Here is a 288,358-nt window from a genome sequence, read left to right as displayed (position 1 = left end):
TTGCAGTTCATTTTGACATTCTGGTGTCTCACCTTTGACAGCTAAATGAATAACTTTTAGCCACTTCTGTTTCAGTTCCTCATTGTCTGCAGCAAAGCTGTGCACAGACTTGGACTGGGTCAGTTTGAAGCTGTGGGGGAGGTCAGCACTTTTTGGAGTGTCATCCACTGTATAGCCCAGAAGAGGAATTGTAGCCAGAGCTTTAACATCCTGAGAAGAAGAAGTTCTTTATTAAGAACAGACAACTAATTGCCCATTACCTCTCATTTGCTATACAGGGTGGTGAAAACACTTGGATCTTTCCTCCATTCCCAAGCTATTTGACATCTCTTCCTCAAATATCAGTGGCAATAATTACTAAAATAGTTTCCATTTCCCCTGTACATACCTGTGGAGCACCATACATGTAGAGCACAAGGGCCTCCTGTTTGGGTATGACACACCATGCTTTCTGCCAGGGCTTGGACTTCTCCATGTACTGAAGAAAGCTACATATGACACTATTTCCAGAGACTTCTGCAGATTCAATCTAGGAGATAGTATAAAGCATAAAAAGGAAAATAAACTTTCCCTCAATAAAGACTAAAAACAGAACAGAAAAGCAATAAATTTATCACTATTCCTATCAAATCTTGGATAGTATCTGCAAAAGAGCTTCAGGAAATACACAAGAAAGATCATGAAGGACTGGACTCGGGGAGAATATATATATTATACATATATGTTTTATATATATATATATTTATATAAAACACACACAATCACAAAACATATTCCCTTAGCATGTGTAATCTGTTCCTTTTTTCATCAGTAATTTTGGATTATAGACTTCTATATCACTCCAATTTTCATTTTACCTCCACAGCCAGCCTTTCTCTGTCTCTGAGCACCTACAACAACGTCTGATTTCCAAAATAACACCATATTAGGCACTGAAGTGCCACTAACTATCCAACATGAAAATTTATCTATTTTGGCAGTCAAAATATTATGATGGAATCAAATTCAAACACATCTCTAAGAATCACATAATCACACAAGCACTAATCCTAGAGAAAAGATTAGATTAATTACTTAAAATCTGTAGATGGAGTAACACACTACTCAAGTTAAATAGTGAACCTGAGATGATAAGAAAGAACACAAAATGATTATGTGTTAAAATTTCCATTGATCTTGACTTTTCAGATGCCAAAAGCTGAGGGCAACCTGACAACTTAAAGATCCATTTGATTCATGGATCAAAAACAGTATCTTACTACTCAGACTCTGAAGAGCAAATTTCCCCCCCATTCTCCTTGTTTCTATCCCCAGTTCTTTCAGTCTGGGTGTATATTTTCAAGAATCACTGTGGTAGCAGCGGGGTTTGTTGCTATGAAAGCTTAAGTGCAGAAGAAGAAAACTGAAATTTTATAAGGAAAGGTTAAATTTTGTCACAGGAGCTGATGTAATTGAAAGAAGCAAACAAGTTCTAAGGTTCATAATTCTCTTTAAAAAAATGAAATTTGCAAGAAACAAAGCAGTTTTGCAAAGGTGAGTGCTGAAACCCAAATCTATGGAATGGGATGAAACTGAGCCAAACACTTTCTATTTCTCAAAGAGGAAATAAACCCTGCAAGAATGCTACCATTTTTCACCTACTGATGAACCAAAATGATTGCAGCTGTACATATACAGCATTCTTGAATGGCATACCTCCAAGATGCCCTTCCTCTTCTTTTCTTCACTGTCTGTACAACCAATTATAACATGATAGCAGTCCTTACAGACTTTGTTCAATTTATTGCCATCATATTCCAGATGTGCTTTGTAATCAGAACATTTCCAGCAAACCACCTTAGAAAAAAAAATAAAATTTAAGTATTTATAGAAGTTTATTGAACTATAAATAAAAATTAGTAGTATTCTATTTTGTAGTATATTTTTAAATTATATACAAGATAATATCTTTATAACATGTCAACAATAGCTTACTTGAAAATAAGGATTTTCCAAATTTGTGCCACTACTTCTTAACTAGAAGTGCTTCTTCCCATTTACCTGGTGGAAATTTTGTACTTTGCACAAAATCACATTGGGCTTTTAATGATATCTGTAGTTTAAAGTTAGGTATAGAATCAGAATATAGCACAAGCCATGCTGGTAGTTTCTTCGCATGCCAATCTGAAAAGGTACATTTACCAACTGGCTTTCTATGTAACCTCAGAAAAGAGGTCAAGTGAATCAATGAAGCCTACAACTGAGATGACCTTTTAGTGATAAAAGTATGACAAAATCAGAAATGGCTACTTTTTTAACTTGCTAATAAATATTAGCATGTTTAAATGTATATATACCTATATATAAAATTCACAATTTTAAAATCCAATCATAAATACACAGAATAAATGAGTCAATATCACACTGATTTTCCCTGATTTCTCTTTTCAGTATATTTGTACCTGAAATGCAAGAGAACTGAGAGCTGTTTCATTAGAAATGTTTCTCCACAGAATTCTTATTTCACATGAAAAAAGATGCCCTGAATAAAAAATGTCAGTGTAGTTTCTTCAAGAAAGAAAGGTAAATAAGTGGACTTGAACCACTAAAACATCTGAACAAAGCTTTATTGTAGACCAAGGCTTTGCAGTACTAATCTAGATCACCACCTTCAGCTTGTAGCTCTAGACAATGCTAGTTAAGTATTCCCAATTAGTCACTGCTAGAAAGCCACCACTGCTGGCCCAAATTAACTCCCACGAAAAAGTGTTTTAAATTTAAAGTGCAAGAAGAAGGTGTGGTTTTAACATCAACAGAATTTTAAGACAGAAAGATCTGGGGGGAAAACCCTCATATGAAAACGGTAGAGTCAGTAATTCACAGCTTCTGAAAAAGTCTCTAGTGTCCTGCGAGGCACAAAAGCAGCGTTATGAATGCAGCAAGCCCTCCTACCACATCAAAACATTAGAAAGAAATCACGCAACACACCCTGTACCACAAATGCTAAACCTGAGCTTGTACCACCATCTGGTGGAGAAAGGCAGAGCTGCTGGGTGGCAAGAGAAAGCACAGTCGGTATGTTTGCTCTTCTTTCGGTAACTTCTCACCATTCCCAAGTCATACTACCGCTGTTTGGTGGTTGCTCCCAAGTTGGATATGTAACTGCAGCATCCCACACGGAAAGCAAGCAGCAATGCTCTCTCCCCACCCTCACATTCCCTCCTTCCCTGATGCTTTCACATGTTCACACAGTTACACCCTGAACCCAGCTGGGAACAGCTCCAAGTTAACCTAATGAAAAATTGCAGGGTTTCATGGCCTTCTGGTGAAGAGGAGACAGCCAACACTGCCCGAAATAATGCTGGATTATGCCATCTTAACGTGGTCTGGAAACTCTTCATATTAGTAGAGGTCTCTCAAAACCGACAGTATACTATGTGCAGGGCCCTGGGACATTTTACACAAATGTACACTGCTCCTAATGGCTTCCAAATTCACCAGGCCAACTGAAGCAGGCAGAGGGTTCTTGGTGGTATGCAGAGCTGCTTCTTTCAGCTACAAGTGCAGCAACAGACTTCACAGCACTGGAACAGGCTGCCCAGAGAAGCTGTGGATGTCCCATCCCTGAAGGTGTTCAAGGCCAGGGTGGATGTGACACTGAGCAACCTGGTCTAGGGGAAGGTGTCCCTGCCCACAGCAGCAGGGCTGGGACTAGGTGATGCTCAAGGTCCCTTCCACCCCAAGCCATTCTATGATTCTGTGACGACAAGGAGCCATGAGAAGTCAAGCAGGTGCTTGGAGACATTCCTGGGCTTGCTTAGCAGCTACAAGGCACTGAGGTTTGCACCTACATGTCCACATGCTCGGCAGTGGTGCCTCCTCCTCGTCAGTGCATTGAAGGGTTCCTTGCATTTCATGCACATGGTTACTTCGTTGTCCCGGATCCACCTCGGCGCTCTCTTCCCAAGCTCAGCGTTCTGAAGGGGGGGGGAAGGGGCAGGGGGAAGATCAAAGAATAAAAAAAGCTAGTAAAAAGTTGCACAGTACTTGAAATAGGGAAAATAATTATTCTCTTCCTCTGGAAAGGAAATTACAAAACATAGCTCAAAATGCATTTTGAAATCTATAAAAGAAATGACAAAGAACCCAGTCAAAAATCATGATGCGTCACTGAAAGAGTGCTCTGTTACGTGTCTCAAGAAAGAAAGAGACTGGTTTACAAGATTTGGCATTATGAAGAAAAACAATTACCAACAAGATGACTGCTTTGTAATTATTCTGCTATAAGAATGATGAGCTTGAAAGCAAAGTTCCTGCCAAACTTTTTCCACTCATTGAAGAACACAGTGGGTATTAAGAGGGTTACAAAGAAATAACAGCAGCTTACAGAGACTTCAACAGGCATGTCTTCATATTCTTTAGCAATAGCATTTCTGAAGGTTTCATTCCTCTGCTGAAAAGCTTCAATAGTACTCTGAAGTGCCTAAGGAAACAGTGGAGAAATTCCTCAGACATGGTAAAATTTAAAACAGATTCTGCATTCTGACCACTTACTGATCAGCAGAGAGAAGGTACAGACAGAAAACATGAATATTACTTTTCTGATTGCTTCAGTGAAAAAGTGTTTAGAAAATAAAGAATGTAGATGAATTTACCTTTATCCATTCTTCTTTATCCTGTTCAGAACTAAAAGAAATATTTGACACATTAGTTAGAGACTAGTTCAGGAAACATTATCCCACTATCAACAGCTTCTTGCAAAAGCCAAGTAATTCTGCACTAATTCTCAAAAATTTAAACAATACTAATTTTTAACTGTCCAACTTGAAAAAAAACCCAAAAAACTAAACAAACCAAACCAGAAGACAAAAGTTAGAAACATGAGAATTAACAGTTCGGTGTATCTGGCTCTCCAAAAGTGGCCTCCTCCTTGGATAACGTGTTGGGAAAAAACCCCTGCTGCACCATGTAATACCTGTCATACAAAATTTAATTTTTCTGTGTGTTGCTCTGAAGGATGCAAAAGAGAACCTTTACAACATGTCAATTAAAACAGCTCACCACGTGTCGTTTTGCAGTATCAGCAAAACTTTTAAGCAAGCAGAATCCTAAAGAACTGTTTGCCCTTCCCACACACCATCTGCATATGAGGAAGAAGAAACCTGTCCAAGCAGTCAAAATCACTCTTCCTACCTGCTTACAGTAAAACCCAAAAGCTGAGCTGTTAAGCATAGTACCTGACCAGCAACCTTCCAAAGAAATCATCTACCAGCTGTTTAAAAACTGTAATTGAAAATGTCCAATAGCAGTTAGAAAAATAAATATAAGCCTACTAGTAAAGAATACCCTGAGAGTAAGTGAAAAATTATTACAGTGTTATACAAGCTCATGAATTAAGGATGTTAAGGCATAGGGTACATACACTACTCAAACATTAATGCAGATTTTTCTAATATAATTGAATAAGAGCTTGTTGGTACTTATTCCTTCATCATTTTGTACAGACTTTAATGCATTCTAACAATGATCACAAAACAAAACAAAAGATGAAAATCTGTGCTTCTCACACCTAAAATAAGCTAATGCAATAAACTTTCCCCTACTGGTAATGTAGGAAAGTTAACAAAATAAACTTAGTTTGTTGTATCAATTTTCTTCCAATTAAAACGTGCCTCAGAAATGGTATAGCCAGATACCACCTTTCACCATTGAAATGGGTATATGGCATAACAATTTGCATAATACTTAGCAAGATATCATATAGTAATTTACACTAGATGTGACTGATAGCCAAAAATACATCCCAGAAGTCTTGCAGATCTTAGTGGAAAGCTTTTCTTGTGTCATTTTCGAAGTATACATTTAATTTCAAATTGAATGAAAGTGTAGGTAAACAGCTGTTATCTTTACCCATTCACTGCTGTAACTCTCATTCAATATTACAGGTTTTCCATAAAGGAAAGCAGCTTGCAAGTTCATTGGCTAGCAAGCTATGGTTTGTCCCCAAATATAATGTGCCAGCACTGAACTGGACCCACCATGGACATTTTCCTGCTTATTTAGTCCTCCCCTCTCTGCAATGAAATCCTGACTGCTAAGAATGGGACTTTTAAGCCGGCCTAAAATAAGAGGAGGAGCATCTCTCTTTATTTGAGTCTAAACAGGGAAGATTTAGTCTAGGCAATGCAAAAAAGGTAAGGGGAAGGTAACTCAGCAAAAGGAGGATACAAGAACTGATAAGGAAAGCAGAAGAAGTGCCAGTCAGAAGAGTGCAGCTGGAGGAAAAGGACCCAAGAACTAAAAGGAGAGCTCGCCTTCCAGGAGGAGGTTGATACTTGGGACTGGAAGAAAACAAGTAGATGGGAAATGGGCCTGAGGAACAGAGGAAAGCAGATGCCCACCTGCTGCTTCAGGAAACTCTGTTCTGTGGAGATAAACCCACCAGGGGGGAGAGCTTTGTTGAGCTCTGTGCCCTGAGGTGAACAGACTCACTAGCACCAAGGCAGCTCAGATCCCAGAGGCACTTCTGTGTCCTAAACACACTCAGTGTCCTAAAACACTTCAGTCAGACAGGCTGCCTTGGCACTGCTCTTGATTTCCCAGCCAGCCCATTCACAGCTATCTTGGGCATTTCTGCAAAGTTAGGCAATGTGCTAGGAATCCTAGATGCATCTTCTACTCAGAGAGATTCTTGGACTGACAATGCATGTTTTTTTGGCAGCCTAGGCTAATTTTCAAAACACCAACATTACGATGAAATCCACTGCATCTTTCTTCAAATCTGTTAATCCACTCTTCTGTGTGTATATGTTTGATCTCAAGAAACTGGCTAAAAAGTCTGCTTACCTGGCCTGCAACTCCAGTGTCCTCTCCTTTCCAGACACTTGGAAAGTGTGTGGATATTCTTCATTATGAGTTTCTATAATCTTCATGCCATCTATGCCAACTCTGGTTCGAACAGAGAACTTTGATCCTACCAGGCTGAATTTGGGGACGCAGTAGAGCAACATATTGTTAAACTGGGGAAAAAAATAAACACATGGTTTTGCACTAAGAAAAACGCAGATAAAGCCAGTTTGTCCACTGAGAGCTGGACAATGTCACAAAGCTAGACTTGGTGGGTGAGAAAGCAGGTCCTTTCCTGATCAGTTCATACATGACAAGACCAAAGCTCTAATGCAAGACAAGGTCTGTTTCTTATTTCTTTAGAAACAGGATTCAGGGACAGCTTCAGTGAATGTAAGAATAATTGTTCTGTATATGCAGCACTCTTCATAGCATTTATTATCAAACTGTACTCAAACTAGATATTCTCTACCAGTGTAAAGCTTTTTAACAAAACACCCATTCTTGTGCCCCAGTTCTGCAAAACCTACTGTAAACTGCAGAATAAGGACTCTTTCCTTCAGTGTATACATTTATATTTCTCCCGTACCAAAATAATTTGGTTTTGTACTTGTTGCAACCAATGTTATTTGAAGACATTTTTTGTCTTTTCTCCAAGACAAAACAACCTTTCTTAAAGTTTTTATTCCCTGAAACCCTCCATATCACAGGGGGAAAAAATAGTGCATGAGCAGGACAAAGATACATTCCTTTATTGAAGTCAGAACTTTAAATAATGTTTAAATGTCTAAAGGCCCAGTCTAGAAGCACAGTTACTAAATCAGATATAAAGTGTTTAATTTTTTCACATTTTTCCCCTCTCGTTTTTCTCAAAATTAATTATTAAAAAGAAAAACTCATTTTGGTTAAATCCTATTTCATAGAAACCCTGACTAGACTATTGCCTAGTCTGTATCACAGGCACATTTGAGCTTGTCACCTCTCATTATAAGGGAACATCATTTAAAGCAGCTGTCTAGCTCCAACTGAGGTCTTACTATTCAATGATTTCTCCTTTTGCTTGGACCACAGATAAGCAGGAGCTGTGCCTCAACATCCCTTCACTACCCTTTATTAATCAGAGGATGGGCCATGCCAGAGGCCCATGAGCAAAGATGTATCAGCAATTTTCAATGCATGGGAAGCAACAAACTACACCAAGCCTTTTCCAAGGGAGTTGTAAGGGACCATGGCTGTACTTTTTGAATTCCTGCTGAGAGGATGACCTGCCACGATAAAAAGCTCCCACAGAACCACGAGACTTACTGGGACCTCAACACACAGTCTATCAGGACAAAGACCCTAGGCTTTTACATTTCAGTTTAATGAGAATTTCAAAATTCTCGTGCTCTAGGGTGTGCATCTGTAATCAGCAGCCACCCTACTCACCAGGAAAAGATATCGCTCTTGAGCAGACGTGTTGCGAGCAGCGAGTTTAAGGATCTGTCCTTCTTTGATCAGCTCATTTGAAGGGTTCACGATGTCCTCCTCTTCTCCCAGCATCTCATATATCTCTAACAGCTTCTTTAGATTCTCCTTTACAGTGAAAAGATAGTTATAAAACTTAGTTATTGAAAGCACAGATCTTTATGCATGTTTAAATTAAATAATGGGAGCATGCATAAATCTGGGGACTCTTAGCTTTTAAAAACATATTTATACCCAGTATGTGTGGTCTGACTGATTAACTTTGTTGATAAAGAAAGAAGTACTTTTAGAAATGTTATATCCTCGGTAATTTTTAAAACACGGTTATATGTACAGTCTGCATAATTTCTTGCCCAAAATATCTCACATTTCAATTAAGTTCCTTCCATCCCAGCCCAATGTGGGAGAGAAACAGTCACTGCCCTCTACAAACTTTATCCTGCACTGACAGATACAGATGAACCAAGGTTAAGAGTTCAGTGCAGTATCAGTGATTTGAGCCAGGAGAAGAACTAAATCTGTCCCATTTCCCACTTGAGAGAATTAGCTGCAATGACAGATTTTGTCTATCATCTCCAGGAGCTGTGTAAATACACTAAGTAGGAACAATCTGACCCACGAAACCAATTCTTGCCATTTTAGGGAAGATTTGCAATTCACTCTCCTAGCTTCACCAAATATTGAAATATACTGAAAAGTGATCAGGAAAACAAGGATCATTTACCATCTTTCTTATTGCACTATTCGAGTGACTTGCTGCAGTGGATATAATTTCCAGGGATTCTAGACAGAAGAAAAAGAAAATAAGTAAAACCAGTAAGTTGCATCTTCACATATTTGTATACTACATAGGGGGAAAAAAAAAAGGGGGGGGGGAGTAATTCTATAAACATGTTTGGTTTTTTATGTAAATTACAAAGTACTATAAATTTCTTCAGTTACCAATAAAAAGAAATAAGGTAAAGTGGAAAGCATAAAAAAGTCAGCTACCAAATAGAAATTATAATATGGAAAGATCAGAAGAGAATTTTTGCAGATTACTGTAGCACTTCAGCACTTAGAATCACATTTTTCTGTGACAAGAACAGTCATGGTTCTCTCCCTCCTTTTCTCAAAGTAATTCAGAAAGTCAAACTATATTTTCCAGTTGAAACAGCTCATCTTACAAGTGTTTACTGTATTGGTACTAAAAAATGAAATATTTAAAAGAATTATCTGGCAAGTGATTTTGAAAACTCCAGGCAAATATCTTGAACTGTTCTTGTGTAAATGCAGAGAGGAAGAAATTTAAAAGTGGGCTGTGCTTTTTCCCTGCAGAAGCTTAAAAATACAAGGAGTCTAACTTCACTGTTTTACAAATAACAGTCACATGTTCCAAATGTGCACAAAGCAAACCAAAATGCCAACACACACAAAAAAAAAAAAAAAGCCACCACAAGCCCTGATCACCTGCAAAGCAAACAAATCAAAACCTGTGTGCTATTTCAAAACTAAAGCAAAACTTATGTGCTCCAAGAGAATACTAAAGGCTTTATGATTTTTAAATTAACTTCAATTCAAACAGATTTTTTTTCAAAGAATCTTATGATTCCACTGAAGACATCCTATCATTCTTTTCATGGGTAATTCTTCACTTGATCTTTCCTGAAAATGTCTCTAATTTACAGTATGCTCTTACTAATATCTTATTACAGCTCCTTTAATGGCCTGAAGATATTTACTTTCAGCATCTTTCCAGTCTAGGGAATCCTGAGGCAATTTCCTTAGGTAGTCCTTTAGAAGCATCTCGTAGCGTGGAATGCGTTGGACTGGTTCTAGCATGTGATGTTGCAATGTCAAATTTCCACACACTTTTTCCTTCTAAAAAATTGTAAACATATTTCAATGAAGCAGGCAAGAATGTCATTACTCTATCGTAAAATCAAAGTCATGACTGATGAAACATAAACAATGTATTTTGAAACGTGCATGATAGACCTTCTGAAAGAAAACAGAACTATTTTACCAAACCAGATGATTAGAAAATCTTCCCAAAAAATAACTGCAAAAAAAAGCTTTTCTAAGTATTTGACAGTCTTAGCAAAAAAGTCTTACGAAAAAAATCTTTTAAACTCCAGTGCATTTTAAATGAGGTTTGTGATAACAGACAAGAGAAATACTTCTGAATTAATAAGAACAGTTCATGACCACATATTATAAACAACCACTTAAATGGGCTACAAAGGTATATTTTACCTATCCGAGGAGGGAATGCTTTCCTTGAGTTTCATTTATAATGTCAACTCCCTCAGCAGCATCCCTCCCTCAAATTTTAAGATGTATATTCATTTCCATAATCTTAGATGCAATTAGATTAGAAAAACAAGAATTACATTAAATTGTTTTCTTCCCTGGCCTACAACCACAAGACCCCACAGAGCAGTAAAATTTAAGTAGAAATACTTTATCCTATTTGTAAGTGCTCAGATTGCAGTAGGACACACACCTGCCGATTCCCGGAGACACCCACAGGGAGCACCAGAGGGTGTGAAACGAGCCTTTGGAAAGGACTGGCATCCCCGGGCTCTGAAGCTTTCTGTGCTCAGCATTACTGTCAGCAGACACAGTGTTTAAGGAGGCAGTGCAGGGATCTAGAGTTGCACTGCTATGTCACTTTATCCTACAGTGGTGTTTACTTCTGGTATTTACAACAAAATGCACTATTTTTTGAGTCTTCAGATGTTTCAGCCTTTACAATTTGCCCCTCCATTTTGCAGGAGAAAAATCTGGATTTTTGTGGGTGGGTTGTGCACGTGTGCAGGAAGGAGAAGGGACAAACGCACTGTGAAGTGGATAAAACCAACAACCTTCATTCTGAGGGATTTATTTAATTTTCTCTTTAATCATTTATTTATCCACAAACCTTTGTATTTTTATATATTACTTGTATCACTTGAGGATCTACGTTATTCTCACCATTACCTGAATGTCTTGAATAATGAACTTGAACTGAGGTGACCGTTCAGTCCACGTTTTCACCAATTCCATTGCATTGTCAAAATTCTTCACATATTCTCCATACATCTTAAGGAAAGGAGCCAACTTTTGCAGAATATCTCCAATCCTAGGGGTGGTAGTCCTGCAAAGTAAGAGGGTGGAATCTCAGAGCAAACAGGGAAGAAAAAAAGTCACACAAGGTTATAAAAGGTTTCAAGTGTTTAATAGAAAATCCTTGGGATCACCTCATGTGGAGTTCCAACGTAACAAGTAAATCTGAATTCACATGGAAAGAGTGTTTGCATCCCCTTGGATGATGTATAAGCACTATAGGTCAAGTAGAGGACTAAAATAAGAAAAGCTAGAAATTGAAGACTTGAAAGGTTTTATTTACAAGATATAGCCTAATTTATTTTATCTGCAATTCCTTAAAACTGCATTATCTTCTTTTGATCATAATTTAACCTTTGAAATATCTAACCTGTGGTTTGGTTTGAGGGCTAAACCCATACTGTACATCTTCCCCTCTGTGCCTTGTATAAATATATGTATTAACTTCTTTTTTTAATTACTATTTATCTAAAGAAGCATATGAAGGAAAGATAATCCCTTCGATTCCAGTCTTTTGTGAGAGCTTTCTGCATTTTTCCCAATTCCTAAAGGTATCTTCAGATAAAACAGAATAGTAAAGTAACAGATGGAGAGGCTGAGAGAAGCTGCACTCCCAAAGCACACAGGCATCTCCAAGAACTGCCATAGGAAGCACATTTCATCTCTCATTTTCAAGGCCAGGCTCTCTGAATTTCTCAAAGTCTGAAATAAATGTTCTCATAGCGGTCTAAAGTGAAGAAATCTACTGCAATTACTTCTACACTCCACTCCAACACACCACTTCTATGAGAGAAAAGCTGTGCAGAAGGGAAAAGTTATACTTGGATACTGAATATTGCAGGACTGACAAAAACTGGTCCAGCTCCAGCTGCCTCTGCGAGGGCAGAGAGCTGCTGTGTAACACCTGGCAGAGGACTCTGCTACTGCTGGGGTTGGCAATGAGGGGACAAGACAGGGTGGGAAGCTGGTCTCTGCAATCATGCTGTGCTCTTATATTATTCCCAAGTATCTGCTACTGGTTGTCCTCGGGTACAGAAGACTCAGGGTATTGTATCTTGTTAATTTGATAGTCCAGTGGAAGGTATCCCTGCCCATGGAAGGGCAGTTGCAATGAGATGATCTTTAAGGTCTGTTCCAAGCCAAACTGTTCTATGATTCTATGGCCTGGGATCACTGTTATGCTCTGTTACGCTCTGTTACACATTTTCCATGGGAAATACATTGCAACAAGGCTGTTCCCAGTGTTTTCAAGCCATGTGTTGTAAGAGATATTCAGCTCCAGCTGTTGCTCAACTCATTCAAAATGCAGCTACCAGACAATTTCACTTGGTAAGTTTAGATTCACACCGCTTTTTCTTCCAAAAGAGAGGGATTTGATTTTGATCTGCTTTCCCAGATACAATTACGTATTTTTACTCTAAGTTTTCAATTCAAACCACAACTCAAGGAAAGAGTCAGCAATTTTTATCCAGCTTTTTTGTTGGAAGATAAAGAATAATAGAAGCACATAAACCTACCCCCAGAACATACTCAATTTCTTGTGTCTAATGAGAGGAGCTGCTGAGAAAAGACTGTATCTGGCAGAAGCTGTTGTGCCAGACAATTTCAGAGACCAGTGATGGGGAGAGAAAATTACCCCAGATTTTTCTTTCAGCAATGATCAAAAAGAGTTGTCTTCAACTGCACCCTTTCTTTTAACTCCTCCCAAAAGCACAGTGTTTCAAGGACATTTAAACAGGCTGTCTCAGGTACAGCACAAAGGTTGTTTTCAAGCAATGTGGAAAAGATAATATCCTTGTAATGCAATTTATTAGCTCTGCACCAAGAGTCAAAGCTTATCTACAAAAGCACTTTTCAACCTTTGAAAAAATATAGTTATACACACAATAGTAGTGAGCAGTTTAGCATTCTGCAAATATGTAAAGTAAGGCAACCCATCTTCTGTGCTCCGTAACGTGTCTAGAGCAGAATTTTAAGATTACATCGTGAATTTCATTTCAAATGATACAGCACTGACATAATGTAGTGTGAGCTGTTTTTTAAACATCTAAACTCCACTTCTCATGAACATGCACTCTATTGTAATCCAGGCATTCATATTTCCTATCAGATTTTTTCAACTTTTGTTAAAAGAAACAGGGAGCTTTACCTTACTCAAGTCACTCTGCTGGGAACTTAAGGTGTAAGCTTTCTTATATTTCACAGTGCTTACATTTTATTGACTTTCTTGCATTATAAACTACACAGAGGTACCATGTGATTGGGCATGGTAAGTATTCTATTTTAAAGAATCATCATTTAAAGGGGTATCGTCTTACAGAGTCAGAAGATACATAGCTGCTGGCTAAAGCATCCCTGTATGGTCTAAGATTTTCATATATGTCACCAAAAAAGCATTTTTCTTCTCATTTGTGGTGTGTTTTTTGATAATAAAGGGGTTGTATGATAGTGTAACTGGAAATTATGCATGGACAAACACTTGAATTCCTCATAATAAATTCCAGATATCACAGAATATAGGAGCCAAACAAGTGCTGAGGTGAAACAACTGGATGAAACTGTATTTGTAATTTCTTTTTAAATGAGGTTATCCTTTTTCCCAAAGAAGGTAGGGAAGCAGCAATGTTTTGAGACTTTTTTTTTTCAATTACATAGAAGAGACCAAAAATGCATGGCTATGTTTTAATATATCCAGAATCACACACACCAAGGCAGGATAAAGATACTATATGTCTACATTATTATTACAGAGTATATTTACACTTCTTCTATCCTTGCTGGCTCCAAATAGAGGTCAAGAAAAGCTGAGGGGAAAATGGCCCTTAAATATATCTGACATGGATTTTAATTTCAAACAGAAAAGCAAAACATAGAAGAAGAATGTGTCCCACCTTATTAGAGAAAGCAGAAACAACAAAGTTTACTCTACTTCAGCATTGTCATAAACCATGTACATGTTCTTTACCTCAACTTTGTATTCTATACAATGAATTCACCAGGCAGCACATAATTTGAGTCTGAACCCCTAATTTAGCAAGACATTTGATCATGAGTAATCTCCCTGGCTTCAGTGAGATCCATGTCCTTTATTTTGAGCAAATGATGCAAGTCCTGTGCTGAGTCAGCTCCTGAGGAAGAGTGGAAGAGCAGATGCTCTCTTACTCACAGGAGTTCCTGGGCCTGGAGAGCTTAACTGAGAAGATACTTTCCCTACCTCAAGCCTGCAAGAGAGTTTCTACAGACACAGTTTTAGGAGTATATTAACCAGTGAAGTGCCTCTTACCATTCTTGCATTCTTTTTTCAAGTTCCGGAAGTAAGAATTTACTGTGGAAGGCATTTATTGAAGAAATGTTAGAAAAGATCTTATTAATCACTTCAGGTGGAAATGAACCTCTGTTGGCTTCCTCAAGGAGTCTGGAGTAGAATACCTGCAATACAGGAAAAAGAGCCCCAAACCTGTCAGCCTGTTATATTTAACCAAGGCAAGATTAATATTTCAATACCATAGATAGGAAGTGATGAACTCATTCATTGTCTTTCCCTCACTAGAAGTGAAAAGCTTCTCCTCCCCTTACACCCCACTTTCTTTCTCATGAGCCAGGAGAGCACTGCAGGCAAAGCTGACAAGGAAAGCCTAACTGAAGCAGTGCCATTTTGGATCAGCTCCAGACATCCTGCCTGTTTTAACAGCTAGAGCATCTCAGCTTTCCCAGCCTTCCAGTTGTATTTTCCACTCTTCTGTTCTTTGCAGTTAGCATGATGTCTGATCACCATTAGCCCCACCACTTTCCTTGAATGCCTTATCCCCTTATCCTTTTGAAATCAAAGTAATGTTCAGGCTATGAGCAGTCCCCACATACTATTTTAAAGCACAGAGGGAGCCCAGTTCTGACTGGACTACAGTCTCTTTTAAAAATAAATATATTCTTTCTCCATCAGTGGGCTCTACCTGATTACATGCAGCCACAAAATGTGCATTTGTTAATATGCACATCACAAAATAAGTGCTTTTGGAGAGCTATTGTCCCTCTGCCACCCTCTCCCATGCTTGAACAGATTACATGTCCCTAAAAGGGCTTCAGAAGTCTGGGTAAGGACTTGCAAAAGAAGAAAAGAGTCTGAAGACAGGAACTTTGATCACCCCAACTGAGACAGCAGAAGTGTCTTAAAAGGAAAAAAGCCATATACTGCCACATAAAACATGCCCAGTTTGCTGCACTGCCAACAGGACAGTTAGTTACTTTGAAGTTACTTTTTTTACTAAAGAGACAGTTACACAACTTTTTAACCAAGTTTAGAAATATAACAGTCCCTTCCCAGTCTTCTGCTTTCCTCTCATTAGCAGCAGTTGAGCAGCTGTGTTTGAAAGTCATTTTTCAGAATTCTCTCCAGTTGATATTTGGAAAACAGACACAGCACTAATGCACTTATGAAGGCATCAAGGAAAATAATTGTACATTACCCATCAGAAAAATCTGTAAAGGAAGTAAACATTTTTTTTTAAAGTTTTAAACTTCTCTAAGTATTTTTTTTTCCTGCAATACTCTGGCTTTTAAAAGTCATCATATATCCATCACAATCTGGGTCTGCTGTGTAAATCCACTTTCAGGAGGACAGTTACTGATCTTCCCAAGCAGCATGAACAATTACTGTATCAGTTGAGACTTTTTACTTTTCATCAAAGCTTTGTACAAAACTTCTGCACTGGACCTGAGCAATTTAAACACTGGAGTCTGAGAAAAAATATCCTGTAGCAAGGCAATGCAAAGCTAGAGGTACATGTGTTATGTGGAAATTAAACAAGACTTAGGAAGGAAAATATTCGAGTACAAACTTCTTACATGTAAGAAATATCAGTTAGATTCTGCAAAGCATGAGTCCAACCCTTTCCTTGCAGAAACACTAATTTCTGTTTCTAAAGATATAATGGGAAAATAGAGGATATACTTTTTGGAATGGGCAATGTCTAGTTCTCTGGAGCTAAAGAAAAATTCTGATTGGGTGGTTCAAATTAGAATGGTTTAGTAATTTTCTAATGAGTGGGTGATTGCAGCATTCACTCCAACTCACTGGAAGCCAAGACATGGTTATCCATCCTCCTTGTCGGCTACCAGCATGCAATGCTATTGCTTATAGTGACATCTCCATACCCAGAACATATTGCATTAATAGCCACAAAATTCTAACACTTATTAAAAACATAGCGTTCTTAAAATAGAAGCATAGGCAAAGCCATGTGGCAACAGAAAATGACTGACTGGAAAATCAGTAAAATGTGAAAAACATACCACATCTCATGTAATTTATATCCACATTTACTCATAGCCATTTGAGTGAATTCAAGGCAACACAATAAAAGCAAATTCAAAAAAACTGTACCCCATCTAGGAGGTCAAGTCGGCTAACGTAGGCTTTTTCTGTTTGCAGAAGCTCGTTGGCAATTTTGTGACGTTTCTGCTCATCTGTCTCCTGGAGGAAAATAAGAGTAGCTCTTAGGACACTGAAGAAAACATAATTTAATAATAATGAAAAACTTCTGAAAATCCTTATGACTACCTTATAGTCCGAAGAGCAACTGAAATACAAAGTTAACATTAAGTAATAAACACCAACTTTGAAAAATACATGATTTCCCACAGCTTAATTAACACATAAAAAAGTCAGAGAATGTTAAAAATCAGTCAAATTGCAGAGCAAAATTCAGAGCCTAAAAGATTTAGTATTTCCCAGTTTGTATAGGGATCTTTGCCAAAGCACCAACTCCCTACTCAACAGATCAGCTCACATCCTGGTAATCGAGTACCACTGACCTTTCAGAGCTGGAAGAACTGATTTGCAGAGTAAGAGGGAACAGATGGGAGCAGTCAGCGTTCGCCCCCACCCCCTTTCAGAAGTTATTTGAACTGCATGTTCTTTGCACAACAAAATTATTGAAAAATACCATACAGAATGGTTTATGTTCGCCAATACACTCATTGCTGAATAATTGTTGACTGCAATTAGAGGGCTCCTTCATTAAGTCTTTATGGAAGTCATTTCTGCATTTTAAGGGAAGTTTTCATTTTAAAGTCTTTTCTTCCACAAAATATATTCTTCTGCTGAACAGAAACTTAAAACATTCACTCAATTTTCAATATTAAACTGAAGAGGTTGGAATATATAATTACAAGTTGCTGGGCAAAATTACTTCAAAACAAACAATGAAATCACAGCCTTCTACAATATCAAAACATTAGGGAAATGCCTCAGGCTTGCAAGTGTCAGGCTCAACAAACTGACACTTCCACTACAAGATTCTTTCTCCAGATCTAGTGATAGTCTGTTCACATCTAATGACATCAGAGTCTTCCCTAAAAAAATGGCAGTATTATCACAGTGCTTATGGGAAACTGGTAATTGCCAGACAAACCATAAAAATTCTTCATAAAAACAAAGAGGAGAGCTTGAGAGAGTAGTTTCTGATTTCAAACTGCACACTACTTTCCACAAGAGTATGATAAACATTTGCAAATACTTTTACAAAAATGGTTTGAAGGATACCGAATATTAAAGTACAGTCTTATATTTAAGGGACTTCCGTGCTTTTTTTTCCCCATTTTGATATTCAATAAGTATTCCAGATTTCAACATATTTCAGTTCTAATCTCCAGTGTTCACAGTTGCACTGCTACATGGCAAACCTCCTCCCTAAAAACAGGCTTTCAATAGTGACTTCAAAGCTGTTGATTAAATCTGTTTAAATCAGCATAGCAACCACAGTAAACCTACAGAGCCGTGTTTTAAGTGCTGTCAAGAGACATTGCAGGGAGCTGGAGGATTAGCTGCTACAGCTACAGCTTGCTGCTTAGTGCAGCCATTTACAAAGGATCTCCACATGTGGACTTGAGACACAAAACTATGGAGGTTACTGGTTCCTCAGCAATTTAATTTTATTTTTTTTTCTCACCCCAGAATCCCACTTACTCCCTGAAGCAGTGCTATAGAACCAATCCACAGTTTTTAGAAGATTACTTGAACTAATTAAGAGAGGGAAAATCACACATAACAAACACAAAAATATCACATAAAATGAGCTGAGCCCAGCTTTCCAACCCTCTCAGTATCAACCTTACACATCTTCTTAATTCTCAAACCTGCATCTCCTTTCTACATCAATTGCATGACCTGACAGAGGGATCTTCTATGTGGGGGAAAAATGCACACCATGGATGAGTTATCATTTAATCACTGTGGCATGTTCTTATTCCAGCATAAGAACACCCACCTACAGGGTTACATCAGTGCAAAAAGAACAGAAAACTGTACTGCTGCTTTTCCTTCAGCAGGGCCTCAGGGGGGAGCAGGGGGTGTTGCTGAGGGGATTGGAAGGTAACTTCAGGGAACATATATTTCAGGGAACATTTCAAACTTCTGTGACAATCCATAACACATGGCAACTCAACATATAAAACCAAGCAGAAATGGCTGGTGTGCTACATAGAGAACACTTACGTTACACAGGTGCATTATTTCACCTGCTGACCAAAATATCAGGAGTGTGAGAGACCAGGAGGTCCACCAGGATGGACTGCAAACCTGAATCTCTATTCCAATGCTTACAGTAAATGTTTCAGCTGGATCTAGTTCATTAGTACAAATCTGCTCATCCTTAGAATAATTACATTACTATGGATGCTTAGGAAATTAAAATAAGTAATTTTGAACTCTGAAATTAGGAAAAGGTATGAAAAATGCCGGTGAAAGTATGAATTTTCTTATTATCAAACCAAACAGGAGCCATCTCCTGTCAAGAAAACATACCTGCCAACATGACAGTGATGGTGTATATGATTCACTCTTACTCAGGCATAGCCATTGCCCCAAGGGCTTGAAGGAATACATTAAACAACACAGACAGGGTGAGAGAAGTAGAGTATGAACAAATATAATTTAAATTACACTGTGCTTGTTGCTTGCACAGCAACCAAGTAAGCAGTAAAGATCCTGGTATCCCTGAAGAAGTGACTATTCACAAGAAGATTTATGCATTTATATATTGGTTGCTGAAGACACACAGCTTTGTTCCTAAAGAAGACCAAAAAATTGTAGCATCAAGAAGCTGGCAGGACCTCTCAAGTGTTTCAACAGTAAAACATTTCTTGGCAGAAAATTAACTTCGCAAAACCAAAAATTTTACCGTGGTTAAATTGAAACATTGCCCTACATTTAGAAATCCAGTATCTCTACCAGGTTTGCATCTAAAACACCAGAGCCCCCAACACTGTCATTAAAAGAAGACATCATATAAGGACTTTATTAAAGATGTTCCATGGATTCGTTCCCATCTGTGGCATGCAGGCAGTCTATATCCCTATCTCCTACCAGTCTCACAACAAACACTGACACATTTGTCCTCTTGTCTCCAGTTAGCTGTAGCAGCAGATTCCCCACATGATGTTATTCAGGAAGTTAATTGATTGAGATGTTCTTGTACTACTCAGCCTCCGCAGTTTAGACAAACCAAGTTTTATGACAGGAGGTGTTTCTGCCGCAAGGCAGGAAAGTTTTCATTTTTAATTGTCTTTTTGCTTGTTATGGCTCTGTTTCATTACTTTCAAACTAATTCAGTAAATAAGAGAAATAAAGGATACTCTGCTCTGGTTGTTTGGGGAAATTGTTTCAGATCAGTGCCAAATTTAATAAGTTTTGCTCAATTTTTCCAGAACCTGCAATAATCTGTCTTTAGTCAGATCTACAGTGATGGGGGGGGGGGGGGGGGGAATAATGGTAAGAGCAACACTATTTCAAAACAAGCCTTCTTTTCCAAGCCCAAAAAGTAATTTTTGCACCAGTCCCCAGTTTAATTCACTCCTTCCAGCAGTGGACTTAGGATTACTTCTGCTGTACAGGTATACATCTACAAAGAAAGAGAGCATCACTTTCTGCTCTTTCCTGATCTAAGAAACATGGCATGCAAGAGACAAGATACTTTGCATCAACATCAAAATACACATATCAGATGCATAATATAAAGTTTGACTATGACTCACATGGATCTGCTCCTTTTGCTTTTATTCAATTGTACCTACATATTAAATTAAAAGGGCAGGAGAGCGCTGTTTATCCTGTGCTATGCAACTTAAACTGGAATGCATCCCAGTTTTAATATTCTATAATGACTAAGTAGGCATTTAGCAAAATCACAGATTGTCTAATGCTCTTACTTCTTACCAGTGCCTGCCTGAACACAGAAACAGCTTAAAGCTCCACCAGAACTTTCCTGTTGCTCATCATCCTTCCCCTAATCCAGACAGCATGGCAGCAGCTACTTAGACCACCACAGGGCTGATTTCCATCTCCAGGTTGCATTAATCCAAACTAAATCAGTGTTTCATTCCATAAAGGGTGGCAGATGCACTTCTTAACCTCACTAGACTAAAGGGGAAGTCCTTGTTGCACAAGATATCTCAGGAAGGGCTGCTGTGACCCAGTTCAGTTTTACAGATTCAGTTCTACACCAATGCAAGCTTAAAAGTCATCCTGCATGGGTTTGGTTTGGGTTTTTACCCTCCAAGCACCAGTGAATAATATACATCTAGTTACAGTCACATTACACCTTCCAAGCTGACTCATTGTGAATATAAGACAGATCACACGTGCTGGTTCCAGCAGCTCAGACAGATTTTAGTGAGATTGCTGCCACTACCATTTGCCCAGTTCCTTCCTGAACTTTAAAAGAGAACTGCTTCCCTTTTCAGCTTTTTCCTGAAAATGCTGCCAGCACCTTACTGCGTGACTGGGATTCAAGATTAACATCATTGCCCACTGAGAATTCAGCACTTTATAGGCACAGAGAGGGGAAACAGGCATTACCCAACAGGAGACAGAAATATAATGACAGGTGTGGCAGGCCAAAGTGCCTTAGACTGTACCCAGGCTTATGTTTAGATGGGGATCATAACATCCACTCATTCCTGGGGAAAAAAAAAAAAAAAACCAACCAAAAAAACCCCTAAAACAAACAAGAAAACCCATACAAGCCAACACTTTCTTGTCCTTACCTAGAATATTTCATCCTATAATACATGAGAATTTGAGAGCCACCTTTCCCACTCACAGAATTTACCTCCAAGTGTGTATGTATGTGACCCCCAGCTAACCAAACTCAAGGTCTGCAGTGAACTGGTGCAGGTGCACTCATGACCAGCAGTGAGGAGCTTTGTCAGCATCAATTGTTTGGCTCTGTGGTGAAGAGGAAGGCTGGGAGGGTTTGCCAAGCTCCCCCTGCCACACAGGGGACTGCTGGACCAGAACTGTTAATCAGATTTACTTCTTTGGTACAAGGAGGCAAACTGCATAAGTAAACTTTTACAAGTGAAAAATATGCACTATTTTTCAGCAATTAATTTCTCAAGACAGATTTTCTTCCACCCACTTGCTTTGCTTAAATATTTAAAACCTTCCTTACAAGGGAGCTCAAATTCATCATGATATAAGTTCTCCTTGCTAAAAAGGCACATTGAGTCTATCTGATCACTAGCAGACTGCCACTGCCTTTCCCACTTTGACTTGACAACTACATCCAAGTTAGGGATTCACACAACACTTCTCCCTGAAGCCCTGTCATTACAGTTTCCTACACATAGAATGTTATTTCACATACACCACTAACATGTGTCCCTTGTAGTCTGGCACAGCTGAGGCATGTGCTAAAGAGGCACACATATTTGAGCTTCACTTTTTTTTAAACCTCAGATAACTGATGGGGAAAGAGCCAAAGGGATGAGGAGAAGACCAAAGGAGGAGAGAGGGGAGGAAGAGGCAAGCAGAGTTTTTTTCTCATCTTTTTTCAGAAGAAAACCAACCAAAATATTTTCAATTTCTGACCTGCTCCTGGAAGCCTATTTTTGTAAATAAAAACCTAGAGAAAATACAAAAAGTAGCGACCTATCAGGAATGAAAAAATTTCTCTCTTTACCTTTGTTTCTACAGGTTGATCTTGCTTACTGCTTTCCTCAGCTTGTTCCTCCTTCACATCAGTATTAATGTCTAGAGTTTCATTTTCAGCTGGGAGCAGCGTGTCGCTGCTCAGAGTCCTGTGGCAGCTGTTGAGCATCTGCTCCTCACAGGCAGTCACACTCTGTAGTGACTCTCTGTGAGTGCTTTCTCCTTCCCCGTTTATCAAGCTGCTGTCGATGGCACCGTCTGGGACTGGGGTGGACACGGCTGAGCCGCGGTCCGGCAACCGCCGGTCCTCATCTTCTGGCTGGTCTTGTGCTACCACTCCATTGGTCGTGTGCAGCTGTGCAACCTGAGTTTTGTCAGTGTCACTGTTTCCCTGTTTCTGTAGTGAGTGCTGGGAGGGGAGTTTTGGCTGAGGTGATGGTGTGGACCCATATCTTCCTTGAGATTTAGTAATGTGGAGAACGGAGGAATCTTTCTTCAGATCACTAGGATTCAGTGAGCTAAAAACACCAAGCAAATAAAACATTGATGAGAGAAGAGTTAACATAGACTTACAGAAAATCCTGATATGGGAAATAAAAGAGTTACACCATATAACCAGCTCCTCCCAAACCATTTCTTTCCTGTGTTAATATTAGGAAGTTCAGGACATTGAGACCTGGAACGCATTAGAACACTTAGAAACGTGTTTCTCTTACTAGAAACTCAGAGCTCTGTCTATGTGGAGCCATTGCATCCCTATGTGTCTCAAATCTCATGTGTATGGGAGATTTGAATTGGACATTCGGAAAAATTTCTCCACTGAAAGTGTCATCAGGCATTGGAACAGGGTGCCCAGGAAAGACTTTGAGCCACCATCCCTGGAGGTATTTAAAAGATGTGAAGATGTGGCACTTGAGGACATGGTTTAGTGGTGGATTTGACAGTGCTGGGTTAACAGTTGGATTCAATGATCTTTTGCAACCTAAATTTTTCTATTCTTAGCTCCAGGTAACAGAGGCAAGAAACAGAAACCAGGAAACTGGTAGATGAAGCAACTTGCCCAAAGGGTCCCAGAAGATTCTTGGCAGAAATGGAGCAAGACTCATGGCTTCCCAAGTCCTAGTCCACTGCTTAAACTAACAAGTAGCCTATTCCCTAACAGCTCTTTAATTATAAAAAAATTAATCAAACACATCCAAGAACATTTAATATCCCTTTCCTTAGTTCAGAATATTACAGGAGGACCTTTAAATTTTTATCCCATTTCTTCTCCAGTTTCCTTATTTAGTAATGTCCCTTTGTCATGCTGCATCTTTTCTGAAGATCTTTTTCCTCCAAAATTTATCTCTGCTTTAAACACAGTATCTCTTGTTCCTGACTGTCCTCTAACTGTTCCTAGTATGGACCTCCATCTTCTGGAAGGATGAAAATTGCTTACAAACTGTATTTTTACTCCTTATTGATAGGATACTTTACACAAATATTGCAAACGTATTCTGCACTTTTGTGCACACAGATAAAAAATAACTTACACTAGCTTTATCTTCTTCCATCATAGAACAAAAAAAAAATTAATCACTTTTTCTTTAGTCAGGTAAAGAGTATACCTTTTTTTATTAAATAAGCTTAACTCCAGGATAAAATTAATATACATTTTTCAATTGCCTGCACAGAGTAAATAGGTTTAATTAACTTTCTGCCATGCCTACATGCTTGTGGGCTGTACAGACTAATGAAAATAAGTTATTTTAGTTGACAATCACAGTTTGCATTTCATGAACATGCTACCTAGCCATTTCAGGATCACTAATTAAAAGTGAAGTTCAGGTTCACAGAAGACACATTTTGTGAGTTGAGCTCATTCAAAAAACAGGAATTACCTCCACTGCCAAAGCAGGATAATCCAGAACTCACCATGCTAATCATGGAAGGTTCTCATAAGCAGAGATCATAGACTTGAGTAGAATTTAGTCATTGGACAGATATTACTGGGTGTACCTAATGAATGATGTTGCCCAAAAGCAACTCAGCTTCCCATAGTCCAGAAAATGTCCCTACTTTTAAAGGTCTATGAACAAGAAAGTTTTCTTTCATTCATTATAGTTTCCTTTGATTGCCTATATGGAAGAAGCTCCTGCACAATGCAGCAGGCAGGTCTAGGAGGAAGAAATGTAGGGCTCAGTGGTGTAAGTCACAATGAACCTGAGGAGTTTTCTTTCAGAAAGAAATTTTATTTCAGAAATATTTTTTGTTCTAAGGATACTGCACTGTTTAATAGATGGGTGATGCTTTGGAGGAAGACTAGGAAATAAAGTGATAACAGGATTAGAAACTTGTACTAAAAGAATTCACAGGACCTCCAATGCTGCAGTAATCTCTTTTCCAGACCTCTGAGCAGCTGTCATGACCAAGTGCAATTAAGTCTCTGCCTAATGACAGAAGTTTCTTGCAGATGAAGCTCTGAAATTATTTCTGTTCCACTGGACAAACACACTTTTGCAATGCTCAGCTGCTTCCATATAAAGGATTAAATTTCACTCATCTTGAGGGGAAATTCTTTCAACGAAAGCCCTAATACTCTGGCTCCATGGAAGGTCATGCTCTGTAGTACATCATGCATTCATTCCCACAGGGGGCATCCCTTCAGAACTCCAGTGTCCCAAGGAAATATGAAAAAACCATGTCCAAAACTTGCAATGCTCAACTGTTTCTTGAGCTGTTCCTCTCTCATGGGCTTTCAGGAAAGTCGCTCTTTTTGTACAGAGCAGATATATTTGAAACTTCTGTTTCAGAGCTTATAATGCATCTTCTTAGAGATGCAACTAAAGACACACAAGTAACACCATTTTGTGAAAGCAGTGTTCGCTGTGGTTCATTTTCCCCAAAGTTCCAAATGTTTCCCATAAACCACAGAATCAAAACTCAAGAACACTGAGCTTTTCTACTAAAATCACCAAGCACTATAAAGCAAACCATTTAGGGAGTGTATCCCATACCATTACAAATAACTTGTAGAGTTCACCCTCTTCACATGAATGATTCAAGAAGTTAAGATAGTATAAGATGAAAACCAGTATTTCAGGTTTTTCTATTTGCTTATAGAAGTATTTTTTTTCTTCTGCAAGAACAAAAGTATTTAATATTAGCTTCAGTACTAAACTTATTCCAAATTGCTGACATTTTTCAGGATATTTTAAAAATGCTACAAGTTTCTTTTTCTAAAAAAAGGAAAATTAGGACTGTCATACATAAAATCCCTATTAGTGCTTGGTCTTTGCATATTAAGTGCTTTAATTAATTTTGAGTTAAATATTTTTAAATTGAATGTTAAAATTAACCCATCAGCCCAGGTACACAAATCAAGTTTTATTATTATGGTTTTCACTTGTTCAAAGCAGTTTATTTGCACCCTTCCCAGTAAAAAATCCCCAGTTAAAAGTTCCCCAGTTAAAATCCCTTTTCAAACATTAATCACTTGTACACCATAAGAGTTATCTTTCCTGTGTTTACTGTATACTTTTACAAGTGTTTTAAGATGTGTTGGATGTATTTTTTTATGTTTTTACTTGTACTTTGGTTCCAGAGAAAATTTCAAAACCCCAGTTCCAACAAACAGCACAGCCCCCACAGCCATTACCCTGTAAGCCCCATAGCAACCTGAATTTTAATGATTGGTGGACAGAGGTAATCTGTCAAAGGGAAAACACCAATCACCTTAAACCAAAGGGGCGGGCTGTGGGCAGACTGTGGGCGGAGCAAAGGCTATAAAAGTGAGCAAAAGAAACACACTCCCTCTCATTTCCCCTTCCTCTCCAGCCTGCTAAGTTCAGTGCTGGAGGAACCTACTGCTTTTCAGGGGCCTTTAGAAATATATTTCTTTTTGACCAGCCTAGCACTGCAAGCCCTTTTTTTTCTCTATCTGAGGTCCAGTGCTGTCTAAGCCTGAAGATCTCGAATCCCTGTGCTCCTGGGGCATACCTCCTGAGCCACTAGGATCCCAAATTTTTATATTTTGCTAATTTTTGCAATTTTTCAATTTTTCTGTTTTAATAAATTGTTTTAATTTCTACTAAGAGTTGTCTCATTCCTCACAGGACTAACACCTTATGAAAAAGCACACCTTGTAAAGCCAAATATACAATTTGCTCCCACAATTTCAAAACACATGCAGTTTTGCCACCAAGCCCTCTGGCAGAGATAGGAGTGAGCCCTACCACAGTACCAACATTCTTCCTCACAGCTTCAAGTTCCAACAATTCCCATACAACAAACGGAGTTACAAACCAGTGCAACTTCTGTTACATACCTGCCTCCCTCAAACCGGTTGATGAGATCTGACACTTTGCTAGACTTTTCCTTTGTGACACTAGAAACAGCAGCAGGCGTCTCTTCCTCCATTCTTGGTTTCTGATTTTTTAAAGCTTTATGCCTAGGGGTTTGGTATGTTGCCTTCTGCAGATGAATTGGCTTTGGAGGCACTGCAAACGACAGCAACAACAACAACAAAAATCAATCACTCATATTTCCTTGAGCTGCCAGAATACAGAATCATAAAATGGTTTATGTTGGAAGGGACTTTACTGCAGGGGGTCTGATGCTGGTCAGCACTGGTGTGCCACGACCTTCCTAGAGAGAGCATCCTGCACAGATCAACTCTTCCAGGGGTGATGGCAGGCCTCCCTGGGCAGCAGGGGATTCCAGCAAGTGTAGCAACTTCTCTGCCACAAATGATTCCAGCTCTCCTGATTCAGCCCTTTGTGAAATCACCCAAGGCGAACTCCAGGACAGAGAGACAGGCACCTTGTATGGTAATTCCAGAGATAGCCTTTGCTGTCCCTGTGGGACAAAGGCTCTCTCCTCAGAGGCAGAAACAGGGGCTTTCTATGGGAAAGGCAGGGGATGGGGTAGAAACCAACTAGCCAGCTGGGTACGGGCTATTACCATATAGAAACAAGGCATGCTGGGGTGGTTCACTTCATCACCATGACCCAAGGAAGGTTGCTTATCTCTAGGGAGAGTCTTTTTTGGCCTCAGGCCTCTCGCCTCCAAGGGAGTGCTCTTGGCACAAGAGCCCACAGCCCTCCACAGGACCTCAAAGATCATCTAGCTCCAAACCCCCTGCCATGAGCAGGGACACCTTCTACTAGACCAGGTTACACTCACAAATGGGATTTTTGCATAAAGAACTTATTGTAGCAATGAAAAAGACATACTCTTGGCTTTAATTAACCTTAAAGCTGCTGTACAAATACAGGGACTTCATATAGTTCTTCATGCACTGTTTGGTATTAGGGATCTTGTTACATTACTTGACTAAAAGCTGAACCATATGCTACCTCAGCAAGCTAGAAAATTAGGGAGTTTTCTTGCCTGTTCATTTATTTTTATAGTGTTCTGTAAAAAATACATATGTGAGGTTTATACTTGCAGGTTTTGTAATAAAAAAGAATTAAGCACAAAGGAAAGAGCCATACTGTGGACCTCAAGAGAGAGAGATTTAAATTGCTGCCCAAAACTCTGGTGCTCTCATTCTTTACCTTATCCCTTGCGACCTCAATAATAATCATCAGCAGAAAAGGTATTTGCCTTCAGCTTTAAACTTCCCTTACTCACTGAAGCTTTTTTCTAATTATACTGCTGAAAACCTTCCCCCCTGAAAATATTTTTTATTATTCTTGCTTTTTCTCCATCCTTACCATAAGTCCTTCTAATTAGATTGTTAATGATCAGCCACTGCTTAATACAGCAATGACTAGAACACAAAAGACCAGGTGACACATAAAGCAACCAAAGTCACAGCACTAAAATCTTTAAGTAGCCATGCAGCATTTGTGGGCAGCAAAAGCAGGTCCCAGACTGGGCCCAAATGCATTCCACATTGGAGCAATGAAGGTTCAGCCCCGTCAAAAGGAGAGACTTAATGGAAAAGGACCTTAATTCTGGAAAACACAACTCTGTTCATTCCCACAACATCTTGTGGGAGAAGAGAAAGCATTTGATATGAAATTGGAAAAAGAGTTCTTGAAATGCAGGCATAAATTGGCAGGAGTAAGCAATGCCCTGCCAGTGGAACCAGTGGCCCAGGGGCTCAGGCACTGCTCCACAGGCACCACATTCCAGTGGGGTACAGGCACTGGCCCTCCAGCAACTAAAGAGACCAGCCAGTGAGCAACCATGAAGGGAAGGAGGACAAGAATGGGCTTTAGGGATTTAGGAATCACATGCCACTCTCGTAGCAGGGGAAAAAAGCTCTAGTGTAGGATACACAATAGATGGATGGAAAAGCCATGTTCTTCATAATGCTGACTCTAGAATATCGTCCTAACTTACCCTGGAAAACCTGTGCACAAATGAGCTTACATCTTATCGACTGCCATTTCAGAGGGGTGTTGAAAAAATTCCTGCAAGTATACTAATCATAGACGGTGATAAACTTGAAGAAACACTCAATTAAGGGCAATTTTCCATTTCTTCCCTACATTAAATTTATAGGTAATACAGGAGGTAATATTTGTCTGTGTTTCCAACAACCTAATTGCACTTAAGTGGGATTGCAGTGATCGCTGCAGTCTGAAAAGTACCATGAGAGACTGTGCAGAAATAAATTTACCACAAAAAGCTTTAGACTTCAATCGTATCAACTACAAAGGCTGGTAAATGAAATAATCAGAGGGAGAAAGAAGACAGTTACTGTAGAGCAGATGCTTTTACTGTATATATGTGCACCCTTGGTCCTTGGAAGCTTTACATTTATTAACACATGCAAAAAAAGCAAGTTTGGGGAAGGATGCAGTACAGGAATATGACTCAGAATGCTGCTCTATTGAAATAGTTACTTTGCAACCCTGAAACAAGCAGATTTTTAAAGTGTGCAACTGTTTCAGAGTCTGCAGTAGCTGCAGTCCCTCCTGAGAAGTACCATGCAGCTGCTCGGCTGCAGCTGCAGTGCAGTGGAACGGCTTTCCCTGTATTCCCTTTTTCTCAGGGAGTTCAGGGAAGGCCTGGCAGAATTAGGCCAGCGAGCATCAGATAATTGTCCAGGCTCTGAATAGCTCGCTGTGCTGACAAAGCCACGGGACAGCTGAAAAAAGGCGACACAAGCAGGCTGGGGAAAAGCAGGACACATAATTGATCATAAGCACCGCCATCCCCTCGGGGAGGAGATGGACAGCAAAGGGGACACGGAGCGGATTTGCTGACCAGCACCCCAGTAGTTTGTAGAAACATTTCTTGCTCTTGCAATGGACTTTTTATAACCCCCAGTCCTGTGAATTCTCATATGCAATGGACTTGTACATCTCTTCAAGTCTTCTGTACATCTCATGAAATGTTAATATGCTCACAAGGATATATTAAAACTACTAAACTTGAGGGAATTAATGTCTACTGATAAGGCAGAAGGAATTAGTTGGTAGCTATTTTTATACTGGATCCGCTGGGACAAAAATCAAATTCTAGGACATTCTGAGGAAGTGTCACACACTTGTGCAGCTGTTACTGAAAAACCACAGCTAAGCAGCATTTACGTACGAGAAGCAGTGAGGAACCTCTGGTCAAACAGGACAATCCCCATATACTGAAAAAGCCTGTAATATCTCCAGAAGAGAACCACAAACCAAACAGCCAATCCACTTAAGCAAAATATTTTATTCCTTACTCCCTATCAGCATCTAGCAGACAGCACTTCCCCTACCAGCTGCTGCTGTAGCTACTGTGTGGTTCAGAAACAGTGCAATGAAAAAAGAATAGTCACAAGATCAATGGAAAGAAAAGAATCAGTAGTGTAAAAAAAAAAAAAAAAAAAACCAAAAAAACACAACCCTCAAACCTTCCTGTAAGGTCAGCCTTGTTAACAGGGATTATGGAGAGCAAATTCCATTAATTCTCTTCTCAATGTACTTCTGTAGTGTTTTGTTTTAATCAGATTATTTTTCAGTGTGCACAGAGCAAGGATCTTAAGGGGGAGAAAAAGAGAAAAGACTGGCCTATTGTAGTAACCTGCATAATACAGAGCTCTGTTGGAGTCTATAAATACTCTTGTCTCTGTACTATAGAATTTTGAGCTCATTAGGACATATGAACTGCTTATTCTGCCCAAAGAAAACCCTTCCATATACTCAGGTACCTGATACTGTACACCACTGACCAAAATCAAGATTTATGCTGCAGTGCCTAGTTGCGCATTCAGCTTTGCATATATACATAAGGAAATGTCAGCTAACACTATATAAATGGCTCAAAAGGTGCAAGCACCTTGCAGACTCCAAAGCATATCAGCTAAGGTCATTTATCTCTTGTCTTAGAAAGTATTATGTGTTCAATGGTTAAAAATGCTGCTATGCCTTGACTCGATGAAAATGAAGTTAAAAGTTCCTGTGGTAAGCAACTACAGCTCTGCTGGCTGAGTCATCCATCATCACCTCCCTGCATGCTCCATCACCTTCAGGAATATCAAATGAGCACTGCTGAATAGATGCTAAAGACTGATACTCTTAAGAACAATATGAAATAACCAGTAACCTAAACTCAGCAGAAAGAGAAAAAAAGTCATCTTCTCTTTGAGATGCGCGTTTCCACATTTTTACTTCGCACCACAAGAAGAATCTTTCAATAATATATTAGGAGAGAAGACCAATAATAATAAGATGTGTTTTGTTGTCTCTTTTGTCTTCTTCACAGAGATAATTTGGGGATTTGTCAGTTTTGTTGATAAAAGAGACACTGTAACAGATTTTTTGAAGTACCACCAAGACTGGAGAAGCCTACCTAGCACAGCTGTCAGTTTTAGTTCCATTCACCTTTAACTGTACAAGTTTCACTTGCCAGAGAAGTACAGTCTACATCTCAGACCATTAAGAGGTCTCTCAGGTTTTTTAGGCTCAGGCCACTGAAAACTTTTAACCACAGACTATATAACTAACTGAGAAAGGAAGACAGGATTCATGCTAAACAGCGACAGACAGCTAAAATAGATTGCTGAAGTCTAAATGTTGAATCTGTCGCATCCTTATCATTTCACAGTAGCACAAACCAAGCCATCTTTTGGAGTTGAATTTCATCTCCAACCCAAACAAAAATGCCTCTTCAGCCTCAGCAGGAGATTCACAAGTACTCCTAGGCTCTCATTAGAAAAATTTAAATGAGCAACTGATGCACAGTCTTGAACTGACAAGGCACTTCACTGCTTTGAAGAAGTGTTGGCATTTCCACATATTTTGCATCCTACAATAAAACTGCCTGGTACAGACAGCAGTTTCAGTGCCCAGCATTTAGCAATTTGGCATTGTAAAAAACCTCATGCAAGAGGGTCAAAGAGCAAGGAATAGAAGAAACTAGGAAAAAAAAGTCAATTTTTACATGTCACTCTACATGAATTCTGCTATTTCCAGGTTCAGATCACTGCCCAAATATTTGTAGGTAAGGGCAAATTTCAAATCGTTTGACAATTTGCTTCCTCTCTTATGGATCTTATGGATTCGTATTGGGAACTTGGTAGCACGTTTTGCTATTTCCACTGACTACCTCCAGTCTGGATTAGTGCACTTTATCAGGGAATGCCCTGCATTGGTGCAAAGGCAAAGCACCACGTCTCACAGCAGGACAGACCTACAGACTGCGACTGCTTTGCTCCGCAGCCCCAATTCCTTTGCTTAACTCCTTCATCGGCTTTCAGACAGTTTCAGGCTTTGCTCCAAATCTGCAAAGATTTTCATGAATCAAAATCTGCTCCAGACAGAAATCTGACACATGAATTGCTAAATTGTTGATAGAAGGAATTATTGGGGAACAAAAATTGATGGAAGGAATTACTGGAGAACAGAAATTTTGCTTTTACTGACAGTGTGTCAGACAGATTTTTTCCTCCTTGAAAGGCCAGGGGGGAAAAGTGAAAATGAAAAGAAAGAATTTTATATTGGATTGCATGCAGAAATTTATTCACTTGACCTAGCTACCCTGAGTGTACTGTTTCCAAATACTTAAACTACTTCTCAGAGACCAAGTACAGACAAAAGCACAGGGTTCACTTGAAGTGCAAGATTTTGAACATTTTTCCTCTATATTAAAGCTCTATTTCCCTTAGTAAAGCAGAATTTACTGGAAATGGCTGTACCACACTTGCAGTGCAATCTCAAAGTCATGTTTATGTCTCTCATTTTAATTATTTTGGTAGGTTAGATGAAGGTCATTTTACAGTGGGTTCCTCCACAACCAAATACATCGGCATTACAATCTGACAAAGGTGTGTCATCTTGTTTCCTTCCACTATGAAAGGACACTTAGTGTTTGCATGACTAGAACAACTATTTGGAAAAATGTTTCCTGCTGCTATAAACCAAAAACTTTTCTGTACCTCTACATGAAAAGCTCTTTAAAAAAATAGTGGCCACTTTAAAATCAATAAATTAGGACAATCTAGTGTGCTTAGAACATTTAGACTCCCAAATGCTTCTCTCATTAATTCTGTTTGTTTTGCTTCAATTCAATAAAAAGCCAAACAAAAGATACACTATAAAACTTCAATCTGATGCACATATTTAATAGAAATAAATGGAGAGGGACCCATGAACAAAGGAGACACAAAATACTATTTACAACAGTATTACTGAATTCCATCTACACAGCTGCATTTCTTAGACTAACGCTATTCCGGGCTCTGGCACATTTTGGAGCACACAATATTGACAAACAAAAGGAAACATGGCTAGGAAAGAGCAACAACAGCTGTGTAACTACTTGAATGAATGAGGTCCAATAACATACAACTCCTAATTTATCTAATAGCTAAAATTTTATAATAAGTGTGTTGGCTATGGTTTTGAAAGGCTTAAAATCTTTTTATTGATAGCACATTTCTCTTTATCCATTAACGATTTCTAAAATTTTTGTTTTAGGAAGAACACATGTTCTCTTTTCAACTTTGCTGTAGAGAATTCATTCCAAAGACATAGGAAATGGTGCAGAAAGGCTAAGATAAGTAATATTTACATATGACTGGCAAAAACTTAGTTTAGTTAACAATACTGGCAAAACTTCTATAAAAAGTAACTATACAAAAAAACCAAACCAAACCAAATAAAACCAACTGCTTTATTTTGCTCTCATTCTCCAGAAGTAAATAAAACTTTCTTGACACCCCAAAAAATTTCTTCCTGCCCTTAACTCTGAGGTGAACTCCGGACTGATGCAAAATTCTTCAAGATGCATTTTCCCATTAAGTGATACAGAGATTGTTGACTCCACGGCATGATGACTCTGTGTGATTCTAGTTTCCACACTTGATTCAGATGTGCTCTAGTGTATTGGGATTGTCTGGCCAGGTTTTGGTAGCTGAGGGGACTACAGGAGTGGCTTCTGTGAGAAGCTGCCAGAAGCTTCCTCCATGTCCAACAGAGCCAATACCAGCCAGCTCCAGGATGGACCCACCACTGGCCTAGGCTGAGCTGGTCAGAGAAGGGAGTAACACCTCTGATAACATAATTGAGAAGGAAAAATAAGTTACTGCACAGACATGATTGTGCTCAGAGAGGAGAGGAGTGAGAATATGTGAGAGAAACAGCTCTGCAGACACCAAGGCAAGTGCAGAAGGAGGGGCAGGAGGTGCTCCAGGCACCAGCGCTGAGATTCCCCTGCAGCCCGTGGTGCAGCCCATGGTGAGGCAGCCGTGCCCCTGCAGCCCATGGAAGATCACAGGGACACAGAGATCCATCCACAGCCCGTGGAGGAGCCTCACACCAGAGCAGGTGGATGCCTGAGAGGAGGCTGGGAACCCACAGGAAGCCTGCACTGGGAGCAGGGTCCCAGCAGGGACTTGCAGAGCTGGAGAGAGAGAAGCCCACTCTGGAGCAGGTTTGCTGGCAGGATTTGTGACCCTGTGGGGGACCCACACTGGAGCAGGCTGTGCCTGAAGGACTGCACCCTGTGGAAAGGGACCCATGTTAGAGCAGTTCATGAAGAACTGCAGCACTTAGAAGGACACATCTTGGAGAATCTCATGGAGAACTATCTCCTGTGGGAGGGAATCCACACCAGAGCAAGGGAAGGACTCCTCTGCCTGAGCAGTGGAAGAAGCAACCTGTGCTGAACTGACCATAACACCCATTCCCATCTCCCTCCACCACTGGGGGAAGGACACAGGGCCTGGGAATGAGGATGGGGCAGGGGAAGGTGTTTTTAAGATTTTACTTATCATTATCCTGTTCTGATTTTGGTTAATAATAAATCCAACTTTTTTCCCATGACAGTAATCAGTTTGTGATCTCCCTCTGTCCTTAACTCAGGAGCCTTTTGTCATATTTTCTCTGCCCTGTCCATATGCAGAGGGGAGTGATAGAGCAGCTTTGGTACCTGGCATCCAGCCAGGGTCAGCCCTCCACATCTAGTTTTCTGTAAGTAATTCTCATTTCTGTCTTGTCAGCACTGTGTCTCAGAATCCAACTCATTGAGCAGCATCATGATGTACGTCTTCTAAACTCACTCAATTTTTTTTAACTTTTAAAATTATCTGCACATCAGATCATTTATCTGCATAAAAGTTCCTATTGAATGTCACGTCTAAAAGACCTCAGTCCAGACTTGATTTGAATTCAAGATTTCTGGAATGTAGCAACTCTTTGCTGTGATCAACTGCAGCAGAATCAAAAATATTACTGAGAATACCACAAAAAAAGATGGTTTGAGTCAATATATATATTGATTTTATGGATGTATAAATTATACATACGTATTTATACATATATACATACAAAGTGTGTACACACATTTGATCTATTTAGCTTTTAAAAGTGAAGATATTATTTATGGACAGAGACAGAAAGAAGGGAAATCTAAATTCTACTCTGTATGCATTACTGGTCAGCTTTTAGGGCACAAATATGAAATTCCCATCTTTCCACACACTCCTGCAGGAGGGCTCCCCTCAATCTCTGCTAGAACTCCAAAGGCCCTGCATATCTTCCCCACCACCCCTGCCTTGAAGCCAGACTGTCAAAAACTCCAGTTCAAAAATAGTGTCCAAACCTCTCAGCTCAAATACAGCAATACTGTTGAAAAGTAAGTCAGAAATTACAGAATCATAAGGCATTTACAGAACATTTATATTCCAGTAGCAAGCTTATGCCCCATGGGTTTCTCTCTTCCAAACACAGTTCTCTCAAGGTGCTCTATTTTTCTCAGAAGTCTGAGATGAAGAACAACTTCCCTAAGAACAATATTTGAGAGTATTTACCTTGTGGCTTTGGACTTGAAGCTGAACGTGGGGACTGTTTGAGTGGCACACTTCCATTTATTCCCTGAGCCGCTTCATTGCGTACATTCTGCTCCACAAGCCTGCCTGTGGCACTCGCTGTACAAGCTCTAGACAGTATTAAGGGCTTTGGACAGATGCTGCTGCCTGAAAAATAAATGCATACAAGAGTAAGAAACGGGATTAAATATAAGGTAGAATGACTACAAGCACATTTATTAGAGTGCTAACAATTCTCTGCAGAGAATACTAGAATATTTAAGAGTGTCTCATCCTAAAAACACTCTTTGCCTCTCACTGAAATTTATTGTGTTGTTTAAACCTTGAAGAGTTGGATATTAAAAATATGCTTCCACCATGACTAGGCTAAGCTCTTCTATAGGAGCATGACAATTTCCAACAGACTTTTTTCCTATTTGAATTGTTGCTTGTTCAACAGGACTGTAGAAAAAACAGCAATTTTGTACAGCTGTTCTATTTCTGTATTCAAAGTGTGTACAAAATGCTATATATACAGAACATTTATTTCATTGCTGCTGGTAGGGTCCCAGAGTCAGCTAAATTATTTGTGTGTTTTTTGGTAGGAATGGGCCCTATTAGAAGTATTAAAAAAAAATCAAAAAACACAGCACAAAGCCAGCTGACTCTTTCTTAGCAGAATGGAATTTATCCTCATTAATATGATCAATATGCTGCTATTGATAAGAAATCTGGAAGAAAATATAAAGTAAAACATATTTAAACAATGGAAACTGTAAAAAAAAAACACTTAGCAGATTGTGATTACAGAAGCCAAAAGCATGCACTCTTGTTTTGGGGTGTGAAAGCACTTGGTTCCCTAAACACAATAAAAAACTTGAAAGAATAATATGAAGGACTTTGAGATGTCACTAAGGTCAATATTCATTTACCTCTGAATCAAAAAAATACACAACATTTTTGCAGGAGGAGCAAGGAAAAGGAGGAAATCGCATTTATCACTTATTGCACTGTCGTCGTAATTATTTTCATTTTAAAAAAAAATTAGGGTAGAGTTTCTATACCTCTATTTATTGTTAATTTTTGCCACCCTTTTCCTTTTGCTTGCCTTTCCTGGGTCTTTCCTTTCATGTTTCCATAAAAAGCAAATCCAAATCCCACTCAATCATTTCATAAGGTGATCTTTTCATGTCTTCTGAACAACAGCTGGTCCACAGAGTTTGGACCCTCTGCTCTGATCCACCACCCTCTCCCACTGCAAAATCCACCACATCAAGCCACTCCTAGCAACAGCCAAGCCTGCTCTTAGAACAGCAACGGAAAGGGATGCTACAACTATTGCTCTATGCTGCTTAATGATTCTTCAGCATTTTCTGTATTCCAACACTTTCAAGTATTCATTCTTTATTTCCTAGAAGCCTGTTTTTCCTATTAAACACTGAGTTAGCCTTACACCCCAAGGCTGCCATTACAAACACGGATTCCTGCAGAGGTCCATGGTGAGATCAGCAATCCGTGCTCCCAAACTCCCAGTACTCAGGTGACAACGCATGCACAACACCCACAGCAGCAGCACAGCATCTTTCCCTCTTCCAGTTCATCCAAGTAGCAAGGCATCTCCCAGGAACATAAAGGTGGCTGTTCCAGAGTGATGAGGATAATCTAACAAGGCCCACAACCTGAGAAGCTTCTCAGGCACCTGCAATCCCAGGCAGAGATTCCTTGACTCTGTTTCCTTTGGTATCACTCCCATCCACAAAAAGTTGTGTTGTACTACAGCAGCGGGAACTCTGTCCCACATCATTCCATAGCCTAACACGGTACTTTTAAGTGCCATCTCTGTCTCTCCCATGGGGGTGTGAGTACTGAAAGCTCTTAGAAAGACCAAGCTGATGGTACAGGGAGCTGTAACAGCAAGTTTTCCTTCTCTCCACCAAAGAGTTGGCAGGCTGAATTTCCCTTTCCTACAGAATCCCATACAATACTGTAGTAGTTTACACACTAATTGGGCAATCCTAAATTCAGAAACAAATTTAAGAAGAGTAACTCCTGTGGGATCAGTAGGTTGCACAAATTGGGTAGGCAATTGCACATAATTTATAAATCTGTATTTAGATCACTTACAAGTTTGCAATGTGGCTCAAAGTGTGAAGCTTTAGACCTTTCTGAAAACTAATTAGCTTGCAGATCTGTCGGCCAATATGCTCCAAAATCCACAGCTCCCAGAGTGCAGCTCAGCAAGGGGCATTGCTGTGTCAACTGTTCAGGCCAAGGCTAAAAATCTCCATCGAAATGGTACCTTATTCATTAAAAGGATTTCCTGAGAAAACAAGGTTCTGCTGTGGTCAGACTAGGAACTTATTCTGCATGCACAGCTTTATCAAGGCACTCCCGCCTGTTGAAGGTTATCGCTCACAATCACATAAAGCTGAGCCAAATACAGACTGCTGCTGAGAATAGAGCTGCTCTGTGGTCGGCCATGGTCGTCCCTCCTCGTCACCTTCAGCTCCAGCTTCTGCTTCTGGCTGCTCCTTCCCCTGGGCCAGCACCAGCTCTTGTTGCACTGCACCATGAGATGAGCAGCAGAAACATGGCAGGTGGAAGCTGGGGTATATTTTGGATCTGTTTGACCTCATGGCCACCCCAGCATTGCTGCTTGCACAAAGGAACAGCTGTGAATAGTGCTGGAAGAGGACAGGACAACTCCTCTCAGCAGCAGCAGCCCTTCCTTAGACCTGCCTGATGAGATCATTCAAACACAACCCCAGTTCCTCAGGCAGCTGTTCAGACTTTCATTCTATTTCATTTACACATGCACACACACAGCCTTAATACAAAGTCTAGCAAAACCAGCAACAGCTGAAAACAAATCTTTAATGCAGGAACATTAGGTGGCCTTAAGAATCAATTTTGTTGCCAGCATCACATGCCCCTCACTACACCAGCAAATATTAGTTGCATTCAGTGGACAAAAGCCATTTTGTAAAGTTCATCCACTGTAATACACAGCAGTAACAAAAGCAACAGAAAAGAGTGCTTCTCTATAATGGGATTTTTGCAACTGTTTACATGAAACAAAAGCTCCAAGAGGTATTCTGGCTTCACACCAACAACTCAGCACATGGGGGTGTGGGGAAACAGAACAACTTCAAATTTGTTGTTGTTGTACAAGCCATTAAACAAATTCCCCATCCTCTCTGGAAGCTGTATTTGCCTGAGATGGACAGGCTGCAGACATTTAACCTATATTTCAAACTAGTGATTCTGTTAATCATGTCACATCCTCAAGCCGTGTAAAGGTGGAATGGTAAAAGGTAACAGAAACATAGCCACAGCATGCTTCTGTACAAAACTGAGTAGCCAAATTCTCTGGGAAAAAGCATCTAATATCTGTGGAAATCTGAGCCCTAGTGAACAATACCACCTTCCAGGTGACGCAGACAAGAAAATTGTGGCAGAAACACAAACTTGTGGTGAAAATTCCTGTATCTAGTGTATTGTATGCAAGTGTATTGTGATATAAGAATACATTCTGTTATAACAAAAGCCCAAAACACACAATATTCAGCCCAAATACTTGCTCCACAATCAGCAGCATGCATTTCAGTAGGACTGCTCAATTCCTAGGTTTAAGTAAGCAGTAACACAGTCTGCCTTTTCAAAATGCAGTTGTTGCCCTGTAAATACAACATAAAATCCCATTAGATATGCAAAAAGGCAGACATGCTGCAAAAACCTGCAGCTTTTACGGGACTGAAGTAGAACCCCATCATGATTATTTCTGACCTGATTAAAGAAACACTTGCACACTTCTGTTGCTCCTATGCTTTATAAAAACTGAGAAATTTTACCTGAAGTCAGAAATGCCATGCACAACAAAATACTACCAGCCAGTTACTGTGTTTACTGGCACATGATTAATACCCCCCTCTTATAATCAGGAATGATTAAATACACTGAAGAGGAGAGGAAGGTGGGGAAAGATTTAAGAAATATAAGGGAGAAAGAGGTAATAGTAACTAGTAGAAAAGAGAAATAAACAGTGAAAATTTGATAAGCATTTAATTATTTTGCTTATCATCTGCAAGGAAATGAGAAGCTAGAATGCTTGCAAACATACTTGCATCTGCAAGTATGTTTGAAGCTAGGTGATGCATTATCTATTTTTTCAGAGCGTTTTAATTAGAAATAACTTGGATCCATGAACATTTAGACAAACAATCAGCCAGCTTGAAATGCCAGTAAGATTTTTAAAATGGCTTATTTATATCCACAAAGATTACACTAATGTCTTAGTACTGGATAGGTCCTCCATCAGCAGTTCCATAAGCCAATCTCAACACCATTAAGTCTTCTGTTGTATTCATTTTCATTCCCGCTTGCAAGCCCATAGTCCTTCTCTACTGCTGCAGCGCTAATTTTTACTGCCACTGTGATCCCACTCTCGTTCATACTTAATGAATGAAAGAAATGAAGTGTTTCTGGATGTAAACAAAATCTATGGGAAGAGTATTAGTCTCTTGTGACAAGAGACAAAACTAAAGGATCAAAATTACTTCTCTTAAATTATATAGTCACGCGTGCCTCGTGTATTAAGTCCCAAGAACACCTACCCACAATGGCTGTGGTCTTGCTGCTCTACTGCTGGATCTTTTCACGTAACATCAATGCAAATCTTCACACTTCCTACCCAGCCCTGCACAGAAGTGGGTGCTCAGCAAGTAGACCCTGCCACGGCACTGGCTCAGGCACTGTAACCAAACCATACATTCTCCTGACCAGCTCAGTGCTAAGTAGCACTGACACTACCAGAGACTACTTCAACCCATCCACTTACTCACCCAACACTACAGGAGCTCTGGTAAGGACAGAACAAGAGCAAGCAGCAGCTTCCTGATCACAACCAAGAAGGCAGAAAGTGGCTTCTCAGTTACACCACCACATGTTGAGGCCTGAGCCACACATCCAGTACATGAGGTCATAGATTTTGCCCACACTTGTGTCCAAACCTCGCCTCAAAACTGAGTTTCAAGTAACTTTTTACCTCCCCTACACAGATTTATCCTTTTTTGCGAGGGGAGCTGACTTGCTCCTCAGAGGCTTATACTGCTGATGCATACCCAAACACATGTCAATAACAACTGGCCTAAAATCAAATTATCTGAGAATTAGGAGCGTGAAGGAGAAGAGTATGAAGTCTGGAAGTCAACATTTCTCTTACAAGAGAAAAAAAAAAAACAAACATTTCCTCCAATTTCTATTAAAAGCCACCCTTCCAAGTTGATTACACAGTTGTGCTTTGATACATCCTCACCCCTCCCACTGCAGTGGTGATAGAACTGTGAATGTCTTGCAGCTGCAGAATAGTGCAAAAACTCCGTATTGATATTCTGCTCTGTGCAGATGAGTTCTAAAGGTTAAACATCAGGCCAGCCTTTACTGTGGTGAGCCACTGCTGAATGCTGTAAATAGCTGATAACCAAACACTGCAAAAAGAGAAAAAAAATAGCTTTTGCTGAAGTCAGGAGGCCTGTCTCCTCAAATAAATTAGTTTTCTTTCTGCAAGAAGGTGCTGGCCAGAAAAATAAATAGCAAATAACAGACGGTTTAGAATTATCTTTGAAAAATGGAATCTTGGCAAAGTATAGGGGACAGATCAGGTTCTATTAAAGGATTAGTTCAGATGAGTATGCTGACAAAATGCAAACATGTAGGGGTTTTTTTTCTTGCAGAGCTATTCCCCAGACACAGGCAAAAATATTCTAAGTTCAACAGAAGAAGGTAGACCATTTTCTGGGAGTAATAAAGATGTAAAGTATACAAAACTATTATTTCTCAATGCACACAAACATTACTAGAACTACCAAACTAATATTACCCCCCTTTAATAGCATTTTCTGCATGGAGTAAATAAATCTTCAAGTGAAAATGGTAGGTATAAACTGCAGATTGCAAAAAGTATATAAATACTGCTCTTTCAGTTCAATGACCCATGTGAATGCACTCACAAGATGTGATGGTGAAGTTGAACAGGAAACATTACTGAATTTCAAACTGCCAGGCCAAACACTTGCTACACAATACTTGCCAAGAACCAGAAAATATTTAACTTCTTGGTAGATAATGGTACCTTACTTAGTGACAGAGAGCAGTGTTTTCCAGACTGTGGTATGCACAACAGTGTGTGAACCACTGGCAACAAATAGACAGAGCAGCAATACAGAGGGAAAACTGAAAGAAACTTCAGCAAGTTTAACTGTGCACTACACACAAAATACTCTAAAAGAAGAAATTACTTTTGAAATTGTTTCATTTTTAATAAATGAGGCAGGTTATGCAGAGCAGCAGTGACAGAATCCAATATTAAATGTTCCTATATCTGCTTGGTCTAAGATGAGACATTACTGCATTGGTTTGGTTTGTAGGTATTCATGAGACTTGAGCATTCCATGCTGCTTTTCCCGTGTTTTGCCAAGCGTTACAGTTGTTTTGGTTGGAAGAAATCATTCCTCTTTCTGATGGTAACTTTCATTTCTAGACTGAAATAGAGTTTTCAGTAATTTTTGTTAAAAAGATGGAGTTGATATGGAAGCCACCACATTTAAGTAGGATAAATATTTAAGGTAACAAATTCAAGATGATAAAGTCCAAGCTTTAACAGAAAGCACTAAAATATTAACTAAATAAGATTGACCAGTAATCCCCTGATCTCAGTCTCAGCATACAGTAAGTCACGCAAAGGAAGGAACTGAATGGTGAATTACACATCCACTACAAATGTCCTGCCAATGCTGGCTACAGCAGGCAGACTCAGTGTGCTTCATTCTGTTGTCCTGTCTGGCTGTGATCTTTGTTCTTTTGGCTCTGATAGTCGTTTCCTTGCAGGCAAACCTGCACATCTGCTGTGACTCTTATTAAAATGAGTCAAAAAATTAATGGGATTAGCTTTCAGCATTTGTTTCAATTTTGGATTAGCACAATACTTTAACATGCATTGCTGATGCTGCTCCAATAAAACAAAAAGCACTGTACAGGACTTCAAATGATTGTAGTTTGAAAGTAGTAGCTTATGACTGAGGTCCTCTGCCAAAACAGCAGCGTTTCTTCACTACGGTTTTTATCACTCACCTCCACTTGTACACACTGCGACGATGGCTTTGCTGATGGTGGAATAGCTCATAACTATTTAATGAATAAAGGAGGTTTCTTAAATACAGAGAAAGGAAATGTTCAAACCACATCTCCAGAAAGACATGACTGAAGGGAGAGCTGCAAGTATGAGTTCTGTTTACAGGAATAAAGTACTCCTCTTCCACATACTTAGTTCCTGTATTACAATATGCTCCCTCGAAGCTTTGTTTTTACTTTGGTCTTTGAACATGTATTACCAAGCCCAAAATCTAAAGAGAAAATATGCAAAAGTATTCTTTTACTTGTAGAAACTTTTCATGGCTTGTGTTTCATAAAATAATGTCAAAATCTTTCAGCAGATTTGGACAATATTTTTTCTGTGCTTTTATTAAAACTACAAGACTTACAAGTGACTGCAGTTCCTGACCCTACAGCCATGTACCATGAGCTTCATGTAGCTAAGAACCACAGGATTCAAAGCCACAAAACAAGAAACACTAAGAAAGAAAATGGGTACAATAAGAAGCAGCAGCTCCATCGCTCCAGGATTAGGCAGGGCAAGCTGACCCTGTAGCCCAAGTCATCTGCCCTGCTGTTACTGTCTCATTTCTGCACCAGGTAACTCCAGGTAACTCCTCCCTCCTTGTCAGCACTGCCTTTTACCAGTGCCATAACTCATGATGGCAACTTCAGCTCAAGAGCTGCCCCTCACATGACTGCATTTCACAAAGTTGAAGGAGCATCCTGACTACATTGTGGTAATGGGAGCACTGGTGAGTTCTGTATCTGGGGGGCATTTCCTCCCCTCCCAATCCCGTGGTCTCTTTACAGCTTCCTATTTGTTCGATGAAGGGAGGAGTTGAGAAAGTTTTGTGTGGCTTTCTTGAGTTCCTACTTCATTAGTAGTCATTTTGATTACAAACCCTACCAAAAGAAAAGATGGACAGGATACGCCTCCACCGTGTTTGCCCAAAATTATTTTTTCATTTTAGTTTTCTCCACAGGGCTGTGTGAGGTGAGCAATGTCCCCTCAACTGTTGTTCTATGCAACACTGAAATTTTTCACTAAGTTTTTAATTGTCACCAGCATATTCTGCACAGACGGCAATCATCACTTTCTAAGGGCCCCAAGCTCCTATTTACTAAACAAGATACCTCATTTGTAAAAACAGATTTACTGATCACAGAAGAATCACTTGTCTGGGCAAGGGTTGTTGCATTGAGCCTGGTGTTTCTTTCACTTTATTTGTCAAGTTTTAAGATTATTTATTTTCTTCTTCCTTTCATCATATGTCAGATAAACAATATGACACCATGTTGGGCAGTCCAATTTATTAAGGAAAGCACCTGCAATACTGGGGTCAACTGAAGGAAAAATGCAGCTGTCTCGTACAAATCACTGGAATAATTCAAAAGGATTCATTAGCATTTACTTACCAGGCAAATGCAGGGATTACTCAGACAATGACAGAAAGGCCTCCTCTTCTATAATTCATAAGCCATTATAAAATATGAGTGTGCTTAGAGAAATTTTATCTAACTACAAATTTCACAATTTTGCTCAGTATTCATTGCTTCTGAACTTCTCTAACAAGTCACTGGCACTTCAAACTTTTTTCTGCCCAGTTATCTGTGCAGTTATTTCATCTCAACTCAGAGCTATTTTGGAAACTAGCCATATGCTTTGAGACATGAAATCAGCTATTTCTGTAGATAAAAGGACTAAAAGAAAGCATTTTTAGAAACAGGATGCTAAACAACCCAAAGCAAAAAGCCCCTACAGACCCAAAGGGGAAAAAAAAAATAAAGTATCTAATTACAGAAGGTTGAAACTGTAACCGATTTAATATTTCAGAAGATCTGAGCAGAAGCTGTAAAATACATGCACATTCAAGTTATTTAAAGAAATAAATGCATAATATAATATATCCAAAATGCAGAACAGCCAAAGATCCAGAAAGAAGTCAATTACTCAATACAAGTCAATAAAATTATCACTGATAGATGGAAACTGTTTCCCTGATCCAGCTGCTGAGGCAGTCCATGTGTCCTGCCAGCATCTGACAACTCAGAGCTCATCCAGAAGCCAGCTGTTACAGACACAAGTTGTTCCACCCACTTCCCTCCCTCCTCCTGGCTGCCTGCTCCCACCACTTTGTGTGCACCAGTGTTGGCACCCATCTAGCCTCAGGATGCGGTCTGGGAAAGATAAGCCATCAGAAATGCAACCCCACCAAAAAACAAAGCAGCCATTTTCATGCATTCATTCACCTTAGACGCACTGGAGCTTGGGCAAAGATGCAAATTTATTGATAGGGAAAGAAAGACAAGATTCCCTTTCCAGATGTGAGTAGCCACTAGATAATATTGATTTTATTGAATCATATCTCAGTGGGGTTGGAGCAAACAGTAGGAACAAAAAGGGAAAAAATAATAAAAACAAACATTATCTAAAGAGGGATGGCTTGAAATATGTCCTAATTATAGAACAGGCAGCAGGGTATTAACTGCACAATAGCATTACAGCAGGCTACCAGGCACTGCTTCCTGTTACAAGAAAGGTTACAAGTAAATTGTAAACTCGTGAACTTTATGATAAAGAGGAAGGTGGGGATGGAGAGAAACCCTGTCAGCCCTTCAGAGTGGCTCCAGCAGCACAGTTGTGCGGCACCACGGCTGCTCCGTGGCCAGCGCCTTCCTCCCCCAAGCCCGGCGCTCTCAGGCTCCCCAGGCACGTCAGTCTCCCTGCCAAGTAATTAACAACCATCAGCTACGAAACGCTGCGAAACAAGCAGCTCCCTGGGAATGCTCACTGCACCAAACCAGAAATATAAAGAACCCAAAGCTGGACACTTCACAAGAATTCAAGTGCTTCCTGCTTTTGACCTGGTTGAGGAAAAAAAAAAGTGAAGAACAGACACAAAAAGCCTCGTTTAAGTGCATTTAGAGCCTTCCTGTGAAATCATTCCGGAAGGACCTTCCTTGTCCAGCTCCTTTAAAGCCCACCACAATTATGTCAGCTTTTACATTGCCTCTTTTCCGTAAAGAACAAGAAACCAATGACCATTTCACACTAACTCACTGGTCCATAATCATCCTTATGTAAGGAAGCCAAATGCCTGGAATCCAAACGGGGAAAAATCCCGTAGCCCTTAATTGCCAGAGATGACCACTCTGTGCTGTCCACAGAATTCACTCCAGGTTAACAGACCTGCACATGAAGGCAGTTGCCTCTTGAACATTATACAGATTCAAACAGCTTTACACTTCATGCTCTGAACAGGCTGAGAGATTCAAACTCAGAAGTATTCTGTTGTTTAGTTCTCTCTCCTCTCTTTTCTAGATCTCCTTTGAAAATCTACTGTTAAAAAAAAATGAGGAAAAGAAAACCTGTATGATGAATTTTGAATGTCATTCCTTAAAACCTATGAAGTTAGAGGATTCAAATATCTTTTTTCTATGCAAACTTGAAAATTTATCATACTGTTCCAAAAAGTTTAATCCTCCTATGAATATTTATCTTTGAGTGTGCAAATGGATAGGAAATGCTATTTCTAAAAAAAAAAGTAATGTAATGTAAAACTAATTAAACCCAACTACACTTCAAGAAGAGAAATAATTTTGAAGTGGCTGAAGTTTTGTCCAACACATACCAAGGGCGTGCAACCTTTCACTTTGCAAACGTTTCGAAAAGCAAATGCTTGAAGGCCCAAGGACAGACCAGAAAAAGGCTGTTCCCACCCAAACTGCAGCTACCCCAGAGTGAGACAGCCACCACCAAGATGAAAAGTTCCATCCTTTCCATCCCTCCACATCCCTGTAATTCCCACTGCTCACTTCTTACCAGCTCCAGGGCTCGCTCGGTTTCTCTCCAGGTCAGTGTAACCCTGCACAGCTCCCGGACAAGCGTTTTACCCCCAGAGTTTTGTGCTGTGGCAGCTGAGCTGGCTCGTGGATGAGCCCAAGAGGCCCAGGGAGGGACCTGGCAGCCTCCTGGCAGCAACTGCCCACTGGATCACTTGAGCTGCTCACAAAACTGCAGCCCAACAGAATGTTGCTGACTCCTATGTAATATTTAGAGTTTTCCTTAGAGCCTCAGCTCTTGGCATCAGAAGAAAGAGCATTGAAATATTCACTAAAAAAAGTAGATGGCTTGCATGATGGGGAAGAAAGTTTTCCAAAACAGAGAGCAAATAAACTCTACAAAATTACTCTTAAAAATAACATTTGTTTAAGGTTAAGCTTTTAATTTCTTTTCTAATACAAGGTTTTGGCCATACTCCAATCCCTCTCTACCTCACATGACATAAGCCAGCTGTTGCCTCCTCTTCTTTTTGTTTCCTTTTTTATAGTGTCAGGTCATGACTGCAGGGATATTTTCACAAGAAAGCAAGGATAATCATAATGTGCTAAATATTTTATGGCAATGTAAAAGAAAGATTACATTTCCTAACTACCTGTTCTTCTCCAGGTCAAGCACTGCCTGTCAAATTGTAAGAAATATGCAGGCACTGAAGTTCCAAACTCTTAACACTAAAGAAATTTAATCCTTTTTTTTTTAATAATAATTATAAACCCAGGGCAGAAGGGGAGAGATAGGGAAGAAGAGAATTACATAAATATTTTCAATTTTTAGTAAAGACTCAACAAATTCACTGGGTTTACAAGCACTGATGTAAACCAACAGACATTTTCTGTTTACATAGCACCTACCACATAAAAGACTAACATAAGACCAGTGCTGCAGTCACAAAGAAAGGCATAATGGTGGCACTAATGAAAACACTGGAGTCCCTGTTGACTTCTGGGCCATGGTAGCAAAGACCCTTTGAAAAGACATTGCTTGAAATCAGTTTTTTACTTTATAATGAATACTACTACTAAAAGAATATAAATCTATAAAGTTTGAATCTTCAAAATCATCAGTGGTCCAGGAAAGATACATTCTACATACTGTGTAGGTGCCTTCTACATGTTGTGGGCCTTTAGTACTTGGAAAAACTGCTTTGCTCAGGTACCTGGACACACTCAACTGCCCATAGTGACAGGGATGAATGAACTGCTATGGGAATTTATACTCCCTATAGGTACTGTCCCTCCTTTTGCCCTGTCACCCAGTCCCAGCAGTCAGCACTGGAAGGATTTCTTTGTGTTTCAGACTGGAGGCAACCAGAGCTTCAGCAAGAGACTCACTGCTTCTCTGACACTGTTTAGGGGGGTCTGGGGATATCTGTCCACTTGATTTAAAACCCACACAGACTGGAATTACTTGCTGTCACTCTTTCTCTGTGCACTGTCTATATCCATAGGTCTCCTACACCTGATAGTATAATCTATGTCACCTTAAGGCATGTACAAATTTATTTGTACATCACATAGTTAATGTCAAAAAAACAATCAAATATCACAGCTTCACCACTCTATTTGACATTCAGACTGCCACTGTTACATGTAAGAATTCTGTAGGCCTTGGCCTTTTCAAACTGAAAGTAAGCCAAGGGGTAAGAGGAAATAGTAGTTATAACACACGATCCTTCCTGAAAAATCCACAAGGGTTCACATCCCATTTACAGGAAAAGGACAGGCATTACATATCCTAGAAAACGGCTCTTAAGAGAGAAATCTGTGAAAAAAGTTTCCTACATCCACATGTCAATTCTTCTCAGGATACAACAAAATGGTTTGTAAGGAGTGGGAGGAAAGGTGTGATTCCCATCCCTCTGGTTGATTTTTAAAAGCTAGAGAAAAAAGGGCAATTTCAAACTTGCTCATAAAACAGATAAGGAACCAATATAATTTTTTTAAAACAAGTATTCTTTGTACCACCCCCCCCCCCCCCCCAAAAAAAGCAGATGCCCACAAGTACTGAAACCAGGAGAACTGGGTAGAACTATTTGCATACATCTACTCAAAGTTTCTCTAGCAAATCTCAAACTCACTCTGCCAGTGACTCCCTTCCCTCTCTTTAGTCTCAGAGGGCTTTCCAGAGAGGGAGACTGGCATAATAACCCAAACCTTCCACGGATCAGCTTCACCCATCTCTCTGTATAAAACCTAATTCAGAATATTTGCTGTCTTACATTAAGTGTTAGGGTTGGGTATGCCTTTTGATTGAACTTATCCCAAGATGAATTTTTCTCAGAACTGAGAAATGGACTCACTTAGAAGTAAAGCACTATTTTCAATAGTATTCTTTAAAACTCATTTACAAGCATACAATGGAAAAAATCCAAACCTTTCACTGGATGGTGCAATAAAAGATTTTTTTTTTAATTCTGGAAGGCAATTCTGTACATTAAGTGTAGCATAAGCATCAGTTAAATGGATTATTGCAACATTATACGTGAAAAGCTGGGTATAAGTCACAAGTGTACACCTACTTCCTAAACAAGGATATAAATCTTATGCAGGATATAAATCTTAGAGGCAATGCTTTCTCACAGATATGCTCTATAGAAACCTTACAGCTATGAAGAGAGCTCAGTGAACCTGGCAAATAAGCCAGGAACTGAAACCACTTACGAACATCACAAAACTAAATTTCCTTTTAAGAAAGTCCAGAGCTGGTGAAAGCAGCAGCAAAACAAGCCAAAAGTGGAGGGGTTATTGGTGTGGCAGACGTATCAGGCAATCAGTTCAGGAGCTCATTTACTTCAAGCTCATTTACTGAGAATAGGAGGAAAAAGCCACCAGAGCATTCCAGATGTATTGCATCACAAGGCAGCTGATGTTCACCGGTTTATTTGCCTCAGACTAAAAAGTTTTAACTCTTGGTGTCTCTGGACACAAACACACCCCGAGTCTTGAGGAGTTTAAAGTTTAACAGAAGCATCCCGGTCAGCCTTACCTGGTTCAGAAGACATTGTTTGCAAATGCAATCCAGTACCACTGCACGAGGAACTGATTTTGCACTGGAAAAAGCCCTATGAGAGGCTCACATTTATCCCATTTACAAGCCCTACAAGTTGCCAGAAAGGATTTCTCCCCAGGTACTCCGTATGTGCTGACAGTTTATATGCTGGGTCTCTCAGTCACACGATGCTCCTCCTCCTCCTCTTGGAGGGCCAGCCCGTGCTGAGGAGAAGCGTAAGCTTTGCAAACCAGTCTGCTTAGAGAAGAGAGTGAAGTCTGCTCACGAGGAAAGAGGAAAAACAAAGAAATCAGCTTATGTAATGTCCAAACTGCGGGAGAAAGAAGGAGGAGGAGGAGAAGGAGGGACTACTGTAAGTTGTTCTGTCGAATACCTCAGCCACTAAGAAACTTTTGTCACTATTAATTGCGTTGCTGTTCGAAATTAAAGCGGCATCAAGGTTAAAGGACAAGTTAGGACATTTTTTCTGTTTGGTGCTTTGTTCTCCCATATTGCATGGTGCTCATTTCAAATCATCTTCTGCATTTCCTAATCTCTCTTTAAAGATATGCCAAGAATGAAGCACATACGACACACAGGATACCAGAGCACTGACCAAAAGAGTCTACATTGAAGAATTGTTATGAAAACATTAGTTTATTCAGCATAGATTAAAATTGATTAGAACAATTTAAAATCAATTTTTAAATGACATAAACTACATATTGTGCTCCAGGGTATAATACAAAGATATTAGAGTGAATTATGAACTGAGGAAATACAGAGTTTCAAAAAGCAAAATGATTAACTGGAAAGGGAAGTAACTTTCTTTTATTGTTCAGAGCTCCCACACCATGTGATCCTTTCATCTCAGCAGGAGAAAAAACTGTGATTTAAATCCAACCCTGTCAATTCGGATAATATGAATCAGAATATTGCAGGCAGCTGAGGTCATTTTCAAGCACTGCACTGCTCCAAACCACAGCTCCCTGCAGCCCCTTCCATCTCCAGCCTCGCAGTCCCCACACTCACAGCTCTGCAGAGCTGCTCGGGGGGCTGAGCACCAAGGGTTACAGGGAGCACGCTCGCAAAACAATCCGTGAGTAGCTGTTTGTCACTGAGGGGACAGCCCTCTGGAAGGGGCAGCTAATTGTTTCCTTTCTATTACACATGTTGAACGGCAGGGGGATAGTGCCAAGACCAGCAAAAAAAAAAAAAAAAAAAAAAAAACAACAATTTTCCTCCAGTTATTTTAACACTTTGGTGCATTTTTCGTGTTGAGATGAGTAGATGCAAGCTCGGTGCGTATGGATTTGATACTTAAATGGAACACATTTTTAGCACTTTGGCCAAGATTTACAAGTTTTCTTTCTGTCTTGAGAATTTATTTTAAACTGCTGAGCTAGGAAGTTGCATTTCCTCATCCCTGATACTCTAGCAAGTAATCCCAGGCTCCTTAAAGAAACATACAAATTTTATTCACCCAGATCTTCAATGCATCATTAAAATAAAAAAAATAGCATTAACTGAGTTTCATAATCAAACCAAGAGAACTCCAATGCATAAGTTATATTTGCATTTTGGAATTTCATCTCCAGGAGTTCAAAGCTTGCCCCTGTTGCTTGGGCTTGCACATGAAGTACCTTTATAACAGAACACCTCATCTCTCCAGAAAAGCCTTTGTTGAGAAGATAAATTTTCTGCTCAGTTTCCCACATTTGGAACAAACCACTTTCCCCATGAGTCTGGTTTGTCCATCTGCCAGTGAGGGCTTTGCCAGCCTTTCTTCAGCCAGATCTACTCTTCCCAACCCAGGAAAACCACTGATAATGCAGATCATACAGGTACATGCCAGATTTTAAATTCAGATTGGATCGGCAATATAGCTTTCAACTTTCATACAAACCATATAGTAGGTTAGAAAACAATAAGACAAATAGCTACAAAATAATTATTTTTAGAAGCAATTATTTTAGATAAGCAGCTACATAAATGGTTACTGACCACTGCAAGCAAAGAGAAGAGAAGGGGTCACACAAGGAAAAGCAGGGGCCAGACAGGAGTCACTGCAGCTCTGCTACCACTCAGGAAGAAGGAATTTTACACACATGAAGGAAACCAGGGATCCTATTTCACTTCCAGAAGTAGAAACATTAAAACAGGTATAAAGAAGTCACCACTGCCCATCTTTGAAATACATATTTAACTCCTCCTTTTTTAAAAAAAAGGTAATATGTTCATTGTTCCATATCTATTTGATTAGTTAGCAGATAAGGGGATTTGGAAGAGATTAAACTGCTAGAAGGGTAATATCTCATTAACCTATTACCCTGGTTTCACAAGTGTTCTACGCCCAACTTTGCTTACTCGAAAAGCAGAAACATGCAAATTGCACAATGCAAGTATTAGCTGAAAATTCACCACCAAGAAGTGCAGCTGTGTCTTCCCTGTCACCTAAACATGCCTAGGAACTTTAAAGAAAAGTTAATTTAAAAACAAGGTTTGTTTCATTAATTTTCTCTAAAAGGCAGATGAAGAGGCATGGAGCACAACTAGTTAAGTAAAACATTCTCATAAGTGTGTCATTAAAGTCATACTACCAAGATAAGAAGTTGCTGTCATTTAGTATAACCAGAATAACTACACAGATAAACACAGTATGCATTTCTCAGGCTAAACAACAGCAGCTTTTTCTCAGTACTTTCCCCATTTTGCAGACAAGGGGGCTCAAACTGTGTACATAACTCATTTGAATATTCTGAATGTGATGAAGCTGAGAAGGAAGTCACATGAGTACTGTTAGGAAACCTGGAAAGCTGAACTAAATATTAAAGAGCTACATGAGCAGCACGTCCCTGTGACACACAGCCCCCAAAACCAAACTGGCTCTTGTGACAGTGAATCACAGTCCAGTACTCAACATGGCTGTCTTCTGCTTCTCTCCTCCTTACTGCAGACTCACTTCAGGCACAGTGTTTGAAAAGGTTTGCTGAGAATGATGCATCAGAACATGATGCACAGGTTGTGTCAGCCACTGATGGAGAGGGAGTTTTGTCCCAGCCAAAGGATCCATAACCCACCTGCACCCTGACGCAGAATTCAGGAGGAGAACTTCTGAATTTCAATATGGAAACACCTCCCAACTTTCTTTTTCCATGTCAGAGATCTATAGACATCTCAGTGAGTCCAAGAGGGAAAGGCCCCTTTCACAGGGCTCCCATAAATAGCTGTGGTTGACTCACACTGACCTCCCCTTTCTCTTCTCAATTACACCCCAATACTTCAAAATCACAGCATTTGGGGCATGGACAGAAAAAAAAGCATGCTTTGTCCTCATCCCCAAATAGTTCCTAAGGTGCTATAAAAAGCCCCTCTCACGAGCTGGGCAGTAGCCTGCAGAGGGGTTCAACTTGGCTCCCAGCTATTCTTAGGGAAATGGGATCAGCTACAGGACACCACACAGCCAGGTCCCAAAGTGACCCTCACTTCTGTCAGACCTTCCACATGCTGTCCTTTTCATGACTCTTGGGATAGTCTAAAATCAGTAACAAGTAATTTTGTGTGGAAGCCTGGATGGGTTAAAAAAATATATTGAAAAAAACCCAAAGCACACAACTTATTTAATAGGGCTGTCTTGTTAAACTGCATCCTTCAAGCTTTGCCCCACAGGCACGTGAGGAAGGAAGAAACAGCCATATCACAACTCAAGATTTGCAGGCATATAATGAATAAAAGGATGAGAGGAAATTCTGTATTAAGGAAGTGACCTACAGAAACCAGTGATCACCAGGAAAAGGAGGGAGGAGGGGAAAGTCCACACAGAAGTGGGCTGGGCAGGGAGGAAGTTTAGGAATGGGTATTCCAGACTCCTGCAACAAGGAAAAGCAACAATAGCTTTAAAAAGATGGGTAACTAACCCTCAACAAGGTAAGAAACACTAAGGGATACTGGATCTGCAGCCCAAACAGAAATAAATACATTTGTTGAAAGGACATTTTCCCTTCCCACTTGTGAAAATCAGGAATATCTATCACTCTCCTCCCTAGCTCTCCTGGTTCACATGCAAGGAGATGCAAGAAAAGTAATCTCAAGGTAGATGTGATGAACAATTACCATGCCATAATTGGAAAGTACATAGGAGTATTTTTCCATCCTTTTTTTCTTTTCTTCCAGCTCAGATGTATTACATGCCCCAAAGGGAAAGCCTGTGGTTTATGATTTAGGAAGCAGAAATTACTATTTATAGTGTTATCCATTCTATTACACTACACAGAGCTAGCAAATAGAAGAGTTAGCAAAGAGAAGACACCCTGAGACTCTGCTTTTTCTCATGGCATATTCATTGCTTTGTCCTTCCCATGCCTTCCTCAGGCCTCCTGTCTCCCACACAGCTGCTGCCTTGTCCCCAGTGACTGCATCACCTCTGATGGTGATGCCCCTGCCTGCCACTGCACCTTCCTGCAGCCAGGACACACAGCCAGAGCAGCAGAGTCAGAAGGGCATCCCTGGTACCTTGACAGCTTGAGGTCATGATGTAGGAAGGGGGGTTGGAAGGGAGAAGGAAAAAGCCTGTGGTCTACCCTAAAATTCTTGTGCCATCCATTTTTACTCACCTTCACAGATGAAACATCATTTAACATATTTGCAGAATAGTATAGACTCATTTTCCAGTTAATGCAGCTTTTGGTCACACACAAACACACAAAGCACACGTGCACCCCACCAAAAAAGGCCGTGACCCAGGCCAGGAAGACCACCATAGAGAATTCTCCTTAGATTCAGCAGTACAGTGAAAGGCTGAATTCATAACTTTAAAATTACCCCTTCCACATTAAAAATCCAAACAACAGACTCACAAATGAAGCAGATCAGATTGCAGTGACCATGATTTCACTTCCATATAAAAATCAAATTAAGGCAGTGCTAGATACTAAAAATAAAGTACAAATTATTCTTGGTTTGCATTAATAAAACCTGCATGGGGGATTCACAGCAAACAGCAGAGTGGAATGCATTAATACACTTCTGGGGTAGATAAGAGTACAAAAAATATGATCAGGGAAAAAAAAAGATTGAAAAAACAGTCAGATATTCTTTATCTGACAAGAAGCAGTAGCAAATGTTTGGGTAACCCACTGCAGAAGGCATCAAACACACAAGCCCCATGGCTTACAGCATCAGTTTATAGATCACCCATGTCAGCAGATGCATTTGTGCAGCTGTATTTTACCAGATGCTGAAAGCCATGTTCACCATGAATTTGCTTAGTCTTTCCCTGGTAATCCCATTTGCATTTCTTAAACAGAATATGCAGCAGTACAGGCATTTTTAACCTATTCCATCTTAGCTCTGACTCCATGCTTTCTGAGGAGGAGAAACTTGAAAGCACAAGACAATTCTCCTTCCACCTTTCTCTGTCCTTCCTGTCACCTTATAGAAAGTATCAGATGAGCTTTCTCCAGAACACATCAGCTCCTAAAAACCACAGAAGCGTGGAATGGTTTGCGTGGGAAGGGACCTTGGGAGGCCAGGCAGTCTAGCCCTCCTCCATGGGCAAGGACATCATTCACCAGATTGGTCTCAGGACAAAAAAATGTCACTATCTGTTCACAACTGTTTCCTTCAGCCCCAAATAGATGTACAGCTGTAGTCTCCTTACTTTGTCCTGCTAGGGCCAATTTAATCTGGTATTTACAGGACAGTCAGTAAATTGGGCCCTACTTTGCAGGGCTTTTTCTTCCCTGCCATTAATACACAGTGCTGATTTTTTTGTAGTCCATCCAGCCTTGTGTACCTCAAGTGTCCAGAGAAAAGTGATCACAAGGAATTCAACAAACCAATTTCATTCAAAAAAGGAAGGTAAAAATACAGACAGTGGTGACAAAGAAGAGAATGTAGAAGTGTATTTCAGCTTTTAGAGCAGTAAGGGTCAAAGATCAGAGAGAGCTGTGACTGTTTTTATATAGTGAAGTGATGCTGATAGTTAAACATACCCTTTGAGACCACATCCACACTAATGAAAGTGTAATTTCCTTTAAATTATTGCCATCCACACACAGACCTCATCAGCCAGCCAGTAATAACTTCTCACCATTTATTTCAACACAAAAGCAATCAATAAGCTTTTCCCCACAATTCCTTTACTGCTATCTCTGAACTCTAAAAACCTGGAATCAGAGAAGATGCCAGCTATAAAACAGACACAGTCAGGTTTCATTGTTGTGTTTCTTATGGAAGGAAATTCTAGAACACCACCTGATTTTGTGATAAACAGGATTAAAGCAGTGCAAAGAAAATCTTAATCCATTAAAACATGATGAACAGACTAGAGTATCAAAGAACAGTAAGTAGATCACATCCGATTGAGAGGCTTTTCCCTCTCATCATGACTGTGTCCTGGGCATTGTTTTGAACTGAAAATGTTTAGTATCAGATTGAGGAAATATCACATTTCTGCTCACACAAGCTGAGGACACTCCATGGAAAACACACATACACAAAAAACACCTCAGCTGCCAACTGGAGTTCTGCTCCTGTGTTAAGCAGCAACTAAAAAAGCATTCTACAGTTTTCAGAATATTTCAACAATGGGAAAATTTTGAAATATTTGAAATATTTTCAGGTAAACCAGGGGAACATTAGGAATAAGACCAGTAAAATCAATGAAAAGTCTGGAAAATTTAATTCAATTGTTTAGAAAGACTATATTTTACAATAAATCAGATCAGCTTTATGAACACACACACACAAATGTTCAGTCTCTTATGGCCTAACCAGGCCACAGCTTGCAGAACAAGCAGTAATATGGGCAAAATTGGTGGGCAAGGCTCTTCATTTACAGTGTTCCAGACTAAGATTTTAAAATGAGCATTTCCCCAAAATAACAAGATGCTAGCAGACAACAGAGGGGTGCAGCACTGCTGACTTCACTGAGGGCAAGCAGAGCTCACACTGCTAACTGTGAGTATTTCATCATTTTAGATTTTAACTGTTGTGTCTCAGTTCTTAGGCAAAGCTCTAATTCCACCACTGAGCCTTTGAATTTATTTTGGCTGATAGCAGCTATCTTTAAGAGTGTTTGTAGCAGCTTCCACAGCTGAAACTGACTTACACACAGAAATCTTGACAAGCCAAGGGACTAAAACACTTGCCAGTTACATTATAGTGGGTGGCCAAGTCATAACAGCAACATAAGGCTCCAAGCAATGGCGTGAACAAGAGCTACTGAAGAGAACAGACATCAGAATTCATCTTGGAAACTGCCTTGACACATAGAGCTGCCAGAGAACTATTTCAGCTGTAGAGAAAAGTGTCACAGGATCTTTAAAGAAAGGCAACAGGTAATCTTATATAACCTATGAAGCCTTTTGATATTTTAGAGAGCTGAACAATACTCAACCACGCTGAACAAGTAAAATGAGCATACATTATTTATTCTATGTCTCAATCTCAGTGTAGCTGCTAGAAGCATGGTATGGGAAGCCATAAAACTATTTTGAATCACAAGAAAGACACTTCATGCTTTCACTCATCTTCCTAAGCATCAGTGACCTCCTTAAGAAAGAAATATTAGCTTGTGTCCCATTAGAAAATAGGACAGTGGTGTAGGAGAACACAAAGGATGCTGATACTGAGGAGGAAATACAATGAAGGACAATTCCAGGTGAGAAGTTCAGGTCCTGCCCTGCAGGAATGACTCATTACAGAATCAAGTTGTTCTTTAAAGTACTATTACCATCTCTTGAGCTAATTTTCCTTCTACTACTCAAACAGCAGCTATGTTCAACACCTCTCCAGGGAATACACCACACAAACCATGGCACTACTTAATGCCTTCAAAACAAAACCCTTGGTTGTAGAAAAGTCTGTAATTCAGGTCTTCTGCAGCCTCAATCCCCAGTTCATAAGCCTTTGCTGAAAAGATTTGCATAAACCTTTGTTTCAATCTTAGCTAACAAAATTAAAACAGATACTCAGAACTATAACCACACCAACACCTAACTGGGCAGCTGAATGTGGATTTTGTTTTGTCTTTTGGTAAGTGTTACTACAAGTAGATGTGGAACAGACAAGTTACAACACTGTTTAATATCAGGGTTAGCTGCACCTACACCCTCTCCATGAAGGTAAAGTGCATCTGTGGTAGTGGAAAAACCGCAGCAAAAATGTGGAGTCTGAAGAAGGCACAAGCCAGAAAATGTCTACAGATAGTCAAGAAGAAGTACACAAAAACTGCCATGAAGGTTTCTCCAAAGATCAGCAGCTGGAAAAGCAGTTCTACTTGAAAAGCACTTCTGCTAGCCATCTGCCAGGACTAGAAGGCTATTCTTCCCTCTGATTCAAAATCTGGCTGCCCTGGGTTACCATTCTTCTAAAGCACTGGAGACTGGCTTGAGCCCAGAAAGCATCATCCTGATAGCAGAATTCACTTCTCAAAGTGCCTGCTCGAGTTTTCTACTGACAGGGATCTCATGACACTGGCAATGAGTTCAACCTTTCCTGTTCAGTTTCTGAAGCACAGGGTAACACTGGCTTCTCATCATTTAGCAGAATTGAAAGCTCTCTTTAATGTTTACTTCCTATAGCCAGTAAGAGTCTGTGACTCACAATATGCCAGAAGAAAAGCCTGCTGAACATCTAAATGACAGGTAAGTTATATGGCTACCTGTGACTGAGGCTGGCAGCAGGGAAATCCCATACAAAAACCCCTCAGGACCAAATGGCTCCTTCCAGTCCCGAGCTCCACATTCCCAAATGCACTCAAGGACTTACTTTGCTGAGATATTCATCAAAAAGTAAACAATTCCCATGGCTCTTACAAGTCCAAGTAGTATTTTTATACTTGAAATGAACAGCTAATTATATGGTAAGAGCAACTGGATGAACTGCGGGGGAAAAAAAAGGAGTAATTCCACTTCAAGATATTCTGTTGCTGGCATGCAGTCATTTCTTCCCATCCTGTTCTTCTTCCAACTTTGAATAACAATTACCTGGGAGGAATATTTTCTGAAACTATTTGCAGAACAGCTCTGAGTCTTCAGGTCCTTCAATTAGACACCTTAACAAGGTGGAACCTCAAGGAAGGAGAAAAGTACTTCTGTATAAATGCAAGCCCCTCAGGAAAAGACAAAAAAGCCCTACCACAATTCACAGACATGTAATTCATCTGCCAGTCTTTCCCATTTAGCTACTCGTCATCTCACTGCACAAGTTTAGGATGGTGATCTGCTTTAGAACAAATTCAACCAATTTGATGTTTTCTAAAATCTGGTACAGCGCTTTCCAGCATCGTGGGGCAAAAAAGTGTTAATGCCTGCATTTTGACCCCACCCATACAAAGCATAAAAGGCACCAGCAATTTTACATTACTAAGGCCCAGCAAACAGACCAACAGCACCAGTGCCTGTGTCAGCAGGTTTATCCTCCCACATCCAGCGTCTGGAGAACTCCATTATTCCATGGGACTTGCAAAGAGAACAGTTTGTAAACAGGCACCAGGACTTTCCAAAACAGCTGGCCCTTCAGAGGGAGCTGCAGGCTTTAACCTTGAAACAGCCATGCTGCTGTAAGGAGACAGTGAGGAGCCTGGGCTTTTTTGGTTTTTGGTTTTTTTTGTTTTAATGTTCACCATACCCCAGTAAACAGCAAAAACAAAGTGTATTGAAAACTAAGCGTGTTTAAAACCTCCACCAAGCAGCAGCCCGGACACAATGTATAAATAAATCCAAGTCATGTCAAACAGCATTCCACAGTCATGTGTCAAGAGAAAAGCAGAAAGACTTGTCTGTTTGAAGAAAACAATTGTGATCATTTATGTGCAAGCCACTTTCTTATATATTGACTCAGGATTTTACCATTTAACGACAAGTTTCCTGAGAGCTTAGTGAGTACAGACACTATAAACAAGATTATTATGACCCCATTATATACTAGGTTTTATTTCTAGACACTATTTAGTTGAGAGTTCATTCAAAATGCCCTTTTATTGGGAGATAATGTACCTAAGTTTAGCTTACCCTCTTAAAATAACCCAAATTAAATCACTACTCAGGATGACCCATCATCTCTGCTGGCCCCCAAAGCCCATATTTTAGAATAAATCTCCTGGAAGAGATCATGTAGCAGATTACACTGGCAATCATTTGTTTGCATTAAGCATAAACATCAGAGCCACTTGTAATAATCTACCAAAGATTAAAAAAAAAAAAAAAGCCTTTTTAAAAAGAAATCATTAGTTTCCAACAGACATTTAACAGTTCCTCTCTTATATGGAAATGGGATGTCTACTATGGAAGGCCAGATGCTCAAACGGATTAAACAGTGTCTAGCCTTTAAATCCTGTATCGACAAATCAACATTGACCTAGTGACCTAAAGTAAAATTTAATAATAAAAAAGTATCCAGCAGACACATATAGACCAATCAAGAGAGAAATTCAAAAAATTTCTTAGCTCGAGACTGTTTGGATGTTTACATGGTGCCCATCAGAGAATACAGGAGCTGGAGAGTGCAGAATGTAAAGTCCCCTATTTATCCTTGACACACGTTTAGCAAAGGCAGTGGGAAAGCAGGCTCCTCAGCACAGCCCCAGTTAGCAATCAGGAGAAATCACCTCCGGAAAGGGTACACAAGCCATTACCTTCCTGCCCACAGGATTGCTGCTCTCTGTGCAGACTTGCCAACGAGACAATAATTCACACGCGGTGACAGTGAATCCTGTGTGCCTTCCTCGAAGCAGAGCAGGGAGCAGAAACACATCCCACAGCAGTATAACCTTGGGAGGGCTGCCCTTCACTCCCGGCAGGTCCACGATAACACCTCAAGGGTGAAAGTCTAATCTCTTTCCAAGCACCAAAGCCAATCTGCCCCTTTCCTTCTGACAATGCAATTACAGACCTGTGAGACTTGCACGTGGGAACAAGTCCACTGCAGCCCATTAAGAGCACGTTTTGCATAAATCACCAACTTCAAAGGCAATGCAATATTTAAATTCTGGGGAAGGAAGGGAATTTTTAAAAGGGTTTTTTTTTTAATTACAAGTTGATGCAGCTTCCATTAAGAGTGCTTACCCAGTTCCACCAACATGAGAGTGTTACATGCTGTCTGAAAGGACTTCAGGCACAAATACCAGCCTCCCACGAGCACAAGAAAAGCTCATTCACCACAAACAGTTAAAGTACTCAAAGAAATAAAAACCCTCTCAACCTCCCACACACACTTTTGTTAGGCACCAAGACTTGAAAAGCATCTTGTAGGTTAAAAATTTATCTTAGTCAAATATGTTGCAATCATGGCTTATTAACTCTATCAGTAACTTTCCATCCAGACTCCAATGCACTGACATTTTCAGTGGATAAAAGCAGAGGCCACAGAGGTTGAATTAGCACTGACACAGTTTTAATTATAAGCCTCTAGTAGTGTTCTCCCCTGCACCAAATAAAAATGGCAGTTCTGGCAAGAGGGATGCAGCTTGAGACGTTTATTTGAAAAGGGAAAGCCCATATGCCACTAAGAACATCTGCTGAAGTAACATTTTGCATTTTTGGGGTGCAAATTTTTAATGTCCCTCGTTTAAGTCAGCAATCTGAATTGAACTAAAATGTTCACCATGCATATATTTTGAAAAAATTTAATACTCCTAGCTCCTACAACACAGCAAAAAAAGTATTTTGTAGGACAAGAAAACCTTACAAGGATATACCTCTAATTTTATTTTCCCCTTTAAATGAAAACAGAGAATCCTGAAAATCAAAACAGAGAATCCTGAAAACTCATGTTAAGTCTCTGTACAATTAAACTCTATAGAGAAATAGTCCGAAATGTTTGGTCAGTTGGGGAGTTAGAAAGAGGGACAGAGGGTGGGAACGAGGAGTGGAAAACCTGCTCCTGCATTCTGCCTCCCTTACGCTGCTTCCTCTGGGCAAACTGCATATAACACCCTAAACATCCATTGTATCAGCAGCTCTGCTCGAACATTTCCCTCTCGTCTCACCCTTCATGCCAGTACGAAAACCAAACACGTTTCACATCCAAAAAGAAATCACTCAGACAAAAAGCAATCAGCGTGAAAAGACATGTAAATCAAACAGATCTGGCAGCAAACAGCACTTCATAAGGACAAGAGATATGAATTGCTCCATTTGTGTCAGTTCTGCCAGTTATTGTTCTGACTTACTACTTTAACTACCCCAGATTAAACTGCTTGAACTGCAACAGACAAACAAAGATCCTTAAAATACAATCCCCCCACACCCTCCCAACAATAAGCATTATTTCCGTGGTGCTGCCATCCTCAAATCTTAAAGCCACTACATCAATTAAAAATTACCTACATACAAAATGCATTTAGCACCGACCTTGCAAAAAGCTTGCTCCTCTTGGCTAGAAATCATTAACAGTTTTGGTAAAATCCTTTTATGTGCTCCTCCAGCTAGCTAATTCCAGCCTTCCATTAACGCACTCCATTGCAGATAATTGCCGACAGCACACGCTCCCCTGCTTTTGCTGGTTCCCAACCCAGCGAGGATAATCACATTCCAGCAGGGAGTGAACAGATGGCAGCCTCCATGGTAACCAGTCCTCCCCAGCTAGTGGTAGCACTGGGAGACTCCCGGGGACCGGGGCAACAAGCGCTCTTTGTGCTCCAGCCTCCCAAAGCCTGAGCGCAGGCACAGCCGGCTCTAGGGCTGACTGGGCATGCCTGGCAGGTGACCTGCCTTCGCAGGCAGGCACGACACCTGAACAAAAGCTGTGACCAGGTTTAACCTTGGCTCTGCCTGTTCCCCGCGATTTGCGGGGCAAAAGGGGGTAAAACACCCACTGAGATGGAGGTGAAGCTAAGCGGGAGTGCTATTTGCTATTAAAACAGAGCGCTCAGAGAAATTAGCTGGGATCTGTTTTTCCCCTGACAAAATGATTTTCTTTAGGCAGGCTTATTTCCCCTGAATGGGTTTGATTTCAGCACGATGGAAACGTTTGCTGCCTGATCTCTATCTCCCGGACTTTGAAATTGCTCCCCTGAAGATACCGTAATCTATTGCTCAACAAGAACTGCACAGACCCTCTGTTTTGGTCTCAGGGCTTCTGTCAGGCTTATCTGCTCTGCATCTGCCGAGATCAATGCTGATTCAGCAGCAGGCAAAACTGCCCTGTCTCTCTGCTGCACTGCCAGGAGAGGCGTGTCTGGAAAAGCCTTTTTTTTAATGTATCAAAGGTGTGCCTGAAACCTCTGCTCTCACCGGGCCAGACCCTGCACAGCTCCACACCTACAGCAAAGGTGTGTGCACCAGCTCAGAGAATTCCCACTGATGCTGTCTGCAGGGAAAAGGGAAGTGGCTTTTCACATCCAACTGATAACGATCTTCTCTGCAAAATAAAAGGGCTTTAAAAGAACATATTAAGGCTTTAAATACTGATGAGTTGCACAGTCTCAAAGTATTTATGGTTTGAAATACTGAATATACAATAGCCTTGACTCACTCAAACTTTCTCTCCCTCACTCTCAAAACCACTCAGCACTTATGACTAATGGCGTGTCAAAAAACCTGTGGGTAATTTTGCTTAAAGCTGAGACAAATTTGGACCTCAGGTTCCTGCATGCTAACTTACGTCTAGCAAACTATTCTTTTGAGGAAGGGAAAATGGTTTCCTTTCTCCTTTAAATGGCACCTTTAATTTTCTAGCTGGTCCTGCAGAACAGCTTTTTGTTCCTTTAAAAGACTGAAAAACCCTGAGCTGGACCCCACCATCACAAAAACACGTCTTCTTCTGCAAGTGGTTTCAGGCACAGAGCTCTTTTCTCTCTCCTCCCACCCAAATTTTCAGTTTTCCTCGTCCTCACTGCACAAGGATGTTTATTTTGTTTCGCAGCAAGCCCAATGAAGTCCACATTGGTAAGAGACACCACTATTAAACTGCTGGTGCATTACCATTGGAAGCCTTTCCAATCCCTGCTGGCAGTACAAGAGTATCTGTAATCCACACCAAAGTCCCCACCACAGAAAGCTGAAAAGGACCCAGATTTCAGAAGGAACTCACAGAGCTCACAAGGGCACTGTGGATACTGGTGACAGGTGTAGGACCAAACCCAGGTCTGCCAACTTGCCCTCCAGGACTAGTAGATCATTCTGACTCATGCTGCTAATTTCAATCCATTTTCTTCCTCTAAATAAGTAATCTTTACATCATCAAAAAATTCTTAAGCTTATATGGACACCAAACCTAATTATCCATCAGCAACAACAGTAAAATAAAGTCAGGAAGAAAGCCAATATCTTATTTGACTTGCCAACTGTTAATAATAAAAAGTTTTCAGTATTAAAGAATCATGGAAGGCACCAGTAGCCAGTAGCATTTCCTTTTTCCTCTTAAAAATAAAGACCATGACTCAGAAGTTAGTTTTGATGTATTTATAGATTTTTATGTATTTATGCATTTCCAGGGTTAAAAATGGAGCAATTACAATTCTTAGCAAATTGACTTCTGAATTATAGGGATTCAACTTCAGTTTCAGTCTTTTTTTCATCATGAAAGGGACACCTCCTACAAAACAATTTTCTAGATTTATGTTAATTCTAACTTTGTATTTAAAAATTAAGTTGTTTACTGAAATATTATAAGCAATCTTGGTATTGGAAAACCTGTTCCATGCACCATAAAAACCCTTAGACCATCTGTTCTTGAACAAGAACTAGCTGTACTCATTATAGGAGGATTGCTAGCAGAATGAAGGGCAACAGCAGTCAGAATCCATTTCAGCTTCTTACTTGGAATTTCTTTCATTATTAGGTCCGATTTTACACAGATACAATGGAAAAAAAATAAACTACATGGAGCAGCCATCACACAAAGGAAGGGACAATGTGACACACAACAGTCTTTGGCAGAAGCAGTAGGTATCATATATGGAGCAACACTAAAAAAATTATCCTCCGTACATATATCAAAAGTTTTATTCAAACTACTTGAAAAGGACAGAGGAAAACAGCACATTCAAAATTATTTTAAGAAGGAGGGGACAAAGAAAAGAAAATTTAGTCATCTCCCCTTCTCGTTTGGCTAAGAGACAGCTGGAAGTTTAGGAATAAACTGGTTTTAGCTGGAAGATATGAATGAAAAATAAAGAACATATTAACATCCTGTGTCCTGAATTGATTTCATTGAAAGGCCTGTCTTTCACAACAATGACACCATGTGCTTCAGCTTCTCCAGTCCCAGTCTATCTGATAGACCAAGATTTAGGCATTTTGTTCAGGTTGCTGAAGTCTGAAACTGGGCTTTAGAAATGCTTGTTTTTCAAATTGGATAAGGGAGGGGTCTTTTTGGTAATGACCACTTAGAAATCTATTTGGCCAAAACAAGTTATGTGAGATCAGAATGAGGCATACAGACAGCAGTTAGTCACCATTGTCTGCATAAGATTTGAAAGCTGTAACTAAAACCATCTAAGTAAGTGACATGTCAGGCCTCAGACATGCATGTTTTCAAGTTGTTGTCCATTTGTTACACCATTTTTTAGAGTTCTACTAAAATAGGCTTGTAAGTCCTGACAGTTGCAACATTTACTGCCAGACAAAGTAAAACAACAGAACACTGATCTGCTCTCTATGATAGTGTCACCTTTGTTTCTACAGAGAAATCAACTTCAGTACAAATATAGACTCAGAGAATTGTTTAGGTTGGAAAAGACCTCCAAGAGCATGGAGTTCAGCCGTTAACCCAGCATCACTGTATTCAACACGAACCTATGTCCCCAAGTGTCACATCCATACATTTTTTGAACACTTCCAGTGATGCTGATTCCAGCACTTCCCTGAGCAGCCTGTTCCAATGCTTGATAACCCTTTCAGTGAAGAAATTTTTCCTAATATCCAATTTAAACCGCCCCTGGTGCAAACTGAAGCCATTTCCTCTTGTCCAGTCACTTGTTACCTGGGAGATCCCAGCTCCCACCTTGCTACAGCCTACTTTCAGGGAGTTGTAAAGAGCAATAAGGTCTCCCCTGAGCCTCCTTTTCTCCAGGCTAAACAGCCCCAGCTCCCTCAGCTGCTCCTCAGAGGACTTGTGCTCCAGACCCTTCACCAGCCCCATTGTCCTTCTCTGGACACACTCCAGCCCCTCCATGTCTTTCTTGTAGTTGAGAGGCCCCAAACTGAGCACAGGATTCGAGGTGCAGCCTCCCCAGTGCCAAGCACAGCAGGACAAAATGGTCATGTATTCCATTTAGCTCCAAACCATCTAGTACTGAAGAAGTTCACCTTAAGGGAAGCAGGATGTCTACATTTTAAGAATTACAATTTTTTTTTTCTTTTAATCGAGTATAAAGGCTGAAATTTGCAAAATTCCCTCTTACTTTCCCAAAACCCCAAGATTTAGCATTTTTTTGTGATAAGCACAGAAGGGCTTCCACACTTCCACTGCCTCTCCTGCCTTACCCTCAACTGGTTGTTTTCCTAAAAACCATGGTACTTTGCAGACAGAAAGCAATGAATTGAGCCCTGCAGACAGCAAATGATTCCTCAGCAGCAGCTCTGCAGATGCACAGCAAAGGAGACCTCAGGCCTGGCAAGCTGCATTCCCGTTACTTCCCCAGCGATTTCAGGCCTCACAGTTTCACACCGGCACGTGCTCCTCAGTGTCACAAGAAAAAAGACTATGGCATTTATTTTTCTTTCAGAGGGTGTCCTGAGAGGAGATGTGTGCTGGGCATGGAAGAAAGGGCAGCTGGTTTTGCTTTGTTCTTACAGGCAGTGTTTGATTCACATGATGTCAGCGTTTCAAGTGATGAACCTTTCCCTTCCAAACTGCTACTGTTTACAGAAGGGGGATTTGCAGCAGGGAGATGAGCTCTCTCCTTCTCACCAGCTCAATGACACTGCCTCCATCCACTGCAGCAATCCTTCTTCCAGTGTTACAACAGCTGTTCCTGTGGACATTTATTTTTGGCAACTATCATTAAAGGACAACAAAGAAACACGGACAGAAGTTGTACTAGGCCATCTTAGTGACCTGCTTGGTGCACAGGCCTGAAAGTTATCCTTCCTTCATAGGCAGTCCTCCAGAATAACTTTCAAGTTATGAAAATGAATGCCTTATAGAAATATAAGAAACAAGACTTTTACTGTTATTTCTCCAAAGATAGTTATTTTCAGATCAGGCACAGCACCAGCCCAATACACTGAAACACATCCCGTAAACCAGAATTGCTTTAGTTTCCGAGCAGTTTATGGCACCTCTCCCACTGAGCTGTATCAATAGTGCCTTCCAGTTAGTAATGCCTGTAGCAAAGACATCATTTCATCATAAAGCCAGTACTAAAGCATGTCTAGAGTTATCCAGGCACATTGATAAATATAATGTTCAAGTATTATGGAAAGAAAATGATGTAAAACCTAATTTCAAGAAAATCCACCCATCCCAAGGCTCTAGATTAGAGCCCCTTCCTCTAGAAAGAAAATCCTCTTGGAAATGGCTGATAATAAAGACACAGCTAATTAACAGAATTTTATATTGTAAACACAGAATTCTTTTTATGTCAGCAGCAAAATGTAGTGCACAGAAGACTTGCTTAGGAGAATCTGTGATTGCACAGGCTCCCTCAAGAGCACACTGCAGTTCAGGCCTTGCACATCCGAGGCATGAGAGAGCTCACGCTGGTGGTACCTACCCAGAAGCAAGAGGGATGGATTTGGTTTCGCAAGTTGTGCATGAACAGAGAGAAATGGAAAGCCAACATCAAGAGGCTTGCCTCACAACAACAGAATAAGCTGTCCCACTAATGCATTCAATCAAGAAAAAAAAGCAAGAGGGATGACAAAAGTAGAGCAGATTTCAGCTGAAAACTCAGTGTGTCAAGGTAGGACAATTCAGTTCACTGTCTGGAAGCACTCAACAATAGGGCACAGCAACCACCAGACATGCCTGATTATTTCTGCAATCTCACAGAGTGTTTCCATGGAAAAGCAGCAGCCTCCTAGGTTTGACATTCAGCGTCTGACAGCTGAGCCAGCCAAAGCTCAGACTCACAAGGCTCAAAGAGAGATCACAGACAGCTCTTTGGACGTGGTTCTGAGCAATGCAAGAGTAAATCCAGCTCTGGGGAAGAGCCCAACCCCAGGGGTTCTGCGCTGTGCTTTTTATTTACCAGTTAAGTTCCCAATGAAAGCAGAACAGACATCAGAGCAGCACATGGGTGGGAACTGTGGCCACGGGGCTTTCCTTTCTCCTTAGGCTTCACTAAAGAATTCTGAAAAGTCTGTATAGGAACTGGAGGACTGCTCTTGGGCAGAACTGGCAAAACAAAGATAGAAATGCTATCTCTGGGAGAAGAATGGCCTGTACATTCCCTCCTCTATAAATTAACCCACAGTAAAGACCAACAACAGTAGGAGAGTAAGGAAACACAGAGAAACTGATGCTACCACAATGAAGTCACTCAGGGCATTACGGTTATTCAGTGTGCTTGTCTCCTCTGTGCAGATACAGGAAGCTCTCATACTTCATCAAACTAACTTGCAAAGAAAAAAGGTTGTTATAACTCGAGAACTTGAAGTTAGGCTTTGCAGAGGTAATCTGAGGTACAGCAGGAGCAGTGGTATTTGAGCAGTACTAACTATTACATCAGCATTCTCATGCTTTAGCCCACTGCAGGTGAATAACTTATTAGTGGCAAAGAATGCAGAAAAAATTCTTAAAATGCATTTAGCAGACCCACTCATATAACACACATTGCTTTGATTTAAATTCCTCTCCAAACTCATCAGGCACCGCTTTGCCAGAGGTTTCAGAGTTCTGGAGACATCCGTTCCAGATCCAACACAAATAAGCACTTTTCTGGGCAGTCGGTACCAGTTTTCAGAACAACACATTCATTTTACAATACACCCTGCTTTTCTCTAGCCAGAAGGTCAGCAGAGCAGGAAGCCATCTAAAGAAACCTCATTTTGGAGAGTATTTGATAAGGCAAACCTGGAGCATGCTCCTTCCATGCCCACAGCTGACAGCTCCACTGACAAGAGGAAGGAAAAGTAGCATCACGGGATTTACTGGTAGCTGACAAGACTACACCAACAAAACTTAAAAATTCCACCTACCTCCCATGCTAGCTCACACAAGAGAGTTAGCTTTTTCAAAACCCAAGTTTACAGGGGCCACTTAAGCCAACAGTAGCCATGTGTTCCACTGGAGCCACCCAAAACACTCCTGGGTTTTATTTTTATTTATATCTCAATGGCTCAGAGAGTTCTTTGCAGTCTACCTCCTCCCACAAGAATAAGCAACCAGTTTCACATCTGGGGGATGGTGGGGAGGGTGGGGAGAAAGAAAAAAAGGAAAAAGAGGTTTTGCCAGAAACTGTTTAGAAAATTCTGATGAATACTGGGGGTCTTGGTCCCAGTTAGGGCTTCCAGGTGGACTCAGGACAGACATATGGCACTAGAGGCATACAGCAGGTCATTATCTCTATTTCAGATTATTTTCAGTAACAGTAATCAGCCCAGTACAGCCTGTTGCTGTACCATATTACTGGCAGCAAGCACCTCATGAAGGCTTGTATTATTACTGCCACTAACATATAATGCAAAAAAGGGGCATCTTGCAAGAATTTTATTATTTTGCTACAAGGAAAAAGAAAAGAATATTAGCACATGAGTCACTGCAGTACCTTGAAAGGCCTAGACTTTCCATAGCTTGCCTTTAATTGCACTTACTACACCTAAGGATAAGGGAAAAAAAAATAAAACAGCATAAATCAAGACATACCTACAAAGAAAGACTCCACACATTCTGAGAAATGAGCAAGACTGACACATGTGCACCAAACAGAACTAATAAACTGATCTTGCTCGCTAAAAAAAAATCTAGAGACACTTTGGAAGTTTTGATTGTCTTTGCACTGGTGAGAAAAATGAGTCAAAAGAATGCAGTACCAACAGGGATGGATACTTAACTGCATTTCAGTATTCCTCAAAGAATACAATATAGTGCAAATTTGTACATATAGTGTATATATGCACTGCAATGAAATATTTTCCATCCAGTCTGCCTGTACTTTCATTTTAAACAGCTAGGATATATTTTGTATTTTGATGTATATAAATATATCTATAAATACATGTTTATATATTTAAACATCACTCTAGTAAATGTAAGTATTACCTAAACTTTGCTTTCAAACAAAACTTATGGCAATGCACTGCAAGGTAATGATGTGGGGGGGCCATAGTGACACTCACCCCTTGTCTCCATCCATAATTTCAAAGATCATCACTATTCTCAGACTGCATGTGACAGAAAAATAGGAAGGAAAGGTCAGGAAAGCGTCAGAAACTAAGTTCAAATTCGAAGACAAGTCCATGGTGTGCAATGACGAAGGTCACAAGCCTCTATTTCTCTTTGTAGGGGTAACTGCCTTGAATCAACACATTATTGTTCTGCTGCTGCTGCTGCTTATCCAAGCCATGAGAATTCAGTTTAGTGCAACTGCCCTTGGACATTGGCAGATAATTTGGTCCTCAACAACAGCAAGAAACAACCTTTATTTTTGATATCAGCAGAAAAACGAGATCTAGACCACAGATTCACTCTTACACAGAAAAGTTTGGTCACAGGCTATCAGAGAATTACTGGCCTCCTGCTGATTTCTAATTCTTTAAGAGAGATCTATACACATATCAGCTACAGGCCAGGATGAGAAAAACTATGTATATCTTGATTTTCAAATATTTCTGAGACTCTCCCAGAGAATATATATTTACTTAAAAACCAGTAAACTATTAAAGGAAAATTTAACCTCCCCACAAAAAAAAAAAAAAAAAAAAAAAAAAAAAAAAAAAAAACCAAAAAAAACCACAAAAACAAAAGACACTTACTTACAGCTACCCATGCTTTATATAGGAATGCCAGTGCCACAAGCAGAAATCCTTACATTCCAGTGATTTTGTGCAAGCCTACTTATCTAGGAGGCAATCCTTAAACTGGACAAAGAATGAGCATTATCAACTCTTTCTATGTAAAAGGAAGTTCTGATGAATTTCATAACTTAGTGACATAGCTCAGGAAATAACCAACGAAAAGTATTTCAACACATACTAACAGCAGATTGTGTGAGTGGGCACCTATGTCAAAGGAAATGTATCTTTAAAATATTTCTTTAAAAGGAAAAAAAAATCCTTACACATCAGGATTTGCTTGTCTCAGCACTGTCAAGAATAGCTATTTTCTATTTCACATTATGGAAGCTATATTCTTGTCTCACCTTTAAGGCCTTTTAGGAACCCTCACTTCTTAAGAGATTAATGAGCAGCTCTAGCAATGCAGAATGTCTGTCACTCAGTGCAGAAGAGCAGTCCTGCATTTTAGTTTGTGAAGAACTAGAAACACATGAATAAATTCACAGAAAGGCTTTCTATAAGTTACTTCCACTTGTAGCCTCACTATTTTTTCACAGTAATAAACTGTCTAGTAGTGAGTTATTATTTTCCTGCAGCAGGAAACTTGTAAGCAAGACAGGTCATGTAATTTGTTCCTCCATTTTTGCTTCTCATCCTTTTGCTCTTTATACCCAACTTCAGCAGCAGGCCTCCAACCCTTCTACTGCTACATATTTGCAGCATGCAAAATTCAGCACAGAAACAAGCATGCCCTGACTGCCAAAAGCTCCTGACTCTTTTCTGCATTGACTGTAATGTTATTGAAATACTACTAGAGAATTTTCAGGCAGAATAAAAAGACTTGACAACTTTCACCACGCTTCAATAAAAGCAAACAAACTCTTAATATACAATCCTGTAGCACTAGGCATGGATGATGCCAGCAGCTTTCTAGACAGTCGGACACTCACCTGTCACACAACCCACTCCATGCAGCTTCTGTAGAAGTCCATTCCTCTAAATGATATGTTTTACAACAGGAGGAACCAAGAGTTCTAACAAAAAGGGGAGTATGTGTCTACTGTACTACTGCTTCATTAAATGTGAGAACTCATACATCAGAAAATTGATATTTAATGATCAATAAGAGTTCTATAAATACACAAACAGAAGACATAACAGGAGACTACACAGTCCAACACCCAGCCCTGAAGCATAATTGGCATATCTAATCCATCTGGGAAGATAAATATGAGAAAACTACATCATCAGAAGCATGCATTATACCTAACTCAGCTTAATAGAAGAGAAAGAAGAATACAGTTCTTTTTAATGGTTCTTCAGGAGAAAGCTATCTGATGCTATAATGTGTAAATCAACCACTCTCATTTTCTCCTAAATACCAGCAGGGCAAAGATCCTCAGCATTCCCATGAAAAAATGGAGTTTAAACATCATCATCTCTCAGTACTGTCTCTTATTTCACCCAGAAACCCTTCTGACCCTTTCCTTCAAGCTCTGAATCTATAATTTGAAAGCTTAGTATGAATTATAATGATCTTTTTGGTCATATTACTTCTAGCAACCTCCTGCAACCTTAACAGCAGAAACATTAAATTTCCACACTCTTTCTTCTTGAAATTTCAGGTTGTAGAAGGAAGTAATAGCTGAACAGAAATTAATGAAAGAAAAATTGTGGTTTTCACTTTGCAGAGTTACCTTTGACTTCAGCACTATAACCATTAGGAGTGACTGCTGTCATCAACAGGAAAACACCTGTATCCAATAGTCTGCAAAGAGCACTTACTCATCTGGACTACCAAATAGAATTTAGTAACATCATATCATATATTACATTGTCATTTATTTAAACTTATGTTATTTTATTTAAGCTTCCATTAAGCTTTTTATGACAAGTAATTAAGGCTACATTGTAAAACTGGGTGGTTTTTTTTTTTTTTGGCTCTTGAAATAGTCTGTTTCCATTGCTTCAGTAAATTGTAATCTAATATCTAATTTTAAGGCAATCCTACACTATCATGGGACACAATATAGTAAAATCTGTAGTCTAAAAGGTTTCAGATTCAGCTGTTAATCAGTCCCTCTATTCCATAACAAGTAGAAACTTTAATGAGTTGTGACATTCATACCTGGAAGCTACAGAATGAAGACAGAGCACCCCAGAAAAGATTTTCTGTTCAGTCCTACATGATCCAAAACAACCGATCTCCAAAATGCATCCATTCCCTAACTCAGAAGAAATCTATCACATTCAAATTTAAGACATGTGTTTGTCACAGCAAAGACATCTACATTTGTGATTTATCAGAAGTGATGCTAAAAACGGATATAAATACTCCAGCTGACTCAACACAGGCCAGCAGCAGTGGATGATTGCTAAACTGACCTCGAGTACATTCCTCTGAACACAACACACATCCTGTACTTCTGCCACCTCCCTCTAAAGCACCAGCTGGCAGATAGAAACACCTATGTCACCTATTCAATGGAGAGACTGCTCAACATTTTCTTTTAAAAAGGAAAATTCATCCCTTTTGTTTTCACAAAGAGCTCAAGAAACACTAAAGACGTAGCTGTAAGAAATTCTAATCACAATTATTTAGACTATGAGGACACTGTGAACCATAAGAAGCCTTACTGTCTTCCTCAGTAATCTCTCTGGAGATCTGAGGGATTATGATGCTTAGATTTGGAAGCAGAAAGATCAGAGAAGTTCTTTTGGGTTATACAGGAAGCCTATGTATTAAGCACTATACATGATAGTAAATATTTCTTGCTTTTTTTCTCTCCTCTTTGACAGCAAGGATCTCCACTGAATGCTGCTTTAGGAAGGCTACCAACCTCTAACTCAAAATAAGCAAAAGTGTTATGTGTGTTCAGAGGAATGTTTCCATGTCCCCACTATGGTCTCTCCCATTTCCAGGAATATAACAAAACAATAGTTATGTTTGATTATATTCAAAAAACTTTTTAGTAAACAACCAAAATCAATGAGTACTTTGGTGTTAGGTTGCTCATACGTTACATCACAGCAAAAGGGACAAAGCTTCAGACATTCTGGAAGCAGTAGCTTAGCAGAATTTTACACTCATCTACTCAATATCCAGCTTCAGTAGAGCAGCCAACTGGAAAAAAAAAAGAGCTAACTCCTTGAAACAGAAAAATTTGATAACAAAAACTGAAGCTCCTCCAGTCCAATCCATCATTTGGCTCAGATTTGAAAGCAAGAAAGCAAAAGAGGAGCTGCTAGAGAACACTGGCATGCACATAAGCACAGAAGTTTTTTAATATCAGAGAAGGTGAGAATATGGGGGGGCAGTGTGCTGGTGGTGAGGCTGTTTGGCTGGTTGGTTTGAAGGCTATAAACAAGCCAGGCCCTGCAGAGTTATTATTAATCATGATCAAATCACATCAGGTTGTCAACATCTGATTGCCCTTACACTTGTACATTCTGTACGTGTCCCTCTGAATTAAAATGGTAAAATATTAATCAGCAGTGGCAGCACACAAGATATTTTCATGCAGCAAGAGTCAAATAAAGTGGAAATTACTCACAGAGCTAAACAAGAACAAAAGCGCTTTACTCTAAGTTTGCTTTGTGCCAAAATCTTTATGTTATCTATATTATTATTCAGCCAATGCACACTGGAACTTTTTTTTCTAAATTTGCTTTTCAATAAAGAAGTGTTGGTCTCATCTAAGAGCAATGCCATAAAAGAAAAATAAAAAAAAGGAAAGCACCCCTACACACACGAAAAAGACACCCACTTTAATTTGGGTCCCTCTCCCTTTACTGAAGATTCTGCACAGCTGCCCAGCATTTTTCCAAGCCCATGGCCCCCTGCACCCATGACTCTGACTCACTATTTTAGACTGCAAACACTGCTACTTATTCTTTAGTTGCTTCCTAATCTTTTTTATGATTTAGGGAATCCTCATTATGACTCTGAAATGAGTTGCACACAGAAAGACCTACTGCAGCCAGACCAGCTCTGTGGTATACACTTACACCTTTAAAAACTAAAAATAACAAAAGTGTATACAAACCACAAAAAGAAAAAAAAAAAAAAGCTTCACCACCATCAACTGAAAAAACTGTTCAGTTTTTTCTTCTCCAAGAATTTCTTTGGTCTCTTCTGCACTGGGCTTGAACATCTTTGTTGTCTTGCAACGTGTCTGAGGCATTTGTCAGAGTATTTTGTTAAGCCTTTCTGTCAACCATGTCTGACTGACACGAGACTGTGGGGAGGGAGTGGGGGAGGGGTTGGCAGTGATGACTTTTTACCTCTTCCAGAACTGAAACTATTTATCTGAATGATGATCTTCTCGTAAGACTTTCAAAGCAGATGCATGAACCTGGGAAATCAATTCAAAATCAAGGAAATAAATACCCAGCTACAACAGGCTTGTATTTGCTGCTCCACCTTGAGGATTACATCTCTGCAAGATTTGGATCCTAGAGCTCATTATCACCTTATCAGTTATTTTATTATGTACTTGGACTTTTAGAAGAAAAAATGAAAAATTACTATTCAAGAATAAATTCTCTCTTAAACCTACAGTTCCTTCAGGACAGAAGCCCACAGTAACTAAAAAAACAAGGATGATGTCTCAAGATATGATATCACATATTATATGATATATTCAGTGAGAATATAACTTAAGTTCTTGCAGCTATGTTGCTGAACTAGAGGAAGCATCAATCATCACCACAACACTCTGCATGGTTTATTTTGCTATCCAAGACAAAGGAGTTTGTGCATATTTTTCTCCTTTAGGAGGCAAAACAACTACTTTAGTTGCCTTACAAAGAACTGCAACCAACAACAAAGATTATTCCAGCAGGCCTGTGCTTTGGGCCATTTATATTCCCAGTTAAACAGCCAGGCATCTACACTCTTACAGGAATATTTGCAGACCACAACAGGCAATTTAACAAGTGTTGTCAGACCCTCTCTGGTTCAAGCTGCACTACCTGCTGCCTCAACTCATACAGTAGTTTAGTTTTGAAGGAATCATAGAAAGGTTTGGGTTAGAAGAAACCTTAAAAATCACCTGGTTTCAGCCCCCCTGCCATGGGCAGGGACACCTTCCACTACACCAGCTGGGTCAGAGCCCCATCCAACCTGCCCTTGAATACTTCCAGAGATGGGGCATCCACAACTTCTCTGCGCAACCTTTTCCAGTGTCTCACCACATTCACAGTAAAGAATTTCCTCTTATTATCCACCTAAACTGGAAACAATACTCCAGATGTAGTCTGACCACTAACGGGCTCACTTTCCAACACCCAATACAGTTGGTGCACAGAGGCACATTATTTACCTCCTCATATCTGCATTGTTCTCCAAGCACCAGCTTCTGCTATTGCACAGAGATTTTTCCAACAGGGGCACTAAAACTTTGTTTTGCCCATAAGGAACAGCAGGCAATTTCAATTCATTTTTCCAGTCTGACAAAGCCCTTCTGAAAAGCATCCCTTCCCATCCCACATCAACTGCTCCCTCTCCATGTAATATCATCCCCAAACTTGCTGAAGATGTCCTGCTTTCTGTTGTCCAGGTAGTTAACAGCAGTGTGGAACACTATCAATGTCAGTGTTAACCCAGGAAAAAGGAATTCCTTCTCTTTCCCTGTCTGCCAGGAAATAGCTGCCATTTGTCTGGCCTATCAACTGACCAGTGTCCTCCAAAGGACTACTAAAAGTGCTTTGGGAGCCAAAGCCACCTTCAGAATCATTGCCTGACCACGTTGTCCATACCCAAAGGGCAACATTCCATAAATGTAAGTACAACAGCATAAAGTGGCTCCTCCTCTATGCTCAAACACCAGTTTACCTCCGGGCAAATTGCTTTACTTAGAGTATAATTTGAAGTACAAGAACCTCATCAGTAGCTGTTAGTCATCATCTGTATCCATCTGTATCCAACTTTCAAGTGTTTTAAGTTCTTCCCTGTCCTGAACTGTTTGTGTACATGACAGAAAGAAAACATAAACAAAGAAAGAGACAAGAAGAGCTTTGAAAGTTGTTCTGGTGGGTTTCTTTCCCAAGGGTCCTTTGAAGAGCTTTTGAGTTCAGTAACTTCATAGAATGGAAAGAATGTTTGCATTTTTGGTGTATGAAGGCATGGCACAACTATTTGTATAAAAATAAATGGACATAATAAATGTCAGAGTAACATGTTAGGTTTGGGTTCTTTGGCTTTTATTCAGAGAGAGACAGGGATTAGGAAAAGGCAGGAAAGCATAATAGCAATATAAATTTATCATTGTTCACAGAGAAAATTTTGCAGACAATTTCCACAGATGAAGTGCAGCACCACCTTGGACCTTAGCTAAACTCATCTGCCAACTGGTGACACATGTGGTGCCCCAGGGAATTTAGAAACTAATACTCACAGCTGCTAAAATATCCCTTCAAACAATGATGTTCATACCATGGGAAAAAACCTAATTTGGCTCTTTTTCACTCATCTAGAATTTTTACTTTTGGCTGACTACTAAATCTTGCACAGTTTATTTAGGGTAGAGAGGAATAGCTTGCAGGAGTACTCTGGGACAATAGAGAGATTAAGTTTAGATGAGAGATTAAGTTTAGATGAGAGATTAAATTTAGACGAGAGATCATAGATTATCAGGAACACATCATAGAAAACATGTAAAGTTAGTTTAATGAACCTTTCCATTCAGAAAGGTGGCTTCACCTTCTATGAGATAAATGAGCTCCATTAGAAACTAGGACATGTTACTCCTTTTCAAAGAAGAGAATTCACTCTCACCACTGTGTCCTTCTCACATTCAAGTGCAAAACCAGTTTACAGATATCTGCATTTGTCACAGAGATGCTTTGAAAGAAAAGAAAAAAAAAAAAAAAGAAAACCAAAAACAAACAAAGAGAAAACTATTAATATGGGAAATATTGTAATCTAAACAGGAAACAACGATTGAATATGATATCCTGTGTGGGGAACTTAAAACATAAAAATTCCTATGGTAAGCTACTGAATTGCTTCAAGAAATCAAAGTTCAGAATCTTTGTCTCTACCATGAATTTTTTTTCCTCAACACATCCCTCAATTCTCTGTGCAGACTTCTGTGTGCATAACCCCAGCATTAGTAATCCCACTGACTATGAACACAGGAGGAGGAAACAATCATTAATTACTTGAGGCTGTGCAGATATTTATAAGGCAGGAAAAATGAACATGCAGTTCTTGACGGCACCCGTGGTGTTTTTAGGCAGTCATACAGGAGAGGGGGAAAAAAATAGGGACTCAGGAATCGAAATAAAAATCAGACTTTGTTCTAATATGGGATAAAGGAAACTGCTTTCCCATTAGAGGACAAACAATTATCACCAACTGCCTGACACAAAAGGGAAGAGGAAAACAACAGGAAAACTTGCCAGCTGGGGAAAGCGGTAATCAACTGCCAAGGATCATTTTAGGGCCGCAGCTGCTTGTCTCTGCCAAGTTTAAAGAGTTAGCTGTTCTAAAAGTATATTTGAAAAATGCCACTAGGGAGTTTAAATACTGACCTTGTATGGAAAAATTCCACTGAGAAGACAGCGAATTTCCAGGATCCCGGGAATTTTGTTACAAGTCATCTCATGATTTCCCAGGTTCAGCATCAAAAGAGCTATTCCAAAAATGCAACCAGGGTTGCTTTTTTCCCCGCTCACATCCCTACCCACAGAGTTGCCAGTCTCCCATGTGCCTGTCTGGATTTAGTTCTGCACATCCCACTCCAACGGGAACAACTTCTAGACTGAGAATGTTGCTACTACTATATCATCTCTAATCTATTTTTACTGGGTGATGCACGGGGCTTCTGGGAAGACAGCAGATATAACATTTCTCTCAGTATTTTAAGATTATTCATGTACAGGGCTCTCAGCAATACTATTTGTTGATATTTTAGTGAAGCACTGCTGCTAAGCTTACAAGTATTTTAGGACTTAAAACAGCTAAATCTAGTAAAAAACCCAACCAAAGCAACAAAAAACCCAAGAAAAAAGTAGCAAGGTTTTCCTCATATAACAGTGTGCTTGGAACTAAACTACTTTTTTCAGATAAACTATTTTTAAGAGAAAAACCTGTCTGTATGGCATAGCATCGATATCAAGAGACATGAAGGATGATCACACCACCTTTGTGATATTTCTGAGAGTTTAACAGAAACCCCCTCAAAAAGGTGATGAAGGAAGAAATGATGCAAAAGTGCCCAAACCAACAAAAAAATGTGATTCATTATATAACATCTGCACTTAGGTTTCAAATCACATATGGTATCAGCTGGGAAAAGCATACCAAAGACAGGTGCAGGAGAAAACCAGATCCATAAGCACAGTGTCATGTCCTTTAACACCCCCAGAATCATCTGACATTTATTTTAACCACTCAAGACAACCAGGAAACATTTATTCCAGATTACAAACTTTTATCCAGAAATTCTGCTACCCTTTCTCTTTAATCAGAAGCAATCAAATTACCTAAATTTTACCATTTTTGAGGGAAGAGGCAGATGCAACTTTGCTCCTCTGTAGTAACAAGGGTGAGTATTACCCAATATGTGTGGGGAGCTACTTGGCACTGAAAGTGATAATCTGCCAGAAGACTGGATGACTATCATCAGATATTGTTATAAAAGCTTAAATACCTATGTAGCAAGCACGACAAGAAGTAGAAGCCACTGGAAACCACAAACATTATACTAAAGGAAGGGCAGAATTCCACTGCTACCTGACAGTTCATTATTTTACAGTATTCCCCTCCACCATTATCCCAACAGCAGCAATTCAATCACGGTTATTGTATTTCACTGCTGTTTCAGAGCAATCAGAATGGATGTATCTTCCAGTGACAGATAAATCTCTGAGGCAGTATAAACTTCCTGATGAAAAAGTAGCCAGCCAACCCTTTACCTTTCCATTTACAGAACAAACTGGTCCATGAAACAGGAACCTCAAAATCCTACTTCAGCCTCAAAAGTCTTATCAAGCGACAAAGAAGGAGAGAGAAAAACTAAAGACAGAATAGGGCACTGAAGAAGATTTCCACAGGTACAGGGTGGATTGACTACATTCAAGAGAAATTTTAAAAAATAAAATAAAATGAACATTCACACTGCAAAAGTGAGTTAAAAAGTGCCTTCTTAACAAAAGATGTGTTTCTTAGCCCATCCTTTCTGTTGTACTAATATGTATACAACAAAAATATTTAAAGGTTCAGGTGTCAAGATGTGTAAAAGTGCAAAGTTTATCAAGTTTACAATTATCTATCAGATACTCACTGTATCTTCTGGAGGTGTGAAGATAAGAATACATATCTGGAATACATTCAAGAGGAAGACAGAAGTTTTAAAAACAAACATAATTGCAGACACTGCTACTGGCTCACCAGTTTCATTTTGACTATTTTAGAGACATAAAGTACTAATGAGGAATGCTTACTTTTATTTTTTTATTTTTTGTTTTAAAGTGGACACAAGTTTCACAAAAAGACCCCAAGCTATTCTCTGAGATATCTGGGTGATCACTGGGAACTTTCACTACATAAGGACTGTATTTCATCAAACCTGATTCTCACTGCAGTTACAGTGCTGTGTATCCTTTATGTTCCACAGATCTTACAGTTATAGTGCAGTGTGATTAAAAAAAATAAAATAGAACTACCATGAGCTGTTTCTAGGCAATGTCAGGATCCTAAAGACAAAACTTCCCAGGAAGATCACTTATCAAGGCAGTAGGCAAAAGAGTACAGGGCTAGGTCTTCTTGAACTATGGCAGATATCTCAAATAAAAGGACTTCCAAGAGTCCCCAGAGACCAGGAGAGAATAGAAACTCTTGAGCCAGAAAGCGCCTTGTACAGGGCCATGTATGGCAAGCTCTGAACCAGATCATTAAAGAAACCAGAAGGGAAGAAGAAACAACAGTAAAAAAGCAAAAAAAGAGCTCATGACAGAACCACCTAGGCAGACTGAACTTTCCAGAAAAGGTGTCTCTGGGAGAACCTGAGAGACACTGGCTGCACAGAAGCAGCAGCTGGCTGCCTTCACACCTTCTACATCAGCCTCCCCTGCTGAGGAAGGGCTCAGCAACAGCTGAGGCTGAGCATGGAACTGAAAGACAGTGAGTCTAACACCACGACAAAGTTGTCATATACCCCCCCCATGTGTAAATTACAATTTTCTGACTGTGGTTGGCTTGGTTGGTCCTGGTTACTTTAGACATACAAGAAGCAGCTTAGGAAGATGGAAGGTTGTTTTTTTTCAAATGTGTGACAGACAACACTTCATCTAGAAACATTAAGTGCGTCAGTCACCTGTGCTTTGTTGTTTTAGATTTACAAAACCAAAATGGAACACTCCTACCCCAGCCTGGCTTCTGTAAAATTTACAGAACTGAAATGAGCAACATTACTTTAATATACGTTCTTGAAAGCAAACGTTTTCCATTGAAAATGGTATTTCATACACAGAACATCAGTTCTTTATGCTGCTTTCCCAGAACTCCTACAATGGCACAAAAGTCTTGTTTAAAGCATCATTTTCTACCCTCCTTGCTTCAAATCACACACGGCCCCATGGAAAGAGAAGGACTTCATGGTTCCAGCAAGACAGCAGAGAGGAAATATCTAAATGTAAATAAGGCTTTTCATCTGTCAAAAAGTAGATATAAAGCAATGTAGCTCGTTCTTTAGTAATACAAGATTTGTGCTTTGAGGTTATGCTTTCCCAAACAAGGCCCCATCTACGCTGTAAGTACAGTGAGCAGATTTACCAAAAAGAGAACAAGTGGAAAAATAAGTCTGAAAAGCAGTATTAAATTTTGGTGATGTTCAGTGTACTCAGAAACTTGACTTCCTACCCTTTTCACTCTCCCCACATGTACCAGAGTAAAAGACACTGCCTTTCCTATGGCTCTGGCCTGGCTGAAATCTTATTCCTCTACCCTTGAGCACAGAAGTGGTAATTGAAGCGCACTCCATGTTCAGATCTCACCACACTGAGTTTAGTGCCGAAAATGTAAAGGACTGTAAACACCAGAACATAAATCATCTACAAAGAAAACTATTGATAAATAGATCAACAAGTGGTTTCAATATACCACCAGGTCAACCCCACCCAGGTTTATGCAACCATCTTGCAAACACCACTGCAAGAAGTTTTTTAAATGTCCATTGGATTAGGATGGCAATCCAAAGCCCATCACCAGCACCAGTTGTCTGTCACTGATCATCCTGCAATTGTTAAGTTAGAGCACTCCTGACAGAAGTCACTTCCAAAAAGTCTTTTCCATTACAACACTAGTAGGATATTAAGTGTTCATTGTTCCCAGTATTAATTGAAAAATAACATATTTTCAATACCTGAAGCATTTTTAAAGAAGAAAAGAAGTCAATCCATATAGGCCAGCACAGGCTTCCAAGGGATCGATTCGGGAATCATGAACATTGTGAGCCCGGGAGGAAGGGAGGAAGGGAGGAAGGGAGGAAGGGAGGAAGGAAGGAAGGGAGGAAGGGAGGAAGGGAGGAAGGGAGGAAGGGAGGAAGGGAGGAAGGGAGGAAGGGAGGAAGGGAGGAAGGGAGGAAGGGAGGAAGGGAGGAAGGGAGGAAGGGAGGAAGGGAGGAAGGAAGGAAGGAAGGAAGGAAGGAAGGAAGGAAGGAAGGAAGGAAGGAAGGAAGGAAGGAAGGAAGGAAGGAAGGAAGGAAGGAAGGAAGGAAGGAAGGAAGGAAGGAAGGAAGGAAGGAAGGAAGGAAGGAAGGAAGGAAGGAAGGAAGGAAGGAAGGAAGGAAGGAAGGAAGGAAGGAATGTTTTACTTTATGCAATGCAGCTCTGAGTACTGTGAGATACCAGGATCTTACCCAGCATGTTTGTAGAGTGCTGTAAGAGCTGCTGAGAACAGCCTTGATCACTACCAAATCATGTTAATAAGCATAAAAAGCATGATAAATTGAAGAAGCAGAATTGGGGGGGGGGGGGGGGGGGGGGGTTGTACTTGTTTTTCCTGCTCATGGCAACATACCTACACTGAATAGAACTGGTTACAACAATTTACTAATATTTCATAGGAGAATTCCCAAAAGTTCTCTCTTTCATTTACCTTCCTCCAAAAGGAAATAAGTGGTAGTTTTCCCTTTTCATGGGAAAATGAGCAGCTCTCCATCTTTAGTACTTTCTTCTGTAATTGTGGAACTAAAAAGCATAGCAGAGATCTCAGTGGCACGTTCTTCATCTTAAGCCAGAGTCCGAATAGCCTTGAAAGAAATGCCATGCAAAGGCTCATTTTCTAACAGAACCCCCTTCCTCCATCTTTGATCCTTGCAAACTCGCTCTGACAGCTACAATAAAGAAGAGGTCACCACCACAAGCCAACTATTCTGATCACCTCTGAGAAGCTGGCACCCCAGGAAAGATGCAGAAAAACAGTTCATGGGAACAGCACAAATAAAGGAGTGGACAAAATGGAAATTCAAGGGCAGTGACATGCCTGGCTACTGCATAGCCATGTCATACAGTTAATGGAATTATGTGGCAGCAGTATTTCCCAGAGAAGTAAAATCACTGAAATATTTCTGAAGCCTGTTGCCAAACAGCTCATATTTCATTTATTATCCTTTCACAGCAGCAAGTAGTTCACAGACTAAATTTCCCTCATTCCAGTTATGCATAAATCCTTTAGACTGATCTATCTAACAAAAATTAAAGTTACATTAACAAAAATGAGGAAATTGGTCTGAAAATGCCGCTATCGGAGCTTGTAAATCCTACCAAAACCCCTTGTAACTGCACACACACATTATGTACCCATACACCTTGCAGTCCCAAGCATCAAGCACTTTTCTTGAACTGTTTCCAGCACTTTTGGAAAATAGGTTATTTATTCTTAAAGAAAGCATGTCCATTATTCCAGGATGAGCCATGCAAGCAGAGAGTGGCTGCTGTAGCAGGTCAATAAGGCACTGCAGGAAGGGCAGCACTGCTCTGCTCCCCCTTCAAAGACAGATCACAAGCACTGCCTTCATTAACAAGTATTGACTACCCTCTCTAATTACTGCATTCTAGACCTCACATTTTCACTGCAGCACAAACCTCAGCTGTCCACAGACGCCATTTACTCAGCTTACATTTAGCTTTTACTGACAATTTCTCGTGCTGAAAAGGGGCAGAAACCATTTTTTATACATAGGCACTTCTGCATTTCCAAAAACAGTTCAAATACCTAGAAATGTACTTACTGACATTAATCTACCAAATTATATACCTGAATCTGTTGATTTACATGCCTAAAGTTAGAAATAAAAATCCAATATTCAGACTAGTAAATTAATGAAGCAATTTTCAGAAGAGCTCAAACTCAGTACCTCAGAAAAACAGGATATTTAGCTGTTACATTTGTATGTAAAATCCTGGCTGCAGAATGGAAAACTGCAAACTTGCTCTCCCAACTCTCTGATTAACCCCACTGAGTAATAACTTTGCTTTCCCTATGCATAATTTAGAAACAGACAATCAATCCTAATTAACTGCAGGCAGGTATTTAATTCTGAATCACATTGCCAGCAGAATAGAATACTGCTTTTGGGGGTTTTTTTCCACCCTTCCTTTTTTGTCCTTCTTGTTTCTCAGTAAACAAATCCCTGATTACTTTTTCGCTTAAATATTTGCTGCATTAAATATTTGCCTTAAGGAAAGAATCTCTATGGAAAATTATGACATCCATACCCTACCCTATTTTTCTGAAGGATTCTTGTCTGTATACAGGAATTTATTTACTTACCAGTGAAGACATCTATGAGCATTTGGCAAGAAATTAGGCATTCACTTTTTCTCCTTAGGTCAAAAGAGATTCTTTCTACACCAGGCTGACTTCCTGCTATATCCTCTGAGCCACCACCCAAGTGCACAACCTACCCACTGAAGGACTTGCTGTCTCTTTCACTTCCTTTTGCGGTTTTCAAGGCCAAAATGAGAGGGAGGGCTCCTTTGTCCACCAGAATATTGCACTTTTCAGTTACTTTATGAATATGTGAAAATGGTTTTTAAAGCAAGAGCTTTATTCTTACGTTTTGCTCTTATCTGTGAATGCAGAGAAAGATGGCAAGACCCCACACAAGCTAGGAACACCTCCACTTCATGCTTCTGTTTCCCTGCATGCATAACCTACTCCAGAAAGCAGATACTTCAGAGAACAGTAAAACTCTATCCAGACAAATGGAAAGCACGGTACTGCAGCTACCAGAAGAATATATTGTTAGACTGCTCTTCATTATTCCCTGCAGAGCAGTATCATTGCCTGCTGAGCATTCCCTATCCTTCCCACAGGAAAGAGTGAGCTGACATCAATAGAAAGTGGGATTTTTGTCGCCCATACTCAAGAGCCATGTCTTTTTCAGATCCTTGCCACTTTATCTGTAAAACAAGGCATCCACACTGAAAATACTTACGAGTTCATCATAAATACATTTCATCTTATTCCAGCTATTTGGCAGAAGGAAGAAGCTTTTTTAATTTTTCTTTTGAGATCCAGGACACAAAGAAAGCTCAGCTTCCAGCAATTTCTTCTCAGTTTCACAAGTATAGTAATGAGCTCATATAAACAAGTTTGGGGATAGTCCTGCAGCTGAAACATCCTGCATTCATTTCACACTGGGTCAATGTTTTGAAGAATGTCTCCTCACAACACTGCTCTTGAAACAGTCTCAGTATCAGCAGAGCAGGCCAAAAGCAGTAATCAAATATGTAGTTCCTGTTTCTCTAATTTAATAGTCTATGAGGTAAAAACACCCTAAAAATATAGAAGCATCACCTGCAATCTTCTGCTCCATAGCTCTTTCCAGTGGTTCATACAGCAATATGAAGCTTTAATAATTATTTGTCAAATAAGATGGAGATATCAATCAAATTAAACATAGTGGCTGCCTCCTCTTTTTGAAGGGAAATGGAGTTCTGATCCTTTAAAATTTCTTTTGCAAAGAAGACAACTCTGAGGGTAAAACTATACTTATCACACAGACTAAGATAAATAGGTCAAAAATATTTTATCAAAGGAAATACTTGCACAACCTTTGAAGGCTGATGATTTGTTCCTGAGATGAAAAATACATATACAAATGAGAACATTACAAATGAATGTTACAAATAAAAAAAAAAAAACATAATGAATTTGAAGAAATAGGTTGTAAAGAGCCTCAATCCTTTCAAAACTGTATTACTTGCTACACAGGGCTGCTTGAAAATAAAATAAAAATGTAGATATTATATTAGCAACACAGACCTGGCATCTGATCAAAATCTTGGATATCTACAATATAGCACTTTGTTTTTTAAAGAAGTAAACAATGAAAAAAAAATCTGTTTGCAATAACAAGACTTCTATTTTAATGAGACAAAAAATACTGGTTTTCCATTTCACATGGAAAATATCTCATGGTTCTTACCTAAAAATGGAACATCAGTCAGACAACCTCCAACTGCAGGCAAATAGATTTGTCTTGTGAAATGATGGCTCATGGTGCCATTGATCTCAGATTGATCCATGTCATCTTGAGTGTCATTGTCACTGCACTGAGGGCTACTGCTGATCACCCAGTGTGGTTAATTTAATAAAACCAGGACTGACCTTCCCAGTCAGGTCAAAGATTTGAAGTGGGCAACAAGGTATACTTGGGATAAATGAGGTATGAATTTAAGTGGTTTTAATATAGCAGCACACTTAAGTCCAAACTATGGCTCAGATGGTTTTTACTAATTTGGGACACGATATAGTACAGGATCCAGTGTTTTGGCCTACAATTTGACAAAACAGTCCTAGAAATCATTTGTTCTTATTTAGATGGAAGCACACTTGACAAGTATCTCTGCTTCACATGTCAAAAAAACTACAGCAAATAACTTGTATGTCATTTCTTATCATGCTGCTCAGTCACAAGGAGGAGGGACAGGAAAAAAAGTTGCTGAGACAAATTTTGCCAACCATCAGCAGAGCCACTAAGGGATTCAGAGGGGGATTCAATAAGCTCTTTGAGCAGTCTCTGAAGGGGAAGTGTTAAGTTGTGCAGACACTGGGAAAACAAGAAGTGCATCAGCACTAACTTTTTTTCTTTAAAGGGCATCTATTGCCATGGAAGCAGAAAGCAAAACTGAGTTTTAGAAAGGTTTCACTATCCAGCATAAGTAACCACACTGAGGATCTGAAAAGCATAGTGCATGAGTCATGAGTTACAGCAAAACCACTAAAAGGTTAAGAGTATTTTACCTTTTATCCATTTCCATAGGCAATTTATCCTCAATTCCAAATTTTCATCATTGATCTCCAGCTCACACTTAGCCACTCTCAAAGAAAGAAATATGCAGGTAAATTGCTCTGCCTTCATACTAGACTTTGAAATAAAGATAGAAACCTATCATGCTGAGCTACTGCTAAATGTAACCATTTTACAATTAATCATAGATTAATCTGTGAACAAGAGACCTTTTGAATGATGTCTGTGGGAAACAAACCTATGTTCTACATGGTCATTATTTCTTTCACCTGATCATAAAAAAGACCAGGTCTGATTTTATATAAATGTGCAGCAGACAGGTCAGAAATCCCTTCACCTTTCATATCACATGGCAAATTTACTCAGCACAACCATTTCTATTGAATTACAGCGTAATCAGGCACAGCATATTTGCAAACAATTCACAGTTAAACTAAACCTTAGAGAAACTAAACCTGATTTAGTAGGTTGATTTAGTGGCTGTAGGTCAGTATTCAAGACTTTCAAAGAGTTCAAAGTTCAATGTATGAGCATCCATTAAGCCATAGAATTGTTTGGGTTGGAAGGATCCTTAAAGATCATCTAATTCCAACTCCCCCTGCCCCCCACCATGGGCAGGTTCAGATTCCACCAGACCAGGTTGCTCAGAGCCCAAACCAACCTGGCTTGAACAGGAGTGTTCCAGGCAACCTGTGCCTCACCACCCTATAAATAAAAAATGTGTTCCTAACATCTAATCTAAATCTCTCCCTCTTTTAGTTTAAAATTTCTCTCCCTTGTCCTATCACTGTCAGCTTGTGTATTAAGTTCTCTTCCATGTGAGTCAGTTTGCTGGTTTTTTACAAACTATGCCAAAGTGAGGAGCTCCATGTGAAGATACATATAAATGAAGATAGAGGAAAGCATATATAACTAATGCTGTTATCAGTTTGCCTTTTTTTCCCCCTGAACATGAAAAGCTCAGAACCTCTAAGGAGTTTCATATTATACCCTTAAACACTGTTAAATCAAAACACAGCCTGAGCCCATAACCGCCAGTCCAGGAAGGAAAACCAGACAAGCTTAGCCAAGCCACAGCCAGCTGGAAATTCAGCAGTAGCCCCTGCTGTCAGAGCACAGCACTGCCATGGCCCAAGGGACAGCAGCAGGAGCTGGACAACTTCGACAGTCTAACCTCTAAATCCTGCCATCCCCACTGCTCTGTGTCCACAGCTGCTGTGGTGAACATGCTGCAGCCTTCCCTTCCTGGTTCCAGCACAGGAGCGATTTATAATTCTACTTTTAAGAAAAGCTGGTGGAGAATTCAGAGAGATGGCATGAGAGAAACAAGGTTTTAAATTCAATTACAATGTAAAAAAAAAATTTATGCATTTACTTTGCCTGCTTGTTTTGAGCCTAGTAAGTGCAGGATCCCTACTTAACTCTGTGTGCAAACATGGAGTTAAATATTCATCTGTCAAGACTTGACTACATGTTGTTTTATTGATATTTGTCAATAAAGAGCAATATGCAGCTGCTCATACCTGAAGTTTACATAGGTATCATGTACTAGTACTGCATTTTCACATTTTCAACACAAGGCACAATTCTGTGCGTACACCAGCGTGAGCAATGTTTGAAAAGATGCTGATGTAGAATAAAGTTACATAAATATAAATTACCTTATTAACTTTATATTAAAATTACCTTAACTGAAGTTGAATAAAATTTTGCTTTAGAGTTCAAAACTCAGATTCTTCTCATACATATAATGTTGTAAAGGTTAACTTCCTTTTTATCTCTGAGGAGTTGTAAAATACAGGTGTGCCTTTTTTTTTAAATCCAAACACCTAAACTAGAATTAATAGAAAGAATTCACACCTGCTTCCTATTTAATATCAAATAAATGAATCAGAGAGGACATGCAGACATTCCCCACAATCCACTAATCAGGAAACATTTTGCATCTTTTCAGAAGGTTATTTTGCCTGTACATTCCTAAATGTATCTGCAAAGTTCTAATTAGGGAACAGAATAGTATTCAAAAACAACAAAGAAAAACCCCCACCCCACAAACCCAAAATCCCACACCTTCCAAGTTAATAAGTAGAAGAGAGTAGAAGAGTTGGTTTTCCACACTCACCAAAGAACTAATTACAGAATCGTAATTTAAATGCAGATTGTTCAATGTTATAACATCCACATAGCAAAAAAAAAAAAAAAAAAAAAAAAAAATAGAGGGAGAAGCATGCATTCCACACAAAATTTGTTTCTGTACTTGAATGGATGTCTTTCGAGAGCTTATGGTAAAAATGGAGGTTCTTCTTCATGATCACAGATTTATTGTCTAGTTTTATGTGGCTTCTTAGCAGCTGCTGTAATGCAGTTCAGAAGTTTTCATTTAGAGTTTAACATGCTTACCAATTATCAGAATTCTCCTTCCTTCTTTCAATGTAAGCCCATGCACCAAGAAAAAAAATAAAGAAAAATAAAAATTTAAAAAAAAAAAATCCTTAGGAATAGGGTCCTTTCAGCACCATGCTGTCCTTTCCTTACTTACTGAATAGCTTCTGCTTTTCTAATCCCTTGCGTACTATACCTGAAAAAAAAGCCTTATCAGGAAGCTGATCTGGCTTCTATACCCTGAGCCACAGCAAACAGTGTATTTTAACTTCAAACAACCTGCTCTTCCACACATAGCAAAAAAAAAAAAAATCCAACTGCACAACTTAAGATCCCCCAGCTCTGTGCATTTCAGTTTCCAGCTCTGCTAGCCTCACCCACATTAAGTGTTGCCTGTCAGCTCACTGACTATAATAAGCATGTAGTCCTTGTCAGTCTCAGGAAGGATAATATATTCTCACGTCTCATATTTAAAAACCATTTTTCCTTCCTGAAACTGAAGCTAACATTTGACAGCAAGCAGCTACTTTGTTTGATTTCCTGAAGGAGGAAAAGTACTTGGAGCCATTCCTCCATTTCCATCCCAAACTATAGATTCAGGGCGGTACAGGGGCAAAAAGAACCACCTGAGAATGAACATATGGGAAGCAGAGAGGGGAAGGAGTGGTTCTTTTCTTCCATAAGTACTTTTGTATGAGCAAACGGTGCTCAGAGGAGCACTGTGGAAAATAAATGATTACTAAATATATGCACTCTCATGGTCTCCACAGAGAACAATTCATCTACTTCTGCCCAGGTCTCTAATCTCCTTCCCTGCAGTGAGAGGAAAGAAAGAGCGAAAGATCTTGGTTTTTTCTATTAAGCCAGAAATGGTGTGAGCAATAGCACTGGACACCACAGAGCAGCAGAGGGAACAGAATTCTTTTTTCTGCCGAAAACTCTTTCCAAAAAACCACTCTGACAGAGAATTTCTGTAATTTTTTTTCCTGATCTATCAAATACCTCCACCTCTAGGCAAAAGGAAACAACTGGAAAGCCTGGTGCTGCAAAGTAACACTTGTGACACTTTGTGGGTCTGAGACCTGTACCTGGAGTTGTCACTTGCACTGCTCTAGAGTTACTTCTCTGCAAGTGAGGGTTTGGATTCTGTAACTTCACCATATTTGAGTATTCCTTATATCACACCTAAACAAATGAACCGGGAAAGAGTTATAAACTGTTGTGCCCTGGAGCTGTTCTCCATGCAGGTATGTCAGTGGCATTATCAACCCATGCTTCTAGACACCAGTCATTTTTATCTGTCACATTTAAAACCTCTTTGTTATTTGAAAGGACTACATTAATATTTTCTCAGAAATCCATAGTGAAAGTAATGAGTTTTCAGAGAATAAGAGTCTGAATTATGTGGATCAAAGACAGTTTAGAAGACTGTGAAGGCTTTCTGATGTCTCCTCTAAGAGAATTCTGGTCCTGCTCACCATTGTCAAAGACTGCATGCTATTTCAGATGAATGCTGGACACAGATGCCTTGACCCCAGCAGAACATAAGCAATCAATAAAGGCCTTGGCTGGTGCCTTTAATCCACTGTTTATCCCTGTGGGGGGAAAAAGTAATGTGACAATTTGAGATGCATGCAACGCCCCTAAAACACTCCTGTTTTCTATATGACATAAGTCTTTAAATCAACAAATCATAAGACATGCACAGTGAAACTACTTAATCTGTTTTTCATTTAGAACCTACCACTGTCCTATCTCAGCATTTCCTGTAAGCTACATGAGGCACAAAACTCAATTAAGAGTCATTTTAATCAGGATCCAGTCCCACACAACAGCTAAATGGCACTGGGGACCTAGCAAAGGGGTCACAAAATTCACAGAAATAAGGTACATTATACATAGCACATTACAACAGCCTGATATTACTCAGGTTTTTAAATGATAAGCCTACTTTTCTCCAGCAGCTCAACTGCATTTGGTGACAACAGCCCCAAAAAATTGCATATAAACGCAGTGAACTGTACAGTTGGCATTGGCCACCTTGGAAAAGCAACCATAACAGTGGTAAAAGGTAACAGTAGTAATTCTCCACAGTTACGATGAACAGACACTTGTTTGTTTAAGCTCCATGAAAATCCTTTGAAGAGGTAACTCACTTGGGTTTTGAAGTTCCTTTAAATTCCTTATTAACACACACAATGTTAATATTGTTCTCCTTTCTGTGAGCAAATAGCTTTTCATACATCCCATGCACAAGCAGCCCTTATACAGAAAATAAATAAACAGTTAAAGGGGTCATTCTCCACACTGAAGTTGAAGACCAAGGGCAGCCCACACCAGCACAAGCCAGGACTCCTGCTGGCTGTCCACAGCAGTTAGGTATTTCTCTCACCCTTTGACTGCATGTCTGGAATGCTGTTCTAAAGACACCCTCTTTGCTTGATCCAGGACAGGGAAAGGATGTAAGGGAGTTTAGAAGCACGTGCACAACCCACCTCTTGGGTTATTGTATTTTGACTTGCTTACACCCTTCCACAAACACAAAAGCCATAGCAATTACCCCCTGCTGCCTCACCTACCTTGGCAGGCTTAAAGAGCACCTTAAGAGCCAGCTCAGGCACCTGCATGCCCTTCACTTGTAGGTCTGGTGAGTCTGTTTGTCCCCTGGATCAGTTAAAGATTAATAAATTACAAAGAACACTGTTTACTGCATCATCATGCATAACTCAAGAGCACGTGAAGGTAATTACAGAGCAACAGTCAGGTCAGATTACCAGAATATGGTCAACTTAAGCTGCTGCACTACAGCCACTCTGCTTTCTAAAGTGGACAATGTTTTTTAGTAGTAAATTGGTGCAACTTGCTCTCAAATTTGAAGTACATCTTAATAAAATTCACATTGCTCTATATTTAGAATTAAAATAAGCCAAAACACAAATCCTGAATAATTTTATGCACTGATAGGAATTCTGATTTCATTGTACATTCCACAAAAATCAGGTGTTTTTCAAAGTCTTCCCAAGAGCCACATTTTACACAAGAATTTCCAAGCTTTTTTTAAAGACATAAAAGCCCTCTCTTAAAGTTTTAAGAATTAAGAATTTTCAGGCTTTTGAAAGCCATCCCCAGGTGTCACATCTCACATAACTTTCTTGAATGCTATAGTACTGCTAACCCATAGGAGAATAATTGAAGTATAAAAGAAGTCCGCCCTCACAGATGAAATGCAACCACTGAATAAGGAGAGTTAGTGTCAGACTGAATAAAGAGGAATGTACAGTATGTTTGTATTAAGACAGGAACATTTTGGCAAGAGTCAGTTGAAGAAAAGGCTGATAGCAGTATAATAGCATAAAACTGAGAAAAATTTCAATTCTGTCAAAAACAATTTACTTTTTCTGTATCAGTGACTTTGCTTTGATTCTTAACTCACCAGTTCTGAAAGGAGACCTAATTAGCCAGTAAGTTTAATTTCCTAACTCAGTTAGTGATGTTAATATAAATAATGCATATATACTAGTATTCAGTTAAGGAAGTGAAGTATCACAGACAAGATAGTGAATGGTGGTAAGTGATGGCAAAGAGGAAAAACGTTCTAATAATTCACTGCAACAAGTTGTCATCAAGCTCTTGTGATACAAGACAAAATACTTAAAAAGCAATCTGTCTTCAAATACTATTTGCTTTAACAATTTTACAGTTCAGGGAATTTATAGAATTTGGGGTTTTTTCAGTCTGCTGTAGACACTAACTCTGATTTTTGATTTAGAATACCTGTTTCATGGTAGAAGAGAAATTAGGAGCCTGGTCTCCTGTGGGCTGCCAACGCTACAGCATTCAAGAAAGTTATGTGGCGTACAACAGACTGCTGAGTTTAAGCAACCAAATGTCTCAGCCTGGGAGGAAGATAAACCCTTAAGTAAATAAATAAAAGGTTGCCCTACCCCAGCTTTCTATCTGGAGCTTAAAGACTGGACAGTCCCCACAAGGACCAGTGACTGGTGGGGACAAGGATGCTCAGCCAGAAGCAGAGGCAGTGCCAGGGAGCTCTGCACTCTCTCCCTACACCTTCTAAGCCACCAGGAATGGGTAGGGGGTCTGCACTCAAGTTTTCCAGGCTGAGGCCTTTCGTGCTTCACAGAAGCAGAAGACAAACTGAAGATGCAGTTAGAAACTTCTCTGTTGACCTCTTTGTGCACTTCCCAAGTGCCACAAAGTCCCCAGCGGTGACCAGCAGAGCCAAAAGCCTGGCACAGAAACATCACATGCTCAACTAATAAAAAGCCAAACCCTTAAAAAGGCCAGAAGAAATTCAGCCACTGAATCAGTCAGTGATTTTTAATCATTGTTCACCATTGTCTCTCTCCTAGCCTCATCTACTTCTGGCCACACCAGCATCTATGTGAGAGGGAGGGAAATGCCTGCAGTTACCCATGAGAGGAAGGCTGCAAGTCTAAGCTACATTATCGCCTGTGCTGCAAGACATTTGTTCAAAAGTCATTAACAGATCACAGAATTTCACATCACACTACAATTCCACCACATTTTCCTTCTTTCCAAGCTATTTAACTTGTTTTACATTAACATCTGACATACTTAACATTAATACTTATAATGAACGCTATTTCATTGCTCTGTTCTACCTTCCATTCAATGTCTTTTGCCTCCAATTTTAACACATTTTATGCTCCACTTTACTGAGTTTCAGTGCAATCAGCGGTGTCAAATTGCTCTGAAACTCATTAGAAATACATTTCTTTACATGTCTAGTTTTGCAGACTACTGTAGCAGTTAATTTTTCTTCTCTCCTGTTTGTACTCAACTCTCCATATGTTCTGATACCACCTTACTGCTGTGTATCTGCACACCAGGGCCACATCTGATTTCTACACGGCTTGCCAACATTTCAACAGAACCCCATCATCCCTTCCCTACATTTACTTAAAATTCTTTTCTTCTGCTGAAGGCTTATCTCTGTTAAAATGCTATTTCGAAGGCAGCTAGTTGAAGAAACCATTAAGAATTCTTCTTTCAGTTTCCTCCTTTATGCTCAGGTTATTTACACAACCTGGTGCTCTGGGGATACAGTCCCTAAGCAGCATTCTCTCTCTCCTTGTCAGAAGTACAGGAGTTTGTTGACAATGGCCTGAATATATCGAGCTGTCCTCTGCCATACATTTGATTAAAATGTTTTGACCATCAGTAGCTGGAGGCAAAGTTTATTCACAGATTTAACACGATGAAAAGGATCATTCTGATCATCTAAGTGTAAATATTCATCATGGATTGCCTTATATTCAGAGGAGCTAATATCCCATTCTGGAACAAAAAGCCATTTTTTCCCCCTCATAGAAAGAGTTCCAGCTACAAAATTCACAGTGAGTAATTTCATTAAAATACTGAATTGACAGAAATGTTCTGAAGAAAATCTACCCAATATTAAGAGAACTAAAGGAAAAAGCGCACAAGTGTCTAATTTTAAAATTTTCTTGCTTCATATTTTTCCTTTCCCTCTGACAAATCCTTCATCCCAGGAAGATATCTTATACATCAAATGCATAACACTACTTTAAGACACAACACTGCAAAACCCAGCAGTTGGAGTGCTTTATCACAGATCTCACTGTACCCAAGACATACCTACAAACAGTGCCAAATACCAAATGCCAGTTATGAACAGGATTTTGGCTGGAATGCTGGGAGATGAGACAGTCCCTCACTAGGAGTTATGAAGTGGCGGAAAAGTCTGATAACTGCAGCTTTAAGCAGCAGGGATGTTGACAGAAAAGGAGCAAAATAATAGCCAAGGGTAAATCACAACTTTTTTTTTAATTAACAGCTTCCTTTGTCAATGTTCAATTTTACTTGTTACCCAAAAGTAACACATTTCTTGAATAAGCTCTCCTTTTCCAATCCAGAAATCTCCCAACCACATCTGTTAATTTATCTACAAGAGAAACCTACTCCTATGATTCTGTACAACAAACTAATTTGTACTGGGTGTGCAAATTATTACTTTCCCAATTTCAGCAATGCCTAGAAGCATTTCAGCAATGGTACTTACCAGAACCTCAGTGATTCTGGCCTCTCAGGGTATATTTAAAAGCAATCTCTAGAGCAAGGAGCAGACTTAATTTTCAGCAAAACCATGTCAAATTGCAACTCTCCTTTGAAATCTTTTGTGTGTTGCCACTAGAAAGTCAATCAGTGAATAAAAATTCTAACTTATTTGAGGAAATCAACATCCAGATCAACAGGAAGTCAATATTATAAGGCCAACAACAATTATTGGGTAAAGTAGACATTGTCAGGCAAGAGCTAAATAGACACATCAAGCCAACCCAAAATACACATATAGTTCATAGACTGGATAGTCTATGAACTAAACAGTACACTCTTACTGGCTTTAAGGGGATTATTTTGACCTTAAATGTTTGGAGAAGAAGGGGAGGAAGAAAGGATAAAAGCAAAGTTCCATTTCTTGGCACTTCCCTCATTTGCTTCAATAGAAGACAAGGGTAATTAATTTGCTCCACAGAAAGAGGAAGCTCTCTAATGACAGGAAAATGTATTTTCCTGCAAGCTCTGCATAAAGCAATTTTTTATGCTTTACTTTCCCTCATTTTTGAAGGGAGAGGAATATTTAGAAGCAGTTTCCTCATATTCACCTTCCTCTCTCAACATTTTGAAGTATCAACACTCCTCGATAAAGCTCAACTTTAGAAAAATGTCAGAAAGCCTCCAACCCCCAGGAAGGCATGTAATGCAGCTATTTCCCTTTGTCAGTGGTCTCTAATGCACCTACAGATGCAAACCACCGCTAAGACTAGCCCTAATAATTGTATAGGTTTTCCCTGAATACACTATACAAAAAAATTTTCAATCACTATAAACCAGTCAAAATGCAAAAAATGCAGTTTTATACAAAGCCAGGAACAAGGAGAATAAAAGTCCAATGTTCATTACTTTATTTTCAAAGGTAAAACAACGACAATGAGAAACTGTCAGGCAGGGCACAATTGTCCTTCTAGCATTTAAAAAATAAACAACAAAGACATTTTTCAAAGACTAGAGCAGCATGCTATTAGAGTCTCAGTTATCTCCTACTGCAAGGTGGAAACCCAAAAGATTACTGGAGTTTCTTTAACATAATCCCATCAAATCATATCCATTTACAGGCAGAGATACAACAGCAGCAGCGGGGAACTATTTTTTTTCCTGTCAGTGTTAGAAGACACCTTGCTGCAATGAGTGCTGTCCTGAATGCAAATTGCCTCAGCTCCCCACGAGGCAATCTGCAATGCCTGAGACTGCCAACAGACAGCACAGTGCCAGCAGATGCACATTTAGGAAGTTGGTGGTCAGAAGAAAACATTCCAGAAAGGGCGAAAATTTGCACTTCAGTGCGCAAAGGCAGGGAACCAGTGCAAAATTTGAATGCCACAGAAGCTAATCTAGTTTATGTGCAGCAAGGCCAGAGGTGACTGTGCTGATGACAGGAGTAAGCTATTTCTTGCTATGAAAGTGAGTTACTGTGTCCCTGTATTCTGAGTGATGGCTTCACACCTTAATGAAGTCGACTAAGTGGAGATAGAACCTCCTAGGGCAGCTTGATCCTCTGCACAATCCAAGTGGTGCCACACTCACACCTTGCAGAGCTCTTGGCTTGTGAAAGTGCTGAACAAGCAAGCTGTGGGCTACACCTGTTTCTTGGCAGGAAGCTAATTTTGAGTTAACATGCATACACACACATTTGAAGTAAAGATTCACTCAAGTTCGCACAAACTCTGAATTATAATTCAGCAGGGAAAAAATAAAAAGACACCAAATCCACAGCAGGTACTCCCTTCAAAAACAGATTGTTAATCACATTACTCCACACAATGCCCTTCTCTAAACCATCTCCAGATACCAGGTTTGACATTTTCCATCCACTTCAAAGCATCTCTGAAAACTCAAGTACTCTTTTGTCTAAACTTTTAAATTAATGTCAACTTCTAATCAGAGATAAATTTTGCTTTGTCCTGTAGGTAGTTAAACACACCCAGCTTTTTCAAACTCACATGTTAATAAAATATAAATGCCACTTTGCACATGACAATGAAGGTGAATTACTTTGGGCTGTAGTGTGTGGAAGAGCAGAAAGATTTTTCTGTTACATATCAGACACTTCGATTGCAATGCACAACAAAAGGCTGATGCTGTAACAGAAATCTTAAGTAGCTCATCTCAGCATCAGCAATGTTTGCAAGCAACACCAAGAATGGAAACACTCCTTGATCTTCTGCCTCCCAGCACAGAAAAGCTGCAACATTCCCTCCTTCATCAATCCAGTGTCAAAGGCTGTAAGGCAACTATTGAGTGTACAGGAGTTACAATAGTCTTTATTAAGTCTTTGCACTAATTAACACACAATTTAGTAGTTTGAGAAGAGTTCTGATACGCTTGCCATATGCATCATCCAGAATTGTTTCAAATGCATTTACAGCTCATGAAACAGATCTACTTCCTCGAGTTCCTTTCCAGATAAGGATCTGAGACAATTTCCTGAGTCCTGTCTCCCAGGCAGTAATGTCAGTAACTCTCATACTGCACAAAACTTGGCAGAGACAAGGATTGGAGATAGGCTACACTAACTCCTTTCCTGTAAGATTTTCAAGCAGGTCAAAAGGCATATTGCTGCATTAGAAAATCCCTTTCAGATCCAGTTAGTGTTTTATAAGCCAGAAAAGCGTAAACACCTGTTTTTTTTGTTTTTTGGGGTTTTTTTAATAGAAGAAAGAATACATCCAGCTTCATATTGCAACTGCGAAATAAATTTATTTCAGGATCAAGGCAGTCTGGTCAGCTTTTGTCAGCCACAGAACCAAGTGCAGTCACATTCTGGCTACAGAAAGGGAAACTACAAATCTGTCCTGGGATTATTGGATGCTGAAGAACTTGCTCCAGTGGCCTCTGCAACAGGAAGAGCAGACAGGGAGCCAAAGTCCCACTATAACAACAGAAGTCATATTCAGGTTTCTTCGTCTCATTTTCTGGGATAAATTGATTATGAATGGAAAAAAAAGAGATGCTTTATGCACTTATATGGAGAAATCATGACCAAATCTCCCTTTTATTTCCCACATATTTGGGATTCATTTCCTTATCTTAATTTCTGACGTTTCCATGCTTAGAAGTTACCATACAAGAAACTACTGTGAGTTTGGTTATTTCAGTGCAGGGACATTTGATTATCAGGATGTTGTTCCTGTCACAGCCCTCGCAACCTTTCTGCAATCCAAAAGCCAGCAAGAATGGTCACACTGAAAAGCTACACCTTGCACAAATGTTTAGTAAATAAATCACCTGGTGGACTTGGTGTGTGCACAGATGAAAAGAGCAACAATAAATAGATTGCAGATGACTATAAATACACTACCCAGGAGTCTATGGTAAAGGTGAGCAACTGCAGAGGACTAAAGAAACTAAATTACAAACTAACAGAAAACACAGGGTCCTGGTTCTAAGTATGCCTCTATTAGAGGAGATTAATAATCCAAGTCTACATACTGCAGACACAATTACCAATTCTTCTTTCCCAATATAAACAAACACATAAAGCCTTCAGGAAAAAAATTCCACCACAATTAATAAAATTGTGGTTTCATGCACAAATCCAAAGTCACTACACATTAAAGCTAAAATAAAGGATTCTGTGAAGAGCATTGTGATTGTCTGTTCTTTTCTGTGCATATTCATTGTTAAATTAAGCAGGCCTCTTCCCCAGGAGGTCATGGAAAGTCTGTCCCCAAGCAAAATATCCCATCCTGGTATTTGACATGTCGTAATTCCCGACATTATAACAAGCATACGTCAGAGATTTCAAGCTTTATTTCACCCACTTTGCCCTCACACGCCCATAAAACCAAGATGCCGGGACACTGCAAGCACGAGAGCACCATGTCACACTTACTGTCACATCACAGAATTCCGACCTAGAAATGTGTGCATGTATGTGTGTTAACTTGCTGAAAAAGGACAACTTTCCAAAGTTCAGACTTTACAACAGTGTACTTCTTCAGGGTGGCCAAGGTAACAGAGGTAACCAGCCTGAGCTGACTGTCCCTTTCAACATTATGCATGAATGTTGTCGCGGCTGCCTTCTGAAGTGTAACATGTCAAACAAGTCTAGCACAGGTTGTTGCTGAAGGGGGAAAAGTGAGAGGCAGTAGGGAGGGGCAGATGCAAGACATGGTCTGTCAGAGGGGAAACATTCCTTTCCTGCCATCCTAAGAACTGTTAGTACAAAAGTCTTATATATAAGAATATAAATAAATACATATTATAATATTCTAATACACAACAATGTAACAAACATAGATATGAAAACAAAGTACACCTTAAGTACATTTCCCGCTGAAGGTATGTATGAGCCGAGCTGCCCGCGGCTCCAAAGGCCCGGGGGACGTTCTCCTCGTAAGCCCCCGAGTCCAGGCCCTGCGAGCAGCGGCCCCGCAGCCACCCCAGCCACAAGCCCCGCACGGCAGAAGCTGACACGCGAACGACCCCCGGCTTTGACGAGGGACCAGCACTTCCTATCAGTACCCGACGGGCGGAGGAAGCCCCTGGGAGCCAGCCCGCACCCAGCCCGCGGCCAGAGCGATGCTTCCCGGCTCCCGCCGGCAGCGATGCGCTGTTACCTGCGGGCGCGCTCCGGCCGGGGGCTCCCGCGGGGCCGCTGGGCGCTGCTCCGCCGGCATCGGGAGCGGCGCTGGATTTCCTGCGGATCGCCACCCTCCTGAAGTGCGTGCCTTCGGCTCCGCTCATCCTCGGGGCGGCGGAGAAACGGAGAAAGACAGATTGAGGGAGAGGCCGGGGGGTCCGCAGCACCCCCCGCACTGCCCCGAGGGCAGCGCTTCCCTCGCCGCCCGCCTGCATCGCTTGGCCCCTCACCTGCCGCCGCCGCCCGCCCCGCCCTTCCCTCGCCGGCACCTGGCCGGGCACCGCCTCCCGCAGCCCTGCCCTCGCTACCTGCCCAGCGGCCGCCGGCCCGGGGCGAGGCTCCCCACCTGCATGGCGAGTCACAGCCCTCCGCGCCCGTCCTGTCGATGCTCGACGACTTCCCCGAGCCGGGCGCCCGGAGCGCAAGTTCCCCCGGCGGGCACCGCAGCTGCTCTGCTTCCTCCCGGAGCCTCGCCGGGAGACCCCGGCCCCGTTCCCGTGGGCGGCTGCGGGAGAGCCGCCTGGGCCGGCCGCGCTCTCCCTCCGATCACCTCCGCAATGCCAGCCCTCCGAGGGGAGGCCCAACTCCTGCCAGACGTGTCAGGAACATCAAGCTGGCCCTAACGCAATCCGTCGCGTCCGACGAGAACATTCTGAAAGGCATCTCTGAGTCCCAGCACTTAAACGTGAGTTTTGATGCCAGGGATGGAGCTGCAGTACTTCCATCAATAGTAATTCCACCAAGGCCAAAGCTCTTCGCTCTTTGCCAAAGAGTCTAAATTTTCATCAATGAGAAAGGCAATCAGCAGGCTATGCTGCTTTGAGATTACCATCACTTCTACAGCATCAGTGTCTGAAAGCACCTGCTTAACCAAAACACCAGAACATCTCCACCTGTGCCATTGTGAGAGCAGTCTGTTAAGAGCTTTGAAGTCTGTCAGGGAGTTTGATGTGGTGCAGTTTGAGGCAAACCAGTTGAGAAGCAGTGCTCCCATTACAGAGGGATTTCCTGGGCTTTGGAAACCCAAGGTTTAAGGAGTTTCTTAAAGGTGGCCTCCTGTTTTGGAACATGCTGCCTCATTTGCCATCAGCTGTAGTTGAAAGGTTTCTTCACAAAAGAGGAGTGCAGTCAGCTACACTCCAGGGATAGTATCCCTTTGGCAGTGGTCCAGCACAGCCTTTAGCTGCCACAAAACACGTGAATTGCTGGGGCTCGGAAGAATACTCTGAGGAAGTACCCCTCTGTACTTACCCTGCTCTTACATCTCCTTTTGGCCACTGTCAAGAGATGGGAAGTGGGCAAGACCTTTCATTTGACACATACAGCCACTCTTAGGCTTTACACATACCATAAAAAGATTTTATGGACTGTTCTGGCAAGCTGCTGACTTCACAGCTTCCTTGACTCCCAAGGGACAAGGATACTTTTTGTCAGCGCCCACAGAGCCATGCATACAACACGGACACATCCACAGTGGGGAATTACGTGATGGGGCATCAGCTTCCTCCAAAGTCCTGTGCTACAGGGCGAGACTCCTGCTGAGTCTTTTCCAGCAGGCTTTCTTGGCATGCAGTTCAGTAACACACTGCCTGCTGATGTCAGGGGACCACTGTGTGAAGCACCAACAGTGTCTGACCCCTGGGAGGCACAACAGGAGAGAGGACATGGTGGTTCTTCCCATACCACTCATGTTGCAGTTAGAAGGACCACGAGGCGGAAGCCAAATGAGTGGGTCTTCTGCTTTCAGGGTCAGAGTGCAGGTCAGCAGTGAGCAGGGGGAAGAACTGGTGCAGCTGGGACATCTGCCACCATGTGCCAATGATCTCACTCTTTTGGTCTCTATAATCATTCTCTGCCAGAAGAGGGCTGATATCTTACAGCCACCCCCTTCAGTTCCCAATAAAAATGAAGCAGCCAGATCACCTTCCTGGGTCCTTTTTGTCCGCTTGCAATTGCACACACTAGGTTTTACTTTTGTAAATGTACAAAAAAAAGCAGTGACTCAGAGATAAAAGACTGGTTTATGTCCTGACTTCAGCCACGTGACTAGGGCTGGGCACATGGAGATGCATATATCACTTACTACTGAACTTTGTACTTACCTCTTTAAACACGGAGTTTTGCTCCTGGAAGAAAAGCAGCTAAGGAAGCAAGGGCAAACACACCCTACAAATGTTAACCAAATGGTAGGAACAATGCTAATTTCATTCTCTGAGATGTTATCAGTGAGTGGTAACTTATTACAGTGTCACTCTGGAAAATAAAGGTCACCTCAGAAAAGAGAATCATGCCAACTCTGTGGAATCAGAAAGCTGGTCAGAAAAGCTCCTTTTCTTGAGAAAATCCTCCTGAAGCACACTGACATATTTAAAGCGGTGAAGTGACAGCCTGTGATAGAAGGAATTCAGGCAGACAGTAAGTTCACGGTAATTGCAGAGCATTTGTACACTGCAGTGTGGTGCAGGGTTCCCAGAGTAGCTTACTGTCTCTCCTCTTTCCAATTAGTTACACACAGACCTGGAGCAGCTGGTTCAAGCTGGCTCCAAGCTGCTGTACACCAGCAACTGCTCTGTTCCGCCTGCTTGGACAGGGGAAAAAACTTCCGCCCCTTCTGGCACGACCTTCCTCCTTTTCTATAAACTCAATCCCTCTTGTTCTCCATCTCCGGGCACGGACACAGAGTCCTTTGGAAACGTCAGCAAGAGGAAAAACATTTCAAGTATAAAAGGTCAATCAAGAGATAGGTATTATCTTGGAAAACATCACCCTAAATGATTAAAAGATTAGTGTAATAACTGGAGAAGGGATCTGAGAACAGAAAAATAAGCTTACATGTAGACAGTACTGCCAGTACTGCTTAAAATATATCAAGGTCAGAAAATGGCACTGCTTGGCTAAGAGCCTTGCAGCACACCTCCCACCTCAGGCAAAGTGCAGGAGGAGTTACACACCCCTCTGCTGCCTGGTCACCAGTGAGCCACAGCCAACCCAGCATGGGCAATGGCTGGGCCATCTGGCTCCAAGGCTTTCTGTGGGAGAGGTGAGAAATGCAGTGGTGGAGGCTTGATTTAACTGTACCTTATTTGCATGCGGGAGGAAAAACAGGAAACCTGCGGAAGCACACAGAGGTGGAGAAAGAAAGCAAAAACAGCTGGCAAGCTATAGCCTCAAGAAAAAGTTGAAAGAGTACTTCAGGTGTATGGAAGTCTTGGAAGCAGTCATCTCGTGCTGCTGAAGACCCAAAGCATTCAGGGAAACAGGACTTTACAGGCAATCTTTGCTTAGTTTGTGAGAAAATAAATACTTCACTTTCCATTGTTCCTCCAGTGAACCTCTTTGGATTAACCTTTTACTAATGGAATCAACCTTCAGAAAACTTGGTTTTGGCTAACTCCTTGAGTGAGACTGTTTCTGTTGTTGCCATTGGTCAAGATTCTTTATTTCTGCTGGAATTTAACATTATTTTCTCTATAGTTGCACTATAAATCTGTTCCAGGATTCTGTTCAAGACCTCTAGCTTTGATTTCTCTGAGTACTATCTGTACCCCACAGCAAATCTGTATAGTAACATACTTGTAGAGCATTAGTCCACCCTGAGAAAGAAGATGCATGAACTCAGCACCTAACAGAAGAACATTTATAGAACTTTCTAAACATTAAAAACATCAACTTGTTTAGAGTAGTGTCTTTGGCACTGATTTGGACAGTACCTTCTCAGAGGTCGGAGAGAAAACTGCCTTTCTGTTAGGTATGAAACTCCAAATAAAAATTGAAATAAAATGTAGGCTATAATACAGAAAATCCATATTAAATACATAGGTAACCAAGCCAAGTCCTGCCTAAGTTATTGCATAACACATCAATCATTTTGAATCTTCTGTGAACTGCATTTAAGCCAAAACCAGTTCTGCCATCAGGGAAGTATAATGAAGAACAAGAACCGGTAGAGCAGAAGATTGAGTAGGATACTAATTAGAGAAGAATTTCACTCATCTCAGACCCTCATGCACATTCCAGATGAAAAGTCTCTTCCAGCAGCAGCAGCAGTTACAATGCACAAAGCCACTGCAGTGTGTGAAACTGATACACAGACTAAGCAAGCGAATTCGAGGCTGATACTCAACCTCCCTTAAATCCTGATGCAGGCAAACACAGGACCCAGCACTCAAAGGCAATGTGACTGCTGGAACAAAACTGGATGTGTAGATAGCCCTCAGAAGAAAATCCATGGCAGGTTTCTTTCATCCAAACAATGCTTCTAATATAATATAATACAAACCTCTGCTCTGCCTTGCTTGACTATGTAAGAGGGAACAATGTTGTGTTTAATCTGTTTCTCCCTGTTGTCATTTTTGGCCCCATTGAAGATAATGATGGGGACTAACCAGCAGCAGGTTTTGTCCACTTCCAGCCACTGTAATAAAGAATCCTATTTATATCTATCCCCCTAGAGCCAGGGTTTCTTCCTCTATCACACAGATGGCTGCTAACACATAGCTTTGCAAGAACAGCAATATGATAATTAAAGGAAGAAACATCCCTCCTGCATATTGCCTTGTTAATTTTGTCTCACCCCTCTTTTTGCAGCACAGAAGCATTTTGTCTGTTGCAAGCAAATTTTTGGAATTTATGGAAAACACGTTGAGATAAAGGTATCAAACATATCCCTTAGTTTTATTGAAGGATTGCTGCTTAGAGGGAGTAATTGCTCCTTCTAATCAGTTTTGTTAAGTAAGTCTTGCAGAACAGCACTCATTTAACAGACTGATTGCTTTCAGAAGTTAGAATATTCTTCATTATCATCACCACAGATTAATGAAATGTGTCTCGCTATCCAATTGATGTCAGACATTTAGATACCATTAGCAACAGTGCTTTAGCTTTGATTTGCATTAATGACAGGTGAAAACAAACTTCCATAAGGTCATGTAAGCAGAAAGGAGAGAGAAAGCAAGCTGTGGTGGAGAAAATGCTCTACTCTCCTATTTCTTCTTTCATTCTGCAGTGACAACCTTAAAAAAAAAAAATTTAAAAAGGAATGGTCATTTGAGACATTTTAGTGGGCATTATGCCCATTATGCCTTGATTCCCACGGCACAAGTGGCAACTCTTTTAGGCGTACCCCACATCCAAAATCTAGCTTTTTACCAGATCAGGTTAAATTCACCATTGAAAACTGTGAATTAACAAATTAGGGAAAGCTAATTATATGGCCCAGCAGTTCCCTGTGAAGGAAAATACATGCCAGCAAGATCCTGGGAGTGTTTTCCCCAAAGGTGGCTGTGGAGCTGGTGGTGGGCTGTGCTAATCTGTGGATGGCAGCAGCAGCCAGCTCCTACCCACCATCTCTTCTCCTGGGAAGCCCTGCAACTTCTCCCTTTTCCCAGAAGGGCCCATGCCTGGTTAGGTGATGGGACACTTGGTAGTGACTCCTGGGAAAAAGATGACATGTTGTGTGGAAGGAGCTGGTGGCTGCTATGAGTTGTTCCTCTGGCATGTTCCCTCTGCGGGGTTCACAAGCTCTGGGATGAGCTGCAGCTGGGAGCAGGGGCTCTGTCCTCCTGCAAATGAGTGACCATGAAATTAAGTGCTCTTTGCTGCTCCTTTGCTTTTATTCCCAAACTCTGCTGTCTTTCATTGAGGATATGATGTATGGGATTGTAGAATCACAGAATAATAGAATGGTTTGGGTTGGAAGGGACCATAAAGATCATCCAGTTCCAACACCCCTGCCATGGGCAGGGACACCTTCCACTAAATCACGTTGCTCAGAGCCCCATCCAGCCTGGCCTTGAACATTTCCAGGGATGGGGCGTCCACAATTTCCATGGGCAACCTGTTCCAGAGCCTCACCACCCCCACAGCGAAGAATTTCCTCCTAATATCTAATCTAAACCCACTCTCTTTCAGTTTATAGCCATTCCCCCTTGCCCTATCCCTGCATGCCCTTGTAAAAAGTCCCTCCCCAAATCTCCTGTAGGCCCCCTTTAGGCAATGGAAGGGGCTTTAAGGTCTCCCTGGAGCCTTCTCTCCTCCAGGCTGAACAACCCCAACTTCCTCTGCCCGTCTCCATAGGAGAGGTGCTTTGTTTGAAGAGTCATATACTGCTAAGGTGCTGTAAACATTAAACATTAACCATTGTCCCTCTGTGAATGCCTACCTAAACAGTAAAGCAAAATGTTTTGGTTCTCTGCTTAGCAAATCAACACAGGAAGAGCAAATGGCTGATAAAACATGATGTGAAAATAAAGGCCTAATTATAACTTCTAGCTCTGGAAGAAAATATACCAGTCTCAATATTGCAATACTGCCTTAACTTTTTTTTCCCCTTGTTGTAAAAACCCACCTGTCAGGTACTTCATATTACTTCTAACAAGGCATATGGTACATGCACTGGAGTTTCAACATGCTTCTTAATAATTTATGGTGACTTAAAACAGAGAGACTTCAAAGCTGTTGCTGTATTTGCAGACTCCTCTTAAGTTTTCCTCCCTTGTTTTCCTCCATTCTGTTCTGCATTCCACAGACTCCCTTGAATGTTTCTGGGATGAAATGTTATTATTATGACTGTGAAAAGGATATAAATGCTACTTGTATTCCACTTAAACTTGCTGTTTTATTGTGAATCTAAAAAAAACAACATTCTATTCATACTTGTAGTTTTTAAAACTGATTTTTACCCCTAGAGATCTAACATTGTCTAATTTTGGAACTTAGTACTTCAAGCAATCTTTATAGTGCTTTATGCACTGCAAATGGCTGTACCTTTCCATACTGAAATGTGCCATGTGTTTCTATTCCAGCAGAGATAAACTAAGCATAACTGCACAGATGAGGGGTCTGAAACTTCAGAACCTCCAGAATCTTAATTTGTGCTTTGTCACAGATTTATATTCATGGCTTTGAACACCCTTTCAATGGATTGTAGTCACTTAGAAGGAAATTCAAGTTCTTTACCAGAATAAGAACATCTATATTTTACTGAGCTAACATTGTTGGGGAAAGAAAAGTTTTCCCATGTTTAGGCATTATTTTTGTCTTGGGTCTGGTGAGTCAAATTGCCATTTTGGTTTACAAGCCTGGCAGACAGTCAGAAGGAGGGCATAGGTCTACAGAAATTAAAACCAGAAAGAGGATGTTCAACTCCAGCTATTTATAGTGAGGCTCTATTAATACCAAGCACTGTGGAAATAGGGAACAGGCTCTGAACCAACTCCAGCACTTGAGCAATGCAGGTTCTGGAGCAGTGTATGTACCACAGGGAGTAAATAACTCACCTTCCTGGCCATATCTAAAACCACTTTGGTATTTCAGTGTGTGCAGGGTGAGGTGTGTGGAGAGGTGAAAGATTACCCATAATCACTTTATTGAGTGTTGATGTTTTCCCATCACAACACTCAATTTGCCTATCTGTAGGTGAGCGATAACAGCACCCAATTTGCAAAGATGTTTTGGGAAAGAATTAATATGCATAGAGTGCTCTGAAGATAAAAAGAGTTAGTCTGCTTTTGTCTAAGATAACAAAAACCTTTGAAAGCCACGGTGGCTTCACAGAGGCATTTTCTTTTTAAGTAGTGTAGGACTTCGAGATTGTTGGTATTTGTATCGAGTGCATTTACATAAGTTCTAATTTTATGGTTTGCAAGGCTGAAGTTAAATCACAAACTGGTCACCAAATATTGGGCCCACATTCTCTACATTCACAATTTGCTCTTCAAGGAAGCTCTGCACTCATGTCGCTTTCCATAGCATGTTTCCAATCTGAGTAAATAGCTTCAGTTTTTTAATAACTTAACCAATATGACAGCATTGAATAGCAAAAATCAATTTCCTTGAGAGACATAATCAATGCTTAAAAAGATGAAAGCCCTCCCCAGATAGGGTATCTTGGGGTGACCTTATGATGTGTATCCCATATTGCTGCCTATGAATCTGCCTATTAATCCTATGAATTAATTTAAATGGATACAACTGCCTCATGATTTATTTCCAAAGTTTCCTGATAACTCACTTAAGGGATATGAAAGTCCTTCTTCCCCCCCCTCATATGGAGCTTTCTCACAAATAACATTTTATCAATCATAAATTGTTATTACAATAAATTAAACTTTTTTTTCCTCTAAAACCAGCCAAGAAATCATATTCCTGAAGTTGGACACTTCCACTATGATACAAGAGAATTTATAAATAATAATGAAGGAAATATGTGTTTTCTAATATACCACTCTAGTCAAGAAGGAATCATTCTTGCAAAGGTCAATATTTTTTACTGGGTTATTAAGCTTCTGCTGAGTTGTCAACTATAGCACTGAGCCTTACTTATGTGCAAACTTTAGATTTTCTTCTTCCATTTAGGCAATCACTCAAACTTTCTACCAAGAAGAAACCAGTTGTGCCTGTGCCTTTACCATAAACAAATAGATGAGAACTGGCTTTACTCCAAATAATTTTTCCCAGGATGCACATAATTATGACTATCTATTTTAGCTCCATCTTCCCCCTCTACCTCGTTCTATATATAAAGTCTTCTATGTTTGTCATTCACAGGCTGCTAGAAGACATGGCTGTCAGGCCCTCTTCATAACTAGTATCTCTGTTCTTACCATTGGTCAAATGAAACCTAAGTTTCAACATGTTCAAAATTATGCAGTAGTTTTTTCCTGCATACCTCACTTGCCAGTGCCCTGACAGTGTTTTATAGAGTTAGGAGAGTCAAACCATGGCTCCTGCTGCCTTTAGGTACAACTGGGAGGGCTCTGCATTTCTTTATGCACCACCGCAGGATTTACTAAGGGAAGAATCCAGAAACCAAGATTTGCTGTGACAGTCACTGTAAACTTTATCTTCAGGATCTTTTCCATTAAAATCTGGTGTATATATAGCAGAAAACCAACCGTTCAACGGTTAGAAGTTACCTGCTGCTCCAGAATATGGAGTAATGGTTCTTCCCAAGGCAGAAATACACAAATACTTTCTTTAACAAAAGCTGTATTTTTGAGGGGGGGTTTTGTTTGGATGGTTGGGGTTGTTTTTACCCCAGACTATTTCCATGACCTTACTCATACCATTACCTCTCAGAGTGCTGCACAGGACCAGTTGAAGGGATGACCCAGAGGAAGGGGAAGGAGCAATACCAGTTAGAAGCTTCTGTCATCAACTTTGAAATGAGAACATTCTCACGAGGGGTAGTCCTCTGTGAAACTGCTTTCAAACTAGCTGAAGATGAGAAGTCTGCTTTCCTCTTCTTTTTCAATTCACAGAAACTCTTAATTCAAAATTAAAGGAGAGGATCGTCCAGTGTAAAAACTTCTAGCAACCACACTTCCACTAAATGATTACGGGAAACTGTTGCCCCAAGGCATTTCTGCGATGAGCAGAGATAACCTGGGAGAACAACCCCTGCTAGGTGAGAAAAAGGAAGAAAAGAGACAAGTGGGAAGAACCTAGACAAATAACAGCTCTCGGACTCCATTTCTGTCACCATGCACAATTCGTGTTACTAGCCAAAGCACCTCCCCAGCCAGCCAAAAACCAACCCAGCTGTCCAACAGTTCCCATCCAGTCAAGTATCACAGCAGGCTTGGAGATGCAATCCTTCCTCCAGAATCCTCCTGGCCCATTTCTAAAAGCTGGACAATTTCTACCCCTCAGGGACCCTGTGAACAACAAGGTTCACTGGAGGAGCTGCAGCAGCCACCTTCCTGCCAGGGCTGAGCTCCTGGATCCGTGTGGGGGGATTTTCACCTCTTTGCTTTCAGAGCATGGTTCTTCCACAAAAGGATGTAAAAAAGCAGGTATGGTACAGCATTCCCAAACCAATTTTATATTGATTTCAGCTCTTCTTTTGCTTCCACATCCCCTGAGGATGGAGATTTGCATCTTACAGAGAATTTTTGTGCTGAAAGTTTATGCAGGTGTAGCAGCATTTCAGAGATCACTCAAATCTGCTGGAAACACTATATGGGGAATCAGTATTTTAGTATCTGCCTCAAACTCAGAAAACAGGGGAAGCACTTTGGCTTTAATTCTGATTCCCTTTTCCTTTAATGTTGATTTCCCTGCTTGATACCTTTGAAACTTACAATCATTGATCTCGAAGAATTAAATAATTGTGAAAGTCTAAGCCAAGTCAAAGCACTGCAAACTGCTGTGAATAGAAGTAGACCAGACAGAATGGTGTTAAATGAACAAAAATGGCCAGTTTATTCACTGGAACAGTTATGCATTACACTGTAATTTTAATTGGAACATAAAGATGTAAGAATCAGTATACCGGCTTCATTTAATTATTTTCTTCAGCACTAGAGTGTTTTTCCCAACCATTTGACTGCATGATCATATTACACATGTACAAGCACAGACTTTATGAATCCCTCACAAGGTATTAATCTAGGATTGTCTACAAGGACAAGGAAGAGTTAACATGGGAATTACTTCGATTTTAAAAATAAATGATGCATTTTTGGAAACAAGAATTATTTAACTTTTTTGCTTTTAGCATAAAGTAGCAACAAGAAGAGTTTCCAATACTCAGTCTTTAGCAAATGAACATATATACTTTTATATTCTTCACCACCTAGAAACACTTCATCATTTAACCCCAAGAAGGCAGGACAACATAATGTCAATTCAACATAGGAGTAGCTGAGTTATTACAGCAGTAAACATACAGTATACAAATTTGTGTTTGTCACAAACTCCACCAATGCTAAAACTCTTTTGAAAGGAACACAGCAATCTGTATGGTTCATTAAATACAGAACATCATGCAAATGGAAACATTCAATAGATTACAAAAGTCACAAAACATCAGTTTTCTTTTTTTTTTTTTAAATTGTTTACAAAGGATCAAGTTAATTAACCCTTTAACAGTCAAACCACAGGGCTGAAAATCAATAGGGCAATAAGTAATTAAATTGACTTAATTTAACCACTGGCATAGCACACATAGCTGTATCTGTGAACAGGAGAAATAATAATAAAATAAGCTAGATTACTCCTATTTCTTGTTCATAGCTGTTAAAATACCAACTAGCTAGCAAGCCAGTCTACTTGAAACTTTTATCAAATGCTTCTGTTTATTGATTTTCCAAAATATTTTTGAAATCAAGTAACCACATATTCAATAAAAACTCAGATTAATAACACTGAGAAAAAACATACACTCTTATCCACTCTTTTACAGCAGATCATGATAAACAAAACAAATAGAAAGCTTTGTACAAAGACATTTTTGAAATACAAGGCTCTATCACCCAGAGTCTGCCCGCACATTAACTCCAGTAATGAAATATTGGATTTTTCCTTTGTCAGTTTGTCACTTGGTTGGCATTACATTTTACAAAAGGGATTTTCAAGAACTCCACAGGAAACAGATTAAAAACCAATAAGGATTTAAGCTGTGCACCTCCAAATGAAAGATACAGACTCTCTGTGATAGTTCTCTTGCCCTTCTAGCAAGAGGAATATGCATATCACACAAGAAATAAGAATTTTCTAGCTTAGTTACAGATATGGAGAAGCTACACAATGTTAACAATGTCATGCACACATTTTCCATTGCATATTTTGATGCATTTGTGACTGAAGGCGAAAGGCAATTGCTTTTTTATTTCTTTTCCTCAGGATGCTTAATTACACTAAAAAAACCCCTTAATGGTTAAAAAACATCTGAATAGTATATATCCCTTTCAGACTCACTGCATACACAGCAAATGAAAACTGAAGAATAAGTGATGACTGGAATTTTTAAAGAGGTAACTATAGCAATTATCATACTTCAAAGGTAAAACATCAGTCCCTGCCATTCTCATACGAAGATTTCCGAGGAACAAAAGAAAGAAATTTACTGCAACCTCAGTGGATATGCATCTTCTGCCAAAGAAAGGAACAGACCTCAGAAAGGCTGATGTAATCTATACCTTATGATGATGATCAATCCAGCTTTAAGTGGAGTTGGCAGCACAGCTATTGACTTTGGCATCGCAGGATGAACGACAAGGTTGGTACCAAAATTAGGGCCCAGACTCTGGGTGTCGTTCCCAGTGGGATAAGGACTGGGTCAGATTTTACTAACAGCTTACTTAAGTATGTCCAGCATAAGTATGGTGAGCAGCCTTCATAGGTGAGGTCATATTTCATAACTGAGGTTATATTTCATAACATAATCTCCTTTATGTACACACATTAATATGGCAAACGGCTTAAACAACTTCGTAATCTCTTTAAAATAAAAAACAAACTGAAAATCAACTTGGCATCAAAACTTGCAGCGTTAATTAGTTTCATTCTACGAACTCTGCTGTATAGCTATGATTACACGAATTTACTGTGAAAAATGTGGATAGAGAAAGCACAGAGATGCCAACCTGTCAATCAGATCAATCAGAAAGAACATCACTGTTGCCTCCGTTTAGAAGGCAGAAAATTCTATACAATTAGCATGAAAAATGGTTGTATGTCCTCTTTCTGTAAAACCTCCATATATGTTCTGACTGATAGAAAATATATTTTTCCATACTATTACATTTTACAATTTATTTTTCATGTTTTTATCCCTTTATATTTGATTTTTTAACCTATTTCTTTCCTTTTCTTTTTTTCCTCACACATTTTCTATAAACTGCATTTCCAGAAGCAGGTCATTTCACTGAACAAGGAATAATTTTTCACTACATCAGAAAATAAAAGCCAAACCAAAATGCCCCTATTTTGACCTAAATGACCCTATTTTGAGTAGGCTATTTCAAATCCAAAGAAATTTCAAGGCCATGATACAGAAAAAAAGCTGTGTTTCAGACACAAAAGTCAGAGCAGGATTTGAATTGCTTCCTTAATGAGCAGAACACATCGTAGTGTTTCTAAGTATACTCAACCATTACAAATATATGTATAATTTTTTATTAATCCTTAAAAATCAGAGTAGATATCAACACAACATAAACTATTTTTAAATGGGAAAAATGTAATCTTTTGCAACCCTTAAAAAAACCCAGGCTTTTGCTTCTGGTTTTGTCTGCATGTAAATATTTCCTACAAAATCTCTCACAAAGTTTTATGTTATCAATCAATATATAACAAAGAAGAGGTTTTCATCTTAAGTTCAAGGTATGTATTTTATTTTATTTTATAGTGGTTAACTGACAAAAATTGTCCCAGGGACCTACATAGTTTTGTAACTTACAATGCAATAACTACAACCATTTGCACATTGAAGTTGGTTTGTTTCTAGTTCTCTTACATTTCCAACACTTACATTTTATTACATATAAAAAAATGTAAATTGAAAACTTAGAAATTAAAAATTTAAAACTTAAGAGAATAAAAAAATGTATTTCTATAAAACAGGGCCACAACTTCTATACCACTGAATGTTCTTTTATAACTCTTGATCCACATGGGCATGCATATGTTTCTAAACTGTCTTGATACCATTTTTTCCCCCCAATAAATTTGTATCTATACAGAAAGGAAACGTATTTCACTGAATGACTGTTTAACTAAATTTTAGGAAAATGCCTTTGATTTGGATATGAAAATAGGAAAAACTATTCCAAGTGCAGTCAGTGGTAACTGTATTCAAAGTGCTATGCAAATTCCTTCTCTTATTAACAATATACAGTAGCTGTCTTTGTTGGATGCAGATATCCATACACCAATCAGACAAGGTCAGGAATCTGGAGATGCTTTTTGAAAGCTGAGTTTTCCTCAGAGAAAATACTGTGGGGTTTGGTTTTTTTTTAAAATCAAAATAGCAGCTAAACTCAGTGTCAGACATCATGATAGAGCTGAACAGGGTTTCACTTGACCTTTCTGTGACAAGACAACAGGCAGGTTAAATATGATACTGAATAGTGATGGAAAGGTATATGAGAAAAATCACGTGAACCCCATGGAAACCAAAGTCAAAACACTGCTGAGTGTTATCTGTTTGATCTGATCAGGACTGGGTATCAGTTTGTTCCTATTTTCTCTATCTCAGAGTGGTTTGTTACAGTAGCTCAGCTGCTTTGCCAAGGTTACACGACAGACGCTGTTGATGACATAAAATATTTCTATTTACAGCACCTTTGTTCTTGGTACTATGGTAGTAATGTTTTGTTAGGCACACTGAGTGGTCACCGATTCTTTCCTCTGCTGATGTTTTGTGAATTGTAACATTTGGTAAGCACTGTTACTAACAAAACTGACTTCATTTTCTGAGATTCAGGCAGAATTTGAAAGAATTGTTCCAGCCACACCTGCAGCAATTTTTTTTTCCCCAGCTGCCCCATACCTTAGGCTGTACCATGTTTCCCACTCGTAGGTCATAGATGTGCTGCAGAGAAGGAATAAAGATGTGGAAATATCTAAGCCTCTCTTCTGTAAATAAATTAAGGCCACCTAACAAAACAAGGAGCCTGCTAGTTACCAACAAGTAGGCAGGTAGGCAGCACTGCAGACTTGTTTCTCTAGCTCATGACCAGATGGGAAACCCATAGATGCTGAACCACAACCCTCTACTTAGCCACTTGCCCTGTTGCCAGGTACTGTGCAAAATAAATTGCTCTATCCTTGACTCTGTTCTGAAACTCACTGCTTTTAAGAAAAAACAGGCTTACTCAGCTTTTACAGGAAAGAATCTTTAACTAGGAACACTGTGCACTGTTGCGGTAGAGTCTGCGTAGTGTTGATCACCTGAGTATTTGTCATAAACTGACATGAGCTAAGGTTCTGTGTCTGTTGATTTTTGGCAAGGAAAAAATGCACTACAGTAAAGTCCTGCTGACTTTGATCCACACCATCAACCCTACCTGCATGAGTCCTTTCACCACAGAATACTTCACACGAAATGCACACGACTTCCCCATTCATACTAGCCTTTCCTGGTAAGGCCTCGAGCTAGGATCCTGAATATGGGAGCGGGAGGAAAGAATGTTTTTAATTAGCACACAGCATTTTACTTATTTTAGATTTTCTTTCTCAGATACCAAATAGAAAGTAATCCCAAAAAACAGCACCAATTCATGATGCGAGAAGTGTAATTACAATGCAAGCAAACAACTGAAAACAAATCAGTACATTATCCTTTCATCTCCTTCTTAGGCTTAAAAATTATCTTTCAGTGAAGAGCTAGAACAAAACCAGAAGCTAGTGAAATAGGAATTGAAAAAACAAGTGCATAAACAATATCAGTGCAGCAGCAAAATATACAGTCATTGTTAACATTCCAATTCAACCCATTTCCAACATTTTTGTGCAATAAAAATTGGCCGTGTGCTGGCCAATGCAACAAGCCTCTTTTTAATATTAACACAGTCATTCTTCTCTGAAGCTATTTCTGCTTGTATTTAAAAAATAAAATTAGTTAAATACAACTCTCACAAAACAAAAAAAAAAAAAGAGACCGTATTTTATAAACACAAAATTCTGGTGCAAATAAAGTAAGAAATAAATATCACACCTTTGAAGACAAAAGGAAATTTGAACTGGTTCCTATGGCTGAACTTAGAGGATGTGAGGGTAGGATTTTTGTAACATATTTTTTTAATATTGGCTTAAGTCTCTCATCATTTCAGAGGTAAAGCCAAGCAGCTGGGAGGAACATTTTTGTCGAGATGCTAAATTTCACTACACTTCAGTTGTGATAGCACAGTTTGAGTACAATCAGAGGAACCATAAAAAGTCTTCTTGATAGGTTGGGCTCTGTGCTTTGTGTTCTTCTTCTCAACCTTCCCTCAGTTGCCAGAGCAGGGGATATGAATCCAGACTTGCCAATGCAGCAACAAGGCAGGATTGTCTACCCGCTTGCTGGGAACAATCCCAACCTTTGTTGCATGAACTCCACTCTGTTTGCATTTTCTCTTACGTTGCATATGAAGATTAGGGGTAAGGAGGAGGCTTAGAGAGACAGTTGAGAGGGGCACACTGAGAGCTGGAATGTGGCTGCTCTTCTGGAAGAGCATTAGGACTGAAAATTAAAAAGAAAAAGAGAAAAAGTGCTTAAAATACAAGGCAAACTTTTTACAAGCATGTAAATAGTACAGGGCTGGAAACAAACTTTTAAAGGGGATGAAGCCTCATCTCTAAATCCATATCCTCAGACACACAGTATACACAAAGAAAACTCTCAGTGCACAGCAAGTCAGGGACACTTGGATGCATTTGTGACGTGGCCCAGATATCCCACTTCACAGTTCCTGTACAAAACTGCTGTTTGCATGCTGGGATGACAAAGGCTGTGTGGAGAAAAAATGCATCTGTGAAATGGGGGAGCAAATTTGAAGGACAAGATGCAGGTGCCATCTTTACGTGAGTATTAAAGATTTTCTATATGCAGCTGATTCACTGTTTGAAATGAAGGACAATGCCAGGCTGGAAATCAGATTTCACAGCTTTGTGAAAATATGATGTCTTACTGATCTTGACCTATTTACTAGTCCATTTGTACAAATACAGTGTAGCCTTCTTCATCAGGCCCCTTAACCATTACATATTTTGTAATTTACACTCCCAACGTGTGGGGATTTCTAATGTTTTCTTTTGGGGTTTGTGCTGTTTGAATTCTCTTCATTCCCTCATATACTTCTGTCATTTGACCGTTTTTCATGTACAATTTGGCTGATAACAGCATTCACCTGTTAAGACTCTAAAGTGCATTTATTGCATTCACTGGCATATAGTGCAGAGAAGTCTGAACCAGCTTACAGAGGCTGGAGCAGAAGCAAAGAAATGGGGTAACTAACACAAACACACCCCACTTCTTGGTGCAGAGCTGTAGAAAAACAAGATACCAAAACAAAATGCAAGAAAATGTTGTTTATAAAGAGGAAAAAAAAAAAAAAAAGGAAAAAAATACCACAAATCCCAGTTCTTTAATGCGTCTGGGAAGAGGTTTTTTTTCCTAATGCTTCAAATGTTCTACAGCACTGAAGTTATTCCAAGCTCAAGTGTGATATATGATAAAGCACCATCATTTATGTCTCTGTCTTCAAGAGAATTTGCCTTTTCTGTTTTCCTTCTTTAGAAACCGTGCTTTTACATATTATCTCTGCAGCACAGACTATTGGAGTACTGGCTGAAGGAATGCAATTAGCCTGTTGCTGGAAATGAATCAATTTGAAATGCCAGAGGTATTTGGAAAACTGCTACTGGAAATGCCAGTGGTACTGAAAATGTCTTCAGTTTCCACATATAGCATTTACTTAAGGAAACAAAGGGATGACATTGTGTTTGACTGAAGAAAGAAAGGAGTGTGCACCACCACCATTAAGTAACTTGATGGCAATGTCCACATTTCCAAATCAGAGAAATCTGGGAGGCTTTGACCACAAATACACGAGTATTCAGCAGGAGCAACTCTGGGCTTATTTGAAGATCATAGAATTGCATGTCTTAAGTTAGATTCTGTTTCCCATTAATGCTCCTAAAGATGAGTTTCTTGACTGGTGAAGGGGGCTATAGAAGCTCAGGACCTCACAAGTTTTGTTTTGTGCTCAGCTGTCTAATAGCTCAGTCTCAAAGTATGTAGTGTTATGGACTATGACACCTCAGTTTATATATTGATTTCGTCTAAATCGAAGCACCTAGGCATAAATATTTTATCTAAAATATTTAATCTAAAATATTTTCTTGAAGCTTTAGTAGCTGGACTTGTTTAATCAAACACCCTGACAACACATCAAACCTTCCTTCTCTACGTAATTCTTTCCATGGCTATATCTATCCTTTCCCTCTGCCATATTCTGCCACATGCAGATACAGCACCCACAGAGAGATCTTATTGAGACCTTTGCCTGCTCCACACCAATGAACAGGAGGGACTGCAGATTGACCCAAAAGGTCTGTATTTACTCTCAAACTTATCCACTCATCAAGAGCCAGCTCCTGGCTTCAGCACCTCCTAAGTTTTCAAGACAGGCTTAGGAGAAGCCCTAGCCTTAATTCCTTCAGAGACAGAAAACTGAATTAGAATCTTAACATCACATTTGGGGAAGACAAACAAGGAGGTAATTACATGACCCTACAAAGACTGGCTTACTCTTCTCCCTTGCTGCCTTGTTTCTTTTTAAATGGGACTCCTATAATTGCCAGAGAGGAACAGAAACTCAACACACACATTCCTTGCTTGTTAGCAGAGAGATGTGTTTGTCTTTTGGGGCTTCCTTCCTAACTTTAAAAATAAGCAACAAAAGATGCTCATACTCTGAGGGAGAGGGCTGGTGAGGAAATGGCTGTAGTTACAATGAGTTACATACAGCAGTGGCCTGCAAGAACCTCTTTGAGACACATAAGATTCTCCTCTACACAAATAGAAACAACCATAATAACGTTATGGCATGACCTTCAGTACAAAGACAGCCATGACAGTAAAAACTAATACAAATTATCCCAGGCTATGCTCAGATTAGCAATTCTAAGTACTGTGCTTAGAATTATATTAATTTTCTCTTCCTGGTAGTTCTGCATTGCTTCTTACTTTGAAATACAAGCACACTTCTGTGCACAGAAGAAAAATTTGTTTTACTGTTTCCTTTTCAACAAATAATAACTATTAGGGGCATTAGGAAGAGGAAAATAAAATTGCAAGGCTATCAGGCACCTTTATAGCAACATATATAACCACATCACCTGCAGCTCCAATAGATTTAAATTTTTTTCTAAAACTGTGCTGTTATACCTTCCTCTCCTCAGAAACACAATTCATCCAGTTCATTAATGCAGATTACTGTAGCAAGACATAAACTAAAAATACACCAGAATCAGCAGTGACACATGGCATTCAATGTGCTTTTTATGGCAGTAGAGGTGCTGGTGGCAGCAGGTCCTGGAGCTGAGCTATCAGACACACTGACAGTCACAGACAGCAGAGGAAGGCAGGGGAGATTAATAACACAAAGCAAGAGAGAGACATGGAAGGACCTGAGTTTTTGACTATAAACAGAGAAAAAGGAAGAACATTGTTACATTCACCCATGGGATACATGTACTTTTTAACAGATTTGGTTTTCACAGACATTTTTGTAAACACCTCTTTAAGTGCCTGTATCATTTGGGGATGTATTCATTCAATTGATGAATAAAGCCTGTGCAATTTTTTGTGTTAGTATTATTGTCTGGCATTATGCAGCTCTTTTATTTTTTTCCCTAGCATTCAAAATGCTAATCATGCATTTCTAAAATTTAATGGAAAATAGTGTGCAAAGCCCTTCAGTGTTTGTAAGCACTCTGTCCTGTCTTAAAAATGTCATTCACATGCAACATTGTGTGGCATTAATTGTAACTGTAACAAATCAGCAAAGGAAAATATTAACAGACCGATGAGATCTTCAGATTTCAAAAGTTTTGCATGCATTAGGTTGCATATTTTACCTTATTTTAAATTTATTTCCTACTTTATATAAATAAAAGCATTATTTCATATTAGAAGGCAATATTAATTTATTTTGAAGTATTGGGGAGTTGTGGTTTGTTCTTTTATTAATAGATAATTTGGGTCTAGAGTTTTGGCCTCTGATAATGAAAGTAAGTTTTTCACTGTACTCAACAGAAACCTGAATACAATCCAAAGACAGACACACTCTTTTTAATATTGGATAATGGCAATATTTTAGTCATGTCCAGGTATTAGACAGGTGCTGGGAAGGGGGAACAGCACCCAGTAATTTTCAGGGCAGGCCTGGATTTGGTTGCTTGCCCCATATCCCTGGACCTAGAAACTGAGGTGATGAGTGGAAGGCAGAGTGAGATTTTCACACATCATTGCATCAGTTTACTTAAAAAGATCTCTTAAGGCAAGTTCTCCAACCAAGTTTCAGTTGAAATATGCAGATTCAAGCAAAAAAGACCAATGTACAGCTAAAACAAATTGACAAGATCTGCCCTGGAGTCTCATTTGGCTTGAAACTGCGTAGCTTATCTAGTGAGATTTACCAAAGCCTGTGCACTGGAACCACAATTACAAAAAGGTCAGAGTTATACAAGTCCCACTTAAAAACCATAGTATAGATAATGAATGAGGGAAATCTGTGAATCTACCTGTCTTATGGACAGGCATATTAACTGGTTTCAGCATGATTAGACATTGCAGGATGTGGAAAACATCTGTGTGAACCACAAGCCTTAACAACCTCTTGTTTAGTCCTGAGTGAAATGCCACTGAGAGGTCACATTACTGCAAGAATTGCATTGGAGACTTTAAAAAATAAGCCCAGCTCTCTCCGAAAATGGGTGACTTCAGGGCTGGGCAGAGCTTTCATTAGCCTCATTTGGCATCACCCTGTGGTGTAAATCATATGTGCCATCCCAATAGGGACAGTCAGAGGACAAGGAAGGGTGGGACAAGCTCCTGTTTTCCTTCTCTGCTGCATTTAGAAAATCCAAACCTCAGTAAGTCCAACTGGTTCCTTAAATGCCCTCAAATTTTAGTCCAGATTCCAATTATCTTATTTAAAGAACTCAACAACTCATGCCATTGTGCTGATTTGGTTTAAATCTATTGTTCCACTTCACTGCTTTACGAAGCTGGGCAGGTAATGTGGCTGAGGCAAGCAAGGCAGCAGTGTAAATATATCAAAAACAGTGTTGTTTTGACTTCACCAGACAAGTATCAATTTAGTGGTAAAAAACAATAGCTATCTGAAAGTCAATTTTTCACCTTAGTGTGTAAGGTGTGTGTTGTTTGTAGGATGACTGACCTGAAGTTTTTAAAATATTAACCATATTTTTAATTATTAGAAGAAGGCAATGCTTGCAGATAAATAAATGTACACCAGTAGCAAATCAGGTAGGTTTTCCATTCTGAGAAGAAGTTTTAAAATTACAGAAGCAATTGTTTGTTAGAATTTAGAAAGGGATGGTAGTAGAGTATATTCTCCACTAGGAGAGTAGCTCTGGAAGGAACAGAATAGACTTTAGTTTGGGAGGGGTAAATTAAAAAGGGTTAAAGTAAGACTCGTTGACATTAGGCTTCCATGTATCCAAAGCACTTAATGATAATCTCAAATTGCTGTAACATCTAAAATACAGCAGCATATTTTACTGGTATTTTAAGGATTTTAAATGTAACTTGTAATTTTTTTTCAGTGAGCTGTAAAAATCTAAACTGCAAATCAGTAAATGACACTTTTCAGTTATAATGAGTTTACACCAACTTCTCAGTAAAATTTTCATATTACTCTTACATAGTAAAGAAGATAATAATACTTCCATTTTGTAGGCAATAAAAGAGAGGAACTAAATTGGTCACTACAGTTTAGGCAAAGGCCTAAAAATAATGTAACCTATTTCAAATGAGAGCATAGACATAAATAAATAATTGCACACAATGTACCATGAACCGATAAAGAAAATTATTGTAATGTCATTTTGCTTTGCTTAGGTTTGAGGTTGTGCCTTGATTAACTCAGCCATCCCAGAAGCATGACTTGGCCTTTGTTTCACCTGTGAGCAAGGACACCAGGAGTTTACTTTTAAAAACAAGATTAAAAACTGATTGTGTTGGGTCTGAGTTTCCAATCAGGGAGAACTTGGAAGTGTCCGCTAAAATCTCAAAAATGTCTTTAAAATGCCACCTTACAAAAGGGAAGCCTCCACCTACCCCTGAAATTAAAAGTCCCCCATTTAAGTAAATCTTTCTAGCAACAAACTAAAATCATTACTATTTTGGCATCATTTAGAAACTGCATAAAAATATCTAATGAGGGCTGCAAGATCCAGCTTTGCATTTTTTCCATATTTTTACAGGGAAACAAGCGCACGAATGCTGTGACTCATGTTTGTACTGTCACTGCAAAAATTACCACTGTACCTCAAGCTGTTAAAAGTTTGCTGTTAGAGAAAAAGTGAAGAGCTTCTGTGTGAGGAAGAGGAGGGGGGTGGCAGGCGTGCATGCAACTATGTGCAAAGAGAAGAGAGTTAGCAGAGTTTACCTGACAGTCTGGCAATCTGGCCCCCTGGCTAGTTGTGAGCCGTGTGGCGGTATGGAGGCAGCAGGCTGCTGACAATCTACAAGAAACTGATAAATTAGACATATATACAGAGAGACTACAGAGCAAGGGGTTAGTAATGGCAGTACACAGGCTATGCATCTCAGGGAGAGATTTAGTGAGGAATGTGCTCTTGGTGCTTTATCTGACAGAAACACCTTTTTTCTGATTGCAGCGACATTGGCTGTTGCCTTTTTCTCCTTTTCAGAAGAAGCACTGGAAATGTTTTTGTTTGTTTTCCCTTAGCACTGGCAAACTTTTGTTTAAACAGACAACAATAATGGGCTATATTCAGGATCTGGGATTAAACCTTATACTTCTCATTCTTCTGCTCATCATGAAGTTGTTTTGCTCACATCTAATATGAAAAGTGCCAATAAAGCTACTCAAAGTTTATCCAAGGAACTTATATCCATATAAAAACAATTATGTCATCTCACTACAATATACAAGAAAAAGCTCGTAAGAAAGTCTTTATAGTTTCTGAACAGTGCTTGTGAGATTGGGGTTTTTGTAGGAAAAAGGGAAAACTTGATACAGTCAGTTTCACTGTTCTGTCTAGATTATTTTATCAATTCCCTGCCAAAGGAGTTTCCACATTAATCACTTGCAAAGCTATATTATGGTTCTTAATTTATTAAATAACAGTAAAGCCAAATAATCCTTCATTTTTATGTTTTCCTGTGACATTCAAAATACGAAGACAGCTTTAAACTGGATAATACTTGTGGGGCTTCATGAAAGTAGTGGAACAAGACAACCCTGCTTTCTAAGTCACTAGTGTCTACTGAGATTTCCAGATCTCAAGATTTGCATTTTCCCTGTGGCATTCTGGCCTTTTCACTCCACTGTCTGTGTGATTCAGACTGTCACACAACAGAGTCATCAGGATCTTTTCAAACATTCGAATCTATGGATGAAATTCTGATCATATGAAAAACTACTGGAGATTACCTTTTGTCTCCAGTAAGACCTGCAGACCTTCCTGACTGCTTCAACCTGATTCTCAGCCTCTTTGGTGGAATGGAGTTATTTTCCCCTAAACCTTAAAAATGAGACAAGGGAACTTCATGTACTTGGAAAGAATTTCTTTTTTGTTTTTTCTTCAATTGGTTGCTACTTAAAGCTCAACACCAGTAATACTTTTTCTTTACAATGTAGACGTTTCTCAAAAACCCCCTTCTACTATTTGTCTCAATCAATGGAAGAATATGCAAGTAATTTGCTGTCAAGAGTGTTGAGATTACATCAGGTACTGCAGAGCAACACACCTTCATAGCAACACTGAGCATCATATCCACTATCACAACATTTCCCTTGCATACTGGCCCACAGGGCCTCTCCCTAGTTCCTGTGAAGATCTGTGCTGACCTCCAGTGGGTAAGAAGCAAGTATACCCAAAACACTGGTTTCTTCCTGCTTCAGCAAAGAGGAGAAGGGTTTGGACCTATTTTCTAGTACACAGGTTAGAAAAATACATGCACAGTTTGTGCTGGCACCATTGTGTCCAGAGGCAGAAATGGAATAAGAAAGGATACTCTGCCACTCTCATTTACCAGGACTGTCAAAATAGCCCTCAGCGCATCTTCTAGCAGAGCAGTTCAAGAATTGGCAACGTATTTGAGTCATGAATAGAAGGGTCTGTCATTTCAGCACAAAGCTCAACTAAAATAAGAGGTGTCTGAGGAACAGACAGATCAGGATAACTTCAGGCAGAAAATGATAACAAAAAAAATTTTTTAATTAATGCTTTATTCTAAACAAAATAGCTTGCAGAAGTCCAAAGCAAAGTCATGCCCCACAGGTTATACAAAGGTAGTCAGTGAGGAAAGAAATACAGAACAGAATGCTGTGTGATGAAAAGGTGCAGACAGGTTTCATTAATACAGAAGAAATTGTTCTGACAGGCTTTTCCAGAACACCACCAATGCCTAATTTATGATCCTATTCTAATATCTCAAACATGGTGCAAACATTTTATGATGCATCTTGATCTGCTACATTTAGCAGAGTGCACGAACAGTGAGCCAGATTGTGGGAGGATGATGCAAGCTGGGTAATAACTATTTCAGTGTGAGCACACTCCCTTGACTTTGTGTGAAACACAATTCTAGCTGGCGTCAGCAAAGCTCATGCAATGCGGCTCACGTTCACATCAGGAGCAGATCTAGTGATCCACATGTCTTAAGATGACTGAATCGTCCTCCTACATCCTCCAGGAGTGAAGTTTCTGAGGATTATGCTAGGAAAGAGCTAAGCAGAATGCATATGGCTTACATAGACACATTTCAAATTCAAAGGAGCTTCTTATCTACTTATGTCCAAGTAGCTGTGCGAGAGCTAACTTTATTCCTTCTATATTTAATCCTTTTAAGTATTTTGGAAGATTTGTAACACCCTTCTCTAATGTCATGACAATCATGAAATGACTTCCTTCTACTGAGGCACTCCTGCCTGTATCAAGTAAATGTTTGTTTCTTTCTGAAATACTCTGCTGAAGGTTAAAAGCCTCAAAAAAAGTCTTTACTAATTCTGTGGTCAATGTCACATGCCATGAAGACAAGGTAAGAAAGACATGCTCTCTTTTCCTAAAAAAAAGTAAAAATAAATTTTAAAATCACATTGGAAGAAGCCTGTTACCTATATTTTCCAAATCTGAGGGCCTGTCAGTCAAGCTACAGAGTGAAAGGACATTCTGTCATTTATGAAGAAGGTACTTGGGGTACAGACACAGATTACACTTTTTGGTGTGTCTTCTAAGACTACCACCAAGAAAATCATGAATAAAGTTATTAAATGCAGACTATCTTATTTCTCCATCATCTTCACTTGCTGTGAGGAAATAAATCACTTTGGGGCACGGGATGAGCTGGCTGACCTCAAGTCCTTTTACAATTCTATGAACCTATAACAAAGGAATTTTAGTGATCATTTCAACCACAGATGGCAAAGAGGAGCTATTGGACACAGAAATTCACATGCCAGTTTTCACTGAATTCAGCAGGAGTTGTGCCTGCAGAGCCTTGGGACAATATCCAACAGCACTTACCACTGGCTCCATTGCAATTGAGGCTTGACTCTTGCTATATGTTAGTTTTATTTCAATTTTTCAGTTCCTGACATTTTAGCCACTTGCACAATGATGATGTAAAGGGCTCAGAGATTTTCTCTCTCACAGTTTAGCCACTGCTGATTTTCCTTTGGAAACTAAGGCCTAGTCCTAATCCAGCTAATCAGCTCCTGATGTAAGAGCATTAAAAAAACCCCAGGCTCAGAGAAACTACATCTGCTCACATGAGCACTGAATGTGCTGCTATAAATTATCTGCTGGGAGCAAATATCACAAAAAAAAAAAGAGAGTATTTTCCTGTGCTTCCCTTTGGCTCAGACACAAAAACAACACATTTCCCTTGTGTCACAAGATGTGCTCTGCCCTCCAGTCTGTGAACTGGGTGACTAACCAACACAGGTCTGCTTTACTGGGTTATTTGTGTCTGAGATGGGCTTGCCTTCTGTTGACATCAGCAATGTCCTCAGTGAAAAACCTACATGCAAGAATTTCCAGTCCCACCTGCTCAGGACCCAGCACACTGCAATGAACATTTCAGCACATTTTGACTCTCAGTAAATTCCTAATCTCCACACAGTGCTCTCAAACACCAAGACTACTCAGAATCCAAAGATAAGCATAACATACTTTTAACTGCATTTAGTTCAGTTAATCAATGAAAAAAAAATCTTCCCCCTTTATCTGAAAGGGTAAAATTGAGAGTCAAACAGCAAACTGATCCACAGGTACTGTTACAGATTTGGCATTTCTGATATGCAAACATTGGGAAAAATCTGTTCTTGATAGATGAAAAGCTGTCAGTAAATGTTTATGACCAAATAAATAATAAAATAATATGACTGAGGCTTTTTCAGCCTGTTAAAACAAAGCTTCCCTGGCATCCCATTGATCACTTCAGGCCAACAGAAACCCCTTTTTTTCTAGTTAAAACTTTTCAGGCTGACTTCGTGTTGCGCTACCCAGTGTCAATTGAACTTGCTCCACCAAGTCTGAGGAATCTGATAACGTGTCTATGAAGCTGTTATTGACAATTTACTCGAAAAGAGAAGCTGTCTCCATTAATATGGTAATAAATTGTTTTCATCCACATGTCAATTTAATGGGAAAGAACGAATGGTTAATAGCATGACTTGAAAGTATTGGGCAAAGAACAGATCAGTAGCCTCCTGGTTGTGCAGATGTAAAAACGTGTTATATCACAGAGCAAGACCTACAAAGATAATAAATCAATCGTCTCTGCTCAAAGGTGAAGAACAAGGAAAATTTCCAAACCAAAAGACAAATGTGAGATGTCAAGGAGAATGGGGCAGAGGGTGCTAAGATGCTTGCCCTCCTTGCTGAGATTTATAGAGATGCTTTCAAGCTGCAATCTGACAGGATTAGAAAAGGCCCCAAACTGTTTATATAAAGGGGTGATGAGGACATAAGTTTATACAGCTGACAGGTGGTTTACTTATAATTTATCTTCATTTTTCTAACGAATGCCAAGAAAACTTTGACCTTCCTCAAGGCCAAGAGGAACTTTAAGAGGTAACAGTTATCACAAAGAACAGCTGGTGAGAGGACAGCTGTGACTTACCTTCAGAAAGAGCCACAAACAATGGTACAGGTCAAAGATTAGAAGAGTCTCTCCCTTCTCCTGCTTCCAGGGTCAGTTTGAGTCTGTAAATAACACAGTTACCTCTCCCCTACACACACAGCCCAGCAGATCAGTCTCTCAACTGAAAACTGGACACAGCTCCATGTTTCTGCAAGCTGCCCTGGAATGAGAGGGCTATGGTGGAGCAGCCACTGGGGTTCCATGTAGAGCCTGGCTGGTCTAATTAACCCCAGCTTGCTCAGAGCAGGATTGATTCAGACTGTCCTGGCCTGTGAGCAAAAGGAGCAGTGTAGAAGGAGTGGCCCTTGTGCTGATACATTCGACCACTCCATGACTGCCAGCCCCATCCTGGCACAGCAGCACACGGTGCAACTTAGCTCCTGCACATTTTCCAGCAGCCACATTAGCTGGGATTTCCCACTGTCTGAATTTTACCTCTGTTCTATTAAACTGAACAGTGGATCACTGATAGGAGATAGAGAAATGTGTCAATCAACTATCATTTTCAGCTTTCTACACAGTCAAGGTAATCTACTATGAAATTCCTGTGTTGAGAGTGCAAGTACACAGGTAACTCACATTTTAAGATTGCTATTCAAGAACCTTAATAGCTTAGATAACTTTTGATTGGAGAAGTTACAACAACAATTAATTCTTCCCCTACTTATTTCTTAGTCTTCTTAAAAACTGTTTGAAGAATAAGACATGTGAGCATGCTGCTGACCTCCCAATAAGTACCAGTATCTATATATTGCCCTAAAATGCAGTAGGCCAGCTGTAGGATGCATCTAAAATCCTCATCAGCTGCTATCTCCCCATGCCCATGTTCTTTTTCTTGCAAAGCAGGCCCAGGAATGTCCCACTGTTACTACAACAATCACAAGCTCCTGACACAGGCCCTCCTTCTGCTCCTCCTCTGAGCACTTTAGGACAAGGTCAGACAGAGTTAACCTAACAAAGGGCTTGCTGCTAAATGCTTCTCAAGAGTAAGAGCAGGTAGGGAGTTTAACTGCTATTTTCTTATGGCATTTAGGGAAATGCTATCTGTCTTGGTGATTTCCACAAACGCACTCATGGAGCATCGCTAACAACTTCATGCACTGCCTGGCACACAGCACAGACAGCCAGGGTTTAGTAGGTCACTGATTCAGAGGCTTTCCAGAATATGTCAGGTTTCTTGGCTATGTCCTAGTGAGTTCTTTCATCTATACAACAGCTACACTATACAACAACTACACTATATGGAGTGCTTTTACCCTTAATTTCCTTCTTCTGCATGACTTCACTTGTATTTTCTTTTTAGACATGAGTTATCCCAAATCCAGAGAGCTGTTCCCCCATCAGTACACGTGTTTCAGTGGTGATGTGCTGCTAGCTCCAAGTAGAGTGATAAAGCTATATCCCAGCCTTGCCTTTTTCTGTAGTTCACATTAAGAATAGCTTTTAAAACAGAAATAATACCTTGTCATTAACAAAATTAGTGAAATGTATTTTTCTTCAGTTAGAGGCTCAGAACATTAAGAGGTTTCTTGTCAGCTCTGTAGCCTTTTTCGCACTTTCTATATCACAACATGTTTATATTATTTCTCAAATGGTTTCTGTGAATGCTTTAAATAATTCCTCATTAAATCTACTGAGAAGCTAAATAATGGGTTAGTAAAACAGAAATGGAAATGGCATAAGCTGAAAAATTTATCTTCAGTTCCTTTCTTTTATATACATTTCATAAAAAGCACATTTAGAAAGGTCTGATGATTCATGAAACACTCACTAAAAGACACACATTTTAAACATTTCAAAAGAGGAAAAGAAAGGTCTTAAAATTACAGAAATCATCACACTTTGATCTTGTTGTTTACCATGGAAACATAACAAGGATACATTTCAGGTCACAAAATCATCCAGAGCAAAAATACTTGCACTATTATATGGATAAAGAAGGGCCTGATCCAAAACTTGAAGTCAGTGGGAAGAGTAACTTTAGTAGGCTTTGGAAGAAACAACATGAGTTACAATTATAAAGTTCTAGGCCCCTAAAAAATGCAGACAGGGAGATACTTACAACCAAGGACACTAGTCTTGTTTAAAGAATTGCTGTGAGCTTACTCCACACACCACAACAACCCAAGGAACTGCTCTATTAGAGAGCTAAAATATCAGCATGTCTAATTTAAACAGAAACTCAGTTCCATTTTGCCTATTTTATGAGGCAAAAAGCACAATATTGAATACTCCTGTGTATTTGATGGCAAAAATCAGCAAGTCATGAAACCACATTAAACCTTGTCATAAAAGAAGATAGAGATGGATGGCTTTTGTTACCAACACTGTAAAGATACTTCAATCTCTGTTTTAGTTAATTGACAGGACTGGATTCCAAAGCCCAAAAATTTTCATATAAAGCAACAAATATCTGGTAATATGCCTTAAAGACTTGATGTGTCACCTGTTTAGCTAGAAAAATAAGTCTAAATAAGACTTTACTGGAGAACTTCAACAAATGATGCTAATGTAAACCATTCCATCCAGCAATGATGTCATAGCTTAGATACAGAGAAAAAAATGTCAATAACCTTTTAATGAAAATATACAGCAGTAAGGCATGGATTTCACTGCAATCTTTTTTTTTATGTTTTATCAATCAAATTAGGGCTTCTATTAAAAACAGATTTTATTTCAGGATTGTTTTCTTTATATAGTCAAAAAACATAAATAAAAAATAAATTAAACTTGTAGAACTGCAGTGAATTCATGCCACAATAGCTAAAGCATATTGAAGTAGCTAAATTACATTGATCAGCATGAAATGTATGGGTTTGGTCTCATCAGTGGCAACTGTAAAGCTAAGTGCAAGAGAGGAAAAGCACAGAGTGAAAAGGTCCTGTTCACAGTGGCACCAAGAGGTAAAAGTACATTTAGCCAGCTGACTTCTTCATCAGTTACAGCCAACCAATGTCCTTGGCAAGGACACTGTTCTTCAAATTCAAAACGGCCTCCACAAGGACAACACACCATGCTTGAAATGGCATAAATATGCAATGCTCATCAAGCTGAGCTATATGAGCATATCAGATGCAGGACATGGCCCTGAGAGCAGGAAGATATATACATGTATCTGTATATATGCACTGATACCACTCATCAAACAATGAACACATATAGACACAAACATGGCATGTTTACAGAACCCACAGAAAATAGGACAATGCAGAACAAAAAGAGAGAACACAGATAATAAGTAAATAATGACTGAATTATCCTTTTTGTGAAGAGCATCAAAAAACCCTTACACATGATTTTTTTTTAAAAAAGCCTACTAAAAACATATAAAATCCATTTTTCATGAAGAGCAGAGACAGATTAGACCAATATTGCATGAGTCTTACAACAGCCAGTAGCCTGTCTGATTGCACAAGCTCAGAGACACCTTGCAGGTACAGGATCATCATCAACACCAGCAAATTCCCAGCAGATAAAAATATACCATGCCTTCTCAGAAGAATCATCCATGGATCTCTAATGAAGCAAAGGGCAATTTGTACTCAGACTAAATTTGTGTTGCCAGAATAAAGTTGCAGGTTTTTTAAAAGAAATAATGGTTCTGAAGAACTTACATGCTTTGGATTGCTTGGATGAAGCAAATCAAACTTTCCTGAGGGAACAATTCAGAGTAGACTAGCCTGACTAATTAAATATTATATGGCTGCATATCTTGTATAATAGTGGTGGCTTGGTTAGCCACCTGTCCTGCTTTTCAAAATAAATTCTTTAACTTAACGTACAGAAAAATCCACATTGTTCAGAACTCAGTATAAAATTATTTAAGTTAAAATCAGTACAGATAGAGGTATCTAGATCCTAGTCATGTTGATTTTCCTCTTCATCAATCTATAAAATTTGTCCACAAAGGAGAAATAAGAAATACTTAAAACTCTTCACTGTGTGAGCTGAGCAATCACAAAGATATACAAAGCACCCTCCTGCAAGATTCATTTCTGAGCTGATGGCATTCCTCAAAGGACTTCTTCCACAACCATTTTTAAAAGAAGCTGTGGTTTCTTCTGTGTTCAGATTTCTAACAGTCCTGCTGTTTCAAAATTGAGACGTGCATAAAGAAGCAAAGTTGATATATTGAAGTAATGCCTATAGCACCAAGGTTTAAAAATTTGTGAGCAGCTTTCTGACATTGGAACTTCAGCTCAAAAGCAAAGCTGAAAATGTTTTTGGCAAAATATTCCTAAACAAACAAAAAATGTGCACAATTAAAGACCTTGAACAGAAACCCTTTTCATGACACAAAGAAAGCAGACACAAACCTGCTGTCAAAAGTATATTTCCCTGACCTTTACACAGGCACACCTCTCCCAGACAGCCTCCTCTGTGCAGAGTGGTGTCAGCCTGAAAACCTCTGCTCAGCTTCCCAACCCCTGCATTCAACAGGGGAGGGCAAGGCAGCTTCTACTCACAACACATCTTTTGAAGATGATTTCCCATGTCTTCACACTACCTAAACAAGATGAAGAAGCAAGAAGGAGAAGCCAAAACCAACAATCTTGCCCCACATGCCAAGTTCCACTTTAAGGTTATTTAAAGAAAAATACAGAAGGAACATGAGCTTCTGATTACACTGAGAATAACCTTTTATAGAGTATTTCTCAAGTCATATCTAAAACACTGCACTTATAAAAAGCTCAAAATCCAGAAAGAAAAAATTTTAAAATAGCATGAGAGTGTATTCTTCAACCCTTGAGCCAAAACGGGTTACTCAATACCTCTCACGGGCTACCAAAAGCCCTTGATTCCCTACAACACTAAGAGCCACCCTACTCAGAAGACCTTCTGCTCCTTGTTGTGCTAAACTGTGTTTGTGCTACATCAAACAGATCAAAGCATTCCCAGGTTTCTTACCTATTCTTCACATTTTAAACCACTCTCAGTGCAAAGGCAAGTAGCAAAGACAATTCTTAAGCAACTTCCCTTGAGTTCCAGCTTAAAGATTTAACTATGAGACTCCCTAGGACCTCAACTTTGGGTCATTGAGATTTTTTATTTTCATTTTCCTTGTTAGCTTTAAAAAATACTTTCCACCTACAGAAGCTGTAAGTTAGTTCTTTGTGACACTATAGGAATTTCCTTTGGGATAGAGTTTTTATAAATTAAGTTAAATTTTACGGTAAGAATGCAAACCAACAAACAAGAGCTAGTTATTTGTATCATATTGTGATTCATGTTTGATTTGCCTGTAAGCAAAGGGCTATGTCAGAAATTAATCTTGGATTATGTTTTTAGTAAGAGTAACTATTACATACTCTTAATTACGTATCGTAGGTGGTGAGCTTAGTGCCTGAGCAGTTGCTATACTATTATGTGGCATTCTTTGTGCTGTCTTTATCTTCCACATTAGTATCTTCTTGTGGGAACTAAATGCCAGGCTGTAAATCGCTCTTGAAAGACAGCTGAAAAGCAAGCGTGCTTTCAGGTTTAGTGTGCTTTCAGAAAGGAGCAACACTACAAAATTACCTAATTTTGCAAGTTTGGTTTTGGTTTTTTGTTTGGGTTTTTTTTACAGGTTTTTCAGAAGAGCTATTTTATAAAATGGCTTTAATTGTTCTTGGTAACAACGAAAAACAATTAAATCTAAATCCCACAAAAACACAAATTTGGGACTGAAGCAAACTAGTATAGTTCTGTTGAAATCCGGTCTATCCCAGCTTGGGTCAACCAAACATCTGACCTCAGCTGGGCTTGGAATTTGAGAGAAATGTGTCACATTTAAGGCTGCTACCTTCCTTTTACTATTGTAATAAAATAAAATAGACATGACTGTAAAAATTTCTCGAAAAGGAAAAGGATTGCTCATTATGATCTTATGATCTGTATTCCTTCAAAATATGAAATACTTTTTACAGTGTTTGCCTGTGTGGGATTTTAAATACCAAGCAAAAACAATAGGGGAAAGAAGCATCTACCACATTTTGTTTGGAGGGCACTCCTGCAAAGGAGACTCTCAGGTGGTTTGTTGTTGACTCTGTTTGAGTGAGAACACTGCAGCCATTGATTACTGTCCTTCTCATAAGCTGTTGGGAAACCTTTTACTTCAGGTACATCTTCTACACAAGGATCTTGATTTAATTTTAAGCTAAAATAGCAGAACTTGATATTCAACTTCTGGAATTTCCATGCTAAAGTATCTGACAGTGATGCCTTAGGTTTTAACTTTTATATTTTTCAAATCCTGTACTGCTTATTGGGTAACTCTGAAGTTTCATGTGGCCTGTTAGCTACTGTTCTCTCATGCTGGTTAGACATAACAAGCCTCTCTAGGTTTGCTCTTCAAGGACAGCAGGCCCCAAAATGTGTAAACTAAAGCCTAGAGGAAGGGGGGGGGGGGGGGAGGGGCAGGGGCAAATTTGGGGTAATCACATCATCAACTGAGGCTATAATTGGAGAGTTAACCCTGATATGCAAATGAACCAAACTTATAAAAGTGTGAAGAACTCATGACTCAGCATCCATCTTGGGTGTAGCCTTTTGACTGTCCAGGGTGTACCTTTGAAGGCCCTTCAAATAAATATCTACTTTTATTCTCTTATTTTTGTCTAGCCTCTGTTTTTAGGAGGCCACCTCAAGGCATCAACAGAGAAAAGAGTGCTGTCAAGGCAGATACTACAGGACACCTTTTTAGTCTTGTTTTTTTCCTTGAAGAGGTTGAGAGAACCATATTCCATATTTGGGACTGTGGTATATTAAGAGGCACCTAGTGACTTCATCTTCAAGGAGAATACAACTGCAAAGGAAAGGTCATTTTTCAGTGTTACACCCTGTCAAACCCAGCATTAGGCTTACTATATGCCCCGACCTTTTCATGTAGTTAGGAAAACAAACACAAACACATCCAAAGGTGGGCTGGAATTGCGCTGGGCACATACTGGATGTTTCTGTCTATCAGAAAAACAAAGACTTGAAAGTATAAAAATACATGTCAGCAGAACAGAAGCAAAGAAGAAACAACCAACAAAGCTAAATGCATACCAGTACCTAGGAGCAATGGAACGTGATACTTTGGAAAAGCACCAGTGGTATTTTTAGCCCCTGCAGGCAGTTAAGAGCTATTAGTTCAATTAGGAAGCCCAGATCAAGTCGTGCTGTCACAGCTTCCTGTCAGGGGTCTCTGCATGCTGATCTAGAGCTGAGGGCATTCAAATGGAAATCGAGCAGGAAATGACAATCTCTTGCTTCAGAGGTCTTCAGTTCAGCTGTCCTTCCTCTGAAGAAGGCTGCCAAAAGCAGTCCAGCTTTCCCTCTCCAGGTATCCAGCAGCAGTCAAAGCAAAGGCAGCCTCTTCTGCCAAGCACCAAGTGCAGAAGAAGGTGCAAGAGAAACACAGGCACAGCTTGCTACTGCATGGGGCTCATGGGGCAGAGGAACTTGTCCTGTTTCTCCTGACACCAAGTTCAGCTATTTTGGCTCTTGGTCTCCATCTCAAATCAAACACACTCCCAGTTACAGCCTCCCAGTCCCCACATCCCTGGGAGCTAATGAAAGGACAGGGAAGCTCTCACATCACATGGGTGAAAAATTCTTGTGAAGGAAATAGTTCACAAATTTAAAAGAGAGGGGGAAAAAAACCCCAAAAAACTAACACCAAAACGTGTTTCCAGTCAATATAGGTTTGATTCATTCTCACTCCACTCCTGAGGCCTTAGCCTCAAGCCAAGCTACACTTCGTTCCATACCCTTTGACTTTGGATACTGCTTTTTTGCACCCTCTCTGAAGCAGGTGTGGGTTGCTACACTTCTTGCTGCTTTGCTTGACTGCACAAATCTTCTGAGAACAGAAACTCTTTGTGAGACAAGGCTTTTAAACATTCTCAGTAAAAGCAGCAGAATAACATTCTTCGCTGTTCCTTACTTTTAGGAAACACATAATTAGACAGATGGCAAAAAAAATCCTACTTGGTGCATCATTCCTTTCATCTATTAACAACTGTAAGAAATCTTCCAGAAACTGGTAAAAACAATGATGAATAATTCCCTACTTAATCCTCAGCCTGGTTCTAACCTGGTCCTGCCAACACTGGAATCTGAATGCTCAGAAAAATCTCGGGTTTGGACCTGTCAGTTTCACCGGCTGAGACTAAAGTGATGTGATGCCATGTGATGGTATAAAATTCTGAAAAATGCATTTAGAAAGCTGAGATGGTTGTAGATTCATAAGGACAACTGTAACATACATCAGTGACCCTGTCTCAAGACCCTTATACTCTAAACATGTAGAGATGTACCTAAAGCGACAGGCAAGGCTCCAGACAAACATAATTTTCTGGACAATTCTACCTTTCAGGCTGCTTCATCCTTTGGTCTGTTACTGGACAAAGACTGTGTCAGTGTTTTGCAATCTGTGGTCCACACATCCATGATGTTCCATGAGATATCAGATGCTTCTTTCCCCCTGTTGCCACATTTTTCTCCTCAGGAGACAGCTCTTTGATTTATTTACTGCAACACACCCTAGCAAAATGTCTTTAGACTCTCTGCAGTTTTTACACTTGTCCTCTGAGTGGGTGTTACTTGCATGGCACTACTCAAAGGCAGCTCTGACACTGATGGCACTAGGTGAGAAATATAACCTATAACAGGGTACTGCTCAGCTTCCTAGAATAAACATTTACTTGAGCAAAAACTACTCTTATGGATATTAGCTTTCGTATTTTCTACTTATGCTTTTTGTGTATAACATATTTCAAAACAAAGAATGAACAAAATTACCACCAGACAAGACTGTGCACAGTTAAAGGCTAAAGGTTCTGCTCAGGTGCAGAAGATAAGAAATTATTAGCTGGTCTCTCAGGAGAAGAAAGCTATCACACCTTTGAAATGCCATTCCAGTTTGCATTTCCTTTCTACGCCTCGTTCAAAGCAGATACCACATTTTGGCAGGAAATTAAGAGCAAAAGCTTCCTGCACAGATAAACCTCATGACTCAATTTGTATAAACTCAGCCTTCTGTGAGTTGAGCATCACCCTTTGGAAAAACCTGACTGAATGCTCCAGAGTGAGAAGAAGGGTGCTGCGGAGGCTCCTGCACACTGCCAGCCACTCCCTCGCTGGTCCTCACACATCTGACTCCTCTATCCCATGGGATTTGTGTCTTCCAGGGGAACTACCAGTGCCACCACCAGGCTAAGCTCCACCCAGGCACAGGGATGCAGCCTCTGTGGATGCCAGTGGGACTACACCCACATATACCACAGCAGGACTTTCCACACTGCATCTGAAACCAGTTTGGGCCGCTGCCGGCAGAATGTCATCTCCTGCTACACGTGACACAGGAGGAGACATTTTGCTTTTCAAGAAGGTGCCCAAATTAAATTGCATCTGCAGTGCTGGGAGGGTCCCCTGCTCTGCTAACCACTCAGCACCACATGCACCCAAGGAAAAAATGTTTACCTGGTATGGCCACGGTTAACCTTTTTTCCTTGCTGAGACGGTGCCCATGGATGAATTCACTCATGGAAGGGGGGCCCCTCAGAAGATATGATTCTGTGGAGGCAGGATGAGGGGGGGCTCTTAATAATTTCTGGAGGTAGGTCCCTGAAGTCCTGGGATGGCTCTGATCACAAAGGGAAGGTGAGAATAGTCTTGCAGGAGATCCAAGAAAAATACATATGGAAACAAAAGAGTTTTACTTTAATTACCTTTCAAAGCCTCACGAATGACAATATCATTTTAACTTGCTTAACAGGTAAAAATCAACTATCGTTGACACCCCATGTCATTTCCAGAGCAGGACACCTTTCCTGCATTGGAAATCCTCATTAAATTCGGGGAAGGAGGAGATGAGGTTGGGTTATATCTCAGCATCCTCAAGTCAACATGTATGAGGCTCCCTGAAGGTTCTCTTGGTTTTGCATTGTGATTGGAGCATACAAGAAAAGGGGATGATTATCTAGGACTTCTCTAACAGAGTCCTCTTCATCTTCAAAACCATGGAGATGCGTACACCTAGAGATTTTTGGCAGGGGCAGGCACAAGACAAGAACTCACTGCTTGAACAGCAAAATATTTGCATTAGGTTACGAATGGCAGCCATCCCCCTTCAAAAGGTTTCTTGCTCCCATGTAGAAAAATTGATCTGAGTGAACACATCCATATTCTTTTCACACTGATAAAGAACAAGTGAGCACCAGAGCTTAACAAAGAAATGCAGTTTCCTTCATGTTAAGCACTTAAATGTTCATAGAGCACAATCCTTTTTTTATTCCAGATGCTCATTACGGAAAACTGTAAGGAAAACTTAAAGAAAACTTGTTAAAGAAAATACATTCACACTTAATATTAAAGACATACAAGATGCACTGAGACACTGACAGAATATAGTTCAAAACACTGCATTCAGAAGGAGGAAATAACAGTGAGTAGGGGGATCAGAACCACATGTTGCCAGGCTTTGAATTTCATACTTATATCCTCCCCACCTCCTTCTCCCCAGTCAAAGTACGGAAAGAAAAAATAAAGTAAAAAAAAGGAATCATTCTGTTTATAATTCGGTGAACAACTTTAATGCAAGTCTGGCTACTGCACTGTACTGTAAAGATCACTGCATGCATACCTTTTCCTCTGAGTGCCACTGCTGACCAGTAAGTTTGGTTGCTGTGGGCCCTGACTATGCAGGAGGAAAGTGTCTATGCTTGGCACGGTGGCTGATGCCTCCTCACTTACTTTAGGGCTGCCGATCTTGCTCTTTCCAAGCTTGCCTTTGCTGCGTCGGGATTGCTCATGGTCGAACTCTAAATCCTCCAGGCGCTGGGTCAGGGCAAGTTTTTGCTGGATAGCCATGCGCAGTAGAGAGTTCAGGGTCTTCTTCTCATCCTCTGCAGCCGCCAGCTGCCTCTGCATCTCATCCAGCTGTGTGACGTACTCATCACACCTGCAGAAAAACAGGGCAGAAATCTGGGGAAACGGCCCAAGGACCGACTCTACCAGCGAGCACATTCTCGGGCTTCAGTTACAGAGGCGGATTCAGATCCCAGCTTTTGCTGACCATAATCCTGGAAGCAGGCAGCCTGAACTCTTCTGTTCCCACTTTGAATAAATTTAGGCTTGGATCTGAATGTCAACACTTCCCATTCAGCAAGACAACCTGTGCCTATATTAACATAGTCTATGACAATGTAACATGTTTCTGATGCAGATAACAAGCAGCTGGAGGGCAGGTATGGAATTATTTGCAATTTAGAGCCCAAATAAGAATTTTGGGTGCTGCTTCTACTAGTAAGTCCCCGTGAATAATAATGTCTACCAACTAGAAAATACTATTTTCCACAGCCAGTAATATCCACTTCAAGAAAGTATTACAAAAGAAGACTTCAAGTAGTTTGGACACTTGACACATCAGATTTTGTGAAATGAGAAACCCTCAGTTATTTCCCATTGTTAACCATTTATTATCATGATTGCCATTATTTGCCATTGATTAAAAAGATACTACTCAGGAAACCCCACATGAGGAAGTTATTTCACATTTACTGTTGAATCTCTTGGAGGTGTGTTCATTGCTATGAACCTACTCCATTTTTAATTCTCAGCCTCTTTTACCCACATGAAAAATTATCTTTTCATTTGCTTTAGATCTCTGAGAACTAAAACCACCTTTCTTATGATTTTGTTATATTTAAGACCAAATTCAATTTATTTCTGCTTTTAGCAGTAATTCCTAAAGTTAACAGGAAAAGCAAGGCATTTCAAAATTGTCTTAAAACACTTTTTGAAGTGAAATAGCTTCAGTTTGATAGCAATAGACCATCTAATCAGTAAGAACCAAGAGTAATAAAAATAAATGTATCCCAGCAGTGAGATGATTCACAGACAGCAGTATTGCCTGACCATCAGACTTTTGTGGAAACATCCAAGGATTTTTCATGTTGAATGATGCAGCTTTCACCAGATCTCCTTCCCACAAGATCTGTATGACTCTAGCTTTGCTGTGTAATTGCAATTGTGTAATAGATGAGAATGTAACTTTATCACTTACAGAAAGCAAGCATAGAAAATTAATTTAGTCTTCCTTATCAAAATGTGTGATGCAACAAACCTTTGAAATATTGCAAACTGAAGGATGAAACTAATTTCTCTGAAAGTTTAATATTCACCTTGGGAAACAGGAACAAAGTATTATTGAAAATGTGTAGTTAATTATTCTTCACACACAAACACATATATTGAGCTCCCCTTTTGAACAATTCAGGCACGGCAAGCAAAATTACTACGCCAGATACAGCTTCATCTACAGTTTCAGTATTATCTTTCTTCTACAGGACCTTAATAAGCATGATTGTTACTATCCAAGCCTTGATTAAAAGAGATTTTAATGAAATGCTGGTTGGCTTAAAGCCAACTTGCACACCTGTTTCTGCTCCAAGCCATGAGATGTCTATTGATGCTTAAGTCAGTTTCCTTGACAGAGACGTGAAATCAGCATTCTGATTATTATAGTAATTCCTATTTCAAATTAATTTACTTTAATGTCTGTGTTATCAGAGTTTTAAAGACTCATTCCTGTAACCAGATGGATCTTGTATCCATGTCTCTTATTCTCTCCTGCTTTCCTTTTTGTCCAGGAGACCTCTTTTGTTTCCAAAACATGTTTTCTGTTGAAAATTTTTAGAGGTAACACCTGCAGCAACACTTGTGGCACACTTACACTAGAAGAATGAATTGCCTTGCTTTAATATGCCAATAAATCAATTTTAGTTTTTGAAAAAGACTGATTTAGCTCAGGCCTTAGAAGGTATTCTTGGTATTTGCACATTGATTTGTAAAACAGCCCAACTGATCAGTTAAGAAACAAATGCCATGAAGGTAGGCATTACTAAAGCAGTCTTAGACAAACTTGCTATGAGCTATATCAAGCTGGCTTGAGAAATCTGGATATACTAGATGCTGTTAGCTGGTCTCATACTTGAGATAAAACAAATCTCCTGAATACATTATCCAACTCCTCTGATTAACTACATGTCCTTCCTAGAAGAGTCCCATTAAGAGCAAGTCCACATTTCTGGTAGTTCACTGCAGTGTTTGGGTGGTTCCAGTCATCTGACCTCCACCATGACTCAAAGTTCCTAATTATTTTTCACAGATACATGGTCCATTGTCTCTGGGTTTTGCTGCTCAAGCTTTTTTTTTTTTTGAGAAACAATGTTCAGAAAGGTTAAACTTAAATCACCCAAGTAAAGCCTTAATTAACTTTAGAAACTGCTGAACTAACAGCCTCAGATCTCCTGGAATTTTGCAGCACTGAAGTTTATTCCATGTAGTGGGAGGTAACTAGTGCCTGCAGCCATAATATTTCCCTTCACTGAAATATTCCCAGCTATGTGTAAGTGTGGGATAAAAGGAGAAGTGTTTCCAATTTAAAAAGAAAAAAGCATTGCACACATCTATATTGCCTTTCACCCACACAGTTGATAAACATTCATCAGGTCTCACAGGAGTAAGAAAAAGGTTGAGGAGGTCCTAAAAGAAAAAGGTAAGGAGCTCCTAAGAAAGATGACTTCTGGAATGGCAGAGACCATTGTGGGGTTCCAGGATACTCCAGGGCTCTGAACAGGTCTTTCAGAAGGGCTCAAATAGTGAACCCAAAAGTTAGGTTATGTCCTCCTGAGTCAGAACCCTTTCCCAATTTCCCTCTTGCCCCAGGACAGGTTGTAAGCTGCAAGTGGCTATTAAACAAACAGCACTGTTTTCTTGCTGTCTGCTGGTCTACTTATAGTCAGAGCAAAAGTCAAGGTTTCACCTATTTTTCATTTGGAAGCAGACAGATGCATAAGGCCACTTATTTTGTATGAACTGATCCAAGAAGCTTATACAGGATTTTAAGGGATTTCTGGTTCCATCTATGCCTCTCGTCTGGGAATGTAAACCAAATACCAAGTCAGGCTTATGTGTAATTTAGGTAACATAAATCATAGCAGAGCTTGAGCTAAAACCCAGTGACAGTGACAGGTCCCTGCTCTAACCACATAATCATAATTCTCTTCCGTTCATAAATGTTTTCTCAGCTCCAGGACCTGTCCAATCTTCCTACTCCGCCTCTTCAGCACACATTTTTCTTTAAAAATAAATCATAAAATATTCTGATGGATGAAGAATAAAATCCATGGATGCAGTGTCAGGACTATGGCAATATCACAAGCAGTATTTCCTGCTCTCTCCTGTTAAGTATCTCTATTTAGGATGGGAAAGAAGGCAGTGTAGAGAGTCAGTGAAGTTAGCTTCTTGAAACCCTTTAGGATTCTGTTTAAAAGCAGTTCCTTCTCTCCTTCTTCAGCACAGGACTTCGTCTCACAGGGCAACACCTACTCTAGACTGTAAAATTAATGTTTTAAGTAATTTATTATTTATTGTTCCTCTGGATGAGTGCCGCTCGCTGCTTCACACTCCCACAGCGCTCACCCTGGGTCAGCAACAAAGAGGAAGCAACAGGAGGGTCACAAAAGGCTTCTCTGGGAATTCCCTGTTTTCTCTGGGAATACCAGAAGCAGCCCATGACAAAATAAGCAGGTTAAAGGTGGCACGTGGCCCTGGCATCAAACAGAAACTTCAACTCTGCTTTGCAAACCCCTTGAATCTCACAAAATAGATTTTATACACTCTTGCTTTCTCTTTCTAAGAGACGTGTTCTGGGAAATATTCTTGACAGGTCTGAAGCACATAAATCCCAGAAAGGGATCGATCACAAGGCTAATGAAAAGGGAAGGAGGAAGTTGTAGAGACCAGAATCTCAGAGATTTTTTGACTGGGGAAATCACCTGCTCCAGAAGGAAAAGGGGCAAAAGTAGAGGGTCAAGCAGTACAGAAAGACTTTTGAGATGAAGAACTGAGGAAAGAACTTAAGGAGTGAAGGATGAACAATTGTCAGGAAAAACACAGAAAAAGGAAGGCTCCTGCTTTCTGCATAGGCAAGCTTTGGAGAAAAGTGTCAACTTTGCTTCAGAACAGAAACAGATGTGCTGTGCTCTCCTTATGACGTGTGCTAGGACCTTTATCCTATTTGAGGAAGGAACCATACAGTTCAGCACCAGATGAACATCCATTTGGAGACCAAAATGGTGGTTTATGGAAAGAGAAAGGATATTGTTCTATCAAACAGTATAAGCAACCATTTTCAGATCTATAATACAATTCTGCTATCAGAAGGATGATCTCCCTATGGTGGAAATTCAGGAGTAAGTACCATGTGATGCACAATAACCATGGAAACCACGGTTTTATTCAACTAAAGACTAAACAATTGCATTTTTATGCTGAAGGTTGCTACTGCATCTAACGTTACTGCACAAAATCTTGTGTTTACATCCTTGTATTTTCAAACAGATTTCTCTTCTTCAATGGACTTGTAGAGTGTATCAACTCTCTGTCATTTAAACAAATGCTCTTCCAAATGGACTATTTGGAATGAGTCAATGATTTGACCATTTAGGAAGATTGATTTAATTATAAAGGCTATTAAACTCCATGCTAGGGAAGAAAAATGAATATTTTACAACAGAAAAATCTATAGGAGCATAATGATGTGGAAGACCTTGTAGTGAATAATTTTTATGACTGTGCTCAGAAAATACTGGGCAGAACTTAGGACCTCAAAGGCAGGGATACATTCCATAGGCCATCTATTGAGTGTTTAATCACCAATACATGGAGTTTACCAACAGCAGTAAATTCTTTGGGGGAAGTTTTTCTCTACTAACATTAGAAATTTATAAATTAAAAATGTGTAACTCAGAAAGTCACATGGACTCCCTTTATAGTTCATAGAAGAGAAATAGACACTTCTTTGCAAACTACACACATGGCATCTAGAAAAGGTACCTGGATGAGTGGAGTCAGTGCAGCCTAATTCTCACGGAGGGGATGCTGCTGCCTCCCATCAGTTTTAGTATATGCTTTGATGTCTGCACTCAGGATGCCCAAATTGAGTAAGGAGCATTCAGCACACCAACAATCTAACATTCCCTTTAATTAACTTCTAAATCTTTGCAAACTCCTTTTACCATCAAATGTTGATGATTTACAGCCCATGCAAGACCCTTGTCTGCTTTATGCTCGCGATGCCATTGCTCTGCTCAGGAGTTACCCACCTTCCACGAGGCCTTACAGAGTTAGTACGCTCCTGTGTCTCCTAGAGTAAGGAGCTTGCAAGGGAAGGTCAACATATGCATTTCCAACACACACACTCACACACACAGAGCTCTCCTTTGTGGAAGAAAATCTATAGATGCCAATGAAATCAATCAGGCTACCTTGGTTCACACCACCTGCTGAGCTGGGTCTTCGTTTCCATTATGTCTCTACACGCACTCTTCTGACGATGGACCTATGATGAATTTGTACACAGCACCAACGTCACAACATATAAATGTGCCTTTTCTCCTTCCTTCCCACTTCTCCCAGCTGCTGCTGCCACTGCCACTAAGCAAAAAAGCACCTTAGAAGGCTGGAAGTGGCGAGAAGGCACTGCAGGGAGCACTGAAGAGATGTTGGGATGAGGCACAAAGACGTCTCATCATTTATGGACTAAAGCACAAACAAGAAATCTGCGCCGTGTTTGATCATAAGGGGGAGGAAAAGTCTGGCTTGTGTATTTCCAAAATAAGAATTTATTGATGAAAATGCTGGATCTTTAAAAAAATATATTTTTAGGTAACCTTTTAAAAAGCAGCTCAGATGAGAAGATACACTCTTAAGCTGTGCCAGGGGAGATCTAGGCGGTCATTAGGAAGAACTTCTTCACAAAAAGGGCTATTAGACATTGGAATGGACTGCCCAGGGAGGTGGTGGAGTCACCATCCCTGGGGGTGTTTAAGGAAAGACTGGACATGGCACTCAGTGACATGATCTGGATGACAAGGTGACGTTGGGTCATGGGTTGGACTCGATCTCAGAGGTTTTTTTTCAACCTAGTTGATTCTGTGATTCTGTGTAAAACCAAAAGCTCTTCTGAAGAAGATGTGGGAGAAGGAAAGATTAAAGTTGATTAATTACTGTCCTGCCAGGAGGAACTGTGTTACAGAAGGTAAGTGAAGCTTTTATCCTGTGAAGGAGAAGATAATAAATTGAACATCACAGTGGGAGAAAATAAGAATTTATGCTGGAGTGGGAAATTACAGTTATTAACACTGGATTACCACATAGGCTGGTTGATGAAATAGATTTTACTACTGGTAAGTAATAAATCTCATTGTAATGAAAACATGGGATCCTGAAGATCATCCTTAACCGTACAATAGCTTTACAAGACAGAATCACTGCACACTTCTGAATGGGAAAATCAGCCACATAAATCCACTATTTGATTTTCACTTTTAAAAACCCTATAAATGCAAATATGCTAGAGGCATCTATTGTCATTTATAACACTTTACTCAAAGTTGTATTGACATTGCTATTCCTCAGCTTTATTTTCCAAGACACACATCTCAACAGCACTTGAAAGCTTGCAAGTTTTGCACAGTGTGCATTCTAGGACTCATTCACCTTCATCCAGCAAACCCCTGACCATGCAGAAAATAAGTCCTCTATCCTCCTAAGCACCCAACATATACAGCTAAGTGTATTCTCACTTAGCACACACACGTTTACAGTGCTGGCCAGATGGTGACACCATTTATCCCTTACCTGGTTGCAAACATTGCTCTCAAGGATGAGAAGGTTGCTGCATCTTCCTTCAAAGCCTTTAGTTCATTCCGTAGTTTGGTCATGGTCTCAGTCACCATTGCTTTTTCATTTTCGTATTTATTCTTCAAATTGGCCAGTGCCACTTCAGCTGTCTAAAACACAAACAAGGATATGTGCTTATGAGACAGAGATCTGAGAACAGCTAAAATCCCATATCTGATTTTGGTTTTGATGTCCTTCATTCACACAGTAAAAGAAATCAAACCTGATCGCCATTGTAGTGCACCCTTCACGTTCTTCTAAGTTGTACTCCATGAAACCAGGAAAAGGAGAACGCAGATGAGAGGACAAAGCCCATTTTAACAGCAACCAGCAATAACTGCACCTTCAGTGTCCCTGCAACACCGTGCAGGTGCATGTGGAGGACTCAGGTAAATGAGTATGTTACTACAGGAGCTGCTACCAGGTTGTTTGAGGTGCAAGAAACAACCAAGTGTGTCCCCTGGCTGCTTTGCAAACAGGACACAGAGCACACAAGGCTCAGCCTCTGCAGCCAAGTTGTGAATCAATGTGTTTGGCCTCAAGCCTCCTGCTGGCTGAGGCTTTCCTTGGGCACAGGGAGGGCCAGGACCTGGCAACTTGATTAATGTCTGAGAACTGGCAATGTCTAATGTGCAAACCAGCATTGTTTCAGCATTTTTAACCATAACAACAACAAAAAAATTGTAAATTACAGTTTTCATTTAACAGGAAACAAGGCTTTGTATTTGTCCTATGCCTAAATTTTTGCTGCTCCCTTCCTTCTTTTTTCAATTTCATCTGTTAAATTTCTTTAATTTACTACTTTACTGCTTTTAATAGCTACATTTGTCTTACCTTTGCAAGACTTGAACATTCTGCTTTACCTATGAATTTAGTATCATTTTGAAGTTATTCAAAATACAAAGTTTTATAGAGACTTTATACCTACTGCTGCTTGGGACATTTAAAATTATTGCCTTTGAATGAGAGGAAGAAAAATTTGCTTCCTTTTACATTTGTTCAGAGTGTGTTATGGTTGTTTTTTCACTTCATTTGGTACATAATAAGTTGCAGCAATTCATACAAGCAATCAATTTCCCCTGTTACCTTATGGGTTCTTGAGCCACCACCAGGGGAGAGAAGTTTAGAAGAACATTAGGTTAAAGCAACCAGCACGGGAACAGGACAAAAGATGGTAATTACCAAACAGTTGGAAACCTGTTTTAAACTCAGTTTTCCGAAACTCAATACATTTCCCACTAGCAATGTCTCTTAACAAAAGAATACATTAGAATCAACTACTAAATTACAACTTTATTCTTTTTGTCTCGTTAAATAGCACCATTAAAATACTTTTTGATTGTATACTCACCAATAATAGTTTCTTACTTTCACACCAATTTACATTAAGAGAATGGATTTTTAAAGGGCAGTACTAGCAACCACCTATCATTTTAAATAGATAAATTTTTCCAATCCAGATTCGAAATCATCAGCAATACACGTTAAAATTATCAATCACTTAGGGATCTATTCAAATCAATTCTGCTTTTTTCAACCTTGCTGATATATGTTTTGGTGCAGTGCAGGATGCTGGACACCAGTCTATGTCATGGCAGGATAAAGCAGAAATCATCAGCTTTTTGTCTGTTTTCAGCCATGACCAAAAATGTACACTCATAAATTAACAGTAATTTACACATCACTGAAACTATGCACAAGGATCAGACAGACCATGATCCCTATGTTTTAGTCTGGATGTCAGGGTAAGTTAAATGGATGTGCAACACTGCAGGATGAAAATATATTTTACTTGGTGAATAAAAGTAACAGAGGAAGGACTGCATCAAATCTTCAAACTTTTTTTTCTTCCTATTAAAGTTTCCTATAAAACATATAGAAAACAAAGCATAAGCTTCAAATCCTATGAGAAATGCTTCATGGCTCTCCATGCACCAGCCAAGCTGCTGAGGATCTCCCTTCTGAAAGTCTCCTAAGTGCTCTGCTGTAGAAACAAATAAAACTAACCAAAAAAGTGGGTTTAGTAGCAAAAGAAAGAAGGAGAGCACAAGCTGAGGAAGCTTCTGTTGGAAATTTGGGGAGCCTGAAGAGACAGGAAACTTGCCTGAATTCTGATAATACCCTGAAGCCTGAATGTGTAATGGAGAGTGAGGCAGAAGCTAGGAGAGGAACTCAGCCTCCATCTGTCAGAGACAATTAAGAGTGTCTGGTCACCTCAGCTGTACTGTCACACTGTGCCAAACTAATGAGGGACAAAATGAACTGAAGCCACATGAAGCCTCATGTTACTCTTCCTCCATTGCCAGCTCTTGTTGAAATTATTTCTATTTGTTCCCCATCTCAGCTAATCTCCAAAATTGTACCCATTGAGCCACATATATGGTGGTGCCTCAAACCAGTTCTGTGGAATCATCTAGGTTTAGATAATCGAAAACAGTGCATTCAGAGAGTACTCTGAAAGGAAGGATGGGGCAAATAAAAGCCTTCATCTCCAAGTGGTGGGTGCCAAAAGGAAGCAGATGCCCAGGACCTGCCTTTAACAGCTCTTTCTGAAGCACTTGTTTTTAAGTTGTGGCTAAATAAAAAAATTTGTATCAGAAAAATGAGAGAATTTTGTTCCACATCAAAATGCAATCTCTCAACACACAAGTAGATGGAGAACACAAGAAAAAAAGATGAAAACACGGGGGAAAAAATGCATGAATATTCTTCAGTGAAGTAAATAATGTAATGAGACAGCAGAGGTGCTCATGACACTCTTGTCAGACCAGTCATGCCGAGGAACTGGGCAAATAACTACCCAGGCTCTCAGCCACCTGCAGACATGGAATTGATGGCTCATGTAGCATTTACTGTGCAGAAGAAGTCACCTGGAATTTACAGCAACACCAGGAGGGAGCAGGGAGCTCCAGTGCCTGGACTCCGGCAGGGTGTGAAATACCAGCGAGGAAAAGAGACCTGGGGAACACACAGAGCTCAGCTCCCCTCCCCATCCTCAAACCCCAGCCCTGGAGGTGAATAGGCTGAGGGGAGCACACACCTGACCCCAGGACCTCAAGCATTGCCAGATTTAACAGGGTCCTTTCCATCCCCCTCCATATCCCTACAGAAGAGATGTTTGCCCAATCTCATCCGCCTAAAGGTTGCCATCTTCATCCTGAAATCTGTGAACAGATCTCATCTTCTAAGATGGCTTTGTATCCCATTGACTTTACATCACCAGTGTGAGAAGCAGACCAGCTAAAATAATTGTTAATAAATATTAAGTCCAACACTGGTAGGATTTTTATTTCACACAAGAAAGCAGAAAACGAGCCTGTATTTTTAGAACACAAGTTGTACATGGTACCAGGTCTTTTCATCAAGCCTCTCTTTCACAGCAGAAATTCTACTGTGTTCTGTCCATATAATATCAGGGCATTTGTTTATAGATAAGGTTCTGTATGTTTGGGGTTATCAAGGTATTTTTTCTGAAAGACTTTTATGGGTATTTCATTTATGGGAGCTGGAGACACCATAATTACTGCTAATGCAGAACTGAAGGTCTTGCTGACTCAATTCTGTCTCATTGAACTATTTAGCTATGAAAACAATAGATCAGCTTTCCATCAAAACTTCAGGATATTAAATTCCCTTCAAAGGCAGTTTTACTTTCTGATTGCTATTAGAAATCGAAACCAAACCCATTATTGAACTGGTCCTAAAAGTTACTGCATCATTAATTTGATTTTACTTTCTCACTTATGCTACTTGTTAATGTTTATTCCACCAATCTGGTGCAGACACAGTAATTTGGGCTATGAACAAAGGATACATAAATCAAGACAAGGCAAGCAAGCAAGCCAGCAATATCTATGTGCCTTGCTTTCCTGGGCACTTGATTTAAGAATACATTTTCACAGACCTATGTTAGCATTTTCTTACATCAAATCTTTCTCTCTTTATCCTGCTAGAGCTTTGTGTAGTCTAAAATGCTTATTTATGAATACTACTGACCATCACTAGATACCAACTGTGTTTCCCTAGTTAAGGGTGTGTTTTCACTGAAGTACAGCCCAAAATACCAGACCCGGGGAAGGGTCCCACAAGGGAAAAACATCCCCAGCCTCTTGCTGCTTAGAAACTTACTCTTTTGAAGGGGAAGACCTCAAGAGGATAAACTGTAACTCCTGGTTTTTTGAATATGAGTCAAAACATGAATTTGGGTTCTGAGGTACACTCATCACTTGAGGCTGGCACATAATAAATCACTCTTCCCCTCTCCAACTTTAAATCTCTCCTTTCCTTTATATTATTATGTCTTTTAACTTGAAAGTTTGAGGAAGCTGATATTAGGCTGGCATGAACAGGTATGGCAAGTTTCTGTACCCAGTTGTACAGTTACCAATGCTGCTATATAATAAATAAAAGATTAGTTAATAAGCAGCTCCTTAGTCAGCAAATCTATCTTTTCCATTTCAGTGAGCATCCCTTAGGATAATGCATTATTTCTGACAGCAATAAAAGAGTGGGACTGAGATATATCTTCTGGTAGTAGCAAAAAATAACTGATAGCTCTATGCTAATGGGAACAATCTTTAATTTGGGATCACAGAATGTATACCCACATACATCAATTCCATCTAAATTACATTTTAATTACATGGAAAACCACATATAATTGCTCAGAGCTATTACTGCTTAGCTAGAGATGGTACTTAATTACCTGAGTTAATATTTAACATGTGTTGTATCAGAGGGGGGGAAAATGCTATAAAAGACTCAATATATGTTGAAATATTGCTGCAATTTAAAAATCCCCAGTACCCTAGAAATGCAGTTACAGATACAACAATCAATTAAACTTGGAATTGTAACTTCAGAATAGTTGACTATTGGGAATTTTAACACTGAAATCCCATCACTGTCACCAGCTAATAGTGTGCCAAGCTGTTAACCAGGATTCAAGCCCCCACATGGTGATCACTGCACTTTTTTCAGATGAGAAAAGTGCCTGGAGACCTAGAACGATGACACTGCCGGTGCAGCCTTTTGCACTCAGATTAATTTTGGGCAAAAGGAGATGCATCAAAGTAAATAAAACTATTTGCATTGGGGCTTTTGGGTTTTTTTACAGTTGTTTTCAGAGCTGGAATCTAATGGATGCAAAGGGCTTGGTAGATATACTATGCACAGAAAATTGACGGTACTCTTGAAAAACATAGCATTAAGATGGATTTCTTTTGGCATTTGATATCAAGTACTATAATTTTCGGCTTCTTTTCATTGGTGAAACATCAAAAATAAAATGGCTTGTTGAATTTCTCTTAGGATTTGAAAAAATTCAAAATAATGACTTGAGGTTTTTATTCTCTTAAATAGAACAGCACACCACTGAAAGCCTCTCCAGGTATGTTCTATTTTGTTTTCCAACCCTGATAACCTTAATCAGTTTGCGATAATACCAGCAACATGCCTGGGCAGTAGCTCGTCCCTGGCCACACCTCTGCTGAGTGAATGGTGGGAAATGCTGAGAAAAACAGAACTAAACTGCTTAAAGAGGAGGCTGGGAAGGGAGGGAACAAAGGTGTGCCCTTGCTGTGATTGAGTGAGAGGCTAAATAACCTGTGAGTAAAACCTCTCCTCCAAAATACCCCTGGGAAAGCTTGTAAGTGACCTGTAAAAAATAACAGACTTTCCTGAGTGCTTTATGAGCCCCTTACCTGCTTGTTGGCTTTCAGCACTGCTCTCAGGGTCGCGATCTGCTCTCGCTTTGTACTCAGGAGCGATTTCAGCTTCAGGATCTCTTCCATTAAGGCCTCCTTGTCTTTGTCGATCATGGGCGCCAGCTCGCGGGCCGCGGCCCGCTGGCGCGACAGCTGCAGCGACCGATCCACAGCCTTCTGCAAGTGCTTGATTTGGTCCCTTATTATGGCATTGAGGTTGTAGATGTTCATAGGCTCTTTGCGGATGTCACTGGTGTCAGAGACAGGGGAGGAAGGAGGGGCTGTGATGACAGGAGAAATGGAAGGTGTTTTTGTTGGGCTCTGTTCCTTGCCGGGCTCTGTGGCCTCTTTCGTCACCTGCTCGGTCGGGGTCCTGGCTTCTACAGGCGATGCCACCCCCCGCCTGGCAAGTCGTGGGGAAAGGAGACCTTGAGGGTCATCCGGTCCCTTCAGGCTCCCGCTGCGGGTGACTCTGCTCTGCCTGTAATAGTCCAACATGACCCTGTTCGGCGTCTCGTTGTTGCACAGGCAGACGTGGTGGTACAGCTGAGCCAGCTCCTCACTAAACGTCACCAGCTCGTCCTGGGCAGTGTTGAGGGTATTATGGTTTTCATTTGCTATGCTTGCCATCCTTTGTAACTCTTTTTCCATGTGGACCATTTTTTCCTGGCTTTCCTTGGTCGACTTCTCCAGGCTTATCACCTGCTCATCATACGTTTGGATTCTGCTCTCATACTTGGCCTTCTCCTCGGTGTAGTTTTCCACATACTTATTATATTTCTCCTTTAAGGCTTTGATTTCTGCTTTAAGGTCTATCACCTCAGTAACAGCTACTTTGTATTTACATTCCAGGATCTCCAAGCCATTGATGTCCACTTCATAATCATGTGCTTCCTCGCCAGAATCTCGGCCCTTCTCACAGTCAAGCTCAACTTTCAGCTCCTTGTTGCTCTGCAGCCCCCTCATGGCATTGACGTGCTCCGTGAGCCTGTGGACGCGCTCGTGCTGCTCTGTCAGGGCTCCCTTGGTGTGCTCCAGCTGCGTCTGAGACTCCTGGAGGTTGGCCAGGAGAATGGCCTTCTCTCGCTCCACCTGCAACAGAGTCAGAGTGAAAATCCCAGGATGGATCCCATCCTACCTGGTGCTGAACACCAAACTCTGCAGTCAGTTATCTCCTTCCACTCCACCACTGCATGCAGCTTGAGGGCTTCCGAGAGATTTTAGCCATATACACCTAAATCATAAAATTAATTTATAGGGAGCCGTGTAACTATCAGAGATTTTGGAAGTCCCAGCCTCTGTTACAGCTTCTAATATCTAATAGGTCACAATTTTACATGCTGCCCACTGAAGAGTTACCAAGTGCCCAAGCACTGTCTCATCAGCTAGAGTGATGATCCACGATTTACTAGGAGATACATTCCCTGAACACAGCAACTGCATCACTGTCAACTGTAAGCCATTTCTCAGTGGAGTCTGAATTTACATCTCCCATTAACAGTTCTACCGATCTTTCACAATATCAATTTATATCTTTGAACAGTTGCACGCTTTCATTAAGGCAAATACAGTAAAAAAACTAGCAGTGTACATTTCCACAGATTAAATAACCTACTGTGTGGAAATGTAACACAGATCACAGGACACTGAGCACGTGCAACTCCCAGGAGTACCCATCCCCAGCACTTATCTGTAAGCAAAATCCATCTGTTTAAATTCAAGCCAGGAAAAGCAGGACTTGTGGTGTAACTAACAACCAGCTGCTTGTGACCTAGTAAGTGTCTTTCCGAATATCCACAGAGAAATGTGGATTGAACAACAGAAGACATCAGGAAGGGCACCTCTAGAAGTTTTAATGCACAGCAATTTTAAAGCAAGTGAACGTGACAAACAAGTTTAATCTGCTCAGGTATTTGCTATTCATGATAACACCCCTGAAAGATTTCCACTTCAAGTTTTAAGTGTAATGCTCCAACTTTTTCCTGTGTCTGTCCTGTTCTGAAGTGTGAATTGGGAAGCAGAGGAAGGCTTACAGAGATAGGATCCTTGTTCCTTTCATGGCTTTTACAATAGGACCCTAAGCCTACCAGGTTTACTGCTCTTTTCTCCCCTCTTGCAGTATCTCAGCACGTGCAGTAAAAATGGCACTTCCCTTGATGAGTGGTGGCATTACTAATTCTGAGAATTCAAAGCTTTCAGTTCTGAAAAATCCTTTAAAAACAAAAAAAAAAAAACAAACACAAACTTTCCTTCTCTATCAGTAGTATGTGGAAGACAATCAAATTAGCCACCATGAATCTTAGCAAAGGATAAAAAAAGCCTTTGAGAAACTGGAAAGGTATTAATGCCATCTCACAAAATGTTCTGAGAAGTGCTTCAAACTCTTGTTTCCTCTTAACCAGGCTTTTGAGCAGTGGCTGCTGCTCAGAAGTACTAAGACATTAGAGCATACATTGATCCCTTGGTTTTACAGAGAGGCTCTCAAAATGTGGCCTCCATTAGGATCTGCAATCAATTGCAGGCAGAAACTGTACAAATAAAAATAGAAGCCATGATAAAAGCATTTGAAAAAAACAGCCTACTTTTCTTGTATACAGGGGACTGATGCCTTAAGAATTAAAAAAAAAACAGGCACAAACCTCATCCTTATTTTATGATCCAGGAAGAATCTATCTCTTTAGATATGAAGTGTTCCATTTTTGGCACTACCTAGTCTGTGCAGAAGAGGACAGCCAAGAATCACAAGGATTTTGATATCCTCCTCCATTTTTCGTTCCCTTCTTGCTGTTCCAGTATGTTTGCCACTCTAATTGTTGCTCAACCCCCCATGTCAGCCCACTCCACTCCTGTTGAGAAAATCCAAAATAGGGCAAACTTGCCTTTTGTCAAGTGCATCTTCTTAAAAGGTGACCACTTTCTACAGATCTCTCGGTCAGGCCTGTCCTGGGGACCCTCAGAGATCAACCCAGCAGGAATCTCTTCACCAGCTTTCCTCTTTTTTTCATCAAGCTGCCTGCCCTAGGTCTGCTCTCCCTAGAAACCTTCAGCTGAACTCCAGTTGTTACCACTTGGTATTGCAGGCTTCAGTGCTACTTACACTGCCCTCATCAGATGATGAAGGTATTTATTCCTTCAGGCTGGTACGGTGAGCTATGCACAAGCACTAAAAATCTGTGTTTTGGCTAATTTAAAGGACCATCTCATAGAGAGAAATTGTACTGATAATAAAGAACCACATATTACACACCACAAGCAGTTGGCTTATTAAAGTGTACGGGTCCACTGTGGGCATGTTCCCACCAAAGAAGCCAATTCACTGCAGATTGCACTAGTGTAAAAACAAATATTTATTTTTAATAATATTTATCGATAATAAAGCCTTTCCTCTGAGAAAACACCTGTGTGTTAAAGCAGCACAGTGCTTCAGTGCCTGCTTAAATTAATAAGACAGAATTGATCCTGCAGGACTACTGATCTGAACCATTATACCTTATCATGAAGAAAAACTGTTGCACAGCTAATTTGGATCTTGATGATAATTTCTCTTCTGAACATAAATGTGTTCTGGAAACATAATCCTTTCAAATAAAAAGGACTCTTTCCAGAGAAAACATTTTAAACTTTTGAAACCCATATATCAACTTGCACAGCAGGCAAAAGGAAATACACAGACCTACTCAATTTTATTCATTCTGGACCAGCAATAATGGATTAAGCTAATCCCCTTCTGTTTAAAACCATAAATACATGCTCCTACTGCCAAGGGAAAAACCCCAAAGCTCCAGCTCAGTCCTGAGCACACCTTTTGCATAGTAATGACTGTGCTGTTCCCAAATATGGTAATGATATTTCTTCTTCTAGACAAAACTATATTCTTCTTTCCACCACAGCAAACTTATGGCAATTCCAGGTATTTTTCAGTCCAGTTGGTGCATTTTTTTGACATTGAAATTGGTAGCTGCAGTAAGGATTTTTATCATTCATTTAGAATGAAAATAAAAACAATTCAAAAGTAGCTGTACCTATTTTGCAATGCATCCTTCCCTTCAAAGATTTCAGCTTGAGGAGATTTTCTTCCCAATTTGCATCTATAGTTTGCAATTATGGAAACCAATTTTACAATAGTTATTTATCTCCTCACCTTTTTCTTTTTTTAAACATCATCAGAATTTCAAGGAACAATTCCTGGGGGAGACTGGAACAAATTAACAGGAGAACTCAGCTTAAGAACCCTGAATCTCAGCTATTGCACATTCATCACAGAGTACAAGGCAGCTGAAGAAGAGTGGCAGAAACTAAGCTGCAGGACTTTTTCTTTTTCTTCCTTTTTTAAGAGAACTTAATCTAAGTTTTCCAAACTTGATATTAGCCTCAGAAAAGGGGAACGTATAACCATGGGAAGAAAAGGAGTCCTAGGCTTCAAAGATGATATAGAGAATTCTTTCCACTGGACAACAAACAGGAAGGAAGAGTGCAAAGCCCTGAGCTTTTCCAAGAAAATCTCAGAATACAAAAATTTTCAGCAAGACATTTGTTACACAGCAGACATATGAATGGAAAGGAAATAGCTGCAATTAAATCTCTCCTAGGAACCAGCACAACTCATGGAGCAGCAGCATCCAAAAGCTGTAGAGGGAATTCTATTTGTCGTACTGTTTCAGTGAAGTCTTCTTTATGAGACTAAGGAACAAAAACAATTTGCTAAACACACTTACAAAATGGCAAATCTGAAGTTTACCTTTCTCCTTAAAAGGAACCTGCTGTCCTATAGATATAAAAATAGTTCCCAAAAAACAGTCAGTTCCTTCAGAAACTCTGTCCTAGTGCAGCCTCTTCAGAGGAAACAGGAGGAACTCATACCAAATACTGAGATACAGCTGAATGAACACCACATGGCAAAGACACCATACAGGAAATGAAATTCCGATTTTGCTGATGATTTACCTTTTGCCAGCTTTTAAACCTGAATAAGTCTCCCATCTACCACATGCAAAACTTTTGGAGGAATTTTTCACATTTAATTTGTATGACCCAAATTTAATATTTGTGTGACATGAACTGACGTAACTCAACAGAGAAGGTGGTCCCTTTGTAAAAAGTGCACATCAGCATTTTGCAGTGAGTCTTTACAGTAGCTAAAGAAGTCAGGCTTTCACTGAAGTCTAGTCTGTCTTTTTAAACCATAAACCTTTTAACAGGATGTAAATGCCAAGCAATGATGGCCACTATTGGCACAGGTGTGCTGGGGCCCAGCACCAAAAAATGCTATGACCAAAAGTAGTTATAGTTTCTTTTTAAGGGTCCTAAGATTGTTCCTAGTGACTGCGAGAAGGCTGCCTCTTTGTTTAAGAGATATAACATAAATTTTTAAGCCAGAGAAGATAAAGACAATTACAGTATCTTTCAAGTAGAAGTTTGCTAACTCATCATGCTCAGTATTTAATTTAATAAAATCAAGAAAAAGCATACCCAAAGCAGTCCTTTTTTTTTTTTCATTTCTAAGCAACTTTCATTCCAAATTCACATTGCATATATTTCATTGTAAATTATGGTTTAAAACACTTACAGTGTACTTTGAAATGTGAAAATTTCAAAGCATTTCTTTTGAAATTGTGTTTTTAAATTTTTTAACATTGTCTTTCTGAATCAAATTAGAAGCTGCATATAATGTATATTTGCACATATTATATATATATATACACGTATATGTACTTATAGGTGCATATTTGTATACATACATACAAAATATACACTGTGTATATTTTAAAACTGGAAAAGTTTAACAGAATTTTTCACGTAAATAAAATTCTAAGTTTCAAGCTTTCACACTGAAGTGATGTGTGCTTTGTATCAAAGTCATTGGTGCAAAGCACTAGATGTCATCCGTGTTCACCGTGTCACAGCTCAGACCAAAACTTCCCACAGTGAGTTTGGCAATGAAGTAAATAAAACAATTAACTCTTCAGCAAAGAGGACAGACCACATCGGGGTTTGTTGTTCTCTAGCAAGCACTGAAAACCGGTTTTGCTCTACTTCACTTCCAAATCACCTTTTACATTTTAAGCAGTAAAGGGCTCACATTTACTCTCTTTAGAAGAGGTGCTTTTCAGAAGCCTGGAGCTAGAAAATGCCGGATGTTTCCCTGACGGTGCCAAAACCTTTCAAGCTGCTGTGGCAGACGAGATGCTCGACAGCTTGGGCAGCAGGACCCTTTCTCTGCGTGGCACTGCACCCCTTCTGAGATGATGTCAACAGCTTGAGTTTTTATCTGGCTCGCATCCCAGGCTCCTGCTCTGGCTGGGCATGGATGAACAGAGAACAAACGCTGGCTGTCCGGTCCCGAAGCACCCCCTGCAGCCCGCGCATCCGCCGGGACTGCCAGCGGGACAAGGGCGCTCTGTGACAGCCCACACGCCACATGCTCCCAGTGCACGGCTGTTAAGTGGAGCGCTCCTCTCCTTTTGTTCTCTCCTGAACGCGTGCCAAATCTTGCTCGAGCTGAACCTAATGGCAAAAACTCCTTCAGACTTGCAAGAGAGCATAATAAGTCTGTACACGCAAGTATTTTAATGGGGTTTTTTCCAGATAGCTTTAGTCATATCGAAGAATACCTTATTTCACTTGCAATTTCAGGGACATTTACCGTTGTCAAAGCAGGAGAAAAAGGAATCTAACCTTCTGCAACCCCAGCATCTAGGTCCCTTTCTCCCCTTTGCACTAAATATCTGCTCAGGTCACACCGACTGTTGTGCAGACAGATACTCCGTTTGCTAGGGGTATTTCTAGCAAAACCTAGATATGAAGAAACACCAAAGCAGAAGTCTGGAAAATGGACATATGTGGTCAAAAACATCACTGGGAATGATCACTTCAAAACTGGCACAAGGGTTCATAGGATGTGTGTCTAAACACTCCAGGACATTAAATTCAGCCCTTACCTGCATGAGTTGCTGCTTCAGTTTCTGTATCTCTGATATGTTGAGCTCACTGAAGAGGTCAGAGACGGGGTGCAGAGATTCTCCTTTCCTACTCGTGGGGGTTCTGTAGTCACCGTTGAGTTTCACAAGAGGCCCGTGGATGTGTCCGTTCATTTTGTCGTCATTGTTGGGCTCACCCCCATCCTCTGAAAACTTCAACCCATCTACTGATATATTAATATGGTTATTATACATACTATCATTGAGGTTGATATACTGGGAGAGCTCCTTTCTCAGATTGTTCTTTTGCTCTCTTTCATTTTTTAAAGTTTCCAGAGCTTCCTCCAGCTGATGCTCAGCAATCTCCTTCAGCCGGATGGCATCTTCTAGCTGGCTATTAAGCAACACTGTCTCCTCCTCAAATCGTTTAATCTCATGCTTTAAGCCTTCATATTCAACCTGAATTAGACAAGACAAAGAACATTCATAATACTAAAACTTGAGTTGTGAAAACCTGCCATTTATCAGCCCTATTGAGATAGGTGTTAGAGAAACTACAGGTTGGAATACCAGACATTGCCTACAGCTGCAAAGAAATGACTGAAAAAAGAGTGCAGGTGGAGCTCACTCTGTTAAATACTCCAGTGTTCCCTTTTTCAGCATGTGAGAATCAAGAATTAGAAAACCCCTTTCTGAATAAACTTATGACAACTTATAAGCATAACTTATAACTTATGTAATTTCATGGGAAGAAGGCTGTTTATTAGCAGATGTCCTGGTAACAGATTTACTCTGAATTGCCATAAGCAATGTTGGTATATCATGGTATTTATAGATCTTAGGTTCATATAGCCTGATTTATGATTTGCACATATTCTGAAGATGACTTCATATCTCATTTCTTACTAGATGTAAAGTCACTCAGGCACAGATACTCCCAAGTATCTTGGTAGTTTTCAAAAATATGGATGGAAGGTACAAAACCAGTAGAAGAGCCTCAGCTCTCTTCTCTGTATATTACAAGGCTCTCCATTGTCCCAGAGGCATTTAATTTTAAAAATTAAACAGGAATCTATTTGTACAATCAGTTTAAACTCTAAGATGCCCCAAAATTGTTAGAGATTTTTAAACTACCAGAAAAATGCAGCAAACAGCTCATTCAGCCCCCCACAGTCCTTGGACTGCGTGTAGGGACGTCCTTCTGGAGCACACAGGAACCTGTTGTTCCAACCACAGTGCCTGGAGTGTGTCCCAGTGACACCCCTTGGCAGCACTGGAGGGACTCACTGGTCTGTCCTTCTCAGAGGGCAGCTCCCTGCCCCACACCAAGGTGTGGTATTTTATCAAGGTATATATGGGCATTGTGAGCTGAGCTAAGCAGCAGCTTCCTCTCTGTCCTTTAAAGGCAGCTCCCTTGTTCAGTCCTCTCCATTTCACCTGACAAGAAACAAAGCCTGGAAAAACCCAGCCTAGCTCAAAACCAGTTGATCAGCAATAGCTAGAGAGGGCAGCAGATCCCCACTGCAGAATGTTTCCCCTTTGCTCTTCTTCCTCATCTTCCTTTTCACTGTTGGAAAACCCCACAGCAATGAAAAGGAAGAGCTTTCTTAGTAAAGGTCCATGTCCACACACAACCAGCACTCCTGGTAAAAATGATGACACTTTGATTTTTTAAATTTAATTCCCATCATGTTAGTCATCTGCATCTTAATTTCGAAATGAAAAAGAAAAAAATCTCAGTATCAGGTGAAATAATTTAATAGCTTGGTGAAAGAGGGAAAAATACTGAATTTTCATGCTTCCATAAAAAGCCCCAGTTTTTTGCAGTTGAGGCTTTTATAATTCAAACACATTACTAACTGCAATCTTAAGGCATTGTATAGAATTTTTTATATTTGATATATATGGATTTTTAATCAAACTAAAATAAGGTTCTGGCAAAAATAAAAATATCCACCATTCCTATTGAAGGAGAATATTTATCAAGCTGTCAAAAGTCTTCAACTCATAAACCTTTAGAAAGGCAATCTTAAAAACCAAAGCACTAATCTTCAAACCCAGAAATTGGAAACATATCAAACAACAAAGTTCCAAAGTCATATTTGGCATTTTTAAATAGAAAAGGAAAATCCATGCGAGTTTCAAATCTACACCTGGCAATTTAATATCTTTCCTTACTGGAGGAACAGGTCCATCTGGAAAAATTATGAAATGCAGTCAAGTAACTATGTTTATAACTTAAGGACGTGAAAATAAGACAAACCAAACAAAACAGCCACTACTTTTTCAATTTTAAATCCATATAAAACCTAGAGGTCTATATCTCTATGGTTACCTTCTCATAAACTCTTACTTCAAAAAGCTACAAAAAAGCTCAACATGTAGATAATGACATTTTAGCCCCAAGACTTATAACATACAGTTTTGTAAATTCAAGTATTAAAGTATAAAATGCTCTTAAAATTTTATCTTGTAGATTAAAGTACTTTTAGGAACCACAAGTGCATGGATCTGTGATGCAAAATGACTGATTTTTAGAGCCATTCAAAATGTGGCAATGTTTTTTCTCTCCACAGACTGCTGGCATTTGGTTTCAGTAAGAATGAATTATTATGACAAATATAAACACTTGCAAACAGATTTCATTTTCAGGGGAAACTAGGACAGTCCATAGAGGGGTCACATACTTCCTGAAAATGTGAAGATGTCTCCTACGAGGCTGATGAGAAAAACAATCCATGCCTCAAAGGAGGAATTTTCTGGCTAGGTAAATAACTCTCACAACAGAGATGATCTGCTGTAAATTCAGTTTCAGGAGTGTGAAAGACTAGGCACCTTCATAAATAAGGAAATTATGCACCTATTTCCAGTACCTGTGTATTCCCTGTGGCACAGCTCTGTTGTTTTAAGTGTTTCAATCACACTTGTGCTAGAGCAGTAAAAAAGCAGTACAAGAGAGCTGAAATAGCACCACTTATTCCTGCAGGAATAAGGCAGCTTTGTTCCCAGGCTGCCATCAGAAACTTTGACAAGGCTGGCTCTTCCACAGAAGCCCCAAGTGTACCAGGCAATAGGTCAGGACACAACCAGGGGCTGCAGTGCAGAGCTGTGACCCTCTGAGAGCAGGTGAAGAGAGGGTGTTACAAAGTGCAATGTTACGATGGTCTGGACAGCACCAAAAAGGCAGGAAGTGTTACACCATCTAACCTGGATATTTAAACTTTGGTCACCACAGGTTAACTGTTCTGACAGGAGACCAAATGTCTTTTGCTCACTTTAAAGGACAACTAGCCACTGGACACCAAGCTCCTGAAGAACAGGAAAAGCATGAAGCAAAAACATGCAACACTATCTCTTTTAATAATTCCTCTGTGATTACATAGTTCTGCAACGACATATTCCACCAGAATTTTTCAAACCTGAGGTAAGGGCCTCCCCATATTTCAGAAATGGCCAGTAACACCATTTTAGAGTAAGTGATCAGCAAAAACCCAACTGAAAAAAACCCCAAGCATACAAAGAAATTTCTATCAAAGTTCTGTGCAGGATCACATTATGGAAATTGGAGAAAACAGTGCCAATTTACAGTACAGTGCCTTGAATCTTTCGATGCTTACTTGATTTTGTTTCAGTGTGGACACCAGTTTCTGTAAAGTGATGTTTTCTTCTTCCAGCTCAGTGTAGTCCTGCAGCAGTCTCGCCTCTCGAAACTTGTATTCTCGAATCTCATCTTTCATTCGTATCCTCTGCAGTTCCACCATCTCGTTATTCTGCCAGGACAAAACACAACTACATTACCATTTGTGCACAGCCACTTTAATGCTGAACACTGCCTTTAGAAAAGGCCAGACACAAATTAATCCTGAAACAGAAGTGATTTAACAGTGCACATCAAAATACCATTACCTATTAATTTGAGGCCAAGCAACAATTTCAGGTAGGTGCTGGCAATGAAGAAACAAGAACATCTGATAGAGAAGCCTGATTAAAACAGTTTCAAGATTAGATGCTTATTGAAATGGAAACCCTGGCAAGGCTTTAGCATATCTCATTAATTTCATTGCTCTACAATAGAGCAGGATTTAAATAAAATTACTGCCTGTTTTCCACCAAAGGATGCATTTTACATTCATATAGAAAAGCAGTGAGTACTGACATCTGTTTTCCAAAGACATCTGCTAGGGAGCAAGGCGCACTCACATTTGTATCTGCAGGCACTAGAGAGGCTCACAGACAAGCACAGGGTGGACAGCACTTGTCAAAAGCCTGACAAACGCCTGGCTGTGCTGAGCAGGATCAGACCCAGCACTTCAGGAACACACAAGGTCACAATTTTATTTTTCCCATTAGTACATACAGTACCCAGCCAGCCTTATGAGAGAGAACATGAGGGATCAGTTTCACCAAAAATCAATTCCAGCTCTGAGTTTGACATCAAGGGTCAGGTTATTCTGGAAGGACTCTACTGGCATAACCACCATGTAAAAGGCACTACAGGAAGGCGGAGTTAACACACAGCTGGAAGAGAACAGTGACCAATACAGCTGGTTGGCAGGAACAACCTCCTGCCCTACTTTGAAGAGAAGTCTGCATTTGTCTGATTAATAGAAATGGGCATGGTAAATCCCATCTCCTTTCCTGCAGGAGGATCCTGAGCTGGTGGACAGACCTTAGTGATGGGGCAGAGCCCCCTCGCTGCTGGGACGTCAGAGAGAGCACACCAGGGAAGCAGTAATGAGTTTCTGTAAAAGATTCCAGTGTGGAGGGGTGCAACCACTGGCCTGATAGCTACCTGAAAAAAAGTCAAATGTTTAAGCAGAAACTGTAGTCAGGGAGCTCTAAATCAATCAATCTGTACCACTCACCCTCTGGTACATGAAGGATAAAACGCCACATCCTGAATTGAGGATAAAAAGAACTTCGCTTAGCATCTGGTTTAAATAATTATATACCCCTTGAAAAGAACTTCACAAAGTATGAAAAAAAATTCTGATGCAAGACTCAACAGAAGTGTTTTTAAAAATGAAAACTTTTTATTAGAGAAAACTAAACAACTCACCCTCCTCCTAGCAGCTAATTAAGAAGAAATAAAGAAACTACCTAATTTCTTGACCAAAAACAACCAAAAAGATTCCCAGTGGAAGAAGAGTCACACAGCACTGGATAAAAGTAACTCTGCGTAAATATTCTTGCATCCATCACTGCCTAATCAACCTCTGAGCAAACTGTAATAACAGCATCACAGATGATTTCAAACAGTGAAGTCATTTTATACCCCCCAGGCGGCCTTTATACCTTTAGCTTCTGCCAGCACATTCCCAGCTATGGCAGGGTGTGGGTATGTGTGCCAGTCTGAGACAGCATGGGGACAACACCAAGTGCACAACTCTGCCGTGTCAAGGATAATTAAGCTGCTCTGCAACTCTCCCAGTGTTTGAGGATGATCAGCCCAGGGAATGAGCTGGCTGACATCCATCCAATGCTCACAGGATGCTGGGAGAGGGTGCATCCTAACAGGATCCCAGAGGAGCTCTGCTCAGCAAGCCATTCCCAGCAGCGCTGCCTGCACCTCACTGGGGTGAAACCAGCAGCAGCCAGGACAGATCTGCTCGTGATACAAACTGCCTCTGCCAACAACACTGCTGAGGGAAAGGAAGGCCTCCCCAAAAGGCCTGGCTGGATGGGGCTTTGAGCACCCTGCTCTAGCAGAAGGTGTCCCTGTTCATGGTGGGAGGTTGGAACTAGGTGATCTTTAATGTCCTTTTTAACTCAATCCACTTTCTGATTCTATGATTCTAAAAGGGGAGAATAAAAAAGGTGGCCAGAAATGGAAGACATGAACAAGGAATTTTTACAGCATCCTGATACAGCATTTCCCTGACAGAGTACAAGGCAGGGTCATTTGAAAAAGCCTTGAAAATGAATTCTGTAAGATGTGAGCATTCCTTTGTCTTCCCTGTCATTGCAAACTGCAACAGAAAACATGAGCTATCACCTCACTGGAGTGCACCACCCTTTCTTCAAGAGAGATACCACATTTCTTCAGCATTTATAACTGCTGCTTCCTACGTAATCTTAGAGATATAAACAGAACCATCTATCGTTGTCCTCTTCTTACACAGAGAAACTTTCTACAGCACAGCCTCTATTTGTCCTTACTCATGGCATTTCACCAAGGAAGAAACAGCAGGAAAAGGAAGACTCGCCAGCTGGAGAGGCAGTGCTCAGGGCAGGCATCCCATGTGCCATGCCTGCCAAAGCACTGCCTGCCACCCTTCCCCGGGCCAGGGCCAGCCTCTTACTGGCAGCAATCCCACTGCTCGGACATAGGGACAAAACCAACTCAGCACATCACAGAATATGGCATCACCTTTTCAAAGCAATATAAAATGTGTGTTTTGTCACTGCAAACACCCAGGAGTTACTCGCCATGCTCCAGATCTCTCCTCCGACAAACATCTGCATTATGCTGGCAAACACCCAGCTGCGCAGCAAAGTGCTATAGTGTTCTCCATGCTTGCCAGGAAAGGCAGTGATTCCACTCCACAGGCCCAAAACCCAGTGTTACTGAGGTTTACAAGTGAGTAGCCACAGGACATGTGGAGGGCTATTCTGGTTTCCCTTATATAAGACCTCTGTGCTGTGTATTTTCTGGAAGTGAACTAGTCCTGAACCTATTTAAAAAAAAAAAAAATCATGTTGAGTTTATTCTCTTTTACTGTTGGTATGAAGGATATATTCATTTTCACCAAATGCTTTAAATATATTATATTCTCACAATCCTCTTGTTATTTTGAACTATTAAAATACATATTTCTTTAGCAAAATATCTGCAGTTATAGAGGAGAGATCTTGCTGTACTGATACAGTGGCAGTAAGAGGCAAATTTTTTATTTGGCAGACTTGTATGAAAAGAATATGAGAGGATTTAGAAACATAAGGCAAAAGGATTTTGCCAGCAGGGCAGTTATCTACATGAGCCACTAGAGGACAATGTAACCCAAATTATTAGTCAAGTAATTTGTAATTACACTTTACTACTCATCAAGCAGTGAACTTGCAGGACAAAGCAATTGAGCCAGATGCTTTAATAGGGCACTGCCCTCGGGACGTTTTACATTCCCAGAGAGAATTCCCCTATGAACTATGGACTGGATCTGCAGAAACCAAATTAATCCAAGAGGTGGAGCTGATGACACACGAGCCAAGTTTTAATGGCTGAAAACGACTTTCAATCCCAGCCACCAGCTGAACATGGTGCAACGGCTTTAATGGATTGGTGCCAAAGAAGAAGGAAAAGGCCTTTCAGTGGAACTATAGAAAACAAGAGAGTCCTTGTCAGCACTGCATCTCATTATACACGAGCACTAATAGTGGAAGATGTCAGCCCCACAGCACCTCTAATGAACGTACAGATAACGGAGCAGACCATGGCAAATGAAAAACAGGAGGCTCAGTCGAAACAAAGTCTGTCCAGGTCACCTATTTACTGGTACTTAGATATATTTTCAGAATTGTAATACATGAAAGGTGAAAGACATCTCTAGCTTTTGCAGAGGTGAGGACCATGTCTGTGTACTACCAGCCATCAATCCTGACAGGCCTCTGAGCATCAGTGGAATATTAAACAATAGAAGGTTGTACTTCTTAGCAAATTAAATGTAATAGATATTAATATATTGTTAATTTTTGATTCAGCATAGGCTTTTAAAATGCTGTATTTTATATGCTACATGCAGAGCACGTTGTATGAAGTGTGTGTGGATCAATTGCAATACATTGTGTAATATTAAAAATTGCAAGTGAGAAGGCACTTCCAAATGAAGGAATGGAAATTGCTAATGGTGAACACTATGAAAAAATACACAATTTTCATGTGGAACACTCCCAAGTGCTGCCCTAGGAAGCCACCTGTTATGCTCCTGTGGCCTATCAATTCACCTAAAGAAAGTGAAGGGACCCCTAAAGCTGGGTACTATCATCTGTGAGGTGAGAAGTGAATTCCAGTGGCTTCTGGTTTCCTGAACTGTGAACAAACAAACTGAATTTCTTGGAAAGTGGCAGTGTTTTGAAGCCTTCTTTTTAAAGTGAATGCAGTCCCATTAACTAATTTGGTTGCCCCCTATGTTGGAGTACATAAAGGAGGGGTTTTTTTATTTCTGTATTTTGTCTACTGCTTTTCATCCCCCCAAAAAGTTGTGGAACTAGTGTTTGGGCTTTTTCGATACATTCTGTTCAAACAAATGTTCATTAAGAGATTTCAGATCCTTACTGCAGCAAAACATACTATTTTGCACACTGAAAAACAGCCTTATAAATCACCAATTAATTATACGCCCCAAACTGCCCAGACTAAATCCCTACTTACATGTTGGAATAGGCAAGCCATAGCATGATGCTGTGCATAACTTTTAAATTTTCATAACTCACAAGAGAGCAAGAGAACAATGATAAAATTGTATACTTCCAATTGAATGGCATTGTTTTATAGGTGATGCAGGACAAAATCCCATTTGATCTGATGACAGTGTTATTGCAGTGGTAGTAAATCCAATATAAGAGAAAGCTTATGCTCAGCCCAAGATCCATGATCGTGTGTGTTTGTTGACAAGTCTCACTGTAAATTTGTATGTCATGTTTACTTTATTCTGCAGAGGAAAATAAAAGATGTATTTTTTATGAAGAACAGTTATAGCGATAGAAAATCCAATTCAACAGGGGTTGAGAGGAGAGAGAATGACAGTGGCAATACAAGAGCAAAAACCATTTTCTTTATTTGTCATCAAGTCTTTTAAGCCCCCAGAGTCCTCTACACAAGCCTTAAAGTTTCCCTCCCTCATATACAGGAATACTCAACTTGAACTGAAAGAATGGCGTTTTCCATGCTTCCAGGTGTATTTAAAAACATGAAGGGATTTTGTGGAAGACCTTAAGTGACCTGGTCTGACCCTTTTGTCAAATTTGCACCTCAATCCTCCTGATTCATGCATGCAGATGCCCAGCTAAGCAGGGCTGGAGCATCTCATACAGAACTATTTTTCCTTCTTTTTCAAAATACAGATACCTCTACATCCCAAAATAAATTATTTCAAAGATTTTTTCATCGCTGCCAGAAGCCTCTTTTTTAACCTGAATTTTTCTGATCTAATCCTTCAAAAAGCTTCATTATTAGAGTTTATTATATTGTATCTGCTCTAAGCAGCTCTATTGACATCCTACTTTAAGAACATGAATACAGCTCCTATTGTCTAAACCCAGAAACCACTAACTTTTGAAATTATGTATGATCCTGACATTCCTTAGCTTTAGATACATCACTTACTGTCTCAAAACCAGGAAAATAAACATGCTATTGTGCACAAGATATTTTTGAAAGTGTAACTGTAGCATAATATAAGTACTTAAAATCTTTCCCTTCCATGGATTTACTTACAGAATGGCAGCACTATCAAAGCCAAGCATGAAAAAAGCCATATATTTGTTGGCTATAGCATACTGATTAGAAGCCAGATCATGATAATGTATGTTTCAAGTTCCTTCACCAGCAACAGATCTCAAATAAAGCATTTACAATACATCTAATAATTTAATCATCTGAAATGCTCAGTGCATTTAATTGGAATAGCTAAATCTACAGAAGTAGGGTGAATTTGTATCAAGGGCAATTAAATGGCCCATTTATGTACTTACCACAGAGTTTGAAACCCATAATATTTAACATTGTAAATCTTCCTATGTATAAATCCCCACAAAGTAGCTATTTTATTGACTTTCATATATAACTATATATAAAAAGATAGAAGTAAGGAATGTTCTGGTAGTTCAGGTATTACATTTTCCTGCTGGGTATCATGGTCACATAATATTATGATGACTTCTTTATAAGACGGTATGAACCACAAATCTCTAATCATGCATATTATCCGAAAAACAATGGTTTGATTTGACTGCATTTACAGCAATTAATGCCTTACTATTCGTGCATTAATTATACATAAATTCTCCTAATGTATTAATTGCACTTATTTATAATTAATATCAGCACTGTGTAACAAACACTGCTATAATATTCTTAATTCCTTCAAAGGATGAGAAACTTCACCAAACTAAGCTTTATCAAAACAGTGTGAGAGAAAATTCAGACTCCAGGGTTACAGCACTGTTCAGTTAAAATGATTCTTCTGCATATCTGTGGAATGGCATCATGCAGGAACATACGATCATATGATCATTGCAAATAGCAAAATATCAATTGGCTGGAACAAATTTTGCCATGAGGAGGACATTGTGGATGTCATTTTGTTTAAATTTAAAACTCTGCTACTCATCTGTCTCCTACAGCTCTAGTGGCATTAAACATATCCAAGAAGTGGGAGGATTTATTTCTAAACTCCACACTGACTGGATAAAAGAAAGGCAATGACACATCCGTGCCTTGGAGCGGGCTGATAACAACATCCTGCAAACACAGCATTCCCTGCAGTCCATCAGGCCTAGAATGGCTTTCAAATTTCTCCAGGTACCAGTGGACAAAATCATGTTCACCCACAGTCCAAAGAACAGTCCTGCTCCTACTTATAGAACCATTTAGGTTGGAAAAGACCTGTAAGATCTTCAAATTAAACTGTTAATCAAGTGTGGCAGAAAAGCTGATGTGTACCAAAGTCAATCACAACCCTCACGGCTCCCCCACCTCTGGAGTGCATTAACTACGTGAGCATCCAGACAGGTCCTCCTGCAATTCCCACCTGGTGCACCTGCCTTAGGATAAACCACATTGCCTGTCAGGGATGGCAGGGGACAGAGGGTGCTGGTGGAGGGAGGATGCACATGCAGACCAAAGACCTGGCAAGATCATGTTCTGTCGCTATCACATCAAGGACTGCCAAGGCCACCACTAAACCATGTCCATAAGTGCAATGTTTACAGATCTTGTAATTACCTCCAGCATTCTGACTCAGTCGCTTTCCCTGAGCAGCCTGTTCCAGTACTTAGCAATCCTTTTGGTGAAGAATATTTTTCCTAATATCTAATTTAAACCCCTCCTGGTGCAACTTGAGGCCATTTCTTCTTATCCTAACAATCTTTAGTTGGGAGATGAGCCTGACCCTCACCTGGCTACAACCTCCTTTCAGGTAGTTCTGGAAAGCAGTAAGGTCTCCCCTGAGCCTCCTTTTTTTCAGGTCTGCACTCTCTGAAGCAGGGAGCTGTTGCCCATTCCACATCACCCAATTACCTCGTAGCTGTATGAGTAGTATTATAAGGATACCAAACCCAAATTGCTCTTGACATATTAGTTCAAAGCAAAAAATAAAGAAGGGGTGGATCCGGGGCATGTCGGGCTGGATGGAATTTTTTTTTTTCCCAGTTATAACCTTTCCTATTATGTTGTCACTTTCTATACACAGTTTAAGAAGCCAACAGCAGTGATTCTACATGACAATGCCTCAAGGCAGGCTTTTTGATGGAGAAACTGCACAGGCCTTTTCAAGTTCATCAAGAGGCCAAGAGCTGGTTTTAAAGCCTAACTGATCACTTAGGAGAAGCATCTGCCAGTTATATGTATCTCTTTGAGAGGCCATCTGTCAGATCCAAAATGCCAAATTTCCTTCCAGACCCAAAAGGGGCACCAGCTAACCGACAAAAGAAAACTTGTGCTAACAGGGTGTGGGGCTGTGATCAGTTTAAGCTCATCAGTCCCACAGCTGCTGTTCCCAGGTCCTGACCCTCCCTTGGGTCAGTGCTACCTTTCACATCACCAGCCAGATCAAGGGCAGCAAGTCACTCCAGAAAACAAACAAAGAAGATAGTTTTAATGGTGTTTATACTCCGTGACTTTGCTGACAGTCTGGACACACAGGCACTGGTGCTAGCAGGAGGTAGGGAACAGGAAAACATGCCATTTCTAATTTGAATATGCTTGCTGCTCAGCTACAACTGTATGATCTGTTCCAAGTTCCACAGGTGGAAACCCAGCCCCGCTGATGTAAATTGTAAAATTAATATAGCCTTCAGCAGGACTAGGATTTCACTGTATGCACTGAAACATTGAGGAGCTGGGAGCAGAAAAGTGAATGCCTGAAGGAGGAAAGAGAAAAAACCACCAAAGCACCCAAATAAGAGGGGCAAGCTTTACTATTTTAGGCTCCATTATGCTTGGTTGGTATGGAAAGATATATCCCTGTTTGTTGGCTCCTTGCTGTTACAAATAAAGTATGTAATTCGTGCTATTACGTATAAAACTGAAATGTAATAAAACCATGCAGAGACCATTCAAACCCCCCCACCAACCTGGCTGAGAGGAAAATTTCACAACACTAGAGCAGTTGAACGAGAAGTTTTTTCAGCACAGATGTAATCAATAGGTGAGGATCCCACCCCAGGTGGGGATGGATCTTATCACCGGGACATTAACACTATGATGAGTTGATCACTATCTTCTGATATCTACATCTCAGCTGATAAGGAACTGGACATTCAGGGAACTAAAAATAACTGTTCCAGGAACCAGAGATGGCCCATTCATCACCCAGGATGGACAATTCATCAGACCCAGGAAAGGCTTTGTGCAGTCCAACTTCGGGGCAAGAAAACATCATGAATATGCTAAATTGCGAGAGGAATAGAATTAATTCGGACTCTGCCCAAAAACTGTATAAGAAGGGACCAGCCGAAGCAGCATTCGTGAATTTGGGAGGTCTGGTGCAATAGAGATCAGGTGTGTGTTCACCCAGCTCCGACCCCCGACCGATATTTCGGCCGCATAATAAATGTTATTTCTTTATAAATTTTGATTGGGCAGTTCTGTTCATCTCATTGCTTTCACAGCTTTCTTCTGTCTTTCCTTAACTTTTGCTGTCAGGAGGTTTCAGAGCTCGCTGTGGTAACCTGTCCCCAGTTACCACAGTAACTGGGCAGTGCTGGGCAGTGGCTCCACTGTCCCATGTTTCGGGCACACAGCTATGCTCCTTGTAAGCTTTCCATTCCCCATGGTGACTGCCTCTCCTCCTCAGGACTTGGAGCTATTTTAATTACAGCTTGCTCCTACCTTCCCTTTTTTCCTCACACCAGTAATCAAGCCATGCTGCTGAGGGATGCATGTGCCAGATGGGGCTCTCAGCTCAGCCTCCCCATCCTGCACTTCCTTACAGCACTCCTCACGCTCTGCTTTTTCCACTTTGCACACCAAGCCAACCTTTGGTCTTGTGAACACCAGACAGGCATTGCAACATCCATGCCTGTGAGCAAGTGCCTCTGCTCTCCCCTGCTCTGGGCAGGCTGTGCTGCAGGACTGGGTGAGAGCACAGAAAGATGAGGGAGTTCACATGCAGAACCAGGGCTGGGCAGCAGTTCCAATAAATCTGGTCCCTGGGACAGTGCAGCTAAATTAGTAGGGGTTTAAATTAATCAGACATGTAACTAATCCTGATCCTCAGCTTACCAAAGATCATAAAAGTAATAAAAAGTGGATCTCAAAGGTGCCCCTGGGCAACATTCAGTAGTCCATTTATCTTTCCCAGGATAAGAGCAACTATATCTCTATCATTCCTGGTATCCATCTAATCTCTTGTTAAAGACTTCCAACAACCTCATCACCCTTCCCAGAAACTTGCTTCCTGGCTTTACTTTTGCTTTTGCCAGAGATCTATTTTGAATGTCAAATCCGAAGCAGAGTCTTTCACACTGAAAGAGGAAAACAGTATTTCTTCTCCTACCCACAGAAGGCAGGAAAATAAATGCATCTGTTCCTCTCTGCAGGAGATTTCCATTTGCCCACTCTACCCATCTTCAGCCATCTCTCTCTCTCCTACAACTAGAAGAGCAGGTAAGAAATGAGGATTCCAGATAACTCCCACCACAGAGCAAAGTCTTTAGATGCCCTTGCATGACATACAGGGAGATGGGCAATGAGAAACAACAAAAAGTAGATATTGGCAGGGAAAAAGGAGACCCCCAAGTAACACAGTATTCCTTCACTGTTCCTCACACTGGATTGGGAGAGAAGAAATACATTGAGAGAAAGAAGAAACCTTTAATACTTTCTAGAAAGTGGAGTGAATAAGTGGCTAAAGGAGATAAAAAAAACTCTTCACAGGTACAAATCTATTTCAAAGGGTCATCTGCTGGTACATTCTCTATTGTGCTGCAGAGGAGCTGTGAGAGCTCAACATCAAAGGGCTCCATAAGCCCATGCTCATAGCAGAGCTTCCCTCAACAAAATTATTCCTACAGATTGCCAGCTGCAGAGGTGTTTTAAAAGCTCTGTGAATCTACACCCACCACCCTCCCAATGACAACAGGCTCTTTCAAGTTCTCCTTGAAAAATATCAATACAGTATAAAAGCTGCTATGAAAAGAGGAACAAGAAAGTTAAACTTCAGTAATTATTCTTCTCCAGATGGGCAGAGGCATGGCATCTTTAAACAAACACATCTGAGCCACAAAATTTAAATATAATTATGTGGCCAAATCTGTCATTATTAAGGGAGAGTACTTCCTCAAAGTCAGGAGCAATTGCAGTAATTAAAATCCATGTAACATTACCCATCTGCTGCAAAAAAGCAGCACAGCATTCTGCAGCTTATTTGACCTTGTGTGCAGAGCACCCACCCACCCCCACTAATTCTTCTGTGGCATGAGCAGAAACATCAATTCAGAAACAGCAGTTGATTAATATTAAAAAGATGAACATAGCTTGATGACTAATGACTTTTTCTCATCAAAGACTTAGGGGTTTTATTTTAGAGCATATATTTGAGTGACCTAGGTGGCAAATATAGTCAAAGGTAAGTACCTCATCTGTTTGTAAACCACAGCTTTTAGGACAGAATTTTACACATAACTGTTACTCATTGCAGCACACATTGTGATTCATGAATACAAATGCCCACATAAAAGATTTTATAAAGTAAATTGCACTGAAGGTTACTTGAATTTATTGATATGGACAGTGAAAATACCTGTACCCAGGTAGCGTGGCTGTAACAATGTAGTACTCTTCACTGTTCAATATAAATTGATTTGAAACCTGATCTTGACTGTTTATAATCTGCCCTTCCATTTAAATTTTAATACAGACTGTAAATTTCACACATTTACATTATATATATATTACAGTCAGCAGAAGTAATTTTCACATTGACAGTTTTCTTACCTTTTCCTTAAAAGGCTGAGCAAACAAGATTCTTACTGCTCAGCATGCAGGACAGAAATACAGATGTAATACATGCCATAAGAACACATTGCAAGGACTGACTACTAATGCTGCAGTTCTCACAGAGATTATTGCAGCATGTTGCCTATGGCTGCACAGCCTTAGAATTAAATTATTCCTTTGGGAATTGAATAAACACCGAGTATCATTAACTGCCTGCAATGCATCAAAATGGAAAAAAAAAAACCATAAAATTCTGTATTTGCTCAGGGAGTAAAGTATCAAGCAAGTTATGGGATTGTTTAGATATGGGTATTAAAGTTACATTTAAATCTACTCTTTTCTACTCTCTTGTGTTCCCCCTTAAAACCACTGCTGTTTTCCTTTCACCATTTGCTTCTGCTAGACTTTCAGCCAGCTCACCATAGGTGTTGGTCTGATAGCAGAAGCCTTCTGCTTAAACAGATTATTGATATATTACCAAGATACAGATAAAAGACCTAACTGGGAACAGCCACAAAAAAGCCCTGCACACAGCCCTTCAGTAACCTGAAGATAAATCCACTAAAGCACTGATAATTTTCTATAAACACCTTGTGGCATGAGGAGGACAGTATGTCATGGCAAATATCAAGTAATCTTGATGATCATTACAGCACACATGAGCAAAGGGACTCACTCAGCAGCTCTGGGGGCTCAAGAAAAGGAAGGAGTGTTCTTGTCCTTGCTGAAACTGTGCTCAAGGACCTTGATAAATGAAGAACTATTTTCTTTCCAGATTTATGGAAATCTAAAAAAACACATCCATGTGAGAAGTAGAGGGGAAAATGTTGATTTTCAAAGACATGTTCACCTAAGCCTCATCTGTGGCAGTATCAGTGTTTCCAAATTCTGAACTCAGCCTTCTCTCAAGCCTTCAAGCCTGCCAGTGACAGCTGGGTGAAACGGGGGTGCCAGACTGGCCCCGCTGTTGGCCCTGGCAGGCTTAGTGGCCTGGGGAGATGAGAGCAGTGTGACAGCTTCCCCAGCCAGCCTTCAGCCATGCCCCCAAGGTGCAAGGCAGGGAGGTGCTGGACTATAAATCTCCAGGTACTGTTAAGAAATTCCCTTGGCAGTGAAGGATTGCAGTCCTAAGTCTTCATTGCTCTCTCCGTTTCCTATCCTCCCAGCAGACCACTGCTGATTGAGAGCTGAAGCTCCTTTTGGTTTTGCCTAACTTATTTTTTATATAAAATACAACAAAACTTCAGAGGGTGGCTCCAAATTCATTACAACGTTCTTAAATTTTCTCTGAGTTTTTAGAGCATTCAACCATGACCTTGACATGCCATCATTACTAATGAAATTCAGTATGAGTTTCAGCAAATAACTATTTAAATGCAAGTTTTTCAGTCCTAATTCTGTTGTATGCCCAGTGGCCTGATACAGCACAACTGAACTCAGTTGTACACTGCAAAATGTGCAGCAGAATAATCAATCTAATAAAAAGCCAACCTCAGGGAGAAAAAAACAACATCACACTTGAACCGAGTCAGAATTCAGACAAGCAACAGGAATAAGATGAAGTTTGTGAACTCCCCTTCATTAACTCATCAATATATTCTATGTCATACCTACACAGCTGTGGACTATTGTCAGGTTTTTCATCACTGAAATAGTGCTGCCAGTGTCTACAGGGAAAACAATCCAGGCTGCAACAATTCCTTGGGCTCTTAATTATTATACTGAGGGTGAGTTTATCCAGAATATCAATCAGAGAATTGACTTGGCATCTTCCTGATCCTGTGTGCCTCCCTACAAATATATATATATATACACATATATATATATGGATCATGGGATACACAGCACACCTACACCATGCTCTCTGTGCAGGGTAATGTAGGACATTGCCAAATACAAGGGCAGAATGGGAAAAATCCCCCTAAACAGAACTTCTGGTGTAATCACAGCCTTTGGCAGTGCATAATCCTTGTTTAATAGTCTCTGCCTTTGATCACATTGAAACTTCCATAACATAGGTAATTTTTCTTCAGCCTGTACAGTACATCTTGTGAAAGACAGAAATAAGGAGAAAAAACTAAACCTGCAGCCACATCTGTCTGCTCTTTGCCCTCATCCTTCCTCAGTTAATGGAGGCTCCTTAAGATCAAGTGACCAATCTGCCCCAGTATGTGAAATCCAAGTGCTACCCAGTTTAATGTTCCAGAGTAGGGTGGCCATTGCTTTGCAGCAGTTTGGTGTCTGCCACAGGAGTGCTGTAGCTGCAGCAAGCACACAGCTGAGCTGTTTTAGGAAAAGAAAATCCCTATTACAAATCAGAGGCATTGATTGTGCACCCTGGGAGGTACCATGTCAAAATCCCCGGGTTTCCATAAAGTATGGAATTCTTTCTATGTGCAGTTCAAAGCTTCAAGTTTAAGCTAAAAATCCATTTCTGGCCTTGGTCCTCAGAAAGTAGGAACCATCACTTTCCCTGTGGACCCTTCAAACTATCATCACTAAATGGGAAGCTTTTGAAGACAGCTCTCACATAGCAACCAAAGGACAAGACAGGAGCCTTTGAATCCTAAATTATTTCCCCCCCCCCACTCTTGAGTCCCTCAAAGATGATGTTAGCTGCATTTCAGGAGCATCCAGACAGAATGCAGATGTGCTCTTGGGTATTAGCCCACACACTATGGTATCACAACCCCTTCTACCAGGACCCTTTTTTTGTAAATAAATGCAGCATAAAGCCTAAACATTTTCCTCAGTCCATCCTCTTAAGGGAGTGGAGCTGCTGTAGCAGTGTTCTGACAGGCTCCTGTTTGACCCTGACCAATCTGCTGTTTTATTTAGAAACTGCTTTTACTCAGTAAGCTACATATTTCAGAGTAGGCCTGCTAGTTTCCTAACAGAGAAGGCAGATTTCAAGCAAAACTAAACATCCCATTCCAAACAGACTTTCATTTTCTTTTTTTCTCATTCTCTTAGGGAAGTGTTTGGGTGACCCAGAGAAATTCCAGTACATCTTTTCTTAAATCTAAACATTGTACTGAAAGCTTTTCCTGCCCTGATTTGTTCTAAACTCAGCAATAAAAACATCCCACCATTCCTAACATCACTACCAATTCCATTTTTGCTCTCTCTACCATTTCTGGTCTTTTTTCTTCCCACTAAAGACTGTCAAAATTTTTTGTTCTTTTGCCCCTCCAACCTTTGCTTCTTATTCAACTTTTTCTCAACAGAGGCATCAGTGTGCTGAACTTGCATCAAATACTAATTTCTCCCCAATATCCACCATTTGGGTGAAACAGGGGTTAATGAAAAACATACAAATAATGTTTAATAGCTAAATTCAAAGTTGCAAGAAAATAAAAAAGATTGCTAATCTTGCAGGCTGATCCCTTGCCAAACCTGATCAATAAAATGCATTCATATCTCAACCTTGACAAATGTTTTAAGCTATTTATTTGCTAAAAAGGAAGAAAATATTACACCCCAGTAACAAAAACCAGAAACAGACCAACAGCAGCAGTCCCTGTCACTGTGTTGGCTGTCTCTTGGACAGACAGACAAACTAGTCTCATATAATCTTAGTAAGCCTCAGGATATCTTATGGCAATCAAATTCCTTTTTTTTTTTTTTAAACTAAAATTTCCTCCCAAATAATCCCTTCATTTTAAGATCATAGGTGAGAATGCATATTTTAACCTATACCAGCTAGTGTGTGTTAATCAACCCACATTAAAAGCATACAGAAGAAACCATCCATCATAATATCATATATACGACATATGACAGATCTCCTGTCATAGATATTATAATAGGTCTTTTTTTCCTGTTGACAAGGCCCTGAATGTTTGCTTGAGATGAAGGGTAATAAATCAAAACCAGTCAGAACTTGACTAATCACAAACAAATCTTATTTTTCCCCTACAACAGAAGTCCCTTCACATGTTTCACTTAGGTGTAATAGACTGTGGTAAGAGATACCCCATGCCATCATCCCCTTTCTTTTATAAAGAAATCCTAAGTCTGACTCAAATCCAGGACAATCAGGGGAAGAATTCAGATAGGAAACTCTCACACACTGTCAGTTAGGTGAGATGTGAATGGGATGTTTCTGCTAAGTGCAAGACTGGAAGGGATGGGTAAGAGGGCAGCAGGTCCCACAGCCCACACCAGCCTACGGCACAGCTGTTTTCTTGCACTGGCCCCGAGGTGAAGCACCAACTCTCTGCCAGGCTCTGCACAAAGCCTGAGGGCTCCCCTTCTCCCAGCCCTAGGATATGGCTCAGAGACGGCCCCACTTGTGCCAGCACCACGTATTTCATCACCCCAACACCGGTGCTGAGTGTGAATCAAGCCGATAAGGACAGTCAAGGCTCCGGACAAAGCTCAGCACAGCGCTTTGAAAACACTGAAATGCCACAGTACTTGTTTCAGACAGGAACTCTTCTTTGTTTTCCAAGGTGAAAGGGGAGTGTTTTATATAAGGCAGTTTCCATTAGTATGGGCTTTCACAGGAGAACAAAAGCCAACGATGCAATTTTTCCTGCCTAGAATCTCAATTAGAAACTTGGATTTAGCATTGGTACACAGCTTTGGAAGTAAACGGGGAATGAGACAGAAGAGTTTATGGAGAAGGGATTTCTTAAAGTGAAAAAACCTTTCTTTACAGAGAAAGACAGTTGTAATGCCCAAAAATTGAATAATAAACCAAAAAGGATGGGAGGTTCTTTAAATACTCCATCAGGGAAAGTGCTGAGTGTTCCACGTTTAAGCACACAAAATTCGTGTGAAAGGGAGTTGCTACATGACAGAGTCTGGGTCTTCTTTTGCAATATATAAAGAAGAATCAAACAGATGCATGTTAGATCTGTCAAAAGGTCTTCAATATCAGGAGCACTGGAAAAAAGATCACAATTTTTGAACCTTGGGTAGGGAAAGGAATACACTTCAGTTAGTGTTTGGGGTACAAGAATCCCAGGAATTTCTGAGCTTTAGGATGCAACACAAACTTCCTCCATCATCTCACACAGATCAGCAAGTGCCAAAGAAACTAAAAAATGCAAGAGGGCAGCCAGTTACTAAAAATGGGGATCTGAGCCTCAGTGCCTCAACATCCCATTAAGGGAGGAAAAAAAAAATCATCTCATGATAACAAATCTGTACAAATTATCCACCTTGAATTAGAGCACATTTAAAACAGTGCAGATTTTCTATTAGCATTCAAAACAATGCATGCATTTATATAGGGAGGTAGGAAATTGGCAAAACATGTCTTGGTTAAAAAAATAATGTTACTGCAAGCAGAATTTATTTCCACAGTATTTTCTCCCTCATATGAATGAGATAAATGTGTGCTATAGGAACAGACTGGTTAAATTGTCTCACCAAGTAGGCAGGGAGCTGAACAGATGGCAGCACCAGGCATCACCGGTCCTCGCTTATCGAGATGATCTTTATCATTTCCATAAGATTAGAAAATTACTCACCTATGAAATACAACATTTTGAGGGTGAGGCAGAAAGTATTTTTCTGTTTCCTGTGGAATCAAAGATTATGGACTGTCCACCATGATGATGTTAGTGGTTCTAAAAGGAAATCCCATACAGTGATAGCTCATTTCTGCTAATTTGTGGGCTTTCTTTTTTGAAAGAGCACTATTCATAATGAATGTGAACTACATGCAGTCTGCTGTAGCTACTTCAGGTTTGGTTTCTTTGTAGGCAGGGTGTTCTTTTGGAGAAGATTCTCTTGAACTGCAAACACACCTTCATCTTACCCCTAAAAAGGACAAGCTTAGAGGACACTTAGTGTGCCCAGCCAAAACATGTGTGACAGCATTTATAGGGAGCCAGTCTCTTACTCACAGAAGACAAACCATGACTGGTTTGGGGCACTTTTTTAATTTATAAAATTGTGTCTCTCTCCAACCAAAGCACTTTTTCCCACTGTGTGTTTCACACAAAGCTTACTTCTTCCTGCCTGTTTATCCCATCCTGCCATATGTTCCAAAGGAGAAAGGTTTTAATTACAGCAGTTACTGAAGCACTTCCCTGCCTACAGAGCACAGCAGAGACTTTTCAGAAAAAAGAATTGGTTTTATCACTATTATCATTAACAGCTAAAAGCTCAATTCGTGAGCTCTAAGTGAAACGTTGCACACAGAGGACAAGAAAATTCATTCAGTTTTACAGAAAAGAGAAGCACTGAGGTTTTGTCTGGTTGTTTTTTCCTTTGACTTAGCATGTCATCATGCAAATGGTTAAACAGCAACTTGTAGCAGTTTTTAGCAGCAATTTTCAAACAATGAGGCAAATATATGCTAGATATAGTTCAGCTGATGTAAAAAGAGGGCAGGGGAGAAAGCACAAGCACTTAAGGTCTTGAGAGCTTATCCCTCACATGAACATTAGAAAAGAAGAAATCAAATAAGACCACAGACTGGAGCAGAGCTTCTCGAGTCAGGACTGGCACCAAGTAAGAGGCTTCTTACAGCCTGCTGGCCATACCTTAGAGGGAAAATAAAGCCTTCTGGGATAACTCTTGCAATGTAAGAAGGTTGGAAATGTTTTCTGTGCTGCAGAACTCTGGCCCAATGCAAACCTTGCACTCATTTTTTGACAATAACTGTGAGGTTTAATGTCCTTGAATCAGGAGAAGTGCACAAAGCTGAGGGATGATGATTATTTTCTGTAACAGCACAGTGCTGGAGGGCATAACCACTGCATTCCTTGAATAAGGAGTTTCTTAACTAAGTTGAAGATGCAGTATATGCCTGAGTTTGCCTTCAGGCTATTTTTACACCGAGAATAGTTGAAATGCATGTATCTGGTCTGAGTAAGGCACAAAATTATTAAAAGCATAAGGCTGTAAAATACACTGAAAGTCAATAATGCACAGGTCAGGAAAGGAAGACAGTCCTGCTGGGAGGGGATGCACAGAAAAGATGTTTGAGTCCACAAGACATGCCTATAGTTCTCCTTTTACTCAGAAACAACAGCAAAAGCCATTTCCTGGCTGAAAAAAAGACCTGGAATCAGCTTTGAATGAATTTTTTTTTTCATTAACTCCTCTTAAAACACCAACTCCGATCCTACTTACCTTACACAGCAGCAAACAAACAAAAGCCTAGCATGCCATCAATCCAGAGACAAGGCCCAGATACAACCTCTTAGTGGGCATTATCTTAATCAGCAAAGATGCTCTATTAGTGTTTTTGGTTTTCTTTCACATCCATGTCCCCTCATAACTTGACTGCTATTCTGCTTATCCAGTCCCAGTAAAGCCATGCTGGAGCTACAGGAAACTCATCCATCTCCTCTGGGAGAAAAATCCTCTTTGAATAAGCCCCAAGTGCTCCCAGACAGCAACTCAACAGCACAGGAAGCCTCTGCTAGGACCACATTTCTTGCAGTCAGTGCCCTCTGAAAGCCCAGCCTTGCACGAGGGAGCTCTGCACACCCAGGCACATCTCCATCATCACAGTTAAACCTCCCAGGACAACTACATCTCAAATCTGGCTGCATTTAAGAGAAGGGGTGGGACATGGCTTGGACTGTGTGACAAAGATATGTGATGAATAATTTGCTTTAAAGGAAGTTTGAGGCCTCTTTTGAGAAAAATTAAGTAGGTAAGTATAGAAAAACTTTCATCTTGGGAAAACTATCTCAGCGATTAAAAGAATTTGCTTATTCTTTATCTATCTACGAAAGTTATTTAAATAAATGACATTTTTATCTTTCAGCAAAGCTTCTCACTCCAAGGTAAGTGAAAATTCTGGATACTGGTACTGCAATGGACTTGCTGTTCAGCTGGCCAACTTCATGAACACCACACACATCAGCAGGAGCTGCAGCATGGGAGGAAAGGGGAGGGTGAGAGACACTTCATATTACAGGTGCACTTTGCTGAAGGGTCAGATTAGTGCTTCAGTGCTTATTGGTATTTTCTAAATAGACTGTAGGAAAATGATAAATAATTTTCTTTTTTTTAATCTTCTGGAGAACAAGAAAGTGCTTCCTGAAACCGAAATCAGTATGTCTATTTCATATACAACCTCTCTCACACCAAAATCAAAGTGTCTACTTCATATACAATTTCTCTCAGACCAAATTGACTTCCCCCCCCCCTTGGTTGAGCGATAATAGGCTATCAAGGCTGTGCAATAAAACCCCACATGATAAACTGAAAATTACAGCAAGAAAAGAAATCCCAATCTAGCTGGAGAATATCCAAGCTTGTTGGGTCTCCCTGCCATGTAGCCCTGGGAGAGGGGCCCTGGGGGGGAGGCACAGGGTTTCCCTGCCCCTGGTCAGCCTCGTTCCCCATGGGTTGGTTTGTGTTCCCCTGCGCGGGCAGGGACCCTCGGTCCTGTGATTGAGCAGTTCCCCAGCAAAGCCCTGGCCATGGGGCTGGAGAAATAAACATCTCTGAAACATCTAGCAAGAACCGGTCCATAGATATTTCTTTTCCACGGTCCTCATTGTCTGATACGCGTGTTGCATGATCCCCACTGTAACACTAACTGAAAACACAAATTCCATCTCTGTTGGGAAGGATGAAAGTTTGGTAAGAAAGTTTCACAGGTAGGTAAGGCCAGGCAGAAAGATCTCTGAATGTAGAAACTGGGGATGAGGTAGAAATGAAAGCAAGTTTTGATATAGAGTAAAAGATGTTTTGCTGAAACACTGATCGCTGAGTAACTGAGAAGGCAAAGGTTGGAGATGAGTTGGAAGGAGATTTTTAGGAATAGGACAAAGGTATGTGACTACAAACAAAGACATGTTTTTCACCAAGTAAATAAGTCTTAAGAAGAACACAAGTAAATAGAAAACATGTCTTTACCAAAAAGAGATATGGCAGGCAAACAAGAAATGTTGATGTAGCAAGAAGAAGAAGAGAGGTCTGAGAATTTTCCACTGTAAGCTTAAATTGTAACTTACTTACTCTTGTGATTGGATTATAATGACTATAATATGGTGATGATGGTAGTTCTGATAGGCTATAGGCAAATGTGAAGGTATGCTGTATGGTGCTTATTGGTTGTTATATGTTAAGATACTCTGCAAAGAAGAGTATAAAATGCTTTGTAACTTGAACAGAAAGCAGCTTCAGGGATGCCTACAGCTGGAGCTGGCAGCTGTAGGGCTGGCTCTGGATACCCACTCCCTGAAATGCTGTAACTTCGCCTATGCAATAAACAGCTTTCAAGAGAGCCGCCTGAAGTGCAGACATCCTTCATGAAACTTTCTCCTATATGTATTTATGAGAGAAAGCAGCAATAAATCATGTTTAGAAGTTAACCCCAATCATACTGAAATAATGAAAGTCTCTAATGGATTACAGACAGGACACAGAAAGAGAAAGCCAGAAGAGGAGAAGGCACATGGCTCCTCACCCCAACAGACCCTGAATTATGTGCTTCAGTGGAGGAAGTGACTTGTGTGTATTTTACTTTATTGCTGTTTTCACAACCCATTTTACCATCCCATTGAATGACAACTTTATAGGCCCTGCACTGTTTTTCAGCTCAGCACCAGATTTAAAAATAACCCGACCTTCTGGACCTAGGATGGGAATTATGCTTAGAGCTGCCTCCACTATTACAAGGTACAACTAAGAGAAGTAATTTCCTCATAAAACTCAGCATTAAAAAAAACATATTAAAGAAAAATGCTTAAACACATGTAACAAAAGCTAACTGTTGTTTTAGGTTTCAGTAATAAGACAAGTATTGCAAGATGGTGTAGCTTATAACACATATAGCTTATATATTTTGCTGTAGCGTTGGACAGAAGAGAACTAGCCATGGTTAAGTTTCCTTAATCAGGGGCATGTAATAAAGAAGAAACCAGCCTATTCTGTTTTTAATGTCTTGGACTTCCTTACAACCCTTGAGGAAGAGGTCAGTGCAATATAATATAAGAAACAATGACAAACCAATCTTTGCATTTGCTTCTTGAAAAGAAAGATTATCTCTCCAGTTCACTCTGAGTTATTGCCAGGATTTCTAATGACATGACAACAGGGATGAAAATAATCTCCAATATATTTGCAACCTTGCATCTGGAAAGCAGGGAGCTTTCCAGTTGCAGTCAAAACCCAACCTTTTTTTGCTAACTATCCTGCCTTTAAATAGATAAGGGCTCTTTCTGCCTCAAGGCACAGAGTTACAGAGGCTGTAGCAGTGGTTATTCTGACTGTGCAAAGAATCAGTATCTTTGATATTTCTGAATGCAGCTAAGGAGAAAAATATAGACTGTGGTAGGGGAACTTCAGCATTTCATTTTGTAACATGCATTTAGTGGGTATGATAAGGAAGTATGTTTCCCCAAAGTGCAACATAAAAGATAAATGTTGCTGAAGCTGAGCTGGTAGTTCATTTTCCTTGCCTTTCTGAGAAGCTAGGTAATAGTATGCATTGAATTCCTGAAAATTGGTCCTTAGCTCAGCCAGGCAATCCACAGCCTGAACTCAGCACAAGGCAGGTAGTGCAGCTGTCCTGTGTTAGAGCTGACCACAAAACAAGAGCTCATTTCTCTTGATAACATGCTAAAAGGAGAAGGCTTTCTTAAACAGAAACACCACCAAGGTTGTGCATTTCTCATTTTAAATTTAAAGACCCCCCTTAGTTTTATTTTTCCTTCCTAATACTCTAAATTTTTTCACTTTTTAAACTTCAAAACATGCACTGTCATTACTTCTTTCCCTCAAAGAAGCTAATGTAATTTCAAGTGGACTAACAATACAGAAGTGTTTTTAAATTCTATTAGCAATTTAAGGTTCAATTTCACTTACAGTCTATAAAGTGATTTATTTTAAAACAGAGTTATGGCAGTTATGACTGTGGCATAAAGCTCCATCTCACAACAACTTTGGTGGGAAGAAATTAGGTAGTCAGGTTAAGAGGAAGAAAGAGTCAGTCATAAATTCTAGAGGGCAAGAGAAGTAGTAATGTAAAACTCATAATTGGCTTTTCAAAAGCATTTACAATGGATAAAAACATAAAACAATGCAAAAAGAATATATGAAAGCTGTCAAGGGGCTGACTTCAAATCACCACTGGCAAACCATGTTGCATGAAAAACAGCTGTACATCCTAGACTCCAAAATTAAAATATTCTGATGATGACTCAAAGATCTTCAATAAAATTAATATCAAAACAACACCAATCACATAAATCTACATCTATAGCTATGTCTTATCTGCTTAAATAGTAAAATGGCTATTTGAATTGCTGCCAAAACAAGGTGAGCTCCAGCTTTACAAAGTGTCTGTGAACATCTTGCAAAGGGGTCTGCAGATTCAGTCCTTCTTCCTCACTGCATTTATGTCTTGGACAACAGACCACGGACATCGTCTTCCTCTCAGATTTCTGGAGCAAGCCAAGGCAGACTGACTTTAGGAAACCTTGTTGCTGATTTGATATAGACCAAAATATTGAGTTTTTCCCTTTAATATATTCCCATTTATTTGACAACCAATCCCCGTCCACACCTATTTCTTGGAATTTTTTACTTTTTCTTCCTTGCTTTTCTTATGTGTCTCTCTGCATACCTCATCTGGTGAGGGCAGACAGTCATGGCATGTGAGAGAAGATGTTTGTGAAAGCAACACTTTCCTTCCTCCGCACTGACCAGAATTTTACCCTTGACATTTTATGCATTCAGCTACTAAGAACCAGAATCCTCTATCTTCTCACTGCTGTTGTGTCGCCACTTCCCTTGGGAAAACAAGACACAAGGGACCCCAAGAAAAAAATGTAAAAAACCTGTATCATGAGCCAAACCTCACAGTGTTGCATTTGTGAAGAGCATTGCCTCTGGATCCCGTTTTCGTGACTAGGTGTGCAGGACTGGTGGGAAGTGACCCATTTTTAACCCACCCCACTCTAAGCTGACACTGTAATGCCACAGCCACTCTTCACGTAGAGTTCACAGCGAGTATCAGAGCAGACAGCCCAATCATTTCACTGAAGTGAAAAATCACAGCTCTGCGATGATGCCTTCAAGGCACATTTAGCTGAAAGAGCCAACACACTGTGCTTCAGGAGGAGAGGAAAGGCTACATAGGCAGAATGAATGAGCAGTGAAGGCAAAAATTGCATTCATATCTAGTCCTACCTATTTGATGGGGTTTTTTTAACAATAACATCATAGAAGCAGACAAGCTCTGATTATGTATGAGCATCTGCACGTACACATCTAAAACATTTGCCAGCAAAAGTGCATTTCTCTCAATCCTGAAGCTTAAGAGTGGATTTGACCATCACAATGAAAGGGTGATAACACTGTCTGACCTCTGCCTGACCTGCTGCCCACCTCCTGGATGCTGACTGGCACTGACTGTTGAGAATAACTAAAAATAACCAGCTTGTCTCATATATTGTAGTAAGGACAAAGGGAGAAAAAGAGGTGGCATATTTGAGGCTCTTGCTGTTCACCCTTCTGTCACCTTCCTCTTACAAATGTTCCCCTTGAGGACAGAGTTTGTTGTAGAAAGCACAATTAGTACAGATGATGGGAGCCAAGAACTTATTAATGATTTCATACCAATGACAAACTGGTAATGAGTTTGAGGTTTTGAGGAGAAGCGGGGAACCGAAGAGAGGAACCTGCCCCACAGAGGGCCATGTTTAAGGATAGCCTCACGTTGCCACACAGAAAAGACTTCTGTTTTGTAAGATGTAGTCTGAATGAACCCAAGTGAGAAAATGACAGCATAAAGAGCACAAAATATAAACCCCAAAGATGCTGACTTTTCTTATATATTTCATGGTTTCACAGGTTTTGATTCTGTGCAGTTTCTTTTTGTTTGGTAGGAGATTTTTACCAAAAATCTCTTTAGTAGCTGCTAACTATCCAAAGGCATAATTTAGATGTGTTTTGTTCCATGTCACTCTGATTGCACCTCACAAATCATGCACTACTAGGGTCAGGTCACAGGCAATGCTCCATGTCCTGGCAGTCAAGACATATCCCCAGGAAAAGGTAAATCCCATTTCCCAAAATTACCTAGAAAATCCCAGGAGAAACCCTTACAAATAAATCAGTATTGATTAAAAGACAAGAAAAAAAAATAGACTGAAAATAAATGTGGGGTTTGAACAAGCAAGAGCAGACGTTGAAGCTCAAGCACCTTGGCTGGTAATTATTATCCACATGTGATTAGCACCCATGAGTTTCCCTCAAAGTACTAATCACAGCTCCAGTAGAGATCATTAGGTTTTTCAGTTTCATTGGGTGGATCTCATCTCTGAACCAATGACCAGTCAGTGCCATCCATTCTGTACTTCTTAATAATGAGCAAAAAGGTTTAGGAGGAAGGAAAACAGGCAGTGATGCATCCACATGCAGGGAACAGGAGAAAATCAGCAACAGAAGGTACAATCATGCAGGGCTACAGTGCATGTGTGGATTCCCAGGAGAAGAGAAATGTGACCACACTGCTTGTGTACTGATTGCTGGGAATACATCCAGATTGCTGTTCTGTAATCCCAATGAGTACTGAAGGCATAAAACATTCAACAATTACCAGGCACATCTAACACTGAAGGACTGGGAATAACAACATTAGTCTCTCAGGGAACCTTTAACTATCTTTTTTTTTTTTTTTTTAAACTGAAAACAGCTCAGGATATTTAAAAAAAAAAAATCAAAGAATATTAATTGGAACAGGGGCAACAAACTTACCTTCATTCATTGTTTAATATTCATTATCAGTGACACATGTCACCCCCATTTATGCTCTATTTGCTTATGCACTCAGGTAATGAGGACTTTCAGCAAAAATTTCTCCTTCTCCTTATGCCTTTACTTTATCTGGAAGGCTGCTGAAGCTTTTGGACCCAAGTTTCAGAAAGTCTGGCACCAGGGTATTCTTTCTTTCCCACTTAATCCCAGGCAAATGAATGAAGTCACAAGGTACAAGTCAACACAGCTCCTGGGCTCTTGCTCCTGAGAGTCCAGATCACATTGCAAGGATTGTGTAAAAACTGGCAACGCAGCTAATCCCAGCACTGCCAAAAGCCATCTTACTCCACACCACTTGAATAGACAAAAGCCCAAGTTATTTTTAACTAGCAAATTAATACCGAAAAGAATGAGTCAGCACAAGAAGTTCTTAAGAGGGCTTCCTCATCTAGAAACAAAAGCAAGAAAAGTTATGCATTTTTAAAATGTGGAAGCCACAAAGAAAAAGAAAATATCATTTTGACAAGTTCAGAGAGCTGCTAGCCCAACATCCAAGCAGCCACTGGTGTGTGACACCTGAGAAACAGGGATGTTATGTGAAGATGGGCATCCCCTACGAGCCCTGGGCACTGGGACTGGATCTTCAGGTAGCAGCAGCACTGATGGCCCAGTACTCCATGAAATTTGCCTCCCTCTTCTTTAAACCCAGGTAATACCTCTGGCTTCCAGAGCTGTCCTCTCAGCACGTGCTCACTCAATAGCCTGCACAAGGGGGGATTTGGCACCACCTAGGCACAAAATAAGGGGTCATTCTTTCAAAGAACTTATGTAAGAACAAGCACTGCCAGATCCTGATTTGATTAATTACTGCCCAAAGATTACCAAGGGCAGCTGAAAGTGCACCCTCTTTCATCTTCTATTTGAGGCCCCTTTTCTGAAAGAAGGAGCTGGGAATTTGAGTATTTTTAATAAGGCACTCTGTATTTATGCAACAGTCCCTTGGTTATGCTCCATTATCCCACTTGGCCTTTTTTTGACCTCCCTAGTGTCCATTGTTTGACTCTGTTATTCCCAGCAGAGCTAAATGCCTGAACCTTGCCAAAGAAAACAGTGTCATGAATGTGTCAAATCCCAAATTTATATCCAAAATCATTGTTTGGGCTCATTAACAGGAAACACAACCACTCAAAGATGCTTTTGGTGACTTGCAAGTATATTTGAGGGTAAGAACAGCAGAACAACAAGCTGATGGTTACCCTGAGAAAACAGTGCCACAACAAAATGTATTTATCCTGAGCTCTTGAGCTTCCAATGCTATTACAGTTGGTGCTTATGAGGAGTACAAACTTGGAAACACAACCATCTTATGAGTGATTATAGCAATTTAGGATTATAAACCACATTTCGGGAAACAAAAAGGTTAATCTTACCCCAGCCACCTTTGGATTCACCTGAATGGCTTGTCGGCCAAAATGTGAAGCAAGAACCCAAAAAAGTGTTTGGTGGTAACTAAGTAGGAAGACGGAGTTGAATGGCAGATTTGTAATTAAATCTTTGCTAATTAGGACACTCAGAAGTAGTCGACAGTGGTCTTGCTGCCTATGCTCAGAGCTCCTTCTCTGACAGAGAGACAGCATCAGTCTATTAGTATACCCATTAATTTCACAGCATAAGAAAGATTTGGTAGGATTACAAGTCACAGCTTACTGTATTTTTCTGTCTCCAAGACAAAGAAAATAATTTTGTTTCTTTTCAGAAGTCCTGTGAACAGGGAAAGTACACATACAGAGCAGAGGAAACCATTTAACAGGCACTGTTTCAGATTAAGCTCCATCTGAAATTTTTCCTGAAAGCAGAAGGAAACAATATATTTTTAGTAAATTTTGCAGCCTCTAAAGGCAAAACCATCACCCATTAACACTATCAGCTAAAGAGGGAAAAACATTTACAAGGGTGGGGTAGCCTGTCAGAATCTCCCTATGGCAGGCTTTTCTAAATACAGGAGAGAGAAAATAAAAACACCTCTCACTGGACAAGGTAACACATTTATATTATCAGCCTAACTTAGAGCTGGTTCTACCCAGCTGACAGTAACTTCCAAAACAAAGGAATGTAAATACCATCAACTCTACTGACTATGCTAATAATGCCCTAAATTGAGATGTGATCACTCTCCTGACAGGAGGAACAGTTCTGCCATCTCTCTATCACACCCAGCTCCACTTTATTTCTCTGACACCCCCAGTCATGTCCATGGGCTGCTCCAGATCCTACAGCTTCTTTTCAAAAAGCAGTGCTTGCATTAAGGTACATTAAGACCAAAACACCATTAACAATGGTCATGTTGAACACTACAGCATATTTTCTTAATTATTCTCCTTCTAAAAATCATAAAATCATTCAGGTTAGAAAATACCTCTAAGATCATCAAGTCCAACCATTAACCCAGCATGGCCAGTGCACCATTAAACCACACCCACAAATGACATATCTGCTTGTCTTTTAAATGCCACCAGGTGACTCCACCACCTCTGTGGACAGCCTATTCCAATGCTTGACCACTTTTGTGGTGAAGAATTTTTTTCTTAGTATTCAATCTAAACTCCCCTGGCAACAACTTGAGGCCATTTCCTCTTGTCCTACTGCTTGTTACTTAGGAGAAGACACCAGTCCCCACCTTGCTACAGCTTCCTTTCAGGAAGCTGTTTAACAGTGATAAGGGCCCCTCTGAACTTCCTTTTCTGCACACTGAACACCCCAGCTCCCTCAGCTGGTCCTCACAGACTCCTCACAGACTTGTGCTCCAGATCCTTCACCAGATCCACTGCCTTCTCTGGACTTGCTCCAGCACCTCAATGTCCTTCTTGTCATATCTTCCATGTCACAAAACTGGACACAGGAATCAAAGTGTGGCTTCACAAGTGCTGAGTACAGGGCAACAATCACTGCCCTGGTCCTGCTGGCCACAGTACTGCTGACACAAGCCACGATGCCATTGGCCTTCTTGTCCACCTGGGCACACACTGGTTCGTGCTCAGCTGCTGTCAACCAACACCCCTTTTCCACCAGGCAGCTTTCCAGCCACTGTCTTCCAAGTCTGTAGTGATGTATGGGGTTGCTGTAGCCCAGGTGCAGGACCCAGCACTTTGCCTTGTTGAACCTCATTCTGCTGTCCTCAGCCCATCAATCCAGCCTGTCCAGATCCCTCTGCAGAGCCATCCTGCCCTCCAGTAGATCAACATTTCTGCCCAGCTTGGTGTTGTCTGCAAACTGACTGAGGGTGCACTCAATCCCCTGGTCCAGGTCATGATACAAAGCCATTGCTGAAAGTGCCACCATAATATTAGCAAGCAGATAAATATTTATAAAGCAAGCTTTCTTTAACTGGTGTAGATGCCAAAACAAACTTCCATTCTGGAGTACATTGAGTGTCTGTTGATGCAGACACTGGAAAGCACGGGACAACACCACGAGGGACCAGACAAGATCATGTAAGGATGCTGCTTGGTCAGATGCACCACTGCAGTCACTTAAATCACTTTTCTGTCTGGGGTAATCACCAGAGCACAATCACAGGCTCCCTATGCTGTGCATGAATAAAATTAGACAACTACTAGAAAAGCAAGCTGTCAAAACTGAAGAGAGCTCAGTAGCTTTGTCACTACAGCCAAGCAGCCAAAAGGTTCTTCCTGCAGTACATAATTCCTAGCAGTGATTCCTCTCCCAGACTTAGCTTTTCTGTCTTTTTTCAATGCAGAGTTGGTAAAAGTCACCTTACTTGGTTACCCAGAGTTACCTCCCTCCAAGAGCTCATCAGTTAGGTCACAGCCATGGGAGATGAAGGCTGCGGACCACACTCCTCTAAGGGATGGAGGCAGCCTTTGCTGAGGGCTGCCACCTCACAGAGGAGCAGCTGGGGTTCTGGTCTCTACCTCAATGAATATTTAAGTATTTCTTATCCAGCATTAATTGAAACAGGGATGAGACCTTGTTCCCTATTCCCATCTGAGTGGTTTAGCCTTTAGGCTACAGTCATTGTCATCAGCTTGCTCGGTCCCACTCTCCCTGACCCACAAAACACTATCTCCCAACCCTGTGAAACAGCTTTATCTGAAGGAACAAAGAGCATCTGCCAGCTGACTGCCAGGGCACTTTCTTCAGAGAAAGAGGTAGATTCACAAGTCCTAGGACAGAGAATAAACTGAAGCCCCAAACCTCGCCACAATCACAAAACCGGAGTGTGTAAGGACATCACTGGGTGAGGAGGTCAGCTGGGAAACCTCTCCTTGGAAGATCACAGTAGCTCCTTCAGCAGTGCTCAACATGCAGCAACAGGGTAGCGACAGACCTCAGGCCAAGCCAGACCTTTAGATGGACAGAAAATTTTACAAAAGGTAGAAATTTAGGCACCTGATTTACTCAAAATTATAAAATGAGAAAAAAACTTATTTTTTCAGATTGAAAAACTATAATTTCTAAATAGGCAACAGCCAATTATGATTTAAGCCACATTTAATATAGAAAGTCTAGTCCTTAATATATAATTTTTTAGAGGAAAGTCAACTTGAAGACTAGGATTGTAAATTTTTTCTGCCTTCAAACATTAGTTCCCCTCAAAAAAATCCAGGCTACCATGCCCATACATTTTCTGATTAGCATGAACTGCTAATTTTTGTACTGCTAGATTTTTGTATTGCGGAAGTGAATAAATGTTTAGCTATGGATTTCAAGGGCAGCGAGGCTGCACAACTTCACCTTAGACATTTTTTCACCTGCTTCCAGCAAATAATACATCATAAATTTGTATTCTTCCCTCCACCCATTTTTCCACTGCCCTCGTTCCTGTTTTTGCCCTCCAGAAGCCCAGGTGTGTGCTGGCCCATTAATATTGTCATCACATAAACCTCCCTGTTCATCTGTTATCTCACAGACTGCAGGTACCCAGGTGCCCATTTCTTCTGCAATCCCTGCAGCTGCTGCAGTGACTCTTAGTAAAGAGCCTATGAGTTTTAACTCCTTTCTTCCTGGCTTTCTCATTTTCACTAGTCTTAATGGGAAGAAAGAGCTGATTCATACCTGCCCCTTCAGACACCAAAACATTCACACCTACCCACCCCAAACAACTCCTCAGCCTACTCTCATAACACCTACAAAACCTGAACTGTACCATCCCTCTTTATCTCCATTTTCTACAGTCTCACCTGCTTCATCTTTGCCTCATTCTCTTTCCCCTCCAGTTGCCACCTGTTTTGAGTCAGATGCCAAGCTCCAAGTTATTCAGCCTTCCCATGATGGAGGAATATATACAGACATCACCTCTATATGGAGATTTCCTGTCTGTGGGCAGAGAGCTTTCTCCAGCTTCTGAGCTAGGTCATCTGGGCTTTCATAACCACCTCTGTCAGCTATCAGTTTCTCAAGGTAGGGATTTCATCTTTATGTACCTATAAAGGGCTTATGGTCACCATAAGAAAAGGCTTTTCAGTGGCACAAATGGAAAGAAAGTTACTCATCTCCCAACTATAAGTGAGCAGTGCTTTTAAATAGGAGAAAAACAGATTCCAGAAAATCAGAAAAGGATAAAAGATTGTATTTTTAAAAGATGCTTTCTAGGAAAAGTATTTCTTTAATGTTTATAATAAATGAGGGCAATTCATACACTGTTAGAGAAGGTTACATGATCAAACAACCATAATGATCTCTTCATACAGAGAGGCCATCTACCATAAAATGTGTGATGCCTAACATACAGATTTTGTAAATCTGGTCTCTAATTGCCAAAATATTATCTCTCTGCCCCCAGTTTTAAAATCTGTATATTTTTGGCTCAAATTAAACAGCCTACATTCCCTATCTGAGGTCTTGGTGGGAGAAAAAAAATCTACCAGCTTTCCAAAACGTATATTTTATTTAGTTAGGTGATAGTTAATAAGACTCCTATCCAACACTCCAAGGATTTTTATTACATCAAAAATAAAGCTGGTGGTGTTTTACTCTTTTAATCATTTTAACATGAAGTAGAAAGCTATCTATGTACAGAGATTCTTGGTTCATCATTCCCCATGAGGGTGAAACACCTGATCAAGTTCTTCAAAACAAATCCTTTTCAAGATATGGGTACTGAGATCAGTTTTTGTTTTTGCAGTCTGAGATGCATAATCTCCAGAGACTTGAGCCTGATACATATGGAGAGACAGCTGGGAAGTTGAGCAGAAAGTTCTGCAGAGTTGGTAAATGATGTGGACATTTTAACCTTAGTGGGCCACAAGCCCTGGGAACAGCAAATAAGGACTTGAAGAAAGTAGAAGCAACATTATGTATTACATTGTGCCTTGCTAAGAGAAATCATGCAAGACAGTAGTTAATCAATGTTGCTAGGAAACATGAATGTTGTGGTTTTTACTAAGGTAGTGGAAGGTTTTGTCTGAAGGCTGTAAGAGTATATAAGCCATACTGCAGAAACAATAAACTGCTTTTGCTTGCATCAAGCTGCCTCCTGTCTCTCAATCACCAACAGATACATTCCCTTTTATAGCAAGGGAGATCCAGGTCAAGCTGCCCTACAGACATCAGAGCTGTGACTGTAAGGCAGATACTTGCTAAAATGTATGAATTTTTAACCTCCGGGCTATGGAATTCCCAGGATTCCTAAAAGTCATCAGCATTCATGTGAGTGCATTCTGATGGTTCAGAAAATGCTCATACACATTCACATGACTATGGATTTTTGTGCAAATTCAGAGAGCAGAATGTATTCATCAGATAACTCCCACGACAGGCTGGGGAGTGGAGAAGCCCTGAGTGTATTATTTAGGAATGCAATACCAATAACAGGGGTCATTGTTTGAAAACCTACCTATCAGTCTTCAGTATCCTAAGTGGCTGAATGCATGGAGAAACTACCACACATTTCTGGCATCCACGCAAAAACACTATTCCCAGAACCACACAGCAGTTACTCAAACCTTTATATTATGACTGAAGGAGAGAGGAATGATTTGTTTGTTTGTTTAGTTTATAAGATGTCTTATTAAGGCTTAAAAAAGCAACTATAAAGCATGTCTTTCTTGAGGGAAAGCGGTAGTGGGCAAGGAGGGGAGAAGACGGGATACAATCAGGTAACTTATGCCCAGAATCTACCAATCTGTCTTTGCATCACTCAGTACAGAGGCCCACATGAAGATCATCTTTTTTCTTTCATTTTTTTCTCTAATTAGATTTCCAAATTTACTGCCTAAAGAGACAAACTGCTTCCTCGTTGTAGCAATCCACCCACAGCAGCATCTAATTCTGACTTTACCCCAAAACATACCAGACACTTCATACTTTTTTTCCTCCCCTTTGTAGCTGTCAAGATTTGGAGTAAGTTTAGTCTGCTTTTCCCTACTTGCAGGAACCAGAACAAAGCAGACAAAATTCATAAACACTTACAGGACAAGGTCATCTCATTTCAGCAGCAACTTGGACATCACAGCCATAGGACCAAGGGATACCAGGCTGGGTACAAGGGTGAGACTCCTTCGAGCACAAGATGAAATACCAGCGTAATTCAGTGTGAAAAGATCACAAAGAGCCGGAAGTAAATGGCAATCACCCTCTATGTCTTATTATTATTCAAGCAATTAATTCATAATAGCGTGTGGTGTAATGAACTGACTGCACTTATCCCATTTATATCCCACATCCCAATGTTTAAGTACATTGATTGTAGTAAGACAAAATAAAAGTTCCACACAGTAAAGGACTTGATACTCAGGGTACAACATCATCTTAATAATAACTATCAGTTTACCAGCCTTATTTTTATTCTGGTAAATTCCTTTATTGCACTTTAATTAACTACTATGGCTTGTTTCTATTTAGCATTAGAGCAGGAAATAATTGCACCTGGCTTCACACTAGGGGCTACTATTATCTCCAAGGAAACGAGGACAATCAATATTCCAGGGACAACAGGTACCAAAACTGCCTCCTGAACAAATACAGATCAATAACCATGAGAGAAAATGGAAGGGAGATTTGCATTTGAAGGAATCCCAAGGAGACCCCAGAGGAACAGAATCGAGTACAAAGACAAACGCGTATTTTCTCTAACTTGGTTGTTCATTTGTGGCTGAACCTCAAGTCAAAAGGACCTGTGAGCTAAACCAAACAGGTAGGCATGTCAACAGCTGCTTGTCTGCCACCAAGATGACTTCAGGATAGGATTTTAGGACAAGCAGATCAAAAATAATTAAAAATGTATTTGATTTTCTTTTGTTAACCACTGCAACAGCAACTACAATCACATATTTTAATTGGAATATGTGAACAAATGGCATGGATGTACTTCTTCCTGAAATCTGATCTGTATTATGGGCAAGCCCAGTACAACCATTAAGCAAGAATGTTCAAGGAGAGTAAAGGACTCAGTTCCAGGGATACCCTGTTCCAGGACTTTCTGTAGGCTAAAAGGATGCCATTCCATTCAACTACAGAAAACATGGTAATCATTAATATTAACAAATTAATGCATTGAATAATCACTTTCCAGAATCACATAGGAAATAGCTCCTCCAGCAGCTGGGCAGGGGAGAGAATCCCTACGGTCTAAGCATTCCTGGGGAATGCAGGGAAGATGTGGGCTCATTTCCAAGTGCTGCCTTCCCCTGCATGCAGTAGTTCTGCTACATTCTGTAACTTCCAGATTCCAAGGGGGAAAAGGCAATTTATTAATTGTTACTAAATTCTCCATCAAACTTATTGAACGTCTCATATGGTCAGTAACTACATTTGACTTCCTTACTGTTACCCATTTTCTAGATAAAAACATGTATTTTAATTTTGCTTTACAGCAGAAGAAAACCAGTGAAAGCCTAATTTAATTCTAGGCAGTCCCAAATACCTGAAAAATTATGTAAATGCTGGGAAAGAGAAGAGCTGCCTGAATGCCAGAAGCGTGCAGAAAATGTGTTTATGTAAAATTCAGTACTACAAAATACAATGCAAAATGTTAAGGCTGCTTAGGAAATTATAGCTTCTTGAATTGGATTTTATTATATTTGTAAGGTGGTACTGTATAAAAGCAACAAAAGTTATACTTCCTTCTTTCTAAATTGTAGCCTTCTCAGGCCATGTGGTTTCTGGGAAGATCACAGGCTGGGAGGTGAGAATTTTTACTTCCTGTAAATATTTTCTTTACTCAGAGCTGTGTTATCCATGACACCCTAAGGAAATTCAGCCCCATTTACCTCTTTCAAGTCTTGGACAATAGCAGTGAGCCTCTCATTCTCTGCCTGAACGTTGGTGACCACAGCCCTGCTCTGCTTGAGCTCATTCTGCATCTCCAAAATCTTCCCAAGGTAATAGGCTTCCTTTGATGCAGACTCCTGGAGAAGAGTCTCTTCCCGTGTTTCGCCATCTTCGGCCACTTTGCGGTGAACAGAGAAGGACTGGCCAAAAGCCTGCAAGGGGAAAACAGCACAGTAAAAACCTACTGAAGCCCTAGAACAATCATCAACAGTAACGAGCAGCTGCACAGCCAGCAGGGATGGGACAGATCTGCAAACCCCAAACCCTGACCAAATAAACGCTGCCTTAGCAGCGTCCCAGCAGCTGAAACGAAGCATCTTGAGGCTGCTCCCGTTTGCAGTAGGGATTTATGGTCCCCAGCCAGCCAGCCTCCACTGAGATCAAGATGGTGCTCTGCTAACTGGCCATTAACTAACACCAGTGTTTAACTCTCCTGCACAAGGCCAGCCCATAATTCATAAACTCCTTTCTTCTCTCACAAAATAAACGTTCAATGCTTGTTTTGCTTTAAAGGGCATAAATAGCTGACAAATCTTTCTGAATTGCTTTCCATTTCCAACAATCTTTTCTTACAGGAGCTGATCTCCTGGTAGGCAAAAATGTTCCTAGAACCTGGAAGAAAGATAAATGAGCTGAGTACCAAGAAGTGGCCATCTACACCTCTGGGATGATTTATTAAAATATGAATATCAATCTAGTATGGACATCCAACTGAGACAGACAAAGGCTCTCTAACGGTTTAGGGTTAGAAAGTGTATATTTATTTGGCGCCAGGCAGTGCGTGGGATAGCTCCCTAAGACACAGGGCCCCAATCCAAGCAAGCACATAGCTTTTATTTACAAGAATTATGAATATCCAAAATACAAATGCATATTCATAACATTAACACCTCCCATTCTCCGCTTCGTATGGAAATGAGCTTTAATGTCATTAAGCATGCCTAGTGTGTGCTCTAAATTGAGTTGGTGGTCTCGAATTGGGTCAGTGGTCCCAGATAAACGAAGTAAGCTCATCTCCCTCATTTTGACCTTTTCCACCTTTCTGAACTTTAACAATCCTAATTACTTCAGTGACCTCCAAATTTCCTCTTGTGTGACTTTTGAATAGGCTCTCACAGAGGGAGGAAATTGGTGATTGTCCTTGTTCCCTAGACCAGCTTATCAATGTTTCTGTTCCTCGTTCTAAGCACAGCTAAACAAACAATACAAATGACAAATAATCAGTTATTTAGTAATCAATTACTAACCTCTTGAAAACCATTTCAGGTCCAGCTCTCTTAACTATTTTAATTAACTCTAGCTGGGCCCAAATTCCTTCTTATTCTAACTAATTTCAACACAGCTAGCCTATAACTAAAATCTTTGTTTCTTTTAAATCTGTGTTTCAGGGATGCTAAACACACAGTGTGTCAGCTCCTTTATTTCCTTTGTACTCAGTGTTTTCTGCTTCTGCTAAATAGTTAACTGTTTGATAAGCATCTAAATATAGAGAATTTTCAGTGATTGTCTTCTTGTTACTGGCTTACACTGATCAATTTAATAAGACAGTATTTCTCAGTGACAATTTCTGATGTTATTTTGACAGCTCTGGAGCAACCTGGAAGAAAGCAAAGTACAAGCCATGATAGTAGACGTGATGAGATGGAGATATCATTTAACTATGAAAAACTGAGGGGAAAACCCAGCAATACTATAATATAAAAAATAATACAATAAAATAATAGACACACAAAAAGAAAATAAAAATAGCAATAAAATAATATATAAAATAAAAGCAAAACCTGATTTAAGTGTATTACCTTTTAAAAAAAAAAAGACAGTTGAAAATGACATGACCTAATTCTGGAGAAAGACAAAAGAAGGCTTATAATGTTAAGAGTATTTAGCCTAACACAGGCAGAAGTTCTCTCATATATCTTAAAGTGAACACATCTGAAAGATGACAATTTTTATTTTTTTCTCCTAATACATGAGAAAAAGATTTGAGTCATGGTAACATGCTATTTCAGTGAAAAATTATCCCTAAAAGCCTCATTTCTACCCAGTTCTATAAAACCACAAAGCACAGCACACATTTGTACCCATTGTAAGGTGTGGCATCCTTTGCCTCCCTATTGATAAGACTTGCCAGATTAAATCCATTGTCCCATTGCTGCTATTTATAGCCTTTCAGAACACGTTCTAAGCTTTACTGGCACTAGAACTGAAGCAGCCCCTTAGAAACTTCAAAGTAAAACTCTCTTCAAAAACTTCTCTCAGCTTTTAAGTCTACTTCACTTGGAGAATCCTGTGAACTCAGCATTAAAAGATTCTAAAAATATTCAATAATGTATTAACCCAGCTGTCTTCTCAAAAAGCTGTAAGTTACTGAAATAGCAAGTGTCAGCAACTTGCCAAATAGGATTTTCCAAATAACAAGAAATTCAATTTAATGAAACTGTTAGGCACGGATATCTGCGAATCGAAGACAACTGTTTCAGGAACACTGCTAATAAATTATCTTACTCTACATACTTACATTCAACGGCTCACTGTTCCTAGGTTGAGACTGAGCAAAAAGCACCAGTCCAATAAAGACCCTACAAGAGAAATGTAAAGGCCACTTCTCCAGGGGCAAAATCAAAACACAGCAGAAGAGCAGGTAGGACTTGCAGGGATGGAGAAGCTCATGAACAAATGTTACCTGGAGCCCTCTCCCCCAGAGAACTACAGCTAAATACCAGTACACAGTGATGACAGCCTTCCAGATGCACTCCAGATTTTCCTGAACTGTACACTGAAGGTGCATTTTTAGCATATGTGATGTTTGAGAACAGCTATGAATACAGATTTTGGGGAGGGTGCATAGTATAGCAGAAAACTACTGTGTACTTCATATTTCCTTGTACCTATGACTACAGAAAACACATAAGCTTTTCTTTTCCTTATGAAACCGAATTTGAACATTACTGTATCACAGAATGGGTCAGGCTGGAAGGGACCACAGTGGCTCATCTGGTCCAACCCCCCTACTCAAGCAGGGTCATCCCTGAGCCCATGGCACAGGATTGCATCCAGAAGGTTCTTGAGCATCTTCAGTGAGGGAGACTCCATAAACCCTGAGCAATTTGTCCCAGTGCTCAGTCACCTGTACAGTAAAAGAGTTCTTCCTCATTTCTTTGATGGCCAAGCCACCATGTACCAGCTTTAGCCTGTCCCAGCTCACACATATCATAATATTTAATTTCTTTTTTAAACTGCTATCAAGATCTTCAAAATCAGGGGAAGGAAAGCAAGCAATCACAGTCCACTTTCCATATTGACAGTAATCATGCGGATCAATGCAACAAGGAGACGAACATGAAATACCTTTTAATTATAAGCAAACAAAAAGTTCTGCTTCACTATTTCTTAGTCTGTACAGAACATCAAAAAGTTTAAACTTCCCAGACATGCCCACTTAAAGTCTTCCATGAGACTGATCACTTTTCAATTAAGCCACATATCAATACTTTTCAGCTGGTAGTCAAATATTTGTTCTATTTGTTCTATGTTTAAATAATTTGCTTAATACATTTACTTATCTATAAAACCTTATAACCTTGCTATGATGTGAAATACTTCAAGTAACTGTGCTCATGTGAGAAGGTGACTACCCGGACTGCAAGTTAAAGGAAGTTCACTTGCATTTGGGGCAAGTGTTGGATACAAACTGGTTTGCTGAATAGATTTTATGGTACTGTATATGAGGGAATAACAGCTTGCTATGGAAGCCTGACTGGAGAAACAGCTTTCCTTTGACATGACATGACACTGAGGGAGAGGAAGAACTATGCAAATGATCCCTGAATTCACCATTGAATAAGATCTTGGTATTTTCACCAAATCATAGAATGGTCTCAAGTATTCTGAATAGGTGCTGTACTATATTGTGCAGATGTATTAGTTAATTACTCTGTTTTTTCCAGCATGGTGCTGCTGTGTTTGGTGGGACTCCTCATTAAAACCACTTAGAAATCACTACTGGTCCCTTGGTGGCTCTTGGTTTCAGTAATCACAGTGTGGGGCTTTCCTGACAAAGTACATCATCTTCCAGATTCAAGTTTGGACTCAGAAGGGGCTGTGTAGCCCTTCAGGGCTTCTCTTTCCTTGAGAAGCATGCTCCCAGAGTAGGCACAACAGCTTAAATCATCTACAAATACTGAGGCAAGTTTACTGCTTTGACAAAGCCTGTCCTAACAGAGACCAGTCAGATTTTCACCTTACACTGGTCCCATCAATTCTCTCAAGATTTTGCATGAAAGGATGCTCTTGATTGAGTTAGAAGATACTTTTTTTTATAAATTGGCTGTAAAAGTCAAGTAACAAGACACCATTAAACTATATATAAATATATATATAAGTATATATATATAAATATATCCTGAGACCTCAGAATTGTATAACACTACAATGATTTTTTTACAGGCATCTTAAAATTTGAACTTCGAGAGCAATAAAATACTGATCACTATTTGAGGTCACGATAAAGGATGGTAAAAGTGGGTGCACACAAGGAAGAGGTCAATTCAATCACACAGAAAGGTGCAACTTTGGAGGAAAAAAGCCATTTACTGCTGAACTCTAAACAACCCCAGATGGAAATTCCAGTGTCACAAGCAAACAAGCATTGACAAAAATACTGCTGGAAACAAAATGGGCACAGATTTGCAAAAGAACAATAGAAAAATATGACTGTTCCAGACATGTCATATTTATATGATAAATACAAACAGCAATAGAAAGCTAATGTGCAGTGACAAAAAATGATGTCTATAACAAAAATTATATTTAGCACTTCAAGAAAGAAAGGAAAAAGCGAAGCTGGATTTCTAATTCAGGTGTAGAAAGCAGCACACATGCAAAAGATCAATTAAAAACATAACTAGGTAATGAAGGCTGCTATTTCTGAATTTCAATTTTTATTTTTACTAATCACCTCCTGGGGATGGAATTCTGAAGCACTTCACAGAAATTCAGTCTTCTAGTCTGCAATGATTAATAAGCAATAAAACATGACCTGACTGCTATCAGGACAAGCAGGCAGCCTACCTTTATGGCTTTGACACAATGTAGTTTTTTCTGATGCATAATGCAACAGCATTGAATAGTTCAAATGATTACCTATTTGAGCTGCTAGCTTGCTGCAAGCAGAATGTATTATGTATTAGTTACCTCCACATTCATAGCACAAAATCAGGAAAAAAACAGCCTGCATTATCCAAAAGGGTAGGATATTTCCTAATCAAATGTCAGTATGGCATCACAGATGGAAATCTTTGCTAGGAATGTGACAGGTTAATGTCAGGGACAGGCCTTATTTTGCTGCACAGCTTGAATGCCCATTTATCACCAAATATTCCTTTAGTCACTTGCAATTCTGTGTCTCTCAGAAAAGATTTATTTTTCAAGCTTACTACATACTTTTTTCCCCACCAAAATTAATTAACAAAAGCTCAGGGTTCTTAGAAATTTTTCTGCTAAGAAGCAATCAGTGGCAGACAGAGGTCTGTGAGGAAATCCCCTCTAGGCAAGGCTGAGCAGAGGAGCAGCAGCTGAGCAGGGTCTACACCTTCCCTCAAAATCATTTGGCACAAAACTGCCTCCTCCATAACTTGTGATGTGGCACTGAGTCTAAATTCAACATGTTTCTTGGCAGTGCAATAGCAAAAAGTACCCGTGCAGAGGCAATTGATGGGCTCCAGGCATATTACATCTGCTTTCTTAAAACCTGGGAAAGCTTTTGGCCTTTAAATTTTGTCATAGTGTAGACTAAATCCTTATGCAGCTGGCATGCAGCTCCTCTCACGTTCATTTAAGATGGCTGAGACAGGTCAAGAGTTTCCTTTTGGAAGCCAACGCTGAAGTGATTACAGCCTTCAAATGCAAATACTTGGCATATTGCAATCAAAACACAGGCAGATGCATGCCTAATGATGACAGAAGAAAAAAATTAATAGGCATTGTGAGGATAGTGCATGTGAGATGGACAGCCCTCACAGGGAAGCAGATTGAAAACTCAAAAACAGATTGAGAACACAGCCTGAATCAGCATGGGCTTAGAGGCAAGAAAACTAGATCATGAACTTCTGGGTTGACAGGCTAGCTGGAAACAGCTGATTGTCTGATTCCTCCTGTGTTCAGCAAAGCAGGAGACTGAACTCTTCTGCAGAGGCAGAAGATTGAGCATCTTTCTATCTCATCACCAATTTAGCTTTCAGCTCAGAACAACAAACAAGGTCCCTACACTTAACAGTCCCTCAAGTCAAAAGGAATGAGATAATTTATCAAAATTCCATTGTACCTAAGCAACTGGCTAAGCACCGGTCATTTCAAAATTTCCAGACTCAACATGATCAGTTTTATGCTCTATGGAACACAAGATGAATAGGATTTTTGTGTGCTTGAGTTTTATTTTCTTCATGTAACAACATACCTTTTACTTCATATACTCCATCTTGCAGAAAAAAAAGGTTAAATGTTTTGCAGTCAAGTATGAAGCAAGCTAACAAACTGGGGGTTCCTTATTTGTTCTCATGCATGCAGTCTGCCTTTTGAAAATGGTGAAAATTAAACTTTAAATAGCAGGGTTTTTTTCAGTTCATGCTACAGATACTTGAGGAAGCTGTTCCTCAACTTCCCATTTGAAAAACGTAGAGGACAGCATCTGCTACTCAGTGAAAAGGATGTTAGGACAGATCCATTCATGATCTGAAATAAAATATACTATAGTTATGACAGGACAAGAGGACATAGCCCCAAGCTGTGCCAGGGAGGTTCAGACTGGACATCAAGAAGAATTTCTTCATTGAAAGGGTGGTCAGGCATTGGAACAGGCTGTCCAGGGAGGTGATGGAATCACCATCCCTGGAAGTGTTTAAGAAATGATTAGACATGGCACTCATGCTATGGTGGCGTTGGGTCAAAGTTTAGACTCGACCTTAGAGAGCTTCTCCAACCTTAACGATTCTATGAGCACAGTAGAGGCAACTGAGAAATCCATAAAGGGTACTTGAAGAAGCTATTTTATTACCACCTAAAGGCAAAAAGCATTTAGCTTTATTTCCAAGCACCAGCTTACTTAATTCAACTCTCTTCAATAAAAATGCAAATGCTGGTGCAATGATAAAGTCACATAGGTCAATATCTACGTGAGAGATTTCACTTGCAAAAGGGACTTGAAAGCCAAGGTGATGGAGGTTTTACCTATGCCAGAATTGCTGAGGAAATCAGATACACAGAAAACATAACTAATCCTGAGTCTATTTACCGATGTAGAGCAGTAGGACAAAAGTCAACAATTCACAGGCTTTTCCCCAAGGAACATTTGGATAAAAGTGTGAACAATGTGGATGCTTCTGTTTGCTCTCAGTGGATCCCTTCAGTGTCTACAGTCCTCTTGAAATTCATATATTAGATGCTAATCAGCAAAGCTTTCAGAAAACAGAGAAATTTATATTCAGCTCAGCCACAGACCCGCCATGCTTCTGCAGTCCCAGTACAGAGCCTGCTGATTTCCATCAATATGTGTGAGGCCTCAGGCAACCACTCTGCCTTTTTAGAAATAAGGAACAAAACCACTCCTAAATGCGATGGTTAGGAAATATTTGTAGACAAGAAGAAAGCACTACCATGAAAGTGAACATTCTATGCCAACCTCCATTGTTCATCTGCAATCCAGCAAAAGGGGGAGTGAATAAGAATTTCCATTTAATTGCCTTTAACTGCATTCTAGATGGGGATTTCAGTTCCCCAGCCCTGAGCATTCCCTCCAGGCACAGAAAACACAAGAATAGGGAAGCTTGTAACAAAGAGCACCACTTATCTACAGCACAACTAATTAGTTTCATGCTGGTAATTTTAAAGCAGCTCTGTTCAAGATTCCTATGGCCAATAATTAAATTATTTCTATAAACAAAATAATTCACACCTTTTTAATGAAACATAAGGTGGTTTACAATTTTCCACAAATTACTATCAGAACAACAGCCAACTATTACAAAATTTCAATTAAAACCAATAGAAGCATTACCAGAACAAGCACGTAAGACTGTCAGAGATTTTTAAACTTTTTTTTTAAACAAAATGTGCCTGAAGGCAGAGACAAAACCAGCCTTCCATAGAGGCCCTATTACATTTGTGTTAAGCACCAAAATCTCATTTTTACAAAGACTTGGGGTTTTTTTTTTTTTGCTTTTCTAAGTGATTTTCTTCTCTTTTTCTAACTATGAAATGGCTGAAATAATTGAAATTCTATCTCCTGTGCTTGCTTGAATAAAGCTGCAAAGAATAAATGCCAAAATCCAGTTCTTTAAGAGTTGCCAGCCTGCTGGGATATTATAGTTATTTCACATTAGCTCCCCATATGCAAATTCACATTCCACAGTCAGAGCACATTTATAGAACATTTTAGGAGTGGTCTAAGCAAAGTCATGTTGGTAGTGAATAATAAAAACAACCCATTGCTTATTGAATCACCTGAAAGCTTTAAATTAGCTGGGCCTCACTTTATGAGGCCTTCTGGGATTTGGTCTCAAATTCAGAAAGAAATGGTATTCTTCTGCTGCAAAACACTTAGCTGTATTTACATATATCCTAAAAGCCACAGCACATTTATTTAGATTCTTTTCTTTTAATATTTCTTACTGTTTTCTTTCAATTAAAGAGAAAATAAGGTCCCTTCCAAACCAAACCACTCCATGAGTCCATTAAAAAAAACCAAAACCCAGATATCAAAACTGGATTCTGAGTATAGGGTAAGTGGTGGTATTTTTGCTAAGCAGCAAAATTAAGGATTTACTTCCCCAAGAACAGGAAGCTCCTCCCCTTGAACAAGAAAATAAATAATATTGTTACCATCTTGTCTTCAAAGCACTGTAACATGTCACTCTCAGGCAGAAGCTTATGCTCAGAATAATTCTTTGTCATTTAAACAAAAGAAATTAGAAGCTACAGTGGGCATTTCCGCTCTCCGCATTTTCACAGAGGAGGACAAAAAGCCCTATCTCCTTTAAGGTAGTTTTGAAACCCGCAGGAAAGGTCTCAGATAATCAAAGCAGCACTATATTATCCTTGGAGTGACACTTAGAGACAAGCATAAAGACTTGCTCTGCTCTTCTTTGTGCTCCTCAATCTTTCTCAAAACAAGCCCTTACATCTTGTCTTTCTCAGTGAGTCGCCAAGTAGATGGGAAGAGAACTGACTACAATCAGCATATGCAGAGGTAAACACTGACATCCCAATCCTCATAAATGCTATTTTTTCCCAGAAATTTGCAATCCCATTTGAACCTTTTCATGAACATCTAAAGAGGTTGATTTCTATAGTTTTTGTACATGAAATGGGAGAATAGAGAGGGGGTACTATTTAGGGCTCATTGTCATAACAGCCCAGTGAAACAAGCAGCCCTGGAAGAGCAGAAGTCAGGAAAGCAAAGTGAATTTCAAGGGTGTCTGAAAGGTTCCATAGAGAAGAGAAGGAGGAACTGGGTTCTTTGTTCAGCACAAGTAGCATAGGTCAAGAAAAGGGAGACCTACTTGCAGTCTTTACTGAAGGGGGATAGAGAAGAGAGTCAGACCCTTTTCAGCAGTGCACAGGAAAAGGGCAGGATCCAAGGTCACAATCTGAAACCAAAGAAATTCACACAAAACAAAGGAAAATCCACCCTGAGAGTGGCATGGCAGCAAAATAAGTGCCCAGAGTGGCTGTGTACCCTCCATCCTTGGAGACTTTCAAAAGTTGCGTAGGACAAGACCCTGAACATCACTTAACTTTGAACTTCCGTCAGGGGACGGATAAGATCATCTTCAGGAACCTCTTGTAAACTAAATTCTATTGTTTTCCAGGGAGCAACTCTGTGCAGGAAGGACTGGTAGACACTACACTTCTCATGGGCCATACAGTTGAAAGACCTATGAGTCATGTTGGCCATTTTCTTAGCTGTCTTCAACACCAGCCTGAAATTGAAGATGACCAAATGCAAGACAAATATGGTTTTACTGTAATAAATTAATTATTTAAATGGAGCATACAGAGACGTGAAGTTTTAATGCCAAGAGCACAAAGGGACCTTGAGCTTTACCTGTTTGTGACACCAGCACTCTCAACCAGTTTCATTGTAGCACTCATACAAATCAGAGACATCAGAGAAATCAGAGATCTAAGCCAAAGTCATAGTAACAAGGCAAGATGAGGCTTAGGCCTACAGAAATCAGAGCAGAAAAAGGTCTTCCAAAATAAGAATTTCATTAACAACTATTCTTACAGAATACATGTTTTCTGTATATCCCACTAAAGTAATCCTGCTCATTAAATTTAAAGCCTTAATTTGCCTGGCTACACTTATACTCATATTCTCTGCAGTTCTTTATGTGAATTGCCAGCACAGCAGTTCTGATCACTCCAGAGGTGACTAATAAGAATAAACTCTCTCCTTGTGAACACACGTGACTCGCTTAATGTCAGCATGTGGCAACCAGAGTTGTGTTTAGCGTGTACCATGGACAATGGAATGCAGGGAAAGACCTCCACATTCCAGTTCCTGGAATTCCAGGAGCTGGAATATAAGCTAGCAGGGGGCTTCACACATTAACTTTTAGAACAATTTTTTTAACCAAAGGTTTGAAAGGAGAAAGATTATTCAGAGATGGCTGCTGCTTCAGGCATTTATAGAAACTCCTAAAAATTTCAATTGGAAAAATCTCTAAATAAAAGCATGCCCTTCAGAACAAGAGACCAAAATTACAGACCTCTCACTTATTTTCAAAGGAAGGTTTAACCAGAGTGCTGCCAGCCACAGACTTACCATGGGGAACTTTATGCTTCCATTGGCATTGATCAGTGCAGGGCACACAACTGTTTCACAGAATGCTCTTGCAGCTGGGTGCTCACTGCAAGGGCTGGATAATCTCATGCCTCTAGAGCAAGTGAGATTTTAAGGTATATGCTGGTACTGATAATTGTGTTCCAGCAGCAATAGCTTGCCTACTCAACACCCCAAAAAAAGTGAGACTCAAAGAATGGGATTTCCATAAACTGTCCCAATGTAATCTTCAGAGTGCTTTAATTCATTTTGCATAGGCTAGGAAGAAAAAACACCAAACAAACCCGGAACACCCCAAAAAAAACCCTGCCCATTTATCCAGCCAAAGCAGAGACAGGGATAAAAGGAACTCAGTGTACACTACTGACCAGAAGATCTATTCAGGAGGAGAGAGGGACGTGTCTGACACAGGAGTTTGCATGAGTAGGTAGATGCCCTGGCACTCCTCCAAGCACTACTGCATCCACACCACGTGTTTCTGTCTCAAGCTAACCCAACAACAAATTGAAGAAGGCAGACTACACCCCATGCTGTGCATTTATACACCTACTTGTCCAAGCGCAGCAGGGCTCCAGACTGATCCCATTTGTCACCCCAACACAAGCAAAAGGCAGTAGTCCAACAAAAGATTTGGCTTTGTAAGCAAGAAATGTGCAACCCAAACCATGTGTCCAGACACAGCTCTCCCAGTGCTTTTGCCCAAGGGCTCAGGTGTCCCTATACCACTTGCCTTTTCCTGCATGAACTCAGAGGAACTTAGCTGCAAAAATGATAGGATTTGAAAACTGCACACAAAACAATGAGACCCGGAATCACAGGCAACATCCAGGGTTGCAGGCATGTTTATAGGATGGACCTGTCTTAGCTCAACCAAAATTTTAAGTAGTTCCCAGCCTTGTTCCCTGACAGTGTTAAATACATAATACTGCCTGATGATGAGAACTCCCATTTGTGAAATACATTGTCTCCCAGTAAGCAATTTGCAAAGGATAACAAGTTTAAGAGGATAATATTCTTTTGCTTTGTCAGCAGCTTTGTCTCAGGGTGACCGATCTTCCAGACTGTAAGATAACTGCAGAAGCCTATGCAAATTGAGCATCCATGGCTTATCTAGTTCTACTGAGAAAGTAACCAGACATTTCATTGGCTTCAGTGAAGCCCAGAATTTACCCTTGGGTATTTATTTCTAGATGACATACTGTATTCTGGCTCCTGATTCACTATATTTGCTCACGTGAAAGTTGCCAGCAAATTACGAACCATTTAAACAACAAACTTTTCAAAATCAGCAAAACCTGTCAATCTGAGCTCTTTCAGTAAGAGCCTTATTTTCACAGAGGCTTTCAAACTACTTCACCAGCATCATCAGGACTTTCCCTCTAGAAAACCTCGCTTTTTACAGCAGCCGTTTTCATGGAATAGGAAGTCTTCTCTCCTCCCTTGACAGCCATCCCCGGGAGCACGGCCGGTGGCCTGCAGAGCAGAGCATCAGCAGCACAGACAGGAGAACACCTCAGTCAGCAGCCAGAGAGGGAGGGCTTAGCTGGCTGGCTGAATGTGTCGCGGCGCCGGATGCGGGAGCTGTCCCTTTCTTTGGCAGAAAGGAAGCTTTCACACATCTCTGAACTCGGTACTTAGCAAACTGTCACGGAACGCACTGCAGCACGAGCTGATGGCCATTTGCACAGTCACAACAGCGGAATGCAAATATCAACGCTTCCTACAAATGTAGGTGAACGATTTCCTGCTTTTGTAAAGAGATTTAAAGCAAAGCTATTAATATCAGTGCCAATGAAGTACAAAAAAACCGTATTTATACATGTCTGCACATGTGCTCACCCGCACAACACAAGAAACAGCAGAACAGGGGTTAAAAGGAATGGTAGCAGTTATTTGCTAGAGTAACATACATGTGATTTCATGTAAAAGCAAAGGAAGAACAAACTGACCCAAAGATAAGGGGTCAAGATAATTAAGAACAGGAGTGGAGCCATAAAATATCCAGACAAAGGAAAAGACAACTGTGAAATTCACTCTTCTGGAGGAATGAAACGAAATATGATGCACAATATCAAAACCACCGTCTACTCCTAATGCACAAAGCCAGTTTGGCATTCCCAGTCAGTAAGACACGTTAAGGACCCAATATGCCCTGTCCCATATCACGCAAATGTTCCTGATGTGACCACCTGTGCACACATGCATGTCTTAGTTCTTGAGAATGAGAATGTATAAGAGTGTGACAGAATGAAATCTGCAAAAAAAGGAGTGTAGGTAGGTATAAAGTCAGACATCTGATTCATTCTGTAAAATTAGCACCACCTACACACTCCATACGGTCTCTAGAAGTACAAATGGTTTGCCTCAATTGGGATATGAGGGGTTTTTTTAGGAAAAACATATATACCTCTCTAACATTAAACACCCACTGTAAGACTTCTTCATACTACTGGAACTACACTGGCTCCCTGGGCAGGTGAGTAACACAGCGAGTACTTTGTTGAGAGCATACCTCACAATTCACAAGTTTGAGTTCATCCTCCAGTGGTGTAGTGAGTGGTGAAGCTGGAAAACTGTGGTCTGGAGTCAGTGACCCACACCCTTTCTTCCTTCTCACCTTTGTGTTCCCAGCAGCACATCACACCAGCCTGCCAGGGCAGCCTAACCACCACCCCTGCTCCTGTGCACACGTGCCTCAGATACTGCATGGCTGCTCCACTCTGTATTATAAGGAGAGTATACAAAATCAGCGTGTATATGTACAACATATACTCAGTTGTAAGAATATGTCTGCACCATCTTGTCCTTGAAATATTATGTGCACCTGTACAAGAACTATCATTTTATTGATAGGAGATAGTGGAGCACATCATCCAGCAGACTACTCAAAGCAAAGCTCATCTTCCACACTTGACCACTGTCAGTGACTGATGAACAGGTGTTATGAACAAGACACTTTAAGAAATCCAGGTGAACAGAAAGACTCACCATGGATAGAAGGGACACAGGATGGTCTGTGCCATCCTGGGCTCACCCAATGCCATAGCAGGCAGGGTCCCAGCATCAGGAAGGATGCAAGATTGTTATTATTTACTATAATTCCCATCTGTCATTGGATAATTTAAATACCCAATGGCTGTTTATATTCCTTACTTGGATCCCAAAAGAACCAGGATCACCTCAGCACAAAACAAGCTGGAAGAAATTTCCATTTATTGTAAGCCTCTCATACTCTGCCTTATGAAACACTTCCATTGCTGAAAAAGCATTTTTTAATCTACATTTGCAATTTATACTGTATCATATTTGATGATTCTTTAGATGAAAAAACACTAGTACAACATGACACCTGACAGGGATGCAGCTTGCTATAGGGATGCTCATTTTCAATTCATTGCTTTACAGACAAAGAGCCTTTTGAGAGTGTCAGACAAATCCACATTGGGAAGGTATGGCAGTTAATTGAAGTATTTTACATTGGAAGGGGACAAAGAGCTCCCTATAGACTTGCACTTTGAGGCTATTCCTGAGAGATTTGATGGTTTCTTTTCTGTTTGTCTTAAACTTGAACCTCTGAACTGCAGCACTGTCTAGGAGTTAATTTGTAGGGAACACATATCATTAGAAAAAGAAGCACTAAGTGAAAATACACAGTGTCATCAAACAACACATTTCTTTTGTAATTCATAGATGCTCCACGGAGTCAAAACATAGTTGCAACAACCTTTACTGCTGGGAATCTGTAAGCCAGACTTTTAGAAACAGTGGTAACTTCATATAAAACCTGTGCAGAGATGACATTTTAGTCAAACTTCACTGCTTAGCATGGCTTAGAAGGAAAAAATCAGGGAAAGAAGAATGCAATGAACTATTTTTCATAAATTTCTAGTATAATGTTACCATACATTTCTGCTCTAATGCAGATGTAAAAGGCTTTCCACATGGAGAACTCAGACTTACAGTGCTAGAGTTCTGAAAAGAAATTGATTAGGACAAAAAGAAAAAAAATTAACTGAATGCATCATGACTGCTGCTTATGACAGAAACAGCACAAAGACACTGTGCTGTGTATTTACATGCACATACACCTAATTGCACACCAGTGCTGGTGATTTCACAACACTCCAAGATGGAGATTGATTTATTGCCAGGTGACAAATTGCTTGCACCTGGTGGGTTAATGCAACAATCATTTTGCAAGATCATTAGCCTATGGAACCATACAATCAAAACTATGATAAACATTAACCAAGGAGTAAGAAACTACACTTCATTGATCTAAAGACCCACAAATTAATGCACTACACCAGTTATGCCAACCTTTCTCCTAATTTGGAAAGTAGCTCTGAGTTCATGGGGTAGTCAAAGTATAATTCCAGAGTCGCCAACCACCGGGAACTACTGGAGGAATCCCTAGGAAAAGGGGACTCGTGCCAGTGGGAGGAAGTATATGCTAATGACTCTGGGGAAATGGTTATCAAAAGAATGTTTCTTCTGGGAAAACCTATGAACATGTATGTAAAAAATAATAGAGGAACAGGAGCCTTTTCTGAACTCAGCATGCACAATATTACAGAGGAAATATTCCCTCGTGCATCCAGCACTGAATAAAGAATTCCTGCTTCTTAATGCTACACTGGTGTTGAGGAGTTCTTTTTACCAATTCTTGATAACAATTTTTTTTTATTTAGAAGACTGCCCAAAACTCCTAAACTGCTTTGAAAATAGCATCTCATTGGGGTTTTTTTAAGGTTACTCAATCCATTTTTAAGTAACACGCTCCAAGTAAATTCATGCAGGTCTATTTGGCAGGAGCACCTTACAGCTCAGCTGGACCAGCACTGCCCTCTCACAGCTGAGAAACACAGGCACATGATGAAACTGTGCCCAGAGACATCAGAGGAACAGTAACAAAGGGGAGAGAAATCAAGGATCCAAAACCTCATCAGAGCCATGTCTAGGGTAAAGCCCAGCACATATGCTAATGACAAAGACAGTAATGGAAAAAGGGCCAAAAAAAGAAATAATCATGTGTGTAACAGAAGATATTTGAATTCCTGCCTTTAAAAATTCTTCCAGATAATACCTGGTATGCTGCAATTTATGACACTAAAACTCATGTAGACACATGTAAGACTCAAATTGAACACATACTAGGTTTATCAAGCTATGCTCAGAAAAAAAAACAAAAACAAACCAAACCATCATTTGGGGGAATTAAAAGAAGAGCAAAATGTTCAAGTGTTTAAAATACCTGACTTCTTGGAAATACAAACAATCGAGACAGCTCTGCTGTCGTAGCAGTATATTTATTATGAGGCTAGTCCCAATGGGTGAAAAGGTTAAATGTCTGAGCCACTGTGAGAATTACAGGAGGCAGGAAACTATTTCATTAGATCCCAAGATAATCATGTTTCATTGCTGACCCTGGCAATGCAGCACAGAATACAAATATTAGAATGACAGCACACAGCAACCCTCACTGACTGACAAAGAATAGGTGTATTTGGGAAAAAAACAGGGATTTGAGCTTTTAACTTCAGTGAAATATCAGAGAGGAAGGTCTGGGGTTTTGTTAAAGTCAGAATAAGAAGACAACATTTTCTGTAGAAACACAATAACACCATTTGTTGAACGCTCTGATGGTCTGGGCTTCTCAGGACAAAAACACTGAGAATCACAGAAAAAGTGGCAAGATTTCATCTTGTGATACTATCACAAAATTTGCTTCAGACTGAGATTTTGTGCTCAACATAGAGCAAGATTTTATATGTCCCATGCTATGCAGAAAATTAGACCAAACTGTTTTAACAATTATTAAAAACTGAATGATTCTCAGTTGTAACTTGCATTGCTGAACACATTTCCTACATGAAAGATTTCAAATGGCAGCATGGAAAAGTGCATTTCTAATTAAAAAGTAATTTATTAGCCTTCTTTTAAAGGGGTCACCAATGACAGCAATCATGTTTAGCAACACTAATTTCTTGCTGTGGAAGAAGGTAAATTAAATACCTGGGAACATGTTACTCATTTGATCTCTCTAAGAAACAGCAGCACTGCACATTAATTACCAGCCTGTTTCATCAGGGATCTGACCAAGTCCCTTAAATCAACTGAAGTGGTTGCTGAGGTCCTGTGACTGGCCACCTTCTTTGTCCACCACAACTGAAAGAAACCCAAACTTTTCAACTGCGTTGTGACTACCACTGTGTGAGAGAGGGGATTAAAAAAAAAAAAACCACCAAAATCAAAGAAACAAATAAAGAAAAGCACATTATTCATTTCTGCTTTGATAGAAGTACCTAGTTATAAACTTTTGCTTTCACTGTTTCCCTGTAAGGTAGTTGGAAACACTCAAGTGATCTACATGATTCAGTGCTACAGAATTACGCAGGGGGTGGTAACCTGACCAGTAACACTCAGCAAACACAGATTGAAAGGTCTCCATCCTTCCTCCTGTTGTCTCAGAAAAAGGGCAAGATAAAGTCTGAGTTAGAAGCACAGCCACAGAAGTTGAAGGAAATTGAAAGAGCTAGAACAAAAACACCCAGTGTGCATCACATCTTGCAGGACTTTGTCTTACAGCATACAGTGCATGCTCTCCCCACACACCACTGAAACAGAAATAACCCAAATGCAAAAACTTTGTGGCAGAGCATATTACTAAATACAGAGAGCCAGGGATCATGAGCAAAGCAGAAATGAGCAAATTATTACTGAAATAAAATTAGCTGCCAATCAAGTTAGAACTGTACCAAACTTCGTTAAGCATTTAAGCAGGGAGACATGGGTGATTTGCAATGGAGGGGTAAAATACAGAACAAAATCAAATTGCTCAAGGAACCAGAATAATAGATGACAGGGTCAGGCTCAATTCAGAAATGCAAGCTAATCCAATAACTAAAAATGAGCTAATAAGATGGACTTGATGAGTCCTGCACTGCTTTAAAGGCTTTGCTATATTATTAGGATTGCCTTAATGCTATACATCCCTCAGATCTCACCTTTTCTTACTGCTCTTCACAAAAAAGTGACTGCTGGGAACTGTAGCAGCATTTGTGCTCAAGAGCAAGAGAGAACATAATTAAAATGAAGACGGCTTCAAAGTAACAGTGGAAGAAGGATGAAGTCATCTTTTAAAGGTGACCATTACCCCAGCAGACATAAGGAGCTCTCTTGTGTGATCTTACAGATAATTTCTGAAAGATTGAAACATTTTACAGGAAGACTGAGATGAACTTCCACATGCTTTTTTAAAAAGGTTGAAGAAGAACCTGTTCAAGTGATAATCTATTACAGTGAAGGCCTAGAGACTGAAGCAAAATTCATGGATGAAGAGGAAACCAAAATAAAAATATGTAGATTAACCTGCCTTAAAATTATGGGCATGTCCTTAAATGATTCCAGAAACAGAAACACTGGATAACATCTGGCAATAACGAGAGGGATGGGGAGAAGATACAGCTAAGATAAGAAACCGGAGCTTTGGTGAAGAGTCTCAGTGAAAACTAAGAGCCGTGAAATATCTAAGGTATTATGGTTACAGGCCAAAAAACTCCCACAAACCTTTATGATCAAATTAGGATAGCAGTAATGTACCAAAGGGGATGAGAAGGACTACAGAGACAGAAGATGTAGATCATGAGCGCATGGGAAGGTCCTGGTGTCACGGCTACTAAAGGGGAAAAAAAAAAAAACACCAACAGGTAATTAGCAAGGGAAAAGACCATTGTATGTTCAAAGAAAGACAGATTCAAAGGAGCACAACAAGCCATCCCAAGCAGATTATTTTTAAGGGACAATATTTTGGTGCTGATTTAGCTAACAGATGTCTATGAAAGAGGTTAGGGAGAACTACATTTCTGTGATTTACTCAAATTCGGCAATAGTGCCCAACCCAAAAGAAACAGAAAGCTGCGAGTATCCAAGTGAATGTACTTGTAACTGGTCAAGCCCCACAGTGCCAGATATTTAACAGGAGCTGGAGGGACTGCAGTTTATTAGAGAAAGCAGCACAGGCAGCAGCCCTGCACCAGATAGCTCTGCAGTCTGGTCAGTGCTGCAGCAGGCAGGAGATAGAATCCTAAATACACAGAATAGTCCCAAATCCAACAGAACAAGCCCTAAAAACCTTTCCACTTCACAAACAGCTTCACTTGCAACTAAATCACCATGATGACATTAGTCAAACATAAGCTTTTAAATTCAACAGAAAAAAATTACTACGAAATTTTATTGCCTGTATTTAACTGCAAATTGAGAAAATTAATGCAACAGTCTGTTCCAGCTTTCAGATTTCTTCTTCTCTGAGCGTTCCTGGCCTTTTAAAAACATATCTGAATAAAGCTCATTATCCTTCCTCTTGTCATAAATTTAACATTGGAGAACCTACACTGGTAACTACTGAGTTGATTCCAGTTAACTGAGAGTCGCAGTTCAATATCACAATTATTCTGACACTGACGCTATCCTCAAAAGCCTATCTTTTAGCTGAGATATTAAGATAATTCAACAGTAAAGAATGCTTTCCATGTAGAAATCAGTTATCATCCATGAGTTTCACAGAAAAGAGTTAAAAATTAGACAGGAGTTACAAGTCAGGCAAAAAAGAAACAAGAAACTATATTGTGAAGGCAGGAAAACTTCCTATGTGACCACACTCATTTTGCATCACCTCTCTGGATGCATCAGTCCTCTCCACTACTCGACTAAGTTAATTATTCATTAACTAACAAAAATTCTTCTTCCTCCTCAGATAGCTGAAACTTAGAGATACCACTTCAGTATGAATAAATAATAACATATTGACAGGAATACGGTGTTCATACAGTCAGGAGGATGGTGGAGATAGATCAATGCTCAATTTATACACCAAGAAGATACCACAGCAGTCAGGGCTTTATACACCACCACATCATTTTGATAATGGTTTTCAATACTGAAGACAATACCCAACATTTTTCAAAGAGTAGCAAGTATCTACATTTATGTGCCTCAAAGGCCTTTGAATTTTAAAAGCCAAGCAGTCAGTGCTTTCTAAACATCGAGTCCCCTGGAAGGTAGTTTCAAACTGGGCACTCATAAGTAATTCATTGCTGTTGTTATTTTGGAAGCTTCCTGGAAAGGTTAACACCAGTTAGTATTTCCCCTCAAAAAATGGAGCAGAAACCCTTCCCTATCTAGGACACTTCATACTTTTAAATGCAAGAAACATACTAACCTTTCAGTTTGAAGAGCATGGAGTCTGGGATCTGGTAAAGGGAAAGAATCCAAATCCCTTCCCCACACTCATTTTGACAATCTGTGGCTATGTACACATTTCCTTAGTTCTCAAAAGAGGTGATACTATTATCATACTTGGATTTTGTTGTTCAAACTATCAAACAGGATATGGCAGTGTTAATGTTTTCAACCTGCTTGCTTAATTTGCTGTGGAACTTCTGTTAAGGGCAGTCCCAAAACAGAAGTTTTTAGCCTGTTTTTAACTAGACACATGCTGCAAGCATTATTAATGGCAGCAACAGCAAATTACAAATCTTTACACTCTACAGGAATAGTTATATGCTCTTTTTAAGTAAGATGGCAAAAAATCTTTTTGCTTAAAATAAGCCAGCAACTGTACATTCTCTCTGACTACAAAAAAATCTTACTTTGTAAGTAGTTTGTGTGTGTACAAGTCATCAGTCGATGCTGCAATTGTGCATTTTTACTGACTTTTCAAAATGCTTCAGAAAGTCCACATAAATCTTTGAGGGTAAATCACATATTAAGAACGACAGAAATCCTGTTGTGATTCTCTGTTGAAACAGTTGAGGTCCCAGTAGGCAAAAAAACCCCACCAGTAAAATGATACAGCCAATTTTAATGCTGCTGAAATAGCCTCACAATTTGCAGAAAATACCCCTGGTTTTCCCCCAAAGTACTGTGGATGTCATCTGCAACTATTACTCAAACCATAAGGGTTAGCACATTTCTGTACACAGAACTTAAATTGGCAAACTCCTACTATAGAGAGCAGTTCTGAGATAAACTAATTAGATTTTAAGCTGCTAAAACACTGACAGCAAGTGATGGCCTGGCTGCTTGCCCTATTATTTCTGCTGAAGCAGAAAGAAACTCTTATGTTAATAACAGTACATTACTAGAAGTGTTTTAAGATAAGACACTACCTGCAATAAGGAGGTCCCATTAGAGCAATCTCAAAGCGCTTTACAAAGGTCCCTGAAAGATCAGCAGATAACAGTGTGTGTTAAAAGCCAGCACTGGTGACATTCATTCAGTTTATTGTGAAGGACAGTGTTGAAATTACAAAGCTTCCCAAAAAACTATTATTCATATGTAGAATAAGCAGAAATCATATAAGAAAGACTCAATCAGTTTCCTAAAATACAGTTTAACGCATGTAACAAGGGGGTACATGCTCCCTGTAGGTTTTGTTTGCTCTGGATTTTTTTTTGGGCAGTTCTCTATTTACAAGATACCAGAGCTTCCATCACTGATCTTTGGGCATTATTCAGTAAATTAACAGAGAGTCTTTTCCACTAAGTTTCTCTTGCATTAAGTTTCTTTATTTTCAATTCAAGTAGTTCACCAAGAAGGTAATAGGTGATAGTCACAAGGAAAGCAGAATGGGGAAAAAGTATGATTTATTTTATACTTGAATGTTTTATCACAAGTCTTTGCCGTATCTTCAGTAGCCACAAAATTAGAGCCTAAAAAACTATCACTAGTTTAAAAACTAGATAATGCTACTACAACTTTTTATGTATATATACACACACCCCCATATATTTATAGAAGGCAAAAAAGATGTTAATGCCAAAAGCCTAAACCCACTAACAGGACAGAGTTCCAGGGATGCCAGCTATAGACTTGCCTTACTTTCTTCACTAGGATTGCAAATAAATTATTTCTTTTAAAAATAGGCTACTTGGCTGAATATATGCATTTTGATTGTTATTTTCTATCTCTTCACAGACAAGGATCAATAGCATTGGCCCAAATTTCTTCCCAGCATACGTGACCACGGCAAGAGAACCCAGGTCTCCTGGTCCCATGGGAAATGATCTGTATCAGTTGTAAGGCAGCAGGAAGGATAACAGACAAATAAGCAGGAAATGCTATGGGAGATGGGAGGGAAGAGAAGAAATGAACCTCAGTGCTGTAAGACAGAGATCCTTTCAGACCCTTAACTTTCCCACTACTGTGACAACTGCTCGAAGCAAGACTAGTCCTAATTTTGGAGTACACAAGATACACGGCACTGTAGGAACCCCAAAGGAGCTTCCACTTCAAAAGAAAGGTTCATTGAATTTACCAGATATTTGCCTTCCCCATTTCCTCACTAATAGCACATCTAACATCCATTTTGTGAGAAGAGCAAATTGCCTGTCCAGGATGCACAGATTATTCCATGGCAATAGCAATTAATCTCCTGACACAGCAGAGACAGCAGCATATTTGTGCATCCTAACACCTTGATCAATTTTATTGAACAAAGCTGCTGCCCCTTCTAAAACTGCATCTGAAGGAAATATCCTGGACTGCTTCTTTACACCAGATCCCTCTATAGGATAGATTACTCATGATTTTTGAGGTGAAATAAGGAATGAGGCTCAAACATTTAAAGACACATTTCTTCATCCACAAAAGCATCCTCAGCTCTTCAGAGAGATGGGGAGCTAGGCAGCACACAAGATACTGACACAGATAGCTAAAGGAAATTCAGTTTCAAGGCTGGTTAGGTTTCAACTTTCATTTTAGCCTATTGAAAAGCACTGAAGAACCACATTTCTGAAAACATGTGAGAAGAAAAAAAGAGAAAAACACTCAGTAATTCTAAGCACATTTCTAACAACTGCAGACCAATTTTCTGCTTTCACTGATGAAATGCCACTCAATTCCTGCATGCCAAGGGGTTCGTATTAAGCTGAAACTTAAGTCTAGAATCTCACAGCACACCAGGGAAAATGAAAAGCTCCTACAAAGATGATCATTCCCCCACATTAAAACTTCACCTGATATCTGGGTCAGCTGGAAAATGATCACATACAACATATGCCCACAGTGCCAGCATGGTGGGCAAGCAAGCCTGCAATCTGTCATTTTAACACTTAAAATAAAAACATCTTTGACAAAAAAAAAAAAAAAAAAAAATCCGGTATTTTGCCTTCATTTACTGTCCCTTCTTTCCTTGCTAGGAGCCAATTAGAGACCCATCAATTATATTTTCAAGCTGCTTTGTGGTAAGTGTACTTTCACACCTAATTACTCTGCTTACTCTATCAGCCAGAAAACATCTAATTTCCTTTTGCAGGTACCCTCTGGGTTTATTCACAATATCTTCTGTAATGGTCTGGGCCTGAATTTATCTTCCCTGACTAAACAGGCTGGTTTGAATCACCTATCCATTTTTATCTGTGATTTCAAAATGTCTTGCCTATTATTTCACAGAGGTTTCATGCCTGCACAGCCTGTATTTTCTAAGCATCAAATTGACAGCATCAGATTCTTCAAGGTTTGGGGAGTATTTTTTGTTTTCCTTGTACACATCAGCAGCATCCTTAAAAAAAAAAAACAAGCTGAAATGCCATAAATAGTTGCTTTATGACAATGGTAAGGAATACTTTTCAATATTTATAAATAATGTGTGGATATGTATATATATGTAGCAATTATAATTGGGGATATTTACTGCAGTGAGAGCATGCAAACACATTTAAAGTAGTTGGATCTTGTACTTAATTGAGGTGGGGGAGGAAGAGAAGGGAAGGGCTGCTTTTAAGAACTCCTCTCCCTGCTTGGATTCTGTCCAAGTTGACAGCCTGTAATATAAAGTAGCCTAATGAAATACTAAAGATTATTTTCCATGCATATATTAAGCATGGAATTTAACTTGCTTTTAACTTGTTTTGAAAAAAAACAAAAAAATCATACAGCTTATTGACAGAACAACCATACTTAGATGTTATATCCTGCACATTTCAAGCTCATTTTATAGTTGGTGCTCCTCACTTCTATAGTTATTTGCTTCACTATTTTAAATAATACATTTTTCATTAAAGGAAAGAAAAAAGCCACAACAAAGAAGAAGTGTTTTCCCTCCCACTCACTCCCCTACACAATTTATTCATTCAGCAGTCCTGGAAATTCAGTGGGGAATTATCAGCCTTCTGTTCAGCTACAGACCAGCTCTAGGGACACAAGTAGGAGGGTAAAAAAAAAAGCAGCTGTGAATTGCTGCTGCCATCAACACCAAACCTGACTGAACAACCTTTCTGATAAATTACAGAAAAGAAGATAAGACAGAAAGAAAATTAATTTCCTTTATCAATAAATGCTAAAGAAATAAGATGACAAAGACAACCTGATACATCAGTGAATTAGGTAGTTTAATAAAAATCAGCTCAGTGTGACTTAAGAAATCAAACCAGCTGTTCTGAATCCAAAATACTACAAGTAACTACTGTACATACCTTTGTGCTAAAGGAAGAGAGGGCACAGCCTTACCTCTGCCAGGGAGGAAGGCCAGCCTGTGATATTTGTCAGCCCCCTGCTTCCCAGCTGCTACCTTGGCCATGGGTGAAATAAGGAGCACCCAGATAGAGGAGGGGGTACTGATCCAACTGCTCAGATCTCCAGCAAGAAGTGTTTACAGAATCACACAGCTATTCTAGGAAGATATTACAGGAAGAACCAGTCACTGAACCTAAAGCAGCTTAGAGAGGTGTCTCCTCAGGCAGCCACAGGAGACCCATGGCCCAAGGAACAGACTGACCTATTGCACTGGGAAAAGCTGCAGCCACCAAAAACATCCTCCAGGCTCCAAGGAAACAGTGAGCGTGAAGTGCCACCCACAGATAAAAATCTAGCACGACATGAATATGCTCAAAGTACAATTTCCCAGCTACAAAGTCTGGGCAAAAAAGACTTGCCCTTTTCTTCTTTGGTTTGAGGGTTTTGTTTGCTGAGATTTTAATTATTTTTTTTTTTTTACATTATCCCAGAGATAAAAAGATAAAACGTACATTGTACGTGACACAAAAGCCTTTCTTACAGCTCAAAGAGACAGGTTGTCCTTGTATCAGCCTCCAACAGGATGGGGTCCATGAGAATACCACTGATAGCACACAGCAAAGTGAGATATTAAACACTGCCCAGTGCCACACAGATGCACACAGTTAGCTGGGAATGAGCTAGATCAGACACCAAAATGAGTGTGAGTTTTCTTGGTATACTGTTCCCCTTCAAACTGTCAGATGTTTCCAGGTTCTTGGGTAAAGTAGTTTTCAAGTAAATGATAAACCCTACAGGTTTTCATACCTACAGCCTGCATTTACAGGGCTCAGGGTAAGGAATATATGGATTTTGAGATGCCTAACCTTAGAAAAAAAAAATGCATCTGCCCACCTGAAGTCATTGATGCTACAGAGCAGCTGAAGGTAGTGGCAAGGAAAGAATAAGATAATTTCTAATGATGTCTCTAACAAATCTTTTCCAACTCATTCCAGAAAGCCAAGACAGAAGGTAAGAATTAAGCCAGGCAAGTGTTGTTCCTACATGAGAAAATATTCCTGCCAAAAAATGGATTTCATAGTCATATGAACTTTATCCAACACAAGAGACCAGAATATCTGCCCATGTTATGTCTTCATTGCTTATTCAAGACTATTTTTACCATCCTTCTTATATATTGCTATCTTGGAATAGAGATTTACCCATAGGGTTCTGAGATTCCAGAAAATCAATTTAGATAAATGATTTCCTGCGTTTCTCTTGTTCAGGTACCTGTAAGAACTTTGCTGTGGAGTGAATTTAAGTCAATTGACATCAAGACTATATTTAGGTTAGTTACTCATTCTCCCCTTAAGAGAAGTAATTTCAGAGCTGAGAGGCATCCCTACATCATGCACTCAGAGCCAGTTACAAGCTCTCATTTAGGCAGCTGCATTATGTGAAACGTTATTACACAAATTTAAGAGTTACTGGGATCCACAGATTTTATCTTGCTATGTTTTCCTTTAGGTCATGAAATAAAGTGTGACTGTGAATAATTGCCAGGGTCAGGTAACACAACTTAAGGAATGATTAATTCTTTTCGAGAGGCAGGGTCTCCCTGTGGGGGAAACATCACCTCTACCTCACCCCTTCCAATAAATCCCCAACCACAAACAAATATATCCTCCCGTCATAAAACTTTCCATTAAAGATGTTCCTTCTCTACTACAGAAACAGCTAACACCCCCCATTCTATAGATATGATTTACAGATACTTTTTTTTTTATACAAACACCTCATTCCTAAAGCAAGCCAGATGCAGCGATTACTATACTCACTTAAATAAACACATTAATCAAAGTCTTTAGAGGGAGCTAGATTCATCCCACTGCCTTAGGGCCAGCATTAATCACAGGTGAGGTCATATATACCCTTCAGAAATCTTGACTAGTAACTCTACTTATGCTTTGAATTCACATAGTGAAACAGCTGCTCAACTCCCTAGAAGCTCAAGATGTAATAACTATATGCACATTTATCTCGTAAAATGTTGTCCTGAAGAAGCACGTTAGAAAATTTAAACATTCTTTATTTTCATCCGTCCTCCCTTTTCCTTTCCCTTAAATATCACTAATGCTTCTGTCAAATGAGATTTTTATCTTAATCAGGACCTAGACAATGACAATTATCTTGAAGGTTCTCAAGACTAAAGTGGATTCTAAAAATTTCAGCCCTACCAAATTCAAATGGAAGCTCAAGACATCTTAGCTGATGTTTTAAAATGCAGATTTACCCTCCTACCTGGTAAAATATACAAACTTAATGGCAAAATGAAGTGGTAGTGATTTTATTCAGCATGTAAGATGAATGTAAACATCAAAAAAGTTCCCTGCACTGACACTGATTATCAGCAATATCATTGTTCTTTAAGTGTAAGCAAAGCATTTCACCCTAAAGGGGTTGAAAAAAGGAATCAGGTTCACTTCAAGTCATGAAGAACAATAAAAGCAGTGCAAAAGAGATTCAGCATTAGTAGAGCAAAAGCAGCAGCACTGCAAAACCCGTTTTAGGACACAAAACAGCAACAAGATTGATCCAGTTGGTTTTTAAGTGGATTTTCAATAAAGACACAAAAGAATTCTCAATCCAGGAAAGCACTTAAGCACGTGATAACCTCAGCCCGTAAACAGGCCTCCAGGTTTCCATGGCACTAATAACAAAGATGATGTTTCATTGCACTAGGACAGAACCCCTTATTTTCTCCTTGCAGCTACTCAAGTAATTCTTTCAGGCTGAAAATGGCCTGGGTTATTCACAGACAGACTCACTATTACCTGAAAAAAAGATCAGTCAGATATACTAACCAGTATGTTGTCCTGGGTGTTTTTCACAATCCTAAAACTGAAAATTTTAGTTATTCCATTTTCAGGGAAACTCACATAACTCTAAATACACAAGTAATACAGTATCATCTATAAACAATCTTTTTTTAAAGTCATTAGATAAAAGGTGAGGTAACACAATTCTGGGTACTTCTATTACATTTAGTCTACCCAGAGCAATATTTTGGAAGAATCCGATAATGGTTAACTACTTTCAAAACAGCCAATCTTCCACCTGTGTTTTAGAGACAGTAATATGCAATAATGAATATTTCACAAAAGAAGTGGGTTCTTGGTCTGTTTCCCCCAGTGAAGCTTAGTGCTCAGTTTAATACAGAGAGACAAATGCACACCTGCTTTTTAACAAAACTCCACGCCATTAGCAAATTAGGGAATGATCTCACAAGACCACACTATCTTTTTTGACTAATTGAGTTTTATTTGCCATCTGCAGCAGCTTCAAAAGCATAACTTAGCACAGCTCCAATGAAAGGAAAAGCTGAAGTCATGTAAACAGAAAAATTCAAAACAAGTTAATTTGTTTTCCTCCAGCAACAAATTTAGGAAATGTATAATCCTGAGCAAAACATGCACTCAAGTTTCCACCCAATCTGTCCTACTCTGCCATCATAGCCAAAGCCAAGCACTATTTCAGGGTCCTCACTTTTCCTACCAGCCCCAAGTAATTGCCCTCATGCAGCTGTCTCCCAAAAATCTACCCAGGAGCAGAGATGCTAGAGGGAAATAAAAGTGAAACAGACTTTCTTTAAAAATTTTATAATGAACTGTTTTTACTTAGTTAAGGAACATTTGACTGTTGTTTTAGCTGGTTTTGATTCCGATCTGTGTTGCCTGAGTGTCAGTACAAAACCCTGAGGGATTGCCTCACTGCACCTGCAGAAAGGAACTCCATGGACCCACAACCCTTAGAGAACTTAATAGCTGAAGAACAAAATTCAGTAAAGAATTGTTTAATGGTTTTCACATAACTAGACATGAATTACCTGTCATAAAACAAGAAAGATATCTAGAGAGAGTTAAGGAGTCAAAGGCCTATACACCCCAGAAAACTTGATTAATACACTGCAGCTGCAGTAAGGGAGCCACTTCATAGGCTTGTACACCCCAGAAAACTTAATCAATAGTATTGTCTAACCAGGACAGCAAATTTGTTAAAGCACTGTTTAGCTGGATAAAACTTGGGTTATCCATTAAACAAAGATAGATGAGATGTTCTGGTAGTAATTGAAAGAAAAAAAAACACCTATAACCATGATGCAGTAAATTGGGCAGACTTTGAGGAATGTCTATAAAAAAAAATTGGATGTTACAGTGTATATAAATGTCTGAAAATTGTTGTTTCTTTGAAGACATCTACAGAGAATAAATTCCCACTATGTTCCCAACCTTGACTCAAAATTGTTATTAGGTATTAACAGCTTTTTGCTGTTAGATTGAAAGCTCTTTGTTTCAACAGGGCATTTCTCTCAGCCACCATGTCACATTCAGATGCTTTTAGGACAGGCTGGCCACAGCCCTGATGGCAGAAGCACCTCAAATCAGGAACTGGCTGGTCCCCACACCTTCCTCCACAGCCTAACTCATAACTATGCATTGCTTGGGTCAGAGGTACATGATTCCAGGCTGCCATCAGCTTCCTGACTGTTGATCCAAGAAAATACACTTGCAGAGCATCTTTTTTTCTGGAGAGAGTTGGTTTTTATCCAAAATCTAAGCCAGCTTGTCTCTTCAAATGCACAAAAGGTTATTTTACCCTCTGTACTTCAATCTCAGTAGAGGAGAGAGCAGCATAAGAGCTCCTCTACGTCTTCTTCCAGTGAGAACAACAAAATGAAGTATTTTGAAGCACTGTTTTTGACAGTAACAATTCCAAACATATTAACTTTAACAAGAAAAGCTCTTAATGCATGTATTATATATTTACAGAGGGGATTCAGAAAAAATCCCTAGAATAAAGCCACACCAACATAGTTGATTAATATTTTCTGTTTCTAATGTAATCTAAGCTTGTTTATCTCAGCGAAACTTCCTGTTTTCCCTGCATAACCTGAAATCCCTTCTCCTCTAATAAGATACAGAATAGAATACATCAAGTTCCTCATTTTTGGTACAATTATCTATTTACTCCTCCTACAGGCCAGACTACAGCAGAGTTAAAGTGAGCAATGTGGAAAACATAATAGCTCTATGAATCAATAAGGATATTAAAAGTGCAGAGTAGAAAGGACAGCCACTGCCAGGAGATCATGGTCCAAGGATTCTTTCCACTGCACCTCTCATTTATCTAACACCTACCTGTGATAAGAGCTTTTCCCTGAGCCAATTTATTCCTCTGTAGTTTCTCTGGTGTTACAGTCAGCTAAATTACAGAACTTGAGGCTACGAGAGAGAATTGCAGGATAAATATATTTGCATTGATTTTACTAATACACATCCAGCAGGATCAGAGAAAGCCTCTGGTCTGCTGGCAGAATGTTTCACTCAACTTGCATACTTCTGGCATATGTCTACAAATCCCCCTTCTCCCTCCTTGATTAAAAATGCAACAAAATACACAAGTGAAAGCAAATTTTTTGCCACTTCCTTCAGAAGAGAGTTAATATGTTTGACAGTTACCTAAACTGAAAAGCCTTCTCTTCAAAAAACACTTAATGAATCACCATCCCTTAATATACTCAAGGAGGCATATGCAGATTAATTTGCATCTTTAATTCAGGAGTACAGAACAAGTAACAGGAGAGTTGCAGTTGCTGCCTATACACCTACTTCTCCCATTTGGAAGTCACATATTCTCCAAGAGCATCTATTATACATCAAATATTCTTATATACTTCACCATTCCAATTCACAAAAATCAGATTAATCTGATTGCTAATGTTTTATGCCTTTACTAACATCGCTAATACTCATTGTATTGCTGCTATGGTTCATGGAAGGGAATAAAAGCCTATACTGAGATTTTTAGCCCATTTTTGAATTCTGACCTAAGGTTACAGACAGCCAACTCCAGCAAGGGCACTGGGTTGACTTCCCAGGTCTGGCCACAGCCAAAAACTGTAGGATAACATTGTTGAGATGTGAGCAACTGAGATCCCACTATTTGCTAGGAAACAGAATGGAAGGTTGGGGTTTTTAGGCAGTAGAAATTAACTTCAAAGTCAGTAAGACAAATGTTTTATTAACTCAAATGTGTTTATGCATGTATATGGAACTAAAGTCTTCTGTACTTTGAAGTGATACACATCTTTATCAATAGCCAGTTCAGGAAGCAAAAGAAAATTATCCACAGGTAATCTTTGGAATAAGATGCTAGTAACATGAGATTGTATAAAAACACCACAAAACAACCCAGTGGCACAACAAGCAGTGCCTACAATCTGTTTGTGGAGATACCATCCATGAGGCACACTCAGTATGACACCTGTTGATCACAAGGAACAGAGATTCTTTTCCATCAGTTACTTCATAATGACAGAATTCAATTACAGCTACAAAAAAAATGGCAGCAAAGTGCCCTCTGCCTGTCAGCTTCTTTCTGTGACAAGTCTAAGCCCTAGACAAAAAAAAAGGAAGAAAATATAATTCATTCTCATGAAGAAAAAGGATTTGATCACAGCACCCAGAGCCCTGTACCAGCTGTATGCATAAACTTTGATTTACTCGGCAGAAGTGGAAGATTTAAGAAGTCATAATGATAAGTACACAGACATGAAACAAGAAATTCATAGGCAGTGCTTCTGTCTGGAAAAAAAAGGAGATAATACACTGAATAACGAGGTTTTCTGTTACCTAGGTTTTGATGGTGAGATTGCAAACGTTATTGCCTAGTCAGATATTCAACAAACTTGCCAGTGCCCAAACCCACAGATGCCAAACAGGAGGGAAGCAGTGCAGTAAAGGTTACACAGCACAGGTGAAGATCCTTGGGTTAGCCTGAACTAACACAAAACTGAGCATGCAAGGAAGAAGCCTTGCAGTCTTTGTCCAGGGGACAGATCTGCCACTGCTGGTGGAATGGCTGATCAATATTCCCTTTTATAATTGGGATTCACATCTACAATGACAGCACTGCTGGGCTCATCTCACACATACTGTCTTGCATAAACTCCTACCTTAAGTGGGCTGCAGCCCAATCTGTCGAAGTTGAAAGACAGTCCTTGAATACTTAAGCTTGGAGTAATGTAGATGAAAAAAATAAAACAAGCTAGGGCTTTCTTGCACAAAAATCCCCCAAGTTACTATTACTTCAGTTAGCTTATGGATGAGGAGCTGGGTATTTCATTCTTCCCTTTTCTTCTACGTGCTTCACAGGAGTCATGACAATGGAATACACCTGAAGCTACTCAAAGCCTGTTGCTTTTTTAAACTGATTCTTTCCGTCACAGTACAAACATGTTTTCAGTCTGTTTGTTGAAGATGGAGCCCTGTCCCTTACTACTGTCCTCTTATGTCTTAACTCCTAGTTAATTTTTCTGAAAAAATGCATAAACTATACTAGCTGCACCTCTGATAACTCTGTTTTTCTCTCACCTAAAAAACAAAATTCATATTTCCTTTTTATCTTTAAGATCCTCTCAGAACTGGTATTTCCAGTACCTTAACTGAGACACTCAAAGTAAAGGCTTTAGCAGAAGTTGCATGATTTTTCCATCTTGCAAACAGAGCTGATAAAAATCACATTTATTCAGAGAAAGAGCCACAGCACATGGATCACATCGGATGGATAACTCCCAGCATGACTGGAGTTTTCAGTAAACACAGCAAATGACATACTAATAAAGCAGATGATAGATTTGGCACCCAGAGGGCTTTTTTTTTATAGTTCCTTCTTTCTCCCTGTCTTACTCTACTGGCAATCTTTTCCCCTACAGCATATAGAAATCAGACTAAGCAAAGACAAAATGCCCTGCCAAGGACTGTTCAATGACATGGGCAGGCTTCCACCTGGCTCTTCAGCAATCCCTCAGCCAAAAACATTAATTAGTTACAAACACCATCATGGAAAACCATCTTGAAGTCCAGCCTAAAATCCAGCCATTTCATTATTTAGGGAGCACTTTTATTTTTTTCGGCACCATTCTCCACACCCCAAGTCCCAGCCATCTTCACATTCATAAGGAATGCAACCCTGCAATATCACTAAAGACAAAATGCCAATCCCATTTTAGCTCCCAAGGCTCTGCAGTGATGGCTTGTGACAAGGTAATCCAGGCATGGTATGATTTCAAGACCTGAGATCTGAGCTGGCAGCCCTGGATAATGTTAGCTCTACTGCTCCAAGCATCCCCAGACAGAAGGACACAAGCCTCCCTTGGGTCCTTCTAGTCATACACTGCTCATGCCTTCCCTTGCCTTTACCCTTCCTGGAGCTGCCAGTATCTCTTGCTTGCTCTGTTTGCAAATCTGTATTTAGCTCGTGCCCAAATTTGAACCCTGCCCTTCGAGTTGACCAATCCTCAGGACTTCTCTCATCACAAAAGCACCTCAAGTGGTCCTGCTGCTTCAGGGATTGCTCCCCACGGCAGTCTCAGTCCTTTGTCCTCAGCCTGATCCTTTTGTCCTTCCTTTTTTAAAGGTGTCTGGGACTGAACTCACGCAAAAACAATTTTGACTTAAGGCAGGAGAGATGAAAATCATCTTTGTACTCACTCGTGTTTCAGCCCATTATTGGATTTTGATGATAATCTGTTTGCTTCTCTTTAGATCAAGAGATTACTTTTTCATTTTCAGGCCATGGTAATGAAAATGTTTTCTCTTTCTTTTAACCATTTAAAAAAATACTACTAAAATTTGAAACAGGGACTGAGCTATGAAGCTTGCCTGTTTAATTTAAAAACATTTTTAAACAGACAAAAATTCTTCAGTTTAAACAGTACCGAGACGTGCAACAATAGCTGTGTACATGTACACATATACACACCAAAAATCAAATTTCAGCCATACAGAATAAGGTGCACTCCAAAATGCCACTGAAACCACTGATTTCACCTAAATCTAGAGCACACCATATATCACCACCACTTGCATATACCCTGATGAAGCGGTTGTGGGTGCCAGCAGGAACCCCTTGATTTACTTTGGAGGATCTTAACTCAGGCCTCAGTGTTGTCCTCACAAATATCCTCATTTTCTGGCTCTGGCCAGCAGGTGAGCATGAAATGGAGAAATATGGAAATCAGATGACAGGTAAAAAAGCCATCTGTTCAGAATACACCAAAAAAATCGGAATTTATTTTGTTTAAACATACACCTGCAAAATGTATATTCACCTGCAGTTAGTCTCCTGTAACTCCCAGCTTACCCTGAAAGAATAATTTCCATCCGCTTTAACAATGTCTGAGATCAAAGACTAGCTTGATTACATGTTTTCAGCATGAGAACATTGTCACACATAAGAAAAAAAGTCAGAAAGTCAAATTTGCATTTTAAGCTCAAAATAACTGTCAAACCACTAAACACAGAAAGGCAGCCTTTACATCAGCCACGTCACCTGAAGCTGTCCTCAGAGGAAGAGCCAATGAGGGGTGGGTGGATGAAGCTCAGCCAAGCACTCCCACAGATAGCAGAGAGGAAGGGAGGCAGGACTTTTGCTTCCCTACTAGACAATCTCAAACTTACTTGAAGGCATGGGATAGAATTGTTGTTGACTGTCCCAAAAGATAAATCATTGCACCCTTGACAGAAGGAATGAATTACCATTAATTTTATTATTTGCCATTACAGTTTTCAGTCAAGAACTGTCACGGTTTAACCCCAGACAGCAACAAAATCCTGAACTGCTGCTTTCACACTCCCCTCCAGTGGGAGCATTCAAAGGGTAAAAAGGGAAAAAACACCTCATGGGTTGAGATAAAAGACAGTTTAACAACTAAAGCAACATCCACACACACAAGCAAAGCAGAACAAGGACTTCATTCACCACTTCCCATTGGTGGCAGGTGTTCAGCCATCCTCAGGCCAGCAGGGCTCCATCACACACAACAGTGACTCAGGAAGACAATGTCATCACTCTGAACATCCCCCCCAGCCAATGCTACAGCTTCTTCCCCCTAGTTTATATGCTGAGCATGATGCCATATGGTCTGGAATATCCCTTGGGTCAGTTAGGGTCAGCTGTCCCAGCTGTGTCCCCTCCCAACTCCTTGTGCTCCCCCAGCCCACTCACTGGTGGGGCTCGGCAAGAGGCAGAAAAGGCCTGGACTGTGCAAGGCATGCTCAGCAATAACCAAAACATCCCTGAGCTATCAACACTGTTTTGGTCACAAATCCAAACAGCCCCAAACCAGCTGCTCTGAAGAAAAAAAAACTCTGTCCCAATCCAAACCAGAACATTGTGTTTCTGCTTAAAAGGGAAGTAAGGACATGCATTAAGCTTACTAATAAAACAGTTAACTGCCAAGAATGATGGCAATGAACCTGACTACAGAGGAAAGAAGAGGAAAACACAGAAGATTAGCATTTTAAACCTTCTAATTGCAAGGAAGAACAAATTGTCATGTTTAACTGAGGATACTAGATTTGAAGTAGGAGTAGCACATCCTCATGAAGTTGAAAAAACAACCAGACCTCCTCCAAGCACATGGTAAAGCACAGCAATTACATCACAGATGGCAGAGAACCAAGAAGTTGCACCTCACCAGCAACCCTTACACAGATAACAGGCTAAATTTCTCATTCTGCCTCTCCCATTAATTGTATTACTACACCTTCCCATCTTTCCACAGGACCCAAAGTACTACTTTAAGCAGTGTGTCAAACAGATCCTGACATTTTCTTCATGACTTGCTTCTTGAATATGCTTGCCAAAAATCAATTATCAATAAAAGTCAAGAAGATGCAAAAAGTCAAGAAGGTGCAAACACAGGAATATTTTGCTTGAGATTCATTATCTACTTGCTTTAAGTTGATGCAGAAGCAGCCCTTATTTCCAGGAATCTCTTGCATCATTACATTGAGCCAGTTACAGACATAGTTCTGAAAATACGCTGATCAATTTTTCTTAAATGATTTGCAGAACCATCTAGAAGAATGCAAACATTCAAAGTGCATGTTCCCAAGACCTATTAGAATACTAAACCTAGCTCTCCAGCAGCTCTGCATCTGTTGTTCCTCATCTTACAGCATGCCACTTTTTTGCTGTTAGAAAAAAATCAATTATAGAATTATCAGATCAACATTGTATTTCCTACATAATTTCTCTTCTGTACTATTTCAACAGAGGAAGTATTGGACAGTCTGCTAAAGGACAGACTACTCAACTACAGATATCTTGACTCAGTCAGCCTGTAGGACTGGCCATTAAGATGGCGTTATCCCCAAATTTGTATCAAAAATCACCCCCCCCATGGAACTGTTCTTGCAGACTACAGTGCCCATGACACACGTCATCCCCTAGCCTTCCCAAGAAGAGATGAAGTAGCACAAAGCCTGCAGAGCAATTCACGTAAGAGAAATAACACAGTGAAGGACAATGCAAGGACAGATGTGGTGAAATAAATTCTTGCATGCACAGAGCACCAGCCTGCTCTGTACCCCTAATTAGGCAGGGGGGGAGTTAAATACACCACCTCCCTTTCCAGAACCTCCTCTCGTTTTCTCAAGCAGCAGCCTTCTTTTACAGAGCTTAAACAAAATACACACCTTTTCCCCCACCCCCCAATAAAACCATCCATTCACATTAGTGAGGTCTAAAGATGTGGCTAAAGAGAATCAAAAGAGTGCAAACAGGAGGAGCAGACAACAGTTTGTTTCCTTTGACATGGCTCTTGCTGCATTTAAGATCATATTTAGAAAGACAGATCAAAGAGCACGGATAAATCTGCAGAAGTCCTTAACTTTACCCTCAAATCTCACATAAATTCTGAACTGTCACGATGTTTTTGAAGTCTTATGCAAATTCCCTTTTCTACTGCAGTAGAAGCAAAAACAATAAAAGGGAGAAAAGGATACTGGTATCTTCTAGAAAACATTCTTTTCAATATTCCAAGCTCATCCAGCTGCTGAACACAGCAGTACATCCTCTACATCAAGGAACTCCAATTTAACTTTTATTCCATGTCTAACCAAGGAAGCAGACCAAGACAACAGCATCTTAGGTTCTTAGTTAATGCATGCAGAGAGCTGTAATACCCACAATCATCTGAGAACTGAAGAGACTCCCACTAAAGCTGTCGCTGAAGCACAACATATTAGGTGTTGTCATGAATGGAGCATACATCAAGAGAGTTTCATTTATATGACATGATAAACTTCCATCCTAGTGAATTAATATGGTGTTAAAAAAGGTGTTATGGAGCTCCCACATCTGAACCTTTCCACATGAAATTCATTTACAAAACTGCCTGAACAGAATTTGTCTGGTCAATATGCTGTGTATGGACATCTCAGTTGTGGCAGTGAACAATTCGTCTGTACCTAAGACAAGACAAATGAAAAAATATTGCAGCAAAGAAAGTTGTGTGCTTGGCAAAAGAAAAGTATGAAGCTTGCACTTATTAAAAGGAACCGGTTTTTATTTCTGTTCCTTACATTTCCTCTGCTCCAATTCTGAAGCTCAGAGAGTAAAAACAAGGAAACCAAGTATCTTCTTTTTACCTACTACCCACAGTTACAGTAAGCAAAATGAAAGTTTGTTAACATTAAAAATTTCCCTTAATTAAATATTAGCTCACAGATGCTGATACAAAATGTATCTTCAAATTAACCATATCATGGTATACTGGGATGGAGTTAACTTCCTTCACAGCAGCCCAGATGGTGCTGGGTTTTATATCTATGGTTAAATAGCCTTGGTAACTCACCGGTGTTTTGGCAACTGCTGAGCAGTGCTTGTAGAGCATCAAGGCCACATTTTTTTCCCAACTTGTCCCCTCAGTGAGTGGAGTGGGCAAGAGGCTGGGAGGGAATGCAGCTGGGACAGCTGATCCTAACTGCCCAAAGGAATAATCCAGACCACAGAACACCAAACTCAGTGATTAAACTGGAGACAGCCTGCCCCAGGTAGGCATCACTCATCAGTCTGATAGGGGGAGGTAGTAGTGAGTGATTTCCTTTGCATCCCACGTTTATTTCTCTCTTCCTAATCAGAATTCAGTTAATCAGCATTCCTTTTCAATTTGTTTGTTTGGTTTAGTTCTTGTGGCAGTGTACAAGAGGCCATGGAACAGAGCTGTACCATGGAATGGAAGAAACTCAAAGGGCAGCCAAACAGGAGCATCTCTCAACATCTCCTAGAACTGTGCCCTAGGAAGTCAAGGAACATCCATTTTAGGAAGCAAAATCTGTAATTTAAATTAGAGGAGCCAGCAGCTCATCTGCAGGCAGAGTGAGTAGGGCTGCTGGAGATCAGGAGTCACAGCACAAGCTCTGCTGGACACACGTGGTGCGCAATGAGAATCTGCGTTCGGACAAGGCTAGCAAACAACTGTTTCAATCAGAACGTGAGTTTAACTGAGCTCCCAACTATTTCTAGTCCTCATCAAGCTGAAGCTTCCTAGGTGAATGAGACTGAAAATTCAGTTTCCTTCCCAGATCTGCCTCTGATCCAATCTAGATAAACTGAAATCCATCAGACCATGACCAAATCACAGAGCGAGTGTGCACTGCCACAGCCTCGCTGCTGGGCTCCACCTCCAGCACTGCACCACCTCCTCATGCAGGTGTGAAACTGCTTGGGCAGGCTTTAGGTCTCTGCTTGGCTACTACCAGCTATCAGATCCCCAGAGCACTGTATAATTCCCATTGATTCAACCTCTAAAGCCAGAAGTAGCAGAGTAACACATACTGCTCTCTAAACCCACAACATAAGGGGTTTTTCTTTACTGACAGGCACTTCAAAAAATAAACAAAGACACAGAAATTGCTTTTACTACGACACAAAAATGTTAGCAAACAATTGTTACCTCATAACAACATATTATGTTATATCCTGATTTTGGGAAGCTAATGCTTTTAACCACACAAACAGGTGTAAGCAAAGAACAGCAGAGTCCAGGTCTTCCATGTCTGCTTGTCCTCTGCCTTCAATTCGCCTTCTTTATTCCGTTTCTGTCTTGAAGAGATTACTGTCTATTTTACACAGTGCCATAATCCTGCACACAGATTTAAGGACCCAACAAAAAATAAACACATCATTAATAATAAAATGATAACTTACATCAGAGTCAGAGCAAGTCTTCATTTGAGCAGTTTTTTAAGCCTCTTCTGTAGAGGATTAAAACCTTCTATTTACTTAGATAGAGCATATGCATATACATATTTGCATACCTATACATGTGTCTATATTAATACTTGTATATATACACCCCATACACATTCGACATCTATAATCTACAATTTTATAAATATTGCATATTAGCACTCATAAAATTTACATATGTATACGTATGCTTCATATATATTTTATCATATATAATGGTGACTAGTCACCTGCTGCCTCCAGACTGTTAAATCCATTTCTCTGTAGAGAAGCAATCCTTTTTCCAAAGGAAAAAACACTGAAGGTGCCAAAAGCAGAAAGTGACAGAAAAGTCCAAATATTGAGAAGACAAACGACCACACTGATCCCACTTGCCAGCAGGAGGGCAGAAGCAGCAGGAGCAGAGGCCCAGAGCACTGAGGGCTGGGAAGTCTGTGTGGGTACCACCACTGGACCTGGGAGCCTCGGCTCACACACTCCCTGTGGAGGACGACAGGAGTGACTGGGAAGCCCATAGAGAATATTCCAAACAGAACAGCAGGAAAGAGTCCAAAATAGGCTGTTCCAGAACAGAAATTTTGCCTTAATAACTTTCCCACCAGCCTTACTACCTCCCTTTTCAACTTGCTGCTTTATAAGCCAAAGATGAGGCACTAAAATGGTGCATTTATGGACTTGGTGGTGCTGCATAAGCTTATAACTCAGTAGACTTTATGACTGCAAGTCATTTGTATTGATTTATTTACTTCATTAGTGAGGGGAAGATGTAATTTTGCATTAATGGAGAATCAAATTGAAGAACAGATAGCTGATTAGGCATTTTAAAAATCACATTTCGTAGTGAAGTTTTATAATGGCACATCCAAAATTAAATACTGAGAGTATAAACAATCTAATCTAAAGTTAGAAACTTATATCATTGATCTGATCTGTAGACAAATGAGTTTTGCAGCTGCTTTACAAAGTCTCTGCTTACCTCCCCTACTTGATGAAGTTTTACTAGATGTGCTAATGTAATTATGAAAACTCTTTAATTGCATTAAGAGCACTGCAAGTTTTTACTCCTGGGCTTTGAAGGCACTGTGTTGATTGAGACCAACAGCTTCCTACAAACATAGTTGGATACTCAGGGAGCTCCCTTCCTACCAGCCACTGTACACAATGCAGTAAAAACATTGTGCTTTTGAATCCCAAACCATTTTGGCATTTTCCTCTGATGCAGGCTCTCCAGCAGCACTCTGGGATAATTATCATTAAAGCAATAATTTGGCAAGCATAAAATATAATCTTTAAGTGGGAAATTAATCTTCCCAGACTAGGAGATGTAAATATTTAATTCTAAGGAGCAAAAATTAATACAAGAAGTTGGAAAAAGACGTAAGTCTATGAATAACAGAACTCACCACCTTTTTTTTGGGCATCTCAAAGTAGTATAAAAGGGTAAATAAGCATTATTTTCTTGATTTAACTGTGGGAAAGGTGAGTGCAAATTGCTCAAGGCCACAGAGTGAGCCAGAGGTGTAACCAAGGTGCAAGGCTGAGGCTCTTCAGTCCCGCTCCAGTACCCTGCTATCGCACCACACCTTATCACAAAAATTGTTACAGAAGTGACAACAAAGAAATCCCCAGTCCTGTTGGCCTCCCCAGCATCACCCATCCTCTACTGGCTCTCTACAGAACACTTCCCACCTACCTTCCCCTTTTGGGTAACTCAGCCATTGGGGCAAGGCCTGCCAGGAGCATCCCAGCCAGCACCATGCCCGGGGCAGACAGCAGTGCCAGGACATCCCCATGGCTGCAGCCTCCACAAAGATAACCAGGCAACAGCACTGCTGGGTACAGCACCGTGGGGGGAGGATCTCCTGAGAGACTGAACTTCTCAGGAGGGCTGAGTCAGCTCCATCACTACCTCATGAAGATCCAGGAATGGACATAATGAAACATGATGTCAGCACTCAGAGAAAATAATCTGTCATACCAACCTAATGCAGCCTGAATCTTTAATGTGATATTGATTTTGCTAATGTTCCTCCATGCTGCCATCTAGAAGCAAAATAATTCTTCGTTATATAGTAAACTACACTCAGGGTCATGCAGTACAATAGCCAATATCATTATAAAGAAGGTTTTGTTTTCTTTTTTTTTGAGTTTTGTTGTTGCCTCTTTTTTTTTAAGGAGAAAAAAGGTATTTAAAATTCTGCATTCAAAGGCAGTCACTACCATTCTTTGCACTAAGATAAAAGCTGGTCATGCCTAATTCCAGTCATTTTGTCTTATGTCATCTAAAGAAAAGACACCTCCACGTGGCAGGCACATCCTAAGAAAGGGGGCAAGGAAGGCTGGCAGAGCTGCAGGAGTTACAGAACAAGGTGCTGCAACACTAAGTCAACATTTCAGTTCTCACTTCAAGGGCTCTTGTGCTCAGAATTTTTGTTCTTTTTCCCATCTCTTCTCACTATGCAAGTTAAATACTATTTTTTCCATTAAATGGCTAATCTTACATTTTAAGATTGCCCAATTTAAATAGGCTGAACATTCACCATTTCCCACTGATTTGGGGGGAGGTGTGCTATTTCTGTTAACACACTGCAGACGCAGGAAGCTCAGAACTAATTGAAGAGATCCAAGAAATCCTGGTGGCAAAAGGTTTTGCTACTAAACTCCTTCACCAAAACCCAACCCTTTCCTTCCCAATCCCCTGAAGGACAAGCACAAACTTTAGTACCATTCCTTTCCCTCCCTCAGACCACAGACAGTTCTCAGCCATCTTGTATCATCATTATTAAATAGAACTATGTTTCTAATAAGGAAAAGAGAGGTTAAAGGTTTTTTGGGTGCAACCCTACCAGGTGTCTAAAGAACTGTCTTTTGTCTAGGTCTTAAAGACAGCAGCATTTGTGGTTATTCATCATCTTTGCCTTTTATGCTGTAACTGCAGGCGGATGAGCTCGTTATTCACCATGTTTTCTGCTTAATCTCACACATTTCATTATGATGTATTTGGGGCTATTCCCTGCTTCCTCCCCCAAATTTGATACATTCTACCTCTCTCACTGACCTTCTCAGCAAAGAGAAGCGACCACAGCAGGTCTGGAGTTATAACAATGCACCCACATTCCACCTGCCTCTTTTTTTGAAATCCAGAGATGGCCACTGAGAATGATCCCACTTAAAGTAGGGCAACTATTTCTTTAAGTGCTGAGAAAAATCTTCATCTGGCAGACAGCTGTGGTAACTCCTGTCAGTGAAAAAATTATGAAATGCCTCTCAAAAAAGTGTTATAACTGTAGTTAGAATATACAAGATGACTCAATCCTGAAAAATTATTACCTCCATCTGTCAGATTCAAAAAGCAAGGAAACTCTATTTAGAAATCATACAACTTTCCTTCAACTTCCCTTTCCTGCAAAACCTGTATCTTTCTAAAATTGTAACCTTCCTTGTTCTGTAGCTCAGTACACTATTTTTGCATGATGCCTCACTACAGATTAGTAGTACAAATTACTTTGTTTTCTTTACTCTTTACCTGGCTGCAAACAGGTAAAAGCCTGGGGGGTAAAAAGTAATTATTAGTCATAAGTAGAAGGACCTCTGCCAGATGGCCAAGATGAAGGATGCAGTAGGTCAAACACATGTCAACTCTGAGGGAAGTTAACCATGTGAATGTTCTTCTACCAGTACTTCTATGTACTTAAAAAAACTATGGCATTCATAAGCTGTCCTGTTTTCTTCAGAAATTCATGCAGAAAAAAAATTTCAAAGAATAATGGTCAGATACAGTCAAATTTTAACAAGTATTCACACGTAGGACATGGATTTTGTCTATCCACAGGGGAGTTTTCCGTTTGTTTTTAAGGATGGCAAGTGCTCTTGAGCAAAGAAAGCATTATGGACATCAAAGCTTCACTGCTCCCAGGAGTTTCTACTGTGAAAGTATTAATATATGGTACACTTTAAGAAGAGTTTTTAAACTATCTTCTTCACGGTTTAAATGCTATCCAATTAGCTTCATTATCACTGAACTGAAGATGCTTATGAAAAAAGTTTATGCTCCAAGCATAAGACCTGCAATCTTATGTATGACAATCACAGATTTTCTGTGACATTTAGAAAAAGTGATTTTATTGAATCATTTTACTCATTTTTTCCCCCTCAGAAAAAAACTAAAATCTCAAAAACATCCTCATACTTGCAAAGTACCATCTCTGCTTCCAGGATCTGTGGTGACCTGAAAATGGTTTAGTGCTTTGATCTGGGCTGGGTTTTTTCACAGCTGTGCAGGAGATACCACCAGTGAGTCCTCAGATGACCTCTGCCTTTCCATTTTAGTTAGGTCAGTGAGATTTACTCCTGCTTTGTATCACAACTCAAGTGTTTCAAAGAGTCCATTTCTTTTTCATTGAAGTGAACACAGAAAAAACAGAATAATTGGAATAGTTTGTAAAAAGGATTGTCTGGGTCATCACAGAGTCAGAACACCTAGAGGAAAATGAAGTCACTAATAAAGCAGGAACCTTTATTCAAGAAGATTCTCTGAACAATTTCAGTCCTTCATGAAGCTGAGTCAGTGTTTCTACAGTAAAGGAAGTTTAAATCCAATTTAAAAATTAAAAAAAAAAAAAAATCTATCTACTGCAGTATCAATCTTCACTCCTGCTATTTAATTCCTCAGAGCTTCCATTGCTTCCAACCTTTCCAGCTTATGTTACATAGAAAAATAATCAAGTCCCTCCCCTCCTCTCCATGAACAGCAATGCTGCTACAGAAGCTAGGCAAGCAGGGAGGAAACCTGGCCTTTAAACACCAGGGAAAGCCTTTCCAGGGGCATGGACCTGAGTGCCAACATCCAGGCACTTTGGGGACAGTTGCTCTCCCCACCCTGGCTCCTGAGAGGCACACAGGGCCCTGCTCCTGACAGCAGCATCCCCTCAAATCAGTGCATCGTGGCAACAGCCTAAACTCGGAGCTTCGTCACACTGTGGTCACACACAGCCAGCACGTAAAGGAGCTAAGCAGGGATCAGGTAGCTCCTGCCACCCAGTATTTAGATTTATTTTTTTTCCCTTTTACATGCAGCCAGATTATTAATTTTTTTTTTTTAAATCACCCTTTCAAGGGGAAGCAAAAGGCAAGCCTGAAAACATTTCCAGTCGTTTCACAGGACAACTGAAAAGGAGCAAGAGAGCTTGGATAGGCAGAAATGTCAATAGTGTAATTCAATCAAGATGTACTTTGCAGGACAAGTAATGGGTTTCAGGGCACCTTGCAGTAGTAAAGGAACCCATCAGTTTATGGAGAGGGAAAGGTCTCCCTCACATTCCAGCTCAGCAACATGAAGAGCTTCACAGACCTTTGCCATGGGTAGAGTTGATAAAAGAAATTGAATTAGCCATGCTAGCTCAGTTAAATATACACAAAATTAGACTAGGGGAATTAGTGAAAAAACCACTACAAAGCTGATTATATGTTAAGCATTAGCTACTAAGAACATTCCTGTCATTAATTACTATAGTGATTATTTTAAATCTGGACAATTAACATTTTGTTCTGTAGGTCTCCATTATCAGTACTACCTTTAAGTAAATGCTATCAGCATTTATACATTACTTTTAAAGTTTTGCTTTTTGAAGAGATACAGATGATTTTGAATTGTTTTCCTTTAAAGAAAAAAAAATATGGTGATTAGGTTTGTTCAAAAACAGGATTTTAAACTTGCCCATTTTGCACATACACACCCTGTAACAGGTCAGTTTCCAGCACCCTAAACTGTTAGGGACCACAAACACTAATTCCCATGTGTCATATGAACAGGAACAGAGTTTTTACCACGTGTTTGAGGGATGACAATATGCTTTTCTATGCTGTACTGGAAAACACTGCTATAAAAACCATGATTTCATACATTGCCATTCCTAATCAGCTGCTGGCAATATTTGCATTATTTAAAGCTGCTTCTCACACTAAGTGTGTGTTAACTCAGCACAGACTTTCTTTAACCATTATAAGGTTCAAGAAGCCATGCAACTTTTCTTTAAGCTCACCAGTGAACTTCCATTACCCACTTCCCATCCTCAGATGAGCTTCTCTGTTTCCCAGCCACTTAACTCCCTTGGCCAGGAGGGTGATGCACACTTTACACTACTCATCTCCCCTGCAGCTCATATTTTGGGGCACCCAGAGTTACCCCACAGGAGTGGGGAATGTTGACCCATTTTGTATGAAGTAAAGGGCCTGTCTCTTCCTGTATTTCCTGGTACCAGCCTTACTCTTCTGTTCTGCTCTGAAAACACCCAAAATAGAAATCATTTAAAGAGTCCAGCTCTTTAAATGGTTGCTAGGTCACATTCTCAATGAAAGACCATGAAAGATTTCTAAAGAAGCTTTCCTGAAGCCTCTGAGCCCTGTGGCAATACAGACACAAAATATTTGCAACCTAACCAAAAAATTACTTATTTTAAAACTCCTATTGTAAAACTGCCACAAAACCTCTTGTCATTAATTATAATTTGGTTTTTGTTAGCAATGTTTTAGAGACATTATTTGTTAATGTAAGCTAAGCCAGTAGCCAACAGGTTCACATAGGTTTATGAAACTCTGCTTGTTATTTTATACCAGTTTTCAAAAATCAAAGCAATTTTGATTGAATAAATACAGTTTTTGAGCAAAGATTGTGTGTATGCACCCTGCACAAGCAGGCCAAGGTGCACAGCTTAACAGAATAAGGCAAGCACAATCTGCTTCCATGAAGAGCCTTCCCTGGTCCTAACTCCTTCTCCTCCCCCTGCCTTCCACAGCCCCATCATCAGTGGGATGCATGGAGCTGTGCTGACTGCCAGATCAAGCACCCAAAAAAGTCAACCCAGTACACACTCAAAAAGAAAAAACAAGACAAAAAAATAAATCCACAAAGAAAGAAGCCTTTAATTCCCTTTTCAGTCATCAATGATCCTGTCTACTATTTGGTAAGCTGGCTGTAGGTCAAATAAGCTTGATCTACAGCCCTACCTGCTTTACCTACAACAAAGTAGGGCTCTCATCTGCTTCTTTCAAGGCAGCAGCTCTAAAAGTAGCGCGAGAAATATAAGGGATGAAGAGAGGATTTGTTGGTAATTACTACTGTAAACCACAAAATCTACAGAATAGCAGTGCAATTCACAAGTATTTGTCATACATACACTTGTTTTCTGTTTTCAGTGAGGTATGAAAGGCTGTACAAGCCAGGCAAGAGCCCATTTTTGCTCTCCAACAGCCAGCAACAGCAGAGCCTCAGGGAATCAGCTCATAAAGAGGCAAAGCATGCACCACCATGTCCTCAGAACACACTCTAGCTTGTGAGGCTCAGGCTTGGAGGCAGAAATACCCTTTTCCTATTTAACAGACTTCAGTAGATGTTCCTGAAACCTATTCTGTCACTTTGTGAACCAGTGCAGAGGGCCATGTGACAGCTACACAGCCTAACTACATTGTGCAGAAAAGCATTTCTTTCCTGTGCTTTGAACCTGCAGCCTACCAGTTACACTGGATGCTGCCAGCTCTTCTGCTGGAGAAACACAGGGAACACTCATTCCCCAGGCATCTCCCCCCTGACAGTCACAGACATCCATCATATCTCTGCCACTGTAGCTCTTTTCCAGCCTGAAGAATTGTAGTACAGTTCATCATTCCACTTTCAGAAATCATTCTTTGCTTTAATCACCCTTGTTGCTCTTTGTCCACATCTCCTCCAGTTAGACTGTGACATTTTAAAAATGACCGTACCTCTTGATTTCAGGTTTGAGTGGGGGTTTTGACCACTACTGAGAGGCTGTTTTCATAAGAATGTCTTTTACAATCTCAAGGCATTACTTCTGAAGGTAAACTGGCAGCTCAAATCAATACATTGATTTACCCATGACCTTCTGCTGCCCAGTTGCTCAATCTCATAAAGCCCATCTGCAATTTCTCAGCTAGGCCCCAGTCTGACTACCCTGAATACTTAAGCATCAAGCAGCAGCTCGTTCACTTCACTGTTCACTGCTTTTCCAAGTTACTCATCAATATATCGAGCTGCACAGGCTCCAGCAGAGACCTCTGCAGTCATTTACTGGTGCCTTGATTTCCACCATGGGATTTGCCCATTTTACTGATACCTGCATTCTGTAATTTTTTGTCCATTATTAATTCATTTGAAGATTTACCTTGCTGGTCCATTGCAGTGTTGGGGGCTTTTAATTGTTGGGTTTTTGTTTGGTTGGTTTTTTTTTTAATAAAGTGTGGTTGGTGATATTGTCAAATACCTATGGAAAATGCCAGTGCCTCACCTCACCCAACAATCATCTCTGTTCACACGTTCACCACGTGCTTCAAAGAACTCCAGTAATTAAATGGGGTAAATCTTGTTGTTGCAAAAGCCATATTGACTATTCTGCTATCTACCCAAAGGTGAATTCTATCATCAAAAGTAAACTCAATTAATCTCCCAGATAAGGACAATGGGCTTTTTGGGTTTCCCTGGAAACTGTCTCCCCCCTTGCCCTTTACCATCCTTTCAGTCTTCCAAAAGTATAAAATCATATTAAATTAATCATATTAAAGTGAGCAGTTACATATCACAAGTAATTTTTCTGTTCTTCAAGGCACACCACACTATAGTGATGACATGTCATCATCTATTTTAGTTTTGTTATTCCTCACCTTTTCTACAGGCACCAAGACAAATCCTTTAGTAGCTGCTTCCCTCATAGGGGAGGTTTTGGGGCATTTAAAACTCTCACATTCTCCACTGGGATGGCAAAAGTGATAAAATAATTTGATTTTACTATTGCAACTTACTTCTCTGAATGTTTTTGAAAAAAGAACAGATATGCACATCACAGAACAGAGTCTACTGGATAAATGCTTTTCCCTGGAGTCTTCAGCACTATGTCTTTAAACCACCACAGAGATTTGACCCTTAACTATGCCCTTCAGCATTTGTTTAAAAAAGCCAAAACAACCAACCAAAAAACAAACACCACAAACAAAACCAACCCCCACAGCAAATATCATCCTTTTCCACTCTCTCAGAGTTGTCTTCAACTTCTGGGAGGGAGTCTTCTCCCTTTTGCTGCCCCTGCAGAGATGCTGAATTTATGCACACTAGCTACTACCACAGGGCAGCTTTACTGAGACATTTTGAAATTCCTCTGCATGCTCAGGAACCAGATGCTGCCTCTCCCCTTATGAATCCCCTCACTAGGTCATCTCTGCAGCTGCCACTGACAGTGTTTAAAGCTTATTTGTAGCATGCCATCCCAATATGACACAGCTGTTGCACCCCAGCCCTTTACAGTCTCTCCCACCTTCCCTCAGAGCACTGATGGCAATAACACAATCCTATTACCATGTTTGTTCTTTTCTATGCCTAAACTCACTGGGATTTTTCTGTTACTTATAGCAGGCCACTGATCTGACTTGACTTTAAGCTTTAAAATACAGCACAGTGTCTCTGCCAGCTCAGCCTACTCCAGCTCTCTCTGTACTTTGACACTGCATTATCCCAGCATTTGTCACCCTCCTGCCACATTTAAGATGCATATTATGTTGATATCCTCTTTTAAAGATAAGCATTTAGTTCTGCATTTCTGTACTTTGGTTTCTGGGATTAATGCAGAAATACATATAAAATGTTTTGATTTTGTTTTCCTCTGTGCATGTTTAAGTAGCACTTCATTGGATCCCCCTCTTCCCTTCTGTTTCCTGTCATACATGAAATCCCTATTTGTGCTTGGTCTTTGCATATTAAGTATTTTAATTAATTAATTTTGAGTTAAATATTTTTAAATTGAATGCTAAAATTAACCCATCAGCCCAGGTACAAAAATCAAGTTCCATTATCAGTGTTTTCAATTGTTCAAAGTAGTTTATTAAGAGAGTTGCACCCTTCCCAGTTAAAAATCGCAACTTATGCTCCCTTTTCAAACTTCAAACCACCTGTATACCTTAAGACTTATCTTTCCTGTGTTTACTGTATACTTTTACAAGTGTTTTAAGATGTGTTGGATGTATTTTAATACTTTTTCTAGGTGTTTTTACTTGCACTTTGGTTCCAAGGCTAACTCTAAAAACCCCAGTTTCTAACAGCCAGCAGCTATTTTTAGCCCCATAGCCATTACCCTGTAGGCAAGCTCCATGGCAACCTGAAATTTAATGAAGGCATTTTAGCACCCTTATCTCAACTGATACCACCCCTCTGACAAGGATGAGCCATTGGTGGATGGAGATGATCTGTCAAAGGGAAAGCACCAATCACTTTAAACCAAAGGGGTGGGCTGTGGGCAGACTGGGGCGGAGCAAAGGCACTATAAAACAACAAGCCAGCGAGAAGCCCTCTCTCTCTCTGCAGGCTAGCTGTGGTGGATGTCAGTGCTGGGCATTCAAAGCCTTACTCCTATTAAGGAGCCTTTAATAATTTTTTTTCCTGACTTTTGGACCAGCTAAAAGTCAGCCCAGCACTGCAAGTCCTTTTTCTCTACCTGAGGTCCAGTGCTGTCTCAGCCAGAAGATCTCAGATCCCTGTGCTCCTGGGGCATACCATCTACCGAGCCATAGGATCCCAAATTTTTATATTTTTCTAATTTCTGTAATTTTTCAGTTTTCAATAAATTATTTTAATTTATTTAACTAAGAGTTGTCTCTTTTCTCACATTTCCTACCTAGTTACTGATAAGGGACAAAAGAGGACCTACACAGAGCAGGGCTGAGGAGTTACTCCCTAAGTTTTGTTTCCAGAATCTCTGGATTCACTGCACCATGGATACAGGCAAGATCTCTTGACCACTGAGTCCTCCTCTTCCTTTCCTAGGAACCTGTCCAAACACATTGTCATGCCCACCATCACTCCCGTGCCCAACAAGCAGGTCACCAGGCACTCCTTACTTGAGTAACACAAGCTGGCTTTAATATATTCCCCTTAATTTAATACTTCCTCCTACTTCAAAAAGCCTGGGAATATATTTTCAGTGCAATGCACATGGTACAAGGAGAAGGACTCATGATCACACTCACCAACAAGTCACCACCCTCCTGCTGCTACTAGGGCTGCTGCTTTAGGGATAGGACTGGCATCACTCAGCCCTGACATGCTCCTAAATAACCTTCTCTGCCTCTTTTCCCCTTCCCTCAGCAACACTAGCACTGCTGACCCAAAAGCAAACTTCCCCAGCAACAGCAGTGCCAGTGAGCCCCTCCATCCCCCAGCTTTCCTTCACATCAGCCACCCTTGACTTAGGAGAGCTTTGGCTCCAAGAGCCCTGAGCTGTTCTGAGAAGCAAAGATAAACCATGTTCTGGAAAGTCAGAGCAGGAAATTGAGAAGCACAAACATGAAAGAGATTAAATATCCCTACTTTTGCCTGGCAGCAGATAGTCCTAAACCCCCAATGACACCCTACACTGAACCTTTCATAAAAATTATAGTGGCATTCCATCGTTGTGAGCAACACAAAACCACCCTGAAAGTATACAGCAACACATCTTCCACACATCACTCGGAGTAGCAAGGGACAGACAAGGTCAAGGTGCTGTAAGAAGCCACAGCTCTGCACTGCCATCAGAATTTGGGGGAATAGGGATGGGAGTGGACTTTCCTTCACTGCCACTGCACTTCTTTTTCTCCACAACTCTGGCATTGCAGTGAAAGAAAGACATCACCTCTATGTAAGTAATTTTGGGGTGCAGGAGGGAAGCCCAAGTATTAAGACTAGAAAGTTAATGTAAAGGAAGCTTTGAAAACAGTTCTTACTGACATTAACCAAGAACTAAATTATTCATGCTACTGAGCACAGAGGGAGGTGCTGACACAGGTGATTGTTTGGATGAGAAGCTTTCCAGTCTCCACAGCCATACCAAACCTCTGCTTTTAGATATATGCAAGAGGTCTTACCCTTGGATAGATGTTACATGAAGTGGTTACTTATCTACTCTGTAACTAAATTGCTTAAAACTAAATTTTTTTAAACTCCTCCAAGACTCTTGTGCGCTTATCAGATAAGAGCAGCAGATTGCCAGCTGTTAGAGAGTTCTTTAGTTCATCTCTGATACTCAGTAACATCCCTCCAGGTACCAGCAGATGCATGCACACTGAAGGAGAAGTTTCCTTATTGATTTATCCCAGACCTCTGATCCAATAAGCCATTTATCACTGCCAAAAGAACAGCGACAAATAAATTTAACATGATGTGTTAAACACAAAGGATGTAAAAGGCTTGAACCTCATTTTCCAAGGGGCTTCTGCTCTACCTAAAATGTGGAAGCATGAGCTGCACCTGTATAACAGCCATGCTACAGCTGCACCGATTGCTTCTCCACAGAGGAAGAAGGCACAGTACCAGAAATTTGTTTTTTTTAAAAAAACAAAGGGGTTAAAGTCTCTTGGTTGTGCTTCCAGTGTTGACATAAAGCCATTTTTTTCCTGAGGTATACAGTTTTTTTGCAGGTTGCTGGGATACCCTTGGAAAGCCTAGGAACAGACCTATTGACAAATTCTGAATTTCACAAATTACATGTATTTGTGGCAGAAATGTGAACCACTGGAATTTTAAGACATCTCTTCTTGTCATCTCTACAAGAAAAAAAACCAACACAGAAAATGGACTACACTTTTCTCTCTGCCCAGGTTTTATTAAATACTTGTAAGCAAGATTGTTTTTTCCTAGATCCTAGAATTCCATTTTAAGAAGTCCCTATTCAGGCCAATCTGGGGGTTCCCCAATTAACTACATGTCTAAGCATAATGTATATCATATTGATTCATCAACAGACATCATAAAAAGTGCAACAAGTCTAAATAAACTCTGAAAACTTCCTAGGTATATTAGCATATTTAATTTTCCTCATTAAATGAATGCAATTTAATAAATTCACGTATTTTTAAATATTATACAGATTTCAGCTAATATCAACAAATTCAACACCACATGAAGGCACAGTGAGTACAGCACAGCTCCTCATTTTGCCAGAGCACTACAAAATATTGCCAGATGACACAAGCATCTTCCTTGCCTTGGAAAGCTTCTTTACTTTTCACTGCTTGTTCTTTTGCTCTAATAAGAGTTATCACATTTCCTTCCTCGCCTCACTTCTTACAGACTTACCAACATAACCATTACTTTAAAAACCTACTAAAAGTTATAAGCTCTTTTCTGTAGCTTCCAAATCCAGTAATACTGCTGTGATCAGGATATAGAGTGCACACATGGCTAATGCCAGAAGCATATGCATCACTCATTGTGGAATTACTTATGTTTTTAAGACTGCTTATGAAGTTTATCATCTTCATAGTAGCAATTTCTTTGCAACACTTCCTGAAAAATCAGAGGAATTCTATGAAGCTGCTTTCAGCTTATTACAATTCTTAAATAAATAACTGAACCCATGCACAAACAGATCACATCACCTGCTGTGAATCAATACCATAGCAGGATGCTCTGCAATTCTGATTAATGTCTTTTAGTCTAATCATTATCATAGTCAATTGAAATAATTTATATTTATATATTTGATTTGCCATCCTTAATCCTGCAGGACAAAATTGCATAAAGGTTCAATTATACTCTATAACTCTTCAGATATAAACATTGACTCAGTCTGGGGCTAGGATTGGATCCAGCTGCACCCAGACTCCTCTGTGAGGAGGAGGTGTTGAGAAAGCAAGAGGGTCCTTCTGCACCTCATGACTCAGTGGGAGGCTCTCCCTGATGAACTTAGGAAGCTCCCATTCTGCCTCAAAGACATACATCCACCAAACAAGCATTTAGGCTTACCACACACATCTGCATTGCATGTAAACCATCAGACCTTAGGCAGTTTGGACCAAGCCCATCATCACTGACACAAAATTACCCAATTCCATCTTAACTGGAAAAAAAAAACCAAAACAACCCACACAACCACTTTCAAGAAAACAGAATAAGAAGCAGAGAAAATTTTGCCATGGAAGGGTTTGTTTGGCTGATAACACAGAAGGTAGATCATTTGGAAAAGTCAACACACAACTAGAACTATATTAGGTACGCCAAATCACAATATAAAGCTTTAATTATTGTTTCCAAATATTTACTGCCCTTCAAATGCTGTAAAGGACACTCCATAATAACCCAAATATGCACATCTTGGACGGATTAGTCACACCAATATGCTTCAGATTTAGTATTTATTAGATTCTCCCTCTTAACTCCTCATAATATTTCTGTCTTTTAGTTTAAAATGCCAGTGCACATCAAACCTTCAAATCCAAACTCCCAAATATTGCAGATATTCCTATTTAGACAGCAGACTAAATCCCACCATCCCTAAGGTTCCTGCCTTTCTGTTTTCCAATGGGCAGGTATTACACTCTCCAGTTCAGAAAGGTAACCTCTCTTATCCAAGAAAAGCCAAATGCAGATCAAACAAAATAGCCAATTCAAAAATTGTTTCAGCAGTTTATTTTATAGCCACAACAGCACCAATTTACTCCTTGCAAAGGTATATTATATTAAGAATAATGGAAGAAGGAGCCATAAATGAGTTTTTAAAAGGCTCAGGGTCTCAGGCCATTGGGAAGAGGGAGCTGGGAGGAAGCTCAGGACAATTAATTGTTACTAGCTGGATCACTGTAACACAAGCTCTTATGATGCTAGATACTCTTTAAAAATATTAAGCTATAAAGCATTCCATGTTTCATTATGAATTATCAAAAGATAGATAGAGGCTGGCAGGGAGAATAAAACAACAATATTACATCTAAGAAGGATCATTAAATCTTTATGTTTAAACCAAACGACGTTTTCTGAGCACTTAAGCCCAGAACTCTCCTTACTGCATAGAACAATACCAAATTTCAGACATGCTGATTCTTGTCTAAAATGACCATGGAAGCGCCCAAGAGCAAACCTGTCCTGCAAAAGCTGAGGCTTAACTATGGACAGAACACAATTACAGTGGAAACCTTGGAAACATCTTAAAGTGGCAACTCCTGGAGACTTCTAAGAAATATTTCCAAAAGGCAGAGGTTTCCCTGACAGCCAGCATTCTGAAAGATGCATTTTCTAAAATTAATTCCCTGCCTGAGCTGTATGTTCCCTCCTCTCTGTCCTTTCAGTGAGGCTTGCAGGCTAAGAGCACAAAGGCACTAAAAGCACTAAGCAATCAAGAATCCTCTTTGAGCTAACAAGCCTTACAAGAGACCCTCAGAGCCTTTAAAACTGCTGAGTTCAGCAGGGTTTATTTTGGCACATCTGAGGTTGCTACGGAGCAGACTGAACTGAAGAGGGCTACAGGAGCAGCTGTGCAGCTCAAACCACACTCCAGCACCTCCTCTGCAGCACCAGGCCCATCTCATGTACCACACACACAAGGAAACCCCAGCTCAGGATGAGATCACACAGTGCAAGTATCTGGAATTTTCCAGACAACCCAAGTGCTGAGCTGTCTGTGGGATTTTGAGGCTTCCTCTAACTGTTCTCTCCCTTTGCCAGTGTTGTTCTTATCAGCAGGCAGGGGGTTCACCCTGCAGCCCCTAGGACAGGACTTGGAGGCAGAAGACCAAATCTCACACAGCCTTTTGCACTAGAGTATGTAAATTTACAATTACAGTTCTTGTAAAGAACTCCAAGATGATTTAAAACTACACTGTGGATAAGATTGGGCTCAATTTTTCAGCTCAATCTTCAGCTATTAACATCTGGTTTTCTTTTTCCAAAATCCTTAGCAGAAAATTCCTGCAGCAACCACGTGTTACTTCCAAACAACTTTGATTTTCACCTCCAGATCAGCCTGAGAGATACAGGTAATAACTGTGGGCACAAACCATCATTATCTATCCCCTAGATCAGGTACACAATAAAACATCTTAGAGGGTGACTGGAATTCAAACAAACAATCTAGTATAACAGGCTTTTGTAGAGGATATAAATCAGAAGTGAGGATGAGCCATTAATTCCTGATATTGATTAAAATACTCCTAAAATACCACACAGTAAAGAATTCCTTATTGGAATGGCAGGTGTTGGAAAATTATCCAGCACTGTGGAAGAGCCAGAACTACCACACAACAAACTACAGAAAAGCCCAGATAATTAAGATGCTTCCTCTCTACCCTCCCTTTCCCTTTCAAGCCTCCCAAAAGCATTGATACCCAGAAATACCATTTCCCATCAGTTCAAGGTGCTCATCCTTCTGACTCCCCATGCATCTGTCTCATTAGGTCTTGGCACATTTGTCCCTTGGCCTCTCTTATTTGGTAATGAGCAGCAAATGCACACATCACCCCCCCTGCTACAAGCATTCGTTGTTTGCATTGAGGTAAAAGCAAGAAGCTCTGCCTCTTCAGGTAGATTCAGTGCAGAGACCCAGGCTAGGAAACAACATGCAGCCTTTGCTCCCAGGTATCTTGGCTGTATCTTCACAGCTCCAGCTTAAGTAGGGTAGTGTTTTGTCACTAAAACCAGGGTGAGGAGTGAATTTAAAAGTAATAAATGGAAAAAAACCCCTCCACTATTGCAAAATGTGGAATATGTAAAAATTTTCTTAAGAAAGGATGTTCTTTGATGTTTGATCTTTGTATGCTTTCAAGCCTAATCAACAAGAATGGAGATCTAATCCATGAAATAGCAGCTAACAAGTGAGCTCTAAGTCATGTCCATGTGTTAGAAAAACAAACTAGTTGTTGGAAGAACTGCCTCGTTAAAGTTTAGGGCTTGACATGCTTCAATCAGACCTAGGGATAGGTTAACAAACCTCGGGAAGAAGGATGACCACTGATAGCAAACACAGGGAATGCAGAATTTATGGGCCACAAAGTCTTCAGGCAGAACTCTCAAGATAAGGAAGAAATTGATAAACCCAACTGAGCAACTGTGCTGAAATCAGCTCCAGCTGGGTAAAAGGTATTTCCAGCAGGGGGAGATCAGGACGACCAACCCAAGAGGATTGAAAGACTTGGCATGTGGACGAATTAGCATGAGAAGCAAGAGAATAATTAACCAACAGAAGACAGGAGTTAGTGTTCTTAGGCTACAAGTTACATAGTTCTCTTATTTACTAGTATTCTTTCCTTGCTAAAATGTGTAAGTAGTAAAACATTTTGATAGCTGATGTGCTTGATTTGTGGAATTCGAGCAAGCACCTTGGATTGCACAACTCTGAAATAAATAATCCACGCTTCTCTCAAGCATGTAATCATTGGCTTGTTGCACACCACAACAAATCAGATTTCTGCAGACAACACCACCACTTAAGACTCTAAACACTTTTGGTAGTACCCATAATTTTAAACAAACAGGTTATTTTCCCACTTGTCAGTCATAAGTCACATCCTAATATCTATTACCTAAGAACTAATTACAAGTTTCATAAGGTTTTTTTATCCCTTCTTATGTGGATAAAGACACTTGAAATAGTGAAGAGAAAATAATGTATTTTGAGAAACATGCACAAAAATCTCATTATTTCCCAAAATGACAGGTATGAAGTGAATCTTATACATGGATTTATATAAGGACTTATGAGCTTCAGAAGTTCTGACTCCTCACTGCATCTGCCTCATTGGTATTCCAGCAATGCTGCATTGTCTGGAGACAGAAATACTAACACTTCAAGATAGCAGCAGATAATAATGTTGACATTTTAGTGTGGTAAACAAGTTTCAGCTGGACAATGTGGTTTGCATACATTAATCATCATCCTTTAAGCAACTCATTCACCAGATTGAGTCTAAATGGCTTAAACAACTGGATACACAAATACTTTTTGGTAAACTAGAAGCAAGGCAGTTCTTGCTGAATTCTCCATCTTCCCACAAGCCGGTCTGCAAAAGAAATGGGAGGCATGTGCTTCATGGAACAAGCTGCTGCCATCAGATAGAAGCTGCTTTTGTTCCTTAATGTAACCCTGCTTCTGGCTCCACTGGCATCACAGGACCAGAGCAACTGCACTATTCCAGACTAAAACTTGGTTCTGGTTTGCAGCGTTATGGAGTCATCCCTTTGTCTGGCAAAGCCCTGCTGAAAGTGCAGGAAGCAAGGAGTCATCACTGAAGGCTCCAGTGCCAGCAGGAAGCTGCCACCACCACTCTTGTTAATTCTGAAGTGCTTGCTTAGGGTAGGGCTCTTCTCCAGAAACATCCAAGCAAGAGAGCTGGAGGTGGCTGGAATCAAACTGGAAGCATTTTCAGGAAATCAGCCATTTGGATGATGAGCAAAGAGATCCAGGCAGAGCTAGTTAATTATGTAGGAAACTCAGAAATAGAAAACCTACAGACAGGGTAGGCTGCCATGACTGCTTTACCTTCCTCCATTTCTGTAGCCTCATGCAGATACACAGAACCCCTGGCTCAGGCATCACACAGCCATCTGCTGCTTGACTGAAGGAGCTGTAAGCAGATTTGTTCCCTCATCTCCCCCGAATTCAGGCATTCCTCCTGACTTATCCCTCCTGTATCATTTGCATGACCACAGAGAGAAAGGGGTGTGATTTCACAGAGGAGGTGGGAGTGAGAAACAGTCCTGGGGAGAAAATGGAAGAGTGGAAAATGGAAGAGCGCAGCTATGCTGGAGAAATAAACCCTCCATTTAAAGGTGTCCAATGCAGAATAAACTACAGTAAGAGATGAGATTTAACTGGCAGGGATTGATTCCACATACTCTTTTCCTCATCTCTTCCATATCTCGCTGGAAAGAAAAACTCCATTTCAAAGAACAGCTGTTAGAGATTCTGTCTTCTCCATAAGAAATCTGAAGCACTCAATTCCCATTATGATCCATTAAGTGTCTGACTGGAGACTTACTCATTAGGAGCCATTTCCTCTGCCTGGATGCATGAGAACTTCCAGCATAAAAATGATACAATATCACACACACACACAGAAAAGAGCATCTTTAACATCTGTCTTGACTGAAGAAAAAAACCCAACAAAAACTATGAACTAGTTAAAGCATTTATCATTCCGTCCTGTTATCTTCCACTTGACTCAATTCACACCACTCTTCAAAACAGAGTCACTGCACAGCCTCAGACCTGAGTCTTTTCTGGTACTGACAAATACTCTCACCTAAATGACAATGACATGGTCCTCATGAGCTAAAATTCTTTGAGTTTGGCCAAAGGCTGAAGAAGGAAAGGTCAGAAGCTATGTACAAACCTGCTAATTTAGATGCTGTCACCACCATCACACCTTTTGTGGTTCTCTCCTTTCACAGTACCAAAAGCCTTCAATTGCTCTGCAGACTCTTCTTTATTAACTTACAGTAGATAATTTGGCCTGCAGTTGCTTTAATACTTTATTTTCATAACTGCTTATATTCTGCCTCAAGTACATTCATCATGGATTTAAATGAAAGCCTACCTTTAAGCAGATAAACAGTCCCAACAGAACTTCCTACAAGAGCTTGCAGTTCTTTGTGGATGTTTTGGCAATGCTACCAAATACATTTTGTCAAAGCAGGGTATCAAGAATAAGCTCACAGTAGCTTTGCCTAATAAGTAATAGCAACATCAGCCTTGCTGATGCAAACGTAGCAAATAATCAAGTTCTGTACTTAACTGCATAGTGGATTGCTTAATAAGCAAAATATGTCTCCATAAAAAGAAAATTAAAAGAAAAAATTATAAACAAAAACATTGAAACTGCAGAAGAAAAAATATAATCATGTGGTCCAGTGTTATCACTCTAGCAGACTGTGCAATGCTATTAATCATTGAAATAACCATGTTATTTTAAGAGCACTACAGAAAGCTGCTTGTTAGTACTGGCAAACCATTCTAACCCCCAAAATAAAAACCAAATTAAAATATTCTGATGTTTTAAACCAGCCAGGGTGAAACCCCCTTTTGCTGCAGCTGAACCAAACAAAAACAGCAAATGTGCTACTTTCATTTGAGATAATCTCAATTTAAGAAGCTAATGCACCTCTTGTTTGTCACAACAAAGGAGTTACAAACATATCAGTGTCTCCTGTTTGCGTGGCCAGTGAAATCCTTTGAAGCTTTGTTGTACATCAAACTGCTTCACCAAAACCCACACACAAGAAGAGTATTTTTCCACTCAACACAATTTTTTTTATTAATGTATGCATGCAGCACTCACCTATAAAAGATATTTTAGAAACAGCAGACACATGAACTACTGATGCAACAACGTGTACCCTGGGTCACCTACATTTAACCTCCAGGACATCAGTAAGCAACCAAAATGCAGAGAAACAGCAGTTCTTGAATTTCTAACTCATCAACAACACATCATACCAGAAACTAGTAACTAATCCGTTTCCAGTTCGACTCTTTACATCCTTGCTGAAGCAAAACAACTGCAATATTTCATCTTGTTTTAGCAAAATAACCATTTACAGGCTATCCAGAGCAGCGTTCTGGTTAACATGCTATGTTTAATTTAATGACAGATTTGAATGCCAGGCTTAAAAAAAACAACCAAACAAAAAAATCCCACAAGACAACAGATTTATGTGATTTAAATTACGTTCTGATTGCAAAGCTCATTAGCTACAGAGCTCAAAACATACCAGGATTTCCATACTGTGTGTTAACAAATTAGGCAGTTATCTTTAGACTCACAGGCTAAATTGCACCTGCATATAAATCTAGTGGGTTGCATTGTCTGCAACGAGTTGGAGACAAAAAACCCTGTAACACTAAAAAAAAGGTGATATTTGAATTGAATCTGGTGTTCTAACAGAAGGGTCAGCAGCTCCAGAGCCTGGCCATGTGTGCCCAAAAAAGGCAGTTTCAGGGAGAGGCCACATCTTACCTTGCACGAGTGATGCACTACGGAAGTGACACCCAGACAGCCCAACAGCACCTGCACTTAGGGGATTATAATCCAAAATGGACAGGGAGGACATCACAGTCCATTCCACTTGGCACATCCCCTCACAAGTAAAAGGTTTGGTGTGGCAGCTGCCAGCCAGCATCCTACCCTGAGCTATCCCAGTATACAGCTACCAGTACTCAAAGGGTTAAACAACAACCAGGGGTTCATAAACTACAGAGATTTATTTCTGCTTCTACCCCCTTCTGCAACTCTGGCAGGGAAGCAATTGCTCCTGTGCAAACAGTCACTTAGAAAAGATCTTCCCAAAGGGCTCTTGGCACTTTCCAATTAATTTTTCCATCCCAAACTCCTTACAGGAAAATTCCCCTGGAATCTGAGCTAAATTATTCCTATCATTCCTTTCCAGCTGTGCAGTCCCTTGACAGAAAGCACAGTGGAGTTGTTATGCCTTCATTATATCTGAATGGGAATTCCATGAAGACTGAGCTTGTTGTCCCCTTCTCCAAGTACACTTACACCCTTACTAATGATGGCCACAAGCCTTTTACCCTAAAAATTTCATTTTAAACTTATGGAAGATTCTTCCTCTCTTTCTTCCTTCTATGTCAGATTGCACAGCACAATTTTTTTATTTGTAAGTTTTCTAAGTATCAAACTCACACACTCCTCTCCTGACAAACTTTTGTGAAATAGGACAGATGAAATTCCTGTGATAACTGATACTTTCTGATGATCTGCAAGGACAGGTGACTCTGCAGCCCTCCAGTCACTTCTTGGGAGAAAATAGTATGACTAGGGTAAGCGACGCTGGTGAGGGGTTAAGTAGTGGCACTGCAACAAAAGTATCAGTTTGAAAAAGGTTTTTCACAGAATTCCAACCCCAATACCTGTGTGCTTGCCTGTAAAAATATATTTATTCTGCTGCTAAAGTCAAATGTATACTTGAATTTGTTTCCAAATGAAAGCGCATTTTTCTCTTTAAGTGAGATTCCTCTCAGCTTACAGTTTATCCAACATCACAAAAACTGTTTCAACAAAATTTAACTGTTTTCATACAAAAAAACCCTGAGTCTCATTACATTAACAGTTTCACCATTGGTTCACAGACTGAAGAGCCACCCTGGTGAGGCCCCACCTGGGACACTGCATCCAGCTCTGGGGCCCCCAACCTAAGAAAAATGTGGACCTGCTGGAGCAAATCCAGAAGAGACCACAAAGATGATCAGGGGCTGGAGCACCTATGCTATGTACACAGGCTGAGAGAGTTGGGGTTGTTCAACCTGGAGAAGAGAAGGTCTCGGGAGGTATTAGGGCACCTTCCAGTGCCTAAAGGGGCTGCAGGAGAGCTGGAGAGGGACATTTCACAAGGGCAGGGAGTGACAGACAAAGGCTTGACTGCTTTCAACTGAAGGTAGGTTTGGATTGGATGTTAGGAAGAAATTCTTTCCTGTGAGGGTGGTGAGGGTCTGGCACAGGTTGCCCAGAGAAGCTGTGGCTGCCCCATCCCTGGAAGTGTTCAAGGCCAGGCTGAAAGGGGCTTTAAACAACCTGATCCAGTGGGACTTGGAACGGCAGGATCTTTACAGTCCCAACCCAAACCATTCTATGATTTCAAGGACAAGAATCATCTCCCAGTTCTGTGCCTGCACAGTGTTTAGACCAGTGAGGTGCTGCTCACGCTCTGGTAGCACCCTGACAATCACCCTAGGTACCATAACCATTAATTTGAAGTACCCAAGCTGGCTGGGGGTAAAATTAGAGGAAACTGAAAAGTTATATTGCACTGAAGGAGTTCAGTGAGAATACGATGCAAGTCTTGCTCTGGTTCATTTCTTCTCAGAACAACAAAAAAATGGCTGCTTAGGAAATTGTGATTCAATTACCATCATTTTTAACTTGGCAGGTTTGATTTGAAACAGATACAGTTCCAAAGAAAAATTATTTTGCATTTTAAGAGCACTGAGACATCTGCTGTTCACAAAGCTGCTCATTAAATAGCTGCCAGAACTTCTTTCAACCCTCAGCCCATCGCTTCTCTTCTGTAAACAGTGATTCTCACCCCCAGAAAAACCACAAAAACAATACAAAACAAACAAACAACACAAACAAAACAAAGAAAACAAAAGAGGATAGCATTGGCACTTTGCTTAATTTTGAAGTACAGGACTCCAGACCTTTCAGATCACCTGGGAGTGATGAAACCATGATGGCATTGGCTCATTTGACACATTTTCTCTTTTTTCTCACCCACCCCTCCCCCCCCCCCCCCCAGCCTAAATCAACTTAGTTGCTCAGAAAGCTCAGATTTGTCCTGATTTAAGATTTGGCATTCCCAAAATTGAATTCTTCTCTCCAAGCAGCCCCAGTTAATATTCATTATTTTAGACCGACATTCAAACACATTATATGAACACACCACCACCCCCATCTTAAAGGGGATTTGGTTAAGCAGTACATTAGTGCCCAAAAAGCTGTTTCCCTCTTAGCTTACTTAATTAACTTGGAGTGATACACTGTCAGTGATATAATTGTGTAGATAAGTACACCACTGTTTTGGGGGGGTTACAGGGTTGGTTTGTTTGTTGTTGGTTTTTTTTTAATTCATTGTGTACCTTTATAAAAGAAACTCTGCAACCTCAGAATTCTCTACAACATACAACCTTTTTACAGTACTATTAAAAAAAAAAACCTAAAAATCCTTATCTGCAGCCATGCAATAACAAAGAATGAAGATATGAATCAGTATTTTTCATGCTGCTCTTTGATAGATTTTACTACAAGATTCATACTATTATATCTCAAAGATATGAAGCAGGGGTTTTTTTGTAATTCATTCTTTTAAAGAGCAATATAAAAATCTTGGAAAATTAGCTATCAAAAAATATATTCATTTTTCCTCAATTTTACAGTATTATCCAGGGAAAATTGTGTAACTGCAGGCAGATGATATACAAGAGATGAAACACAGGGTCAAACATGCTTTTTCATTAAACTTTCACCACCACTTCCTAAAGACTACAGACTGCAGAGACTGTTCCTAATTAACAAAGCACAGGTCTGTCACTATTTGGTATTTTTATGAATAATGTTGGCAGCTCCAAAAGCTCTGAAGAGAAATGAGACATAGTAGAGGATGAGCAAGTCAGAACAAGTCTCTCTATGATTCTTTGTCAGGAAAGAGCAAGCATAATCCTCAGATGTATAGAGAGGAATTAGGAAGCAAGAATGCAATTTTTCTCCCCAAGTAAGGTATTAGCTACACAGATGTAGGATTAACCAAGAGTTCCAATAACTCACTTAAAAAGGACACCAAAAATCAGGAGATGATGCAGAGAATTACAACTCTGTCTCAAGGTTATATGAAAACTCAGCATTGAGGGTAAGGAGCTCACTCTATTTAGGAGATGAAAGCTGATAGATGTTGTAGTCATGTCACCCAGCTAATAAAAAGGAAAGAAGAAAATCACCTCCGGCAGAAATTTAAGTGTCCTTGACGCTTTTTATTCAAGCAAAGAAAAGCATATAAAAAGGAATTTTTCAGCTAGAATTTAAATTTAAAACCAAACACATTGAAATCTGAGATTAGGTACAGAGTTTTTAATCAGAGGGAGTTAACCACAAAAATTAATTGCCAAAAAAAGCAGTCAAGTCTGCCTTTTAATTTCTTCACATCCAGCCTGGATGCCTTTTCAGAAGATGCCCACAAAACAAATGCAAACCATAGGGTTCAGCAAAAAGCTAAAGGAGAGTTATACTCCAGCTCTTACTCCCAAGGTCAGACTACACAAGCCCTAAGCACTTTTTAACCCTTGCACTCCATGAATTTGTTCATCCAGCCCACAGCAAATCTGAATGGTGCAGCTGGAAGTACTTCAGATGGGATTTATCTTCCCCAATATGAAGTCATCTGAAAGTTTGCTGCCCACCCTAAACAAGTCAGTAGCTCCTCACAGCAGAAGCACTTCCATAGGTGACCTCTTGCAGTCCAACTGCCTGTCCATCCCTCTACCTCCATTAGGTAAGGGGGCAGCCCCAAAAGCTATTCAACATTTGGGTGGGAGAAGGTGAGCAAGATTAATAGAAGCTTCCATGACAGGATGTAACACTATTAAAGACAAAAGCATGAATTGGTAACTCATTGCAGTAAGAGCTGTGAAGACTAACACAAAAATTTAAATATCGCTTTACATATGTAAAAATAGCTAGTGAAGGAATGTTTCCTCTTGTAAAACAAACCCATTAATTTATTTGTCATTTAAATAGTCACTGAATACAAGGCAAAGAAATATTTTGGAAAATCTAAACAGCTGTGCATGATGCAGTTTTCCAGAGATTTACTCCAGACACTCAAGAAAGAAAATCTTTGTAATTGGAAATAGAGGATAAAGCCACTACAGAACAAGAAATTAGAGAGACTCAAGTGCCACAGCAGGAAGAAAAGACAGATAGCACACATGCATCAGTGATTATTTGTGATTTAAAACTACGCCAGAAGCACATTTTATATGATCCTTAGAGATCATTTCAAAGGACAGATACAGGGTGTTACAGGTTTGAAGAAGAGCATGCTAGAGGTCTCTCTTTGGTCAGAGGAAGTTAAATGAAGTAAGGTTTGAAACATGAAAATTACAGTTATCCATTAAGCCCAATTCTGTTACCAGTTCTCTGCTTTTGAGGGCACATTTCTGTACCCATGCTCTTTAATTCCAGTCCCTGAATTTTGGGATATAGCTACAATTAAGGAAAAAAAGGGGGAAAAAAACCAAACACAACACAACCAAAACACAACAACCAGGCAATCTCACACACACAATCCACACTTTTCTTTGAGTCCTTGAAAATACATTTGGAGCTTGAAAAGAATGACAAGATGATAAGCTGACACAGAGCAGGCAAACTCTCCTCTCATCTTTTGTAAGGCAGAAAAAAATTCAGACAGTGCAGTAAACAATGCTGAATTACTGTCAAGCCAGAGATTAGAAAAAATTACCTGCTAGCTGGTGTTCAGAAAAACCTTCTACAATCGAAATTAAACCAGTATGAATTCACACTTAATTCATAGCACCCTCTGACATTTAAACCTAAACAATAATTTGGAACAACAATTGCATTTTAGGTTTCTATCAGCAGTTTGATCCATCCAGGCAAGTAGTAAGGACAAGACTAGAATTTCAAGCTTCACTATAGATTCATCTAAAACACAGGTCTAATTAAAGGAAAATAAAACAAAGCCATAACCTGGCAGTATAATTTCTACTAGGAATGCCCTATCTTATCAAGAATTGTTTTAATAAAAAAATATTTGTTAATGTGACTGCAGAAAACCATTATTTTCAGCAAAATTTCCATTTAATCAGAGCCACTAGCACAGAAGTTTGCTGCTCAGTGATGACCCTAAATATTGGTAAGCTTTCTTACAAATGTTTTCCTTCACAGAAATCATAATGAACTTAACAGCCTGTGCTATCCTTAAGGCAAACCTTACATATTTAATAGATACATGTCAGCAGAAACAAAAGGAACAGAAAACTTGAGACCTAAAAACAAGGCTACTTTATGTCTGTAACCAACTTCGTGTTGGAGTGAAAGCTCCTCTGGACTCAGGCCCAGAGGGAAGACAAAGCACAGGGGTTGAATTAAAACCTTTAGATAAGCTGAGATACATGAAGCCACACCAAAGTGAAATAGAAATATAGATTTTTAACTTTTAGTAGAAATATGCTAAGTGCCTTAAACATTAAAAAGCTGCAGCAGAGACCTTAAACACAGTTTTACTGCAGCAGTGTTACCTTCTCACAGAATTCTTTACTTTAGACAAAATATAGATAGAATTATACTATTCACATTTTTTAGATAGGGTGTTCACATAAACAATGAGCTGATAGAAACTGTATATGCAAATCTGTGTGATACCTATGTAACACTTGTATAAGGCTTACAGCTGTTAGAATTAGACCAGGATAGGTTCAGAAAAGAAAACTAGAATCATGTGTTAATCTTCTTGGTCAGTTAACAAATATAATCCACACTTCTGTAAGAAAAAAAATATATATGGAGCATATAGAACATATAGAAGAAGCTGGTTTTACCTGCTGCTGCTGTTGCTGCTTGGCTTTATCATGTAACCCCCTTTGAACTCTGCCTTCAAGAAAGCTGTGAGACTATGAAATAAAGAACTTAGCAGAACAGCAGCCCCCTCTGCTCTCTTACCCTGGTCCAAGAAGGAAGGGTACCCTGTCAAAAGCTCAACAACTCTGCATCCTGAGCTATCAGATAAAATTTCTTTGAAGAGCATCCGTGATGAACTGAAAGCTGCATCCAGCAACTTCTTCAGCCAAGGGGAGGTACACAACACAAAACCCTTAACACTGAACTCAAGTCCTTTGACCAGCTCATCCAGCACCTTACAGAAAACAGAAGCCTCATTTATCAGATTAAGGCAGGAGAATGCAGTAGGGAAAGGAAATGCCATCAAAATACTCAGTTTCATACACTCACCCTTGTAGAGCAGGCTACAAATGTTCACATTCATGTATTGCCTGACACAGAAACATCACTAAATTGTCAGCTAACAAGCAGGAAAGTCAATCTCTCTTTCAATTCTATCACATATCTGACACTTGGTTAGCCCAGGGGATCAACTCAAACTGCAGTCAAAATACCAGCATAGCTTTGTGCTGAAATTACCAAGTCTTCTCTTCCACTGCTACTTTCCTTCCCCTCAGAAAGGAAGATAAAAATTTTGACATTTTAGCATTCTATGCTTAGAATCTTATGGGAGAGCTAACAAGAAAAAAAAAAAACCAAGACTTCGCTAAATACTATTCCCAACTACTTGCCAACAGATAGCAAAGTCACAGAGTTCACCCCTTCCCACACAACCTCAGTAAAAAAGAATTCCAGAAGCTCAGTTACCACCCCAAGATGTATTTCCACAACTGAGCTGCTAAAGATGTAGAACAAAAGCAATAGCATTATTTAAGACCTTACTTACCTAACCAGGGCTGCAAATATTCTGATGTCTTTCAGGAAGCACCAGCAGAAGCAGCACATTTTATACAGTCAAGACAGACACACAGCATAGCAAAGAGAAGGGCTATGCATGACTAGGCAGCTTCCACAGCCAGTATTTCTGACTACACTGGAAACAACACAAAACCAAGTAAATACACACTGATAAAAATACAAAATTTTCTCCCAAGGTAAGCAGGACTCATAGCCCTAAAGAGACTCTCCAGATAACCCAACACAGCTGAACCCCTGCTGCTCTGACACTCTCCCATCTGCAAGCAAAGGCCAGACCCCATTCTCCTTGGGTGCACTCCCTTCTTCTCCAACAGGGAAATAGGTCTTTATAGGACAGGCAGAGTTCAACAACAGAACCTTCTGAAAAGCCCCAAAGAGCCCTCCCCCTCAGACAGCAAAATTTACAGCTCCCTGCATTAGTGTGAACCCATTTTCACCTGCAGCAAGAGCCAGTGCTCAGGAGTGCTGCTCCCTGCCATGGCAGCATCACTTCAGCCTGGGGAGCAAGAAGTGAAGCAGAGGAGCAGAGCAGGCAGCTGGGGACACAGTCTATCTACCTCATCTCTTTACTGCAAACACACCAGGATTGTTTATTTACTTGTTTCAACCTCCCTGAAGCATCAAAAACCTTCAGAATAAGCACAGCAGACCCTGAGCCAAAGCTTAATCACAGCTCCTGTGCTGTCAGCTGGCCCTTATTGAGCTGGCCTAGCCTTCAGGGACACACAGCTGAAGCAGACAGACTGCCTGAAGCTTTCAAACCCAGCTGCTCTGTACTTTGCATAGCACTGGAAACACAGAGATCAAAGCAGTACTTACCAACTTCGGTATGAAAACTAAGGCAGGGAAATAGTTCCTTGAATATTACTCAGGATCAGCCTGTAGGTTTTTAATCAGAATCCCCATGACTTCTCTGTTGTAACCACAGGACATCTCTGCCCCTCGAGACCTACCTCCTTTCCCTTCTCCTTTATAGCCTATTTTATTTTGTAGCTGATCCTGTTGCTAAGCCATGGAAAAAAAAATATATATATCCCCCCTACATATCTCTTTTCCACACAATACACAATATTACTAAAAATTTGTAGCCAAGGACTGGAGACTTTCCTTCTCACATGCTTTTTCCAGAATTGCATTAAAGAGCAATCACCAGTGGGCAATGAGGAAGACCTCCATAGGTAAGGGTCAGTAAGTAAAGGCAGCAATCCCTTATTTTGGTACAACAACAGCAGGAATAATGTGTATGACTGCAGGCTTAGTTATTCCTGTGCTCTCATGGTGGGACTTCAGGGAGAGTGAGACTACCTGGTCTCTTTGAATTGCTGTAAATTCATTCCTGTAAATGCCAAATGTGCAGAAAAACTGGGTCAGCCTGGTTTTCTTCAAACACTGCAAACCAGCCTCTTATCCTGAGGTGCTCTCCCTGGAAAGAATGCTGTCAAAATTTAGCATCTCTTTAGTTACTCCTGCACACAGAAGATGGGGGACCCAGCCCCAACAGCACACAAATGGCTTCACCTCCAGTAAGGCATCCAGCAATGCAGCAGAAGCCACTGCCAGATTTCATACACCCATGTACACAAATTCCCCCATCTCATGGCATGCTTGGCACTAAAACTGTCACCTTACTCAGTACTGAATCCCTGTGAATTCAAAATGAGCTTCTTCGTGCCTGTGTACAGCTCTAATCAAAGATGTTATCACTCACGACTTGTGGGAACGTCTGTGTCATTCATAAATTATGAACCAGACTTCTTTAAGCCATGGTAATTACTACAGGTATGCAGCACAACGCAGAAATGCAATATTTACAGAGCAATGCTTCACTAAAATGTCAATATTACAAAGCCCATAACTGATTAGATTATTCTGGACGAGAACTTCAGATACAAAACAAACCAGCTTTTTTTGATGCTGACAGAGGCAGCACAGTTCACCAGCTGTAAATTATAGCTGTTTTTTTGCTGCCTTCTTGTCCTCTGTTGCATCCATTACAGAGCATGAATACCTGCACATCTCATGAAGACTATCATAGAAAACAGTCTTGCAATGCAGTTCACTTTCATTCACAAGTCTCTAAAAATATTTAAAGACAGGAGAAATATTCTGAAAATGTGTTACATTATTATGGCTGAAACAAAACAAACAAAAACTGTTGCAGAAGATACAAACAATATTTTAATTTGAAATTAATACCTACTGCAACCTTTTCCCCACCCCATATATTTTCAAACCACTTTGTACTGCTATTACAAAGAAGGGAGAAACCCACCTACTCTGAATGACATAGATATGTAGATAAAATTGATACAGCCTGGGAAATAAGGCTTCCACTGGAATTGAAAGGAAATAACACAATTTATTTTGAATTGTTTTAAGCTTAATTTAACTGTTTCAGTCAGTTACAGATGCAAGTTTAACTTCTAAATTACGGCCAAAGTTATTGTGACCACAAATACAACAGTGATTACGCAAAGAGTAAGATTTGTACATTTGTTTGAGATGCCATCTCATTCCAGTTCCTGCTGACATTTATATACTTCCATAAATCAATGTGCATAGAGACAGAGAGGACAGGGGAGCTGCTGTTTGTTCACTGTTGTTTATTGAGGGAAGGAGAACCAACACTGTCTGTTTTCTCTCTTGGTAGTTGTGGTTCACAGCCCTCACAGAACAACTCGATTTACAGCCATGGCATTACAGCCTGTGTATCCCAGGGGGAAGCATGTACATTTTAGGGATCCTGTTGTTCCATGAGTATCTATCTGCCCTCTTAATGCTGTTTGTTCCTGTGGGATAGGAGGCCTGCATACGCCCAAGTTTCATATTTAGATTACACTTCTTAGTGCATAAAGAGGAAAAAGAACACACCCAGCATTCTTCATCAAAGATATGGTTAAACAAACCTTTAACAATGAGTTCATAAGAACAAAACCAATGAATTTACTGTGTTTATCTAACACCACCATCCCAACTCCAGCTAGTTCAGGAGGTCTTCCACAGGTATTAAAAGTTAATTCTGCTGGGGACAATCCAGTGTGCAGCCTTGTCTGGTGAGATGCTCCTTTTATAAATCTGACCTCTTGTTCTACATTCCTTTATTTCCCCTTTACGGATGTGATCAGGGAATTCAAGCAGAGCAGCAAATATCTTCCATGGATTTCACATGTAAACAGTGAGTTTTGAAGCCACTTTTAAGAACTCCTTTATTTAGACTCAGATTCACACTGTAGCTGAAGGGGAAAGGACTTCTGGAGGTCATCTGCAGTTCAGCATGGAAGGTGAGCTGAGCCCAGAGCACCAATTTAGGCCTAGCTATCCAGGGCAAACAAGGAGCAACTTTTACCCTGTTTCCTATGGAGTAACTTGAAATATCCTGATGGCAAATTCTGACCAAATTTGACTGAAGGATATCGATTACAAAGGTGATTAATCTCTCCTACCAACTCTGTAAAAACAGACAGCAGAGGGTAGCTACCTTGATATTAATTTTACCCAAAAAAAAGCAGCAGAATATTGATTTTCCTTTTCAAAAAGCAATATGCAATAATTTCATAAAAGCAACACAAAAACCAAACTACAAACCACACTGCCAGGATTCATTTTTGACTCAGAAGGCAGGGCACTGTGCACTGAGTCACCAGTGCTTCCAGTCTGCTGCCAAGTCCTCCCATCAAAACACCTTACAGTTCTGGGAATGCCATAATGAAGTCACTGTCAAGAGTTGTGTGACTTGACACTATGAAGAACCAAGTTCTTTGCCAGCATAATTCTGTTGATTTCAGGAGAGGTGCTGCAGCAGAGAATTCAGATCATAACTCACAGTGCTGTCACGGAGTCCAATATTTTTATTAAAAAAAAAAACCTGAAAAAATATTCACTGTAACTGGCTCTGCATACCTTGCATTCTGGATTAGCACCAGTGCTTTTGGCTGCAGGCCACGACATGATCTTTATAAAAATAAACTGGCCGCCAGAAGAGATTTTGGGCATGAATATGTTAAAACACAAAATTCTAGTGTAATTACTATGGTTACCAGAGTAGAAATAGAACATGGATTGAAAAGAACAGTTCAGGGACGAATACACTCCTCGTTAGATACAACCTACCAAGGATAGTTGCATTCTTGCATTGCTTACTGGGAGCCCACTACTCTAAACCCCTGAATCACGATGTGACATTCTCAGTCAGTCATCTTCACCATCATGGCACCAGCTGTCAGCTTCCTGAAAATGTCAGGTTTGTGCTCATTGCAGGAAGAAGGTTCTTACTAGTCTTAGTAAAAAAATTGGAGGAATCACGTACACCTTGGATACCTAAATTTAAATTTCAGAGTCATTACCATCTTTTTTGGCAGACATCTGGCAAAGGATAAAAAAGAGATTTGTGGAAGAAGTCTCTGAAGGCCTCTATAGTTCAGCTTCCTTGACATCTGGGGAAGAAGATGGACAGGAGGAGCCTTCAGACCTCGATGAGCCATGTGGACAGGAGGGCCCATGTCACGCTGTTCCTGGCACTGTGCTCCCACCACTCAGAAGCCCATCTCCATGGCCAGATGCCACCCTGCTGCCAAGGGGACGAGGAACAGCTGTTGAAGGACTGTGATGTGACAAAGCAACCAAATGCTTTATCCCACCTTTTACCCCAGGGTTCAGATCCACCACCATCTCATACACCACATCTGGAAACAAGAGCCTACTTCTTGCAGCTGCAGCAGCTGGATCGCCCTGATCCAGCACAGCACAGCTGATTCTGTATGTGCCATACATGAACTGGGTGAAGAGCAACCAGGAGATCAGTAGCTTGCTCTGCTTCTTTTCACCTGATTAAAAATCTGGACAGTTGAAACCCACTTTTAGTGAAGAGTCTTTAATCAAACAGGGGTCCATTGCATAAGAGCTTGATGTTACAACAAAAGATGCACAAACCAGTGAACCATCCAACAATTTTGTTTTGGGATTTTCCACCACTGCCTACACAAACAGAGCTAAAGGTTTGTGACAGCTGCTTGTGTTTCGATTATCTCTTTCAGGATCTCAAAGTTCAAAACCACATTCTAGAGAAGCAACTGGCAGAAGGAAATTATTTCTAACAGCCCATCCACAGAAGAGGCCCCATTTTATTATTAATTACTCATATTGCCATAGAACCTAATTGTGCCAGCCAAGAATAGAGGCTCACTGTGTTCATTCAGTACAAACAGGAGGGCAAGGGCAGGCCTTGCCCCACAGAGCTCACCCTCCACAAGCTCCTGGTCCAAGCTCCACGTTAACCATTGCCAGCTCTGCAAGAAGCCTCATCTAGTGCTCAACACACCCCGTGAGATTTCAGCTGGCGTGAATTCCCAAAGAACTGCAAAAGTCATGCTTCACAGATTTAAATGAAGATTTCCCACGTATTCCCATTGTAAAGGTCATCCCACATGCTGGATCTCACTACAGTAAAGCCTGTCATTTAACTTTTCCCCATGCAGCAATAGGAACAAGCGTTACTTTGCGGGGTGAGGCTGCTCAGAGACCGCAGGCAAGGAGAGGTGAGATGCATTCCTTGCAGGGAGAGGCAGCTGGAATTTGGTTTCCCCAACCAGCACTGAACAACTAAGTGTATGGAAAGAGCAAATGAAAAATTAAGCATTTCAACCAGCTGCAGGGATTAGTAAATGCTGATGTGAAAATCTCAGTCCCAGCAGAGAAGAGTTGTGGTTCAGGAAGAGATAAGCGGGAAGGAGTAGGAAGATTGTTAGAAATAGTGGAATGGCAGCCAAGAGCAGTCAGTTTCCAAAGGGGGAAAGAGCAAAGCAGAAAGGGCAGCTCGGGGTGAGAGATGGGGACATATTCCGGGATCCCAGGTACTTTCCATGTGCTCTAGATCACCAGAGTATGTGGGAGCGGGACCACAAAGGGACAGTACAGCCCAAGGAGATAGGATGCTCTGATTAGCTGCTGATGGTCTCTAATGACAAGAGAGAATGCCACTGAAAAACTGCCAAACCATGAACTGAGAAACCAAAGAGTTTTATCTGAGTTTTTCATCCCCATTTTTCCTTTAGTTTTGATGGTGATAAAGTAGCAAAACTACCAGCAACACCATTCCTAAATGGCCTTACTGGTCACCCTGGCACCAGTGGGAGACACTGCCAGTGCACACCCTGGTCAGTGAGCACAGGGCAGTTGATTGCTTTGGCTTTCTGGTTGACCAGCTTTTTTAAATGGAAGGATTTGGAAGATAAATGATTGGACTAGATCTGAGAAAAATCCATGTTTTCCTTATGATTTAGCCACAGACTTCCTTTGAAATTATGGCTGAACAGCCTATCCTGCCGCAGCTTCTGGACCTCTGTTACTTATCTGTAAATTCCCCTTATTATTCCTTAATAGCAAATCCCTGACAAATTCCAATTTCCACGGTAAAATCTCTAATCTTCTATTTATATGCCTGCAACTCATTGTGCCAGGCATTGCAGAATCCCCAGGTGTTACTGTCATGCAAAAAACAATTTATCCCACCCTGCTGAGACTCAGTGTGCCAAACTGCAGCTCACAGAACGAGCAGCATTCTGAATTTTCGGGCTGTTTCCGCTTTCCCGGAGTGCAGTCTGTGCTGTCACAGGCTAACAAAGAACTAGACCTACTTTTAAAAACTACACCTGCCTTAAGTTGATGTTTCCATGACTCTGTATACAACTGACACCTTTCAGACACACACCAGTAGTGGTTAATTATTCCAGTGGATTTTATTTCACCAGAGCCCCTTTCCACTAGAGACCCCAACTAATGTCAGTGCCCCTGGAGGCTGGATGTGATACCCATCCCTCTGGCAGCAGCCAAGGTCATGCTGACTCACTGCCTCTGGCTTTTCCCTGCATCCATCCAGTGCCAGTGCTCTGGTAAGAGCTTGACTATTCATCACACTGCCACTTGCAAAGCTGCGATTCCTTTCTCCACAGACAGCACAAACCATTGGACTGCAGGTCCTAAAAATGTTGCTTATCAGATTTTGGATGCCTTTTCAAGGGGTAGATTACTTTCTGCTACAAAAATAACTGATGGTAGAAGAATCTCTGCTACAGGGTTTTGGGGCAGAATTCAGGACCCCCTTTCCCAAACCCACTTCTTCAGACTGGAATATTTAACAAGCACATCCTTGAGTAATGGCAGCAAAGCAGCAGCTCTCAGTACCCAGCCCAGCATCAGCTGGGGGTGCCTAATTCAAGCTCTCACTGCTTAAAAAACCAGGGGCCACATTTCAAGAAGCATCTTTCAAATGAGAGACCTTTATAGAACAAAAAGTGAGCACAGCATGGTCTTCACCTGAAACTCTTCCTGTTATACCCAGGGAAAGGGTTCTTTATATCCAAACAAGGCTCATTTTAGGTTTAAGTGTCTTCCCATCAGTCTAATCTGCTACAAAAGCAAATCCAACAACCATAGAAACACAGGCATGACTCTGAGTGTCTCTAACATCAGCCCAGGGAGCAGTGAGTAAAGTACTTTTCAAACACAAGTGTTGGAACTATAATCAAGGTATCACTGCATTTTCTGTTCTTGAATAAATATCTCTCCACAAGCAAGTAGACAGAAAATACTTTAAATTACAAATCATGATGCAGTATTAAATAACTACAGAAAAAATATTTAAAGCCAGGAGCCTATGTGTGTATCACAAACAATCACTTAGGTATGTGATCTGTAATTTCAAAGTATGGGGGCAAAGAGAAGCAATATGGGTTTCAATGCAAGTTGTTCAGCCTGCTTGATAAAGCAAACCCAATGTTTTCCAATGCAAATAAAATACAGACTTTGGGGACAAATTTCCAGGTATCTAAATTTGATAATTCAGTTCCGTGACTTTAACATGGATTTTATTTTGGGAATAGAAAGCATCTCAGAATCTACAGCATCCTTGTAACACTAAATTCAGCACATTTGGAAAAAATGTTGTCCCTCAACTGTGTTGTTCCAGATTTGCTACTATTTTCACACAGCTGATCTTATGGCATCTTAAGGGAAAGTTTTGTTGTTATCTGTTGCTGTTGCACACAGGGACAGTGAAAACTGACATAGATTCAGGTCAGAGAAGTATGGTCAAAGCCGCCCTTTTAATGCCAAAACCCCATCTTTTTATAGCATGGATCGCAAAAGAGAAATTACATGATTGGCCCATCAGTCAACCACCTACCAAGGTGGTAGGCTAAGAGGTATAACCACTCATTTCAAAATATTATTCTCAGTAAACCAAAACATTCCACTATGCTCTCACAACAGCCCTGCAGGTGTGAGACAGAGTTCATTTACAGAACCATCTTCCACTGGTTCTCAGCTGAAGCATGAGAAAGGAAAACTTCACAAAATGCTTCAGCAGCTGGAAAATTCCTCTGCTCCTGCTTTTCAGCATCCACAATTATCAGATGGCAACCATTAGCCCTTATCTGTCAGAGAAATAAAAAGCTTACCTAATGCCCAAGAAATGGAAATTACCTAATGCCCAAAGTAATGTACTCCTAACCATGCCATGAGACTCCATCTCCCTTACTGGTACACACAGACACTCATATTCCATCTAAATTCTGTTTCTCTTCTCTAATGTTATGTATCATACACTTTATTTCACAGAGGAGTCCTTGGTACCATATCCTTAGAATTTACTTTAAAAATTGTCACCAAGGGCCCAGATTTATGACTAAGATTTTATGGATTAGTAATTGATCTAGTGCACATTTTTAGCTTACTGCAGATGGAAGATCCATGTCAGCTGAAAACTCTTTCCTTCAGATATCTGCTGTGTTCTGTGTTTGGTTGTGGGGTTTTTTTCACCTTGCTCTTACACATTTGGGGCTGGTCAAGCGCACGCACATGAGCAGTCACAGCAGCTCAGCAGAGTTAGGACAGCTCATTAAACTGCAAGAACAAGATCACATGCTTGAGACACAATAATTATAATTATGCCAGTTCTTCCTACTTTGGTGCGAAGAAATCTGAATTCTCAGTTTGCAACGCATTTTATCACTTGCATCTTGGTGACAGTGCTGGTTGCCAGTGGGTGGTAGGCAGAGATTCAACAATAAATCATTGCCTCCTTTTATCTTGGACTTACCCATGGAGGCAGGACTTCAGCATTGGTCTTCAAGTCATACCTGCTACAGATGACCCTAAGGGACAACCCTGAATAGAGGATATTTTGTTAGAGATAGCATTCTTCACATGGGATGCTTAAATGTTTCCTGCTTGTAGGTGGGAATTACAAGCAATTATCAAAGAAAGAAAGGACAGTGCAAATGTTGTCCTCAAGTAACCTCAGGTGAGTTCTGCATGTTTGTCATTTCTGTGCAGTCACATGGAATTACCCAGACCCGTGCAACCTTTTCACGCTTTGTAAAAACTCTATGAGGTATTCAGGGTATGAGAAAAACTTTTCCTACTCACCTAAAAAAAAAAGCCCCCCAAGTTGTCTTTATTAATAGTATTTGTTATAGGAACTACAAGCTACCGAGAGCACATTTTTAATAGAAGGAATCATAGGTTCAGGTTGGACAATACAGCTGTTAAATATCTTGGCTTAGCCATCAAATTGAGAACCAGAAGCTGTGACTACACAGACACTTTAGCCCAGCTGTGAACTCTCCATCTGCCTCCAGACCAAATGCTCCAGTTCTCTTAACACTCAAATGCTAAAAGGTGGAGAGTTCTATCTTCTGGGCAGGGCCAGGCTTCAGTGCAGTTTGGCATCCTGCACCTTGCCTTGTGGGTGTGAGTAGACAATACTCCAGTCCTGAGAAGACAAAATCCAAATCGTGCTGTGTTCATGTTTGGCCAACAGCCAAGCTTTTATAAATTAATTATTTCATCAAGCCACCTGTTCCCTTTGCCTGACCCAAATTCCTATCTTTATCCTTACAAGCTTGCTTTTCTGTCTTTCTTTCTGAGCTTTACAACTACTAGGAGCTGGGTTTCCCCCTCTAAGCATCCAAAACAGAAGTTAAAACTGCAGCTGTTAGCAGCTTCCAGCTTCCCTCCGTGGGAATTCGCCATTAGCCAGTGATGACAAACAGCACTTTGCAGTTCATTCTCTCTACGCTGACATTTAAACCCATCCAGAGTGACTCAGGCACCCGAGGAAAGCCTGTTCGGTGCCGACGGACTTCTCAGAGTGCATATCAAACGCACGGCATTGCCCCCCTACCCGTGTGCCACCTGTGAGCTCTGAGAGATCACAGGACTAAAAAACAAACAAACACAGACCAAAAAAAAAAAACCCAACCCGCCAGGAAGGGAAGATGAAGTTTATAAAATTTAGCTGGAATGTGCCCGGAGGTGATTGACTGAAGTGAAAGGTCACTAACTCTGGTAACTGAGGATGTCTTTCATGCTTCTTGGCTAAGCACAATTGTCTCTATCACTGCTAGAGAACTACTTGCTGTGTAGATGGGTTGAAGACAGTGCAGAGGAAAGTTAGGTGTGATTCAGGGGAGCAAGGGTGATGGAGAAGGTATGGCAGGACCGTGTGGATAATGGGCCCCATTCCCAGTGCTGATGAAAAAAAGAGTGCATTATATAAACTCACTGGGCACCTGTTGTCTTGTCTGGGCTTAAATATGTAACTCCAGAAACCATACTCTCTCTATATATATGTTGGGTTTTTTAAGGGAGAAAACCCTGTTTTAAAAAAGGGTGGTGGGTTTCCTAAAGCCTTATGGAAAGGTGTCTTCCTCCTATGCATCCACACAGCCAACCCGATTTCAAAGCTGCCCAAAAAGTGATCTTTTCAAGGATGATTTTAATGGTGAGGCTGCTACAAAGCAGAGGGGACAAATTCTTGGTTGTTTCATTTTCAGGCTATGCTAAAACAACATTTCAAAGTATTTCTAGGAATCCCTCATGTCCTTACAATATCTGAGCATAGTATGGAAGGTCTAGTCTGCCAAAAATGGTCAGATTTCTTACATTCACACAATGACCAAAAGGCTCTTTAATATGAAAAATTCAGTTCCACATCTCAGAGAGCAGCAAATCAACACTGAGTAAGATATAGGGCAAAGATTTAAAAAAAAATTAGAAGTACGTGAACCATCATGAACAGGAGACAAACACTGTACAAGAATGAGAATGAGGCTGCAGACAGAGAGGGAGGAACCCCAAGAGAGATGAAGAAAATAGGATTGGACGCATTTCAGTCTTAGTGAAAGCCTTTTGGTGTCTCATAGGTCTGTCCCAAAACCAGAGATTTAGGACAGTGGCCTGCTTCTTCTTTTAACTACCAAGTTAATTAAACTTTGACAGTGAAAGAAATTCAGAAACATAATCTCAAAATTATTTTTAATACTACCCTCTGCAGAGAAGTAGAGAACCCAATAAAAACACTAATCTGCAACCTAGCTTAATTTCTACCTGCCTAGTTCAGCTTTAAGCACCTGCCCTTGCTCAGGCACATTTTTCACCTTCTGACTAGTCCCAGCTACTTCCATCTGTAGTTGGTCTGTACTCACAGACTGCATTCACAGTACAGTACAAAAAATTGCTGGTTTCTCCTCATAATCATCTGCTGTGAGTGATGCAAGTGATAAAGGGACAAAGGGCACATTCATGTCTCTACATGCTATATCAATTCCTCTAAATAAGGAAAATACTCTCTCTCCTCCCACATGAAATGAGTGTTGTTGAATTCTCAAGGAAACAAAGAAAGAAGAGGGTTATGAAAGTCACACAACAGATGTAAGATAGTTCAGCAGAAATGAATGTATGCTTTTCAGTCTCTACCATTATAAATTAAAATCATCCCTCCCAAAACAAAAAGTACAGTACAGAATTGTACTGAATTAAACATTACCCCCTCAGCTACGAGACAAAGATGGAAGGGAAATCCATAACAGAGGCAAAGCCCTACAAAATAGCAGAGACCTGAGGGAAGCCAGAGCAAGAGGTGAGTCGGATTTTACTCCCATTGTCCATATGGAGAAAACACCAATGCAAATACATAAGAGAGAACAAGGTACTGAAGAAAAAACACATTCAATCTCAAGAAGAAAGCTCTTCCTCTAGAAGATACAGCCTCAATACAGCCAGGAAAACACAGAATCTTGCATGTATTTTCTGCCAGCTGCCAATTGCATAAGGTATACAAAAGTTGCCCAGGTGCAAATTTACTCTGACTTTGAGAATGCTCCTCATTTTACCATTATGAATGTTCACAAATTACTGTTTTATGCCAAATCTTATTTTCTCCACCATTGTTTTGTCCCTCTTGCACTTTCAATAAAGCCAGGTGTTCACCCTGAATGCTGATGTGCACACAGACTGCACACACACACCCTGAGAAAGAAAATCCACTAGGCAACACAGAAGGGAAGGAAAAGTATTTCACCTAAAGGAAGGTGAAAAGATGGTAGCAAATTATTTCTCTTCTAATCCACTACAAAAGGCCTAATTCCAAACAGATGGGGACCTTCAGATTAAAATCTCTCCTGTGACCCCTAATTTTACATTCATAAGCCTTACACAGGAAGTAGTTCACAATAAAAATGCCTGGCTTGCCCAGTAACACCTCAATCAGTCATATTAGATTTGGTACTAATCCAATATTTCCTAGAAAATCTATGGAAAATTTACTTTTCCATGACATAAAATCCAGTTGTAACTTCCATTTATCTCTGAGGAGTTCAACCCAGATGACTGATTCAATCAGAATCGCTCAGATTAGAAAGGGATTTATTTGATGAAAGAGCAAAATGAAGAAAATAATTTTAACTATTGGGAGGAAACAAATTGAAGTGTGTTTAGATTTATTTTGTGAGTTTGTGAGCCCCCAGTGTTGAAAGCTGACCATCCCTGCTTAAGGGCTGACTATTATAGGAGGACTAATATTGCATGTTCATCTGTACTGGCTCCTAAGGATACAACACAGTTACTGAGAGCAACTGGGAATACAGGTCCCTGGAAAAAAAACCCAAAAGGTTCATCTACATTTATCTTTGCATGCTGCCAAAGCTTCAACAATACTCCTAATTTCCCCCTAACATGATTCCAGCTGCTTATGTTTTCTGTAGGCTAATGCACAGGATTCATTTCCTCTTGGAGGAAGCAATCCTGATGTAATTTGATGAGCATCTCTCTTAACATCAATACCCGCTTCAGCAGTTCATCCTGTCCCCCTCTTCCCTCTGCATTCACTCCTCTCCTCGTGCTGACTTTTAGGCAAAGGTAAAACAGTTCACTGGGAGGTACTGTGAATCAGATAATGAAACCAATCTGGGTTACAGACCCCTCCTCGGTTATTTTTAACTGAGGTTAGTTTTCCACCCTGCTGTGACAGTATGAACAGTTGCACAGCTGAGAGCCAGAACAGGGGCAGGGATGGCAGAGAGAGATGGAGGAGTGTCTTGCTGAGAGATGAGCACATCAAACTCCACCCTTAGTAACCCCAGGTCACTGCAGACTTAATGACCAGCAAGAGAAAATGAAATTCAAGCACGAAGTGAGGCTCAGTCACTGTTTCCAGGCAGGACATTACTGTGCATAGGGTAACTCACCCTGTAACAACCTGCCACTGGAATTTAACTAGGCACAGTGGGAACCCTTGAGAGACTTTACACTGCTCAAGGTCCCTTGCTGTCTGCCCCCTTCCTCCCCTAGTGCAACCTCCTCTCACAGCAGGATCAGCTCTGCACTCAGACCAGGTTCCTGAGGGCTGTATCCAGTTGGGGCTCGAAAACTTCCAGGGAAAGAGACTGCATAACCTCTCTGGTCAACCTGTGGGACTGCCTGTGCTCAGGGGGAAACAGATCTACCTTACATTCAGTCTGAACCTCTATAGTTTCAATTTATGTCAGTTATCTCTTGTCTTCCCACCCTTCACAGAATCACTGAATGGCTGCAGGTGGCAGGGACCACTGGAGGTCAGCTAGTCCAACCTCCCTTCCTCCAGGGAAGGAGATTCCACAACCACTCCGGGCAACCTCTTCCAGTCCTCAGTCACCTGCACAGTAAAGAAGTTCTTCCTCATGTTAAGGCAGAACCTGCTTGTAATGGGCAACAACTTCTGCCCTTTGCCTCTTGTCCTATTGCTTAGCACCACCAGGAAGAGCCTGGTCCACCCTCTTGACATCCTCCCTGTAGATACTATCGACACTGATGAGGTCCCCTCTCATTTGTCTCTTCTCAAGGCTGAAAAGACCCAGCTCCCTCAGCCTGTCCTTGTAAGAGAGATGCTCCTGTCCCTTCATCTTTGTCACCCTCCACTAGACCCGCTCCAGGAGCTCTGTGTCTCTCTTGTACTGGGGAGCCCAGAGCTGGACACAGCACTCCAGATGTGCCTCACCAGGGCTGAGTAGAGGGGCAGGATCACATCCCTCAACCTGCTGGCAATGCTCTTCCTAATGCCCCCCAGGATACTGCTGGCCTTTTTGGCCACAAGGACACTTTTTTGGCTCATGGACAGTTTGTTGTCCGGCAGGACCCCCAGGTCCTTCTCTACAGAGCTGCTTCCCAGCAGGCCAGCACCCAGCCAGGTGCATGAGAGACATGATCCTTCACTTGCCTTTTCTGAATTTCAGAAGGTTCTTCTGTGCCCATCTTTCCCATCTCTGTCGAGGTCCTTCTAAAGGGCTCACAGCATTCTGGGGTATTGGCCACTCCTCCCAGCTTTGTGTCAGCAGGGAACTTGCTGAGGAGGCATCTGCCCTTCATCCAAGCCACTGATGAATGAGTTAAACAATACTGGGCCCAGTACCGACCCTCGGGGGATACCACTAGTGACAGGCCTCCAACTAGAGGTAGAGGGCACTGCTGCAAAAAGCCTGGCTCTGACATCTCAATACTCTTTTTATGTATGGACAGGCTGATGCTGGATCCTTCACAGCCTTCTCTTTTTCTGGCTGAACAAGCTCAGCCCCCTCAGCCTCTCTTCACAGGGCAAGTGCTTCAGCTCTTGACCATCTTGGTGGTCCTTTGCTGAATGCAGTCCAGTTTATCCACGTCTTTCTTGTATTAAGGGAGCCCAAACCAGATGCTGTCTTCTAGATGTGGTTTAACAACTGCCAGCTTGAAAGTGATAATCATTTCTCTCAATCTACCAGCTCTGCTTCTGCTACTAAAGGTCCAGGATGCTGTTGGAATTTTCAGTGTCAGGGCACACCACTGTCCTACACTCAGCCTACTGTCCTCGAGGGTTCCCAAATCCTTTGCCACAGGCCTGACCCCCAGCCAGTCAGTCCCCAGCCTGTACTAACTGAATGTCCTCATCTCTGAGCTGGTGTGGGGCAGCACGGCCTTCCCGAGTGACACAACGTGAACAGGGCCAAGGACAAAGTGGTGAGATCAGGATGAGATGCCGAAAATGTTTCGCCTCATCCGACACAGACGCTGTCACTGGAAGGAGGTGTAAAGATATACTGACATGGCATCAGTTCACAGCTCCCAAGCTCCATATTTGGAACACATTCTGCTTTGGGGAGAATTTAGAACATCTCAGTGGGATTCTTCACGCTTTCCTAAGCATCCTATGATGTAGACAAGAGTGTATAAGAATTCACATTTAAGAGGGCTGTATTTGGGATACTTTTTGGGAGGAGCATCCCCCTCTTCCAGCCTTTTTGGATCCAGAGAAGTCCCACCAAATGTACACTTCAAAGATGGAAGAGGCAGAGGTGATTCAAGTAGCAGGAGGGTGAGAGCTTTTGGAGAACAGTGGGGGAGCTGGAGGGGCAGTGTCACTTCAGAAGAGAGGAGAGATGGAGATTGAGTCACCTGTACTGAAATAGTGCAGGGAAGAGCTCTACTCCTCAAAAAAACCTTTCAGACACAGACCAAGAATTACTTCTGGAAGCCCTGTTAGTAACTGAGTAAGCACTTCATAATCATTGATACAACATTTCTGTGAGGTGAAGAAAACAAACACCTGACAAGGATAGGGCTATTCACCACTAGCCTGGTTTCCAATCATTTACCACAGATAATTTGGTTTAAATTAAAGCAAGCACCAAACTTCCTGGAAATCAGATAGCCAGTGCCATGTGTAATCCAGCAGAAGAGTTTATCTCCATAGAATGAAGTACATAAAAGCCAAGAAGTCAAGTGAGATATTGCCTAATTAGTCAGTCAGAGAGGGAGTCAAGGAGAGGAACACCTGCTATGTTCATGATTTGATTCCCAAAAATCTGCTACGATTTCCCAGCCCTAATTCTTTGTAGAGTTGGACACCAAAGGTGCCTTCCATCCCCATTTTATCATGACTAGAATGATATTGACTGATATTTCTCTGCTTTAAAAACTTTACAGACCACCAGTGCCCAGTAGCTGATCAGAAAATCATGGAATGGCTGAGGTTGGAAGGGACCCCCATGCCAAAGCAGGGACAGCTACAGCCAACAGCTCAGGCAAGAAGATCAATATGAAGCCATTTTACACCTCCATTAAAAGAAACAGAACTAACAAGACACGTTATTCTTACAGCAAATGCAATGTAAACATGTAAGACCAGATATAATAAAACCACTAGAAGGTGTTTTACATAAAATATGATGGTAATTAAACTCCCAACTCAGCAAGACAAGGAAAACAAGCTACCTTCAATCCCATGACTAATAGCAACAAGTCTTAGTCTCTGAATTTTTATGGACTGCAGGTATAAAAGCACATCTGCTGAAGTAACATTCTGAACAGGGGCCCTAAAACGATAGTGTTTTACCAAAGATCAATTCAACTAGACTGAGATGTAGTTGACTGAGGTGGAGAAACATCATTTTTAGACTGAAAAAAACCAAACCCAAACCCTACGAAAATTAATAAAGTTTTAAATAATAATAGTGGTTTTGCATAAATTTATCTCATGGCCCAAAACATCAAAATCCTAGGCTAAAGCACAGACCTCTGAACACAGCAGAAGAAACTTCAGAGGTTACTAAAACAATTTATATTGCAGGGTGGAGAGCATGTATCCTGTACACAAGTATTAATATTTAATGTAATATATTGTAATTAGCTTTTACTTCAAGATCCTATAATGGCCTTAGTTTCCCATTTCACTCTCCAATGATGGAAATTATTGTATAGCTGAGGTATTGCCATTTATATGGAAAAGGACTGCTGAAGTCCACTGGAGTTTTGGATTGCCAAGGAGGATGGGAGAAGACTTCAGATCCCAGACTGCCAAACCATGGCTGAGTAGTTAAAGATGGGCAGCTCTGTTTGCTGAGCAATATAATGAGGTCCTAACAATAGAACACAAGAAATCAATAATAAAACTGTTAAAAGATGAAGACTTGCCTCAAAAAAAGTTGACCATAGTAAGGGGATCTGTTCAGAGAAGGTCTGCAGAAGGAGAGGCAATAGCTGTAACGTAACCCTGCCTGGCTACCCTCTTGCACCTACTATTCCTTGGGAATGGACAAACTATTTTAGCACAAACCTGAGGCCTAATTTCTATGTCCCAACATGGCTTCAAAGAGGATGCAAATGCTGTGAAGTAAGAGCAATGCACAGAATTCTTCCCAGCTCCTGTTAGTCAGTCAGTCAGTCAGGGCATTTATGTCCTACCATTGGGCAGCATGTTCTTGGAAGGGCCTGCTGGAGTATGGACACAAAAACCCTCCTCCACACATTTTGGCTGGTGCTTTAATTTTTTTAAAAAGTGTCTTTGGACTTCTCTTCCCCCTTAAGAGCTTTCAGACAGAACCCTACAGTCCCACATCTATGCTCCACAGGACAGTCTGCCTGAACTACCTGAATTCTGCCTCACTGGTGTCATCAGAGGCACCTTTTGCTTGTGTCTCACAGTTACAGGTCTGACTTGTGCTAAGGGAACTGTCATAATGGATGTGCTAACACAAAAATAGAAAACAGATTACAGCAACAGGAAGGGCTAAGAGAAAATTCTCCTTTGCAGAGTGCATGTGCAGTGAGAATCAGTGTGGTTTCTGCTATAAAGGTTAAAAGCAAGAAAAAAAATCTCTTGCAGCCTAGGTGGGGGATGGAAATGCCCCACCTGCTGCTAAGGAGCGCTCTGGAATTGAGAGCCCCAGGTCTGGACTGGGAACTGGAGAAGCTCCACTCTTGCTCGGCACCAGGCAAGCTACAGGATTTCTCCTGTTCCTCTCTCTGTGGATATCCCCTCAGTATCCATGCTGTGGCTGGCACAGCATGAAGGCATGGCCCCACAGGAGACATTCTGGGCTGCATAACATGCAGTCTCACTGACTTCAAGGGGAGGTAAACAGGAAGAGAGTTTGTGCCCATCTTTGATTTCAATTAATTGCATTGACTAATCCCTCTAGTTTAATAACTTCAACTCGATTCTTTGCACTATCTTTTCTATCTGTGGCCTTGTGCACCCATGTGTCATCCTGGCTTCTGATCAGCCTTCTTTTGTACATGATTATGGTGGGATAACAGCTAGCTGCAGCTTTGCTTATCTCCTTCTTCTTCGTCGTCTTCTTCTTCTTTTTTTCCCTAGAAACTGCATTGCACTTTTCCCCCTTAATTCTGTTCCTCTGTTACTGCCAGGTCATTTCAAACAGCACTGCCTTCATGCCAGTGCCAAGTTATGTATCTCTATCCCTCACTCTGTGATTACTGGTTTCAGAAGTCCTGAGCCTACTCCATAGGCTCAGGGGGGCAGGGAGGCAGAGATCAAGTTTAAGGAGATCAATAGGTTTTTCTGAAAAACAGCTTTATTCTTCGTACTGAAAACATAATGTTCTCAACTCTTCTGGACACTGAACCAAGTCTGTAGCATAACTCATTTACCTGCAAGTAAAATGAAATCTTTGTTTAATTAAAAATACTTCTAAAAGGGCATCAGCTAGTATTCTAAAGAATATATTCATAAATAATCTAAGTTTTTTAAGTGGCTTCCCTCCATATGGAATATGTTCATGGTTTCTAATGGAAATTTCATTAATTGTAACAGAATTTCTGCACATTCTATATAGCAGTATTTTTGGGGGCTTTTCTTTGTAGAATAGAAAGATACATTCTAAATTTGGGAGAATATCTGTCTGATGCTTTATCTTCTCTTTACAAAACCTAGTCAGTTACATTCTGAGATGGTACAAAAACACCATGAAGTGCAGAGCTGTGAGTGCTGCATACATGTGCACACACAGCCCTTCCGTAGCTCCCACGTACGTGCACCGTTATCAGTCTCAAGTTACTTCCCTTAAGGATGAACACAGGGAGGGTGATGATTTTTCGGAGTCACGTCTAGCAGAGCTGAAAGGTAAGGTGTAACACCCAGCTACTTCATACTTTGAGTGTTACAAAAACACATTTGAAAGATAACCCCAAATCACCCCTCCAATCAAGTATTTTACCCTTTCAGCATGACGCAGAAGTTTAATTTCCACTGATGGATGACCTCGAGACTGTCGTATACCCCCCCTCCCAATGGCAGCGATTCCCCTCGCTGGCAGAATAAAGCGGGTCTATAAATAACTTCAAAAGGAATTGTCTCTCTCCTCACGCACTGCAGACAGCTGTTTACAGAGATCCCGACTCCTTATACACTGCGTTGGCCCAGCTCTCATCCTACTGTTTCATTTCCTCTTCCTAAAAAAGCCTGGGGCGATGCGGTGCAGGTAGGACCGGGGGGACCCTCCACTGCCGCAAACGCCTGTTCCCAGAAGTTGAGGCTGCCGGCGGCAGGAGCCGGAGCGCGGCCCCGGGGAAATTTCTCAGGGCAAGGGGCTTGCGATCTCGTGTAATCCGTCCTTAAGCTCCACGGTCCCGGCTGATCCTCGGCCCCGCGAAACCCCTCCTCCCCACCCCCGGAGCCCGCAGCCGCTCCGGGGCCCGCGCATCGCAATCCCCGCTCGCCCACCTGCAGGGGCTGGCGCGGGGCCGGGCACGGACACGCGTGGGGCGCCCCGCACCTGCCCGCAGCCCCGGCGGCGGGGCGAGACAAAAGCCCGGGCTGGCTCACCTCCTTCAGCTGCTCCAGCTCCTGCTTGAGGCCGTCATACTCCGCCTCCAGCTCATCGTACTGCTGCTTGAGGGTGAGCTTCTCCTCCAGCACCACCAGCCCATACTCCGCCGCCTGGATCTTCTCGTGGGTCGTCTCGGAGAGCTCCCGAGTCAGCCGCTCGATCTCGCTCTTGTAGTGGTCCGCGCCCTGCAGCACCTCCTCCGCAGCCATAGCCTCGGCGGCACTGCCGCGCCGCCGGGGAGGCAGCCAGGGGGCGGGCGCGGCCGAGGGGCGGCACCGGCACGGCCGGCCCGGGGCGGCGGGGACGGCGATGGGGGTCGGAGCCGCCTGCGGCAGCCGCCGCCGAGCGCGGGGGCGGTCCGCCCCGCCGCAGCCGCGGCCCCCTCCTCCCCCGCCGGCCGCCCGGGACGCGGCGAGGCCGCGCTCGCCTCCCCCGGCCCTGCGGCGGCCCCGGCGGCGGGGGCGCCCGGGCTGGCGAGCGGGCGGGCGAGCCCCGCTGCCCGGGGAGGCGGCGGCGCGCTGGAGGCCGGGGCGGCGAGCGGGGCGGCCGGGAGCGCGCCTTCGTGCGGCGGCTCCCGCGGAGATGCTGCTGCTGGCGCCCGCCTCCTCCCGCGGCGCCGGCACCGCCGCCTCCCCTCCACACGGTCCCTCCCCTGCGCTCCTTAAGATGACAGCGTCCTCGGCTCTGGCATTGCCGCCGGCCGAGAGGGGAAGCGGCGCGGCAGCAGCGGCAGAGCTGCCGGAGCGGTGCGTGCCGCCGGGATGCCGGCGCTGCGCCTGCGGGGCTGCTCCCGCCCGGGCCCCCTCCCTGCCGGTCCCCTCCCGCCCCTCCGCCGCGGTGTCAGCGCCTCTCGGTTCTGCTCAGCGTGGTGCAGCCATGGCCGCAGCGGCGGCGGTGCGGGTAGAAGTAGGAAGGGAGATGGAGCCCAGCAAACTGCGGGAGCGGGGGGGGCGTCCGCAAGTATTCCCTTGCTATTTCGGGAAAGTGGGAAAGCAGAGTTACCTGCTTGCTCTCTTCCCTGTGCCCGGTGAATGAATGCGTTTGGGAATGGTCAGGGCAACCTGAATGCGAAACGGCGGCGGGGTCGGGCCATAGGGCCAGGGCCGCTCTTCCATCACCATTAGCACAAGGTCTCAGTGTCACTGATTAGACAGCAGGACAAAACTGATCCAGCTCAGATGCGGTCACACCATTGTTTCTCTGTCAAATTAACAGGAGGACCTGATGCATAGATTATGTCAGTTTTATGCTGGCTTTATGCTGGCTGCAGAAAGACAGATGCTACTTGTCCTGCATAAAATTAGAGTGGTGCAGACAGACAGTAACTGATCTCTTACAAAGCCTGCCAGTAAAAAGTTAACACACCAGATTAGGCGCATTTTACATATTTGAACTGGAAGAGTGAGTTCATCCTGGATCAATGTCATAATGTCCCATGTCACAGCCTTTTTTGGTTGGTACTAGGAGTCTAAAACCTCAATTTACTGTTTCCTTTAACTGTGGCCTGCAAATAGACCTGAACTGATACTGGTCAAGTTTTACTCTAAGTACCAGCAGGACCTGTTTTTCGCGTTTTACAGACTTCTCTTATTTTTAAATTTACTCCTTTAAAGATTAACAATTGAGTTAGAATTTCCAAATGGAGGTGTTTGTTTTAAATAGAAGTTATCTGTAAGAGGATGGATATCCTTGCTCACCAGTGCTGCACTGTATTGGAAATCAAAGACATAGATTCCCATTCTTTCTGACCTGATAATGTGGTTTTAGACAAGCCACATCCCCTCTCTACCGTGGCTTCCCCGTGACTAAGAAATAAGTAAAAATGATTAAACTACTCAGCGAAGTTCTTTGAGATCTGCAAATGGAAGCACTAACATTAGTTACACAATATATGCATACAGTATATGGAATATATCAATTTTATAAATATATGTGCATGCATACATAACTAATGCATTGCAATCCAGCCTGCACAAATGCTTCTCATTGCCTAGAGAACATACATGGAAGAAGCAAGCAAAGTAATAGATGTTCTATCAAGTTTTAGCTTGAAAACTGCTTCCAAAATGCACATTTTAAATAAATTCTACTGTAGAAGTAAGTGTGAATATTAATAGGAAAGGAACAAGTGTGAATATTAATATGTTAATATAATGTGAGAAGAGTGAGTGGCTCTCATCAATGACTGAATGTCAAAAGAGAGGAAAACACTGGCATTCGAAATGTAATTCCCATGGTACAGCTAACATCAACATCCTTTTCTTAAAAGACAATGAGAGATTCCACAAATCAGAAGGGAAGCAAAAGCCCAAAATCCAAAGGAGAAGCAAAATGTTGTCTCAACAGCTTTTACTTGTTCTAGTCTAGCTGTCTTTCTCAGCTTTGCACCTGGGCCACTGTGCAAGGAAATGTTTATTGAGCATGGGAATGGATCAGAAAACAAACATCTTTGAGACCAAAAGGCTAAAAATGAGTGGTTGGGTCAAGGATAGTGTGGAAACAGGCTGAAGCAACAGGATGCCTATAGCTAATCAGGCCTCCATCTAACGTCATTTGGTTGACAGTCTTACAACCCAAGGGCAGCCTCACCACATCTGAACATCTGCACCCCGAGGGGAAATCTGGCATCTTACACCGTGTCAGCTTTTCTGCCACACCTCAGAAGAAAGTGCCGTGTGAAGGGCAGGTATGTGCACAGTGACTGTGGGGTCCTCAAGCTACTGTGAACTGAAAACACCCAGATGCCCGTGATTTGCTGTGACTAGTGCCCATTTATCCCACTTCTTGCCTCCTAAATATAAGCAATATCAAACCGGGCTTCTTCGGTGATATTTGTCTTGGTTTTAAAAATCTACTTCTGTAAAAGTCTTCTTTTAAAAGTCCCCAGTTGTCAGGGGACTTTTGTTGTCACTTGTCAGTTTCTCTCTGCTGGCTACACCTGGGCTGGGCAGCACAAACATGGATACATTCAGACATACATATTTAATTGAATGAATCCCATCTTTCACTTCTCAGTCTTTTCTTAGGCCTTAAAACCAGCACCTACATTCTGTTGTCAAGATCCTCCATCTGTATTTGTAATGGACTACTAAGGTCACTGATGGATCTGAAAAATATTCACGCTCCTTTCCCTTTCTGTGAGGAGCTCTGGTTTTGCCTCATTCCTGACTCTGTGGAGATGAGAAAAGATGGATGATCTTACAATAGCATCTAAGTATTAGCCAAAGTCTTCATTAAAGAAGGAGGTGCTGCAGCATGACCCAAGGGTGGTCATTCCCTAGGGATGATCTCAGAGGCAGTGGGACCTCCTTTGATGGAGATCTCTGGCCTTCTGGAGCACCTATGATAAAGTATGGATTCAAGTTACTGTACAGTGGTGCCAGCAAAGTGCTGGTCTCAGTCACAGTTCTGGTACCTTTAGGAGCTCACTTATCAGTGCAGATAGCCCTAAAACAATTATATTGACATTTTAAATAATTTCACTGCCCTGGTGCGATCACCTCACATTGGTTTAAGTCCTGCTACAATGCTCTTATGTTTTCTGCCTTCCCAAGCTCAAAAAGCATGCCCTGGTCTTATTAAAGGTTGGCAACTCACCCTGCATTGTTCTTTCTCCTTCATTTTGCCCTGTGTACCACCTTCACATGAATATTTCAAACAAGTCTAAAGTAATTTTGTCTACATGTCATTGCACATGCCTTCATAAAACAAGCTTCCTTCTGGCTACATCCATTTCATGGGCATGAAACTGAATTCCTTTGAATTCCTGATAAGTCATACTAGTGGACTCCTAAACTAAGGATAATAGGTTCCAGTACTGATTACACATTTTTTGAAACAATCAGATATTCAAGGACAGGGAAAATTAATACAGTTCAAATCTTGCTCAAGAGGTTATTTAAATTTCAGATCACTTAAGAAGCATTTCATGACCTATATGAAATGAATTATTGGTTCTATGCCTTAGTGACAATGCAGATATAAAAGCACCTTGTACTGTATTGCAGAAGGCTGAATCTGCACCTACAGCATGCACAGACATCCCTGTGAGTCCATTTGTATGGAGCATCTCAGAGGACCAAAGCCCAAATCTAAGCAACAGCTAATTAGCAGTGTCTGGCAAGCTCGCCAGAATGGCCAAAGGGGGAAAAAAACCAAAAAATAATAAAGGTATGAGGACCAATCTGTCATTGTTAATGAAAATGGGATTGTTTTCCTGGAAGAAAAGAGAAGGGAAAAGCACTGAGGGAAGGCTCTATGGGAGCTGTGCTGGGTCTGGTTTGGGAATAAACAAGTGGCTGTTACACTGCCAAAGCTTCATCTTTCTCGAGTGCTGAATATGAGCATCACCTTTGTAATGAATGGCCAGCCTAGAGATTAAAGGGAGACACTGGGAAGAAAATGAAATTTTAAAAAGATATTTCGAGATCCTAGTGCAATAGAAATGGTAATAGGTTTTAAGAAAATTAGTTTATGGAGAATGTTAAGAGAAACTAAACACAGGAGCTAGTAAACAATAATGCATATAATGAAAAGTAATGATGTTTCTCTGATGAATCAGTGTCAGTATTCAGAAAAAAGGCTTTCAAACAGGACTGTCCTGATGTGAGCCCTCTTGTGAGCTGCCTTTAAAGGATCTGCAAAGGTAAACGATTTTTTTTTTTAAGGCCTATTATCAGGTGGACTTGAATGTGGTATACAGGAAACCATAATTCCACCAGAATAATTTTGGGCTCCAAAAATCTGGAGGTTGAAAACTACTTAGGCAGAACATACGGAACCTGAAAGGGAAATGGAGTAAAACAGAACACTTCAACAATGAAAATTAGAGAAAAGGGTTCCACAAAAATGTTTGGCAGGATGTTTTGCATGTAATAAGCAGGGGTTAGAGAATCAAAAATGAGTTTTACAGGAAAACTGCAAAAAAATTAAGCATCAGGACATTTAGAAAATACAGTCAGCAATAACTAAGCAGCAAACTGATACTTGCATATAGAAAAACTACAGACTACAGCAAAGAATGTGAATTAATAACTGTTATACTGAATAATATCATTTCAGCCTGAAAGGGTTTTGCTTTCAGTGAGTGTTGCACATGGGTCTTGGTTCAGCTCCACAAATGTAAGCTGAGTCTTTTAATTGACAGCATTGCCCCCAGGCTCAAGATCCAGGACACTGCTATTCCACTCTATGCAGAGACTCAGAATACAAATAAAACATGGTTGAAAGGAGCACAGAAAGGATTATTATGCCTGTTTAAACTGCCGTGCACTTTCCTGTGACACAAGGAAGATCTGCCCAGTCAGAATACTTTGTCCAAACAACTTGTCGGCCATTTGGCCTAGATAAATCAGTGTCACTGTGTTCCTTACTGAACAGATGTAAACCTGAGAGGAGAAGGGAGAACATGGCTTATCTTGGATATACAGCAGAAGTACTCCAAGAACTGCAAGTACCTGGAGTGCTCCTTGGGGGCTGCCTGCTGGCCACAGTCCCTGGCTCTCCCTGCTTTGTAATGGCCACTCCCTCTCACCACATCTTCTCCCAGTCCCCATCAGCCCAGCTACAGCCTGGGGGCTCTGCCCCGCTGGCATCCCCCGGAGCAGAGCCCTGAGTGCTTGGAGGCTGTCAAACTGCCCACCCCCTGCTCCCCAGCACCCTGGGGAAGGTTGTCACACTGTGGCCAGGCTGTCAGCAATGACCCTCCTGAGGTGGGTAAAGCACCTGTGGGGATGACCAAGGGAGTTTTCTATCTGGAACACCTGGTCCCTCCACAGAGCAGAGGCTTTTTGCTCCAGCAGTGGTGCCCCAAGCCTCACACTGCTGCTTACACCCCCAGCCAGCTCTGTCCTTAATGCCAAAAGGAACAGGATGATGCCCTCTTTTCTTGGCAGTTCTACCCTGGCACTTTTTAAACCCTTTGGTTTGTTGTGTTTTTTCCAGACTCCCATGAATCAATTTCTCAGTCATCTTTAGTGTGTTTCTGGGAAGTGAAATGAGGTTATACATTATTCCTCCAGTCTCCTTCTTCCTTTTATTATGTCAAGTCACCACCAACATCTTTGGAGTGAGTGGATGTGCAGAGCTGCTCGGTTCCTGTGCTTCCTTGTACCACCACAGCATGGGCAAAAGCAGCTGGCAAAACCAGAATAATAGGTAGATCTCACACTTGAAATGTGATCTGACTATGAAATAAGAACCAGATTGCAGGTCATGATCCCATTTTGACTAGTTCTTCTCCTCAGAAGTGATTAGTGTGGGAGGAGAATGAATTTCTATATAACAATATGCCCTGTCTTGAAATTCAAAGCCTAGAGTCTGCAGCGCACCTATTAAATATTGCTTCAAAAAGCACTTATTTCTGCTAAAGTTGGCATTTGCCTTACATTCCTTATCGTGCATCAGTGATTAAAAACATTTACAGACAGTGACCACTGAAAGAGAAATTGAAATTTTTATGTGGAATCTAATTGTAATGCTGTGTTGATAATGTGAAGAAAATTTGATTAAGATACTAAAAAAAGCACATGATTTAGTGATTTTTTTTCAAGAGCTCTAAGCTAATATTTCAGCACTCAGCTTCTAAGCACACAATGAATGCAGAACACACAACACAAAGAAAATTACATTACATTTCTATTAAGTGAGTGTGGCATTTGGGAAAGGTGCCAGGTTTATGACTCTATCCTATAAACTTGGATTTTGTTAGGTTTTTATCAAAATACCTAATACGGAATGGGTGGTGTGTGTTCAGAACACTAAAACAATGGATTACAAAGAAGGCATCTGGATCAAAGCTACAATTATTTTCCTCAGCTAAGAGAGGAGTCAAAGTCCAGTTAGGAGATTAAAATCTTGAACTGGAGACTGACTTCAGTGGGAATTTTCCCACTCTCTTTTGGTATATTTTGAATTAAATGATTAGTCTATCACAATGCAGGGTACTACAAACTTAACTACTTAAAAATCCTCTCTACAACTTTTTTCAATAATTGCATTTATACTATAAATGCTGCTTCTTATAATAAACACATTATTCAACATACAGGCAATGATTGGAATAGCTAAAATAAGTACTGCATAAAGTTATTTAATGTAAATTCTGTATTGTGAAATTTAACCCTTTAAAGAATTCAAAACCCATAAAAATTCCTGACAGTATTTTCTTTGTGGTTTGTTTTGATGCAATATTTGGGGCTGTTTTTATTTGCCTTATGCTTTCTGAGCCAGATCAAGACTGGCTGGTACCTTGTTCCAGGTTTCCTTACAATCAAGAGCTTTATTCTTGCAAAACTGAAGAAAAAAAAATCACCATCAGATTATTGAATGAACTTTTGAGG

At 40.4% G+C, this 288,358-nt stretch overlaps 2 protein-coding genes across 22 annotated transcripts in view; both read right to left on the bottom strand.

Annotated features, from left to right (window-relative positions):
* FGD4 (FYVE, RhoGEF and PH domain containing 4) overlaps positions 1-99,969 on the bottom strand; it is a 106,649-nt gene extending 6,680 nt beyond the window's left edge. The window contains exons 1-17 of one of the 4 annotated variants that reach the window (XM_069003113.1): positions 99,727-99,969; positions 35,532-35,696; positions 26,613-26,784; positions 22,338-22,824; positions 16,760-16,849; positions 14,663-14,808; positions 11,254-11,410; positions 10,014-10,152; positions 9,017-9,075; positions 8,254-8,400; positions 6,826-6,998; positions 4,635-4,665; positions 4,367-4,462; positions 3,831-3,956; positions 1,696-1,836; positions 389-529; positions 1-210 (exon numbers count right to left, since the gene is read on the bottom strand). The exon at positions 1-210 is cut by the window's left edge and continues 6,680 nt beyond it. In XM_069003113.1, the coding sequence (XP_068859214.1) occupies positions 1-210; positions 389-529; positions 1,696-1,836; positions 3,831-3,956; positions 4,367-4,462; positions 4,635-4,665; positions 6,826-6,998; positions 8,254-8,400; positions 9,017-9,075; positions 10,014-10,152; positions 11,254-11,410; positions 14,663-14,808; positions 16,760-16,849; positions 22,338-22,824; positions 26,613-26,784; positions 35,532-35,696; positions 99,727-99,964 (2,718 nt within the window). In that variant the 5' untranslated portion in view covers positions 99,965-99,969. Of the gene's footprint in view, positions 211-388; positions 530-1,695; positions 1,837-3,830; positions 3,957-4,366; positions 4,463-4,634; positions 4,666-6,825; positions 6,999-8,253; positions 8,401-9,016; positions 9,076-10,013; positions 10,153-11,253; positions 11,411-14,662; positions 14,809-16,759; positions 16,850-22,337; positions 22,825-26,612; positions 26,785-35,531; positions 35,697-49,506; positions 49,746-60,578; positions 60,660-70,380; positions 70,403-99,726 lie in introns of those variants that run through there. The other 3 variants (XM_069003117.1, XM_069003114.1, XM_069003115.1) reach the window with 3 other exon arrangements.
* Positions 99,970-109,928: 9,959 nt separating this feature from the next.
* On the bottom strand, positions 109,929-281,284 carry BICD1 (BICD cargo adaptor 1). Of its 18 annotated transcripts, XM_069003111.1 has the most exons (11): positions 281,015-281,284; positions 194,795-195,007; positions 160,342-160,494; positions 156,746-157,183; positions 149,805-150,899; positions 144,061-144,212; positions 136,997-137,314; positions 135,835-136,025; positions 134,181-134,189; positions 121,658-121,733; positions 115,547-115,698 (listed from the first exon to the last, which is right to left on the bottom strand). In XM_069003111.1, exons 1-11 carry the CDS (start codon positions 281,225-281,227, stop codon positions 115,611-115,613), a joined length of 2,946 nt encoding a protein of 981 aa, XP_068859212.1. In that variant the 5' UTR covers positions 281,228-281,284; the 3' UTR covers positions 115,547-115,610. The 18 variants fall into 18 exon arrangements, with proteins under 18 accessions (XP_068859210.1, XP_068859212.1, XP_068859203.1 ...); XM_069003112.1 differs by lacking the exon at positions 134,181-134,189 and having other exon boundaries at positions 115,629-115,698; positions 121,658-121,743; XM_069003109.1 differs by lacking the exons at positions 121,658-121,733; positions 134,181-134,189 and having other exon boundaries at positions 109,929-115,698.
* Positions 281,285-288,358: the final 7,074 nt, after the last annotated feature.

Source organism: Aphelocoma coerulescens, chromosome 1A, assembly GCF_041296385.1.
Source record: "Aphelocoma coerulescens isolate FSJ_1873_10779 chromosome 1A, UR_Acoe_1.0, whole genome shotgun sequence".
NCBI classification, from domain to species: Eukaryota; Metazoa; Chordata; class Aves; order Passeriformes; family Corvidae; genus Aphelocoma; species Aphelocoma coerulescens.
This window is presented reverse-complemented; position numbering and strand designations above follow the sequence as displayed.

Excerpts from the sequence above, each read along its gene's own strand:
- BICD1 (XM_069003109.1), bottom strand. The coding sequence starts at position 281,227 with ATGGCTGCGGAGGAGGTGCTGCAGGGCGCGGACCACTACAAGAGCGAG. Across the intron at positions 144,213-149,804 it reads TGCTGAAAGCCAACAAGCAG|ACAGCTGAAGTGGCACTGGC; the intron begins GTAAGGGGCTCA and ends TTTGTGTTTTAG. Across the intron at positions 115,699-135,834 it reads GTTAACCGTGGCCATACCAG|TCCTAATGCTCTTCCAGAAG; the intron begins GTAAACATTTTT and ends TTTAATTTTCAG.